This window comes from Leucopleurus acutus, assembly GCF_964270905.1.
Source record: "Leucopleurus acutus genome assembly, chromosome: 14".
NCBI classification, from domain to species: Eukaryota; Metazoa; Chordata; class Mammalia; order Artiodactyla; family Delphinidae; genus Leucopleurus; species Leucopleurus acutus.
The window spans coordinates 19,572,917-19,793,080 of record NC_139156.1 but is presented as its reverse complement, the minus strand read 5'-3'; the positions used below and the strand labels follow the sequence as shown (position 1 = coordinate 19,793,080).

General features: G+C 42.1%; 2 protein-coding genes across 4 annotated transcripts; one reads left to right on the top strand and one right to left on the bottom strand.

The window, feature by feature from the left end:
• Nucleotides 1–57,635: 57,635 nt before the first annotated feature.
• On the top strand, nucleotides 57,636–157,061 carry MXI1 (MAX interactor 1, dimerization protein; the record flags this gene model as incomplete). 3 transcript variants are annotated; one of them, XM_082854197.1, is made up of 6 exons in its annotated part: nucleotides 57,636–57,897; nucleotides 75,988–76,120; nucleotides 106,838–106,867; nucleotides 148,950–149,064; nucleotides 149,696–149,867; nucleotides 153,274–157,061. In XM_082854197.1, 6 exons carry the CDS (start codon nucleotides 57,636–57,638, stop codon nucleotides 153,435–153,437), a joined length of 876 nt encoding a protein of 291 aa, XP_082710323.1. In that variant the 3' UTR covers nucleotides 153,438–157,061. The 3 variants fall into 3 exon arrangements, with proteins under 3 accessions (XP_082710323.1, XP_082710325.1, XP_082710324.1); XM_082854199.1 differs by lacking the exon at nucleotides 57,636–57,897 and adding an exon at nucleotides 60,009–60,130; XM_082854198.1 differs by lacking the exon at nucleotides 57,636–57,897 and adding an exon at nucleotides 74,340–74,490.
• A 4,607-nt stretch (nucleotides 157,062–161,668) lies between these two features.
• Nucleotides 161,669–173,396, bottom strand: SMNDC1 (survival motor neuron domain containing 1). Its single transcript, XM_082854297.1, has 6 exons — nucleotides 173,235–173,396; nucleotides 171,942–172,061; nucleotides 166,793–166,935; nucleotides 166,016–166,177; nucleotides 163,782–163,935; nucleotides 161,669–162,918 (listed from the first exon to the last, which is right to left on the bottom strand). Exons 2-6 carry the CDS (start codon nucleotides 172,059–172,061, stop codon nucleotides 162,781–162,783), a joined length of 717 nt encoding a protein of 238 aa, XP_082710423.1. The 5' UTR covers nucleotides 173,235–173,396; the 3' UTR covers nucleotides 161,669–162,780.
• Nucleotides 173,397–220,164: the final 46,768 nt, after the last annotated feature.

Genomic DNA, 220,164 nt, shown 5'->3' with positions numbered 1-220,164 from the left:
CCCCAAGTTACCTGCTTTTGTTTCTTGATAGGATATGGCAACCTTAACTATTTCTCTGACATCTAGAGATCTTTGAAGGACTTAGGATTCTGATTCTCAGTCTCAGAATCTATGGATGTAGAATAGAAAATGTTGCAGAATATGTGTTGAGTTTATAGATTACTTCTCTTTGATTTTTATTTATGCAACAATGTAACAATAAAGGAGATAGTAGAGAGAATAGAAAGGTTACAGTTCCACCACATTAACATTCAACAAAATATTTCACCCCCTTCTAGCTCTTGCGCAGCTATGTATGTATTTCCTGTGTATTGGTTACCATGGGGTGAGTGTAATTTTATTCAAGATTTTTTTTCTACTTAAACATAGCATAATCTATCCTAGAAGATTTTCAAACCAAATCCCTCACATGAGTGATTTCTTGTGATTTTATTCTACAACTTTGTCCTAAAAATAGAGTACAAGAGGGGAAATCATGTTAATTGAGGGTTCTGGTTAATCGAAGTTTTTACTATAATTACCCGTTATAAAAATGAAGGGTTTGGGCAGAGGATAGATTCATAGTCTTGGACATATTTAAGTATTACCTTGGCTTGTAAATAATCCTTTGGTGAAAAACTGCTGTTTTAGAAAGATGCTCATTTCAAAATTCCCTTTCATAAAGCAACAAAGGCAATTATCTTCAGTTCTCACTTGAGAGTCCATATAGCATGAAAGGTAATGTTGCCTGTGTCTTTTCCTCTATTGATTAGTATTTTCATTCAGCAGGGAATAAAGAGAACCAAATGGATCAAATTGTGACAGAATTGGTTTTTCTTAACATCAGCATTTTTTCTTTTTTGACACAGGCAGAAAACACATAAAGGCAAGTGGGTTATTTTTTAAACTCCAGGATGAAGTATATACATCAAAGTTGCAATCTTGACCAAACTAGGATTTTAAAAAGAACAATCTTCTTTGTGGCCACTAGAGGGTGTAATAGACCTAACAATCCTGTATGTTTCTAGTCCTTGAACTTAACTTCCCTTTTCTTAATTGCTAGGCACCACCATGTTTGTTGTGAAATACCCAGAACTTAGAAGACTTTGTTGCTTATCATTCTCCTCTAGAGACTGTTCTCAACCTAGTTGTCTCAGCAGGTCCCATTTCACCAATACCAATACCACCAGCAGGGACTCAGTGCCTCTGGAGAACACATTGAAAATTGTTGAGGTGTGGTCTCAGAAAGAAACCACGGTAGAATATAACTCCTCGGAGGAGTTTTCGTGCCTGTGAGTGGTAATATAATGCCTGCTTCAATAACTGACATTTTGGGGGGAGATAACTGATAATATCTGTCATTTTTTGATGCCTTCTGTTTATCAAAGATTATGCTGAATGCTTTTCATGTATTACCTCATTTGGCCTTCCCAACATCTTAAGAAAGTAGATGATATTATCCTCATTTTGTAGATAGAGACTAAGGCTTGCAGAAAACTAAAAGGGGGTGCTAGTATTTCACTCAGAGATTCAGATTTCCAAAATTGCTAGTGCCAGACCCTATGTGCCTCCAGTGTACGTTTTCTGGGGGGAGAGGCAGTTTACTTAATGTGGACTATAAGTCCAGCCATGTTGAATTCATGTTTTGATATAAGATGGGATATAGATTTGGGATAAAACATTAACTTTTGATTTGGAAGACTTTTTTTTAACAAATTACCCCAAGAATGAAGAAATTGATGAATACCTGGAAAGTGGGAACAACCTGTGGTAACATCATCCTTTAGGATAAAGAACCAGCTCTTGAACCTTCACCGTAATGCCTAGAAGATAAGATATCTATACTTTTGCTTAAGATGCAAAAAAGGCTTGGGTAGACGCTCTTGCTTTTTTTTAAAATTTCCAATGTTGGGGGCAAGGAGAGACATTCTAAGGAAAGTTATTTTAAAAACCTGAAAAGGCTGCTTAATCTAGTTACAGAAGCAGTTTTAAAGATAAGAAATATACTGTACCTACTTACAATTTTATTTAAATGAACATACTTGGAGATGACCTTTCTTGGAGAAAAATCTAGTGTACATGCTGGAGATCAGAACAAGGATAAGCAAAACTTTGGGAGAAATCTGGATAGAAAAAACAATTTGCAAATTCAGTAGTTTTCAAAGAGATTTCATTTCTAAGAGATGACCATTAGGGGGCAATCCTGGGTCTATATTTAGTTTTAGTTAATTGAGAGAAATTCCTTCAAAATATCTATGAGCTTGGATTTGCAACTTTTTTCTGATTATGCATTACTAGATGCAGAATAAGGTTGAGGAAAGTTTATACATACCAAATTACTTCATTCATGCCTTACAGCCTAGTTATCTTGTTTGACTTAGGAAGAATCAGTCCTCCAGAGAAGTTGTGCTTGCCTGACATACAGTTCAGAGATGGCTTAGCCAGGATTAAAGCAAAGGTCTTCAGGTCTGCGTCTCACACTTGTCTGCTATGCTACAGTCTCTCTTGGAAGCCTATTGGATCGTAAACTAGGAACAGATACACAGTTATCTAAAATTCCCTGCAAATTAATGTTTAAAACTTTATTATGGGAATAGTTAAGAGAAACATTGTAGAATGGAGCCTGTATATTATTTATCAATAATTGTTTTTCCTAAAATTTCAAGTCTGTTAGATGCTCTGTTACAGTCTTCTATGTTTCCCCTCAAGATGATGTTTTCTTTAGCGCTACAGCCTGTAATATTTTAAATGCCATTTATACCTTAAATGATAAACTGATACCTTTAGATATTCCTTCCATAGCAAAAAATGTTATATGTCTTACCTAGCAGATAGATGGATATGTCTCCAGTCAACAATTATTTTTAAGGCCTATATAATTTCTGGTTGGTTAAGTCTTGATATTGAAGCAATGGTGAAGGTTATTGATTAAGCTAGCTTTTGTTTTACTCCTACACAAACTACTTTAGGTTTTGTCATTCTCAGGCCAGCACTAACCTTGCTTATAATAGTAAAAAAAAAAAAAAAAAAAATTCCTTATTTTCAGTCCCAGGTAACTCCTGTCACTAGACAAAATACTAGTTCCTCACTAAACTCTATACCTTAAAATTAATAGCATTGATTTTATTAATCCAATTTGGATGTTCACCGAAGAATATCAAATTTCTAAGAAATAATTCAGTCTCTTGCTTTCTGAGACGGACCGCATTCTGCCTGTGGAATGTGTATCTCTAAATAAACTTGCTTTCACACACACACACACACACACACACACACACACACAAAAATAAAAAAATTTCTGAGAAATGATTCTAAATTTTTTAATATGCTTTTGAAATAACAATATGTAGCACAAAATCTTATAGACAAGATTTTTCCTCATTATTTGTCTACTTATATTAGACTGTCCCTCGAAAGGCCAGTAAGTATGTGAGCCCTATGGAAGGACAAATTTGTTGTGTTAATTATTGGACTTCTTAGACCAAAGAATGTCCTATCAGGTTGATATTTAGACTTGAGATTTTTCGAGAAAAAACTTGGATTTCCCAAAGCAGTAATATCCTAACCGATGGGGATGGAAATGAGGAAGTGGTTTGGTCAGAAGAGGTAGACTGTTCTGTGGATTTCCCACTGGTCCTCTTGACTTAAATGATATTTCCTGGGTTTAAAAAAAAAGTGGTAGTGACAGTCCCAGCCTGAACCTGGAGCTGCAGTGCTGCTAGACGCCTTTCAACGATTTGCCAGACTAGCATGTGTCCTTCCTTAACGTAAGGGCACTTTCTTTCATAAGCAGGATCTAAACTAATTGTTTTTTCCAAAAGCAATAGCTTCTGAAGATTCTTACTGAGCAGGAGCTCTGGAGGAAGTCATTGCTGCACTCTATAACTCAGCCCTTTCCTGTTGAGTAATGCTCTAGGGGCTGGATTTCAGTGGGGACTGGTTTGGTAGACTTTGACTTCAGAGTAGATGACCTCCTCGGTTTTATGAGACAACATGGAGATACAGACAACTTGCTGGCAGGCACAGGCCTACTCTTCCAAAGGTGTTTACTGGACTAACAAGTTAAGGTTAAACATTACTTCCTACCTGCTTTCTATTTTGGAAATGTTGGCTTCAATTGTTTCAGCTGAAATAAAGGTCATTTGAGGCTATTCAGACAACCAAAAATGTATTCCAAATATTATCTACCGGGCCTCGGTGCTGAGAGGAAGAGGGGGAGAGGGAGGGGTGAGGCTCCCACTGCAACTGGATGTTTGGCTGTATTAAGCCCTTTAAAATATGTTGTGCAGTAATTGAGATGTTTCTTTTCTGTTTTGTTTTGGTTTTGGTTTTGGTTTTGGTTTTTGCGGTACGCAGGCCTCTCATTGTTGTGGCCTCTCCCGTTGCAGAGCACAGGCTCCGGACGCGCAGGCTCAGCGGCCATGGCTCACGGGCCCAGCCGCTCCGCGGCACGTGGGATCTTCCCGGACCGGGGCACAAACCCGTGTCCCCTGCATCGGCAGGCAGACTTTGAACCACTGCGTTACCAGGGAAGCCCGAGATGTTTCTTTTTTAAAATATCTTTTAAGTAATTTTATATTGTAGAAGCATGTATGGGAAATGATTTTGTGTAAGTATGGTCTCATGTCTCCATTTTGACCTTTACGTGGGTATCGAGCAAGAGTACATGCACATATACTTGCTAAAGTCAAGCTGAGCATGGCTCGGTTAACTGCAGAACAGGGCAGGCTGGGTGGGGCAAGCTCTGGAATTCTACCCAGTCACGAGCCAAGTCACAGCTTCAGCTGAAGCAGCTAGTAGGAAGTCCAGCCCAGCAGGTGAAGCATGGAATCTGGAGACGTGGCAGTTAACCAAGAGCACAGTCCGGTAAAGTGGTCGCACCTGGGAAATGTTAAGTCCCCGTCAGACACCGGAGCGGGAGAGCAGGACTGCAGAAGTCTTGTAGCACGTGTAGGAGCCCCAGCCCCAGCCTAAGCTTCAAGAGCAACGCTTCCTCCGCTTCCTGTGGGGCAAGGGCAAGATCAAGGCAGGACCTCGGGCTTATGGGGCCTGAGTACAGTTCAGGCTTCAGGACAGAAACTCAGAAGGAAGGAGAATGACAGATGGGGATCCTGTTATCAGAGCTGAGGTACGTGATACTGCTCAGGATCCCAGGAGCAAAGCAGGGTTCGGAGCCAAGACACAAGGTCATGAGGGGCCTGGAGACAGCTGTGGCTTCTTGTGAGTGAGTCCCAGAGCCTGGAACTAGAGCCACCTTAGTTGCTCCTGCCTCATCAGGACTCGTCCTGGAGCCCACACCCACGTGAGGGGGTCAAGTGGCTCCGGCCGATGCAGGGAGGGGAGTGCTGCAGAGACAGGCAGGGGCCTGGCCTGACTCTCACAATGGAGGCAGCCCCATGTGACAGCAAGACTCAGCAGGGCAGCCAGAATGGGTTATTAATATTTCACACCAGAACCTACCTGGGAGGACAAGGGCCAAGCGCTACTGAAACACTAGCTGTGGAAATGGCCCTGTGTTCCTTGGGAACTCATGTTTTCTCTATCTGAAGGCACAGCTTCACCCCAGAAAAATGAGCTCTAGTGACGAGTCTGGCCCCTCTTCTGGGGGTCACTAGGAGATGCTCCTCAAGAGTACTACCTGGGTAGAAGAGGATCAGCGTGTGGTCTGCGTTTCCTCCTCCTGCCGCTGCTGCTGGAATAAGTGAGGCTCTGACTTTAGGCTGGCAAAACAGCTTTTTTTTTTTTTTGCGGTACGCGGGCCTCTCACTGCTGTGGCCTCTCCCGTTGTGGAGCACAGGCTCCGGACGCACAGGCTCAGTGGCCATGGCTCACGGGCCCAGCCGCTCCGCGGCATGTGGGATCTTCCCAGACCGGGGCACGAACCCGTGTCCCCTGCATCGGCAGGCGGACTGCCAACCACTGCGCCACCAGGGAAGCCCCGAAACAGCTTTGATTCCATGTGGCACGTCCTCCAGACCCTCCGGCTGTGGTTATAGCCTTTTGCCCCTGAGTCAGAAGGACTCACTGATTTGTCTTGCCACACTTGCCCACATAATGACCCCTCAGTCCACTCCTCCAGCCTGCTACTAGAGAGGATAGCTTCCTCGGGCCCTTACCTGTCAAAGCTCAGATTGGTCATCATCCTCTCTTTGAATCGTTCTGTCCTCTACTCCAGTAGTTGTCCACAGAGCACCCGTTCCCACTCCCTGACAAACGGAACCTCTTTACACCCATCTCCCTTAACCTGCTTACCCCGCAGAGGGCTTGCAGCCTCTCAGGTAGCTTCCCAGCTCTCCAGGCATCCTCCACCTCCCCATTGATGAAAGATGTTACTCTCACCAAAATGACTTCCTTCTTTACCAAACTCCAATGGCACTTTAGGGTCAAACTTATCTCAGCCTGTCTTAAATTACCATTGTTGATTATCTGTCTCCCCTACAAGATTGTGAACCCTGGGAAGGCAGAGACTACACCTCGTTCATCCTTTTGTCTTCCACCATGCTTGGTCAAACATAGAGGCTGCATTTTTGTTGCTTATGATGGACACTACTGTACAAGTTAACGATATGTACCTAGCAAAAAGATGTTCTCATATACCTTAAATGGCCAAAGTCAGGAAGTGGCTTGAGGTGAAAATCCTGATTGGAGTTCCTAGTTTGATCTGCACAGCAAATAATAATAATAATTGCTACAATTTATCAAGTGCCTACCACTCGTAGGCATCGTACTACATGTTTGAATTACATTATCTCATTTAATCCCCATTCCCGCAGTGACAGGAACCTGAGGTTAAGGGAGAAGCTAATAAATTGTCTCATACCGCTACATATTAAGTGGTAAATCCAGGATTCAAAGCCCAAGTCTGTTTCTTACTCTTTGCCAGGTTATTCACCAAATGCAACCCTCTTGTCAGTTGGTAGAAAATTCAAGCGTTAGAACTTGCAGCAATGTCAGAGGAGCCTTCCCCAACCTGTCTCTCTCATGGCTAGAGTGGCTTCTAAGTGACGAAGAGTTTACCCAAGGCAGACTGCCTGAGCAGCGCCACTGCAATCACTAATCTACAGTGGGGGAGGGAGAATCCTGTAGGTTCTAAGGTGTATTCGTGGAAGCAAGTAACTTTGGGGCTCTTGCTGGAAAGGATTACATTTCCTAGCTCTCTTTGTCCCTTGAAAGCTGAGTGCCATCACATAGGGGGTTGGTTATCTGCAGCCTTTGAGGCCCTAACTGTCTGATCTTGGAAATCGAAGAAAGTCCTTTATGAACAAGCTTAAATGATGCTTCACAATTTTCAGTTTTCAGCATCTTGGGGATGCTCTGGTGACAGAGGTTAGTCTGAACTGTTCTCAGAGCACCATGGAGAAATCCCAGAAAAGGCAGGTTCATATCAATCCTGGGCTGGGCAAAACATTAGTAAGAAAATAAAGATGCTTCATGAGAAAAACCTGCATGTGCTCACAATATAATTGTTAACATGAGGGAGAGGGAAAGGGGTTATGTAAAAGTAAATGGGAAGGGAGCCCAGAATGTAAAATTCTTTCTACAGTTTGAATAATAAAACACATTATACACTTTCATATTCATAGGGGAAAGACAGGAAAGAATACACCCAAACAGAATATATTTAACAGTGGTGATATCTTTTTTTTTAATTTATCTTTATAGTTGATTTACAATGTTGTGTTAATTTCTGCTGTATAGCAAAGTGATTCAGTTATACATATATATACATTCTTTTTCATATTCTTTTCCATTATGGTTTGTCACAGGATATTGAATATAGTTCCCTATGCTATACAGTAGGACCTTGTTGTTTATCCATTCTGTATATAATGGTTTGTATCTGCTAATCCCAAACTCCCAATCCATCCATCCCCCACTCCCGCTCCCCCTTGGCAACCACAAATCTGTTCTCTATATCTGTGAGGCTAACAGTGGTGATAACTTGGTACTGGGATTACGTGTGCTTTTTATTTTTTTTGACTCTTTTATATTTCCAAATTTTGACTAAAATATTAAAAACTCAGAAAATCAAAAATTACGATAATTAGGGTAAATGTTATTTTCAAGTCATATATCAATATTGAATGATAAGCGCAGAGCAGAACAGTGCCTATTGTATGCTACCAGTCATGTAATAAACGAAGCAAACAGTATATATTATTTGTATGTATATAAAATAGCCCAGGAAAATTAAGCCAGAAATCAGTCACAGAGGATTGACCATGGGAAGGGGAATTGCCCTGTAGGAGACAGGGATGGGAGACTTTTCACTATAAACCCTTTTACATATTTTTTTTTTTGTAAAATGTTTTTTTAAATACAGTATATTTTCCCCTATTTTTGTAATGTCAAGTGTTCCTGAAAACTGTCAGAAAACACATCATTATAAGTGAACTATATGCTCACCATTTCAAACACGCTCTGTGTGATCTACAGTAGGTAGAATGTCTGCAAGATACCACGATGCCATCCACCACACTGTGTGGGGCTGTTTATCTAAAGGCCCACATGTCAAATGCGGATCCTCATTTAGAGCCAAAAGAAAAAAAAATTAGTCTTAATATGACCCATCAAATTTCCACTTTTGCCTTGGCTTCCGAGAAGGCTTGAGCTATGTTTTGTCTTCAACCAGATTGTCTGATTAAAGGGGACAGTCAGACTCGTAACTAAACCCACCCCATTTATTACTTCACTCTCATCTTTCAAATCTTGTTCTAATAGCTTTCCATTTAATTATAGCTGTGCCTTGCCCTAGATGCAGTTTCAAAACCTCTTTGGAAGGCAATGGATATGTATTAGTTAGCTATTGCTAGGTAACAAGTTACTCTAAAATGTAGAGGCTTAAAACAATGATACATTTATTGTATCTCACAGATTATATTTCTTTGGGTCAGAAATTCAGGAGCATTCTGGCTTGGGATCTTTCAAGAGGTTGCAGCTAAGATGTCAGCCAGAGCTGCCGTCTTCTGAGGGCTCGACTGGGACTGGAGACCCTGCTTCCGGGAGGGTCGGCAAGCTGGTGCTGGCTATTGGTGGGAGGCCTTCGATCCTCCCCACATGGGCCTCTCCACAGGCTGCCTCAGGACAGGGTGGCCCATGGAGCAGACAATCCAAGAGAGAACAAGGCAGAAGACACAATGCCTTTTATGACTTTGCCCGGGAAGTCATACACCTTCACTTCTGCCATAGCCTCTTCATTAGAAGTGAGTCACCAAGTCCAGCCAGTCTTCAGGGGGAGGGCTATTCAGCTTCACCTTTTGAAGGGAGGGGTGTCAAAGAATTTGTAGTCGTATTTAAAAACCACCACAGGGTATAATAAATAATCAGAATTAGTCAATATCAAATTAGTTAAATGAGATGGTAAAGACGATGAGAAATAAGGGAAGGTCGCTTTTAGAGGAAGGACACACCCATTCAGCACCTGCTATGTCCTAGGTTCTGTCCTTCACATACATGATTGTGTTTAATTTCATCAAAACTTATTCTCCGTTTTACATATGAGCAAAGTGAGACCCAAGGAGGATGTATAACTTGTCCAAGGTCACGTAGTAGTTGTAAGTGTCAGAGGTGCATGTCAAGCACATGTCAGCCTGAGGTCACAGCTGTGCCATCTCCATGGGGAATGGAAAGCTTTCTCAACTATTTGCTACCTTGACTACATGGCTATTTTGTCACCAGAGAGAAATGTGATTAATACTCCAAGTTGAATGAATTCTTACAGAGCTGTTTAACTCACTTTTAAATCCCCTGGAATCAAATGTGTTAATTCTCCTGCAGAAGCACCTCCCCTGCCTTTTGCCATTGCCAGTATGTGCCCAGTCCGGGCAGGGCCATGCCTCTGCTCACCCCTGACTTTGAAAGCCAGCCAACTTCTCTTCCCATTGCAGCTGGCTGTGATACGGAGGCCAGTGGGGTCAATGGAGTAAGATGACACAGCACAGGGGTGTGCGAGGACAAGGCCCTCCTTCTTATGGGGACTGAACCGAGCCCAGTCGGGTGGAGATCAGACAGCCCATCTGCCCTGGTGCCATGCCGGACTGCGGGGGCCTGATAAGCCAGGGACTCACCCACCCAGTTCAGTGTCCTCTTCCAAATATAGATTTCTGCCGATGCTGCCCTCCCAGCCGTTGATTGTCACATGAGTGCTTTTCTCCAAAGGTAGCTGGTGGCCTCCTCACTGCTGCGAGATGGGACCTGATCCAGGGCAGGACCAGCTCTTTGGCGTGCCAGGTTTACCGGCTGGGGTTAGAGGAGAAAGCACTGAATCCCTACCTCTCCTACCCCACTTTCCGTTTCAGCCTTGGCCATTCCATTCCTCTTCGGAAACAAACTTCTGATGGATTCTCTGGTCAACACTGTCCTTTCTGCTGAGAATTCATGCCTGGGGAATCCCTGGAACTCTGCTCCATGGGTATCTCGTCTCCTAAGGCACGTTTCCTTGTACAGAGTATTCTCCTTGGTTTGGAAGCTAAGGAACCAGTGCTGTCATCAGAGGCAGAGCTGGAGTGAGATGTAGGTCAGTCGGGCCGTTAATCGGGGCTCCAGTCCGTAGGGACACTCAAAACCATCCTTTCAGGTAAAAAGGAAGAAGAATGTCAACTTCTTAGGAAGTATCTTTCAACCCCTTGTGACTGAAAGAATACTGTGAGGAAATACTTCGAGGTAGGGGAAGGCATTGAGACCTCTTGCATCAATTTATTGCCAAAGGTGAAGATCTGGTGAACAGCAGGGCTTTTTCGCTGGGTGTGGTCTGTGCATTTGAAGCCCGGTGCTGCCCCCACCCCACCCCACTTGGATTTCCACCCTTCTCTCTGTGCTCAGCCTCCTCTCCAAGAAAAGGAGCAACAAATACTGAGAGGTTATCGGCAGGGTACCGTCACCAAGCTGTCAGCTCATGGACAAGGACCCAGGGCTTGTCTGCCCTGGTTGGAGCAGTGTGTGCCTGGGACACAGAGCAGGGCCTCTGCAGAGGACCAGAGCTGCCCTCGCTGTGATAGAGGGAGACTCTGGGAGGGACCGAACCCATAAACTAGCGCTGGCTGTCCACCTTGGTCAGCAATTAAGTTGAAGTTTCCCTTTCTTTATAGCTAAGGCTGATCCCTCACGTGGAAGCCCCCAGGACATCTGACACTGATGAATGAAGCAGGTGAGCCCACAACCCTGCCAGGAGGGCAGCTTCAGGTCAGTGCCAGACCATGCTGTGTGCAGGTGAACAAAACTCTGCCATGTTGTCCTGAGAGCCCACGAGTGTGTGGTGTGGCCCCGGGAGAGGTCAGTCTGGGGGTAGAAAGTACAGGAATGATAACCTCTGCTAGTATGCGTGGTGCCCCCGCCATGCCCAAGGCAGCGCTCTGGGTGCTTTATAAAGACGGTTGTGTTCCCAACAATGCCCCTGGGGACAGGCTGCAATATTACTCACCCTGTTCTGAGTAAGGAACCTCAGACCCGTGGAGGCTAAACTACTTGCCCAAGACAGTGGTAAGTGGGAATCAGGATTCAAAGGCTGGTGTCTCTGACTCCCGACCCTTTCGAGATCCTAGGTCCCTCCTGAGAGAAGTCACCTCTTCCACGCGTGGGACCCCCAAGTCTTGCCTCTCTGAAGCCATCTGTTCTGCTCTAGCTTCCTCCGAGGACGGAGGCTGGGCCCTGTCACGCTGGGAAGCTCCTGTGATCCCTGCTGTGAGGCAGGCCTTTCCAGAACAGATCTGGGGCCTGAAACCGGGCCAAGTGCGTCCCTGGAGAAGGCAGGGCCCAGCCTGGTGAGGAGGCGCTGAGTCGTGGGTGTGCAGGGCCGTGATCGTGGACTCCACTCTGGGGGAGGGAACAAGGCGAGGCTGAGGCTGAGCGGCCGAGAAGGAAGCAAACGTGTGAACTCTGGAGCCGGAAGCTCTGCTGAGGACCAGCTGAGTGACCTTGGGCAGATTTCTTCTCCAGGCTTAGTTCTCTCAGGTCTAAAGTGAGCGTGAGCATGTTTGCCATGTAGGGTTGATGCTGGGGATTAAGCAGGTGTGAGCCCAGCGCCTGCACTGGCGCTGGCGCGCTCCAGGCATCCGCGTGTCACTGCAGGGCCTGTGAGGTTCCTCCTGGGACCCGGCCACCCCGACTGTGCCTCTCCTACTCTGTCTCCTTCCTCTTCCTCCTTCTTCACTCTTTGCCTTCCCCTCCCTTCTTTGTGGCTGGGGGCCTCCGTGTGGCCAGAGAGATGTGGCTGAGTGTCCAGTGACACTCTGGGAGGGGTCACTGGACACGCCTGTTGGTGACCTAGAACACTTCCAAGCGGAAGGGTTAACTGAGCCAGGCCCGGAGTCAATCAGAGGACACGTGTCCCATGACAGCCATACCCCGGGCCTCCGACCCACCACCCCGCCCCTCACTCACAGGCACCTGCTTGCCACCAACCGCCACCCCAGGAGCTCCAGCTGTGGTCCAGCGGAAACAGCTGACTGCAAAGAGACCACGGCCATGGTCACTTTTAGCTGGAGGGGAGACTGCAGACTGCCTTTCTCTCTCCCCCTGCCACCCCAGTCCCTGAACCCAGAGGAAAAGAGAGGCAGGAGAGGGGGCCCTGGGATCGCCACGCTCGGCTGGCTGGCTTTCTGTGTGCAGGGTATTGAGGCCGCCTAGTTGAAAGATAGTAAACAGGGATAAAGACCCTGGGGCAGAGAAGCAGGGGGTGGTTTGGGATGAGGCAGGCGAGGCACTGGGGGTAGGGCTGAGGGTCTTGGGAGACCAGATGGCTCCCTGCCATGTCCCCATCTGGGCCTCCGCTAACTTTAGGCTGAGTGATCAGGGCCTCGTGGATAAAGGCTGGTGCACACATGAAGGGGGCCATAGGGAATAGGTCCTGGGGGAAAGTGGAAGCAAAGGGCTCCCCGTTCTGTGTGAGGCCTGGCAGCTTGGGACCCCCCTCCAGGTGCCCCTCCCTCGTTCCCGACTCGGTGAGCAGGGCATCTTGTGCCATGTCCACACGGCCCCTCAGCTCACCTGCTCCTGTGAGGCAGGCCTGGGACAGCTCCACACGCTGGAAGTGTTCATTTTTCCTGCAAGGGGATGGGGTCTCTGCCCCCCTGCTGCTGGCAGCACTCAGGAAGAGGCCCCAGGCTATCTGGGAGAGCCTGGCCTCAGCCACCAGCCCTGTGACTTCCCAGCATGGCCCCAAGCCCAGAGGATCTAGGTCTCACTCCAGGATGGGGTTCTAAACGAGGGAGGAAGTAGGGGCTGCCTGCCCTCCTCCCGGGCCATCACCCTTACTCCAGACGTGGGCAGGCTGGGTCATGGTCTACCTTGAACACACTTCGTTTCCAAAGCTTCATGCTGTGCCCAGCCCCCAGGGGAAGAGAGAGGATCAGAAACATCTCAGTTCCTTTGGGGCAAATCCTCTTATTTCACCCTCTCTCTTGCTCCTCGGAGAGGCCTTCCAGCCCTCAGCCTGCCCCACCTGAGTTCTGAGCTGCCAATCAAGCCAAGCCTCTCAAGGAGAAGAACTGTCCTCCCGCTGCTCTCCCAACCCTTCCAATGCGCCCCAGGCTTTACCATACAGCTAAGTCCTGCCCAGAGAGACACCAAGACAAAGAGAATAGGCCGACCTGGGTTCCGATTTTATACCTGTGCTACAGCTTTGAGCCAGTCACTTACTTTCTTCAAGCCTCAGTTTCCTAATCTGTAACTGGGAAAGTGGGTACCTCCTTGCAGACTTGTGAGGATTTAGTAAGGTGAGATCTGTAGAGCGCTCTGCCGTAACAGAGGCCACATGGCCATCGTATCCATTGGTGCTACCTCCTAAATCTCTCCCCCTTTTGGCCCCTTTCTATTCCCATTGTCATGGCCCTAGTCTAGGCTCTTCATTTTTCACCTAAATTCATTTAAACAGTGTCCTTACTGGTTTCTCTGCTCCAGCCTCACACTCCTGGAGAGGGAGCAAATCGTGGTCCTGTCACACGCGGCCCATAATCTATGACTTACGGCAAAGATGAAATCCAACTTCCTTTGCATTCCAGGAGCCCTTTGGGGAACCAGGCTGGCTTTATGTCCACACTTCAGCTGCTCACCTGGCTCTAGACACTTGCTTTCACACGTGTGTCATTGCAAGTGCTCTTTCCTCGGGGTGGCGTGTCCTTCCCCAGCTCGAACTGGAGAACCAGCTCCTCATCCTCCCAGGCACTGTGCTGAGCATTTGATTCGCGTCATCTCCTGAGGTAGGTGCTATTATCATCCCCCACTCAACAGGTGATGGAACTAAAGCCTCAAGCGGTTGATCCTGTTCCCAAATCCACGCTCTTTGTTACAACTGTCTTCCAGATTAAACTCTTCCTCCTCCACAAAGCCTTCCCCATCCCCAGGGATGGAGGCTGGATCTGGCTCCGTGTTTGGGGGACAAAGTGTGTAGATGAGTTTCGAAGAAGCAAAAATTGCTTCAGGAAAAGCACATGATCAGCGAAGCAAACGTGGATTCAGCAGTTCCTGTATTCAAGGGACAGGTCTGAGTGCTGTGTGGGGTTAAAAACCAATTGGTTTAAAAGAAAAAAAAGGTAAACAAAAACAAGTGCTGGCAAGGATGTGGAGAAATCTGAGTCTCCACACATTGCTAATGGGAATGTAAAACGGTACGACCACTTTGGAAAACAGTCTGGAGTTTTTCAAAAAGTTAAACATAGAGTGAACCTATGAGCCAGCAATTCCACTCCTCAGTATATCCCCCAGATAACTGAAAAATACTTTCCCATAAAACCTTGTATGCAAATGTTCAGAGCAGCATTATTCATAATAGCCAAAAAGTATAACAACTCAAATGTCCATCAACTGATGAATGCATAAACAAAATGTGTATTATATGTACAATGGGATATTATTCGGCAGCAGCAGAAAGGCAGTACTGATACACGACACAATACGGATGAACCTTGGTAACACCATGCTAAATGAAGGAAGCCACATATTGTATGATTCCATTTATATGAAATGTCGAGAATAGTCAAATCCATAAAGACAGAATGTAAATTAGAGGTTTCCAGGGTCTAGGGGTCTAGTGACCGCTAATGGCTATGGAGTTTCTTTTGGGGGTGATGTTCAAAATTAGTTAGTGGTAGTGGTTGCAGAACCCTGTAAGTGTACTAAAAACCACTGAATTGTTCACCTTACAAGGATGAATTTTATGGCATGTGGATTATATCTTCATAAAACTGTTAAAAAAAACTAGATACAACTTAAATGTCCAGCAATGTAAGACTGGTTGAGAAAACTGTGTTACAACTGTCGGATGGAAGACTCTGCAGTGATTTCCAATAGTATAAAATGTTGATATGAAAATGTCTTAAGATTATTGAGCGGGCATAAAAGGAGTTACAGAACTCGAAATAGAATATATGATTCCACTCTAAGATCTAAGTAAATGTGGTGTGTGTGTGTGTGTGTGTGTGTGTGTGTGTGTGTGTGTGTGTCTGCATAGGAAAATGGAAAGATCACCAAAATGTTACAAGCCTTTGTGGATAAATTTTGTCTTTTGTTTTTTTGGGGAGATGAAGTCTCTCTGGATTTTCTGATATTTCCACACAATAAACATTTACTAGTTGTGTAATTTCTAAAAACAGTGTTTAAGAGGTCACATATGCCCTTGCAAGTGCTCACAGATATGAACGTTGCAAAGGGGAGGCTAAGAGATTGGGAGACGGCAGAGTTAGTCTTACTGAGGGGACTCAGGGAGATCTCCTGGAGGGGACGGACTTTGAAATCATGGCTGGAGGAAGCATTTGGGGGCGGCAAATCAGAAAACTTGGCCAATGGTCTGTGGTTTTCTAGGGGACAAATGGATAGGGGCAAAGGGCATTTTTCATCAACGTGTCCCCCAAATCCTATGTCTTGTAACCTAGTCCTCCCCGAAGCTTGTGGAATAATTTCACCTAGAGTTCATGCCTTCCATATCTCCACAACCACTGTGGGACAGTGGGGACATTTGTCAAACCAGTAAACAAGATTCGTCCAGGTTGGCCCTGGCAGCCTTTGAGTTGGGTCTGGACCAGTGTTCCTGGGAGCAACCACACTGGCAGGTCGGAGGGGGATTCCCACTTTCCCAGCAAAGTGGATGAACAGAGGCAGGACATCGACACTCATTACCCTGCTGTTTCCCACCTTTCACCTTCTCTCGGTCTTTTTTTTTTTTTGAATGTTGTTTCTTCTCAAGCTGGGGGAGTGCCCAGTGGGCTGTGAACAGAAGTCAGAGGCTGTGAAATAAAACAACCTTCAAGATCAACAGGAAGCAAGGAGATAAATCACAAGGAGACTGACTTGGGGAGGGCGTGTGTTGGGTTTAGTCTTATTTTTAGTGGTCATGGTGGTAACGGTGGTGAGAAATTGAGGCCAGAAGCAGGAAGCCGGGTTTCCCAGCCTCAGCTTTTGATGGTTTCCGGGTCTCCTTGGGTCTGTGAAGAAGGGACTCAGCTCTGTGATGAACCAGCTCTTTTAAGTTGCCTTTGTCTTTGAGAGGTGTTAATATGCTCTTATGAAACTGCTGCTCCTGGGAGGGGGTCCCTCAAAGCATGAGCAAAGCAGAGCATGTTAACCAGGGTGTGGGTATTGTCCTAGAACTGAAGCATTGTGAATGAGCCCCCAGTACACACACTCATGCAGGATGACCCCTCACAACATTGGGAAGACAAGCTTTCTTCAGACTCTCCAAGGGACCCACAATCTGTCCCAAATTAAGAACCACTGCACAGTGACTATAGTTAATAATACTGTACTGCATATTTGACAGTTGCTAAGAGAGTAGATCTTAAAAGTTCTCATCACAAGAAAAAACAATTGTAACTATATATGGTGACAGATGTTAACTAGACTTATTGTGGTGATCATTTTGCAGTGTGTACAAATAGAGAATCATTATCCTGTACACCTGAAACTAATATAATGTAATACATCAACTATAACTCAATTAAAAAAAAAATAATCACTACTAAAAGGAAGAGAGCATGAACTGGGAGTGGAAAACAAAGCCTGAACCTCTGCTTTGCAAACTTACTTGCTGTGTGAGTTTAGGCAAATGATTTAATGTTTCTGAGCCTTGGTTTCCTCATCTAGAAATGATGTCTAAGTGAGCTATAGCATTTGAAAGCATCTGCTACTGATTCTTAGATGCTAAGGAATATGTGCTGTATCCGAGTCTCTCTGGAGAGGTGGGAGGGCATTCTGGGGCAAGCACGCAATGCTGCAGGAAGGAATGGGGTCGGCTGTAGGGCTCATAAACTGTACAGAGGCACTGCCACCGAGAACCACTTCTTTTTCCTGTTTCTTACCACCCTGCCCTTCCTCGCACCGACATGTCACCCAGAACCACTCCACGCACTCCCCCCAAGCATCTCGCTCCTTTCTTTGTTGGCCCGTCTAGCTACCACGTGTTTGAATTTGTGTCCTGACTCCGCCAGAATGCTGGAGTGCATCCCGGGTAGAGAAACGGCCTGGGAGGGAAGCTGGCAGCGTGGAGTCAAACAGACCTTGCTGGAGGCCTGGCTCTACCGAGCTGTGAGACCTCAGGCAACTCAGTCTCTCTGAGCCTCAGTTTGTTCATCTATAACGGAGGAATAATGAAGAGCACCTTCCTCCTAAGATCTTGGTCGGAAGATTAAATGAGGTGTTCCACGTCAAGGCTTAGGCAGCACGAGGTAAACTTTCAATGAGCCTACGTTATTGGTTTTCTTTCTTCCTCTGGCATGTGCGATACAGCCCTGAGCAGGGCCTCAGCTCCCAACCCTCAGCCAGGTCGATTCCTGCCCTTCCCACAGCCTCGCCTTTCTGAAAGGCACTCCAGAGACTGGCTTATTGCAAATGTAAACCCTATACGCTAAATGGCCTCTTAGCTTACTGGGTCCCACCCAAACCTGGCTGCATTCAGAATCACCTGCAGAAGCTTTTTAAAAATACAGATTCCCAGGGCCCTCCTCTTACCTACCAAATCAATCTGTGGGAATGGGGCCTGGGAATCGGCACATTTAAAACTCTCCTTGGGTGACTCAGATATAACCAGGAGATCACTATTTTAGAGGAAAACACTCTTCTCTTCTGTTAAAGCTCTTTTTTAGTGAGCTTTGAGCCATTTGTTCTATGATTCAGAACACATAACTGACAAGATGTGTTTATTTCTTCATTAATTTAAAAAATATTCATTGACTTTCTCCTGTGTAGAATAATAATTAAGAATTTAGGCATTGGGCCACTTCACACCCATTAGGATGATTAGAAACAAAAAGATAATAACAAATATCGGTGAGGATACAGAGAAACTGGACCCTTCATACACTGCTGGTGGGAATGTAACATGGTGCAATCACTTTGGCAGTTCCTCAAAAACTTAAATACAGAGTTACCGGGTTTCCCTGGTGGCGCAGTGGTTGAGAGTCCGCCTGCCGATGCAGGGGACGCGGGTTCGTGCCCCGGTCCGGGAAGATCCCACATGCCGCGTAGCGGCTGGGCCCGTGAGCCATGGCCGCTGAGCCTGCGCGTCCGGAGCCTGTGCTCCGCAACGGGAGAGGCCACAGCAGTGAGAGGCCCGCGTACCGCAAAAAAAAAAAAAAATACAGAGTTACCATATGGTCCATTAATTCCACTCCTAGATATATGCCCAGGAGAAATGAAAACATATGTCCACACAAACACTTGCTCATGAATGGTCAGAGCAGCATTATCCGTAATACCCAAAAAGTGAAAACAACTCAAATGTCCATCAGCAGAGGAAAGAGTAAATAAAATGTGGTATACATATGCAGCGGAATATTATTTGGCAATAAAAGGAAGTACTGATACATATTACAACACCGATGAACCTTGAAAACATTATGCTAAATAAAAGAAACCAGTCACAGAGGACCACATATTGTATGATTCCAGTTATATGAAATGTCCATAGGCAAATCTATAGAGATAGAAAGTAAATTGGTGGTTACCTAGGGAATGACTGCTAATGGGTATGGGCTCTCCTTCTGGGGTGATGAAATGCTCTGAAATTGATTGTGATGATTGCAGAACTCTGTGAATGTACTAAAAACCGTCCAGTTTTACACTTTGAAGTGAGTGAATTATATAGTATGTGAATCAGACCATGGTAAATCTGATGTAAAAAATCTAGCTCCCCAGGCTGGAATCCCATCTCTGTCATTCTCCAGCTAGGCAATTTGGGACAAGTAACATAACCTCTCTATGCCTTCATTAACTCACGTGGTTATTGTAAAGATAAATTGAGTTAATACATGAAATATCTCAGAAGAGTATCTGGCCTGTGGTGAGTAGTCAGTAACTATTAGCTATTATTGCTTTGATCCAGGCATATTCCAGACCTGTGCTGCTCACTATGGTAGCTACTAGCACTTAAAATTTAGCCACTCTGAATTGAGATGCGCTAAACGTACAAAATACATACCAAATTTCAAAGGCTTAGTATGCAAACAAAATAAAATATCTCATTAATAATTTTGATATTGATTCCATGTTGAAAGAACATGTTGTTGTTTTTTGTCCATGTCACACAGCTTGCAGGATCTGTTCCCTGACCAGGGACTGAACCCAGGCCATGGCAGTGGAAGCCCGGAATCCCAAACACTAGGCCACCAGGGAACTCCTGAAATAATATTTTTTATATATTGGGTTGAATGAAATAGATTAGTAAAATTAATTTTACCCTTTTCTTTTTTTAATGTGGCTACTAGACCACCAATTTTAAATTAGTGCACAACTCACATCATAATCAGTGATAAAAGACTGAATGCTTCCCCTAAGATCAAGAGTGAGATGAGGATGTCCATTCTTACCATTGTTCAACATTGTGTTGGAGGTTCTAGCCAGAGAAATTAGGAGGAACAAGAAATAAAAGACATCCAAATTGGAAAGGAAGAGGTAAAACTATCTCTATTGGCAGGTGATCTTTTACACAGAAAGTTCGATGGAAGCTACAAAAAATTACTTTTAGAGCTCATAAACAAATCAAGTTTTCAGAATATAAGATCTGTATACAGGGACTTCCCTGGTGGCGCAGTGGTTGGGAATCTGCCTGCCCGTGCAGGGGACGCGGGTTCGAGCCCTGGTCCAGGAAGATCCCACATGCCACAGAGAAAATGGGCCTGTGCGCCACATCTGCTGAGCCTGTGCTCTAGAGCTCATGAGCCACGGCTGCTGAGCCCGTGTGCCGCAGCTACTGAAACCCACACACCTGGAGCCCGTGCTCCGCAACAAGAGAAGCCACTGCAACGAGAGGCCTGCGCACCACAGCAAGGAGTGGCCCCTGCTCTCCACTACTGGAGAAAGCCCACATGCAGTGGTGAAGACCCAACACAGATAAAATATTAATTAATTAATTAAATTTTAAAAATATCTATATACAAAAATCAATTGTATTTCTATACACTAGCAATGAACAGTCTGAAAATGAAATTTAGAAGCAGTTGCATTTACAATAGTGTCAAAAATAAAACACTCAGGAATAAGTTTAACAGAAGGAGTGCAAGATTTGTACATTGAAACTGCAATACATTTTTTTAAACTTTTTTAAAAAATTGTTTATTTATTTATTTTCTGGCTGCGTTGGGTCTTCGTTGTGGTGTGCGGGCTTCTAATTGCAGTCGCTTCTCTTGTTGCGGAGCACGGGCTCTAGGCGCGTGGGCTTCAGTAGTTGTGGCACGCGGGCTTAATTCCTCCGCGGCATGTGGGATCTTCGCGGACAAGGGCTTGAACCTGTGTCCCCTGCATTGGCAGGTAGATTCCTAACCACTGCACCGCCAGGGAAGTCCCTGCAATACATTGTTGAAAGAAATTAAAGAACACCTAAATAAATGGAAAGACAGCTTATATTTGTGAATTGGAAGACTTAATGTTGTAAAGACAGCAATATTTCCTAAATTGATCTGCAGGTTCAGTACATTCCCTATCAGAATTCCATATGGGTTCTTTGCAGAAGTTGGTAAGCTGATCCTAAAATTCATATGGAAATGCAAGTGATTCAGAATTGCCAAAACAATTTTAAAAAGAAAAACAAAGTTGGAGGACTCACACTTCCCAGTTTCAAAACTTGTTACAAAGCTACAGAAATGAGGACAGTGTAGTACTGGCCTAAAGATAAGCATATAAATCAATGGAATAGAACTGAAAGTCCAGAAAGAAACCCTCACACTTATGGTCAATTGATTCAACAAGGGTGTCAAGACCATTCAGTGGGGAAATGAAGTCTTTTAAACAAGTAGTACTGATCCTGAAACTATCACAACATTGTTAATCGGCTATACTCTGATATAAAATAAAAAATTTTTTTAAAATGGTGCTGATGCAAATAGAGACTCACATGCAAAAGAATGAAATTGTCCTCTAACCTTGCACCATCTACAAAACTTGACTCAAATATGGACAAAAGATCTAAATGTAAGAGCTAAAACTCTAAAAACCCTCAAAAGAAAACATATGGATAAATCTTTGTGACCTTGAATTTGGTAGGGGGTTCTTAGATACGGCACCAAAAGAGCAAACAACAAAACAAAAATAGATAAACGTACACCATCAAAATTAAAAACTGTTGTGCTGCAGAGGACACCATCAAGACAGTGAAAAGACAACCCACAGATGGGAGAAAGGTTTTTCAAATTATGTATCTTATCGATCAAGGACTTGTCTCTAAATACATATAAAGAACTATCACAGCTCAATAATAAAAAGATAAGTAACCCATTTTTTTAAATAAGCAAAGGATCTGAACAGAAGTTATCCAAAGAAGATATACAAATGGCCAATGCACATGAAAGCCCATGAAAAGATGTTCAACATCATTAATCATCAGGGAAATACACATCAAAACCACATGAGATGCCACTTCACATGGGTAGGATGACTACTAAAAACAAAACAAAACAAAAACAAAAACAAAGCAGGTGAGTGTTGGCAAGGATATGGAGAAGTTCATACACTGCTGGTAGAAATAATAACGTGGTGCAGCCACTTTGGAAAACAGTATGGCAGTTCCTCAAAAAGTTAAATATAGTTACCATCTGATCCAACGATGTCAGTTCTAGGTATACACCCAAGACAAATGAAAGCATAGAAAATCTATGGAGACAGAAAGTAGGTTAGGGGCTTCCCTGGTGGCGCAGTGGTTAAGAATCCGCCTGCCAATGTAGGGGACACGGGTTCGAGCCCTGGTCCAGGAAGATCCCCAATGCCGTGGAGCAACCAAGCCCGTGAGCCACTACTGAGCCCACGTGCTACAACCACTGAAGCCCACGAGCCTAGGGCCCGTGCTCTGCAACAAGAGAAGCCACTGCAATGAGAAGCCCGCGCACCACAACAAAGAGTAGCCCCCGCTCACCGCAGCTAGAGAAAGCCTGCGTGCAGCAATGAAAACCCAACGCAGCCAAAAATAAATAAATAAATAAATTTTTTTAAAAAAAGAAAGAAAGTAGGTTAGAGGTTGTAAGGGCACTGGGGAGAGGGAGGAAAGGAGAGCAACTGCTCACAGATATAGGGTTTCAAACTTTTGGAGGATAATGAGAATGTTCTAGAATTAGATAGTGGTGATGGCTACACAACCATTTGAATATACTAAAAACCACTGAACTGTACCCACTAAAGGAAGTAATTTTCTGTTATGTGACTTATATCTTAACTTTTTGATGGAAAAACTACATACGTGGCTCACATTTTTTAATGGACTTTACTTTTTAGAGTGTTTTAGGTTCAGAGTAAAATTGAATGGAAGGTGCAGAGGATTCCCATATACTCTGTGCCCCCCACAGCCTCCCCCACTACAAATATCCCACAGCAGAATGGTGCATTTGTTAAAACTGATGAACCCACGCTGACAAATCATTATCACCCCAAATCCATAGTTTACATTAGATCTCGTTCATTCTTGACGTGGTACATTCTATCAGCTTTGACAAATGCATAAGGACATGGATCCACCATTATGGTGTTACACAGAGTAGTTTCACTGCGCTAAAAATCCTCCGTGCTACACCTACTCATCCTTCCCATCCCCCTCACCCCTGGCACCCGCTGATCTTTTCACTACCTCCACGGTTTTGCCTTTTCCAGTATGTCATATAGTTGAAATAATACAGTATGTAGCCTTTTCAAATTGTCTTATTTCGCTTGGTAATGTGCATTTAAGGCTCCCCCATGTCTTTTCGTGGCTTGATAGGTAATTTCTTTTTAGTGTTGAATAATATTCCATTGTCTGAATGTACCACTGTTTATGGATCCATTTACCTACTGAAGGACAGCCTAGTTGGCTTCTTCCAAAGAATAAGGCCAAAAACCTGGTTCCAACCAGCTATTTTATAAATGAGAAATGTCTTCAGAACACAGATAAGATAAGAAGGTAAGAACAGTTCGTGCTGCCCTTACCCATTCCTGGAAAACTCAGCAAGAACACCTACCAGAATCACAAAGAATAAGGAGCTGGTAGGTCCTCATATCATGCGCTCCAACACCTTGATTTTACGAAGGAGGGGAAAAGACTTGGGTTAGGCATGTGACTGACTTAAGATCGCACAGCTGGTCTGAGACAGGGCAGAACTACACCGCATGTTTCCTAAGCCCAGTGTCAATGTGTGAAGTTGGCCAGGATTAAACATTAAACATGAGAAAAGGAAACCCCAAGTCTCCTCCTGGGATCCCCCTGCCAGAGCAATGTCGCAAGGCAGCCTCCAACATCACCTAAAGAAGCCTCTGTATCTTGAGCCAGCAGTTCCACTTCTAGGACTTTATCCTACACACGCTCACACAGGTGTGCACAACTTAGGTACACACGTATCCACTGCAGCATCGCTTCTGATAGAAAGCACTGGAGCTGATCCATGTTCCTCAGTGGGAGGCTAGTTAAATACATTATGATGCCCCCATAAAGGGCCATAACATATATAGCAATAAAAAGAGTTAGAACCCTCTTTGTGTACTAATAGGGAACAATTTCCAAGATCCATCATTAAGTTAAAAAGCAAGTTGCAGACAGGGTGCAGAGTATGTTCATTTTGCCCTGAAGACAAGAAGGGGATGTGAGCCTTGTCATCGCCTCCCCTTCACCCCTGAACAGGAGTTAAGTAACTCACACAGCAATTATGCAGACAAATTAGCCACCCACTCCCCTGACTTTTAGCTCCTGTTGTTCAGGGATGTGGAGCAGCTCAAGGTTCTTCAGGCTGAGCTTTGAACTCCTGGGACACCCGGCACCCTTCCACTGGCCCCGGATGCAGCTCAGGGTAGCCCTTTGGGAAAGTGGTCCTTCAGGAGCCCTAGGGCTGCCCCAGGGCTCTCCCATCTGATTGAGAGTCAGGAGGTCTGGCTCTGTCCCAGCTCTGGCCCCAACTTGATGTGGGAGAGCAGATAAGTAGGCGAACTGCCTGTTCCAACAGTATCCCGTAATACCTATCTCGCCAGCTTCACAGGGACAGGGTAAGGATCACAAAGGAGAGTGTGAAGCAGCCAGACCCTGACTGGTTTCTGAGGACACCCGTGCTCCTTGAAGGAATAAAGGGCTCTGCGTGATTAAAAAAAAAAAAGTCTAGGAAAGCCTGGGTAAACAAAGTTAATCAGGTCCTTCGCTGCAGACCTTCTCAGAGCCTTGAACATGCTAACTACATTGTGACATTCACATGTGGCTATAGTATGTATCATTTCCCAAACTTTTCTGACCACAGAACCACTTTGGAGGAAAATACCTATTAAAATCTCCCGGAATAAAGGTAATCCATGGAACACAGTTTGACAAATGCTGTTTAGATAAAAGTAGGGTAAACACAAAACACATAGGCACAATGGTAGAGATAATGACTCCAGTATAAATTCCTGTCATTAACACCCCCTATTCAGTTTCCCTGGCCCTGCTCACAAGGCGAGGAGTTTTTTTTTTAACTGTGGATATAAACAATTTGTGGGTAGTGAAATCAGTTTAGTGGGTTGCAACCAGCTTTCAAACAAATGAATCTGGTTACAATGGAAAATAACAGAGCACACTGCATTTAATACGGTGAGTATTGTTTTTCTGAAACACATGTACACGTATGTACATGCTGGGTTATACCAGAAAATATATTTCTTACTGTGGGTTGTGGTCAGAAAGTTTGAAAAACACTGCTAGAGTTCCTCCTCTTCCAGATAGAAGGAAACTGTCGTGTGAGGAGTAGCCTCATCTCCTGACTCAACCTGTTTGACTATCTGGTGAGGACTCCTGGGACAGGGGCCTCTCCCTAGCTGTGCGATTGTGGGATAGATTTTAGGATTAGCAGTGTCACCTTGCCGGACCCAGAGAATGACAGAGGCCCCTTTTGTTATTCACCGTGCTCCAGAAATTCAACCGAAAGATCGTTCCTTTTCCAAACGCTGCTTATCCTCCCCAACCAGAAAGCACCTTTCTGTCTAGAAAAACAGGTTTATTGAAGCTCTCGCTTCTTGCTTCAACTTAGCCATTCAGAATGCAGCTTAAACTCTGAAGACTCACTTTGATGTCTCTAGTTGTTAGATTTTCCTTTTTTTAAAAAAATGCTGTGCCTTGACCTAAGTCATTTCTTCATGCTGGTTCTAATCCTCTGTGACAGGTGAGTATCGTTTAAAACGTTGGGGCATTTCACGTTGACCAATTAGAGCAAATATCCTGTGGATCTTAATGTATTCCTCAGTTAAGGTGTGCTTTGTCCAAGTCCCAGCTCAGCGACTGGCCAGCTCTGTGACTTTGGGCAGGTGACCTGCTCCCTTTGTGCCTCTTTCTTCTCATCTGTCCAATGGGGGTAATGAAATCTTCCTCACCAGGAAGTTATGGGACAGCCCCTACTAGACACTTAAAACAGTCCTGACGCATAGTAAGAGCTCAATTAAGAACTAATTTAGTTGCCACTCCTCCTCCTGTTTCTTGGAGTGTAATTCATCTGTTTACTTGAAACTTGAGGTGAACTGGTCCAGCCTCTGTGTCTTTCAAGGGACCTTTCAAGGTTTGTAAAACAGTCTAGCGTATTCAGAAGTGGGTCCCCAAATCTCCAGATACCCCAGCTTTCCTTCACCTCCTCCCTGGATGGAGAGTGCCTTGAAGAGTTCAGGTGGGCTCTCGTGTGTCTTGCGGGAACACTTGGGGCCTTCTGAAGGTGACCTCAACCTGCCTTCCCTATAGAGTCTGCCCAGGACTTTCCACCGAAAGTTCTGCATCCTGGGAAGACCCTCCGTCCCCAGAAAAAAAGAGTCAGTTATTTACCCTACTTCCCAGGTTCCCCACCATTCGCCTCTATGCCCCCAAACAGCGTTCACTGCAGCCTCTCACTGGGAATCACCTCCCTTCTCTAACACTCTGCTTTCCTGCCCCTGGGCTGGGCTCTGGCTCCCACAGTCCCCTGATTTCAAAAGCCCCAGGTTCACTGACATTTCTCGCTTGACTTATTCACCTTCTCTACGAGACTTTGGTCCCTGGAGGCCAGGAACTATGTCTCATCCTATCAGATTCAGTCTTGTATCCCTCAGCAGCTCTCACAGCTCAGAGCAGGGACTCAGGTGAAGGCCTGATAAAGGCCAGCGACTGGTGACGGGGAGAGAGGAAGAAAGGGAGAGTGACTGATGTTGGGCAAACTCTGGGAGGCAGAACCAGGAAGAAGTTCTAGGACCGCCCCTTCCTTCCTTCCCTGCTCGGTGTACAAACCCAGGAGCCCCCACCCTGCCCCAAGCATGAGTAGAATTAACCAAGAGTCCTCCTCTTAAGTGCAAGTGCCTACAGGGAGGATAATGTGGACTCTGACCTCGATCAGAGGCTTGGTCACTGGGCCATCTCATCAGAAATACTTGAGGCCTTTATTAAAAACATCTCAAATGGACTCAATCAGAATCTTTGGGGGGTGGAGCCCAGGAATCTGCTTTTGAGCAGGTGATGCTGATATATACTAAAATTTAAGATACCTGTGATCTAGTTATAGAACTTTCTTCACCTGCCCCACCTTTCTGGACTTGACCACTGGCTCATACCCTTGCAGGAAGGCAAATGTAGGCCCAGTCGTTTCAGGGCAAGGGGACGGGCGTGAGATGGAGTTGCCCAATAGCATGGCCTTTCAGAAAGAAAGGCGTGGCTAGAGCTGACCTTTTCACCAGGCTGGAGGTAGACTCCAGGATCTAGGATTGGTGAAAGGGGAAAGAGAGCTTCGGAGCAGCCGGGCCGAAGACTCCAGGCCTGTGCGCCCCTCCTCCAGTACGTGGTCTTCCTGGACAGGTAACATTAATCCATAGTTATTGTTAATTGGACCCCAATTAATTGGACCCCCTAGAACAGGACCCCAACAGAGGATTTCAGAAGGGCCTTATATCCCTTGAAATTAAGTACACAGTAGTATGTGTATTGCATGGCGGGGGAGTGCGTGCTTTCCTAGGGTAAAGCAGTATAGAATAATGATGAATGGTATAGACTTTGGGGTCAAACTCACCAAATTTGAAGCCTGGCTGTGCCAGTTTACAACCGTTGACACAAGCTACTCAACCTCTCTGAGGCTCTGTTTTCTCAACTGTTAAATGGTGATACACTATAGGGTTGTTGCCAGGATGAAATGAATCAGTACCTGCAAAGCACCTAGCATAGCGCTTGGGCCATGGCAAACATTGCTGATCACTAGCTGTGCAAACAAAATAGGAGCTGTTGGCACTTCTTCAAAAGTCAGTCATCCAAAGGTAGGTTAAGAAACATTGAGGTTCTCTGGGGGCCTGAGAGGCAGCCTGTGGTGTGGTTAGGCGTGCAGGATCCCCACCAGTGAAATCTGAAGGCTCTGCCAGGTACTGGGGGCTGGGGACAAGTAATCTTACCTCTCTAAGCTTATTAACTCTGCTGTAAAATGGGAGCAGTCGTGGTACTCGCTTCCTGAGGTTTCCATGAGGCTTAACTGAGAGGCTGCCCTATAGGGGGATCAGCATAGTGTCTGGCACAAAACAGGCACTCAGGGAGGTTCAGCAACCATCCCCACCCATCATTTTGGTGCTGCAGAAGTTCCTAGAAACAGGACTTCTCTACCGTGTCCCTTCTACTCATTTCCCAAAAGCCATCTTCCATCGCACCAAAGCAGTCAGGAAAACGGTCCATGGAAACCTCCCTCCCTCCATCCAGGCTTTCTGATAAGGGATAACTTCTCTGCAAGGGAGGGTTACAGCAAGGACAGGCTCTCAGCTGTTGGCCTCAGTGTGGAAAGAACCAAGAATCCCCCTCAGAGCTGGAAATGAAAGGTCTTCTCCCTCTCACCTCCCCCGCCCCCCTTCCACTCGGCAAATGTGGCTTCCCTCTGCTTTCTGCTGGTGCCCAGAGTCCCTCCCAGCCCGGCTCCTTGTATCTCTGGGGCATCAGGGCAGCTCTGAAGACAGCTCAGGTGCCCGAGAGCCATCACAAGGTGCCAGAAAGTCTGACACTTTGATTCAGGAAAGACCTGCCTAAAAATAGAATCACAAAATCTCAGCCCACACAGGAGTTGGGAGCCCTGAGGGGCATCTCGTCCGGCTTCCTCAGTGCTGGCTTAGTGCCTGTTAGAAACAAACTCTGGGGCCCTCCCGGGAGGTTCAGCTGTGGTTCCAGTGAGGCCTGGGCGGCTGTATGTTGAGGAACATCTAGGATGATTCCTGTGATCAGGCAAGTTACAGCATCTCTGGAATACCTCTGGGAACGGGGAGCACACCATCACCTCTAGAGGGTGGGGAAGAGGATGGACTTAAAGGTTAAGAGTGTGGACTTGCGGGCTTCCCTGGTGGCGCAGTGGTTGAGAGTCCGCCTGCCGATGCAGGGGACACGGGTTCGTGCCCCGGTCCGGGAAGATCCCACGTGCCGCAGAGCGGCTGGGCCCGTGAGCCATGGCCGCTGAGCCTGCGTGTCCGGAGGCTGTGCTCCGCAACGGGAGAGGCCACAACGGTGAGAGGCCCGCGTACCACAAAAAAAAAAAGTGTGGACTTGCAGCCAGGTGTGGGTAGGGAGCTCAGCTTTCCCATTTGCTAACTCAGCCACATTCAACCAGTTACTGATCTTCACTGAGCTTAATTCCTCATCCATGATGTAGGGACACTAATTAATTGCAGGCGTCTACCTCCCAGGTGGTCAGGAGGTTTACTTAAGGCAGTGTAGATAAAAGTGCTTAGCATAAAGCTTAACGCTGTCTTCAATAAACGGCAGCTGTAATAATAACAACAACAACAGGAAAGTAGTCTTACATTCTTTCTTATGTTAAGCTGACACTCGCCTGCCCAGGATGCACATCCACCGCACTCTGCGCCTTCTGAAGCCCTACTTCCTAATCTCTTTTCTGACATAGGCTTTCAGGTATCTGGCAGTGGCTGATGCCACAATCCCCCCCTTTTTTTCCTTCCAGCCTTATTGAGGTATGATTGACAAACATAAATTGTATAAAGTGTACAATGTGATGTTTTGATATACATGGACATGGTGAAATGATTACCACAATCAAGCTAATTACACAGTTACCTTGTGTGTGTGTGAACACTTAAGATCTACTCTCTTAGCAAATTTCAAGTATACAGCCGTAGCATTAACCATAGGCACCAAGCTTCACATTAGGTCTCCAGAACTTATTCATCTTATAACGGAAAGATGGACTCTTTGACCAAAATCTCTCCCATTCCCCCACCACCCAGCTCCCGGTAACTGTCATTCTACTCTCTGTTACTATGAGTTTGACTATTTTTTAGATTCCATACATAAGTAAGATCGTGCAGCGTTTGTCTTTCTATGTCTGGCTTATTTCACTTAGCATAATACCCTCCAGGTTCATGCATGTTGTCACAAATGGCAGGATTTCCTTTTTTTTTTAAGGCTGAATAATATTCCATTGTGTGTATATGTATGTGTATATATACATACATATATACACACATATACACAAGCCACCACATTTTTTTTATCCGTTCACCTGTTGCCAACACTTAGATTGCTTCCATATCTTGGCCACACCCCACTGAATTCCCCTCTCCCCGACAAGATTTTTTTCTGCCCTTGAATGGGAGGACCTCAAGGCTGGGTGGCAACCTCTCGGGTTCGATTTGAGGAAAAGATAGAGATCTCCCCCTCAGACCTGCTGTGGTACCACAGATCCCTAACACTTCCCATTTTACTTCTAGAAGGCCTCTGGAGAAACGCTTGGGACCCAAAGGAGGGAACAGGTGACCCTGGCAGCCAATAGCCCATTCACACAACTAAGCTTTAGAACGTGTTGGAGGAGGAGAGCTAGGTGCTGAGGGGAAAGGGCCCCAGGGGCCAGTAGCCCCTGGCAAGCCAAGGCCGCCGATCCCAAGGGTTCTGAACACGCGACCTCCCGCCCATGCCCACTCCCCCTCCTGACATGAACATGTGCCCCCCGACCTCTGAGATAACTGCTCCCTCTTTTCTCAGGAGGGAGAGGGGCCTCTATAAGCTTCCCATTAACTGGTCATCATGGAATGGAGGACATCGTGGATTTCTCCCACCTCTGAGAGGAACCCAGAGTTCCCTTTGGCGTAGTGGTTGAGAGCTTAGGCTCTGGAACCAGACTGCCTTGGTGCTTGTCTTGCTTCTACCTCTTAAAGTCTCGTAGCCTCAATTTGTTCATCTACAAAAAAAAAAAAATAGGGATAGTAACTATTATCCACCTCACCTGGGTACTTTGAGAAATAAATAAGATTACCCATATGAATGCCTCTAGCAAGCCTTTGCTACTGTTACTAGTAGAAGCTAAGGCTGCTCTCCAGCTGTGCCAGAATGGTCCAAATGTGAGGTGTCTTTTGCTTTGCTCCCCATGGTTTGATGAGCCACAGCCGGTCTGCTTGTTTCCACAGCTGGGAAATGTTTGGTCTAAGGTTCTGGGTGTCAAAGCATCGTACGGGGTCCCCTAGAGCGCCTGTTTGTCCATGGAGAGAGAGAAATGATCTGGGCCAAGGGGAGGGGCTCTGCCACCAACTTCACCAACCCTGAGCAGCTGCTTGCGTGAGGTAGCTGAAGTGAGGAGGCCCGGGGCTGTTCCTGGAGCTGCCCTTGAGCCCTCTGTGACCTGGGCTGTGTCCATGGCTGCTGCCCCAGGAAGGGGAGGATCAGTCTCCATGTACTTTTCTCTGAGCTTGTGGTAGGCCCTTTGCGGGCTCATGTGCAGGCCTTTTGCTGGGGCAGGAATGGGTGTGGCTTTGCAGCTGAAGAGTTGTTTTCTGGTGACCTAGGAGGTTTTTTTTTGGGGGGGGGGGGTGGCAGGCATAGAGGGTGGGGATCTCTTCTTTTCCTAACAGCCTTGAGCCAGAGGTGTGACACCGCCCAGGGTTGATTTTCCTTCTGTTTGCATTTGAGCTATGGGAGGTTAAGCCTGATGTGTGGTCCTTCCCAGAGAGGATCCCCGCCTTTCTGCCTTCCTCCCAGCCCACTTATTGTGTAGCCACTGTGGGTTGCTGAGGCCACCAGTGGTCAAAAATATATATATATATTTTTTTGCGGTACACGGGCCTCTCACTGTTGTGGCCTCTCCTGTTGCGGAGCATAGGCTCCGGGCGCGCAGGCTCAGCAGCCATGGCTCACGGGCCCAGCCGCTCCGCGGCATGTGGGATCTTCCCGGACCGGGGCACGAACCCGTGTCCCCTGCATCGGCAGGCAGACTCTCAATCACTGCGCCACCAGGGAAGCCCCCAAAAATATATTTTTAAGGGCTAACAAAGAAGACTTCCTCTATCCCACACTGCACTGAGGATCAGCAAAGTTTCAAAAAGAGATGGGAGATCAGGATCAAAATGTGAAACAAGAAAAAACAAAATCTCATCCTGTTTCCCTGGTGGTTTTGCTGCAACTAGCTGAAATATTCCTGGCTTCGGACCATCCATGCTCTCCTCTCACCCAGGTCTAAGAGGGGTTGCTCTGAAGCCTGGCAGCGGGGGTGGAGGTGGGGCAGGTGTCCGGTCTCATGACGACTCCTCTTTGGAAGGCAATGATCCCTCCTGGAGAGCAAGATCTTCCTTTCCTTTCAGGTCCAGTGATTCCCCACTTGAGGTCTTGGTAGGCTCCTCAAGGCTCTGAACTGGGAGGACATTGACGGCACACAGGGAGCCCAACCCTTTTGTCATAGATGAGGAACCTGAGAGGAAATGACTCACCCAAGATCACAGCCAAATGAATCCTAGGGGAAGATCACACCTCATGTTTCAGAGTTAAACAGACTTGCGTCCAAATCACTACTGTACGATGTTGTATATACAACTGATCTTTCTGAGATATAGGTTCATTCACATAAAAGAATACCTCCTTTTGCAGAGTTGTTATGAGGATGAAATTACTGTCTTATATGGTGCCTGGCCCTTAATAGGCCATCAACTAATCATCCACGAGCCCCACCCTCCCCCTGCCCCCAAGCAGCTTTAGTCATTCCCTTTTTTGCCCCTGTTCCCGCAATACTTGTATTATTCCCTCTTGGGTTTGGTTTTTTTTTTTAATATAATAATTTATTTAAATCAGTCTCTCTCTTTCTATCTGTAAGCACCTTGAGAAAGAGGATCAAAGAGGCAACCAGGGCCCCATTCCATTCCTGTGCCTGCCCCAGCCTGAGCTCCAAAACTCACACACCCCAATCCACTCATAACAAGATGGTAGACATCATACACTATTGGCCAATGGTGGCAGAGATGGCATCAGTAAAGTTGGGTGCGAGGGCCTTGGTTTCCTGGTCTCGGCCTCTCCTCTGGGGGAGGGAGACCTGCCCCCTTTTCCTCAGCATCCTATGCTCTTGGGTTCTTCCTTCCTTCTCCCTCCTGTTTCCTCATTAAAACGTGAAAATGTCCCATATGGCTTCAAGGAGGCAAATGGGGCGGTAAGTCTGGGTTAGGATTTGCACTTTAAAATAAACTAAATCTTGGACTTCCCTGGTGGCGCAAGGGTTAAGGATCCGCCTGCCAATGCAGGGGACATGGGTTTGAGCCCTGGTCCAGGAAGATCCCACATGCCATGGAACAACTAAGCCTGTGCGCCACAGTTACTGAGCCTGCACTCTAGAGCCCGCGAGCCACAACTACTGAGCCCAGGTGCCACAACTAATGAAGCCCGCGCACCTAGAGCCCGTGCTCCGCAACAAGAGAAGCCACCACAAAGAGAAGCCGGCGCACCGCAACGAAGCGTAGCCCCTGCTCGCCGCAGCTAGAGAAAGCCCAACGAAGACCCAACGCAGCCAAAAAATAAATAAATTTATAAAGAAACAAATAAATAAAATACATCTTTAAGCTCCATACTTCTCGGAGTATAGTACTAGGACCACATGCATTAGTGTTAGTGTCACCTGACAGGCTTGTTGACAAATAGTCTGTAGTCTGAATCAGGAGGTGGGGCCCTGAATCTGCTTATTTATCAAGCACCTGAAGTCCATCTCAGACTAAAGTTTGAGAACAGATGGGTTGAGTCTCAAGCTGTGCAATTTGGGGCACTAACCATTGAGTTAGAGAAGCTACTTAGAGGGGATATATGCACTGACCTCCTTTTGACCCCCAGAAACATCCTACATTGAGCATCCTGATAATAAAGCCTGGCTTCTTCAAAGGAAATTGGATGCACAGCTCACCTTCTCACTGCTCATCTTTGTTCTTTCTCATCTTTATGCAGTGCTTGCTATTTATATTAAAAAACAAAACAAAAAAACTTGAATGCAGTTTGAGGCCAGTCTTCCAAGTGATGGATGAGAAATATGTTACTGATGTGATTTGAAGGGCACTAAGTAGACCTCCCTGAACTCCAAAACTCTTTCCTAATATGCTGGCCTTGTATCTGAAATCCCATCATAGGTACTGCTGTATGTTCAGTGGGTATGGCTTTGTATTTCAGGGGGTCTCCAGAAATATCCCGGGGAATGCCAACTCAGCAGTGATCTATCATTAAGCCACTCAAAGCCCACAATAATCCTCCCACTACTGTCCGCTTGTTTCCTTCTCATTTGCACTATTGGTGTTTTGCACAGTGTTCTAAAAGCCAGACAGCATGTGTCTCTCTCTTGCTACTTTCTATATTTCTCACTGCATATTAAGCTTACATAACCAAAAAATCACAATCAGTCCCATTTACCTTAAAACCACTGCTATTTTTATTTTATGACATCTTCCTACAATCATTGTCACTGTGCATATATGATTTTACACAAGTGTGACAGCTTAGAAACTGTTTTGCACTTTTCTTCTAAGCAATATTATTTTATATGCACTTTTCCATGGATCTACTTAAACTTCATTATTATCCTGTTTAATGATGAAGTAATATTTCATCAATTTGATAATGCAAAGTTTGCTTAACCAACTCTCTTTTATTGGGCATGTGGGCAATTTGTAGATTTTCATCACTCTGAATCACTGCTATAAATATCTTTGTCCAAATAGCTTTTTAACTTTTGACCAATTTCCTGGAGATGGCTTCCCCAGAAGGGCATTTCCCAGGACCCATTGGGATTTCGAGCTCCTGAAAAGCAGAAACTGGCCTTACTGTTTCGCTGACATTTCACATCCCCTATCCCTACCTCTCAACCCCTGATCTCACCAAGGACAGAAATCTACTCATGGGGAGGGCTCTGTATGTGCGCTGACTGACATTGAGGAGGTAGTCCTGTCTTTCCTACTGTCCTTCTAGAAAGGAGTTCATCTTTATTCAAGAAATACCCCAATCCTTGGAGATTTCAGCTGCTGGGACACATTGTCCAGCAATGTGGCTAGAGGGGATGCTCCCAGTGATGGTGGAGGAAGGGCCCTCAGTGCAATCGGCTGGCTGCCTGCATGTCAGCTGCAGAGTTTGACTTGGGTAGTTCTCCTTGTGAACTGTTGTGGGTCCTTTTTTATTCCTGGCAGTGAGTGATGAGGACAATGAGAGTTTCTTTGCCCCAGAAAAAAAAAAGGCTCCTGGACTGAAAAAGCCCAAGACCTTGGTGCTGAGCCAAGGTGAGACCTGAGTTGTGTTTCCAGGAGATGAGGAACGTTTCATTTTAAGCTATCTGTATTCAATAAACAGAAAAGCAGAGGTTAATGTACCATTAGCGGGACTCTTCATGGGCCCTCAGTGCTGCAACAGCTGGTTTACTAGGGGCAGTGTGGGCCCTTGGAGTCCCAGTCCTGCCACTTTGGAGCTATGTATCAAAGGGCAAAGCGCTGACCCCCAGTGATATCCTTGGAGGCTGTACAATGGGGGCAATGCTGATCCTCAGGGACTCCACAAAGTGAATGTGAAATTCAACAATGTAATATATGTGAAAGTGCTTTGCAAGCACTAAGCAAATGCCATGGATTTCTGTTATTTTTGGTATTTGGATTATCATCATTGGCTAATTGGAGAAGACTCCCGTTACGCTTTTGAATGGGGCTATGACCTGTGCCTTCTCTTAGAGCATCAGGTAACTGAGCTTAACAGCTCAACCTAGTCAAGAAAGTTATGACTTCAGTCATCATGTATTGAGTGTTATTTTATGCACAAGACACTGAGCTTCCTGTGGAAAGAGAAGGAGAGTCCGGGTGCCAGATTCTTCCCTGTCCACTACTTGATTCAATCCCTACTACAATCTCATATGATAGATGTTATTACTCCCATGTAATAGAGCAAAATTTACTTGCTACAACTCCAAACTCTGTCCATGCCACAGCTGGAATTTGAACTCTGTCCAACTCCAGGACCTATGTTCCTGCCCTGGTACCTTACTCTCTTTCTGCCCCTGGGGACTCTAGTCTAAATGGGCAATAGATCAAGGTAGACAGACAGTGAGTATGAGAGGAGGGGGAAAGTACACTAATAGCTTACTATTTGCATTAGTTAGCTATGGCTGCATAACTAACCACCTCCAACTTCAGTGGCTTAATATAAGACAAAAATAAATAGCATACGAGTCTATGTCTTGACTAGGTGGTTCTTCTGGTCTAAGATGGCCACACTTACGCTTCTGTGGTCCGCCGTGGGTCACCTGTGGGCTGCTCATGGCTGGGCTTTCTCCCATGCCTGGGGTCTCGGCTGGGAAAAGAAGGCTAACTCAGCTCTGAGTCTCATCGTCCAGCAGGCTGGACTGAGCTTGTTTTCATGGCAGAGGCAGGGTTCCAACAGAACAGAAGTGGGTAAGACCTCTTGGGGCCTAGAACTGGCCCACTGTTATTTCTCAAAGCCACTTTGCAAAGGGTTTAATTGAGGTCATCTGTGCAATAAATCTACAGTACAATAGTTCTGTTCTACATGCTTTATCTGTATTAAGGCATTTCATTCTCATAACACCTCTGTGAGATGGGCACTACTAGTAGCCCCACTTTACAGATGGAGACACTGAGGTACAGATGGATTAAGCAAATTTGTCCAAAGTGGTGTATCTGCTAAGTGACTGTGTGTCACAATGAGGTGTGTTTGCAACACAGTGCTCCTCTGGGGAGGGGCAGACACCAAGGCCGTGGAGGGAGATGGCACAGGCTACACAGCACTGAATGCCTGACTGTGCAGCTCTAGCAGGTGGTCATTTTAACCAACTTATGTGACGTCCTTTTCCTGAGAAGCTCCTGAGGGAAGAGAGGTCAGGGGCCCTGGAGGGTGGCAGAGTCCAGCCTGGACCATTGGCCCCCATGTCACTGAAGATGTTTGTTTTGTTGCATTCAAGTTTTTTGAAAGGTTCCCTGTCCGGGACTTCCCGTGTCTGGCTCGGTCTGCAAGCTGTTTGTCTGGGAAGAGCTGGGAAGCCCTTGGACCTCGGAGGCCCCGACTGCCGCGTCAGCTCAGCATTGTCACAAAAATAGCCCTTCTTAGGGAAGGCAGGTACTTCCTCTGGCTGCGTTTCCCCTCTCAGCCGTGACTGGCCCTCAGAAAAAAAGAGACAAGAACCAACTGCACACAGGATCGGGATATGGCTGGTAAGAGGGCTTTATGGGGACTCAACAGTAACAAAGGGAGGAAATGAATATGCAGTATTAGTAATTATACTGTACACGTCCCAATTTGTATTTCAATATGTCATTTCCATAATAAAACTGCCAAAGCGAGTAACTAATGACACGGACTCATGTCAGGGAGTTGGGGGAGGACGGACGGGGGCGGGGTCAGAGGCTTTTTTTCTTCCTAATAGCAAAATTGCCTTCAGTGAGAAACTCATGGCCGCTGACTGGCTCCTTACAAGGCGAATGTATTCCAGGAGATGAAGCTGCAACCTAAGACTTCTATGGTAAAGGAGTCAAGGTTGATTGGCCAGCTGAGAGCTCCTTGAGTTCCATAACTGTGTGGAGTTGTTCCAGGGCAGAGATGCAGCCTACAAGATGGTCAGGCCAGATCAGAACAAAATGAGATGGACTTTGGGCTTTGGGAAGCCCGTAAGATAAAAGTATGAGCTGGCAACAACCTGTGGATTTGGCTGTCCCGTCAAAGCCTCCTGAACATATTATATTGCTGAAAACCTCCATGCCTTTGCACAAGCTGTTTCTTCCACTTGGAATGCCCTTTCCCCTTCCTTTGCCTACCTGTTTGTTTGTCTAAACTCAATATATGATCACCTCCCTATAAACCACGCCTGGCCACCAGTCCCCAGCATCAGATTTCCTATTCTGGGAGAATCTGCTCTCCAAAGATTCAGATGACATCTGCAACACTTACCACAGCAGGTGGTAATTGTCACTTTGCTTCTCCACTCCCCCACTGGACTGTAAGCCCCCCGAGGGCAGAGAGCCCTGTGAGGTGAGCAGAAGCCTCTTCTGCACAAGGGGAGCCAGATCAAAGGGTTCATCCCTCTCCGTCTCCCCTATGCAGGTGAGACTTACCTGGCTCTGCCCAAGGCTCCTTTCCCTACTTTTAGATGGAATAGAATGTAATCTTCAGGAAAAATAACAGAAGAAGTCTGGGCATGAAGAAAATAACAATAGTGCCCCAAAATTATATGGTGCTTTATCAATTACAGTGCTCTTTGTAGACTGTTGCAACTGCTTCTCTCATAACAACACTGTGAACTGGGCAGGATCATCATTAATCTCGTTTCACAGAGAGGAAGCAAGGATAAGTGACCTGTCCAAGGTCACATAGGTGCGTGTAGCTGAGACTCAAACCCGGGTCTTCAATTCCGATTCCAGAACTCTTCTCACTGATATGGAAAGTGTCAGTGGTGGTTTCATAAAGTAAACTCGTCATAAGGCTCTGACGTCATCAAAGCACTGGAACTAGAGGGCTTAAGTTACCCCTACCTCAAAATTTTTGAAGAAGCCAATGCAAAAAGATTTAAAATAATATATACAGGAAGACCTTGCCTCTTCTGAAACTGATAGTGGGTGAATGATTTTTAGAAATATCCTCGAGTGAATTTTTATCTTAGAGCCAGAAGTTTTGGGCAGAATGAAAGAAAATGAAGGTGGTTCCCCAGCTGAGAGACCCGGCAAACACAAGCTTTCGAGTTAAAAAATTACATAATATTTATTTCAATCTTTAATTTCTCAAAATCTCCCTTCTCATTCATTGTCTTGTGCCCTCAGCCGAAAATCACACTTAGGCATTTTATTCTATCTTAAAAGATAAAACAGTAGCAACCAACAAGCAAACACAAGAAACATCTTCCTTCAGCTCTACCTTCCCTTTCTGTCTTTACTTCTAGAAAGATCTTTCTCAAGTTCTTCACATCTCCTCTCAAGTCCACTATCCCCTCCACTCACTTCATTTGGTCCCTTTCTTTCTCCTGGACCATCAAGTCAGCCTCCTGACAGGTCTCCCCTATTCAGCGTCTCGGGACTTAGGCCCATCCTCCCCACTGCCCACCAAGATGAGCTCTCCAAAACCTACATTGCAAACAGGGCTCCATCCACAACTCAGCCAGGTCCACGTCTCTGACATGGTTTAATTCAAAGGCCTGTGGTGGGCAGAATACAGGATACATCCTAAAATGTCTGCCTCCTAATTCCTGGGACCTGTGAATAATTACCTTATATGGCAAAAGGGACTTTGCAGATGCGATGAAGCTGGGGATCCTGAGATGGGAGAGGATCCTGGATGATCCAGCTGGACCCAGTATAACCGCAGGGGTTCCTATATATGAAAAAGGGAGGCAAGAGAGAGAGTCAAAAAGAAAATGACTTGAAGACGCTATACTTCTGGCTTTGAAGATGGAGAAAGGGGCTACAGGCCAAGAAATGTAGGCAGCCTCTAGAAGCTGGAAGAGTCAAGGAAATGGATTGTCCCCTAGAGCCCCCAGAAGAAACATAGTCCTGTGGGCACCTTGATTTTAGCCCAGTGAGATCATTTTAGATTTCTGACCTCGAGATCTGTAAGAGAATAGACTTGTATTGTTCTAAGCCACTAAGTGCTAAGTGCAATAGGAAACTAAACAGGGCCCTTCATTGTTTTTCCTGACCTACTTTGCCAACCTCATCTCCTGGTGACGCCCCCTTCCCACACCTGCCCAGCCTCTCAGCCCTCCAGTCACTCAGACTTCCCTCAAACATGCCGCTCTCTTTCACACCTCTGTGCCTTTGCAAAGGCTGTTCCCTCTGACTCAAATGCTCTTCCCCTTTAGGCTGCTTGTGAATTTCCCCTTGTCCTTCAAGACTGATCTCAAGTGTTGTCTCTATGTGCAGCTGTTCCTGCCCCTTCGGGCTGGGCTAGCTGCAACCTCTCCCACCCACTGTGTGTCTATCTGCATTTGTTTGAGCCTCTGAGGTAGGTTCTATGCATTTTTGTCCATTTTGTTCACTGCCATATGCTTTATACCTGGAGTAGGCTGTCAAGAAATACAGGTTAATGGCTATGTCTTTCTCCCCTGATAGAACAGCAGATCCTGGCACCTAAACTTTTCCTTCTTGTATCTAGTACAATGCCCGGTACCTGGTAACTCCTCAAATGTAGTCTTTTTTTTTTTTTTTTTTTGCGATACGCAGGCCTCTCACTGTTGTGGCCTCTCCTGTTGCGGAGCACAGGCTGCGGACGCGCAGGCTCAGCGACCATGGCTCATGGGCCCAGCCGCTCCGCGGCATGTGGGATCTTCCCGGACCGGGGCACGAACCCGTGTCCCCTGCATCGGCAGGCGGACTCTCAACCACTGTGCCACCAGGGAAGCCCTCAAATATAGTCTTAACTGACAAATTAATGGCAGTAAACCATGGTTTAAAAACAGATTGCTCTAAAGGCTCATCTGATTTCAGAGAAGTAAACCTTTGACTTCTCCCCTACTTCCTGGGAAACGTGGACTCCTCCACATCAGGGCAGTACACAGAGCCCCTTGCTCAGCAACCTGTCACCTGTTCCAACTGACTGTGTGCTTACCATGTGTCTGTTGCTTTCACACACATTCTCTCACAGCTTCTGCAGAACACCCCTGTGTGGCCCATGTTGTTGTCACTCACCTTTACCCGTGAAGCAACTGTGAAGTCAGCCTTGGAGGCTGAAATCCAATCCACATCTACTAACGCCAAAGCCATGACTCCTTCCACCCAGTCTTATTGCTTGTGGGATGGCCCGTACTCACGTGAACTGTTATCTCTCCCTCAAAGCTCTGCCCCCTGCCAACTTGCATGGGGGTCGGAGGAGGGAATAAAGGTGGCGATGAGGGGCTGTATTTAAATCACAGACTGTATTGGCAGCTGTGCTTGTGTGTGTATGGGATATCTTCAGGATATACAGGAGGCCAAGTGACCGTGGTGACTGTCCAGAAGCAGGAGGGAGGCACCATTTGTTTACTGGGTCGCCATGTGTCAAATACCATTTTAGGTACTGGGTATACATCAGTGGACAAGACAGACACCATATACACCCCTTTGAACTGTTTTAATTTATCCATGCATATATTCCCCTTTCAAACTAAAACTAACCATTTAAATAACATAGAGAGGGGGGAAATCACATTCATACCATCGAATACTATATACCTATTCAAAAAGATGGAAAGAACACCAAGATACATTTTTTATGTGAAAAATAATCACAATTTATACTATACTATTTTTGTGCATGAAAAGTATACATCTACAAAACAATATATTTATGTTTGCACAGATGAATACAAATATATGAAGGAAAACCTGGAAGGATTGTGGCGAGCGATGGGTGGGTGTGATGAATGAGAATTGTACTTTTTACACTATTTGCTTCTGTGTCATTTCAAGTGTGTTTATGTGTAAAAATATAGAACCTTTTAGATTAAAAAAGGACCCTGAGACCCTGAGGCCATAGGTGGTCTCAGAACACAGATCCCAGTGGAAGCGAGAGTCCATCGGCCCTTGAAGGCTGATTCAGCTGCAAGTTTGGACTAGCATCCCAAATGGAGCCAGGGCCCGAAAGCTCTCCCTTCTCTTCTCTGGAAATAGAGGAAGCCTGCTGGCTTTGGAAACTGATAGTGCTCTACCTGCAGATAAGACGGGAGCCCTCAGGAAGGCTGAAGGGGTAGGAGGGCCATGGGCCCTGCCACAGTCACATTGTTGATGGTGTCACCCAGGCCCCCACTCCAGGAACTGGCAATTTTGACATGGAGGAAACTGCTTTCTTCTGTAGGAAAGAGGAGTTCTGTTTCAAGGACAAAAAGCCACTTGCCCTGACAAAATGCTTAATTAGGAGATAAGCCAGGGAGCAGTGGGAGGGGTGTTGTTTGCCAGGGGTCCTGGGGAGCGAGTACACAGATGCTGTCCTGGCGTCCCATGGTCACTGCTTATCAGGGCTTTGCGGGCCACTGGAGAAGTGGTGTGTGAGCGATTGTGATCAGGGCTCTCCTGGCCCTGGGACAAGCCATCAGATCTATCCAGACCTCAGTTTATTCATCTGTAAACCAGTGACTGTAATCCCCGGTTCATCAGGGGTGGAGGAGATTAAGTGAGACTCTGCATTTCAAATTCTCAGCACCATGCCAGTCACCCAGTTTATCTCTGTTCAGTGGCTGGTGGGTGATGGCACTGTGATTACTATACAGACAGTTTTGCATAGTGGCTAAGAATGTGGGCTCTGGGGTCAGACCACCTGGGTCAGACTTCCAGCTCCCTCACTTACCAGCTGTGGGACTTGGGCAATCTCTTGACCTCTACAGGCCTTAGTTTGCTTACCAGTAAAATAGGGATAATGCTAGCACTTACCTCATAGAGTTTGTTAAGATTAAGTGAGCTAATACCTGTTAAGCAATACGTGACTGGCCCATGGTGGTCCGCACTTGGTACATGTTAGGGACTATTAACAAGAACAATGATAATAAACACAAGGCAAGCATGTCCTGAGGGCTCAAAGTCTGCTCTCTCACCAGACATTTTCCCATTGTCCAATCCTGCTAGGTCGCAAGAGACATGGAACAGGACATCCCTTCTCCCTGTTGCCAGCATGGAAGACACAGAAGAAAGGTTTTACTCCACATCCCTGGCTGCCTCGCTGGAGAGTAGAGATCCAAGACCCCTACTTCCTTGGTTTCAGAACCAGTGCTCTTTCCTCTACATGTGGCTCAAAGGCAGCCTGGCCAATCAGGGACCTGGACCACGTGTCTTCTTGGAGGTAGGATGGCAAGGTGCAGATCCTGTGCCTTCTAGAGATGGCATAGAAGAGAGTGTTGCCACCACTGAAGTTGGTGATCCTGGAAGTAGAGGTGGTATGTGTCTGTCCTGGTGGGTGGGCACCTTGAGAGAATTAGGCTCTGCTGTTTTTTATTTTTTATTTGATTTTATTTTTTAAGTTTATTTATTTTTGGCTCCATTGGGTCTTCGTTGCTGCACGTGGGCTTTCTCTAGTTGCGGTGAGCGGGGGCTACTCTTCATTGTGGTGCGTGGGCTTCTCATTACGGTGGCTTCTCTTGTTGCAGAGCACGGGCTCTAGGCGCACGGGCTTCAGTAGTTGTGGCGTGTGGGCTTCAGTAGTTGTGGCTTGTAGGCTCAGTAGTTGTGGCACGCGGGCTTAGTCACTCCACGGCATGAGGGATCTTCCCGGACCAGGGCTCGAACCCGTGTCCCCTGTACTGGCAGTCAGATTCTTAACCACTGTGCCACCAGGGAAGCCCTCTGCTGTTTTCTGGGATTTTTTTTTTTTTTTTTTTTTAATTGCGGTATGCGGGCCTTTCACTGCCGTGGCCTCTCCCGTTGCGGAGCACAGGCTCCGGACGCGCAGGCTCAGCGGCCATGGCTCACGGGCCCAGGCATTCCGCGGCATGTGGGATCTTCCCGGATCGGGGCACGAACCCGTGTGCCCTGCATCGGCAGGCAGACTCTCAACTACTGCGCCACCAGGGAAGCCCTCTGCTGTTTTTTAATGGAATCACTCCTTCCCAAAAGGGGTGGAGACAGGGGTGCTCTCAGCAAACTGCCCTCCAACGTGGTGGGTAACAGTTGGGGACACCCCAAAAGTACCTCCTCTAATCTCTGAGTGCCAGCAGCAGATGTTACAGAGGCAGAGTCCATTAAAAGGGACACACCACCCTCCTAGACACCCACATCTAAAATGCAAATTGTCATGGAAGGATCCAAACTTTGTCATTAGCCTAAACGTTTAGTATCATTTAAGAACCAATCAGGAATTAGTTGGCAGCTCCTTGAAAATTAGAATGGCACCCAACTCTGCTGCTCCGTGTGTGTTGGGGAGAGGGGGTGGGACATTTTCATATACAGAGAAAGGGAGCAAATTAACTGCAGGACAATGTGACAAAACCTTTTTATAACCTTAAAAACGTGCAAACATATACCCAGCTATTCCCTTCCAGGAAGGTATCCTAAGGAAATAATTAAGGATGTGCTAAGATTTTGCTCCAGGATGTTTATTGTAACATTGTTTACAGCAGCAAAAAATATTTGGAAACAATTTAAATGCATACCTTTGGGACGCTGGTTAAATAAATTATGGTACAGTCATACAGTGGAATATTGTGTAGCCATTAAAATATTGTAAAAGCATATTTATTGACCTGGAAAGATGTTCATGATTCACTATTGAGTGAAAAAGAGGTTACAAAGCAGCCTGTACAGTATGATCTCATTTTTTATTAAAAAAAGTATATATATAAAATGTAGCTCGGGAGAATATTCTTTGCTAGAGGCACATGTAATATAGGACCTTATGCAGGAGGTTTCTGCATTATGATAATATACTTTTTCAGTTGACGTGCTTTGACTTTACCCTAGAGGGGAGAGTGGTACAAATTAAGAGCCTGAAGTGGGTAGAGTAAGTATATTTGCGTGTATATATCAACCAAGGTATTATAAGTAGCAGCTGGGATTTGGATGGTTTTTATTATTTTTTTTCTACTCTGTATTTTGTGTTAATTATTTACTTATTTAAACTTTTTTAAGTTATTGGGGGAAAAAAAAGAATAAAAGAAATCCAAGCTAGATAGCTGGAGGACCACGAGAGCTGGGAGGGAGGAGAGGGGTGTTGAGAGAGCAACAGGCAAACTCCAGTTGCTTCCGAACCTCATCTGCAGTCTGGTCTCCCAAGGACAGTGCCCATGACCTTACCTGGGCCCCTGGGACACATGCTACCAATTGCTGGGCCCTCTTTTTTGTAATCATGTTTCCTTAGGGCAATTGTGTAAACATGTGCTAGATTCTGTTTCTGGGCAGACACGGTCACCTCAGCCATACTGCCATGTGGCCCCCTCATTTGACATACATATATTCTGCAGTTATGAATGGAGAACACAGTTGTGTCTTCCAAGGGTAGCTCTGATTCCTTTGTTTCCCCCGACCTACTTTTTAAGTAAATATTTTATTTTAATATAATTATAGATCCTGTCTACCCTTTACCTGGTTTCTCCCAATGATAACATCTTACAAGAAACTTGTGGGTGTGTATATGTTTATAGTTATTTTTTCCCAGCTTTATTGAGATATAATTGACATATAACACTGTAAATTTAAGGCATATAGTGTGATGATTTTATATACATGTGTATTGTGAAATGGTTGCCACAATCAGGTTAATTAACACATCATCACCTCACATAGTTACCTTTTTGTATGCATGTTTGGTAAGTACCTCTAAGATCAACTCTCAGCAACTTTAAAGTATGTAATACAGTATTATTAACTATAGTCACCATGTTGTACATTAGATCCCCAGAACTTATTCATTTTATAACTGGAAGTTTGCACTCTTTGACCACCTTCACCCATTTTCCCCAACCTTGCCTCTGGCAACCACCAATCTACTCTCTGTTTCTATGGGTTCAGGTGGTTGTTTTTTCTTTTTTTTTTTAGATTCCACATGTATTGAGATCATACAGTATTTGTCTTTCTCTGACTGACTTATTTCACTTAGTGTAAAGCTCTCAAGGTTCACCCATGTTGTTGCAGATAGCAGGATTCCCTTCCTTTTATGGCTGAGTAATATTCCATTATATATCACATTGCTTGATCCATTCATCTGTTGATGAACACTTAGGTTGTTTTCATGTCTTGGCTATTGTAAATAATGCTGAAATGAACATGGGGTGCAGATATCTCTTTGAGATAGTGATTTCATTTCCTTCAGATATGTACCAAGGAGTAGAATCGCTAGATTCTATGGTAGTTTTGTTTTTAATTTCTTAAGGAACCATTTTCTATGGTGGCTGTACCAATTTACATTTCCATCAACAGTGCACATGGATTCTCTTTTTTTCACATCCTCACCAGCACTTCTTATCTTTTTGATAATAGCTATTCTAAAAGGTGTGAGATGATATCTCATTGCAGCTTTGATTTGCATTTCTCTGATGATTAGTGATGTTGAGTACTTTTTAAGTACCTGTTGGTTATCTTCTTTGGAAAAATGTTTATTCAGGACATTTGCCCATTTTAAAATTAGATTAATTCTTTTTTTTTTTTTACTATTGAGATATGAGTTCTTTATATATTTTGGATATTAATCCCTTACACATATACAATTTGTAAATATATTCTCCTATTCTGTAGGTTGCCTTTTCATTTTGTTGATTTTTTCCTTTGTTATGCAGAAGTTTTTTAGTTTGATATAGTTCTACTTATTTATTTTTGCTTTTGTTGCTTGCACTTTCAGTGTCATATTCAAAAAAATCATTGCCAAGACCAAAGTCAAGGAGAATTTTCCCTACATTTTCTTCTAGGATTGTTATGTTTTTGGCTCTTACATGTAAGTCCTTAATCCATTTCAAGTTAATTTTTGTGAGTAGTATAAGATAGAGTTCATGCTAAGTGTTGATATCAAGCAGATGGAGTCAAAATTGTTTTAGCTATTCTAATTCACTTGCCTTTCCATATAAGTTCTAGAATATTCTTGTTTATATCTACACTTTTCTCTGGCTGCTTTCAAGACTTTTTCTTTGTTTTTAGTTGTCAGAAGTTTAATAACGGTGTGTCTTGTCAAAGATTTCTTTGGATTTATTGTCTTGGATTCACTCAGCTTCTTGAATCAGTAGTTTATATCTTGACAGATTTGGGAAGTTCTCAAACATTATTTCTTCAAGTATTTTTTCAGCCTTGCCATCTTTCTCCCCTCCTTCTGGGATTTCAATGACTTTAATCTTAGATGATTTGCTATAGTCTCATGTTCCGCGGCTCTGTTCATTTTTTTTTTTTAATTCTACTTTCTCTCAGTTGTTCAGACTGGATGGTCTCTAGTCTATCTTCTAGATCACTGATGATTTCTCCTGTCCCCTCCATTTTGCTGTTGAGCCCATCCACTGAGCTTTTTATTTTGGTTACTGTACTTTTTAGTTCTAAAACTTCCATTTGGTTCTTTTTTAGATCTTTGATTTCTGTGCAGAGGGTTTCCATTTTTTAATTTGTTCCAATCATGTTTGTAATTGTTCCTTGAAATACTTTCATCATGGCTATTTCTCTGTTATCTAGGTGTTGGCATCCTTTGATTGTCTTTTTCCATTTAGTTTGAGATCTTCCTGGTTCTTGGAATGACGAATGATTTTTCTATTGAAACCTGTTTTCATATTATAAGACTGCATCTTATTTAAACCTTCTGTTTCATGTGGCTTCCTCTGACACTGCTATGGCAGGAAAAGCGGGGGGGCTGCGCTGCCTTGTTACTGCTCCATGGAGATAAGAGTCCAGGTTCCCCTCTCATCCCAATGGACACCTGACGAGGATGACCTTTTGTTAAGCTGTGCAGAGACAGGAGTTCCCCATGTGATCTGCACTAACACTGTGGGAAAGGGCCCTCGTTACCAGCTGGTGGCTGTGAAAGTCCTGGCTCCCTGTTCTGCCTTCTCTGGGACCATTCTGGCAGGGGGTGTTGGGGAGCCTTGTTACAGCCTGGCTAGGGTGGAAGTCTAATCTCCCCACTTGGCCTTTACTGGTGTTGGTGTGGGTGGGGTCACAATTTTTCTGCGGTGTTTGGCTGAAGCAGAGTGGTTATTATCTAAAAATTTTTTGTCTTCCTAGGCTGCCCCTTTCCTGATCATTTGGCTAGAGAGGACAGACTTTTGTTTGTCTTTTTTCTTGTCTGCACTTGGCATTTCCAGGTTGCTGGCTTCTTCAATTCCAAGTCTGGGATAAATGAGGCAAAAATAAAACCCAGAGAATTCACCACTGTGTTGTTCCTTGGGTCCTGAGATCCCTGGCTGGTCTGTTTTTCTCTCTCTGCCTCTATATACATAATGTCCAAGGTTTTTAGTTGTGCTTAGTAGGAAGAATAGAGAAGATTATGTCTACCTCATCTTCCTAGAAGTGGAAGTTCTTTCCTCCCTGTGTTTACTTACACCTCTTAACAAAAGCAAAAACCCACTGAAATTTCAGTATCATGCTAACTTTTAGCATAACTTACCAACACTTTTAAGTGATCAAAGTCCTTTGCAAATAGACTATCTCCATAAGACATTTTGAGCCCATCTTTCCAAAGAGATGATCAGTCTTGAATTATGCAAGGATCCTCTCTGGGTAAATCTGTTATTAGAATAAAAATAACCCCATCGAAGGATGTTAACGTTTTGATAGTTCAAAGGGGGGAGGTAGAGATAGTTTTATACCAGAATGGCTGCCTTAAAAGCACCAACATGACCAACAATTTGGTCTTCCTTCACCATGCCAAAACTCCAAATGGTTGCTGACCAGTTTCCCCCAAATTAATTATCTGCAACCCCTTCCAACCTTTTGGGTTTGATTTCCCACAGATATTGCCCAAATTCCTATTTTGTTTCTTTCAGCACGGCAACTTAACAAAACCAAATCAGGAACAAATCTCTGAATAGTATTAATAAAGGAGGAGTTTCCTTTGAACTAGAGTCTTTTAAACTGTGTTTCCCAGAGATTTCCTGTGCAGCTTCAAAAGGAGTCCATGACCACTTTGATTAGGACTTTATCTCCAGCGCTCATGGAGACAGGCGTGTTCTCAGACTATCCATCAGAGTGGATGTTAGCCAATTACATCCCCTTATAAAACAGTAACACAACCCCTCCTTGGGATCCACGCTAATAAAATGATCTTCTTCATCAGAGGTGAGAATCGGCTGTTTCTTCAGCTCTGAGCCCTGTGGCAGGAAAACTTGGGGAAACCAAAGAGGACTTTTCTGTTGTTACTTGATTTATTTGTAGGTCCATCCTGATATTGAACACACAAGGACAAAATGCTGTCTGTTGCAACCAGATTCTTCTATTGCATTATTATTTCAGTCATTTAGGGGTTTGGAGAAAGATGATGTGTGGGGGACGGCTAAGAGAGACAGATGGCCAGTGCAATTATCACTTGAGAAACAGGTTTGTCCTTCAAAAATGGCAACAGCAGTGGACTCTCAGTGGCAGGTGAACTTTGAAAAAGGATTAGTAAGGGATTACCTAAGAGCAAAAGAACAGGTGTATCCAGGGTGCTCCAGTTGGAGGGGGCACTTTAGCTTCTGAATGACACCCTCAAAGTCGCCCCTTCACATTTCAGGTCCATTTGCACCTGTGGACTTTGGCAGTGGCCAGTGGTGATGAGTGTGGTATCATCTTTAAGAAGGGCTAAAGACAGAATAAACACTGAAGTTTCCCTCCATTCTTCGAAGGGAAAACATAAAGGGGAGGGTATGTTGAACTTTGTAGCAGAGTATATATGTACCTGAAGAGAAGGTAGGAAACCCACAACTCTCAGAGCTCTCTGCCCTGCATGAACCCTGAAGCTCCACTTCAGAACCCTGGGAATAAGCAGAAAAAGAACCTTAATTCTCTGAGGAGAGTGGCTAGGGAGTCAGGGCCAGAATTTCTACAAGCGAGCTGATCACAGAGAATTATGGCTAGATGTGACCATCTGGCCTATATCCATTTTATAGAGACAGAAACTAAGCCTTGAGAAGTGCAGTGACCTGCCCAAGATCATGACCAGTTAGTGACAAAGTCACAAGTGGAATTCAGGGAGTCAGGTCCCTTTTGTGTAATCTGCCCTTTCCCTTTTGCTATGAGTAATCCTATCTTACAAGGCTTGGTCAAGGGCTCAAAGCCAGAAGGCTGAGAACAAGAGGGTCTGAGCTCATGTTCTGGACTCCTTGGGGAGCTCTGGGTTGGACAGTACTGTAGTCACCTGAGCCTCTTTTGAGCCTCTTTTGCTGCCAAGCCTTGGGAGAGGAAGATCTGCAGGGGCATCTGGGAAAGGCAGCAGCAATGCAATAATAACAGCTGCATATTGAATGCTTCCTCTGCGCTAGGCACTGTGCTAAGCACTTTACAGGAATTATATCATTTGATCCTCACAATAACTTTGTGAGGTAAGTATAATTATCACTTCCATTTTGCAGATGAAAAACCGAGGTTCAGAGAGGTTATGTAACTTGCCCAAAAGTATATACCTGAGTAAATGACAGAAGCAGAATTTGAACCTATCTCTGCTTGGCTTTAAACCCCAGGCTTTTTATTTATTTATTTTAAAAATTTTTTATTAAAAAAATTTTTTTTAATTTAATTTATTTTTGGCTGCATTGGGTCTTCGTTGCTGTGCGGCCTTTCTCTAGTGTGCAGGCTTCTCATTGCGGTGGCTTCTCTTGTTGCAGAGCACGGGCTGTAGCTGCGTGGGCTTCAGTAGTTATGGCTGGCGGGCTCCAGAGCACAGGCTCAGTAGTTGTGGCACACGGGCTTAGTTGCTCCGCGGTATGTGGGATCTTCCTGGACCAGGAGTCGAACCCATATCCTCTGCATTGGCAGGCGGATTCTTAACCACTGCACCACCAGGGAAGTCCCTCTCCACCACTTTCTGCTTGGGGGTTACCTACCCTGGGCCAAACCCCATTTCCCCTCCTTTACCCTCCACAATATTAAGTCCCTTCTATCAGTGATTCTCCAGCCCAGCGGCACATGAGAATCACCTAGGGAACCTTTTAAAAGTATTGGTATCTGAATCACATTTCCAGAGATTCTAATTTTGATTTTTTTGTTTGTTTGTTTTTGGCCGCGCCGCATGGCGTGCGAGATCTTAGTTTCCCAGCCAGGGATCCAGCCCGCATCCCCTGAAGTGGAAGCGTGGAGTCCTAACCACTGTACCACCAGGGAATTCCCCAGAAATTCTAATTTAATTGATTAGGTTAACCTCCCCAATTAAGTTGCCAAATAAAATACAAGACACTTGGTTAAATCTGAATTTCAGGTGAACAATGAATAATTTTTAGCATAAGTATGTCCCCCAAATTGCACGGGCCGTACTTATACTAAAATATTATTTGTTGTTTATCTGAAATTCAAATTAAAGTGGGCATCCTGTATTTTCATTTGATAAATCTGGTAATCCTATCTCCAAGTCATTCTAATGCACAGGCCCAGGCTGAGAACCTCTTCCCTATGTGGTCAACAATCCTTCTAAGTGCACTTATGTGTTGCACTCAGCTTCACAACCTCTGGCACAGGCAGCAAACACGTGTGTTTTCTTAGGGCCTTCTGTGGCACGGTGTCTGTCCTCTGGCTCAGCAGTGAGACTAATTGTGTACAAGGGCAGATAGCTCATGAGAAGTTAGCTTGGGTGCCAAGGGGAGATTGTCAGTGTCTGATAAATAACACTGAAGGTGCTGCCTACACCCTGAGTTGGTTCTGTGCAGAGTTCCTAGTAATTGAACAACGTGTATTGCAGTTATTTTACACAGGGCACTTGTTAGGCACTGCAGGGGTTGCTGTGGAAGCTGTGGAAGAACTCACAGCCTGGGAAGGGAGAATCCAAGTTTCCTTTACTGGAGAAATTTTCGGTCTACAATCTAATGAGGATTTGCAACAAGTACCTTTTTATGTACATAGGTGCGAAACTGCATAAACTTACACCCAACCCACATGGGCTGGACAGAACTGGATGAACGTAAGTTGGTTATAAACAGGAAGAAGGAACATCCTGCTGTGCTCGACTGGAGACCAGGGAGCACCCCAGCACTGCCACTTGCTCGCTGTGCCATCTGGGACAAGGCACTTATTTTCCCTCAGTCTCCATTTCTTCATCTGTAAAATGGGGGTGATGATAATAGCTCATGGAGTGATTATGAGGATGAAATAGAATGTGCTTGGAGGACAGGGCCTGGAATATTATAAGCATTCCGTAAATACTAGCTCTTATACTTACAGTGTCACAATATGGGACCTCACTACACGTAAGTATAGTACACTCAAAAGCGCTCATGTCCAAAGGATGAAAAATTTAACAAGATGAGAAGACATTTCCTTAGCATCAGTTCAGCCTAAGATTTGACAGAGTCCAGTTCTTCCAAGACTTTGAAAAGTGAACCAGGAAATGGAGAAGAATTTCCCAATTCTAGCCTCCGTGTTTGGTACTTTCTACCCAATTCTACTTTAACAATGATGCAATTAAGAATCAAAAGTCTAAAGCAGATTCTTGCAACTATATGCCAACATGTTATTCTCATGTGCCTGCCTGTCTGGGATGGGTGTTTTTAGGGTGTCGTTATATGGAAATAGCCTCTGATTACATTTCTAACTTTTCCAGGTAAGTCATAATTTTAGACAGTTGTTTTGACGTGACTCTTTGGCAGGCCACACATATCTGTGAGATTTTTAGAACTCTGTGAATTACAATAACATACGAAAATTTTTAAAAATTTAAGTATTCTGATACATTGTGTAGTATGCCTTACTATGTGAAAACACGCAAAAGGTCAGTGTATGCAAACAAAAGTCAATTTCCAAGGTAAGCAAGAAGAGAGAAAAGGTTTCCAGTGAGGGCAAACCCTTCTTTACTCTCCTTTATGACTGTTTCCGTGATACGTAAAAGGATGTAACAGTCCCTCTGTATGAATCCCTATTACTCTGGCTCCAACTTGGAGTTTACATTTCATTTTCTGAAAGATATGGGGGTAAAGGGTTTTGTGGGCATGTATGTGCCTATGTGTATACCTGCATGCATCCCACTGGTCCTAGGTCACATGTATACCTGGGTAAGAAATAAGTCCCGTGAGGGTGGGAGTTTTGGCTCTTTGCTCACTGTTGTGTCCCTACACACACGTGGGAGACTATGTCTTCTGATGGAATGAATTAACCCATATGTTGAGTATGTGCTCATGCATCTATTATCCCTGAGAAATATACCCACTTCAGTGCTCATTAGCCTTTTCACCCAGGAGAACTGAGCTCTGGGTCAGGAAAGGGAGAGGGCAACCTGCAGGCCTCAGTCAGGAGAGGTGGAAAAAGAAGAGAGAGAAAAAAGCCTTCAGAGGGGAGGAGAGCGTGGGTGGTGGACAGGTGTCCAGGCAGAAGGTCAGGAACTAGAAGCAGCACCATTCTGGGCTGCTTCTTCCCTGTAGATTTTGTGTAGCCCCCAAAGTGGGCGCTGATTCCCAGATTATTGAGTTTAATGGTTCACAGACAGGGGTCCTGGTCCCCCAGACCTCTTTGAAGACAGAGATGGGTCTCCTCCACCTGTTTTTTGTTTGTTTTCCAAAAAGAATATCAAGGGGAAGCAGGTTTTTCTCCCAGAGATAAGGCAGGTAGGGCGACCTAAAGTGCCAGTTTCTTCGCTTCGGGCTAGAATTTTACCAGCTCGGTGCAGTCATCTGGTTTTCCCATGCTGACCCCAAACCCCCATAGGTAATGACATCCCTGTCGGTGATTAATGAACATGGGGAAGATGAATTAATGATGCTTTTCAGAAAGGGGGAAAGAGGTAGGCTGTGTGCCAGTGGAACTCTCCCATCTTGGGTGGGGACACTGACACTGCAGATGGTGAGATTATTTCTCCAAAATTACACAACAGTGCAGTCGAACAGCTGGCCCCAAACTCTGGGGTCCTAACTCTTGCTCCCATCCTTTTGCCATTCTTTTAGTTTTCCCCGAAAATCTTCCAAGACTCTCTTAGCCCAATACTATCCTGACATATGTACAACACAGTTTCCAAAGTTCCTTTATATATACCCTTTCAGCAAGGCAAACATTGCTCTTCACTACTGAGGTTCTGAGCGACTCACACAATCAGCTCATCATCAGGAAGAAGATCTTTTGCCACCTGCATACTGCCTTTCCCTTCCATCTCCTGATGCCTAACATTTCACCATTAGAACTGTATTCCTTTAGCTTAAGGCATTGGCCATCTTTTATTTCCAAATGCCCCTGGAAATGATCATATTTGAGCTAGTGTCAGGAATAATTTTGCAGACAGTGTCAAATGCCTCTTTTTGCCATGCTGGAGCAAGGACGCCATGAAGGGCCAGTACCAAGTTCTGGCCAGGCGAGGGAAGGTCATTCATCCCTTTGACCCTCCTGGCCTAAGCCTCTCTTCTGTGTCACACTTGTGCCATGCTAGGTGCCAGGGGCTGGGGATGCTGGAGAAGCGAGGCGTGCTCCCTGCCCTCGAGGAGCTCATAGTCTAATGAACCCTGTAAGTACTGGGCATTGCATAGGAGAAGCCCAGGAGCTGGCTGAGACAGGAAGGGCCTGCCAACCTCAGAGGTCCAGGAGAAGGGCAGAGTCCAGAAGATCAGAGATAATGCCCAGGAGCAGGTGACGTCTGGGTGAGCTCCCATGTAGGGCGGAGGCTCTTTATCCTCTGCCCATGTCTGCACCCGCTGGTGAGTGTGGGGTTGGGGGTGGGGGCATGGGGAGTGGTTGAAGGAGACCTGGTCAGCACTTTTAAGCCTGTGCAGGAGCTAGCGGGAGAGGCAGAGTCCCACAGTTCTCCTAGTTCCTGCCGTTCTGCTTGTGCCTCGTCAGTCCCTAACCACCAACTCCTGGGTTTTCCTTGAAGCCACTTCTTTCTTCTAAAACATGAAGGCAAGATAATGGCTCCCAAGGAGAGAAGGAGCCCCAAGCCAGCTCCTCAGATCATTGCTGGACAATGCCTTTCCAAAGGGAAAGATGCCCAGGATAAATTTGGCTAGGAAAACTCTGAGGATTAGGACTCAAGTGACAATGCAGGGGACAGAAGATGTCTTGATGGTGTTTACCAAGCCTGAGTCCAAAGACCACAGGTCAAAGAGCGGAGGAGAACCTGACGGATTTGTGCTGACAAGGTCCGAGGAAAAGCGAGATGTTGGAGGGTAGACTTAGGCAGAAAGGGCTAGTGAGGGGAGCACAGGTAAGGAGGAAGGGCAAGGCTAAGGAGCCCAGGAGAGCCAAAGTGGTCCAGGAAGGGGAAGGGCATCCCATACAAATGCAGGATGGGGAGGTCTGGGGGCAACTCATATCATAGCCTCAGTAATTAACCAGCTTGTGTACCTGAAGACGTAATTACAGGCAAAACAACTCCTTTGATGTAAGAGTGTAGTGTAGTCTGGGGGAAAAGAGGGGCAAAAGAAAGAAAGAATGATTTTGCTTTAATATGGAAACAAGATTGATGGAAAAATATTACCAAACAGGCAAACAGGCCAAACAAAGAAACAGAAGGTTGAGAAAACGAGACCAGACTGAGTGGGCACCCAAGACACCTAGGGCCCTTGGGAGCATCATGGCTGGCCTGGCCAGGCACTGCAAAAATTCACTGCTTTCCTTTCAAAGAGTTCACATGTTCTTATCAGGCTGGTCGCCTTCTCATCCCCTACCTGTTCTCTGCAGAAATTCTCAGCAAGGTTCCAAAGAGACCTGTTTATTTACGGAGCCAAAGCCCCAGAGAAAGAGGTGCAGAGGGTTTGAATGGCTCCTCCTGGGAAGCAAAGGTAATCAAGAATGGAGCTGAGCTTGTAACCCAGCATCTTGGATGCCTGTCCCAGAATATAACTTCTGAAACACCACCCTTTCTGTTGGGGCCAACTTTATTAGAGAAATCTGTTAATTGGGGGTTGGTGAGGGAGGAGGGATGCGAACATGATTTAACACTTGATGGACTCTGAAAAAAATAAGGAAGGACATTTGAGCTTTAGCATATTCATCGCTCCACAGACACGTTACCAAAATGAATATATGCAACTATACTGTATGTGACACTCTGGGGCACAACAGCATAGACTTTGTGAAACAAAAAGGCATTTCTCCTGCTTCCAATGTGTCTCTTGTGGTGCCATTGTCTGATGCTAAGAACTCACATAACAACAAAAAACAATGCCCCTATGATGGGGGGGAAGACTTGATTTGGCACCAGCAGTGATGTTTTCCATTGGAATGATGGCGGGGGCTGTGGCTGACTGTGGGAATAGTGCAAATCAGCAATTTTTGGAGATTTTCTTCAAGCCATTGTTTGTTTTGGCTTTGGTCAGATTCGTGGCCCAGCTTGAAGATTCCCACTGGTCTTTCTGAAGCTTGCAGATCTATGACAGATGAAACAGGGATAAATTAATAATGACAAAACACCCTACCCCCACCCTGGCACTCACGTGTGGGGTGTGCCTGTCTTGGTGCGTGTGTATATACATACATGCAGGTCACAGTACTGCATAGGTGCACATTTGGCCCATGCCTCCACTGGGGAACTAAAGAGAGACCAAGGTTTTCTCCAGGCTTAGGTGGTTCATCGTCTCACTATCATCTTTCATCTAGGGCAAGGGAGATCAGTTTTTGCAAAATGGCGTTGGTTAAAACTTGTTTGAAACTGTACTTCCTAAAGTCCTTAGACGTTTATAGACTTTTAAGCATGAGTGACTCGGATTGTGGTTCCGATAGAACAAATAGTAAGTAATTGTTCTGATGATGCAAGTAATTTATCTCACAGCTTTTAAGAGCTTCTCCTCTACGCTGGCCAAAGGATGCAGAGATCAATCAAGATGGAAAATGAGCAGAGCATGTGTAGTATGATTATATTATGATACAAACTGTGAATATATTGGCTTTAAAATGCCAAATACTGATTGTTCCTGTCATATCAGCAGCAGGTTATTATAGACTACAAATACACAGGACTTTGGTGAGGGTGTGTGTATTCTGTTTTACATAGTGAGTGTTTTTACAAAGAAATGTACTTTCATTTTTTCAAAAAGTTTCCATTTCCAGGAAAAGTCTTCCTGACAAATGTGTGTGAAGCTGACTCTAAGCAGGGTGGCTGGGTTGCACAACTCCAGGGGGCAGCATTCACTGTGTCTTCTAAGTAAACGGTTTCCCTGGAGGAAAACTCCAGGTGACCTCGCAAGTTGACAATACTTAGGTGGGCTTATTGCAGATATGTTTTCCAACAAAGTGCAGAAGAGTCTTGTTTCTTGCAACTTATTTCCCCCCTTAGCTGCAGGTAGGGGACTCAGGCTCTTGTCTGGGTCTATACTGGAAGCAAAAGCTCTTACTATGGGCCAGGCAGTGTACTAAGTGCAGATATAATTTAATCAGCACACGAATCTTATCAGAGTTTTCGTGGATGGGGAAACTTAGGCCAAGGGCAGTTATAGGACTCACCCAGGCACACACGCAGTCTGTATGCAGCAGAGCTGGGACTTGAATCCTTCTCTATGGCACTCCCAAAGGGCCCTGACTCCCACCATCCTTCCCGGGCCTGGAGAGCGTCCTTGGTTCCTGCAGACTCTCACTGGGTCTGCAGTAGCAGTGAAACAATGTCAACTGGGGCAGGGGTCTTCAGAACCAAAAGGTGGAATTCAGCTGGGGTAGGGGTGGGAGGTTCCTGGGCTGCCACTTCTGCCTTTCTGTCAAATAAAAGAGAGCCAGGTGTGGAGGCACCCTACCGTGAGCTTTGCACAGCTGGACTATGGCTGGGAAGAGGAGTGTGGGGAGAGATGCTTACACCTCCTCCCTCTTCCTGGAAAATAACTTTGCATTCGAAGGGAGAAAGAAAGAGTGAGTAAATCTGTAACTGGGATTTGGTGGCCTGGGGATTTCATTTGGCCGCGTGAAGGTAGATGCCCGTGCGTTTGTGAGTGAGCGAGTGAGTGTGCGTGCATTGGGGGAAGAGAACTTGAGGTCACATGTGACGATATTTTGGATTGGGCTTTTATTTTTTAAGTCATAGCAGCCCCCATTTGTTGGAAACCTACTATGTGCCAGGCATTGGTATTACTCTTATGTGAAGAAAAAGATAGCTAAGTAGTTTGTTTTTATGCCGGTGCGCTCACAGCCTTCGAGTATTTTTTTCCATTCGTGTTTAAATCCTACGCTCTACAATGTGGTAAGATTTGGATAGAGTCGGGGAGTGTGCGGGGACGGGCAGGGGGCGGTCCCTGCCTCGCTTGTCTCCACCTTTTATTTTGACCGGTCTGATGGCGACCGGCTCGCACTAGGACCCAGGCGCCAGAGCGCCTCCGTCTGTCCTGTAGGTTCATTCAATCTCCCATACACACAGACCCACTGCGAGACGGACACACACTCACACTCAGACACACAACTGCACGGAGCGAGGCTCGGGAAGTCAGGTCGCCTCCTCGCCTCGGCGCCTTCTTCGCTCCAGCCAGCCGGTTCTCCCCTGGGGCCCGGAGCTTGGCCGGGCCGCGCCGCCCCAAAACAGGACGAGCTCGGCGGACCCCGGTTCCTCCATGGGCAAACGCGGGCGGCCGCGCAAGGAGGCGCGCTGCGAGGGTGCGGGGCTGGCCCCCGCCGCGCCCCCGGCCGTGACCGCGCCCGAGCCCCCGGCCCAGCCAGAGGAGCTCGCGGGGGCCAAGCTCAGGTGCCCCTTCTCGGACATTTTCAACACCAGCGAGAACTCGATGGAGAAGCACATCAACACTTTTCTGCAGAACGTGCAGATTCTGCTCGAGGCCGCCAGCTACCTGGAGCAGATCGAGAAAGAAAACAAAAGTAAGTTTGGGGGCGCTGGCTCCTCCTCGGCGCCCGGCTCTTTCTTCCTCGCCCATTTGGGCGACCCCTGTCGCCTGCTTGACCCCCCTCCCCCAACACACACACATCCAGCCCTCGGCAGTAAAGCCGATGACACCGGAGAAAGGACACGCACGCACAAAGCTGCTAAAGATGTAACAAAGACGAGCGGGGGGAAGGGGGGGGCCTGTCGGTGCGTCCGTCTGTCCGTCTCCCAGAGGCTGGCAGGACCGCTGGGCTGAGGAGCGGGGGAGTGTTGTTGTTTGCTGACAACTGAGCCGAGAGCTCATCTCTTCGAGGTCGTCTTTCTTCCTTTTTTTTTTTTTTTTTTTCCGGAGCCTTCTCGGGCAGACAAGTGTTGTTTTTCTGTCGCTTGTTCCTGGGTGGGGTGGGGATTAGAAGCCGAAAGTTGGAAACTGTAGGCAGAGCTTAGCGGTTCCAGAAAGAAAACACACAGACACACACGACAACGATAACACCAACAACCAAACAGCCCTGCACGGCGTGGGCTCGGGCTGGCTCGGGTCTTCTTCTCCCTCCTGTCTACTTTGCTTTTTCCTCTCCTCTCGCAGCAAGGCTGGGCTCAGGCCATCGCGTCCACGGATACAGTCCTCCTGCGCCTCTGGTGCCCTGTGGTTTCCTCATCGCCTCCCCCCCCCCCCCCGAAAGAAACAGGCCGGCAAAGCCAAGCACCGCCAGCAGCTCGCCCCGGACCCGCCGCCCTGCGCCCGGGAAACTTGGCGAGGGGGACGCAGCCAGAAGGAAACTTTGGGATCTCGCAGGAAACAATAGTTATGGAAGAAGGTGTAGGCTGTTATGTTCGTTTTTTTTTTATTTTCCGGGATACGGCTCCCGAGTGAGCGCGCTGGGCGAGGAAGGCAAATGCCTTCCTCGTGGATTTCTACTGTTCCCCCCCCCACCCCAGATTCAGGTGGAGAGCGATGCTTGGGGGTGGTGGTGCTGGGAGCCCCACCCCGGCCTGGCCTCCTTTTTGTATTTGTTTGTTTCATTTTTGCCTCTGCCAACTGGGTTCCCCCATCCTCCCCAGGCAGTCGCTCAGCGCCGTTAACGGGGGCACGCGTGTGCGGCGTTTCCAGCACGGTCCTCACAAATAATAGCTGCGAGAAGGGCGAAGGGGCCGAGGAATATAGACTGACAGAGTAGAGAAAAGCAGGCTGTTTAATCTGTCCGAACAAGTAGGAAGATCAATGAGATGAGAGAGAGAGGAGGAGAGAGAGAGAGAAAGAAAGAAAGGAAGAAAGAAAGAAAGAAAGAAAGAAAGAAAGGGTCCGATTGCAACGTGTCAGATCTTGCAACCTACTCCCCCCTCCCCCAAACACAACAACAACCCTCAAACACAAAAACACCTTAGCTGACCGACACCCCAGGCCTTCGGGGTTAAAGTAACCGTGTGATGGCAGCGAAATCGTGCAGTAGCTTAAGGCAAAAACAAGGATTTGTGTAGCGTGGTCGGTGGTGCGTTCTTTTCTTCTCTCCTGTTTTCTCGGAGTGCCTGGGTTGCGAGAAAGGCGCATCGTCGGCCGTGTAGCTGAATGTTTGCGATTATTCATGGGGTTTTGGGGGGGGGCAGTGTGCATTCGTCAATAGGGTAGTTTCTGAAAAGCCAGAGCTGGTGGGGAGGTGGGGGAAGACGTGGTTTTGTTTGGTGTATTCGCTTTTGTTGGAAGGGGGAGGGGCGTGATTTCTTACGCTATCCCCCGCCCGGGTGCCCTGTTCCCCTGAGTCTGTCCCGTGGCGCCGGCTGTGGCCGGGGGTGCACCCAAAGAGGGCACCTTGGCAGTGTGTTGCAAACCTGGTTGGCCCCCTCCGCACCCCTCTACAGAAGGGTGTACTAAACAGGCTGCTGGAGCTTCCACCGCATCCCTCGCCCCCCGCCCCTCGCACTCGCAGACAATCGGAGACCTCTGCTCCCCACCTCGCCGCCCCCACCCTCGCTCCCCCGGCCGCCTCGGCCGCCGCCACCTCCTTGTTTACCGGTGCCGGGGCTCTGGCGTGGCCACCAGTCACGTAAGCAGAGGGCCGGGCGCGCTGGGCCGGGCTGCCCCGCACCGGGCGGGCCAGCGGCCGCGGAGCCAGGCTCCCGACACCGTGGACGCCAAGGGGCTTCCTCCTGGTCCCTTTCCCGAGGTGTCCGCGCTGCAAGACCCCGAGAGGGGCTCGGGAACCTGGGCGCCCCAATCGAAGTCAACTTCGTGTGCGTAATCAGCCCCTCGGCCCCGCTGCCCCCCTCCTTCGGCCGGCTCCCCGCGGGAGTATTTTTAGCTCTCTTGCCTCTTTTCGCAGCCGCTGTTTGGCTCAGCATGACGTGATGCCAGCGGCCCCCAGATTTCCCCGAGAGCGGGAACTCCGCTCGAGGCCCTTGCCCCCTCCCCAACAGCTCACGCAGGCGAGGGTGACCTCCAGCAAACTATGGGGCGACCATCCGCAGGGCCCTCTATTATCTCCCCTTAAAATTGGAGCGGCCCACGGAGGCCACTTTATTTTCCCCACTCTCGCTCCGCCTCCCGCCCATCTCGGTCTCCTAGTACGGAAAACAGCGGGCCCTACATCTGCCTCATTTTATTAGGGGTGCTTCTTCGCGCTGGCGGCGCTCGCCGTTGTTTTCTGCTCGCTGCACACAATGCCCGCGCGTCACGGCGCTCCGCGTGTGCACAGCAATAATGCGAGTCGGGGGGCGGGTCGTGCGTGCGTCGGATTCGGGCACTGAGGGTCCCTCCGCGCGCGCAGGACTTGTTTTGCTTCAGAGCCCCGCTTTCCGAAACGCTTACATCATTCAGTCGTTGGGGGAGGGAGGGGAATCTAGGCGTTCCGATAGGATTACAGCGTTTCTCAGGTCCCTGGTTTTTGGAAGGAAGCAAGGACCCTAGCTTTTTAATTATTTTTATGATTGGGCCGGGGGGGCTCAAGTTTTGTTAGTTGGGCAAGGTTTTTTTGTTTGTTTGTTTTCTTAGGTCACTACTGCAAAGGGCATTACTGGCCGGCTCAGGTGCACAATCTCCCCGCTTTCATTTCAGCCAGTTCTCCTGTAATCACTTGATCTCAGTTTCTCCGCCTTCTCCTCTTCCCCCTCCCAGCTAGAGACACATGGTTTCCACATGGAGACAAACTTCTTTCCTCTGACTGGACTTGACCTAGCAGCGTCGCTCAGCCAATCGGCAGCTTCAGCTTCCTCTAACGTCACGCGTTGCTGAGGCCAGAGACTGGGGGGTGGAGCCAGGAGGCAAGCCAGAAAATCACGGGGAGCTCTAGTGTGGCCAGCTGGTACAGTCCCTTCTTAAAGGGACGCTCTTCACCCGGGAGTTGAGCCTCAATTCTCCATTTCGGGTTCTGTGAGACATTCGCGAAATGCACCGATAAGGCCCTGGTCACGAGTTTACACGTTCCGCTTTTACCGTTTGCAAAGTATTTACTTGGCAAGAGCTTGCCTTATTTTCCGTTGTCACCAGAACTGCTTTTCATGGCTTCTTTGAGGTTTCCGTACTAGGAGAGCTCACTGAGTGTACACAGTACTGAATTATTCTCAGTATATATAATGAGTTTTCTTGGGGTGTTCAAATTAAGTCACTCAGTATTGACTGCTCTGTGCAAGGCAAGGATTGCTTAGGATATGCTGGTACATTCTCCCAAAGTTCCAACTGATGTGAATCCCTGAGAATCTCAAATTAAAGGCCTCCAGAAATATTAATCATGGATACTGTGACCCTGTTTTCACAAATTCAGAAATTATACATAAATAACCTCTGACGTATCACCCATATCCATTTGGGGCCCAGTGGAGGGATAGTAATTTAGGACTGACTGATTAGTAGAGAAAATATGTACTTCCTGTTTTGGAAAAGGTTAAAAATGAAAGGGAATAAGAAAGAAATTCACAAAAGGGTGTTCTGTGCATAGAAGTTGTTCAACAGGCAAGTGGAAGTTACTATAACCGGTAAGGTCCACAGGACAGAAAAGGGCTTCCCAGTCTGTAGGGAAGGTGGCTTTGGGGCAATGCTTAAGATAGAAAAGAATGATTAAATGGGAGTAGAAGCCATGGGTGGGTCTCTGGAGTGCATTACCTGGGTTTGAGGGTGAGGTGCTTTCCTAAGGGCATGGACAGGCCAAAGAGCAGCCTCTTCCTCCAGATAGAGGAAGCTGCTGCTGTGTGGTGTCATTTGGCCCTACCCTGCCTTCCTGACTTAATCTCCTCTGCTCCCATCCAGCAGGTCCACCAGCAAGCAGGCTTTACAGTCATGCATCTATGCTTGACTTAGACTCTTCCCTCTGTCTAAAATGCCCTCATTCTCTTACTCCCCTGGGGTTATCTGTGTCTTACCTACTCTTCAAGTCCTAGGTCAGTTCCCACCTCCTCCAGGAAACCTCCCCTGGATATTTCTTAAGTCAGGGTAGTTGAGAGAATGAAAGCTTTACAGTCACCCAGAGCAGGGCCCAAATCCCCCCTTCACTGCTTACTGGCTGTGTGACCTTGGGCACAAGTTACCTAACCTTTCTGAGGTTTCATTTCTTTTTTGTAAAACAAGGATAACAATAGCATCGGCCTCCTGCCATTGCTGAACAACTAACTGAGGTTCTCCATTTAAAGTACCTGGAATGTAGTAGGTGCTCAATAAATAGTCACTTCTTTGAGCCTTGATAATCAGCAATTCTCTACTTGTTGGCTGTGCATTAGCTTTATCCTCACAGGGAGAAGATTAGCATCTTGAGGGAAAAGATCACTTACAGTATTTCAGTATATGTCACTGTTGCATAACACTGGGCATACGGTAGACAATATACATCCTTTGATTGGTTGGATTTGTCATTTACTGGCTATGGCACAGTGATCAGGTCTGAAGGCCAGGGGACACATGACAGACTTTCTGAAGACTTGGAGAAGAACTGGAAATACTGATCTCTTCCAAGGAGGGAGGATGTCTCCCATTATCAATGCAGAATGCCCTTGGGCTGTAAAGACCAGGGCTTATAAGGAGATGGTAGGTCAGGCCTAGAGAGATGAAACTACATCAGCGGTGACCCTACAGACGGATCAGTTATTGGTTTAGAGAGCAGGAAACCAGTGCAATTTATGCTAAAATTGAGGGCTTTGGTGGCAACTAACGTTCACCTAGGTCACATTTCTGTACAGCAGGCATCTTACGATTCATTCATTCATTCCACAAATATGTATTGAGCATGTACTATGTGCAATTGCTTTTTTTTCTGAAAACTCCATGGGTTGATTTATGATGGGAGTGGAGTAATGTACTTGTTTTTGGTGGAGTTATGTAAAGAGCATTATTAAATCAGGCTTCTGTTTCCTCTGCATCCTAAATTATGTTCCTCAGATTCAACTTTTTTTCCAGTTTTAAATATTATCTCTGCCCATAGGTAAATGCCAGAAATAGACTTTTGAGGATACTGTTGTGGCCTTCAGAGTCCCAGAGCTCCCAGGGACTGGGTAACCTGTGGAGGGAACCCAGGAAAAGCATCCGGACCTTGGGAAGTTAGAGAAGCTGAATTGAGTTATTCCTGGATTGGGAGGTGGGGGCGGGGGGAAGCTCTATCAGATCCAAGGCAAAACAACAGCTGCTCACCTACCTGCCCTCTCTGACCAAAACACCGTCCCACTGATGCACCTAGAAATGGGGGTTTTCATCTGAGGATGGCTGGCAGAAGTCTGGGGGTAGAACTGAAAGAAATGAAGAGGGTGCCGGCATGCGGCGGCAGCAGCAACTAATTGCATTGTATAATGTCAACACTGGCAACTATTTATGGAGTACTGACTATACTTGGTAAAGAATGGGGCTAAACATGCGTTATCTCCTCCAATCTTCACAACAGCCCCATGGCATATGCACTTCGATTACCCCCATTTTACAGAGGGGGTAACCGAGGAACAGGGAGCTGAGTAACTTGCCTAAAGGTCACAGGGTTAATAATGGCAGAGCTGAGTTTTGAACCTAGGCCTCTGATTCGACTGAGCCTACAGTTTTAACCATATATAGGTGTATGCATTTTCCAGCCAAGGAATGAAGTCCAGAGAGGTGAAATGACTTGCTCAAGGTCACCCAATAATCTGAAGCAGAGTGGGTGTTTGTAACACCCTGTTGATTGTCCAGGGTCTTTCTGCACACACTCTGCTTAGAAAAGGTTTAGAAGTGAAGCTGGAGACAGGAGAGCCAACCAGAGAGATTGTTTTTGTTTTTCGGAGTTGTTCAACTCTGCTGGCCCTAACTCAAGTTTAGGCTCCTAGGAAACACTACCCCCCTCCTACTGCCTTTCCCAAGTCTGTCCTCTGGACATATTAGAGGACTTGGGGCTGTTGCTATGGTACTAGGGCCAACAGCAGGTTCACCAAAAGCTGGGTCTTTTGCCTTTTAAAAAAAAGCCTGGCCCTGCAGAAATGAATTGGCCACAAAGATTTGCATCAGTCATTGTGGCTTGTTCTGTTTTAGATCCTTCTGCCTCCCTACCCCACCCCCTCTTCCCTACCACCACCACTTTCTATAAATACAGTTGGATAAATATTGATTTAAACTGGGTTTCTGGAGGAGAAGCCCATGGTTGCCCTGGCCTGGTCTTCACTTAGATACCACCAGTATGCCAGGCCTGACACACCTAACCCCTGATAGCGCTGGCTTCCAAATGACCCGTTTGGGGGAGGTGACTTGTGGTTTTGTGGCTTTTGAGTTTAAAAAAGAGACAGAAAGAAAACGAAGTATAAAAAGCAATAACCCAGCAAAAAATGGGAATCTTCCTGCAGAATGAATAAAGGCATTTTCAGCAGGAAGAAATGGGGGAAGGTTTATGGTAACCTGGCCTTCTGAACCAGTTCTCTTCCCTTTCCCATTCTGCCTTCCACTCCCTTTTGGGTTTTGTTTTAAAGGAGGCAGGTAGTAAGACGGAGCATCAGGGCCAGTAGGAGCCCCAGAGGTCACAGAGCAGCCATCATCCTCACTATACAGACGGGAAGGCCGAGGCCCAGAGAGGGACAGTGGCTTACCCAAGATGACACAGGAGAGGCAGAACCAGGTCCTTCTGGGCTGTGTTGCCTCCCGCCTGACGTGAGAATGGGTCCCAGGCAGAGCCCCAAACCGGGCTTTTGTTTTACAAGTCAGGTGCTCATAAAGTCAGTAATTCTCAACCCTGGTTTACTGATCCCAGGGTGTGTCCGGTTATTGCAAAGGTCATTGTGACATTCTCAATAGTCTCTCAAAATTGAGCTAATTTGAATTCACCATTTAGAAGAAATATTTTCTTTTACATTTAGTTGGGGGGGGGAGTGGGTGGAGCCTGAAGGCGATGACAGTGACAGGATGGCTACCCAGCCTTAACTGAGGAGGAGGAATTCAAGTCTTCCTGGAGGGGCCTCCTTCTGGGGGTGGAGGGTGGAGCTCTGGCTCACACTGGAGAGAAGCTTCAATTCCGCAGGGAGAGACACCTGCTCTCTGGCTCTTCTGCTAAACTAAAGGGAAGTAATTTTCTCGATACTGTTGTCCCTGAGTGGCCTGGCTGGAGGTGTCAAAGCTGTCAGCAGCTGACTTGATCTCTCCTCTCCAGCCAAAACGAATGGGCATTTGCCACCATCCTCCCCGGCTGGAGGTTCCTTCTTTGCTTCCTCATCTTGGCAGAATGCTGTACAGGGCCCCTTGCTTGTGAAATATTTTGAAAGTTCAGGTGACCCTTGTTTTGAGCAATACATCTCCAGGAAATATATGTAAATAGGATCTCTTTTTTTAAAAATTTAGGTTAGAGAACCTTTCTTTAAAAGGCCCCTGTGGCAAATAATTTTATAAAATGTGGAATTATATTGCATGCCAGGAATTCTCCTTAAATGTGTTCTGTGAGTTTGTTCATTCATCCATCCATCAAACTGGTATTTAAGGGGTCCACACTGCTTTATGTCAGGCTCTGTGCTAGGACCTGGAAGTACAGTTTCCTGCCATCATGGAGTTACACTCTATTGCAGTGCCAGATTTAGAAATTCAGTTGTCTTAAAGTAAACCCCAGCCATGTGGGACCGCATCTGACTTGGGCTTTGTGTCTTTGGTTCTAGCCATCATTACAGATAGAACAAAAATTTATGCCGGGCTTCCAAAAAAAGGAATAGTCCTCCCCTCCCTGCATGCACCCTGCCACCCCCGAGCCTGGTGTTTAAAACCCTTTGTGTTTATCCTTGTAATATTTACAGATCTGACTCTTTTTTTTTTTTTTTTTAAAGCTGCCTGAGCTTAGGAAATCAAGTACTGTGTAAGCAACCTTGTAAATGAACACATTCCACTCCTAGTTCTTTACAGACGGGGGCACTCTGCACTTGGAGGATTGTCCCTAGCAGTGCTCCTACCAAGCCTGCTCTCCCATACAACATGCCCTTGGCCTCATACCTCTAATATCCAACTCCAGTGTCTGCCAAGGAAATTTAAACACAGCAAAATTAGAAAGATAAACACAGTGTCCTGAGGGAGAGAAAGATTGGGAAGTTTAAAGCTAATAAAAGGGGATTTGGATTACCTGCTATTTGAGATATTTTACTCCATGTCTTTATTGCCATTAGCAAGGATACTTGAATAAAGATGATCCGGGACTATTTTAATACTGTTGTATTAAAATGGAGGGCGTGCCCAGGGCTGCTCTGTTTTTGGCCATGGGTGGCAAGTGTAAGTGCATGTGGCCTCTGTTTTTATTTCTACAGGGGCCCAGAACTTCCTAATGATGTCCCTGTGTTATCTCCCTCTTACCTCCACCACACCTGACCATCTCTACCATATTTCTTGACTCCCAAGACTCTGAGTACCTTGCATGCAACTTTCTTTCCTTTTTTCCACCAGCTGTAAAATTTCTAACACCTGTGAGGAGCCAAGCACCGTGCTTGTTGCTTCCAAAGTGCAGTATGTATGGTCTCCAGTTCCAGTTCTATATTCCAGTGCAAGTGACAGACAAATGGAGAACAGTAAATAATACTTGCCTGTCTCCTGTGAGTCTGATAGCCTGTCCCCAAGGAGGCTGCTGACAGATACAATGTTGTCTCTGTTTTCCAAAGGAATAGTGATAATGGTGCCCTTTTACTGAGCAGTTACTATGTGCCAGCACAATGCTAAGTGCTTTATATTAAATCCTAACAATCATCCAACGGGAGGGTGCTGTCATTATCCTCATTTTATAGATGAGGAAAGCCTTAGCCTTAGCAAGGCTAACTAACTTTCCCAAGGCCACCTGCTAACAAAGAGTGGCGCTGAGACTCAAAACCAGGTTTTTCTTTCTTCCTAGGAGACTTCAGGACTCTGAGAGAAGTGTCAGAGAGGAAGAGGCAAGAAATGGAATCTGGAATGTTTGAGGTTCAGGCTGGGAACCTCAGCCTGAATGGGAATGCCTCCCTGGAGCGACTTCCTTTACTTCCCATTCATCCTAGGGCAGAGAGAGGGCAGCCAAAACCTTCTGGGACTCTTTAGGCATGGACACTGAAGCCAGATAGGGCCCTTTCTTCTGGAAGGCAATGGTCTAGGGTGTTGCCACTTGCCCTTGCAGTGCCACCTTGCCCAGCACCCCCTGGGGAACTCACCCAACCAGTAGGGCTCCTGAGACTCTGGATGCTACAATGTCAAGGGTGTGAATCCACACCCTGTCAGGCTCTACTAGGTTTCCAGAAGGCACTTGAGCTTGTAGGGCAACTGGTCTGGCCCGTGCTTGGCAAGTGTGAGCCGCACAGATGAGCTTTAGGCCCTGGCTGCCACCTTGCCAGTGTGGGCCAGCTGGTTCTGGTCAAACGGCGTAGGTCCAACCTCTTCCTCTCCTCCATCGAGATCTAGGAAACAAGAGTGATCTTAAATATAACTGGCTTCATGTCATTTATTTGGTTAAAGCCCTTCAATAGTTTCCTTCCTATCTCACTTAGAATAAAATCCATATTCCCTGCATGGCTGTCACCCTTACTGTTTAACCTGAGTGTGGTCTGAAGATGGGTAGCCCTGGTGTCTCCTGGGACCTTGTCAGAAATGGGACTCCCAGGTCCCACCCCAGAGGTGCTGAATCCAAATCTTCATTTTAGCACGATTCCCAGGTGATCTGTGCGCTCATTAAAGTTTGAGAAGCTGGCCTAGACAGCCCTTGTGATTGCCCTAATCCCTCTACCCACCTAAAGCTACCCCCCATCTCATTTATTATTTATCCCTTATCCTACTTATCACGGTTTACAATGATTTTACTTGCTTATCATCTGTCTATCAGGCTAGAATACAAGCACCTTGAGGACAAAGACCACAAGCAGTTTTGTTCATTGTTCTCTTTAGCATCTAGGCTAGTGCCCAGCATGTAATGGAGGATTAAGGAATATTCGTTGAACGAATGATGAGCTCTCTGCCTTTAACCTTCTGACCTAGTGTTTATCAACAAGGGAGCTATTGATGAGACAGTTCTTCTTGAGCAGGTTCACCTGGAATACTGCAGGATTTAACATCCTTGGTTCATCCTCACTAAATGCCAGTAGAACTCCCCAGTCGTGGTGACACTCAAGAAAGACACTCCTACACATTTCTGAAGTCTTCTAGGCGGATGGTATTACGCCTGGGTGAGACCATTGCCCTAACCAATTTTGTCTGACCTTGTCTGACGGAACATACCCTGACGTATGCCGTGGGGTCCAAGAGTTGGGAAATCTAGGTTTGAATCCGTTTGCTACCTATGTGGCCTTGGGCAAATCACTTAACCTTTTGGGGCCTCATCTGGGAAACAGGAATCTCAGAGGTGTGTAGAGGATTAAATGAACTGACTATACAAGTGGCACCACGCACATAGTTGGCTCTCATTATGTAGCAGCTAGTAGGCAAGTGGAGGCATGTTGTTCTAGGATCTCTGGAGAATCCCAGAATCCTAGAATCAGAATGCTGGAAATAGAAGTGATGGTGAGATCACAGACATCTTTGGCCAGGCAAAGGCCTGGTGTTTTATTCTAAATAGTACACCTGAAGCTGAGAACTCAGCCACGAGGCAGCAGGGCTGGGTGTGTGATTTAGTGTCCAGGGCCTGGCTGGCCCTAAGAGTGACCTCCACAAGTTTCTGCCACCTGGAAGGGAGTGATGATGCCAAGGGGTGGTGAGGCAGGGCAACTGTAGGCAGGCTCCTGGCAGGGGAGGGAGGGTTACCCAGGGTTGTGTCAAGAATGTGGGGTATCCTCTTAGCAGCAGGGGAAGGCCTCTGGTAATATATTTTTTTAAGGCTTTAAAATCAAGTTGCATCCAAAACCTGATAAGTGCAACAAAAAATTACAGTACATTCTTGCTTTTGAATATAGATGGCAAACATTCTAAACAAAATATTAACCCGTGGAATGAGCAGTTTTATAGAAAAACATACAATGGCTGACCAGGATATATGCCAGAGATGGCTGAAAGTCACAAAGTCTATCAGTATAAATGATTATAACCACAAATTAAAGGAGAATAATACATGACTACAGCAACACATGATGAAATGTCATTTGAAAAAAAGTATTCGGGAGGCATTCCTAATGAAGGAAGCTACTTCCATACAACAAAGATCATTTACCTGTGCTGGTCTTTTAACTAAAGTGATGTAGCGAGGTTGGGCCCATGGCTTGGGGTCATCACCGGCAGAGGAGTTGATTCTTCCCTTTCCTTAGGGAAGAATGAACCTTGAACAGAAGATGAAACAGAACAGGCTTTGGATCCCTTTGGAATGTAACTTGATCTAGATATTTAAAGGAGAGGGTCTCCATAAATTTAAAAGACCAGAAAATGTATTCCACTTTACTTATCTATTTATTTTTTATTTATTTTATTTTATTTTTTATAAATTTATTTATTTATTTGTTTGTTTTTGTTTTTTGTTTTTTGGCTGTGTTGGGTCTTCGTTGCTGTGCGCAGGCTTTCCCTAGTTGCGGCTAGCCGGGATACTCTTTGTTGCAGTGTGCGGGATTCTCATTGTCGTGGCTTCTCTTGTTGCAGAGCATGGGCTCTAGGCGCGCAGGCTTCAGTAGTTGTGGCACGTGGGCTCAGTAGTTGTGGCACATGGGCTTAGTTGTTCCATGGCATGTGGGATCTTCCTGGGCCAGGGATCGAACCCATGTTCCCTGCATTGGCAGGTGGATTCTTAACCACTGCACCACCAGGGAAACCCCATATTTACCTATTTATTTTTAAAACCACAAATCAAGTAGAAAAAGAATTATGGAGATGGGTAGAGAGCACAGGATGAGAGTCTGTAAGACTGAGTCCTAACCCTTGCTCCATCAGTTTGATAGATAACTGTGTGACCTTGGTAAGTTACCATACCTCTCTGAGCCTCAGTATTTTCGTCTGAAAAATGGAGGCTGGATTGAGAAATAAGCTTAATGATACAAACTTCTATGAAACAAACCATGAAATGTTATTTGGGGGAACATTCACTTGGCATGGCCCTAGCAAGATCCTCCTGCATACTTTATCAGTTGCACCCCCACGTGGGGTGCTCCGGGGTAAGTAAGAGTCTTACACGTGCATATTAATTGAGTCCTGCAATGCAGATTTCTTCTCGGATCCAAGTTAATGCAAAAAAGAAGGAAGAGGACATTCGAGAGATTAACACATCCCTTATAATCACCGAAATAGGCTGCTGTTATAAGGGCCATTTAATAAAATGTAAGAAGCCCTTTTCTAAGAGAGAAGAGATAGGCCAGGATGGAAGTCAAGTGCAGCTGTTTGAGCCTCTGCCAGTGGCCTGATCTCATCAGAAAACCAAAGTTAAAAAACAACAAACTTCCAGATTCAGCGATCTCAGATTAACACTGCCTCCCCCTGCTGTTTCCTCCACCCTCACGTCCTTTCTTTCCCTTTATCCCCAGCTCAGGCACCGGGGTCGTGGTGCTTTTCCGTGTGGTTGGGATGTCAGCCGGCAGCCCTGGCGACTAGAGCTCTGGGAGGCAGCAGCTACCTCTCGGGTTTAGCATTACGTCATCCCTTCTAGACCCAAATTTATCTCGGCTGCACACAGACCCGCAGCTCTGAGCTGCTGCTGACTCGAGGAGAGCTTACGCATGAAGTTAGGCAAGGCTGACTCACTGGGCAGAAGAAAAGGTTTTCTGCTGCTCTTCACGTTTCTGGGCTCCGAGGGGAGAGGCGAGGAGGAGGCTGCGGTTGTCATTTTGGGCTGGGGGATGGAAAGATGTATAACTGTTAACAGTTCTTACTTAGGAGCTCAGGACTTACCCTCCCCTGTTCCCACCCTTAAAGATAATTGCGGAAAACTGCCCTGCACAGTATACACTTTGCAGTTTCAGGGAAGTTCTCTTAAGCACCAGGTGTCACTAAGACAGTGACTTCGGACTTGCACCTTAACCTCGTGGCCCCTTCCCCCCTATTCATCTTTCCTGTCTGCAGAAACGATATAACACAGACCAGCCTCCTGCATTGTTCATGGATCTGCGGTAAATCATTTGAAAATTTACATTGAGTAAACAGTGCAGGGAGAGGACCCCTAGGAACGGAGAGCTTTGCCGTGTTCTTCCAGAAGGCAGACTGTCCCCATCCAGGCTGTTTGTTACAGGGCTGGGGGACTCTGGAGGACTTTTTCCATCTTCAAAAGAGACTCCCCTGAGTGAGATACTTTAGGGGGAGGACAGAAGAACCAGAAACTATGGGTAAGGTTCCAGGTTCTTTTGTCAGTAGACTTTGGAAGCCTTGCTTTTCCTCAGTTTCCCTATTTGTAGTGCAGATTGGATTCATCTGCAAAAGAAAGGCCATGGCTGCCTCTGGGCTTCCCCAGGCCGGCTGGTGCTGAGGGATGGTTTGTGGGTAGCATCACTCTCCCAAGGCTAGAGCCCCAGGCTTTGTGCTCTAGGAGGCCCTTGTGGCCAATGTCCATGCAAGAACTCTGGGAGTCAGCCGGAGCAGGTCATTTGCTGTTAGAAGAGGCTGGATATTTCTGTACGGAAACCAGTTCTTAACACTGCCCACCATCACCATCACCTTTTCTCTTCTTCAACATATGCAGGTGGCCTTTTGGTGATTCTCGCACTACTTTCCATCTCCTCATCTCCCTCTTGGCCATGGCTTTAAAAGAAGGGTTGGTAAATTCATCGGGAGGTCAACTGTGAAAGGCCAGGCATGTGCTGCAAGCATCCTGCTTTCTCTTAATAGCCTGCTAGGGCTTATGATGTATGGATTTAAACCCATCTTGAACACATGTGTATTTTCAGTTTGTACTTTTTTCCTTGACTGCGTGTCACATGGTTTACCTCCCATTGGGTAGACTTTTGTTATAAAGCTACCTCTTTTAAGTTCCTGGGGTAGCCCTTGGCAATTTGTGATCTGAAGTGGTAGAAACTTTCAACTGTATTAGAAACTTTCAACCTTATTTTTATTTCTACCCTCAACTTACAGATGTTCTGAGTGAACAGGTATTTTCTTTTAAATAATTCCATTCTTCCCCTATCCAACGTGCCCCTTGTTGAATGCGGAGGGTGGTTGTTACCAACACCCAATGGGAAAGCCCAGATCTGAAGTGACCTAGCCAACAGCTGAAAAAGCACAGTTCCTGTTTCAAAGCTTTTACAAAAAAAAAAAATCTCCTGTGGCTTGTGAACATCTCTCATTTTGGGTCTCCCTGCATTTGACAGAACATCTATTTGGTTCTTAAATGTGGTGCCAAGTGTAATATTTAATAAGGCTGGTAGAATTTTGCAGATTTTGACCTCATTGGAAATCTTGTTCACTTTGGAAAAAAAAAGGAGGGAGAGCATATTAAAATGCAGCATTAAGCCCATGACATTTTTGAGAGTAACGTTTTCATTCTGAGATGGTTATTTTCTGCAGTAGCCACTGGAATGACCACAGGAAGTTCTCCCCTCACCAAGAGCTTCCTGTTATTCTGGATGTCCACCAGCAGGTTAAAATAATCAGGGTGGGGAAAAGTTATGGATGTTTATGCAGTTCCCAGCTTGCTCCTAGAGCTTTCAACAGTTATGACCCTCTTGCCTTTCTTCGCCCTAGACCACAGCTTCTCATTCAGGGGTGATTTTCTGCCCCAAGAGACATTTGGCAATGTCTGGAGGCATTTTTGGCAGTCACACCTGAGTTGGTGGTGTGCTCCTGGCATCTAGTGGGTAGAGGCCAGGGATGCTGCTGAATATCCTACAATGCACAGGTCTCCAACCCCACCCCCAGTTAGGAATTATTCGCTCAAAATATCAATAATGCTGAGGTTGAGAAACTCTGGTCTAGACTATGAGGACTTGGAAAGACGGTGGTGGTGAGGGAAGCCATTGGCAGTTTTTTAATGTGGTCCTGCTCTCTTTAGCCTCTGCTTTCAGTTCCTGCTCTGTGGAGGAGAGCGTGAGAGGAAATGATCACCATAGCTTCCATTTATTGAGTGACATGTACTAAGTGCTGGAATTATTTAATCTTCACAATTAGTCCTACTGACTACACACTCCTTGAGAGCAAGGTCCATCTCTGTTTATCTCATTACCGTACACATTATGTCTAGTACAGTGCCTGACACATGGCAGGCCCTCAATGCTTGGATAAATGGAGTAATTATATCCGATATAGATGTGAGGAAAATGAGGCCTGAAGAGTCCACACAACTAGTGTTAAGTAGCAGAGTCAGAATTTGAACTGAGCCTCATGTGACTCCAGCACCAAACCACTGAATTGTATCCCTCACTTGCAGCACCAAAGAGGTTTTCTAGCTTCTAAAATCTCGAGGTTTTCTAGCCTTTTCTCCTCCTGAGGGAGGGGAAAGGAGTTTTAAAAAATAAGATAAAAAAAAAACCCAAAACACTAACTCTCTGTGAAAACTGAGGTGGAAGAAGGGCCTTATGGGAGCCCTCTCTGGCTCTGATAGGATCACCCCTTGCTCCTGAACAGGGATTTTTGGCTTTTCAAGTATTTATTCTGCACATGGGGCAACCAAGGCACACAAGTTACAGGAGACAGTAGTAGTAGATAGAAAACTGGAGCGTGGCACTGCGGATCAAGCATGCTTCAGCCCCTAGGCGCCCGCCGGGAGTCATTGAGAAAAGGGCTCCCAGAGAGCAGACTCACAGTTCGCTCAAATCCTTCCCTCCGCGAAGCAAAGCCCAGAGAGCTTCTTAGTCTTTGCGTCTAGGAGGTACAAGTCGAGCGGGACTACATCTCCCGGCGGCCATTGCGGAATTTGGCAAGGCGCAGGCGCACTGAAGCGGCGTGCGTACTACGACTCCCGGCGTGCAGTGGGCGGGGCGGGACTACATTTCCCAGGAGGCAGAGGAAGGGGCGGGAGGGGGCGGGCCGCGGCGCTGCTCCCGCCCCTCCCCCGTGCTCGCGCGGAGAGGTAAACAAACTCCGCGCCGGCTGTCTGCTGAGCCGCGGGGGCGGCGGGGCGGCTGGGAGCGCGCGGAGCCGCGGCGGGGCTAGCCCGCCCGCCGCCGCACATGTCCCGGGGCGGTGCCGGATTGTAGCCGCCTGAGGCGCCTCCTGTCGGCCGGGGAAGGGAGCGCGGAGAGGCCCCTGTCGCCGCCCGCGGTGCCCATGGAGCAGGTGCGGATGATCAACGTGCAGCGCCTGCTGGAGGCGGCCGAGTTTTTGGAGCGCCGCGACCGAGGTAACGGCTGGACGCCGTCGCCTCCTCCACCGCCTGAGCCCGCGCACTCCAGCTCCGCTCAGGGAGTGCGGTGCGGCGGGTGAGGGGTGCGTGTGTGAGGAGGTTGAGTGTGTGAAGAGGGGGTGCGTGTGTGAGGAGGGGGTGCGTGTGTGAGGAGGGGGTTGCGTGTGTGAGGGGGTGCGTGTGTGAGGAGGGGGCTGCGTGTGTGAGGGGGGTGCGTGTGTGAGGAGGGGGGTGCGTGTGTGAGGGGGTGCGTGTGTGAGGAGGGGCTGCGTGTGTGAGGGGGTGGCGTGTGTGAGGAGGGGGTGCGTGTGTGAGGGGGTGCGTGTGTGAGGAGGGGCTGCGTGTGTGAGGGGGTTGCGTGTGTGAGGGGGTGCGTGTGTGAGGAGGGGCTGCGTGTGTGAGGGGGTGCGTGTGTGAGGGGGTGCGTGTGTGAGGGGGTGCGTGTGTGAGGAGGGGTGCGTGTGTGAGGGGGTGCGTGTGTGAGGAGGGGGTTGCGTGTGTGGGGAGGGGTGAGTGTGTGAGGAGGGGTGAGTGTGTGAGGGTGTGCGTGTGAGAGAGGGTGGGCATGTGAGTGGAGAGGTGCATGAGGCAGCAGGTATGTGAGGGGAGGAGTACCACTGGTGCCTGCGTGAGGGGGCACATGTGGGTGTGTGTATGTTAATGAAGGGGAGGAGACTGTCACCTGGGGGAGATGGAGAGAGGGGTCAGGCTGGACCTGGGAGCTGCCCTGAGTGGAGGTGGACCAGAGGAGAGGGAAGGAGGGTGTTGAGAATGGAGGTGATCTGAGGACCTGGGAGGAAAGAGGATGCAAAGAACTGGAGTAAGGGCTGGGAGCAGTGCAGGCAGGGGTGGAGGAGACAAGGCTGAGAGCAAAGAAAGGGAACGCCTGCTGAAGAGCAGGGCGGAGGACGGACACTCGTGGCCAAGGGACCTCTTCGAATCTGAAGTGCGATGCGATGGAATCCCCTTAGGAATGGAGACTAAGGGAGATGTAGAGAGATTGGGGTATGAAGAGTACAGCCCCTGGAAATTGTGTTGAGAGAAAGTGTCCTCCTAAGACTAGGTGATTGAATTATTTGAAGTACACAAAAACGTGGGGCTTAGAGAGACACCTTCTAGAAGGGGGATAGTTAAAGGAAAAGGGATTTTGAGGCAAGTGAAATAATTTAGGTGAATGGTAATTGGTCTCAGAAATGAGGGTGTTTAGTCAAGAATTCTTGGAGAAGAGGATTTTGGAGAGGAGGGAGAAGTTCCTTGGTTTAGAGGAGGTGTTGGTGCACCTTCCTGGGGTGAGTTGGGTCTGTATATGTCACAGGATTGATGACCAGGCAAGGACTGGGAATTTTATCTTCCAACCAGAAAGAGTGGAAAAAATTTATCTCTTTTTCTTCTCTTGTTTTCAGCAACCTGTTACTGCAAGGACTTGAGATCTGTAGATCCATGAATTTGGGTATATTCCTCTTATCATATCTTTTTTTCTTGCCGTTTCTTTAGAGTGTGAACATGGCTACGCCTCAGCGTTCCCCTCCATGCCGAGCCCCCGGCTGCAGCATTCAAAGCCCCCACGGAGGTTGAGCCGGGCACAGAAACACAGCAGCGGGAGCAGCAACACCAGCACTGCCAACAGGTAGCAAGCTGGGGAGGTTTAAAAAGGGCAGTTGGAGGGAGGGAGCACATACTCAGGCAGAAGTGCTGGCCCAACTGACCTCAGTTCTCTAATACCAAGTCTAGAGCAACACTGAACAGCCAAATGGAAACAGCCCTTCCCACCGCCCCTCGGGATTTGGCCCTTTTAAAATAATGAAGTCTCGGAATCATAACCTACCTTTGTGTAGAAGGGAAGAAATAGAATCTGGAAAGACAACCAAAGACGTTCTTGCTGGGGATTATTAAGTGGAGATGTCTGTGACTGACAGCGATAGTAAGTTCAGAGACCTGGCAGCATGTGTCCATGCATGCAGCCCCATGCTAAATGCAATCTCGGGCCAGCTTTAAACTTGGACGATCCAAAAATTTTTAAAAATCAGAAATAGCTCAGGCAGGATATAAAACAAAATCAAGGGTTTTGTCAAAGGAATAAAAATATTTAGGTAGAATAGGAAGTTAGTGGGCACAGTCTATTTTTTTTTTGTTTAAGGATGATAAGATTGAATTGGGAACTTTTAAAGCAAAAAAAAAAAAAAAAAGAAAGAAGGTGCTTATTCTTCAATCAAACAGAAACTTAGAAAATGCTTACTTGGCTGTACTCAGACATGTTGACTTATATTTTTTTGAAAAATTTTGGTAGTGTCTGGCTGTCTCTTCAGTGTTTTTGTTCTAGAGGGTCAGTGAATTCTAAAGATTCATCTCATATGAAGTTTTCAAAAGTCCAATCTTAAAAGAAAGTCAAAATCAACAGATGCTTGCCTTTTCCATTGATAAAAGGAATTAAATGAGATCTTTTTTCCCAAAGTTTGGTCTAGAGAATGTAAGCATTCATTTTGGAGGGACACAGAACAATCTCTGGGTAACTAAGTTTGCCTGAAGACTTTGGAGAGCTCCAGACAGGAAATTGAGTAACACTTGGGGAGGTGGATTGGGGAGGGAGCAGGAGTAGGGGCTCTAACTCATTGATGCAGAAAACCTGAGGTTCCTGTATATAACAGAGCTCAGAATGTTGGATCGTCCCACTCTGGATTACTGAGGCACATCACTAGGATTCACTCTTCTTTCTTTGACTTATCTTTAAAGCTGTGTTTCCTTTATGGCTTCTTTTCTTCATTAAGACTATTCTGTGTATTTTAAACAATTTTTAAAATTATAACAATAATTAGCCATAAGTGTAATATGCTGTATTTATGTTTATGTGTGGATCTAGAGGGTTTGTTGTGGTGTGGTAGGTTTGGGATGAAAATACATAGTATGATATGCAGCATTAAACAAAAAGCACACATAAATTTTCTTGCCCCTCACAGTTTCTCTGGTTAAGGTATCATCAATTAAAACCTGTATTCAGGAATTTATAAGTTTTCCAATCCATGTGTAGATTAAAAAAAAAATTTTTTTTTAACTTCGAGACATGGGAGAAATACCAGGTAGGAAACCAAACGTGGATTCTGCCATGCTGCAAGTATTTATTGTTTCCTACTTTCTAGAAATCAAGTATATGATCTCATTACATTTTTTCTCTGTCCCTTACTGTCGTCATAGTAAGTTGAGGGATGAACTACATACTCACCAAGGTCCCACCTTCCCCTGAAGTTCTGTGACACTGATTTATTGCCAGTTTTAGAGATCAGTTACTATATTGGTTATTCAGTACACCACCCCATCATTGCAAATGTGACATTTTTACTAACAACTCAAGGATTATAGAGGTATGAATAAGATGTGTATTTCTAGATTTTACCAGTTATGTTACAGGTCATTAATGTCTTTGTCATCTGTTGACTTATACTTTGCTTAGCTTGGGGTTTTGACTAAGTGATGTTTCTCTTTCATGCTAGTGTTCTACTATTGTGTGTGGGACCACATTGCTAATTACTGTGTATTTTCGCACAGCATGTCAGAAAATTTGTAACACTAAAAGTATGCCATGTTGTTCTTAGTACCCAAGGGAAAATAATTACATGTACAGTTGGACCACCTAAGACTAAGTAAAGTAATTTTTCATGGGAATATAAATAGTAAGAAAGAAAGAAGAAGAGAGAGAGAAAGAAAAAGAGATTTTAGGATATGTTATCTCAAGGTCCACCCATGTGTGGGATTTAGGGTGGGGCCTTTAGATGAGAACTAGTATGTTAAAGTGGAACACTAGAAATTATTTCTCCTTACCATTTAAGATTTCTGCTTCATGGAGTAGGGAACCAGGGATCAAATTCTAATACTGGGGTACTTGGGAGATAGTGTTGTTGTTTCATTTGTAAGGGAGCACTGTAGACTCCCTGTTAACTTTAAATCTATTACTGGATTTAATAAAGATTTTATTATACTGGTTGCATAAAGCAGAGAGAAAGAAAACTTGTAAAAATTTTCATTTATTAGTCATCTGAAACAAGGAAAGGAATAGAGTTGATGAGTATATGCGTCTTATTTTCCTTATCAAAAAGCTACCTATATGGAAGTTGCTGTTCTTATGCGTCTTGAACATTGATCTCTTGTATGTCATAAAGTGACATTTGTTCCCTGACATTGTAGCATCCTTAAGATATAATGTTGGTTGACTTTTTCCCCCTAATATTCTCAGATATAATATGATATTCCTGATATAAAATGCTACTTTATAAATTTATGCTGAGAGTTGGCTCATAATATTATAAATTCCTATTCCTCCTTTCTCCCAAGCCTTGAAACCTTACTTTCGTAGAAGTAAAAAGGAGAGAAAATGCGTGATGTAATGTGAGTTTAAAAGCATGTACCTTGAAAATCCCAGTAATTTTATCATTTGGAATCCTTTACCAATTAGGAGGTGGGATCTGTAATACATAATTATTTTTTAAATTCATGGTTGACTTTAGTCTTGGTTCATGGCCTTCTGGCACACTTCCAAAAATCACCCTTGCTAAGATGTTACTGCTATTAGAGAACTGGCTGCAATTGCTATCTGGCTTATTGAGTAGTATAAGATAAGTTCAAATTCCCAGCTTCTTTACTGTTTGGTCTCACAACTGAAAAATATTAAGATCTGTCATCTTTAAAACTCTACTGACACTACTCTATATGGCTTTAGCGTAACATTGATTTCCTCCTAAATATCTCTTGAACCTGCCTTTTCTCTTAGCTTCGTTGCTACACTCCTAATCCAAGATACTATCACTCCTCACCTGGACAGCTGTCGCGACCTCCTAACTGGTATCCTTGCAACCACTCTTGTCCCAAATACAATTCTGATGAATTATATTGGCTAGCCTTCCTTCAATTGCTTCAATATACCATGTTTCCTCCTACCTCAGGGTCTTTGCACATACTCTGTTCTCTTCTGAGAATCATTTTTCTTCCCCATGTTATCTCTATCTAATTACACTCTTACTTCAGCTCAATAATAACTTCTTCAGGGAAGCCTTTTCCGCATCTGCCAAACTAGAGCAGGTATTCACATACCTCATGGCATCCCTACTTTTCCTTCACTGTTTATCACAGTCTGTAGAAATACAGTTATCTGATTGATAAATTCATGTCTCATTTATTGGACTAAAAACTCCATGAAGGCAAGGATTGAATCTCTTCTGCTTAAAGATTTATCCCCAGTACCCATCACAGTGCTCTGTACACAGTAGATGTTTTTGAAGAATGGAAGGTTTTCAAACTCCAAGTAGACTGTCCTAAATTGGAACTGAGTTTTTCTTTTGTGCCAAGTATTATATTAGACTCTGTAAGTAGAAATAATGGAAGAATGTGCAACTCCTGCTTTGGCAAACTCTGATTACTTTGTGTTCTGAAGGATATTAATGATAATACATCTGGAAAGGAAAACAATATATAGTATTTGAAGAATAAAAATCTTCAGATTGCCAGTTCTTTTAAACAAGTATGTTATAGTAGACTACAGAATGCTACAATTAATTTTAAAGACTACTATTGTCATCCTGTGTCATGAGAATTCAGTGATATCAGAACGCATATATGCAAAGAACCATAAGTCTGTCAAACATTGGCAGTAAATATTCGTATGAGCTTGTAACATGCATATAGTAATTGTATTATTTTAAGGTGATCTACAAAGTAGTAAGTACAGGCATACCTCATTTTCTTGCACTTCCCTCTATTGTGCGTCACAGACATTGTGTTTTTTACAATTGAAGGTTTGTGGCAACCCTGCATTGTCAAGTGATGGTAAGCATTTCTTAACAATAAAATGTTTTTTGAATTGAGGTATGTACTTTTTTTTTTTAGACATAATACTATTGCACATTTAATAGACTATAGTAGGGACTTCCCTGGTGGTCCAGTGGTAAAGAATCCGCCTTCCAATGCAGGGGATACGGGTTTGATCCCTGGTTGGGGAACTAAGATCCCACATGCCGTGGGGCAACTAAGCCCGCGTTCCACAACTACTGAGCTCACACGCTTCCACTAGAGAGCCTGCATGCTGCAAACTACAGAGCCCACGCACCCTGGAGCCGGAGCGCCACAACTAGAGAGAGAGAAAAAAAAAAAAAACAGCATGTCACAACTAGAGAGAAGCCTGCGTGCTGAAACAATAGATCTCGCATACCTCAACAAAGATCTGGTGTGCGGCAACTAAGACCCAATGCAGCCAAAAAAAAAAAAAAAAAGACTGTAGTATAATGTAAACATAACTTTTATGTGCACTGAGAAACCAAAAAATTTGTATGACTCACTTTATTTAGAGATTCGCTTTATTGCAGTGGTCTGGAACCAAACCCATGATGTCTCCGAGGTATACCTATACCAATTTACAGTTGAAGTTAAAGTTGATGAAAAATGTCTTACTTTTTTCAGCTGCAGTATTTCAGTACTATGTGCTAAGATTGACGACATAAAAAACAAAACAAAACAACTTTCCTTTTGCTTGTAAGGCTTTAGTTTAACTTTTCTTAAACTACAGAATGATGAAATGTTTTAGTCTTATTTTAGAGGGAATGATGATATATTTTCAGCTTTATATCCTTTTTGTCGGTCTTCTTCATGGATTATTAGGGGTTTTTTTGTTTTGTTTTGCAGGAGCGAGGTGAATTCTTTTTCTAGTATAGTTGTAGAGGTTTTTTTTTTCCCCCCTAGTGGAAGTAATTTGAGACATATCTTCGGTTTTTATTCTTAAACATGTACTTATTTGTTCACAGAATAATAGAATGAAGCCTTATTTTTATTTTTGTGAAATTTCTTATTAGTCTGTATTTTTCAATTTTTCTATATTAAATAACTAGTTGCTGAGTCTTTGTCCAGTAGAGAACTCCCAAAGTTTCAGGACAAAAGTGGAAATTAGTAGCAGTTAAACTCTTAATGATATTAGTGTTCTTCAAGTACTTTCCAAATGTTGAGTGATGTGATCTGATGTGTTCTGTGATATTTTGTCTTTCACTAAAACCAAGTTTAAACGAAAAATTCTCAAGAATTATTTATATACCTCAACAAACTCAGATTTTCCATTAAATGCTTCATTGAAGCATAAGTTTGCTGTTGTTGGATTTCTTAAGAATATATCCCCCTGTGGAAGTATCATTTGAAGGAGACTTGCATGATCATGGCTTGTAAGTTGGTAGGACAACTCCTTCTGTTCCTATTTGATGAGAGGCCTTTCGCCAGAATATTTATGTGATACTGTAATATAGGTCACAAATCATAGAAAGGGAATTCAGGATTTCATCTGGTACAGCTCTCTGCTTTATGAAGGTAAGATATTATCATATATTTTATGGTTAAAGCTCATGTGGCCTAGAGATGCTTAAAGGATTTTTGTCCAAGGCTTATAGCTATAAGTGATGGTTAAGTTTAATATCAGGCCAGATTTTAAGCAGTATATGCATAATTCTAACCAGGCAGGAATGTTAACCTGAAGAAAGCTTTCTCTTCTATTTTGTTCCTTACAAATTAAACAGCATTGCCTCCTTTTGGATATATTGTAGCATGATTCTTTGTCATTTCTTAAGTGAAGACAGTTTCCCCAGTACTAATCTAATCAAAGAGGTTTTGTGGTGTGGTTTGACAAAATATGTATCCAGATCTCATTTCTGTTCAATAGTGCTAATGTAATTTAAGTATGCATATTTTTTTTAGATTGTTTTCATTTTCATTTTGGCTTCTGACATTTTAAAACACTGGCAGATTTTTCTTCCCCGTGTGTGTGTGTGTGTGTGTGTGTGTGTGTGTGTGTGTGTATACATATGTATACAGTCTTCATTATCATCTAACACATGTTCTCAAGTAAACATATAAATACATTATTTCAAACTATGATGAGCTTAATAGAGAAAAATAGAGGATCCTGTGAAGGCCATAATAGAGGACCTGATCAAATTTGAAAGATGAAAGAAGGCATCTCAGGGTTGTGAACCTTTGCAATCCTGCTTTCACTTATCCTGAATATTTTTTCAAGTTCATGCACGTCTGTTAAGTCATTTTTAATTACAGCATGATATTCTACTTCATGTGAGTACCAGAATTTGTTAAGCCAACCATCTGTTAATGACGTTTTTAAAATTATTTATTTATTTGGCTGCACTGGGTCTTAGTTGTGGCACGCGGGCTCTTTCGTTGTGGTGGACGCACTCTTTGTTGCGGCACACAGGCTTCTCTCTAGTTGTGGCCCGTGGGCTCCAGAGCGTGCAGGCTCAGTAGTTGTGGCACGCAGGCTTGGTTGCCCTGTGGCATGTGGGATCTTAGTTCCCCGACTAGGGATCGAATCCCTGTTCCCTGCATTGGAGAGCAGATTCTTAACCACTGGACCATCAGGGAAGTCCCTGTTAATGACATTTAAAATGTTAATTTTACATTACTTTTTCATGCCATGCAGGGCTACTGTGAACATCTTTGTACAAATACTTTTGTGCATTTGTCCACTTAGATCCTTAGGATAAACATGAAGAATTAGAATTGTTGGATCAAAGGGTAGAATCCATCTTCAATAACACCTTGCATTTAATTTGCTACTTGTGTGCAAAGCCCTTTAACATACATTATTATTTCTTTTGAATTTCAGAACATTTCTGTGAGGTGAAGTGGAATTTATTTATTTTTTTGATAAGGAAAATGGACTGGTATGCACAGTACAACTAGAAGATGAGAGAAATCCCTGCAATTTGTTTCTCTGGAATCAGCAAACAGTCCTTAGTAATAATCTACTTAAAAACTAAGACTCAGTGACTATAACCTGAAATTTATGTGTTTTACTGTTCTCCTTTTCTGCTCTAGGAAATGCCTGAAACGTGTGGTCTGCACCTGCTGTTTTAATGCCTTATCACCAGAGTTCTTTTTTACCCTTTGCAATTTTCTTCCTTATTTGCTAGCTATTGAAACTGCTCTCTTAAAATAATTTGTAATCAAATTTATTGAACTTACACTATATATATAGAACTATTGCAGTACATGCTTCCCTACCATAGAGGAGCTTGTGGTATATTTGGAAAGATAGTGTATATAGTAAAAATGATAAATAATACAAATCAGCAAGATGTTATAGACAGGGCCATTTTTATTTATGTTGGATGATGGTACAGAGAGTAAATAGCTAAAATTTATAGAAAAAGGTTATTATGGAAATGCTATAGATTCACAATATAAACTTGTTCATTGATTAAATTTAATGTGCATTCAAGGAGACATAGGGATTCCACAACATAGTATTAGAGAGAAATTCCTTATGTTTTAAGTAATGAATTTCTTATAAGAGAAAATATTTGGTTTAGTAGATAATTTTGTTATTAATGTTACTGCATACATTTCAGGGGAAAGTGTTATGGATTTTATTTTTATTTAGTTTTATGACATTGGATAAAAGGGTTTCCATGTGGTATTTATTTCCTTGTCTTTGTTTATCATGGGAAATATTTTTGCTAGTCTTTTGAGAACACTATGTAAATACCATTTGTGGAGGCCACATGACAAGAGCTTTGAAGCCATTTGAAACAAGCATTTTTAAATTATAGAAGAATATAATTTTAGTCTTTAGTCAGTCATATATTTTGATAAAGCAACTGATTTTCCTTTACTCTTATTTTGATTAATTAGACGGGGCAATTTAGGATTCTTTTTGAGGAACTATAAAGAACCTTTCCTCTCATGTAATAAAAGAGACTTGAGAGTAAAATGTGGTAAGTTTGCCTTGGTATTAGAAGTAAATTTTCAGGTTTTTAATTTCGATCACCATAGTCCTGTGTGATAGTATATATCCTCTATAGGAACAACAGAACAAAAGTGATCTTTAGTCTCCACAAAAACTCTGGATAATGTATTGTCATTAATACTTAGTCTGTTGGATGGTTTTTTGTAGTCTTTGTTGGTAACAGTAAATGCACATGAGTTACAATTTAAAATTTAGATTTCTAGGCCTGGCTCTTAAGGTTTGGTATACTTACTTTTATCATTTTAACATGTTACCCAATCAGTTGTCCTTTGGAAGGCAGGTTACATTCCTGGAAATAGCACTATTAGTCAAAAAGAAGTATTTGAATCTCATTTTTGTATAGAATCATTGTTTATTGCTGGGTGGGGGCAGGTTACCAAAAGCTCAGAGTCTAATATTTTAATGGAATTTATCGCAAACACCATATTTAATCCACTGACTGTTTAAAGAAACAAAACGATTTATTTGTATAAAATTTAAACATGCTTATGTAGAAATTAGTTTAAAAGAATTACATGGTGGTTATCTAACATTGTAAGAATATAGTGCCATAGTGTATGGTATATAGTTGCAATTTTCTTAGTAAGTTCTGCGTTATTTTTTGCTATTTTTGTTATTTTTACTTTTTGCAAAAATTGGATGATGGAATGTGAGCCACATGAGGGAAGAGACTTCGACATTTTAGAGTACTTATATTCGCAGTGTAGGCACTCAATAAATCCTTACTAAGTAAATGAATGGCTGAATACTTTGAGCATGATTATGTAGACCTGAAGGTACTTTTTTTTTTAAAGAAGATGTTGGGAGTAGGAGTTTATTAATTAATTTATTTATTTTTGTTCTGTTGGGTCTTTGTTTCTGTGCGAGGGCTTCCTCTAGTTGTGGCAAGCGGGGGCCACTCTTCATTGCGGTGCGCGGGCCTCTCACTATCGCGGCCTCTCTTTTTGTGGACCACAGGCTCCAGACGCACAGGCTCAGTAGTTGTGGCTCACGGGCCTAGTTGCTCCGTGGCATGTGCGATCCTCCCAGACCAGGGCTCAAACCCGTGTCCCCTGTATTAGCAGGCAGATTCTCAACCACTGCGCCACCAGGGAAGCGCTGAAGGTACTTTTTAATGAAATGGTGGTATAGTTTTGAGAAGACTTTTCGAGAAACTTAGGCTTAATTGATTGTTTTGTACAAAACTGATCTAGGGATGTTTCATATCTTTATTCTCATCATCAGGTTATTTGTAGCAGGTAAACTCATTGGAGACAAAGTTGTTTTTGTTTTGTTTTGTTTTAACATTTGAAGTTAAGACCCATATTATCAGAAATAGCTGAGTAACATGTTTCTTTTATTCTTTTAACAAACATTTTAAGTATCAGTAGGAATTTAATATTAATTTATTAAGTATCAGTATGTGCTTCATACTGTTGGCCACAAATGTGAAAAATCATTTTACTGGTAAAGTGTAACAAGTGTGAGGCACTGTCCTGTAAGATGAAGGTCTCTTATTCTACAGGAGTCCACAGGAAGACTTGAACATGCATGGTCATGGCATTATTCGTAATCACCAAAAGCTGGAAGCAATTGAAATGTCCATCAGCTAGTGAATGGATAAACAAAATATAGTATATTGTACAATGGAATACTACCCAGCAATGAAAAAGAAAAAATACTCATACATATGACAAAATGGATGAACCACAAAAAACTTATGTAAACAAAGTCAGATACATAAGAGTACGTATTGCATAATTCCATTATATGAAATTTATATTTATAAGGCAAAACTATAGAGATAGAAAGCAGATGAGCGGTGGGTGAGGGGTCGGAGTGCAGATTGACTGAAAATGGACATGAGGGGACTTTTGGGGTGATAGAAGTGTTCTAAAAGTGGAATGTGGTAATGCTTACACAAATACGTAAATTTACAAAAGCTCATTGGATTGTACATTTAAAATGGGTGAATTTTATAGTATGTATCAATAAAACTCAAAAAAAGATTGCCTGTCTTATTTATTGCAGTAAGATAATGAACATATGACAAATGCTAAAACAAACTAAAGGTAGAATGAATGAATGAATATTAAGCAATGTTTCCTTTATTTTTTTCTTCCAGTTTTTTTGAGATATAATTGACATACAGCGCTATATAAATTTAAGGTGTATAGCATAATGACTTACATACATCATGAAGTTATTATCACAATAAGTTTAGGGAACATCTATCATCTCATACAGATACAAAATAAAAGAAAAAGAAAAAAATTTTTTTCCTTGTGATGAGAATTTTTAGTATTTACTGTCTTAACAACTTTCATGTATTACAAACAGCAGTGTTAATATATTAATCATGTTGTACATTACATCCCTGGTACTTATTTATCTGATAACTGGAAATTTAAACATTTTGACTGCTTTCATCCAATTACCCCTCCCGTCACCCCCGGCCTCTGATAACCACAAATCTGATCTCTTTTTCTATGAGTTTGATTGTTTTTGAAGTATAACTGACCAACAACACTATGTTAGTTCCCAGTGTACAACATAGTGATTTGTTATTTCTATTCATTACAAAATGATCACCACAGCAATGATTCCTTTAAAACTTTAAATAAACCAATAAGGAGTAGGGAGTGTAGTCAGTTGGAAGAAGGCACCTCCACTCTCCTGCAGCAACCAGAACAAGGAAAATTCAGCTATCCTGCCAACCTCTCCTCCCTTACTCCCTTTGAGAATCACTTTTCTATGTGATATATTTCCCTTAGACAGGAGGATTCTTTGAAATAGATATATGTATAACATCTGTGTCTGCTTCTAGTACTATAGTGAGGAATGGAGTATAGTAACAATGAAAATTGGGATCTATGGGCTTTCTATTATGAGTAGTGCTATTAATTATGGTACCATTTGGGGTTTTTTTCCCTTCAACAAATATCTACTGAATGTTTATTTCATGCCTGACTCCTTCCTGAAATACTGAATTACAATTTGGAAGTCCAGTGATTTAGGAAATCACTGATATTTTTTCCATTTTTAAAGATTTTTAGAATGTTGCTCTGTAATAGAATCAAATAATGAAGCAGTCTAGGTAATTAGTGGTTTGTCTTTTTAAATGCCTTGTTTTAACTTTTGAAAATTTGTTTAAGAGCAGTCATTTTAATCTTGAAAATTCTCTGTAGTTCCCAATATTGCTTTTACCTAAGAAGTGATTATTTCACAAATATTGTATAACTTTAGTATGTATTTAGATGCGTCTTAATTTCTGGCACTAAGATAAAAGTTAGTTAATACTAAATGGCTTACAAATTAAAATAACATTCCTCTGCCTCATCTATCCCCATTCAATTTCTGCTTCCTAGAGGCTACCACTTACAGTAATTTAACAGTTTCTTCTACTGTTTGCTTTCATATTTCTAAATTAGGAACTTACCCTGCTTGTTATCTGTTGACTTCCTGTTATGAAGATGAAGATTTGACTGTCTATACTCTTGACTGACAGCAGATTAATCATATGCCAGAAATGAAAAAAAAATTAAGTAGATGAAAGAACAGATATTCCCCAAAGCGCTTATGTTTTAAAATTATGCACTTTCTAGTAATTTGTATTACTAGTCTTCTAGAATAAGGATTTGATGTTTTAGTCTCATTCCTGAGTACTTTATGGTAGATTAGAGTATTGCCGCAATTGTAGGATGAGGTTTATAACTTAAAAAAAAAGTTTTGTTGCAGTGTAATTTCTATACAATAAAATTCCTCAATTTTTAGTGTATGAGTCAGTGACTAGATGTGTATACAGTCATGCAACCCCCAACACAATTATGATACAGAACTTCTTTTTATCTCAAAATATTATTACCTCATGCCTCTATAGTCAGTTTCTTATCTCCACCTTCTGATCTGTTTTGTCACTACAGTTTTGCCATTTCTGGAATTTCATATAAATGGAATCATGTATATACTATTCTGTGTCTGACTTCTTTCACTTAGCATAATGTTTGAAATTCATTCACGTTGTCCTATGAATCAGTAGCTAAGTCCTTTACATTGCTGAGTCCATTGTATGAATATGCCACAGTTTGTTTATTCATTTACCAGTTGATAGACATTAGGTTGTGTGTAGTTTCTAGCTATTATAAGTAAAGATGCTACATACTTTTATGAACAGGTCTTTCTGTAGATATATGTTTTCATTTTTCTTACCTACGTAGGAGTAGAATTCTGGGTCACATAGTAAGTGTGTATATAACTTTATAAAGAAACTACGAAACCATTCTCCAAAGTGGCTGTACCATTTTACATCCTGACTAGCAGTGTAGGGCACTTCCAGTAGCTCCAGATCCTGGATAGCACTTGGTATTGTCAGTCTTTTAAATTTTAGCCATTCTAGTGGGTGTGTCGTAGTATCTCACTGTGTTTTATTTTGCATGTTCCTAGTGATTTTGAATATCTTATTGTGTGTTTGTTTGCCATTGATATATCTTCTTTGGTGAAGGGTCTGTGTCTTTTGCTTTTTATTTTATTTAGTTGTTTTCTTATTGAGTTGTAAGAGTTCTTTGTAAATTCTGGATACAAGTTCTTTGTTACATATGTGGTTTACAAATGTTTTCTCCTCAGTGGTTTGCCTTTGTCATCTTCTTAACAGTGTCTTTTGAAAAACAAAACTTTTAAATTTTGATGAAGTCCAGTTTACATGTTTATCTTTCATGGTTCATGCTTTTTTTTATTTTTTGAATTTTATTTATTTTTTTATACAGCAGGTTCTTATCAGTTATCCATTTTATACCTATTAGTGTATACATGTCAATCTCAATCTCCCAATTCATCCCACCACCACCATCCCCCATGCCACTTCCCCCCTTTGTGTGCATATGTTTGTTCTCTACATCTGTGTCTCTATTTCTGCCCTGAAAACCGGTTTATCTGTACCATTTTTCTAGGTTCCACATATATGCATTAATATATGATACTTGTTTTTCTTTTTCTGACTTACTTCACTCTGTATGACAGTCTTAGATCCATCCACGTCTCTACAAATGACCCAATTTCGTTCCTTCTTATGGCTGAGTAATATTCCATTGTATATATATACCACATCGTCTTTATCCATGCATCTGTCAGTGGGCATTTAGTTTGCTTCCATGACCTGGCTATTGTAAATACTGCTGCAGTGAACATTGGAGTGCATGTGTCTTTTTGAATTATGGTTTTCTCTAAGTATATGCCCAGTAGTGGGATTGCTGGGTCATATGGTAGTTATATTTTTAGTTTTTTAAGGAACCTTCATACTGTTCTCCATAGTGACTGTATCAATTTACATTCCCACCAACAGTGCAGGAGGGTTCCCTTTTCTCCACACCCTCTCCAGCATTTGTTGTTTGTAGATTTTCTGATGATGCCCATTGTAACTGTTGTGAGGTGATACCTCATTGTAGTTTTGATTTGCATTTCTCTAATGATTAGTGATGTTGAGCAGGTTTTCATGTGCTTCTTGGCCATCTGTATGTCTTCTTTGTAGAAATGTCTATTTAGATCTTCTGCCTCTTTTTGGATTGCATTGTTTGTTTTTTTAATATTGAGCTGCATGAGCCATTTGTATATTTTGGAGATTAATCCTTTGTCCATTGATTCGTTTGCAACTATTTTCTCCCATTCTGAGAGTTGTCTTTTCATCTTGTTTATAGTTTCCTTTGCTTTGCAAAAGCTTTTAAGTTTCACTAGGTCCAATTTGTTTATTTTTGTTTTTATTTCCATTACTCTAGGAGATGGATCAAAAAAGGTCTTGCTGTGATTTATGTCAAAGAGCGTTCTTCCTATGTTTTCCTCTAAGAGTTTTCTGGTGTCCAGTCTTACATGTAGGTGTCTAATCCATTTTGACTTTATTTTTGTGTATGGTGTTAGAGAGTGTTCTAATTTCATTCTTTTACATGTAGCTGTCCAGTTTTCCCAGCACCACTTATTGAAGATACTGCTTTTTCTCCACTGTATATCCTTGCCTCCTTTGTCATAGATTGGTTGACCATAGGTACGTGGGTTTATCTCTGGGCTTTCTATCCTGTTCCATTGATCTTTATTTCTGTTTTTGTTCAAGTACCATATTGTCTTGATAACCGTAGCTTTGTAGTATAGTCTGAGGTCAGGGAATCTGATTCCTCCAGCTCTGTTTTTTTCCCTCAAGACTGCTTTGGCTATTCGGGGTCTTTTATGTCTCCATACAAACTTTAAGATTTTTTGTTCTAGTTCTGTAAAAAATGCCATTGGTAATTTCATAGGGATTGCATTGAATCTGTGGATTGCTTTGGGTAGTATAGTCATTTTCACAATATTGATTCTTCCAATCCAAGAACATGGTATATCTCTCCATCTGTTTGTATCATCTTTAATTTCTTTCATCAGTGTCTTAGCGTTTTCTGCATACAGGTCTTTTGTCTCCATAGGTAGGTTTATTCCTAGGTGGTTTTTTTTTTCGGTACACGGGCCTCTCAATGTTATGGCCTCTCCCATTGTGGAGCACAGGCTCTGGACGCACAGGCTCAGTGGCCGTGGCTCATGGGCCTCTCCACTCTGTGGCATGTGGTATCTTCCCAGACCAGAGCATCAACCTGTGTCTCTTGCATCGTCAGGCGGACTCTCAACCACTGCGCCACCAGGGAAGCCCATATTCCTAGGTATTTTATTTTTTTTGTTGCAGTGGTAAATGGGAGTGTTTCCTTAATTTCTCTTTCAGATTTTTCATCATTAGTGTATAGGAATGCAAGAGATTTCTGTGCATTAATTTTGTATCCTGCAACTTTACCAAAGTCATTGATTAGCTCTAGTAGTTTTCTGGTGGCATCTTTAGGATTCTCTGTGTATAGCATCATGTCATCTGCAAACAGTGACAGTTTTACTTCTTTTCCAATTTGTATTCCTTTTATTTATTTTTCTTCTCTGATTGCCATGGCTAGGACTTCTAAAACTATGTTGAATAATAGTGGTGAGAGTGGACATCCTTGTCTTGTTCCTGATCTTAGAGGAAATGCTTTCAGTTTTTCACCATTGAGAATGATGTTTGCTGTGAGTTTGTCATATACGGCCTTTATTATGTTGAGGTGGGTTTCCTCTATGCCCACTTTCTGGAGAGTTTTTTTAATCATGAATTGGTGTTGAATTTTGTCAAAAGCTTTTTCTGCATCTATTGAGATGATCATATGGTTTTTCTTCTTCAATTTGTTAATATGGTGTATCACATTGATTGATTGGCGTATATTGAAGAATCCTTGCATCCCTGGGATAAATCCCCCTTGATCATAGTGTATGATCCTTTTAATGTGTTGTTGGATTCTGTTTGCTAGTATTTTGTTGAGGATTTTTCTATCCATATTCATCAGAGATATTGGTCTGTAATTTTCATTTTTTGTAGTATTTTTGTCTGGTTATGGTATCAGGGTGATGGTGGCCTCATAGAATGAGTTGGGAGTGTTCCTTCCTCTGCAATTTTTTGGAAGAGTTGGAGAAGCATGGGCGTTAGCTCTTCTCTGAATGTTTGATAGAATTCACCTGTGAAGCTATCTGGTCCAGGACCTTGTTTGTTGGAAGATTTTTAATCACAGTTTCAATTTCATTACTTGTGATTGGTCTGTTCATATTTTCTGTTTCTTGCTGGTTCAGTCTTGGAAGGTTATACCTTCCTAAGAATTTGTCCATTTCTTCCAGGATGTCCATTTTATTGGCATAGGGTTGCTTGTAGTAGTCTCTTAGGATGCTTTGTATTTTTGTGGTGTCTGGCAACTTGTCCTTTTTCATTTCTAATTTTATTGATTTGAGTCCTCTCCCTCCTTTTTTTGATGAGTCTGGCTAATGGTTTATCAATTTTGTTATCTTCTCAAAGAACCAGCTTTTAATTTTATTGATCTTTGCTATTGTTTTCTTTGTTTCTATTTCATTTATTTCTGCTCTGATCTTTATGATTTCTTTCCTTCTACTAATTTTGGATTTTGTTTGTTCTTCTTTCTCTAGTTTCTTTAAGTGTAAGGTTAGATTGTTTATTTGAGATCTTTCTTGTTTCTTGACATGGGCTTGTATTGCTGTAAACTTCCCTCTTAGAACTGCTTTTGCTGCATTCCATCGGTTTTGGATCATCGTGTTTTCGTTGTTAATTTGTTTCTAGGTGTTGTTTGATTTCCTCTTTGATTTCTTCAGTGATCTCTTGGTTATTTAGTAAGGTATTGTTTAACCTCCATGTATTTTTTGTGTGTTTTTTCCATTTATTTCCCTGTAATTGATTTCTAATCTCATAGCATTATGGTCAGAAAAGATGCTTGATATGATTTCAGTTTTCATAAATTTACTGAGGCTTGATTTGTGACCCACGATGTGATCTATCCTGGAGAATGTTGTGTGTGCACTTGAGAAGAAAGTGTTATCTGTTTTTGGATGGAATGTCCTATAAATATCAATTAAATCTGTCTGGTCTGTTGTATCATTTAAAGCTTGTGTTTCCTTAATAATTTTCTGTTTGGATGATCTGTCCATTGGTGTAAAGTGAGGTGTTAAAGTCCCCCACTATTATTGTGTTACTGTCGATTTCCTCTTTTATAGCTGTTAGCAGTTGCCTTATGTATTGAGGTGCTCCTATGTTGGGAGCATATATATTTATAATTGTTATATCTTCCTCTTGGATTGATCCCTTGATCATTATGTAGTGTCCTTCCTTGTCTCTTGTAACTTCCTTTATTTTAAAATCTATTTTATCTGATATGAGTACTGCTACACCAGCTTTCTTTTGATTTCCATTTGCATGGAATATCTTTTTCCATCCCCTCACTTTCAGTCTGTATGTGTCCCTAGGTCTGAAGTGGGTCTCTTGTAGACAGCATATATACGGGTCTTGTTTTTGTGTCCATTCAGCAAGCCTGTGTCTTTTGGTTGGAGCATGTAATCCATTCACGTTGAAGGTAATTATCGATATGTATGTTCCTGTTACCATTTTATTAATTGTTTTGGGTTTATTTTTGTAGGTCCTTTTCTTCTCTTGTGTGTCCCACTTAGAGAAGTTCCTTTAGCATTTGTTGTAAAGCTGATTTTGGTGGTGCTAAATTCTCTTAGCTTTTGTTTGTCTGTAAAGCTTTTGATTTCTCCATCAAATGTGAATGAGATCCTTGCAGGGTAGAGTAATCTTGGTTGTAGGTTCTTCCCTTTCATCACTTTAAGTATATCATGCCACTCCCTTCTGGCTCATAGAGTTTCTGCTGAGAAATCAGCTGTTAACCTTATGGGAGTTCCCTTGTATGTTATTTGTTGTTTTTCCCTTGCTTCTTTCAGTAATTTTTCTTTGTCTTTAAATTTTTGCCAGTTTGATTGCTGTGTGTCTCAGCGTGTTTCTCCTTGGGTTTATCCTGTATGGGACTCTCTGCACTTCCTGGACTTGGGTGGCTATTTCCTTTCCCATATTAGGGAAGTTTTTGACTATACTCTCTTCAAATATTTTCTCTTGTCCTTTCTCTCTCTCTTCTCCTTCTGGGACCCCGATAATGCGAATGTTGTTATGTGTCATGTTGTCCCAGAGGTCTCTTAGGCTGTCTTCATGTCTTTTCATTCTTTTTTCTTTATTCTGCTCCGCAGCAGTGAATTCCACCATTCTGTCTTACAGGTCATTTATCCGTTCTTCTGCCTCAGTTATTCTGCTATTGATTCCTTTTAGTGTATTTTTCATTTCAGTTATTGTATTGTTCATCTCTGTTTGTTTGTTCTTTAATTCTTGTAGGACTTTGTTAAACATTTCTTGCATCTACTTGATCTTTGCCTCCATTCTTTTTCTGAGGTCCTGGATCATCTTCACTATCATTATTCTGAATTCTTTTTCCGGAAGGTTGCCTATCTCCACTTCATTTAGTTGTTTTTCAGGGGTTTTATCTTGTTCCTTCATCTGGTACCTAATCCTCTGCCTTTTCATCTTGTCTGTCTTTCTGTGAATGTGGTTTTTGTTCCACAGGCTGCAGGATTGTATTTCTTCTTGCTTCTGCTGTCTGCCCTCTGGTGGATGAGGCTATCTAAGAGGCTTGAGCAAGTTTCCTGATGGGAGGGCCTGGTGGTGGGTAGAGCTGGCTGTTGGTCTGGTGGGCAGAGCTCAATAAAACTTTAATCCACTTTTCTGCTGATGGGTGGCGCTGGGTTCCCTTCCTGTTGGTTGTTTGGCCTGAGGCTACCCAACATTGAAGCCTACCGGGCACTTTGGTGGGGCTAATGGTGAACTCTGGGAGAGCTCCAGGAGTACTTCCCAGAACTTCTGCTGCCAGTGTCCTTGTCCTCATGGTGAGACACAGCCACCCCGTGCCTCTATAGGAGACCCTCCAACACTAGCAGGTAGGTCTGGTTCAGTCTCCTATAGGGTCACTGCTCCTTCCCCTGGGTCCTGATGCACACACTACTTTGTGTGTGCCCTCCAAAAGTGGAGTCTCTGTTTCTCCCAGTCCTGTCAAAGTCCTGCAGTCAAATCCCGCTGGCCTTTAAAGTCTGATTCTCTAGGAATTCCTGCTCCCGTTGCCAGACCCCCAGGCTAGGAAGCCTGACATGGGGTCCAGAACCTTCACTCCAGTGGGTGGCCTTCTGTGGTATAAGTGTTCTCCAGTTTGTGAGTCACCCACCCAGCAGTTATGGGATTTGATTTTATTGTGATTGTGCCCCTCCTACCGTCTCATTGTGGCTTCTCCTTTGTCTTTGGATGTGAGGTATCTTTTTTGGTGAGTTCCAATGTCTTCCTGTTGATGATTTTTCAGCAGTTACTTGTGATTCCAGTGCTCTCGCAAGAGAGAGTAAGCACACATCCTCCTACTCCGCCATCTTGAACCAATCTCTCTGGTTCATGCTTCTTACGTCCTAAGAAATATTTGCAAAATCCAAGATCACAAAATTTTCTCTTAAGTTTTCTATAGGTAATCGATTTAGATCTGAGATTCATTTAGAGTTAATTTTTTTAGAAGGTGTGAGGTAACAGTTGAAGTTCACTTTTTGGCAAATGGACCTCCAGTTGTTTCACTGTCATTTACTGAAAAGACATTTCTACATTGAATTGCCTTGGGATCTTTGTAAAAAATGAAAGGACCATGTATGTGTGAATCTATTTGTGGACTCTATTCTTTTCCATTGATCTAAATATTTATCTTTACTAAAATACTACACTGTCTTAATTACTGCAGTTTTTCTAGTAAGTCATGAACTTAGGTAGTGTAAACCTTCCAAATTGGTTCATCTTTTTCAAAAGTTCCTTTGAGTATTCTAGGTCTTTTTCATTTTCACATATATTATTGAAGCTGCTTGTCACTTTCTACAACAAAGCCTACTAGAGTTTTGATTGGGATTGCATTGAATTTGTAGATTAATTTGGGGGAGACTTGACACATCTGAACAACATTTAATCTTTTGATGCATGAACATGGTATATCTCCACATTCATTTAATTATTTAGATGTTTTTAAAATTCAGCAGTATTTTGTAGTTTTTCAGAGTGTGGGTAATGCACATACTTCATTAAATTAGTTAATATTTGTTAAAGTAGTTAATATTCTTTGATGCTATTGTAAATAGCAATTGAATTTGGTATATTGACCTTGTAAACCTACTTTGCTAAACTCACTTATTAGTTCTAGTAATTTGTATATTAGGATTTTCTAAATAGACACTAAATGATGTTTACGTTAAAGATATTTTTACTTTTTCCTTACCTTTCTGTATGATATTTATTTTTCTTGCCTTGTTTCATTGGCTAGGACCTCTAGTACAGTGGCTGAATAGAAGCTGATGAGAGTGAACATCCTTGCCTTGCTTCTGATATTGGGAAAACATATATTCTTTCACCATTGATATGACAACTATAGATTTTTTTGTAGATGCCTTTTAACAAGTTGAGGAAATTCCTTTATTTCCTAATTTGCTGAAAGTTTTTATCATGAATGAATGGATGAATTTTGTCAAATGCTTTTTCTACATCTATTGAGATTATACTGTGGTTTTTCTTTTTTATTCTGTTAATATGGTTAATTACACTGATTTCATTTTTTTGAACCTTAAACTAATCTTGCATTCCTGGAATAAACCCTACTTGGTCATGGTGTATTTTACAATACTCACGCTAACATCTCTAGTTAGTGCAGACTCCACAAGTTTAAGGGTGCAGTCCCCAACATGACTGCCCTCACTACAGTTGCCAGATGCAAGTTTAAGAGTCCCCAGGCCACCCACGTTTATGACCAACTGACTACAAATTTAGGTGTTCCCACAATCCCCTCAGGTTCAGTAGTTCACTAGAACTACTCATGAAACTCAGGAAAGTGCTATACTTAGGATTACAGGTTTTATTATAAATAATACAAATCATGACCAGCCAAATGAAGAGATGCATAGGGTGAGGTCCTGGAGAATCCTGGGCATGGAGCTTCTGTGTCCTGTCCGTGTACTATCAGGATACATTACCCTGCTGGCAGATTGATGTGTTCACCAACCAGGAAGCTCACCTGAACCTTGGATTCTAGAGTTTTTATTTCCATATCATTATGTAGTCACAGTTGATTGAATCATTCACCATGTGATTGAACTCTCTAGTGACCCTCCTCTCCCCAGAGGTTGGCTGGTATCAGTTGCTCAAAGCCTGGATCCTCTAATTACATGGCTGGTCTTTCTGGCATGACCAGTCCAATTTAAGTCATCTCCCTAGCATAAACTCAAGAGTGGTCCAAGAGCCCACCATGAATAACAGAGATACTCCTATAACTGAGGAAATTCCAAGGTGTCCAAAGCTCTGTCCCAGGAAATTGGGACAAAGACCAGACAAGTTTTTTATTGTAAAACTGATAGTTTCTATAAATTTGCTAATATTTTCTCAAGAATTTTTGTGTCTGTGTTCTTGAGGGAATAGTAGTCTGTGGTTTTGTTTTGTTTTGTTTTTCAATGTAAGTTCTTTGTCAGGTTTTGGTATCAGGGTAATACTGGCCTCAAAATGAATTGGGAAATATTTCCATTTCCTTTATATTTTGAAATATGTTCTGTAGAATTAGTATTATTTACTCCCTAAATGCTTGGTAAAATTTGCCAATGAATACTTCTGGGCCTGGAGATTTTTGTGGGCAGGTTGTTTTTTGCTGTTGTTGTTGTTCTCGCTAATTTTTTCCTTGCTCTTATGGCACCATGACTTTTTTTTTTTAACATTTTTATTGGAGTATAATTGCTTTACAATGGTGTGTTAGTTTCTGCTTTATAACAAAGTGAATCAGTTATACATATACACATGTTCCCATATCTCTTCCCTCCTGCGTCTCCCTCTCTTCCACCCATCCTATCCCACCCCTCTCGGGGGTCACACACCACCTAGCTGATCTCCTTGTGCTACGCGGCTGCTTCTCACTAGCTATCCACTTTACTCTTGGTAGTGTATATATGTCCATGCCACTCTGTCACCTCGTCACAGCCTCCCCCTCCGCCTCCCCATATCCTCAAGTCCATGCTCTAGTAGGTCTGTGTCTTTATTCCTGTCTTACCCCTAGGTTCTTCATGACCTTTTTTTTTTTCCCTTAGATTCCATATATATGTGTTAGCATACGGTATTTGTTTTTCTCCTTCTGGCTTACTTCACTCTATATGACAGACTCTAGGTCCATCCACCTCACCACAAATAACTCAATTTCGTTTCTTTTTATGGCTGAGTAATATTCCATTGTATATATGTGCCACATCTTCTTTATCCATTCATCTGTTGATGGACACTTAGGTTACTTCCATGTCCTGGCTATTGTAAATAGAGCTGCAATGAACATTTTGGTACATGACTCTTTTTGAATTATGGTTTTCTCAGGATATATGCCCAGTAGTGGGATTGCTGGGTCGTATGGTAGTTCTATTTGTAGTTTTTTAAGGAACCTCCATGCTGTTCTCCATAGTGGCTGTACCAATTTACATTCCCACCAACAGTGCAAGAGTGTTCCCTTTTCTCCACACCCTCTCCAGCATTTATTGTTTCTAGATTTTTTGATGATGGCCATTCTGACTGGTGTGAGATGATATCTCATTGTAGTTTTGATTTGCATTTCTCTAATGATTAATGATGTTGAGCATTCTTTCATGTGTTTGTTGGCAATCTGTATATCTTCTTTGGAGAAATGTCTATTTAGGTCTTCTGTTTGTGGGCAGGTTTTTGATTATGAATGCAATTTCTGTACTAGATGCAAGGCTGACACTAACTCTCTATTTCTTCTTGAGTTAGTTTTGATAATTTGTATCTTTCAAGAAATTTGTCCATTTCATCTACATGTTGAATTTATTGGCATAAAGCTGTTCATAATATTCTCTTATCATCCTTTTAATGTGTGTAGTATCTGTAGTGATGTGCTCTCTTTTGTCCCTGATATTAGTTATTTTTTTTGTGTTGGTAATTTTTGCCTTTTTTCTGCATCAGTTTTAGAAAAGTTTATCCATTTTACTGGGTTTTTTTTTTAAGTCAACTTTTGGTTTTATTGATACTCTCTGTTGTTTCCTGTCTTCTATTTTGTTTATTCCTGTTCTTGGCTTTATTATTTCTTCCTCTACTTCAGAGTTTCTCAACCCCAGCACTATTGACATTTTGGGCCAGATAATTCTGTTTTGAGCATCATTGGATGTTTCGCAGCATCCCTGGCCTCTCCTCACAAAACACCAGTAGTGTCTCCCTGGTGTGATAACCAAAAATGTCTCCAGATGTGGCCAAATATCTTCTGGTGGGAAAAATAGCCCACACAGTTGAGATCCATTGCCCACCTTCTTTTGGTTTAGTTTGCTTTTTTTCTACCTTCTAAAGGTGGAAGGCATTGATTTTGGACTCCATCACTGCCCCCTACCCCAACATAAGGATTTAAAGCTAGAAACATTTTTCTCTAAACACTGCTTTAGCTGCATGCCACAAATTTTGAAATGTTGTATTTCTTTATCATCCACCTGAAGATACTTTGTTTTCTTTGTGACTTGTTCTTTAACCTATGACTTCTTATTTCCTTTTCTATTTCATTGGGCTTAATTTGCTCTTCTTTTTGTAGCTTCTCAAGGTGAAAGTTGGACCATAGATTTTTAACTTTGTTTTTTATACTAATAGAAGAATTTAAAGCTAAACATTTCTAAGTACTGCTTTAGATACATCCAACAAATTTTGACATGTTGTGTTTTCATTATCATTCAGTTCAGAATATTTTCTGATTTCTCTGTCATTTGTTCTTTGATTTGTCGCTTATTTTCCAAATATTGCTATTTTCCTAGTTATCTTATTGTTACTGATTTCTAATTCCATTGTGCTTAGAGAACTTACTCTGTATGATTTTTTGTTTTTTTTTTTTTGGCTGTATCGGGTCTTCGTTTCTGTGCGAGAGCTTTCTCTAGTTGTGGCAAGCGGTGGCCACTCTTCATTGCGGTGTGCAGGCCTCTCACTATCGCGGCCTCTCTTGTTGCGGAGCACAGGCTCCAGACGCGCAGGCTCAGCAGTTGTGGCTCACGGGCCTAGTTGCTCCGCGGCATGTTGGATCTTCCCAGACCAGGGCTCGAACCCGTGTCCCCTGCATTAGCAGGCAGATTCTCAACCACTGCGCCACCAGGGAAGCCCTCTGTATGATTTTAGTACTTAAATTTATTGAAAATTATGCTTTGCAAAGTGCATAACTTAGGGACGTTTATGTAATATATCAAAAGATTTACCAGAGACAAATTAGAGTGTTTGCTGTATTTGAAATAAGAATTGATTTTTACTGAATTTGATTCATGTGTAATTTTTTCATTTTTTCTTGTTTATTGAAAATGTACATACAGAAAAGTGTATAAATCCTAAGTGTATAGCTCGATGAATTTTCACAAAGGTGAAGAAATAAAATATTATAGACTTACTGTCAACCCTACCTGAGGTAACTACAGTCTTCTTTTGATACCATTAGTTTTGCCAGTTTTTAACTTTATACGAATGGGGTTATGCAGTGTATATTTTTGTATCTGCCATTTTTCATTCAGCACTATGTTGAAATTTTGAAAATTCATCCATGTTATTGCATAATAGTTCATTCTCAGGGCTCTATAATATTACATTATATCAATATGAATGTTCCACAATTTATTCATCCATCCTACTATTGATGGACATTTGAATTTCCAGTTTGGGGCTAGTATGAAAAGAATGTGTATTCTCTTGTATGTCCTTTGGTGAGCATATTTATGTATATTAGTTTGGTGTATGCCTCTGAGGGGAAATGCTGAATCATAAGGTATGCATATATTCAGCTTTGATAGTAAGTTTTAAGAAAAACTTATTAATTGTAGTTATTGTTATGCATCCTGTTTAGACACTTGCTTTTTTGTGGTCTTAGTTATTGTGGTGGGGTTTTTTTGTTATTGTTATGGAAGAAGTAGTACATTTCTTATGAGGCATTTTTCCTAAAAGTGTGCAGTATTCAAGTTTTACTGTCTTTAATTTTTTTTTTAAATATGTACTTGTGATAGAAATAAATGTACAAAACTACTTCTTTGAAAGAATTACTTTATTGGCAATAAGCATGATTTTCTTTTATTACAGTGTTCTTCAAACTTTATTGACCACTTTATTATATACCACTAGCAGCAAAAAACTTCTGTATACCTAATATATTTGTATGTGTTAATAATTGTATACATGTATCACTGTACTAATATTTTATAAATATAGAATAAAGTTTAAGAAGAAGAATAAACATAAATAGAAGTTTCACTATTCAACCAATTCTTTTTCAACCCCTTTAGGTATATACTTTAGAGACCCCCTGCTCTAATAAAGCTGAAGTTTAAGCTTTAGGATACAGTTAGAAAATATTCATTTAGCGTCATAGAATGTGTTATTTTCATTGTATAGAGGACAACATCCACTAGGCACTTTAGGATTAGAAAATAAGTGAAATGAAAATGTTAACAAATTAGGGGTTGGCTCATTAATCCAACAAAGATAGAAGTCTTTTCTTTTGTTGGAAGAGAATATTAATTCTGGGAACGGGGGCTTTTATTTTCCTTCCATAGTGGTACTACTCTTGAGCCAAATGGTACAATTTTGTGCAGTTTCAATTCTACGCTTCATTTCATTGACTGCCACCAAACTGCACCCTAAAGAATTAAAAGTTTACGTATTAGAGCAGTGTTGTAGTCAGTGAAAAATCACAGATTTGGTTGAGATAATGACTCCCACTCAAGCAGAGAATACGTTAGCATGTCTCTTAAAGGGATAGTATTTGCGAAAAAGATTACTGTGATTTGATGATAAAATGATAGAAATGTCTTTATCCCTGTCCTTGGAAGTTGTTAAGCATTCAGAGTAAGAGTGTCTGAAAGGAAGACAGTTCATAGTGTTTGTTCTCAGAGGTGTATTTTTGTTTGGAGAAGAAAAGTGTGCTAACCAGATGGATTATTCAGAACATCTCAGCTTTATAGGGAATTTATCATAATGGGTTATTTTAATGGCATATTATTGGAAGGGCTTGGTCAGGCACATAGGCTCAGGGAAGCAAAGAGGTTGTTTCTGAGTGTGCTAGGATGTGATGCGTTCAACTTCTCTGTTTGCCAGCACTGTTTGGATCGTTATTTTCTGTGTGTACGTATAATTAGACGTCATACCTTAAATCTTATACTGTCCTCACAGCCAACTAAATGATCAAAAGACCTGTCTTTTCCTTCAGTTTCTTTTTTAATCATTATGGTTGGTTGTTTGTTTCCAGGCTAATTCCAAGTGTTACTAAGAACCTCTCAATTTGTTGCCCCATGTAATATGTTTAACATTGTTTTAGGTAGTATATTTTCAGTCTTGTTAAAAATAATAAGAATATTTACAGTGGCTAACATTTACTGCATACTTACTAGGTGCTGATGCTTTTACATTATTCTCTAATTCTCACAGTAACCCAGCCAAGGCATGTGGTATTATTCCAGTTTTACAAATGAGAAAACTGTTAATTAGAGAGGTTAAATAATTTGTTCAAAGTTCCACAGCTAATGTGAGTGATAGGGCTAATATTTAAACTCAGGGCTTTTTTCCATTTTTGTTCTCTGGTTTTGCTTTGGACTTCACAACTCTGCTTGTTTGCTTGTGCTATATCCTTTCCACTTGGAATGTCTTCTCCCTACTAGGTCTGGTTTCTAGTAGTAGCAAATGTACTCATCATGTAAGCCACAGACCAAATGTCCCCTTTTCTAAAGCCCCATTTTCTGATAGCCCCATTTGTAAGTAAACTCTGCATCCTTTAAACTCCCACAACACTTTGTACCTTTCTTAATATATTTGTTTTGCCTTGAGTTATAATTATTCCTGTAAATGTCTTAATCTACCAGCTAGAGACTGTCTCTGATTCCTTGCAGCTTAAGACAATTTTGAACATTGAAGATATGCAGTATTTGTTGACTTGATATTAGAGGCAAAAAAGTCATCAAAATAGGAGTAAATGCTACTGATGCATTTTTTAAAAATTGGAAGAATACGGCAATATGATAAAGATTAGTACATATGTGATCATTTTTGCTTCTTGGTATTTGGAAATCTTGTTAAATTTTACTAGTGGTATAACTAGATATGGCATACATTTTCTGGTTTGGTGGAAAAGTTCATATACTTAGCTATCATTTTATATTTTTTAAGAAGATAATAAAGAAAAATCTGAGAGAGGTGGGAAGAACCTGCTGTTTTAATTTTGTTCACAGCAGTGGTTCTGATTATGTTCTTTTGGTGTTAGCTTTGATAGTAGGCTCAATATAATGCTGGAATTCAGCAATTGGTTATCTTTGGATATATAGCTTTTTTTTTTTTTTTTTTTTTTTTTTGCGTTACGCGGGCCTCTCACTGCTGTGGCCTCTCCCGTTGCGGAACACAGGCTCCGGACGCACAGGCTCAGCGGCCATGGCTCACGGGCCCAGCCGCTCCGCCACACGTGGGATCCTCCTGAACTGGGGCACGAACCCGCGTCCTCTGGATCGGCAGGCGGACTGCCAACCAGTGCGCCACCAGGGAAGCCCGGATATATATCTTTTGCATTTAGGGCCATATGTGGAATGCCAAACTGTTTGAAATAAGTATACGGTGCATAGTCTTCGTCTCTCTAAATAGATTATTTCCATTTATTACTTACTGTAGTATTTCTTTTTTTTTTCCTCTGCTTCTCTCTCTGTTTTAAATTAATTAATTAATTTTTTAATTTTTTGGCTGCATTGGGTCTTCGTTGGGCTTTCTCTAGTTGCGGCAAAGGGGGGGCTACTCTTCGTTGCAGTGTGCGGGCTTCTCATTGCAGTGGCTCCTCTTGTGGAGCATGAGCTCTAGGCACACGGGCTTCAGTAGTTGTGGCTCATGGGCTCTAGAGCACAGGCTCAGTAGTTGTGGCACATGGGCTTAGTTACTCCAAGGCATGTGGGATCTTCCCAGACCAGGGCTCGAACCCATGTCCCCTGCATTGGTAGGCGGATTCTTAACCAGTGCGCCACCAGGGAAGTCCCCTTACTATAGTATTTCATTGTTTTTGTTTTACTTGTTCTGAGTTTTCTTCTCAGATTAAGGCAATTAAACCAAAACTTACTAAGAGGGGGTGGGTGGGATATTTTATTATTGATTACACGTTCAAATTTTGGACAATATTTTTTTGCTTTAAATCTCTTTCAAATACACCTTTTCCCTCTTCTAACTTATTGATTTACTTTGACATTTCATTCAAACAACAAAGAACTTAAACCTTTTTATAAATACTTATATGTGGTAGAGATTTGGTTGTAATTTATTGAGTTTTGAAGTCTGAGTCTGTGTTATACTAAAAGTGCTGTGTTTTTATTGTTTCTCCCATCTGAGTCATATATATCCTTGCCATTAATTTGTCTGAACTCTTAAAGCATCCTGAGATTTTTTTTTACATCTCGAGAGAAAGAGAGAGATGTTCTCTTATTAAGATAATCTCTTGAAAATGAACGTCAAACTACAATGAGGTATCACCTCACACCAGTCAGGATGGCCATCATCAAAATATCTACAAACAGGGGCTTCCCTGGTGGCACAGTGGTTGAGGGTCCGCCTGCCGATGCAGGGGACACGGGTTCGTGCCCTGGTCCGGGAGGATCCCACATGCCATGGAGCGGCTGGGCCCGTGAGCCGTGGCTGCTGGGCCTGCGCGTCTGGAGCCTGTGCTCCGCAATGGGAGAGGCCACAACGGTGAGAGGCCCGCGTACCACAAAAAAAGAAAAAAATCTACAAACAGTAAATGCTGGAGAGGGTGTGGAGAAAAGGGAACCCTCTTGCACTGTTGGTGGGAATGTAAATTGGTACAACCACTATGGAGAACAGTATGGAGGTTCCTTAAAAAACTAAAAATAGAACTACCATATGACCCAGTAATCCCACTACTGGGCATATACCCTGAGAAAACCACAATTCAAAAAGAGTCATATACCACAGTGTTCATTGCAGCTCTATTTACAATAGCCAGGACATGGAAGCAACCTAAGTGTCCATCGACAGGTGAATGGATAAAGAATATGTGGTATATATATATATACAATGGAATATTACTCAGCCATAAAAAGAAACGAAATTGAGTTGTTTGTAGTGAAGTGGATGGAACTAGAGTCTGTCATATAGAGTGAAGTAAGTCAGAAAGAGGAAAACAAATACCGTATGCTAACACATATATTAGGAATCTAAAAAAAAAAATGGTTCTGAAGAACCTAGGGGCAGGACAGGAATGAAGATGCAGATGTAGAGAATGGACTTGAGGACATGCGGAGGGGGAAGGGGAAGCTGGGACAAAGTGAGAGAGTGGCGTGGACATATATACACTACCAAATGTAAAATAGATAGCTAGTGGGAAGCAGCCACATAGCTCAGGGAGATCAGCTCGGTGCTTTGTGACCACCTAGAGAGGTGGGATAGGGAGGGTGGGAGGGAGACGCAAGAGGGAGGAGATATGGGGATATATGTATATGTAGAGCTGATTCGCTTTTTTATAAAGCAGAAACTAACACACCATTGTAAAGCAATTATACTCCATTAAAGATGTTTAAGAAAAAATGAACATCAGTCTTTTTCATCCTGTGTCACTTGGACCTTATGAAACTGCTAAGAAAGCAAAAGGTGGACAGTAGACAGTAATTCAAAGAAGGCTTTTGGCTCTTGAACTAAGACAGTGGGTAAAATTTCCACAAATTATGAGACTGACAAAAATATTGTTAAAATTTAGAAATTTGATATTAAATATCCATTAAAATAATAAATCAGATTAAAGTAATCAGTAATATAATAATCTGAAGGCTTTTGACATTAACCAGAATATATTAAATGCTTAAAGTTTCAGTTCTGATGACAGGAACTTAAATTTTCCTTTATAAAATTCCATTATTGTTAATGCCAAACTATTGTAAAAATAATACGTTTATTCAAGAGAACTGAGTATAACATAATTCTAATAGTAGCTAACTTTACGTAGAGTTTGTTATATTTTGATGTTCAACATAAATTTGTTTATTCCTCATAACAATCATATGAGGCAAGTACTGTTATTTTTCCTATTTCGTAGATGAGAAAACTGAGCACAGAGAAATGAAGGGACTTTTAAAAGGCCACACAATATTTGAACCCAGTCAGTCAGGCCTTAGAGTCTGTGCCCTTAACCTCTCTTCAGTATTGCTTGTCACTGAGTGGTTAAGAACTTGGGGTTTGGAGTAACAAAGACGTGGGCTTAAATCCTGGCTGCAACTTACATTCTTGGGACAAGAGCATGTCTCTTTACCTCTCTGAGCCTCAGTATTCTTGTTTATAAAATGAGAGTTGTTTGGAGGATAAAATGAGGTAATGTATGTTAACTGTTTAGCAGACACTCAGCTTGTTCAATAGATAGTAAGTATTATTGTAACAAATACTAATAAGTAAAATGAAAAAAGTCACAAACAGAAGACTTTGTTAGCATTTTGAGGTGTATCCTCCCAGTCTTTTAAACATGTGTTTTTTATTTTATTAATATATTTTCTTCTGTTCATGTTATTTTTTTCCCTTGTATAACTTTTTTTGGTTTATGTTTCACATTCAAGGAAAGAAGGCTTGAATTTGTCTGTATCACTTAGCAATAAGACAAGCCTGTTTCAGCTTCTGTGGTGGCCAAAACTTTTTCTCTCCCTATGTTTAGGAGTAGGTAAGTGGAGATAGAAGAGGACACGGAAGTACATATACCTTTTTTTTAAACAAAAAAAATGGGATTATGTTTGAATTAAATTTTCTAATATGATGTCTACAAATCAGTAAAACGTAGGACCCTAGAAGTAGGCAAGAGAATACTTGCTAGTATCAATTTTATCAAAAATGACAATGAGATCCTAATTTCAAAATATTTAGAGTTGTTAACTGAAAACAGTATACCTGAATGAACAGTCTTAATGAACATAGACTATTTCTTCTTGATGAGTGAGATAGATAGAAGTCTGACCATGTATTGCATTGTTAAATAAATTAACTGGGTGAATTTATTTAGCAGTACCTAAACTAATCCCCCTTTCTATAGCCTCAGCAACAAAACATGGCTAATACTCCTTTTTTCCCCCTTTTTTCCTCCCTTTTAGGTCTACACACAATGAGCTGGAAAAGAATCGGTGAGTCAGTGATGAGGTGCAGCTTTCATATATGTTAAAAAGCAAACTTAATATTTGACCTGTGAAAATATATTGCATATGTAGTTATAACTTTTTTACATGTGTAACATATCATGGTTCTGATATATGTGTATTCTCTCCAAAAAGTAGTCCCCTTACGCTATCTAAACTGGAAGACATAAATATACTCTAAGTTTATTTGAATTTTGAGTTTATGTTGAGCGTTCTTTATTTCTGTCTCAACGGGTTAATTTTGATAGGCTCATGGCTTAAATATGGTCTTGCTAAAGGATTAGGTTTCTGTAATGTAGCTAATAACTATTATGGCAAATTGTAGGATATTGAATTTCTCTTTCTTTGCAGTTCATTCATTCATTCATTCATGCATTCAACAAATCTTTATCTTGCACCATCTATATGTCAGTGCCAGGCAGGCGTAATGCTTTACATAGTAAATACAAGAATGTGTAAGGCAGTTTCTGACCTTAAGGAATTTATAGCTTCCTGGGAGAGAAAGATAAGTAATTAAAATACTGTATAGTGTGGTAAGTATGATGATACTGTATAGTGTGGTAAGTATGATGATGGAGAAGCAGAGGATGCTGAAAGATCATTTTTGAAGGTCACCTGATTCTCTCTTGAGGGAGTCTTAGAAGGCTTTCCAGAGGATAGTGAGCACTGTTTGTTGAGGAGACTGCAAGAGGTTCAGTATGAGTATAAAAGATGGTAGCATGAGGCAAGCCAGGCCAGATGTTGACAGTTATGCTGAAGAGTTTGGACTTTTTCTGAGAGCAGTAAGCAGTTGAATGATTTTAAAGTGGGTTGTCATATGATCATATTTGGGTTTTGGAAAGATCACTTTGGCTACAGTATAAAGAATTGGCTGATTGGCAGAAGGGATCTCAGAGACAAGAAAACTCTTTGGAGGCCATTGGAACCCTCCAAGGTAAGAGATGATGGTAGCCATTGGAGATAGAAGTAGACAGAATAAAGAAATAGTATGGAATATAATCAATAGAAATTGGTGATTAGTTGGCTATGGAAGGTTAAGTTTTAGATTGTATTATCATTTACTAAAAAAAGGAATATAGGAGGAGGACAAGTTTGGGGGAGAAGATGAGGATTGAATGACTAAATATTCTCTTTTTGGTACGGAGGTTAAAGTAATAAGCAACAAACTGGAATTGTTTATATTAGCCGTTTTTTAAATTATGTAAGTTTCAGATGTACAGCACTGTAATTCGACATCTGTATGCACTAAAAAGTGAACACCATACAGTTGACCACCTTCATCCATTGCACCCTGCCCCACAACCTCCTTCCCCTCTGGTAACCAGTAATCTGTTCTCTGTATCTATAGGTTTGTTTTTTTTTGTTTTGTTTTGTTTTTTTAGATTCCACAGACAAGTGAAATCATAGGTATTTGTCTTTCTCTGTGTGGCTTATTTCACTTAGCATATACCTTCAAGGTCCATTCATGTTGTCACCAATGGCAGAATTTCATTCTTTTTTATGGCTGAGTAGGATTCCCTTGTGTGCATGTATGTGTGTGTGTGTGTATACACACACACATGCCACATCATCCATTAATCCATTGATAGACACTTAGGTTATTTCCATATCTTTACTACTGTAGATAATGCTGCAATGAACATAGGGGTGCATATATCTTTTCAAATCACTGTTTTCCTGTTCTTTGGATAAATACCCAGAAGTAGAATAGCTGGGTGTACCACCCATTTTTGACAGACAAGATCTCTATGACCTTCAACTTTTTGTCCTGCCCTTTTTTAAATAGCAGGGCCCTTACATATTGACTAACCTAACTGCCTCACTGCAGATGGATTTAAATGTCAAATCCTCTTGAAGAGGCTTAGCATTTTCCTCCAGGCTGGCTTAGTGGCTTTTACCACTTTATTTGCACAATGCTCTGTTCCTATCTCCTACTGTAAAACCTAATCAGGTAGTCTTATAATTATCTGTTTATATGTCTCTTTCTGCCAAATGACTATGACTACCTCAAAGGTAGGGATTCTGTTTTGTTCAGTTTTGTATTCTTGGTGTCTAGCATTTGATGCATGTATAGTAGATGGTAGCTTTAATACTGAATGAAGGATAAAACTGGAGCAAAGTTCAGTGGTCTAGTCAAAAATGTTTTGCTAGTTTGAGGCAAAGCAGTTTGGCAGGAAATGTTTTAAAGAGTCTTTTCTGTCTTACATTTCTAGTATATTAAAGGAAGTATCTGGCTAGTTTAAACATGGCAAAAGGACTAAGAAATAACAGCTTTGAAGATACTAAAAATAAAACCTTCTCTTGACCTTTAGAGCACAGAGTGTATTTTTGGGCCATATGTTTTAAATACTGGTAAACATGTGGCTTTTATAATTATTTCACCCACATGAATGTGGCCCTTGAGAGACCCTCATTGGAAATCTAGCAAAAACCTTTGTTTAACACGAGAGTAAAGAGACTGTTTAGTAAAGTATTTGGAATTGAGCTTTTAAAACCTTTGAGTAAATTTCATTCAATGCATTCTGTATATCAATTCTGACTTATTGATAACCTTATCACTCATAGTATTACTTTGATATGCCCTGTAACTTGTTTAATCTCATATTTGTCTATAGCACTGGAGTAGCATGTGTGGCTTTTATCACCTGGACTGTACCTGATCTCTGCTCTCTCCAGTGAAGGCTTTTTGTTCCCATTTTATTTACTTAGGTCTAAGACTTTCTGGCTGGTTTCCTACCCTACCTCTCTTAAGGCATGGTTCACTTATCCTTTTCTGTCCTCTTCTGATAGTCCTAGATGTCTTTATTTCTCAAATTATGTCTTCTCCTCTCTCCCGTCTTCCCTCCTTTCGTCCTCCCTCCCTCTCTTCTTTGAGGTTGAAAGGTAATATAGAATTAACCTTTCCAAGATATATTTGTTTTTAAAAGGGATATTTATCAATATAAATAAATCTCTAATTTAGTGGAATGTGTCAGAGGATGAGTGTTAAAGGAAGAATCCAATTGAATAACCTATACTCCCCTCCTGAAAAGTGGATCTAACAAGAAAACAAATATTGGTAGACACAGGATGATTTAAAGGGAGGGGTGGGGGGATGTTTTAGCCAAAGAGCAGGAAAGCAGCACAAGAATATTTTTAATATTTAAGCCTGTATTGCTATTACACTTTTTAGGCCCCCACCCAGTTCTATTTAATGATCCTTTTTTCTAAGGCACTGTTTTTATTTGACATATTAAATAAAAAGTTAACGTAGATTTGGCATCCTTTAAAATAAATAGAATTTTGGCTTTACCTTTCATTTGCTTTTGAGTGTGAGCTTATAGGAGGAAAGTAATTCACTGCCAAAAGAGTGATTTGATTTTGTTTTCATTCTGAAAACATATCCCTGAAGCAAGTCATATTTTTGAAATTTTGCTGCTCTACATACAATATGTTCATATCAAAAGTTTTTTTAAAAAGTTTAGTTCTAAAATCTTGCATATAAAGCTACTCCAAGTTAGTGGGGTTTTTTTACTGGGGCAATGCAGTGAGAATTAGAGTAGATGATTTTAAATTGTTAGTGAAAGACAGAGTAATTCCAGATGGCTATCATTTTTTTAAAATTTATCTATTTATTTATTTACTTTTGGCTGAGGTGGGTCTTTGTTGCTGCTTGCGGGCTTTCTCTAGTTGCAGAGAGCGGGGGCTACTGTTCATTGCGGTGCGCGGGCTTTTCATTGTGGTGGCTTCTCTTTGTCGCGGAGCACGGCCTCTAGGCACACGGTAGTTGTGGTACTTCAGTAGTTGTGGCTTCAGTAGTGGTACTTCAGTAGTTGTGACTCTCGGGCTCAGTAGTTGTGGCTCGTGGGCTCTAGAGCGCAGGCTTAGTAGTTGTGGCACACAGGCCCAGTTGCTTGTGGCATGTGAAATCTTCCTGGACCAGGGCTCGAACCCATGTCCCCTGCATTGGCAGGCAGATTCTTAACCACTGTGCCACCAGAGAAGTCCCCAGATGGCTATCTTAAACAGAGCCCTAAGATTGTTGAAGCCCTGGGTCTGGCCTTGAGGAGACAATAGCCAACAAATGTTGAGGTTCGTACTCCCAGATTTCAGAGGGTCTGGCGAGCACAGAGTAGTTTGCTCTGGCCCACAATTACCCCAAGATGCCTATAGCCCATTAGGGAGCTTTTAGGTAGTTTCAGACCTGATAAGGAAATTCAGATTCTTTCTTGGATAGGTTCTGGGTTTCTTTTTCTGCCTAAAACCTTGATGGTTACACTGAGCCTGGTCTAGGTGGTACAGAACATTTGTTACCTGTGTATTCACCCTGTCCCTCTAGACCTACAAGAGGTCGTAACAGGCTCAGGAGGTAGAAGTAAAGGGAAGTAGAATACCTTTAGCTGTTCTGCATTCCTCAGGAGCCTATGTGAATCATCTCATGGTAAAATTAATTTTATTTCTGAGTCTTTGAGATTTGAAAATCAAGAATTTACATTGCCCCATTGGCTTATCTTATAAGTTGGGTCCTTTGCCAGAGAAGAAACCATTCAGTACAGATTTTAGATCACTTCATTGCTTTTTCATTTTCTTATTTCAGATTACTAAAGATGTTTTTGAAAGAGTCAACAACTTTAATAGGACTTTAATGATCAAGAACCTTAGTGCTGACAGCAGGAGAGGCCCTTTAACCTTAATAGTTGTCATTCCATTGAAACAAAAGGCTTACTCTTATCCCCACTTTGGCAAAGCTAAAAGGACCATATGAGGACACTGGACTTACAATGCCTTCCTAGGCAGAGCAGAAGTACCCCGAGTATTTGTGATAAAAGAGAACATGCCCAGTGAATGGTAATCGGTGTCCTCCCTATAGAGATTTTCTTATACCTCTGAAGGAATGGTGAAAATGAGCATTTATTGAGTACTTACTGTGTCCTCCCACTATGCAAAACCATTGTTTAATCCTGTAAGGTAGGAAGGCAGAAAGTATAGATCAAAGTGTTATTAAAAACTAGTCATTTTGGGCTTCCCTGGTGGCGCAGTGGTTGAGAGGCCGCCTGCCGATGCAGGGGACGCAGGTTCGTGCCCCGGGCCGGGAAGATCCCACATGCCGCGGAGCGGCTGGGCCCGTGAGCCATGGCTGCTGAGCCTGCGCGTCCGGAGCCTGTGCTCCGCAACGGGAGAGGCCACAACAGTGAGAGGCCCGCGTACCGCAAAAAAAAAAAAAAAACTAGCCATTTTGACCATCATAACTACAGTTTGAAACAAGCTGATGGGAACACAAAACAGTCAATCATCGTATCTGATCATAAATATGATAGCTATGTGTAATATCAGTCTTTCTCTTCAGTAAGGATTAATAAATACTGTGTTTGGCATCATGGTACATAAAATGAAGTATAATATACCCTGTCCTATCCTTAAGGTTAAGGCCATTGTAGTTTGGTAGTTATAAGTTGCCTCTTTCAATACCAGGATATGTATGATATGTTAACAATTAATGTGTAGAAGGATGCATTAAAATTGTTTTTCAACCTGAAGGTTGAAACCCATTAAGTAGTCTATGCAGTCATTTTAGTGAGTCATTTGAAAAAGAAGTAAAATAGAATAGAAGATACCAAAGTGCGTTGCTTGAAGTAAAGTTAAATGTAGAATTGTGAAACTTGTATATACTGGCTCGTGATGTAAAAATGCTGTGGTCATGGTCAAACAGCTAATGCCTGGATAGTCAAGGAGAATGTATCCTGAGCCATGAGGAAGCGAGAGACTTTGAATCTAAGGAAAGAATAAGGAAAGGGGTCAGAGCCATGGAAGCAGGAAGGTGGCATCATAAGCTCTGTCCAGGAAAGAGTGAGTAGCCCATATATAGTGGAAGAGTAGAGTCTATCAAATTGGTGTTGGGAAATGAGGCCAGAAAGGTGGTTTGATATTAGACTGCAGTGTTATTGAATGTCAAGGAAGTTGGATTTTATTTTGTTGGTAGTAGTGAGTTTTTGAGACTGTTGATCAAAACATACACATACAAACTCACACACGCACGCACAGACATGCGCCCATATGCACACATACTCTAGCTGTGAAATCAGGGAGACTGGTTTGGATATTCTGAAGTAGCCCAGGTAGGAGAAGGATATAAGAACCAGCATTCAGTTGATGGAATTAGGAATAGAAAGGGACAGAGCAGACTAAGAAACAGTGTAAAGAAAGAATATTATTTTCCGTTAACTGCTACTATTCATTCCTTCTTACGTTTCATTCTTTACATAGCAGCAAGAGTAATCTTCTTAAAGGATATATCACGTCATGCCATTTCTGTTTACAGTCCTCCACTGGCTTCCTATTGCAACTAGATAAAATCTATGGCCAACAAAGTCCTACCACTCTATCCCTCATCTCCTATGGTCCAGCTGGCACTGTTTTCTTTCTTTTTCTCAAACACACCATGTTTATTTCCATCTTAGGGCTTTTGTACATGCTGTTTCTTCTGCTTGGAAAGCCCTTGCTCTAGTCTTTCATCATTATTTCGTTCTCAGTTTTCAGGTCATCTCCTTAGAGAACAGTATTTGCCCCCCAGTCACTTTCTATCCCATTGCCTTTTCTGTCACCTTAACATTTATCTCTGTATGAATTATTTATTTGTTTGAGTTATTTGACTTCTTTTACTAGAAGATAAGTTTCAGGAAGGCAGAGACTTTGTCTTATTTACCCTTAGCAGGTAGCAGTCATTCATTAAATGTTCACTGAATGAATAAATGATTAAATGTACTATTGAGCATATCTATAATCAATATGTTATTTATTGAATTATAATGACTTAAGTGAAAAATGACAAATATATAAAATACTCTTGAGAGCTCAGAAGACATATTATGATAATAAAACAATTTCATAGGAGGTAAATGGAAAACTTAGTGAATTCTTAAAATGTTAATAAATTATATGGAAAAAACTTGATAACTGGCAACATACTAAAGGATTTTTACGATGCAGAACTTTATCCTGCTCATAAGAAGAGAATCGGTAACTTTTTTTTAGAAGCTAATTGATTCTTTCAGTTCATTAAGATATCACATAGCACACTAAAAAAAAGACAGGTAATTTTTTAAAGGGGAGCAGTTTACCTGACGGAGTTTATGCTGCACTGGTGAGGTCTTTACTCTTTTCTCATTCCATGACTTGAAAATGGTTAAGCATTTTTTGAGGTAAAGATTTATGTATAGTTGGAGACTAGAATATCATAAATAATTTCAACTTTTTTGTGTTAGAATTTTTGGTGTATTATGTTTATCTCAGTGGTTTGGACATGATAATGAATACAGTTTTTTTTTAGACTATATACATGTCCTCATTTGACATGGACTTTTTTTTTTTTTTTTTTTGGCAGTACGCGGGCCTCTCACTGTTGTGGCCTCTCCCGTTGCGGAGCACAGGCTCCGGATGTGCTGGCTCAGCGGCCATGGCTCACGGGCCCAGCCGCTCCGCGGCATGTGGGATCTTTCCACACCGGGGCACGAACCCGCGTCCTCTGCATTGACAGGCAGACTCTCAACCACTGCGCCACCAGGGAAGCCCTGACATGGACATTTTGACAGAGTGATTGTTTTGGTCTACATTATCTTAGAACAAGACATAAGAGTAAATCTTTGACCGTGGGTTAGGCAGTTGTTTCTTAGTGTATCACCTGACTATTTAGGGTTCCTTGGCAGGAAGAGCATACCTTAAATGGTTTTAGCTGCGTATTTTGGGTGCTTTAATGACACTTGTTTAAAAAGAACATATGCTTTTATGTACAGTGTACACATTCTAGAAAAAATACATTTGTTAGGAGGAAAAACAACTTGCAAGATTGGTTTGGTAGAACTTTCATTAAAACTCTTATCTCAACTAATATTGAAGGATATTTGCTTGCATTAAAAACAGGTTATGTGGGACTTCCCTGGTGGCGCAGTGGTTAAGAATCTGCCTGCCAATGCACGCAGGACACGGGTTCGAGCCCTGGTCCGGAAAGATCCCACATGTCGTGGAGCAACTAAGCCCGTGTGCCACAACTACTGAGCCTGAACTCTAGAGCTCTCAAGCCACAACTACTGAGCTTGCGTGCCACAACTACTGAAGACCACGTGCCTAGAGTCCATACTCCACAACACAAGAGAAGCCACTGCAGTGAGAAGCCCACGCACCGCAACAAAGAGTAGTCCCCACTCACCACAACTAGAGAAAGCCCATGCACAGCAATGAAGGCTCAATGCAGCCAAAAATAAATACATTAATTAATTTAAAAAAAAAAGTTATGTAGTTAAGGAAACTATACCTTTATTGTAGGTTTGAAATATATAACTGCAGCTGGATCAAAAGTCTGTAGTTTTCGATTGGGTCCAGTAATTCTGGAAAGTTCAGTTGAAAGTTTTTCTTAGCCTTGGTTTATTACTAAGATATAAATTTCATTATGAAAATACCTTATAGTAACTTCCTTAGACTGATAAAAAGGTCATTTATGAAAAACCCACAGCTAACATTGTACTTAATGGTAAAAGACTAAATTCTTTCCCCTAAGATCAGGAGTAAGACAAATATGTCTGCTCTCATGCCTTCTACTCAACATTGTACTGGAGGTTCTAGCCAAGACATTTAGGTGAGAGAAAGAAATAAAAGGCATTCAGATTGGAAAGGAAGAAGTAAAACCATTTCTACTTGCAGATATCATAGTCTTGTCTTATGTATAGAAAATCCTAAGGAATACACATAAAAAAACTAGAGTTCATTAAAAAATTTAGCAAAGTTGCAGGGTTGAGGATTGCCACACAAAAACCAGTTCTGTTTCTGTAGATAAGCAGTGAACAATCTGAAAATGAGTTTAAGAAAACAATTCTATTAACAATAGCATCTAAAAAAATCAAATACTTAGGAATAAACTTAACAAGGGAGGTGAAAGATTTGTACACTGAAAAGTACAAAACACTGTTTAAAGAAATTAAAGAAGACCTTAGCTGGCGAGAGATCCTGTGTTTATGGATTGGAAGACTTAATACTGTAGTACTCCCCATATTGATCTGCAGATTCAATGCAAGCACTGTCAAAATCCCAGCTTCTTTTTTTAGCAGGGATTTACAACTAATCCTAAAGTTCATATGGAAATGCATAATACCCAGAGTGGCCAAAGCATTCTTGAAAAGAACGAAGTTGGAAGATTCATACTTCCCAATTTCAAAACTTACCACAAGACAGTGTGGTATTGATCTAAGTATTCTTATACTTACAGACTTTTAGATCGATGGAATAGATTCCAGAAACAATCCCTCATATTTATGGTAAATTAGTTTTCGACAGGGATGCCAAGACAATTCAATGTCTTTTCAACAAATGGCGCTGATACAACTGGATATCTATATGCAAAATAATGAAGTTAGATCCCTATCTCACACCATATACACAGATGAACTCAAAATGAATCACAGACCTGAATTTAAGATATAAAACTGTTATAAAATTCTTAGAAGAAAACCTGAGAGTAAATATTTGTGACTTTGGCCTAGGCAATGGTTTCTTACATAAGACACCAGCAGCACAAGCAACACAAGAAAAAATAGATACATAGGACTTTATCGAAATTTAAAACATTTGTGCTTCAAAAGACACCATCAAGAAAGTGAAGACAAATTACAGAATGGGAGAAAATACTTGCAAAACATATATCTGTTAAGAGACTTGTATCCAGAATATATGAAAAACTCTTACAACTAAACAATAAAAAGACAACCCAATATAAAAATGGGCAAAGGATTTGAACAGATATACAAAGGGTCAATAAGCACATGAAAAGATGCTCAACATCATAATCATTGGGGAAATGCAAATCAAAACTATTGAGATACCACTTCACCACTCACTAAAATGGCTAATTGCTTACCAACTTTGTGATCATCCTTTCATCATACCAGTCACCATTGGCTGGGGAAAAGGTCTGAAAAAGTCTACTGACCTCACAGTTTGGCACTTAAAAAGTGCTGATTTCATCATTGTCTGATGGCATTGCACAAATGACTCAACACTTTACAACTGCTTAAGATGTGTAATTAACCACAGATAAATTTCCAATATATTATATGGTGTTACTACCTAATGTGGTTCAAGTACTTGATAATGAGGAAAGATTGAGTTCTGTAACATGTAAAAAGAGAATATTTAAAGATTTTTCAGAACCTCTAATTAACAATGAAATTTAACAAAATTAAGACCATATATTGAAAGAATATAGTAACTGTATCAGTTTCTCTTAAGGTATACTAAAATATAACTTGATTGTATTTGTCAGACCTTGAACAACAAAATTTTAAAAGTATAGCTGTCGGGGGGCTTCCCTGGTGGCGCAGTGGTTAAGAATCTGCCTGCCAATGCAGGGGACATGGGTTCAAGCCCTGGTCCGGAAAGATCCCACATGCCACACAGCAGCTAAGCCTGTGCGCCACAGCTACTGAGCCTGCACTCTAGAGCTCGCAAGCCACAACTACTGAGCCCAAGTGCCACAACTGCTGAAACCTATGTGCCTAGAGCCGGTGCTCCACAACAAGGAGAAGCCACCACAATGAGAAGCCCACATACCGCAACGAAGAGTAGCCCTTGCTCACCGCAACTAGAGAAAGCCCACGCACAGTAACAAAGACCCAATGCAGCCAAACATAAATAAGTAAATAAATATATATATCTATATATATTTTTAAAGCACAGTTCTTTGGAGGATTTTTTGAAGAAAAAGTATAGCTGTGGAGGGAAGGAGAAACGTCATTGTCCAGATAGCAGGAAATAGCTACGGATCTAGTTTTCTGATTAGGCAAGTAAAAATGATGGCTGTTTCCTCTTTTTAGTCTAAAGATGGAAAACTGGCCCTTATTTTTTAAATTCATGTAAAAGTCCCTGAAGAAGTTAATTTTATTTTTTGTACTTTTTTATACAGTAGGAGTCCAGTTACAGTACTGAGTTATCGAGGGTAACTATAGAACCCTAAAAAAGTAGCTATGCACTGGAAAGTAGGGGACACATATTTAATAGAATTTGGCGACTTATGAAACTATAGAACCAGGTATATAGAGATGTTAACATTATCAAACAGTATGCAGAGTAACATCATCATTTGTCAGAGACATGTAATGGATGCATTTATTGTTGTATGCAAGTAAATGAATATTTTAACTGTAGTTTTATAGGGGTAGGAATGCTGAAAACTGTAGACAAACTAAAAATAGCTGTCCAAGTGCAGAGATAGGCACCTGTTAGAGTTCAATTCAATTATAGTTGAATGTTATATGAGATAGAGATGAAGTAATGGGTGGGTTTTAGAGGTAAAATTTATGGTTAATAGAGGAAGCATAGCCAGGATAAAATTACACATCTAAAATGCAGCCTATACAGTGAAGTCATTGCAGCAGTGTCTAGACAGATTCACAGTTTCTATATTGACCTTTGTTAGAAATAGCTCATTAAGGCTAAGCTTTCTATTCCCTGACTCAGGCTGCAAGGTGACAGAGACTGACTCAGACAAGGACTGCATTCTAGAAACTAAGTGTTCTCAGAACTTCAGTTATCCAATTCCTAAAGTTTAAATCAATTCTACAGATGATACCTGGGAAGAGATGAGATCATTAGGTTTTAAAAATAACCAAGAAATATTATAACTTGAAACTCAGATTCTAAAATTATGTCTATAAATAAATAAGTTAGACTTTAAATAATTGACATGGTGAGTATTATAGTGAAGGTGTAGTAGCTTTTTATCCAAGTGATTGCAGAGTGTGTATCTCAGGGCAACTGTAACTTGTTTAGGGAAACACTTCCTCTCAAACTATGAATTTGTAATTTAAAGAGGAATAGTAATAGATTTTCCTGATATATTTTAGATGATGCAGTGTACAAGAATTTATTTTGTGGCAGCTTTAAGGAATGTGTTTGATCCATAAAACTGGGTATACCTTTTACACCGATGTTCATAATAATTATACAGCAGCAGAATTTCACTAGATTTTAAGGCAGTGTGCTGTTTTGCTAAATTCTTTTGTTGCATACAGTAATTAATGCAGTGTAAATGCTCTGATAAATATTGGTTTAATAATAATAACAACTGCAATTCAAATAGTTTTTCTTAAACTGTCATCTTCTTCATGTAAAGAAATTTCTATTTTGGTACAAATTTTGGCAGTTAAAGCATGCCAAGGGCTTCCCTGGTGGCGCAGTGGTTGAGAATCCGCCTGCCGATGCAGGGGACACGGGTTCGTGCCCCGGTCTGGAAAGATCCCACATGCCGCGGAGTGGCTGGGCCCGTGAGCCATGGCCACTAAGCCTGCGCCTCCGGAGCCTGTGCTCCACAACGGGAGAGGCCACAGCAGTGAGAGGCCCGCGTACCGCAAAAAAAAAAGCATGCCAAGAGGTACATCAGTGAGACATCTTTTTATTACATTAGACACTTTTTTAGTATCTTCAATTTATTTACTTTTAAAAATGAAGAGATTGAGACCATTTGATACGTTTTAGCTGTTGCAGAGAAGAGGATAGTTATTTTGTACATGCTTATCTTTTTCTGTGCATTCTAGTGAATAATGCCAGTTGCAAGTCCCATGGGTGTTGAGTGAAAAACCACAGTTCTAAAGGAGAATTCGGTAATAAGAATAGAATTTTCTAATATGGTTACTTGCTAACCTTTTTTTTTTTTTTTTTTTTGCCGCACTGTGCAGCATGCGGGATCTTAGTTCCCTGACCAGGGATTGAACCCATGCCTCCTGCAGTAGAAGCGAGGGTTCTTAACCACTGAACCATCAGGGAAGCCCACTAACCAGCTGTTTTTTTTTTTTTTTTTTTTTTACTAACCAGCTTTTGAAGGCAAATTTGCTTGGAAAATAATTGATTCAGCCCTAGGACAACCACATGACATATTGCTTATATTCATATCTTCTAAATCAAGAGAAGTTGAAACTTTGTGAACTAATAAGTATGAATGACTTCCTTTTTTTGTTGTTATTTTGGGGAAAGCTAATAGAGAAAGGTAGATTTTAATACTAAATGTGATTTAGGAGCTAAATTGTCAAAAAGGATACCTGTAATCCAACACAGATGACTTCTTTGGGGGTATGTAATGCATTGATGTGAGAATTGTACCAGAAGTTAGAAGATAATAATTTTTCTTTTCATCTCTACTACTGGTAGAATAACTTTTCTTTTCATCTCTACTAGTGTTAAGTTGTGGATATTATAAGTTAACTAAATTCTTGGGGTCTTGCTTTCCTTAGCTGTAAAAATGAGGGGACCTAGATGATCTCTGATTCCCTTCCTACGTGAAAAGTTTTATAGTTTGTGAATTTTTTAAGTTCAATAATTATAGGCATATTAAAAACTTAAATATTATTCTGCTATCTCCAAAACATATATGTATGTATGTATGTATGTAAATACCCCCCCACACACACAAGATTAAAGAGCAGCTGGAAAAATGAGCTTAGAACCTCATCTCATTCAAACTTGAGCTCTATAAAATATCTATAGATTATTTTAACACATGGTGCTATAGCTACAATAAAAGCTTATTTTGTAACAAGTACTTATTTTATAATGATAAATAGTATATATTTCTGTAAAACTAGAACTTGCCTTAAGAAGCATATGTGTCGTTTATAACTAATATAAACACATTCCTCAAAGCTGAATATACACATAAATATAGATATGAGTTCTGAGATTTAAATACTAATGAATATTAGGACCTTGTCCCTTTTGGAAAAATACTTACCATTGACTCACTAAGGAAATGTAATGAGTTAATCTGTAAATATTATTGTGCTAAATCCTGGTCACTTTTTTTTTTTAATTTTGTATTCTCTGACAAATTTAAGTTTACATTTGCTCAGGCTCCAGAAATCTGGTTTTGTGTTTGTAACTGTATTGTATTGCTATATCTAATCAGTCATTTTAATAGGCCCCACTGATCATTAGATGAGGGGTGTCATACCAGGAGGAAAAAGCACACTGCTGTTACACAAAACTCCAGGGAAGGGCAGCTTAGCTTATTTAAAACATTTGTCTATAAACATCCGAAGAGGAAGTAGGTAGGTATATTGGGATCTTTCTTCCTTACCATTTGGACGAAGTAGCTTTTCAATAATGTCCTCACTGCTTTGATAGTCTGCCAAATCCGTCCCTAATTTTAGGACATCTCCACTGTTTATTTTTTTTCCTCTTCAGAGTTGGTAAAGTTTGCTAGAAATCAGAGCTGTGCTGACAGGGTCCACTAGAAACTTATGCTGTCTTCAAATGTAACATTATGGGTCGGTTATTCTCACTTCTTATTGTGTCTCTATAGCATTTATCACAGTGACTATTCAAACCCTTCTAAAAAAATCCTTTCAGCAGAGTGTGGGGTAAAAACTCAAAGCTAGGGGTCATCAAAATCACATTCTAGATTACAGATAAGACCTTAGTTTCTCTAAAATCTGGAAGTATAAGTGATGATCTTTAAGATCCCGTCTAGTCTGAAAAAAATTATGAGATCTGAAACACCCAATTCCACTTTTTACTGTCAGATCTAGTTTGTGAACCAAGGGCTAGGACTCATATCTCCCAATTCCTAGTCTTAAAGCTACTTGCGGTATATTATTATGACTCCCGTTTCCTCCTTTGCTGAAAATAAGAACTCCTGGTTTGAACTTCTTCATCTTCCTCTTTATTTTCTACCTTCATGCTTTTGGCTCAGATTCCTTCCTTCCACCCCCACCCCCACACTCCCCTTTTAAACTTCTAATGCACAGAGAGGGATGAATAAGAATAACAAAAATGTTTATAATAACCTCAAATTAGAAGTAACATGGCTATTGTAAATAGAGCTGCAATGAACTAAATAGAGCCGCAATGAATAGCCAGGACATGGAAGCAACCTAAGTGTCCATCAACAGATGAATGGATAAAGAAGATGTGGCACATGCATACAATGGAATATTACTCAGCCATAAAAAGAAATGAAATTGAGTTATTTGTAGTGAGGTGGATGGACCTAGAGTCTGTCATACAGAGTGAAGTAAGTCAGAAAGAGAAAAACAAATACCATATGCTAACACATATATATGGAATCTAAAAAAAAAAATGGTTATGAAGAACCTAGGGACAGGACAGGAATAATGACGCGGAGGTAGAGAATGGACTTGAGGACACGGGGAGGGGGAAGGGTAAGCTGGGAAGAAGTGAGAGAGTGGCATGGACATATATACACTACCAAATGTAAAATAGATAGCTAGTGGGAAGCAGCTGCATAGCACAGGGAGGTCAGCTCACTGCTTTGTGACCACCTAGAGGGGTGGGATAGGGAGAGTGGGAGGGAGACTCAAGAGGAAGGGGATATGGGGATATATGTATATGTATAGCTAATTCACTTTGTTATAAAGCAGAAACTAACACACCATTGTAAAGCAATTATACTCCAATAAAGATGTTAAAAAATTTAAACAGTTGATTAATGTAATAGCATAAATTCTCCTAAAATTAATATATATTGATAGATGTCCTATAATATTTTTTGCTAAACTGCCAGCTTTTTAAAAAGATTTGAATGAAATGTTCCTAAGAGTCATATGGAAAAATAAATGCCCAAGTATATCCAATAAATTATTTCCATGTTAAAAAAAAAGAAAGAGGAAATAACATGAATTCCTATCAAAAGGGGTATGGCTAAGTAAATAATAATACATCTGTACCTTGTATCGGGTGAAAAGAATGATATAGATTTCTATGTGTATATGTGGAAAGATTTCAAAGACATACTAAGTGAAAAAAAGCAAATTGAAAAATGGTATTACCAGTATGATCTCATTTATGTTAAAAATAACACAATCAAATGTGTAAATACATTGGAAAAGTTTTGGAAAGATACATGTCAAACTGAAACACTTGTTGCCTCTGGGGAGGGGAGTGAGAATCAAGGAGAAACTATCATGTTGATTTTGTTAGAATTTCTGTAGTAAGAGTGTATTACTTGTGAACTTAAAGATTTTTTTGAAAGGCAATAAATGTAATTCTACCTATACATTTCCATAGATAATAAAGCTAGAAGGATTCTTAGAAAATCATCTAGTCTAGTATTCTTATTTAATGGATAAGGAAAACTAAGTTCCTCCAAGTTTTATACTCCACCAAGCTAATGACAAAGTCAGGATGAGAATCTAGATTTTCTGATTCCCAAAGACGAACTTTTTCACACTGCCTTCAAGGTGTAGCTAAAATATGTTTTTCACGAAGTCTTTTCTGTTTATCCAAAATGATATCTCTTCTAAATTCCTATCTGTTCACTGTTTGTGTCATTTATATGAACTTTAACCCATATTACCTCATACTGTAATGTCTTTCCTTTCTGGATCATGTGGAAGGGGACTGCAACTTGCTCATCTTTATATCTGACCAGTGTCTTGCATGTAACAGGTGGTCAGTGAATTAGTAATTTACATTTTTATTTGATTTTTATAGCTGGCTATGCACATTGTGTTAGATTAAGAGAAAAAAGTTAAATGCCAAGTCAAATAAGTAGCTGGGGTTTTTTTTGTTTTTTGGGTTTTTTTGAAACCTGCCACTTCAAGATAGAAAATATTTTAGGAAGGCACATAGTGAGATACTTGCTACCCTGAAGATACCTTCCGTTTCCAAGGAAAATACTTTTGTTCTCCACTCCTGCTTCATAGAGAACAGTTTGTCCTCATAGGGTATTCTAGGTAATATGACCCACTTAGGAAGTATGTGATGATAGTGCTTCATAATGGGACCTCTCCTAAAGTTGTATCATGGGAAAATGCCTCTTGAGTGTGATGGTTTTACAGATGCAAGTACATGTCTCTGTATCTGAATTCGGTACGGCAGACTGAGAAACTCAATTGTGACTTAAAGTTTTGCTATAAATAGCAAGAAGTGGTGACAGATCTTTTTGTTGTCGTTATAAAGACATTTCCTCAGAATGTTTAGAATTTATACAGGTGTCTTCCCCTTGATGTGTTGTTACCTTGTTCTGTCTACATAGCTCTAAGATGTTAACATCTTATTACATATTAGCTTGCTTTTTGAGATATAGACTCTTCCCTGTAATTTTTTTTCCCCTGTAATTTTTATCTGCAGTTGTGTTAATCCTGTTTTGCTTCTGATTTTTTGGTAACTTGATTTATTCTGATAGCTGTTGATTTTGACATCATTAAAAGCCTGTAGAATTATCTAAATAGATTATTACATGGAAGTTTCCATGATCACTTAGAACATGGTTCTTGGGTGGCACCTTGGGAAGACATTATTTTCTTTTAAATTTTATTAGAGTATAGTTGATTTACAGTGTTGTGTTAGTTTCAGGTGTACAGCAAAGTGGTTCAGTTATACATATACATATATTCATTCTGTTTTAGATTCTTTTCTCTTACAGGTTATCACAGAATATTGAGTAGAGTTCCTTGTGCTATACAGTAGGTCCTTGTTGGTTGTCTGTCTTATATATAGTAGTATGGTATATTCATTCCAAGCTCCTGATTCTCCTGATTTATCCCTCCCTCCCCACCCACATTTCCCCTTTGGTAACCATAAGTTTTCAATATCTGTAAGCCTGTTTCTGTTTTGTAAATAAGTTAATTTGTATCATTTTTAAAAATTAGATACCACATATGAGTGATATCATATGATATTTGTCTTTCTCTGACTTACTTACTTAGTATGATAATCTTTAGGTCCATCTATGTTGCTGCAAATGACATTCTTTCATTCTTTTTTATGGCTGAGTAATATTTCATTGTATATATGTACCATATCTTCTTTATCCATTCCTCTGTTGATGGACATTTAGGTTGCTTCCAAAGACATTCTCTTTTGGAAGGCTAATGTCTCTCTTAGTTTAGAATTAATAGCTTTAGGAAAACATCATAGAATGCTGAGAATTTCCATAAATGCTTCTAGCCAAATAGATTGTTACTGAAATGGCCAGTTGGTGCTCATAGGTATTCATCTAGAGCCGTTTCTTTTATGCCTGAATTTAAAAGTGTGTGTGTGTGTATGTGTGTGTGTGTGTGTGTGTGTGTGTGTGTGTATTTGTTTAAAAAGTAGCTATGAGTTTGGCTCACTTGAAAGCTGTGAAGTAATTAAAGTAAAGTTAACAAGTTTAGTAAATAGAAAGTGATCCGTAACTACTTCAGTGAATTTCAGATATGGTGTATTAAAACTTGTTCTTGCTCTGTTGAGCATTTTATTAGAAATTTTAAAAATAATCATGTTTAGCACTCTTTGATCTGCTCTGCTTAGAAGGAAAGATACTAGTGGTTAGTTTTCCCCTATTCTTGAGATCCTAGATTTTTTATTTTCATACTGACAAAGATACATAGATTAATTTACTTGTGATAGAGTCAATAGATATTTGCTGTCATTTTTCTAAACTTTTAATTGGCCTTACAATTTGCTACAATAAAATTCATTTTAGTTTAAAATTGTAGTCAACATGCTTAGTTTAGTAACATTTGAATGGAGTAGGAAAAAATGGATTTTTAAACATGAGCTTCAGGGTATTTTCTGGTTAGTGCTTTAATTTAAAAATAATTTTTTTTCAGATGGTAATCCTCTACAGAGAAGCTTTTTTGGAAATGATGTAAAGAACTGTATTTTACTTCTGTCCAGGATTTCTTGGTTTAGACCTAGCAAAGCTGGAGCTCAAACATACGTTTGAGCTTAGCTTCACTTTGCAAAATGGCCTTCCTTACCTTTGTTCGGCAGGTGAAGGTTTATTGGAGGTTTCTCAACATTTTTGGTAGAGCTTTGAGTACTTTGAAGGTTGGTTGGATGCTAGTACAGGTCCAAAAGACAGTGGTTAGGAATAAACAATTTTTGTCTTTTAGCAGCAGTTTTACTGTTTCAGCTAAGGTACTATTTGACCTCTCTGTAACTCTCTCCCCTCATCCACCTTTTGCACTTTTATTTTAACTCAGAAATATGTTGAAAATTTAGGTTTAGGATTTGTTTCAAGTTTCCTTGATGTTGAAAATTTAGAATTTGTTTTGAACTTCCTTTGAATATCAATCTAGGATGACTTATAAGTTATTGGTAATGGTCAGATGTCTATGCTAATGTCTCTTAACAGCCTTACATACTGTTAACCCCAAGATCATGTTTTCTGATTTAAAATCTTTGTGTGGAAATGGGAGTTCATTTGAAGTGGCTTAATTCCTGGCACTGACAAAGGACTCCTATAGATAATTATAAATCAACTGACAAGCATTTATTAGGCATTGACTGTGTGCTAGGTACAGGGGATAGGATAAAAGGAGGAGAAATCCCAGGCCCTGCTTTTGAGGATTTAGTCTAACTAGGTAGAAGACAAAATTATAAAGCCCCTGAAAACAGTATGTAATTAACTGCTAAGTTGTGTATGTTCCAGATGGGAATTGTGGTAAACTCAAAGCAGGGGGTTATCATGGGCTGAGGCTTGTATGAACAACTTAGTTACGAGTGATTATTCCTGTGACTTGCATGATTCTCTGTAGGAGTTTGCCAAAGTTGGTTTTAAAACATTGTCAGTGTGTTTGAAAGGGTTTTCAGGAGAAATGCTGCATCTGAAACAATTTTGTTCTTTCAGTCATTAAAGGATAATTTGTCACTTGTTCTGGGGTGAAAGTGGACTTTCAGCTATTCAGCATGGATAAGATAGATATGGGCCTGGGACTACATTTAGAGAATGTGATAAAGCCTTTTTATTCTCTTAATCTATAGTTGCTTTCCTGGTATTTCTTTAATGACAGCTAAAATACAGTGTCATTTGTAATGGCTGTGTTTTCCCTATGAAGGGGTGTCTACTAGGGTTCTCCCTCTTTTGTACTGGCAGTGTAGATGAATGCTCAAGTGTCTTGTGAAAACAGCCAAAAGCTTCAGCTGGGGCAGATACATGTGCTATAGCTTCAGGTAAATAAGGATAACACCAAAGGCCAGTTTTCTTAGCTCTCCAGAATCTCTTGGTTGTCATTTTGTTTTGGAGTACTGTTGAAGGTGTTCACTTACTCCAGTAAGCCCTTTATGATGAATAGCCAAGTAACTTTTGCTATCATGTGTTTCCCTTTGTAACTTATATTTCATCTGAGTGTGTCTCAATTTATCCTTTAATAGAGAACCCTGAACAAGATATATCTGTGAGAAATCCTGTGCCTTTGTAAACTCTGTGCCTGCTCTAGTACATCAACCTTAGATCGTTGACTTTTAAAAATTTCAACATACAACCTGCCACTTTTAAGTTTGCCTGATGTGGGAGGTTGATATAGGATTTTATGCCATTACCAAAAAATCTATTTTTTTATAGAATCCTTTATTTTCCAGTACTTTTATCCCAAAGTAATTAGAGCAATGCTGAGCCTTTAAAATAATCTAAAATTAAGTGAGAAAAAATATCTTTCTAATCTGGAAATGCAATAGCTAAATTAGAACAAGGGAGAAATCTGGAAATTAATAAAGGATACAACTAAGATTTTTTCACCAAAATTATAACGGACTAGAATTAGGAAGTGTACTCCTTTGAAGCTTGGAAAGCTTGAAGGAGGAATTTTCGGATTAAAAATAGGACAGTTCTACTGTACACAGTGAGTGCTAGCTACATAGGGACTTATTACCCTAATAAAAAATGAAAATAAAGTCAAACCAATTTAGATCAGTTCTTTGAAAAAACATTGCTATTGCACTTTAGTAAGAAGATGTTAGGGGTATGTCTCTGTAATATACATGTATTGTCATGTAGGACAATCATCGTAGTTTCCCTGAGCCTGCTGGTGTCACTGACAAAACTTACTCTTTGGTATTTGAATCATTGGTGTGACCAATTATTGCATTTTTCTCTAGGGTTGTAACGTCTGTATGGTTTTTCTATCTTGATTCATTTTAATCCAGCTGGATTCACAATTATTCCTTTACAGAACAGCTTGTATTTGGCATAGCTGTAAAAAAAATTCAGTGTCTTCTAAATAAGGTTCTTTTTCAATTGGAAATTCCGTCTTCACAGTTAAAACATTTGTAAACATAACACAGTTTAGATAGAGCTGAACGGCTTTGCAAGACTGCTATTTTTGAAATGGAGGAGGCTTTTCCTAAAGAGCACTTTGGTGATATTGGGCTCTTAGAACTCCCTTGAAAGCAGTTGGAGTTTACTGCTGTGTGTATTGGGTCAGATGAAGGAAGAAACATGTATTTGTTGGCTTGCAATATTCAGGAAATATTGGTGTGTCTAGAAGAATACTGAATAAATTTTGGGTCTTATTTTCCTTTATTTCAAAGGATCCTTCATGTATCTTTTGTACCCTGAGATTAGAGATGTTGGTGATCCTGGAAGATGTTTCAAGACTTTCACACTGTAGTATTTCTAATAACTGAAAGGAACTGTGGCCAAGTTGGGCAAACTTAACCTCCTAACTCTACCCCCTTCTTTGGCTGAAGCAACAGTTTTTATGCTGTTGTTGTTGGAATATACTTGAGAGAGCCACACAACCTCCCCCATGAACAGCCAGGATTTTGATTGAGTGGTAACAAAATGGAACATGTTCCCTCAGCATGGCTTTTCCTTCTTCTCAAATCCACAGAACAATATAGATTTTTCAAGGCTGTTCTCCTGGAATCAAAGTGTAATGGCACTTTTGTAGCAGTCCTTGAACAGAAAACTATAATGGTATTGCCTTGAGGCTGGAATCATACCAAATAAATACTATATCTCTGATTCTTTTCTCATTTAATTTTTTTCTGTGCTTATCCAGAGGAGAGTCAAACTAAGATTTAGACAAATATAAATAGAAACAAGCCACAAAGTGTAGTGTTGCAACACAGTCTTAATCTGAACTCAGTCTTTTACTGATAAAAGTTTACCTTTTAGGAGACTATTGTAATTGTTCTTAATCCTTTGAATACCTTTCCTTTTCAGAAGAGTTTTTAGAAGTAAAGTAGTTCTTAAGGCATGTTCACTTTCTACCTGCCTAAAAATGCTCTTCTGTCAGTGCCCTAATACAACACTGAAAAAATTTCTGCTTTATCAGAGGAGAGCATGCCTAGGATTGGTGCCAGCTGTTATGCGAGGCTGCCTCCAAAAGTAACTCTCAAAAACTACTCTTCAGTTGGGCCCTTTGTGGTCAGAAAAAAATGTGATACAGTATATAATGAAAGAGAAAGATCAGAGGAGTTAAGTAACTTTGAAATAAGAACATTAATTCTCTGTCATTGTCAGGATTGTGAATTCTGTGAATCTTATTTTAAAATTCTGTGAATCTTATTTTTTAAAAGGTTCGAAATGCCCTACAAATACCTCAGGATTAATTTTTTTAAAATTACACCTGAAAAAAAAAATTACACCTGGCCAACAATTGCTCTTTGTCACCCTTTTTCCTGCCCCAAATTTTACCTCCCCAAAACAAAAACAAAACCAGAAAACCCCACGTTTTGATTTTGGGGAAATTTTGCTAAAATGGGGCTTTAAAAATAATCCCTGGCTTGGATTGACTAAATTGGTAGATGTCCTGCGATGCCAAACCATTTGCCGTCTCCCAGTAGTAAGCATGGTCACCAGTTTTAGTCATTTAGCTCTCTATTTCAGGTTACTTATATTCAGTACAAATTGTGAATATTCATCTTCCAGGGATGCATTAATTCTTAGGCCAGAGTGTTTCTGTTTCATGTAAGAAAGGTGCCTTTCCTCCTAAGTGCATACACCTCCTTAAAGTGAACTATTACACTAATCACATCTTAATAGTGGGGCTAATTTTAAAGGTATCAAGCTATTTTCATTTTATGCTTCTAAATGAACATCTACATTACAAAGCATTCTTGGAGTGTGCTGTTTGTGCTAAGCAGGATCGCCATTTTATTAGAGGTCAGTAACAATAGTTCTTCCTTTTTCCCTGTTCCACCCTGGACTGTGATTTGATAAACTGTACTGGGCTGTGGGTAGGAATGGAGCTGTGAGAGGTAGACTTAAACTCTTATAGAATAATAGACTGATGCTTGTTGTGTGCATTTTGTATATAAAACTAGGGCAGTGTCTTACAGAAAGTTATCACTGTGTCTCAAATCTGACTTGCCAGCACGTAGGAAGTTTGTTTTGGTTTCAAAATGTACTTTACCCCATGGTGGCTGGCAGGGTACAATACTATTGACATCACTGTGTTTCAAATAGAAAATTAACAAGTAGCTACTGTTGTGATTGCAGATTGCCTTCCCAGTCCCTGTGAGAGAATGCTTTTTCTTTTGGACAGCAACACTTCTCAGCCCCTTGGTACCATTAAATCAGCCAATGGGGGCTGCCAGAATAGGGATGAACACCAACAAAAGACTGAAGAGTAGAAAAACTGTTAATAATGCAAAAATCTTTAATCAGTTTCCAAATTGATGTGAAAGATAAATAATTTTTAAAAATTTATCTCCCACCCACAGCTAAGTTTTGACAGTAGGCCAGGTTCAGAGCCTGATCTCTCCAGAGAGGAGTATCCTTTCCCTCCACCCAAAACCCTGGAGAGTTGCCAAAGGAAAATAAGCTATTTTGTATTTAGAACAAATTGCCACTGTTTTCACCAGTGATGTAGCCCTATTTCCCAGACTTTGAAACTTGGAATACAGAAAGTTCTTGTGTGACCAAAGAAGAAATATGGTCAATGAATGATCAAGTTTTTTTTTTTTTAACAAAATTCTTGTAAACAGATATGAGAGGGAATGAGACGTATGCGTGGAAGTTAAGTTGAGCACAGAATGGATATCAAGTGAGCAATTTCCGTTAAATCACTTTGGAGATTGGGTTCCTTGTGGGAGTTTCAGTAGAGAACATATGCCTCTGGAACCAGATTTTAATTATTTTTTTCAAATGAGGCTGTCAAAAGTCAAGTCTCCCTTAGAGATGAATGCAGGACAATAAAAAAGAAATAATTTATGTGTTCTGTACTGTAGGCTTCAAGGGATCAGCAGTCCTGGGAGCTTGTAAAACTATGCAGACGTGAGTTTCTCATCTTACCAAATGAGATAAAAACTGTTCATTTAATTATTTTCCCCCTTGCATTGTGGAGTATTTCTTTTTAGACTTTTCCCTCTCATACCTGGGTTTTCTTAGCTTTTTTTTTTCTATTTTCTCCTTAATAATTGCCTTCCTGTCATCATACTTGTTATTATCACCATTTCTTGAACAACAGCTGGAACAGAGGCCAGACTTATCAGCCAGGTTTTGTACTTGCTAGGAGGCCTGTCAGTAAGGTCAGAAAGTTGATATTGGTGACCAAAAAAATGGATTTTAAAAAGTTACCTGTGAATTTTATTTGATATTGTTGACCTAGTCCCCCATCACTGTAAATACTTTGATAAGTCACTCTCTTGTAATGGATGCAGTTCCCAACCCTCTGCTTCATGTCGACTCTTAACAAGAGTTGGTTGGAGATTGTCAGTTACTCTACGTGTAGTCATCTTGGATGGCGACCACAGCGGCACACCAAAGTATAGTGTTCTGGCATCCATAAGCAAATCTCTCATGAATGTTGGCCTGCCATCTGATTATACTGTTTGGAGGCCCCTGTATTTTTACCTCAACTTTGGTGAGTTAGAGAGTCCCAGAAATATCCACTAGAAATTGCTACACCCCTTCTCCCCACTGTGGGCCAGTCATTCTGTTTGGGTATTGGAAGAACTGAAATGACTAAAAAGTATGGATTCATTCTTATCCAGAAGATAATTAAAATATAGCGTGATTAGTGTAAAAATCAAGTATTAATTATCTGAGGAAGGGATATGGCAAGGAAGGCCTCATGGAAGAAACAGTAGTTTGGCTGTGGGCTGACAAATGAGTTAGATGCCCACTAGAGGACTGGAGGAAAGGGTATTCCAGGTAGAGAAATCCATAAATACAAACCTTTGGTTTGTGGAACAGGTTTGCAAAAGGGAATGGATAATGGTAGGTGGAGCTGGAAAGGTGGTAGGCCAAATTATAGCATCTTCAAACAGATAAAGATTATTACTGGCATCTTTGTTTTGTTTTGTTTTGTTTTGTTTTGTTGCAGTACGCGGGCCTCTCACTGTTGTGGCCTCTCCCGTTGCTGAGCAACAGGCTCCGGACGGCAGGCTTAGCGGCCATGGCTCATGGGCCCAGCCGCTCCGTGGCATGTGGGATCTTCCCGGACCGGGGCACGAACCCCGTCCCCTGCATCAGCAGGCGGACTCTCAACCACTGCGCCACCAGGGAAACCCTACTGGCATTTTTAAAAATGTTTTACAGCATCTAATTCAGTGGCATAATAGAGTGTAGCTCTTTGTTTACTGATGGTCATTGTTATCGACTGAGTGGCACTTCATCCTCTTCATATCTCTGAGATGTAAAGACTAAAATTTCAGCCTGCATGGCATCTGTGTAGTTTAAGAAAGAATATGTCACTGTCCTCATTAATTTATTGAGTACTCACCTCTCCCCTGCTCACTTCCCCCACTCCACTCTATCTCTCTCTCTAAACCTTTGAAAGACATAATCCTAACAATAATTCAGAATTGATGTTCTGAAGTCCCAGGCTCTGATAGTGATCTGTAGTAATTTGCTCTAATAGTTTAACATAGATTCCTGGAGGTCCTGGGTTGTACTGTGAAATAATGTTAAGATTTATTTAAAGTCTTCTTCATATAAAGAACACTATTTTATATAAACACTATATTATCAGTTCTTGTTTTTATGTAAAATAGTGTTCTTTTTCCAAACCTTTGAGGAAAATTATGACTTCTGGAAGGCATACTATATTTAACTTTCTGGCTTTAAATACTCTCTGGTGACTTCCCTGGTGGCGCAGTGGTTAAGAATCTGCCTGCCAATGCAGGAGACACGGGTTTGAGCCCTGGTCCGGGAAGATCCCACATGCCACGGAGCAACTAAGCTTGTGCACCACAGCTACTGAGCCTGTGCTCTAGAGCCTGCGACGCACAACTAGTGAAGGCCACGTGCCACAGCCGCTGAAGCCCATGCGACTAGAGATTGTGCTCCGCAACAAGAGAAGCCACCACTATGAGAAGCCCGCGCACCACAACGAAGAGTAGCCCCCACTCCCTGCAACTGGAGAAAGCCCGTGCGCAGCGGCGAAGACACGATGCAGCCAAAAGTGTTTAAATCAATCAATCAATAAATTTATTTTTAAAAAACAGAATAACTTAAAAAAACCTCTCTGGCTCCCTACCCTAAGAACTACTTTGATTTTACTGGGAGAAAGTGATTTTTAAAAGTTTTCAAAGAATGAGTAACATGTATCTCAACCTTACTGATTTTCTTATCTTGTATATAGATGAGCCCTTTAAGTGCTGAGGTGGATAAATGTGACTATAGAATAATTTATATTATCATAATATTATGTACTTTATATAATTTACAACTTCATTATAACACTTGTTAATATTCCTATCTGGTTATTTTACAAGATACCAGTTGAATTAAGAGGAATATTAATGAAAGCAGTTTTTTTCTGAAAAGTGAGAAGAGGGTCCTAGCTATTCTCCTAAGTTTTAATTTTATTGTCCTTAAGCCCCATGACACCACAGTCAATTCCAACGCTAGGGAAATGCCACTTACTAAGTTACTCACTGGGAGTTAATAGTCTATTTTTTATGAAGTAGATAATGTGTAAGTTGTAAATGAAGCATATAATTATCATGTGCCATTTTATGGGAATAGCTTGTCTAAAGCTTATTTCACAAACAGAGTAAGCTGAACAGCAGAATATGATCATATTTGTTTTTGTAAATAAAGTTCATGTGTAGCATGATTGTGCTTGATATCTGGATCCATCTTTAATGTCATTTTTCTTTATAAGAAAGGAGGCAGGCAGTTTTTTGTTTGGTTGGTTTTTTTGGTAACTGTTGATTTTCAGAAAATTCTCAGCATGTTACATTTAGAGAAATGCTGGAGTATAAAATGTGTAGGAAAAACAGCTAGTTGCTGTCATGTGCAAAAGTGTTGTGTAGGGAGTTGGGAAACCTGGCCACAAGCCACTGCAGCTTTGAAGAAAGTGGCTCAAGGGAGGACTCACAGCCCATTGCATAACATTCAACAGAGAGGAAAATACAGTACTGTCCCTATCGCTTGACTTGTTTTCCATTTTTATTTCGTTACTTGGCAAAGTCTTGGTATCCCGTAGTGGAGGAATGAAAGACAAGTAAGTTCCAGTGAAGGACCGTGCCTCCAAGGGCATCAGCCAATGGATGGTTTGTGAGGCTGGGCAGGCGTTAAATTTCTTATTGTTGTTGGGCAGAGGGATTAGAGTTTCAAGAGAGGACTTGAAAAACATCATCGTGTGATAGATGCTTGCAATTTTTTTCTGAAAAGGAATTCTTTCCTCTCTCCTCCTTCAACAGTGTGCTTCTTCTAGTTGATATACCTATGCATTAAAATATCACACCTACTAGCAGGGGCCATTTTATGGCAAAATCATTTCCCCTCATGTTCTGTGTTATTTCACTTTGGCAGTAGAGTTTACAAGGTTTGAAATCAAAAGCAGCACTGGTTCTTTCAGGGAAAAATGATCCCAATCTACCAAAATAAAAGCCAAACAGACTCTAATTGTTCCTTCTCCCACAAGGGGCTTGCCCTTTTTGAAGGTGTGGGTAATTCTGATAGGACCTTCTCTCCAACGGGGTTAGTCACTGGGAATTGCCTCTTCCCCTGGGTAAAACCCACTTTTAAATCTCATTTTAAAACAAACCTCAAAGTGTCTTTGAAAATAAAAGTACTTTGCCATCTCTCCATTGTCTTGCCCCCTCCCTCTCTGCAAGACTCCAGTTTTCTCACAAGGCACCTCCTGCTGCAGTGTCTAATCTTAACTTTGCTTTACAGTCACCCACGCTAAATTAGGAAAGATTTTAGTTGTATAGTTTTTATTGAGCTATTGATGTGTTGTGAAAAGTTAAGTAACTGCTAACCAGGGTGCTACGTTTTTTCCATCAAGTCTGATTACGTTAATTTTACAATGTGAGGTTTTTTCCTATTGATTGTTAGTCTAATGTTCACCAGAATATTCAGAACAGCAGCCTTAACTTTCCCAAACCTTCTTACCCTACTTTGACTAAAGGTACAGAACCATGCCTTTCATGAATCCTTCTTTATGTCAGTTCTTCACTCCTTGAAGACTTGAAAAACATCATCTCATGATAGTTGCAAATTTTTTCTCAGTACATAAGGATTTTCAAATCAAACCAAGCTTTTTTTCTTCTCTGTCTCTTGTCCTCTTTTTCCCCCATTGTCTTACAGTTCATGATTTGGCAGCTCTGTACAGGAGACTCCTGAGCCACCAGTCACATGAGAATGAAGGCAAGAAAAGAAAGGACCAGATGGCATCAAAAGACATGCCTTTCTAGGTCATTGGTGGTTAAGCTTGCAATCTGGTTACCAGCAGGGCGACTATGGGGGAAAGGGTGGAGAGCAGCACAGCACCATTGTAAGGGAAGAAGAATTTTGCCATACAGTTCGTTTCATAATTTGCTGGAGAGAAAATACTTACACATGGAAGAGAATGGATTTTCTGATTGAACTTTCCAGTTTACAGTCACAGAGAGTCCATTGCATTTACTTAAAAGTGGTATATAAGCACATGTGAAAAACTATATGCAGTATTTGAATGCCAACTTTGAAAAGTGTGGCTCCGCCTTGGTCAGCTGCTATCGTTCAACTTCCATTAACCCTTTGTTATTCTATTCTCCAAATGCCCGATTCACTTACAAGTACAAAAACTGGAGAAAATGATATTTGGCTCCCACACATACACTTGTCCCCACAGAAGAGCAGAGGACATCATTCACCACTCATCCTTCATAATATTATCTGTTTTGAAGGACCCTATTTACAAAACATGGAAAATGGCATCACTGGCCTTTGTGAGACATGTTATCTCAGGATATGTTTTCTTAATATAAATTGCATCTTGGAGCACATTTAAAATTACTTGACTGAAGAAATGTTTAGTAGTGGAACCCTCCTACACTGTTGGTGTGCATGTAAATTGGTGCAGGCATTATGGATAACAGTATAGATGTTCCTTAATAAACTAAAAACAGAGTACCATATGATCCTGCAATCCCACTCTTTGGCATATATCCAGAGAAAACTCTAATTCAAAATACAGGCGGGGGCTTCCCTGGTGGCACAGTGGTTGAGAGTCCGCCTGCCGATGCAGGGGACACGGGTTCGTGCCCCGGTCCGGGAGGATCCCACATGCCACGGAGCGGCTGGGCCTGTGAGCCATGGCCGCTGAGCCTGCGCGTCCGGAGCCTGTGCTCTGCAACGGGAGAGGCCACAACAGTGAGAGGCCCGCGTACCGCAAAAAAAAAAAAAAAAAAAGATACAGGTGGGATGTACCTGGTGGTCCAGTGGGTAAGACTTCACACTTCCAATGCCGGGGGCACAGGTTCGATCCCTGGTTGAGGAACTAAGATCCCACATGCAGTGTGGCCAAAAAATAAATAAATAAACTCCATGCCTATGGTGACGGTTACACAACTCTCTAAATATACCCAAAAATCATTGAATTGTACAAGTAAAGCAAGTGAATTATATGGTATGTAAATTATAACTCAATAAAAATTCAAAAAAATACATGCACCCCAATGTTCATTGCAGCACTATTTACAATAGCCAAGACCTGGAAGCAACCTAAATGTCCGTCAACATAGAGAATCCTAAAGATGCTAAGAGAAAACTACTAGAGCTAATCAATGAATTTGGTAAAGTAGCAGGATACAAAATTAATGCACAGAAATCTCTGGCATTCTTATACACTAATGATGAAAAATCTGAAAATGAAATTAAGAAAACACTCCCATTTACCATGGCAACAAAAAGAATAAAATATCTAGGAATAAACCTACCTAAGGAGACAAAAGACCTGTATGCAGAAAATTAGAAGACACTGATGAAAGAAATTAAAGATGATACAAATAGATGGAGAGATATACCATGTTCTTGGATTGGAAGAATCAACATTGGGAAAATGACTCTACTACCCAAAGCAATCTACAGATTCAATGCAATCCCTATCAAACTACCACTGGCATTTTTCACAGAACTAGAACAAAAAATTTCACAATTTGTATGGAAACACAAAAGACCCTGAGTAGCCAAAGCAATCTTGAGAACGAAAAATGGAGCTGGAGGAATCAGGCTCCCTGGCTTCAGACTATACTACAAAGCTACAGTAATCAAGACAGTATGGCACTGGCACAAAAACAGAAATATAGATCAATGGAACAAGATAGAAAGCCCAGAGATAAACCCATGCACATATGGTCACCTTATCTTTGATAAAGGAGGCAAAAATATACAGTGGAGAAAAGACAGCCTCTTCAATAAGTGGTGCTGGGAAAACTGGACAGGTACATGTAAAAGTATAAAATTAGAACACTCCCTAACACCATACACAAAAATAAACTCAAAATGGATTAAAGACCTAAATATAAGGCCAGACACTATCAAACTCTTAGAGGAAAACATAGGCAGAACGCTCTATGACATAAATCACAGCAAGATCCTTTTTGACCCACCTCCTAGAGAAATGGAAATAAAAAAAAAAATAAATGGGACCTAATGTGATTTAAAAGCTTTTGCACAGCAAAGGAAACCTTATAAACAAGACCAAAAGACAACCCTCAGAATGGGAGAAAATATTTGCAAATGAAGCAACTGACAAAGGATTAATCTCCAAAATTTACAAGCAGCTCATGCAGCTCAATAACAAAAAAACAGACAACCCAATCCAAAAATGGGCAGAAGACCTAAATAGACATTTCTCCAAAGAAGATATACAGATTGCCAACAAACACATGAAAGAATGCTCAACATCATTAATCATTAGAGAAATGCAAATCAAAACTACAATGAGATGTCATCTCACACCAGTCAGAATGGCCATCATCAAAAAAACTAGGAACAATAAATGCTGGAGAGGGTGTGGAGAAAAGGGAACACTCTTGCACTGTTGGTGGGAATGTAAATTGGTACAGCCACTATGGACAACAGTATGGAAGTTCCTTAAAAAACTAAAAATAGAACTACCATACGACCCAGCAATCCCACTACTGGGCATATACCCTGAGAAAACCATAATTCAAAAAGAGTCATGTACCAAAATGTTCATTGCAGCTCTATTTACAATAGCCAGGACATGGAAGCAACCTAAGTGTCCATCAACAGATGAATGGATAAAGAAGATGTGGCACATAGATACAATGGAATATTACTCAGCCATAAAAAGAAACGAAATTGAGTTATTTGTGGCGAGGTGGATAGACCTAGAGTCTGTCATACAGAGTGAAGTAAGTCAGAAGGAGAAAAACAAATACCGTATGCTAATACATATATATGGAATCTAAAGGAAAAAAAATGTCATGAAGAACCTGGGGGTAAGACGGGAATAAAGACACAGACCTACTAGAGCATGGACTTGAGGATATGGGGAGGGGGAAGGGTAAGCTGTGACAAAGTGTGGCATGGACATATATACACTACCAAATGTAAAATAGATAGCTAGTGGGAAGCAGCCACATAGCACAGGGAGATCAGCTAGGTGGTTTGTGACCACCTAGAGGGGTGGGATAGAGAGGGTGGGAGGGAGGGAGACTCAAGAGGGAAGAGATATGGGAACACATGTATATGTATAACTGATTCACTTTGTTATAAAGCAGAAACTAACACACCATTGTAAAGCAATTATACTCCAATAAAGATGTTTACCAAAAAAACCAGATGAATGTATAAAGAAGATGTGGTGTATATATATATACAGTGGAATATTACTCAGCCATAAAAAAGAATGAAATAATGCCATTTGCAGCAACATGGATGGACCTAGAGATTATCATATTAAGTGAAGTTAAGTCAGACAGAGAAAGACAACTATCATATGATATCACTTATATGTGGGATCTAAAAAAAATGATACAAGTGAACTTTTTTAGAAAACAGAAGTAGACTCACAGACATAGAAAACAAACTTATGCTTACCAAAGGGAATAGCAGGATAGGGGTGGGGGAGATAAATTAGGAGTTTGGGATTAACATATACACGCTACTATATATAAAATAAACAACAAGGACCTATGGTATAGCACAGGGAATTATAGTCAGTATCTTGTAATAGCCTATAATGGAAAAGAATCTGAAAAAAAAATGTATGTATAACCAAATCACTTTGTTGTACACCTGAAACTAACACATTGTAAATTAACTATACTTCAATTTTTAAAAATGGTTAAAAAAATTGACTTGACTGAAGAAATGTTCAGTAGTGGCCAATGAAAAGAAATATTTTAGAGGAGCAGTCTGCCTTCCCTGTTCATTTAGGCATTACTTACACCTTGACTCCTTTGGCCTGGGTAGCTCCTGATTTGACAGTGCTATTGTAGATCACCAGACTGCTGAACTTGGCTGATATTTCCTTATAGAATTCCAATTCAGTTGTTTTCTCTTGAACGAAAAAAACTATTTTTAATTTTTGGTTTAAACTTTGTTCCAATATGTGAACTTTGAATCCTTTACTCTTTTAATTACCTTGAAAATCCTTGCTTTTTTCATGAACAAATTAAGCATCCCTCAAGTTCAAAGTCAAGTATCAACCTCTTTTATAAGGCTGCCTTCTCCAATTACAATCTCTCCTTTTATTCAGATTCTGTTGCCCTTGATACCTGTATGACTCATTTCATTGTGAACCAAATGAAACAAAATGTTTCGTTCTGTAGTCTAGATTATAAACTCATAAAATATACGTTTTTTCACTTCTCCCACTAAAACAAGTGTCTGGAACATCATTGCTGAGTACACAAAGTCATGTAATATACAACTGAATGATTTTTTAAAAAGAGAAAACAGACATTTTAATATTGTTAGTTGATTTCTTCTCTTTTTTTTTTGGCTGCTTTTTTTTGGGAGGGGGGTGGTCTTCATTGCTGTGCACGGGCTCTCTCTAGTTGAGGCAGGCGGGGACTACTCTTCGTTGCGGTGCATGGACTTCTCATTGCAGTGGCTTCTCGTTGCGGTGACTTCTCTTGTTGCGGAGCACGGGCTCTAGGCGTGTGGGCTTCAGCAGTTGCAGCACACAGGCCTCAGCAGTTGCAGCACGCAGGCTCAGCAGTTGCGGCACATGGGCTTCAGTAGTTGTGGCACGTGGGCTCAGCAGTCATGGCTTGCAGGCTCTAGAGCACAGGCTCAGCAGTTGTGGCACTCGGGCCTAGTTGCTCCACGGCACGTGGGATCTTCCTGGACCAGGGATCAAACCCATGTCCCCTGCATTGGCAGGCAGACTCTTAACCACTGTGCCACCAGGGAAGTCCCTTGTTAATTGATTTCTGCCTAGATTGTATGTTTTTTTTCACATTAAAGCGTAGTTTTATTTTTTCATCTTTTTTTTTAATTGAAGTATAGTTGATTTACAATGTTGTGCCAGTCTCTGCTGTACAGCAAAGTGACTCAGTTATCCATATATATATGTATGTGTGTGTATACACACACACACACACACACACACACACACACACTCCTTTTTTTTATATTCTTTTCCATTATGGTTTATCCCAGGAAATTGGATATAGTTCCCTGTGCTATACAGTAGGACCTTGTTGTTTATCCATTCTAAATGTAATAGTTTGCATCTACCAACCCCAAACTGTCAGTCCATCCCTCTCCCTTCCCACCTCCCCTTTGGCAATCACAAGTTTGACCTCTGTGTCTGTGAGTCTGTTTCTGTTTTGTAGATATGTTCATTTGTGCCATATTTTAGATTCCACACATAAGTGATATCATATGATATTTGTCTTTCTCTGTCTGACTTACTTCACTTAGTATGATAATCTCTAGTTGCATCCATGTTGCTGCAAATTCTGCTTAGATGTTAATATGACTTTAACTTAGATCTCACAAAACAGAAAACTGACCCACCCATTTTTTTTCTTGATATGAAACTATAGTAAGGAGTCATTTTGAAGTTTCTTAAGCTAAAAGTAAATGTTCCTATATATGCACTGAATTTCTGGGGTTAAATAATTTAAACAAAATTGACAAGTTATTCCTGTGGCAAAATACTTGTTAACTTTACTAGTTAGTTGCTTTGTTAACTTTTTTAGATGACTGAATTCAGAGCTCCCTTGGGAGCCTCTAATTATTGCGAGAGAACCACCAGTCTCTCTCCACCCTCCAGTCATCTCACATGAGTTCAGTTGTTAGGCATATGGTATAATAATCCTAATGAAGAGTTTAAAGGCACTTTTTATTTTTTTTTTTGAATTTTATTTATTTTTTTATACAGCAGGTTCTTATTAGTTATCCATTTTATACCTATTAGTGTATATATGTCACTCCCAATCTCTCAATTCATCACACCACCATCACCCCGCCACTTTCCGCCCTTGGTGTCCATACATTTGTTCTTTACATCTGTGTCTCAATTTCTGCCCTGAAAACCGGTTCATCTGTGCCATTTTTCTAGGTTCCACATATATGCGTTAATATACGATATTTGTTTTTCTCTTTCTGACTTACTTCACTCTGTATGACAGTCCCTAGATTCATCCACGTCTCTACAAATGACCTGATTTCGTTCCTTCTTATGGCTGAGTAATATTCCATTGTATATATGTACCACATCTTCTTTATCCATTTGTCTGTCAATGGGCATTTAGGTTGCTTCCATGACCTGGCTATTGTAAATAGTGCTGCAGTGAACAATGGGGTGCATGTTTGTTTGAATTATGGTTTTCTCTGGGTATATGCCCAGTAGTGGGATTGCTGGGTCATATGGTAACTCTATTTTTAGTTTTTTAAGGAACCTCCATACTGTTCTCCATAGTGGCTGTATCAATTTACATTCCCACCCACAGTGCAAGAGGGTTCCCTTTTCTCCACACCCTGTCCAGCATTTGTTGTTTGTAGATTTTCTGATAATGCCCATTGTAACTGTTGTGAGGTGATACCTCATTGTAGTTTTGATTTGCATTTCTCTAATAATTAGTGATGTTGAGCAGGTTTTCATGTGCTTCTTGGCCATCTGTATGTCTTCTTTGGAGAAATGTCTATTTAGGTCTTCTGCCCATTTTTGGATTGCGTGGTTTGTTTTTTAATATTGAGCTGCATGAGCTGTTTATATATTTTGGAGATTAATCCTTTGTCTGTTGATTCATTTGCAAATATTTTCTCCCATTCTGAGGGTTGCCTTTTTGTCTTGCTTGTAGTTTCCCTTGCTTTGCAAAAGCTTTTAAGTTTCATTAGATCCCGTTTATTTTTGTTTTTATTTCCATTACTCTAGGAGGTGGATCAAAAAAGATCTGGCTGTGATTTATGTCAAAGAGTGTTCTTCCTGTGTTTTCCTCTAAGAGTTTTATAGTGTCCGGTCTTACATTTAGGTCTCTAATCCATTTTGAGTTTATTTTTGTATATGGTGTTAGGGAGTGTTCTAATTTCATTCTTTAATGTAGCTGTCCAGTTTTCCCAGCACCACTTATTGAAGAGACTGTTTTTTCTCCATTGTATATCCTTGCCTCCTTTGTCATAGATTAGTTGACCATAGGTGTGTGGGTTTATCTCTGGGCTTTCTAGCCTGTTCCATTGATCTATATCTCTGTTTTTGTGCCAGTACCATGTTGTCTTGATTACTGTAGTTTTGTAGTATAGTCCGAAGTCAGGAAGTCTGATTCCTCCAGCTCCGTTTTTTTCCCTCAAGACTGCTTTGGCTGTTCGGGGTCTTTTGTGTCTCCATGTAAATTTTAAAATTTTTTGTTCTAGTTCTGTAAAAAATGCCATTGGTAATTTGATAGGGATTGCATTGAATCTGTGGATTGCTTTGGGTAGTATAGTCATTTTCACAATATTGATTCTTCCAATCCAAGAACATGATATATCTGTCCATCTATTTGTATCATCTTTAATTTCTTTCATCAGTGTCTTAGCATTTTCTGCATACAGGTCTTTTGTCTCCATAGGTAGGTTTATTCCTAGGTATTTTATTCTTTTTGTTGCAGTGGTAAATGGGAGTGTTTCTTTAATTTCTCTTTCAGATTTTTCATCATTAGTGTATAAGAATGCCAGAGATTTCTGTGCATTAATTTTGTATCCTGCAACTTTACAAAAGTCATTGATTAGCTCTAGTAGTTTTCTGGTAGCATCTTTAGAATTCTCTATATAGTATCATGTCATCTGCGAACAATGACAGTTTTACTTCTTCTTTTCCGATTTGGATTCCTTCTATTTCTTTTTCTTCTCTGATTGCCGTGGCTAGGACTTCCAAAACTATTTTGAATAATAGTGGTGAGAGTGGACATCCTTGTCTTGTTCCTGATCTTAGAGGAAATGCTTTCAGTTTTTCTCCATTGAGAATGATGTTTGCTGTGGGTTTGTCATATATGGCCTTTATTATGTTGAGGTAGGTTCCCTCTGTGCCCCCTTTCTGGAGAGTTTTTGTCATAAATGGTGTTGAATTTTGACAAAAGCTTTTTCTGAATCTATTGAGATGATCATAGGGTTTTTCTTCTTCAATTTGTTAATATGGTGTATCACATTGATTGATTTGCATATATTGAAGAATTCTTGCATCCCTGGGATAAATCCCACTTGATCATGGTGTATGATCCTTTTAATATGTTGTTGGATTCTGCTTGCCAGTATTTTATTGAGGATTTTTGCATCTATATTCATCAGTTATATTGGTCTATAATTTTCTGTGTTTGTCGTATCTTTGTCTGGTTTTGGTATCAGGGTGATGGTGGCCTCATAGAATGAGTTTGGGAATGTTCCTTCCTCTGTAATTTTCTGGAAGAGTTTGAGAAGGATGGGTGTTAGCACTTCTCTAAATGTTTGATAGAATTCACCTGTGAAGCCATCTGTTCCTGGACTTTTGTTTGTTGGAAGATTTTTAATCACAGATTCAATTTCATTACTTGTGATTGGTCTGTTCATATCTTCTATTTCTTCCCGGTTCAGTCTTGGAAGCTTATACCTTTCTAAGAATTTGTTCACGTCTTCCAGGGTTTTTTTTTGTTGTTGGTTTGTTTTTGCATTACACGGGCCTCTCACTGTCGTGGCCTCTGCCGTTGCAGAGCACAGGCTCCGGACACGCAGACTCAGCAGCCATGGCTCACGGGCCAGCCGCTCCGCGGCATGTGGGATCTTCCTGGACCAGGGCATGAACCTATGTGCCCTGATTCGGCAGGCAGACTCTCAACCACTGCGCCACCAGGGAAGCCCCCTCTTCCAGGTTTTATTGGCATAGAGTTGCTTGTAGTAGTCTCTGAGGATGCTTTGTATTTCTGTGGTGTCAGTGGCGACTTCTCCTTTTTCATTTCTAATTTTATTGATTTGAGTCCTCTCCCTCTTTTTCTTGATGAGCCTGGCTAATGGTTTATCAATTTTGTTTATCTTCTCAAAGAACCAGCTTTTAGTTGTATTGATCTTTGCTGTTATTTCCTCTGTTTCTATTTCATTTATTTCTGCTCTTTATGATTTCTTTCCTTGTACTAACTTTGGGTTTTGTTTGTTCTTCTTTCTCTAGTTCCTTTAGGTGTAACGTTAGATTGTTTATTTGAGATCTTTCTTGTTTCTTGAGGTAGGCTTGTATTGCTATAAACTTCCCTCTTAGAACAGCTTTTTCTGCATCCCATCAGTTTTGGATCATCATGTTTTCATTGTCATTTGTCTCTAGGTAGTTTTTGATTTCCTCTTTGATTTCTTCAGTGATCTCTCGGTTATTTAGTAATGTATTGTTTAGCCTCCAGGTGTTTGTGTTTTTTACATTTTTTTCCCTGTAATTGATTTCTAATCTCATAGCGTTGTGGTCAGAAAAGATGCTTGATATGATTTCAATTTTCTTAAATTTACTGAGCCTTGATTTGTGATTCAAGATGTGATCTATCCTGGAGAATGTTGTGTGTGCACTTGAGAAGAAGGTGTAATCTGCTCTTTTTGGATGGAATGTCCTATAAATATCAATTAAATCTATCTGGTCTATTGTGTCATTTAAAGCTTGTGTTTCCTTAGTAATTTTCTGTTTGGATGATCTGTCCATTGGTGTAAGTGAGGTGTTAAAGTCCCCCACTATTATTGTGTTACTGTCGATTTCCTCTTTTATAGCTGTTAGCAATTGCCTTATGTATTGAGGTGCTCTTATGTTGGGAGCATATATATTTATAATTGTTATATCTTCCTCTTGGATTGATCCCTTGATCATTATGTAGTGTCCTTCCTTGTCTCTTGTAACATTCTTTATTTTAAAGTCTATTTTATCTGATATGAGTAGTGCTACTCTGGCTTTATTTTGATTTCCATTTGCATGGAATATCTTTTTCCATCCCCTCACTTTCAGTCTGTATGTGTCCCTAGGTCTGAAGTGGGTCTCTTGTAGACAGCATATATACGGGTCTTATTTTTGTATCCATTCAGCGAGCCTGTGTCTTTTGGTTGGAGCATGTAATCCATTCACATTTAAGGTAATTATCGATATGTATGTTCCTGTTACCATTTTATTAATTGTTTTGGGTTTGTTTTTGTAGGTCCTTTTCTTCTCTTGTGTGTCCCACTTAGAGAAGTTCCTTTAGCATTTGTTGTAAAGCTGATTTGGTGTTGCTGAATTCTCTTAGCTTTTGCTTGTCTGTAAAGCTTTTGATTTCTCCATCAAATGTGAATGAGATCCTTGCAGGGTAGAGTAATCTTGGTTGTAGGTTCTTCCCTTTCATCACTTTAAATATGTCATGCTACTCCCTTCTGGCTCGTAGAGTTTCTGCTGAGAAATCAGCTGTTAACCTTATGGGAGTTCCCTTGTATGTTATTTGTCGTTTTTCCCTTGCTGCTTTCAATAACTTTTCTTTGTCTTTAATTTTTGCCAGTTTGATTACTGTGTGTCTCAGCGTGTTTCTCCTTGGGTTTATCCTGTATGGGACTCGCTGCACTTCCTGGACTTGGGTGGCTATTTCCTTTCCCATGTTAGGGAAGTTTTCGACTATACTCTCTTCAAATATTTTCTCTGGTCCTTTCTCTCTTCTCCTTCTGGGACCCCGATAATGCGAATGTTGTTATGTTTCATGTTGTCCCAGAGGTCTCTTAGGCTGTCTTTGTTTCTTTTCATTCTTTTTTCTTTATTCTGTTCCGCAGCAGTGAATTCCACCATTCTGTCTTACAGGTCATTTATCCGTTCTTCTGCCTCAGTTATTCTGCTATTGATTCCTTTTAGTGTATTTTTCATTTCAGTTATTGTATTGTTCATCTCTGTTTGTTTGTTCTTTAATTCTTGTAGGACTTTGTTAAACATTTCTTGCATCTTCTCAATCTTTGCCTCCATTCTTTTTCTGAAGTCCTGGATCATCTTCACTATCATTATTCTGAATTCTTTTTCCGCAAGATTGCCTAGCTCCACTTCATTTAGTTGTTTTTCAGGGGTTTTATCTTGTTCCTTCATCTGGTACCTAATCCTCTGCCTTTTCATCTTGTCTGTCTTTCTGTGAATGTGGTTTTTGTTCCACAGGCTGCAGGATTGTATTTCTTCTTGCTTCTGCTGTCTGCACTCTGGTGGATGAGGCTATCTAAGAGGCTTGAGCAAGTTTCCTGATGGGAGGGACTGGTGGTGGGTAGAGCTGGCTGTTGGTCTGGTGGGCAGAGCTCAGTAAAACTTTAATCTACTTTTCTGCTGGTGGGTGGTGCTGGGTTCCCTTCCTGTTGGTTCTTTGGCCTGAGGTGACCCAACACTGGAGCCTCCCTGGGCTCTTAGGTGGGGCTAATGGTGGACTCTGGGAGGGCTCATGCCAAGGAGTACTTCCCAGAACTTCTGCCAGTGTCCTTGTCCTCATGGTGAGACACAGGCACCCCCTGCCTCTACAGGAGACCCTCCAACACTAGCAGGTAGGTCTGGTTCAGTCTCCTATGGGGTCCCTGCTCCTTCCCCTGGGTCCCAATGTGCATACTACTTTGTGTGTGCCCTCCAAGAGTGGAGTCTCTGTTTCCCCCAGTCCTGTCAAAGTCCTGCAATCAAATCCCGCTAGCCTTCAAAGTCTGATTCTCTAGGAATTCCTCCTCCCATTGCTGGACCCCCAGGCTGACGTGGGGCTCAGAACCTTCACTCCAGCGGGTGGACTTCTGTGGTATAAGTGTTCTCCAGTTTGGAGTCACCCACCCAGCAGTTATGGGATTTGATTTTATTGTGATTGTGCCCCTCCTATCATCTCATTGTGGCTTCTCCTTAATCTTTGGATGTGGGGTATCTTTTTTGGTGAGTTCCAGTGTCTTCCTGTCGATGATTGTTCAGCAGTTAGTTGTGATTCCGGTGCTCTCCCAAGAGGGAGTGACAGCACGTCCTTCTGCTCTGCCATCTTGAACCAATCTCAAACGCACTTTTTAATGTGGACTTTGTTTAGTTTTAGCCTGTTCAGCAAGAGCACTCTGTGATCATGTGAGAGTCCTCACCTAAGAGATTTTCCAATTAAAAAGGAAAATTCTACTAAAGGTTCTATGATTTTGGGAAGCATAGCAGGGGAGGAGAGTGACTTTAAAATTGTTAAATCTCATTAAGGGGAATCCATTGATAATCCTTTAATTTAGGGCAAGTTTAAAAAATTTTTTTCCTTATCCACATTAGGTATGTCACGTTTCAGCCTGGAGCCAATTACTAGATTTTAGTTGTTGAACTCAATAAAGAGATTTGGAATGGAAATGCTAGCAGACCTTTAACTAGCTGGGCTAGTGGATACTGGAAGAATCTTGACAATTCATCTGCCAGATCTCTGACCTCACTACCCTTAATCATCCTTACTTGTCAATGACATAATTGGCTGCCTTATCATATCCCTCTTGGAAATGGCTAGCATTTGAGAATGTCTCTTGACATTATTTCTTATGTATTAAGGCAAAGAAAGCATAGGTCGGTGGTTGAGCTAGTAGACCGTTTTGGCCCTCTTTGAAGAAAAAATGGAGGATGTGTTCTGTTTGTGGGACAGTTGAAACAGTTGCTAAATGTTCAATATGGCTCTTTACAGAATAGAGCTAATCTATGAGCACATCTGTGGATTTTCTTTTCAGATATATTATTAAGTGATTAATTATGTTATACTTTATGAAGCACAGGACCAGATATACGAACTAGTATTGTTTCAGGGTGGAATTATGTACCCAGAACTCTCATCATGGTAATCATAGTTCCTGTAGGGTATAGGGAATATAAATTCATGAGGCTCTCTACTAGCATTTACAGAGAAACTTTCCCTAACTTGCCCATAGGGTGGGTGTATCAAAGAATACAGTGACTTTTAGTGAAGAATTCTGTCATGGCTTTTTTCCATGTGTAGAAAATTGGAGGTGGTGGGTAAGGGGTAGTAAGAGGGAAGAGGGAGACAGAAATAAAAATGAAAAGCTAATGATAGCTGGTACACTTAGATATTAGGAAGCAGGGGACTATTTTATGGGTTGTTGTTTCAGTGGCTAGAATTGATCTCAGGGCCATACATTTTGCCTAACCCTATCCTCACTGGCCACAGAATTTTGCTGTTTCTATTGTGTTGGATCATATGAAGTTGCCATTTTTATAAGTGAGAAATGGTTGAATATCAGAAATTTTGTATGGTTCAGCCTAATACATAATAACATAAACACTGTAGGATGGCTACAGTTGTGGAGAGGGGTGTGTGTGTGTGAATGAAAGGTGGAAGGGAAGAAATGGAAATTTGTGAGCATTTTGGGGTGCTCTGAAGCGGAAAACCTCTATTCTAGCCTGTGGTTTTACACATTCAAAATCAAATACAGTTGCCCAAATATGTTTTCCTACTTCCACATTAATACAGTTGAGACAGTTTATGGGGCAGGTTAAAATTAAATCACCTCTGACAGAGATAACCATTGGGGATAATAATCCGAAGTGACCGATGTTTTCAGAGTACAACAGAAATGTCAGAAACTGAAAACCTGTAGGCACACCTTCACTTGCATGCAGATACTTTGTTGAAACTGAAGAATTAGGGGCGTAACATGGTTATAGACTGAATAATGTACAAATTCTTATTTGTCTTAAAATAGGCTTTAGGATGTTTTTAGTGGAATATTCAGGCTGTACTGATTGGACTTTTTTGTCTTTCTTAGACGAGCTCATCTTCGCCTGTGTTTAGAACGCTTAAAAGTTCTGATTCCACTAGGACCAGATTGCACCAGGCACACAACACTTGGTTTGCTCAACAAAGCCAAAGCACACATCAAGGTAGGAATTTTTTGTCATATTTTCACATGATTCTCAGTCCTGCTCTCTTTTTAGCAATGATTCCTATTCATATATATCAGCTAGCACAGTGACCTCCTTTAATAACTGACCTCAAGAGAAATTTTCTGAAAACTTATCCGCTAATCTGATGGGAGCAACATAACCTGATTACATCAAATTGTTTTGACAGCGTGGTCATTTGAAGAGCTGAGAATACTAGGAAAATAACAATTACTCTGCTGATACCCTGAAGGAAGGCAGTTGTGCCCTCTGGTGGAGATGACTTCATTTGGCTGTGTCTCTCAGTAATTTTCCATCAAACTATATGGCAGAGCAAGTTTCTCTTTTATGGTGGTAACTTGACAGACTTTGAGAATTCTATACTGTTCTAGTAATGTAGCATTCATTACACACACACACACACACACACACACACACACAAAGTGAAGAAATAACTATTTTTCATGTTTAAAAAATATATACTTATGTATGTTTTTATGTATACACACACATGTATAGTCATTCATGTTTTCTCTGTCAAAGAAGAAATCTTTTGAGATGTTAGGTAGGAATCAGTTTTATTGTTTGTACTGTACCTCACACAAACTTAAATATCACTTTATCATTTTAGAAACTTGAAGAAGCTGAAAGGAAGAGCCAGCACCAGCTAGAGAATTTGGAACGAGAACAGAGATTTTTAAAGCGGCGACTGGAACAGCTGCAGGGTCCTCAAGAGATGGAACGAATACGAATGGACAGCATTGGATCAACTATTTCTTCAGATCGTTCTGATTCAGAGCGAGGTAGGCAGTGAGCTTCTTTGCTAATGAAACACTAGCATCCCTGTATCTGAATTTAGAGAGGGGAGGTTGGGTGGCATTGTATTTGCTTCCTTTTTTGCCAACATTGAAGGTAGCATTCTAGATTTTATGTAGTCACAACATTGTCTAGCAATGCCTGTATGAATTATAGAATTTTTTTTCTTGATTATATGTATATTGAAAATTTTCCACTTTGAAACAATTTTAGACTTAAAAGTTGTAAGTTTTCTGTAGAAAATTGAGTTCTCATATACCCTTCACCCAGGTTCCCCTAATGTTAATATCTCATGTAACCATAATAGTTACTGAAACCAGGAAATTAACATTCATGCAATACTATTAATTAATCTATAAACCTTATTCAAATTTCACCACTTTCCCCAATAATGTCCTTTGTCTGATCCAGGATCCAGTGCAGTATCCTACATTGCATGAGATATTTCTTCAGTCTTTCTTTCATGACCATGACACATTTGAAGAATATTGGTCAGTTATTTTATGCAGTGTTCCTCAATTTGGGTTTGTCTGATGTTTTTCATTAGATTGAGGTATTATACATTTGGGGGAAGAAATATCACAGAAGTGATGTTGTGCCCTTCTCAATTCATAGTATCAGGAAGATACATTATGTTGATATGTTTTATTACTGGTGATGTTAATTTTTTTTTTTTTTTTTTTTGTGGTACGCGGGCCTCTCACTGTGTGGCCTCTCCCGTTGCGGAGCACAGGCTCCGGACGCGCAGGCTCAGCAGCCATGGCTCACGGGCCCAGCCGCTCCGCGGCATGTGGGATCTCCCCATACCGGGGCACGAACCCGTGTCCCCTGCATCGGCAGGCGGACTCTCAACCACTGTGCCACCAGGCAAGCCCTGGTATGTTTGAATTAGAACCCAAACAAAGTCTACATTACATTTGTTTGTACTTTTTAAGGTACGGTTGGCCCTTGAACAACACAAGTTTGAACTGCACAGGTGCACTTATGTGTCGATATATTTCAATAAATATGTGCTACAGCACCTACATGATCCATGATTGGTTGAATCTGCAGATAGGGAGGGCTGACGGTAAGGCTAGACTCAGATTTTTGACTGTGTGGAGAGTTGGCATCCCTAACCCCCTGAGTTGTTCAAGGGTCAACTGTACTTCTAATCTATAATAGTTTTCCCTTTCCCACTTTTTTTTTCAGTGCCAATTATTTCTTGTAGAACCTGGGAAACTGGGCCATTTTTCTTATAGAGTTTCCCACATTCTAGATTTGGCTGAATGAATCCTCATGGTGGCATTTAACATGTTCTGTCCCTCATATTTCTTGTAAACTGGTTGGTAGATCTAGAGGCCTGATTAAATTCATGTTCTTTTATGAGGCAGGAATACTTCATGGCGCTGTGTACTTCCTGTTGCATCAGTGTTATTTTTGATTGTCCCATGATAGTGATAACATTGGTCAGTGGGTTCAGGTGATGTCATGTTTTATGCAGATTTATCAACCTTTCACTTAATAGTTTTAACGGTCATTGATGATTGTTGCTCAATCAATATTTCATTAGGTGTTACAAAATAGTGATTTTCTAATTCTATCATTCTTCTTGTGTTTATTAACTTTTTCTTCTTTAAAGAAGAATATTTCCTCATCAACTTTTTTGGTTACCCTCAAATAACCAAAAAGTGGGTACCTCCTTGTACCCACCCCACCTCCAAATTGCAGAGAGAGGGTATGTTTTCATCATTATAAATGTTCTCATTTTTTTAGTATTCCGAAAGTGCAAGTACCTTACCAAATACCATTCTTGTTCTTCTTTGGCAGCTCTCTTTCCCAGAGTTACAGGAACTTTTTTAGTAACATCTCTAGTCCATTTGGCCAGAACAGTCTCTCATTTTATTTTGTTTTGAGTTCAGCATGCTCTGTTGGATAGGGTGTCTTGATTTTGTTTCCCAAATGTAGGTTGGATGAGTGTTCTGTGATACTGGGAAACACTAAATAGCCTGTGAAGCATTATGGATATGAAACAAATAGTTATGAATTCATAGGATTATTTGTACAGCCTGTTTGGACAACTGCCTGCATTGTAAAAACAGATTGCTAGGGCTTCCCTGGTGGCGCAGTGGTTGAGAGTCCGCCTGCCGATGCAGGGGACACAGGTTCGTGCCCTGGTCCGGGAAGATCCCACGTGCCGCGGAGCGGCTGGGCCCGTGAGCCATGGCCGTGGAACCTGCGCGTCCGGAGCGGCCACAACAGTGAGAGGCCTGCGTACCGCAAAAAAAAACCCCAAAAAAACAAAAAAAAAGATTGCTAAAACTTTTAGAAGCAACAAGCCCTTTTGAAAATTATGCTCTTTAAAATAACTTACTCTGTCTTCTTGCACTCAGCTAGAATCTGTGTTTCCTAAAGTGATTGTGTGATCAGTGTGAATAGCTGAAATCAGTGCCAAATGTGAAACATCAGGCTTTGAGTTTGTTTTAAGAGAATTGAAGAATATTGAGTTCATCCTGTCTGTTATGGGAGGAAGTGGTCTTTCAACTGCCTTTAAAAAAAAAAATGTGTATTGCTTTTTATATATTATTGGTGATTGTATATGTAGTATTTAACAATTAAAATATCTATACATAGCTGGGTCATATATGTATTTAGATTTTTTTTAATCATGTTTGGTTTTTGAAGTAAAGTTAAATACCACCAGTATTAAATAAAATGCCTTCACTGTAATCTTTACTGTAGATCTAACTATAATCCAGAGACTTTTAAGACTCATGCCCTCATTTCAAGCTATATTTGATGCAAGAGAATTTAATTGAAGACAAATCTCTCAGAGTCCACTTTATAATGACTGGCTAATTTTGGTTACTGAATAGTCAGAGATCTTTATGATGAATCCTAGAAGTCTATCTGTAAAATAATACCTAGAACTATCTGTAAAATAATACCACCAAAGGCCCGGATGGATACATTTTTCTAGTTCACCTGTATTCAGTTTATGCTTTTTCCCCCCTTTAAGGCAACTCTGCTTAATAAAGATCACTGAGAATTAGTTTCTAGTTTAATGCAAAACAAATGTTGTTAAACCACTTGGGGTTGGGATCTTTTAATATTAAGCACTAATTCCCAAATAGGTCAAGTGCTTTTGGTGGAAGGTCTAGACAGACTGGTGTCAAAGGCTTTAGTAAACTTGCTGCTTAAATTGAGACCACCACTGTATACCAGACATTTCCCTTGTAAAATATATCCCTGTGTCTCTTAATCTTTGGGTCCTTCTGTTCTTCAGAGATCACTGATAATAGTTTGTATAACAGTTTATACTACAAAAAGTAGTTTCTTTTCCTCATGCCCCCCTGTTCTTGAAGGCACACGTATACTAGATTACTAACATTCTTCCTTTTTTCCCTTTGGCAGAGGAGATTGAAGTGGATGTTGAAAGCACAGAGTTCTCCCATGGAGAAGTGGACAATATCAGTACCACCAGCATCAGTGACATTGATGACCACAGCAGCCTGCAGAGTATTGGGAGTGACGAGGGTTACTCCAGTGCCAGTGTCAAACTTTCGTTCACTTCCTAGAGCCCAGCATGACATAACAGTGCAGGGCAAAATATTCACTGGGCCAGTTCAATCCAAACAATCTCTTAAATTGGGTTCATGATGCAGTCTCCTCTTTAAAGCTAAACAAAACTATACTTGAATGGAAGGGTCAAGAGACCTCTGTTTAAGCAAATACTTAGCAAAAAGTGGAGCAGAGGCTCCCTCAGCAGAACAAATATTCTAATATTCATATCTGAAAATCAGTTTCTAATGGCAGCAGAAAACGTGTGAAATTTTCTCGATTTGATTTAGTTGACTTGAAAGAGGACATTGGAGATTCCATCCTCTTTTTCTTTTCAAGTTTGCTCATACTACATTGATTGAGTAGACACATTTAAGGATGGGATTATGAACACTTACTGAGCTTTTTTGGTCCTAAAAACAAAAATCAAACCTATAGTAATGACAAGACAAGATAATCAGGCATTAATCTTGGATAGCTAAAGAACTATTAAAACTCAAGCCTGGGACAGCTTCTCATGAAGCCTGTGGATGATCAGTTCTTTTAAAAAAAAAAAAAAAAAAGCTCATTTCATGCTCTGCAAAGGGAGAGACTCCCATGAAGCCTTTTGAAAGGGATCATATGCAGCTCAGCTTTCTGTTGGATTCCATGCTAAGCAAGCTAACCTTATCCAGCATTGTTAGCACTAGGGCACCCAACCGCCAGCTCTACAGTCAGCTGCCCTTAGGCCCTTGGGTCTGTGTGCATGACACCCTCTACCACACAGGGCCTGAGTTCGGATAGAGGGGCCAGAAGGAAAAAGCTCCATGTGCCTCTGTGTCTGCGTGGCCAGAAGAGTTGTGCACACAGATTAGCAGGCCAAGGTCTGAGCCATGGCAGCATTTTTATTTCAGATTTTGATAACTGTTTGTATGTGTTGAAAACCAAAATGACATCTTTTTAAAGCTTGTCCATAAAAAACATAGACGTCTTTTATAGTGAAAAACACATGGGAAAAAATCATCTATTTTGATGCAGCATTTGATAATGATAAAACACCTCACACCTCACTCTTTATAGTGCACAAAATGAATGAGGTCTGGGCTAACTAGAAAAAAGGTCAATGCTGTTTTTGTTTTCTTTTAGAATCATTACCTTTTACCATCTTTTAACCATCTGATATCTATAGTAGACATACTATCATAGTTAACATAGTTAAGTTCGGCACTTGTCTCATTTTAATGTAAAGATTTGCTTCTGTTTTCCTACAGGCAGTCTCTCTCCCTCACAATCCCATTGTGCAGGTGCTATTGTTGCTCTTGTCAATATTTTCAGAAATGTTATTTTAAGTGAAATTCTAGCCTGCACTTTGATGTCACGTGTTCCCTTTTTGTCTTTCAAACTCCCAGGTTCTCCCCTGGCCCTCTCCCTTACCCCAGGAAGCCTTGGAGACCTTACCCTGGCTCTTTGGACTTTGTATACTTTAAATAATTTAACTACCCTTAATTACTTAAAAAAGAAAAAAAAAAGCTTTATGATTTTCATAACTTATTGCTGATTTTAATGGGTTAATTTCAGTCCTGTAGTTTTATTTTGTTTAGATAGGGCTGGGCAAGGAAAAAGAAAATAAAGACAACCATATTTAGCAGTGCAGTTGTGTGTGTAATGTTAGACCATCCTTTGTAAGTAGCACTTTTAACAGCTCTCACTGCTTCTATATATGAAGTGAACCATCTTGGTCATACACAAGGCCTCATCATATACTTACTTGTTCTTGTGCTCTTCCCGTGCCTCCAAAAATATTTTGTCCTTGACTGTGGTATGTTTGAGTGGAAGAAGTTCTTTGAAGTAGATGTGTGAAAAACTGCATGCCTTTAGAAGCCCATTATTAGAACTTGCTACTTCAGGTGCTGGGGACTTAATGAAAAACATGATAAAAGAAATTCATTTCTGTGGCCCAGGTAAATTATTTCTGGTTTCATTTATAATTACTCCTGGCCAGGTCAAAATGTTGCTCTATATGTTTGCTTATTTTTGACTTTCCCAAAGGAGACAGTTTGAAGACTCTGCTAACTACCATGGAAAATAAATGGAAGCCAGTGACAGAGCTTCCATTTTGTAATTCCCATGGCATTCACTTGCATCACTTGCCGAGGGCTGGAATTTGGGACTTCATTTAGGTGAACTTGAGGTGCTGCAATTTTGTTGTATATGTACAGGATGGTGGGCTGGGAAGCCTTTGTCACGAACCTATAGTACCTATTTCAACTGCCCCCTAAATTACTCCTTCCCTGAATTTGTTTTCCTTGGGGGAGGGGGATGGATTGTATGATGAATAAGTATTAATTTTTTTTAAAGACAAATGGACTTTGAAGATACAAAAAGTTAACTGCAAGAAATAAAAATTGTGAATGAAGAACACACGAGTGCTTTTTGTACCGCCCTTCTCTATGAAGGAAAAAATATGAATGAGCATATCTTGAGGCAACTATCTCCTTAAATGTCTATGTTTATACCACTTCAGTGGTCTGAATTAATGGCAGTTTAATCATTGCCATTTCCTGTTCAGTAATTTACAACAGGTGCCTTCTTGACTGATAATTCCACATAACCTAACTGCAGATGGTTTAATGTACCCAATAATCTTAATTTCTTCAGGTAGGACACAAAGCCATTTGTCATTCTAATTATCTGTTCTCCAAATAACTTTTTAGGGAATCCCTTTGACTCTACTATTATTCAAATTGAAAACCAATCTGGAAGTTCCCATTTAGTCCTTACTAACCTGAGTTAACACTGCCCCCTATGTAAAATGTCTGAGTGATAAATTAATAGGTACAGGTAAATCCTATTTCTGTGCATATTATTACCAAAGAAGATTGTGATGAAGTCGTTGCGACTCTAGTTTCTGATTAGAATAGGTATGAGAAACTCCAGCAGAAATGCCTTTTCTAGGGCCCTAACAATGACAGTTTTTAGCATTATGAAGGGATTTTAAAAGGCAATGAGGATTGTTCAGGCAAGGCTTCTAACCTAAAGCCACACTGCATCCCCGGTCATTTCTCACAAGGAAATGGTCTACCCTTTCGGGGAAGGGTTTTTTTGAGGGTTTGTTTTCTTCCAATTGAAGAAGCAACTAGCTGCCCTTTTTCTTTTGTTATCCTTCCACCTCAAAAATTCCACACTCCCTTCCAAAAAGAGCATAATAGGGGAAGAACAAGCATTTTGATTACATTTAAATAGCAGTTCTAACATTCGCTAAGGACCCTGGGCAACATACTAAATTTCTTCATGGAGACTTGTTTCCTCCTGGAAAGTTGATAGAAATACTACCTCTATTTTGAAAGACTGTTAAGGATTAAAACTGATATATATAGACTGAGTGAACTGATGAGGATGATAATAATTTTTGACTTTCTGTTTGAATAAAAAAAGAAAAAAAAAAGACTTACAAAAGCGGACACATGTGGATCCATGCCACCACCACAGCCCAGGAGCATGTAGTGCCAGAAGGAAATTAACAGGTGTTATACTTCTCTACTTCCTCCGATGAATGCAGCCTTCTAATCTCTTCATCCTTAATCTTGAATTTTAGTTATTCTGACTCTGGGTCTTGCAGAATAAAACTATTAATAAAATGGTTCATTTTCACAAAATTCTGTGGCAGGTTATACATTGTAAGAAGTAAATTTTGACATCCTATAGAAATTTTTAAATAAAGCCTTTATAAGATTTATGTATCATTGGTTTTAGTGATTACCTGGTCTTCCTAAAAAAAGGAAAGGGCCTGAGCTTGAGTATGTTATACACTGATAGTAACCATTGCATAATAAATTGAGTGTCCTAGTTAATATTTTAGTGCTGGCCTCACCATGAAGAAAAATCTTATTGGCCTAGGTACCAGATCCAACAGGAAACTAGTTTTCTTTTGGAATACATCTGATTCTTGGAAATAATAAGCGTAGTTCAAAATAGATGTACTGGCTGACAGCTTCAGTTGTTTGTTTTACCTTTCTATATAGTAATTATTAGGGGAAATGGCTTAAATGAAGCTCTTACAAAGTACTGCCAACTTCCTATAATTTTGGAATATTTTCTATTTTTTCAAGCTCTTAGCTATGGAAAAATGCTTTTACTCTTTACTAGTAGGACAATAACTGGGATATTTTAGATTTTCACACCAGGGTACAGAATAGCATTGTAAAAACATAAAAGCCATAAAATATCTCTAAAATGTATGTAAGAAATAAAAATTTAAGAAGTCAGTTGTTTCTAAATTAGCAGCTTCATCACACTCACTCTGAAAGCTAGGTCAACTAAACCTGACAGGGCTTTTGGAGGGAAAAATTCTGAGCAAAAGAACCAAAGGGATACTTACTCCTCCTTCCTGCATACTTCTGAGCAATTAACAATTGGGACAATTACCATCTATTAAAGACTAGCCTCGCTACGGATCTCAGGCTTCAACTCTAGTTTTCCCAGGATGTAGAGTCAAGTGTTTCCTCCAAGCCTGAATTCTTTGTTTCTCTGGTCAGAAATTCACTGCATCTTGCTAAAGTGAGTACAGGGCTTGAAAGGAGAAAAAACAAAAGCACATCAGTTTCACCAAAAAAGGAAAATCATGAGCCAGCAAAATAATAACCATGATTTTTGTGTGAAGTAGCTCTTCACACAAAAAACAAACCTTTTCTCCCAATGAGAATAACCATAGCTTCTTTAGCTGTGCTCTTAAAAAAAACTAACTGGGGAAACAAGTTACAATTTTAATAATTCCAGTAACAAGTCCATACTGGTTTTGTAAAAATGAACTGGTAAGGTGCTTGGTGGAAGTAAATTGCCAGTTTTTATTTCTGGGAACTAAAAGATGACAAGTAGCCATAATTTGATATTTTTAGTTAGTTCAGCTGTCAGCTAACCCAAGCCCAGCATTATTCTCAGATCTGCTTTTCGCCACTCAAGGCCACAAAAGAACCTTTACATACTTAAGCTGAATGGCAGAAAAGGCAAGCGAGGACCCTCACAGAATAACACCTTCATCTGTTTTTGTTTGTTTGTTTTACTACTTTTGGCTAGGCCAAAACAAATTCTTAGAATGTCAATATTACGGGTTTCTGAACCTCTTGAGATGTTTCTTAAGAATACGTCTATACCCATCTATACAGGTACGTTTTTTTAAAAAAATCATAGTATAAGGGGAATCAATAGCTTTGGTTTTGTTTAAACTATGGCATTACCTGTTATTTTACCTGCTATGCTTTTCCTCTCCACTGCAGTAAAAATTCAGTTTAACTTGCAACTCAAAAATCCTAGATACAAAGAATGTTTACGTTTACTGTTGAACTTGTAACTCACCATTTATACTAACTGGTTGTTTCACAGTTTAATACAAATACTTAATACAATTCAGCACATGTTTATTGAACTCTCTAAATATTTTAACAAATACAAAACCTTGTTGGGTTTAATACATTTTCTTCCTTCTTTTATATCTTAGTTAATACCCAGTTGAGGCAAAAAGCCAAATCAAAACTCTAATACTTCGCTTAATTTGCAAGTGGTATTTTTCACCTTATATAATCACAATCTACAGACACCACACAACTTACAAAACTGAGTTTCCTTTGTCACTTCATGGTTTTCCCTTGCTATTTTAAAGGCATACAGAGCATTAAAACTGCATTGTAATGGAAACACACGTGCATGCACATGCACATCCTTTGTTGTGAAAAAACAAGTATTTAAAAAAATGAGTTGTTACGTTAAATGGATGCATTTTCACTTTGGTTTGATGCCTAAGTCTTCATAATTGGGCTCAGAAAATTGCCACTTATAAATTTTTGCCTTCATTTCAAAAATCCAACCGTTTTCACATTTAACCTAAAACATGGTGCTCAGCCAGGGATGCACATCAGAATCACCTGTGTGGTGTCTGTCAAAAAAACAAGATATACCTTGGCCTGGATAGGCCTGGGGTAGGACCCAGATCCAAGAATCCCTCATTAATCTTAATCAAGAATTACGAGTGGGGCTTCCCTGGTGGCACAGTGGTTGAGAATCCACCTGCCAGTGCAGGGGACACGGGTTCGATCCCTGGTCCGGGCAGATCCCACGTGCCGCGGAGCAGCTAAGCCCATGCACCACAACTACCGAGCCTGCGCTCTAGAGCCCGCGAGCCACAACTACTGAGCCCATGTGCCACAACTACTGAAGCCCACGCGCCTAAAGGCCATGCTCCACAACAAGAGAAGCCACCGCAATAAGCCCGTGCACCGCAACGAAGAGTAGCCCCCACGCAGCAACCAAGACCCAACGCAGCCAAAAATAAAAATTAAATTAAAAAAAAAAAGTGATTTTATTAGGAGTGTAACCCCCTTCCCACTAAGAAACAAACCCTAAATACAAAAATGTAAACCTCTACCAGGATTACTTAATGTCTTAGAACTTTGGTAATTTGGTAACATTTCAGTAACACATTTATAAGCAATAGTATTATTTCCATTATAATGTGAATTGTTATTCAAGTTAAGGAAAAAAGATCAGATAGTCATCATTAGCTCTGCACAGTAGTAGCAAACACTTCTATCTATAGTGCTTACAACATACCAGGTACTCTACTAAACACTTCACACATATTAACTCACTCATCCTTACAACCTAATGAAACGTATTAATTTAATTCTACAGCTGAGAAAACTGAGGCAGAGAATTATGCATACAAATAATAAATGAGGGAGCCAGGATTCAAACACAGCAGTCTGGCTCCAGAGTCCTTGCTCTTCCAATATGACTTTTCTACATGTTAATTAAAACACTGTTATCTGTGATTAATATTAAAATTTTAAATTGTTTTGGGGGTGTTAGGACTGTACTTTCCTTGAAAGAGCCAATAACAAAGTCAAATGTCAAGTTTTGAGAAAAGACAAATGCAACCACAGCCACGTGGGGGCCATCAAGTATGGTTCAGTCTGTCCATTTCAGAGCTTCATGTCTCCTTTCTTGACAAGAGGGTAACCTCTACATTAAATTTTATAACAAACCTTCATAGACCAAGCATCATATTTGATTTTAGAATATTGAGAGCTTAACCACCTGCATTTGTAAAATACCACTGGTATCATGCTCCTCATTAAGATTTTCTCAACTTCAGCATCCACTATGAGACAGGTCCCCCCAGGATTCCTAATTTTTAAGTTTAGCCCAGAGACACTATCATCATCCTGACAACAGGACTTTACAAAGGACCACATCTAGGTCTTCGACACACAGGCTCTTGACTTCATGCTATATGCCTATTTGTTAAAAAATGTTTTCTACAACACGGTCACTTTTTTTTTCCCCTTCTCTCTCCTACTGCAAAGCCCTCCAGGAAAATTAATGTGCAGAAAGGAAGGCCCATAGAGTCAAAGGAGGCACGAGTCTCAACACAAGTCTTGCCTACACAAACACCAGGTGAACTATTACTCCAGCAAACATACCAAGATAATCTCACCAAAAACCACTTTGTATGGCCACAGAGTTATACTAAATTTCCTTCCAGTGCTTTTTAATTACTAGGGTTCCCTTGCAATCCTTTAAGGATACCACTGATTTAAAGTTTGTTATACTGGTAACAAGAACATTAGTATATTTAAAGTTTTTCGGGCTAAGTAGCTCCTTTTCTACTGTAATTTGTGCCTTGTATTGAAAAACTACTTCACCTTTCATTCTGTCCTATGTGCTCTACCCTTTGGCCATAAATTACAGGGAGAGAAACAAAAAAACAAAACAACAGTAATCTCCTGAGTTGGGAGGGAGATGGAGACACGAGGAATTCTCTCTCATCACTGTCCTCCTGAAAGTTTCAATTTACCAGACTTCCCTGGCGGTCCAGTGGTTAAGACTGAGCTTCCACTGCAGGCGGGACGGGTTTGATCCCTGGTCCAGGAACTAAGATCCCACATGCCGTGCTGCGTGGCCAAAAACATTTTTTAAAAAGCTTCAATTTACCAAAAAAAATTAAAATCATGAAATAAAAAATTTTTTTTCTTAATGAAATAAAAATTTTTATTTTCCCCTTCTACCAAAAATTTACAAACACCCCTATGCAAGCACAACCCTTAAAATAAAACTAGTCTGTCCTTTCCAATTTCTTATGTCCAATATAAGGCGCACATAAGGATTTACCGAAACATTTATTACACACTCAATATTCTTTCCTGTGGAAATGATGTATGCTTAATCATTATATCAATGCTAGCAGCTAACTTCACCTTTCTGTTAACACACCCTGGAGATTTTAAAAACACTTTATTTAATAAAAGTTAAACATACAAAAACTGAAATTAACACACATCTTAAAAATCACCATCTTCCATTAATAGGAAGACCCTTTTCTACGCATACATTTGGCTTAAACTCAACTCAGGATGATTGTGATGCTCACTTACCAACAAATGCTGACAACTTGATCTAGTTAACAAAAATTACAAACTCAGCTACGTGAACATTATACAGGGAAATTATGGTCAGATTAATGCACAAGAAATACAGTAAATTTTTAATGATGAAACATTCGGTACTCTTGTTCATTAATTTAGCCTCGGTTTTTTACAAAAATAGTATCTACATTGTATACAGGGCTATACATCAGCTTTTTGTTTTCTCATATAAACATTACACATCCAAAAAATGGTACCACTACCATAAGTGAAAATCAACACAGGAGGAAAGCAAACGTACAAAAAACAAAAAAAAACATTAGAAAAGGTAGCTGGTCCTAAACATGGTTTCTTACATAAAACTAAAATTCAATGAAAAGAATACAGAGCTGGATCAATTTTAGAGATGGCCTAACAGGCTTAGGAAACGAGTTGAGAAAAACCTCAAAAAAAACTCTGCCATTTACAAATTAACCTACTTTTAGGTTAACTGGGCAACAGCTAGGTTTAAGCTGAAGACAAAAAAAAAAAATGAAGAGAAGTTCTCTTTAGCAGGTTGGTATTTTGCCTTGATGTTCCAGTGAATTGCTAGAATATGTGGCAAGTTCAAAGCATCTGAAACTTCCCAGTTAGAACCTTACAAAACGTATATGCCATCCATTAAGTGGGGGCCTGATACTAGCAAGATCAATAATTAATCTAAGTGCTGTATTTACTCAGCATCTATCTAGAAAAGTTGCTTTACCCAACAAACTTTGAGGAAACTGGTAGTAGTAATGAAAAAAGTTTAAATGAATAGCAGTTATCAAATACAATTTCTTCAAGTTTCATTCTACTGAAGTCAAACAATGACGACAATGGTATCTTCCTTACTTGTCTAACAAATAATTTACCTTTAGAAAAATATAAGGATAAAAAGGTAAATGTAAAGCCCTGCAGAGATGAAATCCAACAGTTTTTCTGATTATTGAGGCATCAAATGCCTAACATTGTATTTAGAGGTATCTTGATACTGTGTCATAGGTTTATCAGCAATTCCACAAGTTCCTACTCCAACTTTGCCAGTTACACTCTCAGGTGAAGCAAAAATACTCCTCTTTACCTAGGAGAAATGAAACAAACAATTCTTGATTAGTTTTGGAAAAAAATAAAATTCCAAAATACACCTATAAGGAAAAGTACCTCAAGGGAACCTGAGTGCTCATAAAACCCACTAGTGACACCCAACATAAGGCATGTTAACAAATCAGGTAGGGTTCAATACACTCTAAGCAGTATGTAAGATAACAAATAATTTTTCAAATTTTAGTTTATAAACGGAAATCAGGGATTTCCCTGGTGGGGCAGTGGCTGGGAATCCGCCTGCCAATGCAGGGGACACAGGTTCATGCCCTGGTCCGGGAGGATCCTACATGCCGCGAAGCAACTAAGCCCATGCACCACAACTACTGAGCCCACGCTCTAGAGCCTGCAAGCCACAACTACTGAGCCCACGTGCCACAACTACTGAAGCCCGCGCGCCTAGAGCCCGTGCTCTGCAACAAGAGAAGCCACTGCAGTGAGAAGCCTGCCCCCATTCACTGCAGCGAGAAGCCTGCCCCCATTCACTGCAACTAGAGAAAGCCCGTGTGCAGCGATGAAGAACCAACACATCAAAAAATAAATAAATTAAATAAATGAATTTAAAAAAAATTAAAATAAAATAAAAGGAAATAACCTATATCTTTTGTAATTCCTGGCATAAACTCATTCATAGTGCTTCCACTGCAGAGACAGTGGCTAATGGAGATATTTTTCAGTAAGTCAAAAATAAAGATTAAAGAGGATTCTGAATTCAAGATCCAGTTACTATTTCGTTAAATCTATGAACCTCCTTTTTCATTTTAAAGTTATTTTGTGCTCGCTTTATTTTAAAGACAGTTGCACTTTGCAAATTTACAAAGTATGATGAAAGGATTTACTAACCTGGCCTTTTTTGTTTTTAGAATAGGCTCTGTTGTTGAACTGCTGCCATTTCACCTTCTGGTCCTCTCTTTCTTGTTCAAGTTCTTTTATTCTCTGTGCTTTTTTCAAAGCTTTCTTCTTTTTATATTCACGCTGCTGGGCAATCATTTCTTTTCTGTGTGGACAGAACAGGTAAACGTCAACTCTTAAAATTTAGAAGATGACTTCCTTAGAGATATTTAGCAGTGCAACCACTGCCCCCCCCCCAAAAAACCCCAAAACCTAATGAACTTACACATTCTTCACCCCACAAATAAAAGCTAACATCAATGCCGATCACTCAGGACTACTAAGAAATAAATGTTATTTGAAATATACAGTATCCTTGGAAGCTTTTGAACGCAAGTGTAGTAATCTATTACCCATTTAATCAAACATTGCAACTATGACTTTTAATTTGCCATTTACATGGCTTTTGCCAGTTGTGTTTTAGGAATAGGAGGAGTTTCAACATTAAAAGCTATCTAAACCTGTATCAATTGTTAAATGGGCAGTTAGCAAGTGTGATATGCTGCACATTTGGAAAAACTGTATGAAGAGATTCAATGCAGATAAAACTATTTCATGTAGATTGGAAGAGCACAGCAGTACAAAGGGAAATCATAGCTAACAATTCTTACAACAAAAACAACTAGGGTTTTCCAATCAGAGCCTAAAGCCCTCTCAATTTCTGCTCAGTCTGTTAACACTGACTTCTCACCAAAAGAAGGACGAAGAAAGAGGTCTTTAAAAACAAGGCTATATGATCTAGACTCCTCTGTATCATAAAATCACTACTATGAAGTGTGGTTTTTAAATAAATATCAAAGACTAGAAATAGAAATGTCATGTTATTCTACAATCTTTCTTGTTGGGATGCTTGAACCAAATTTATTTTAATAGATGATACAATTTTCCCAAATTCAAATATATTTATGTAGCAACTTAAGTTTTGAAAACTCCTAACAAATCCAAAAGATAGCCAATTGTGGCAAATATGCAGAACTGAAAATTGTTCATTCTATCTCTTAAACACCTCTCAAACTATACACGGGTCCATCCTTAACTGCTACTCCCTGGGCTCAGGTCCACGATCATCTTACACCTGGATGACAGCAGTAGCTGCCTTCTCTCTGCTGCCAGTAATCATTCGAAAGCTCCAATCTGAACACATCAGATGCTCTCTACTTGAAATGCATCCGTGGCTTTCAAGCTTTTTATGATCTGGCCTCTGACTCTCTAATCTCTTCTCTTGTCAAACCACCCACCCTCGAGCCCCAAGTTTTTACCAAAGGAATTTCTTTCTGTTACCTCTATGTTCCCACCTGGTTTTCTTCTTTTTTTTTTTTGGTTTTTTTTTTTTTTTTTGCAGTACGTGGGCCTCTCACTGTTGTGGCCTCTCCCATTGCAGAGCATAGGCTCAGCGAGCCCGCTCCGCGGCATGTGGGATCTTCCCTAACCGGGGCACGAACCCATGTCCCCTGCATCAGCAGGCAGACCCTCAACCACTGCGCCACCAGGGAAGCCCCTGGTTTTCTTCTTTAAATGTAAACATTTACTGAGTGAGATCTTACTACATGTCAAGAACTGTGCTACATGTTTTACTCATGCTGTCATTTAATCCTTACAACCCCATAACGCATATACTATTGTCCCTGTTTCACAGATGAGGAAACAGAAGTTAAGCAGCTTGCCCAAGATCATACCTTCTAGTTCATTAACTGGCTAACACCTCTTCTTTTCAAATCTCAGTTTACACATCATTTCCTCAAAGAAATTTGCCCTGATGACTAAAATGCAGTTTAGGTACCTTTTCTTTGTTCCCTAAAAGTACCCATTATGTTCCCTCCATTACTTTTACACTTTATTATTAAAGTTCTTCTTTAATTATGTGTTTGTTCTTTAAACTCAGGACAAGGCCTAATTTGGTCTTCTTTGCTGTGATGGAACCCAGAACCTGGTTTAGTGAGAAGTATCAATATATAGAATCCTCTTAATAATTATTCATTAAATGCCTAAGTGGGAACCAAAATGTCTTCACTTTACCTAGGCATACATATATAGACAATGTTGACCATACACTGCTAATCTTCAAAATAATGGTAAACAGTATTACAAGTTTCTTACTCTAGTCTAGCCTGTATAGATTCTGCAGACATCTCAAGTACCCAAATGGGGAAGATTACATTTAAAATGCTTAAGTCAAAGTCACTTACTTTGACATGGGTTTGTTGCCACTGTCCTCCTTTGCCTTCCTTCCTTCTTCTACAGGCTTGAGGTTCAACAGTGGAGTCACTTCAGCATTGCCATAGCCAGCAAAAGTGATTGCAGCGGTGCCGTTTTCTTCATCTATCTCCTCAATCTCCGCTTCATAACACCTGTAAAGATATCATGGCTGTAAGCAGGTGAGTAAAGGTTTAGCACTCAGCCTACAAGTCTTATACTGCAGTGATTCAACTACTCAATGTGTCTAAAATGAAACTCCTATAATCAAATGTCCCTTTGGCAAACATAATAGTGGCTGGAGTTAGCCATCTGCTTTTTAAAAAGGAAGTCCTAACCAAAATATTGCCAAGGAAGTCTCTTACATGTCTACTATATGTGCTTTAGTCAATCTCTTTTGAGAAAAGATACTTCTTATAGGAATAATTTCAGTATATGTGCTTCACAAAAGTCTAAGATAACCAACCATTACTCAATTTTCAATTCAAGGAAAAAAGAATTTAGACTATTTTTTTTTTAATATCCATTCATTTTCCTCTACTTTCATGTTTATTTCCTCTAGGATCCAAGCCATTCTTCTGCCCTAAAACTTAACCTAAAGCTAAAAATTAAACTGTATTAATGGTAACCACCCAAGAATCAAATTCGTTCTATAAGTCATACTGGCTATTATAGAAAGATTAAAATAGGGTAGTTCAAGCTGATTAAAATCACCTTACCATTGTACTTTACTATCTCATGTTATAGTTACAGTTTTTTTCTACACTTACTGTCCATCTTCACTCCAGATTGCCATACACTTGTCTCCTACTTTCCATGAATGAGTGGGCTGAGTAGAAGCAAAATTGTCTGAACTTGCCAGCGTTTCAGAAGGTTGAGTTGACAGAAGGTCTTTGGTTAGTTCTATAACTTCCTAAAAAGAAAAAACAAAAACCATTAACATTATTTTTATAATTCACATTGTCAACTACTTTCAACAAGCAAGTTCTTTCAGTTTTTCATAACAGCTCTCATACCACATAGCACTCATTAAGTACTCTACACATATTTATTTGCAGTTCATAACAATACTATGATGTAGATACTGTGATTATCCCCATGTAGAAACTGAGATACAGTATTTTATACACTGGTGCTGGGATTTAAACCCAGGCAGTTGCCTTTCAATTTAATTAACCTCAAATACTAACAGAAATAGGGTAGACTTGAATTTACACTGTACATTATTTTTAAGCACCTATTTTAGCTGAATAGACCTCCCTAAAGATGAGAAACAGTCAACTGTAAGGCACTGACCTAGATTCAAGATCACTTTTCTCTCACATCACTGTCAGGTGTACGTCGCGCAACTGCACTTTTTACAGGGCACTGCTTGGCAGTCGTATTAACTGCCTGCCAACAGGTGAGCTCCCCCTCAAAAACCCCCAAACCCTTGAAGCAGCCTTATTAGTAATAAAAATGTTCCTGCTCATACATATTTCTACCAAAGTACTGTAGATATATTTTAAAAACAGTAGTGTCTCTATTCATTTATTATAAAACCTATCCCATTTGAGTAAGCAAATTACCAAGTCAGATTTAAAATATCCCAATACCTTAATGTTAAGCACATTAGCACAGCTTCGTTTAAAAGAAAAAAAAAAAATAAATGTAACACACACAGGTAGGCAAAACCTTTCTGTGTGGCAAATATATTTTCTAACTCAGGCTTACACTTACTGACTTTAAAGGTGTTTAGTAGGGCTGGTTAAAAAACTTAAGAAATAGAACAAATTGATAGATTCTGCTACCAATCTGCTATATTTTTACTCTGATGAAGACTCATATTATGCATCACCTTATCTGATTTATTTTAAGAACTTGCATACCTGTTCCTCTGCTGTTGCAAATAAAATATCTTAAACATCACATTATTATGTTCTGGGAGAAAAATTAGCAAAGTTGCACTCTGTATTGAGTTTCTTCTGGTTCCCACTGAGGTTTTATAATAGTAGCTCTGGTTCAATAGACAAGAAAGTTTAATGTTACTTCTCTCCTAAAGATTTTAAATCTTCCTGGCTATTTCTTAAAAACTTATATTTGAGCCTTAAAAAAAAGGATTATTAAAGCCCTTGGAGAAAGATCAGTTTTAGTAATTAAAAAATTTTATGAATGAAAAAACTAGAAGACTCAGATTTAAGTTAAAAATTCAGTAGATTAACATCTTTAATGAAAGTTTTATTAGGTGCCAAATATCCATTCAAATACTTTTTAAGAAGACAATCTTTTGCAAATAACTTTTGCAAATAAGCAAAGAACTTCCAAATAAACAGATCATGTACTACACAAAGAAGGAGAGTAAATCATCCAGTCTTGTTTTTAATTAACCACTTTTAGGGCCAAGAATGTAATCCAATAAGCCTGACTCAAGAGCCCATACAATCCCTATCATTAAATAATTCCATTTAACTAGGGATCATTTAACTACTAAAGCACAAACATAAAGTCTGTGTTTGTAGGTCTCAAGATTTAGAACTCTACGTGTCTTGGGATAAAACATCTCCCCACTATATTTTCATAAGGAAATACATTTTCACCAAAGAAAAGGGTCCTGAAAAGCTGTGCATGTTATAATTTCCAGAGTCCTGCACTGAAATGACACTTTAAAAAATCTGGAGCATTTATCTCTAGTTGTCTTTTTACTTTGCCGTGTTTTACATACCCCTCCCAACAACTATAAAGACCCTTCTAAATGGTTTTTTTTTCTTCACATGTGTATATGGACCAAAGTATTAGAGAAACTATTTTATGTATGAGGGAGTTCTTAAAGGTACATACCATTAATTACTTTTCCTCCCCCAAGTCTGAGTTCTGAAACTGCTCCTTCATTGACAGATGGGCAGCAGTTACAGTAATCGGCAATCCCAGGAAGCATCAGATGTTGTGATCTACATATCAGCAGGTCAAAGGGGGTGCACTCAAGCACTCTGCTTACTGAAGGAAGGCGTTTCGGGGATGCAGAGCCACTGTAACATATGAGACAAGTGACTTGACCCCTGCCTCCTTTAGAACCAGTGTATTCAGCAAACAGCCTAATAAACTGACTATTTTTTGTGATTATCAGAGACTGCCTGGGGAGCTAGCCAACTAGCTAGCCTGGATTTTACTAAACCCACTTCTTTTAAGTGAAAAAAGAAAGGCAATTAGGACTTTAGTAAATTAATCTGCTGCCTGTTGAGTAACTTTATATGAAAGATAGTACATAAAGAAATAAACATAGAAGCCTTACTGGCAAATGAGGGTCACTGAAAAAAATGCAGAAAGAACATTTTGCATAAATGAAAGGGCAAACAAATTTTTAACCAGAGTAAGGATATTCCATAAAAGGAACACAAGAAAATAAAGGAGGCCACAAACTCAAGTCATCAGTCTGAACAGATTCTTCAGCAAATATAAAAGGCAGGATTAAATATCAATGGCACAAGGTATATCCCAGAATGCAGAGAAGGAAAAGGATTTAAAAAAAAACAAACAGACACACAAAAAACCTGGGCTTCCCTGGTGGCGCAGTGGTTGAGAGTCCGCCTGCCGATGCAGGGGACACGGGTTCGTGCCCTGGTCCGGGAAGATCCCACATGCCGCGGAGCGGCTGGGCCCGTGAGCCATGGCCGCTGAGCCTGCGCGTCCGGAGCCTGTGCTCCGCAACGGGAGAGGCCACAGCAGTGAGAGGCCCGCGTACCGCAAAAACAAAAACAAAAAACCTATGACAAAATAGAAGCTGTAGCTGTAGTCAATGGAGATAACAATTACTAGATGGAAGCAGACAGCACAAAACTTTCCAGAATTTTATGTAATCCTAAATGATGCCTTCCACCTTTGAGAAGTTTTCAATTCAAAACAGACCTATTTCTAGTAACCAAAATGATTTTTTTTTCCATGACAGAATAAGAGGAAAAGAATCCAAAATCAAGACTGGTCAGGAAAAACATTCTCTATTATTTCTAACTGAAGTGTTAGAACTTATGCTTCTAAATCTGTGCCATCTGATATGGTAGCCACATATGGCTACTTAAATAAAATTAAAAATTCAGCTCTTCGGCCATCCTAGTCTTATTCCAAATATTCGACAGCCACATGTGGGTAGTGGCTATAATATTACACAGCAGATACAGAACATCTCCATCACCACAGAAACTTCTATTGGACAATGCTTTTCAAAATGGTTACAGAAAACAGGACATTTTACAGAAAAATGGCCCCCAGGTCATTATTAACTGAACCCTAAGTAAGTCATTTACCTGGTTACTACAATGCCTACTACAATGGTCTGTCTCCCAATAGTATTTCCACTATGGATCATGTCCTAATAAGACAATTCTGCCCCGGCTCTGACAATTTACTCTGTAACATTATTACCTCATAATAACGTTCTCAGTCTTCACTCCCAACTCCCCCCTCCACCAGTTCCACATACACCCCTCCCTCCTACTGCCCAGGAAGCAATATATACAACACTAGCACATGACATTTTTTCTTCAAAGAAAAAAGCACTGCTTTTAAGTTGGATTTAAAAAAAAAAAAAGATAGAGAGAGACAGAGAGATGGGGGCATACCAGGCTCTCTCCTTGAGGCAAGAAGAAAGTTGGCCTGAGAGTGGGAGAAACTGCTCCCAAAACATCTTTTTCTTATTGACTGGCTCCTTGAAATCCACTGGCCTGATTTCTACGTATTGAAGAGAGGCCCTGGTTTCTGTGTTTTTAGAAAAATAACATACTATTGCAACTTCATGAAAGTCTATCCTAAATCCAGAATTTGAACCCAAAAATATTTAACTCATCTTAATTATGCCCAGGTAAGCGCTTTCAGAATCCTGAATCTGGACCCCATTTCACGTAAGTTTCATTTGTTTGCAGTTCTAATATCTCTAAAATTTAATAATTTTAATGGGCAAGAGGATGATATAAAGGGAGGGAAAGGATTACTTAGATAGGATGAAGATGATTCAAGTTTTGTTTTGAATCAGTGAACATAGACCATCTAATCATCTTTTAAAACTTTCCAAAAACTCAGGTTCAGAATTTTAAGTTCACAAATTTGTTAAGATGAAAACTCATACATATTTACAAGTATTATATATGGTATTTTTATTAATCAACCTATTGTTCTGAGAAATAACAGATATTTACTATCATGGCTTTATGTTTGTCTCGAAACCCCAGAGCAAGTTTTAAAAAGCAGGTTTCATACTTACTGCCCCTCCACAACAAAAAGAACAAATTAAGATCTCCTTCTCACATAGATTTGGTTTAATTTTAAGTTGCTAACAAGTGTCAAAAACTAGATGTAAAACCTAGCCTTAAGTTCAAACATTATATAACATTTATGCAGAAAACAAGCATCTCTTTAGGTATTTTTATAATGTGTTTTCAACACAAGGCACTAGAGCTAGCTCTGTTACACACACACAGGATCTCTGGCATGCGTGCTCTATTTCATTTTCAAAGAATCTTTTGGCATTAAAAAGAATCTTAATCAGGTTATATTTTCCTCCTTTTAGTTACCCTTTGAACTAAAATTCCTTTTCCAGGTCTTTAAAAACAGAAGTGCTATTCCTTGTAAAATTGTATGTACCTCTTTCTCTAGAAAGTTTGACAATGACTTCTAACGTTAACTCTTATTTTTTAAAACTATATGAGCATACAAGGTTGACGTTAACAAAGAACAATGCTTCAATCATTTTGATGTACACAAACTGAGGAAGCAACCTTACTCCTAGAAGCCATGTATGCCTATGTACGTACACACTTGTACGCACAAGGGGTGAAACACTCCCTCCAAATGGTGTTCTGGATACCCCCAGATTCTTAACAATAGATCATTTGTAAAACATAAAAATATTCTTTTCAAGCAATGTAACTGTAAGTGTCCCCTCATACTTACTTGCAAATCTTTCTTTAATTTTAGCAAATCTTCGTTTTCTCCATTTCCAGACAGCGCAGCTTCAACTTGCTGGAGTTGAGCTTTGTAGCTTGCCAGTTGCTTTGCTAGATCCTCTGACATCTGAAGAAAATAAAAAGAGTAAGGTCATGAAAACGGAACAAAAAAAAACAAACCATAAAAAATAATTTTCCCTGTCTGCCTGAATCAACCCTAACCAATTTTGCTCCCAACTCATTATTATAATTCACTGCAGCGTAATTTATCACTACTACCTTTACTTTCAATTCAGAAAAAAGCTGTGAGCCAAACACAAACTTCAAGTATTCTGATGATTATAAACATGTCAGACAAATTCCATATAGGAACAGAAAGCAAGAGGTAAGAGGAAAAAGAAGAACTTCTAATTTTCTTTAAAGTCCTGTAACAGGGAAGGCACTGTGTTAGGCTCAATTAATAGGATTGTTATATTGTTACCAAAAAAAAAAAAAAGGGCGCTAAACTGTTGAAAGTGTTGAGGCTTCTGATTTTTAAGCACTAAAAAATACTTCCAAAACCAATTCCAACTGATTTTGGATTAACTACACAAATAGCTCTCCACAAGAGCTATTCAATTAGTATGAATGCGTTTAGAAACTCTTATCCAGAGCAAAAACCCAGTCACTTAAATACTGACGATGCATTTTCTGCAATGAAAGAAACAGCGCTGATACTCTCCTATTTAGGCAATCTAAGGAACGTGGCTTTCACCAAATCTGGCTCATTCTTCTCCCGAAAGTAAGATAGGAGAGAATTCTTTCTCGCTTTATTAGCAAACATACGGGTTTTCCGAGGACCCGTCTGTTTTACAATCCCCGTCCAACCACAGCCTGGAAGGACTCCAAAGGGTTAGAGCAAGCCGGGCTGCTCCCCCTCGGTCACTCAACACCTCAAAGTCCGCCACAACTTGCTCGACCATTTCAGACCTCGAAATTCAAACAGCTTCCAGGGAAACCGAAAACACGAACCCAGCGGAGGCCCCCGGAGCCGGAGCCCCACCCGCAAACAGGCTCGGAAGGGCCCGGAGCGTCCTTAAAATGCCAACCCCACCCGCTGGGTTCCCGCGGCTAGCCCAACCCCGTCCGAGGCCGCTCAGGGCTCAACTCTGGGTGGAAGAGGAGGCCGGCGCTCCTGACACTCCTGCCGGCGCCCGGGCCTCTCCAGCGCGGCCCGCTCCTCGGCCTCAGGCCTCCGCTTCAACTAGGGGGAGGCCGAAGCCCGGCAAGGCCTTACTCTCTCCCTCATCGCGTTTGTTACCTTGTGTGGGGCTGGGGGCGTGCCGGCGGGACGGGGTCGCGGCAAAGCAGCCCAGTGGTGGTTGCGACAGCGGCAGCAGCAAGCAAAAGCTCCGCGGCGACAACTAGGCGACTTGGTCTGGAAAAGAATATCTCGCTCAGCGGCGAGCGGGAGAGGACTAAAGCCGGGCACTGGAAGGAGGAATAGAGGAGGCGGGTGAAGTCTCGCGAGAGGTTAAAAATCCTCGCAAGACGTCGCTCGACTCACGTGATTCCCACCTCCCTCTAGGCCGCCGGCCCTTAATCACGTTAGGGAAGTAAAGTGGGCGGGGTTTCGTAGGAAGGAAATGACGTACTGGTATGCGCCAGGCGCCGGATGTAGGTTCGTTTTATCTTACTTCCGGCTCGGAGTGGGGGTCGGTTGGGTAGTTACTTCAGGGCTCGGTGCCGTTGGGCTCTTATTGAGGTTCCCAGGGTGCTGGGTGGTGGGAGGAACGGGGTTTAATACAGCATTCATACTACCGGTTGGTTCTCTGAGTGTGGTCCCGGTAGCATCAGCCTTGCGTGGTATTTATTTTTTTTACAGTAATTTGTAATGTATTGCAAAAATAATTTACTATAAATACGGTTTCTCAACACCCACCTCACACCTTTGAGTCAGAAACTCTGAGGATGGCCTCAGCAACCTGTTTCAACAAGGCTTGTAGGTGATACCAATGTCTGGTCAAGTTTGAGAACCACCGATTCACAGAATAATAAAAGTCTTAGTGGCAACAAAAAGCTGATTAGATTGTGGCAGAACCTATTCGAGAGTAGATTAATTGGACTTTTCGAGGGCGATGACCCAATCTGTGGAGTCGCCCCAGGAGCCGGAGCTGTCGCATCCCCGCCTCTTCCACTTCCTGTAGCAAACAATAAAGGCCATGCGTACCGTGAAAAAGAAAAGAAAAACCTATTTTGTTAGCACTTACTGGTTTTAATTAAGTTGTATAGGTTAATACCGCCTGAAAGGGGACAATCTCCAAGTTACAATCGTGAATGATAAACAGTGGTGTGAATACATCCACTTATGTTTAAAAAGAAATGCGTGTTGTGTGTATGTTTGTAATATATACCATTTATGGACGGATGCACGAATCTATGTAGAGATTTGGAGTGGAAGCCACATGTTTTCACTAATAATCCTTTTTATCCTTTTAACCATACGTATATATTTTTTCCAATTAAAAAAAACTAGTTAAAAAAAAAGATAAAGGCCTGAGACACGAAGAGGCTATGTGAATGCCAGGAAAGAACGTTCCCTGGAGGATTGGGGTCTGTAGCTGGACCCTTAAGAAAGCCCTCCTCTAAGGTGGGTTTGTGATGATTAAGAGTGGCAGTCAGCTTGCAAGAATGGAAAATGCTGCAGAGGGCAGCAGTGTGTAGCTAGAATTAAGAGGGAAGACAAACCAGAGAGGATGTACTTTTCTTTAATATAGTAGAAATCTATTAAAAACACAATGTAGTATTTGACAACTCTTATTTCAATTGTGTATTTTAAGAACTAATGCCAGGAGGATCTTCCATGAATATAAAGTAAACTTTACAGCTGTTTAAAAATTTCTCAAATAAGAACTCTTAACCCCCAAGATCAGAAAATAGGAAAATATTTTTAAGCTTCAGTATAGTTTTCTGATAGCTTTTGTTTTCAGGATTGCTTTTAATCTCTCCCTGTGTGCAACATAGATTATATTTGGAAAGAAAAGTTATACTGAATATTATTAGTTCTCACAAAGAGGTAACAGTTGTGTGTACCAGACACCATTATAAACACTACATGTATTCATTTATTTTTCACTGTGATTCTGTGTGCTTTTAAAGACAAAGCTGGAGCAAGTACAAGCTTTGACTAAGAGTGTTCCTTCAAATAGGCGTTCTGACTTACCACTTCCTTTGAAGTGTCAAAATCTTAAAATATTCTCTCTCAAATTTAATCGAGTTTATCTTCAAAAAGAACAGTATCTAAAAACCTCTAGTTCTTTAAAGCTGGTATTTATTTTATTGAACTCAGTAAGTACATAAAATTTAAAGACTCCACATTGTCATATATGCAGCTATTTCCTTTCACTACTAAAGATAATTAAAGTATAGCCACTGCCTTTGGAAATGTACCAACTCACTGCAGAGCATAAAAGTATAGAATAAACTAGTACATGTTGGTTAAATGGGAGATTGCATTCTTTAGCTTAGCTTTTACTGTATTCCTTCTTGACTAAAAGTAGCCCCAGATTTGCCTACCTTTTTTGCTATGTGTACAAATGCCTAAGGTAATGAATTAGAGATGTGTACATAGTCAAAATAACTATCTATGCCTTTTGACCTTTTTAGTCATAATAGGTGTTTTGAATGTTTGCATGGAGATTTGGTGCAGGGCAAGCTACTGGCTTTTTCTGCCTATTGAGTGTTTTGGGGTACAGTACCTTGAAAATATATCCTGAGATGACTCTTAGGTTATATCATCCACTTAAGTTTGATGGAAAAACAACCTTAAATGAATGCTGACCGATGCAGGTGCTCACCAGTCATAGCAATCCTGATTTGTTCACTGAAATCTGCATTGCCTTTCTAGTCTTAGGATGCGCATTGTCAGCTATTGTATGTTTCACGTGTACCACTAAAAAAAGAAAAAAGGATTAGTTTGAAAAAATGATAATCTAGGCTCTACAAGGATCAGAAATGGCAGAGTCATCAAAGTTCTTTAGATCTGTTTGAAAGTGGTGTTTAATAGTACTCCTACATTCTTAGTGAGATGTATTCTGAGGGCAGAAAGAACAAAAACAAAAAATCTCAAACATCACAGATTTATTTCTAATAGTACTATTAGTAATGTAATTTTAAAATTTTATGTCTACTCTAGATAAAGTGAATTATTAATAAATTTTGTTAGTTAAAACTCTAATAAGAGGAAAGAAAAAATTTAGAAAAGAAGGTTTTGGGGAAAAGCTCTCTGATGTTAAATTTGAATTTTGGAAAAGAAATCTATATATACACATATATCTTAGAAGTAATGTTACCCAGTGGAGGGTGCCCATATCTTGATATTTAAATACAATTCTCCACAAAAGAAACAGTATTTCTTGGGGGAAATGGTTGCTTTTGGGTCTTAGGCCCAGAAAGTACAATAGTACAAAGGTGAGCCTGGAACATCTTGCCAGAAAACAAGGAAGTGCCCCAAAACTAACAGGATCAAGTCAAAAGTTCACATAACCCAGCTTGAGGGGACTCCACTGGCTAAATATGAGTCAATCACGGCACCAAAAAGAATAATGACTGTGATAGATTGTCAAATCATTAAATACATTTTAAAAATCCGTAAGTCCAGAGTGATACTCAAAATCAAGGGTTGGGGAAGGGATTTTTTTTCTTTATAGATGAATGCCAGCCGATAAACATAGATGGAATTATGGAATTGGAAAAATCACCTTGTGCAGTCCCCAATAATTCAGGCAAAGGTCATCAAGAGAAGCTAAAATCCATCTTGGAAAAGGAGGTAGCGAAAAGGAGGATGTTCGCACAGTGTCAGAGTATCACTCCATATATTAATAATTATAAAGGGGAAAATATACCTTACAATGAAGAAATTCAGCAGTCACCAACTTAGCCTAGTGCTCACACTTAGCACCACTAATGGTAGAATAACCTGACTTTAGAGCCCTCTTGATTTGATGCAACGTGAAGTAACAACATTACCTATGAAGGAACCTTGCCAAAGATGCTTAACTTAAATATAATCAAGCCTTTTGACCCAACTTCCAGTTTATAGGAAATACAGGGAGGAACAAGTAAAATGACCCTGAGGGTAGAATCAGATCCAGCCCTTAATGTGGGACATAAGAAAACTGGCCTAAATTCTTCAGAAGGTCAGTGTCATTAAAAAGAGCGGGGTAAAAGATATAACAATTGAATGCAATGGGCAAATCTTAATTGGGTTTTGGTTTGGAAAAATAAAGCTATAAAAGAAAATTTGAGGACACTTTGGGAAATCTCAATATGGACTGGATATCTGATGATACTGAATCATGGTTAGTTTTATTAGGTGTGAAACTTTCTTAACTTACTTGGGAGAATGTCCTATTCAGGTATTTAGGGATGAAGTGCCATTACATCTATGACTTAACCTTCAAATAGTTCTGCCAAAAAATTATATAAAATTTTGCTAAATTCGTTGTGTGTATGTACACACACACACACATATGGAGAGAGAAAGAATTAAAACGTGGCAAAATATTTAACAGTCATTGTGGAGGATGCATGTGTTTGCTCATTGTACTAATCTTTCAACTTTTTGTTGAAAAATTATGTCTCGGAATTTTCAAAGGAAAAAGATGGAGAAGAGTGTTCATAGACTAGTTAGAATAGTTTTGGCTGGTGTTGTGCATGTTGGCGGGGAATGGTGAGGAAAGGCAGCAGATAGTTGAGGAGAAATCTAGGAGCTAGCAGTGGTTTAACAAGCTCAAAAGTAATATAGGAGATTATAAAAGCTTATGTGATTGTCAGAAACAAAAAGCCACAGAAAGCCAGATGGGTCAAGGCTTAGCAGGAAGATGTGGGCAGTGGAGGTTGAAGTAGTCACAGGAGCTCTTTGAAGGCCAGGAAGGAAAGCATGAGAAAAAATTACTTTGACTTCCCCACATGCAAGAGAGAGTGCAGTGGGCCTTGCCCTCTGATGTGGTGACAGGAGCATTTTTCATTTTTTGGTTCTGTTTGGCTTTCTTGTATAACAGCCTCCATCAGTAGTCTTAAGATGGTCTTTTACACCCAGAGTTAATTGAATTCACCTGCATCATAGCCCCTGAAAGTACCCTCCTTATCTGTGTTTCCCACCTCCCATATTCATGTTGCCTGTTTATTTATCTTAGAAAAAGCTTATTGCATAAAAAGCAGGAAAAGCCTGGTACATTCCACATCACTTTTATTGTGCAGTGGATAGATAATAAAACAATCTTTTTTTAAAAGAATACATATTATAACAAACAACCATGGGGAGTAGGGGGATATATATTCCCAAATGTAAAGAGGAAAAAGGAGACAGTTAACATGACTTTTTGCAGAAGCCAGAATGAGCCCCAGAGTTTTGCCACAGTAAGACTAGTGGTCCATAGTTTGATATGGTCACATTTAGCCAATTTATTGGTATAGTGTCAGCAGTTGGGAAAAAAAGAACTACGCAATGGAGACCTTAATGTTCAAACAACCATTAGGTGGCAGTAGGGACACAGGTATTTTTTGATGTCCGATTTCCCTCCCGCCCCCCCCACCTCAGTGATGGAGCCTTAGTGAAGGAACATTGCCGAACAGATTTGTTGGGGAAAAGACAGGGAAAAACAAACAGCCAAAAAAACTATGGTTTATAGTAACCAAGTGACGAAGGCCTGCTATTCATCTATACTCAACTCCGGTTCTTGGTTTTAATATACACATTGTACTTGCTATAATTTTTTAATAAAATAACTTTATATCCAAATTCCTTTAGATCACCGTGTTCTGTTTACAACATCTCTCTGTTGTCAGTTTTAGAACATAAGCTGAAACATAAGTAGGAAGTGTGGTTCATCTTGTTCAAGACCCAGTACATTTAATACATACATGCTTCTATAGGGACACCTTCATTCTCTGTAATTAGTGATCACGAAGGGCTCCTTGTGGTCCTGGTAGGTGTAATGGGTTGGGGTTCCTGGGAAAAGGACTCAGATTTGTGTGCAAGAGGTTTATTGGGGTATACCCTTGGGAACATCACCTGTGAGAGGTAACAGGAGCAGGATGGGGCAGAGGGAGAAAGAAGGAGCTGCAACACAGTTGCAGCAAAGGCCTCAGCCAGTCCTGTAGGAGCTCTGGAGCTGGGATGGCCCTTCAGAGATGCTCCCCACCTGAAGTCAAGGGAGCCAGGGCTTTATACCCACCCAAACCGAATAATCAGCCAATAGATATGGGCTGCCCCTGTGAAGTGGGCTAAGAGCAATTCAGCTGTAAACTCAGCCACCAACACTCCCTCCCTCTGGGAGAGCAAGCACCTCAGTCCTGAAGAGGGAATCTGGGTAGGGCACCCAGCATCCACAGTAGGGAAGAAGGCATACTTTCCCCATGGCACCCCTGTTTTTGGCACCTCTGATGCTGCCTCTCGCAGAAGCTACCCATTTTAGAAACCATGAAACAATGTCACCTTCTCATCTTGTTTTCCTTGTGTTAAAAGCTAATGGAAAAATGTCTCAGCACTTCCTGCAGGTGTTTGTTTCTAATTGATTTCTGATATATGTATAAAATGCTGTAGGAGAGCTTGCTTATGCTTAAGCATCTCAGGTACAAAGATTAAGCATTTCCATTGTTGAAGGATGCTCCAAAAATTTTTGGCACAATTGGTGATTATTTACTCTGGCACATCAAAAGCAAATAGGGCAAATTTTATAAAAAGAAAAGCCATTAAGGTAAGTTTTTTTTTTTTAAGGAGGAATAAATGATATGTTCTGAAAATAGCCTCTTTGCAGGCAGGAAATGCATGATCAACTATTTATAAATAAGGGTTTTTTTTAATTAATTTATTTTTGGGTCTGCGTTGCTGCATGTGGGCTTTCTCTAGTTGCAGCGAGCAAGGGCTACTCTTTGTTGCAGTGCACAGGCTTCTCATTGCTCTGGCTTCTTTTACTGCAGAGCACAGGATCTAGGCGCACGGGCTTCAGTAGTTGTGGTCCACAGGCTCTAGAGCATAGGCTCAGTAGTTGTGGCGCACGGGCTTAGTTGCTCCACGGCATGTGGGATCTTCCCGGACCAGGGCTTGAACCCACATCCCCTGCATTGGCAGGTGGATTCTTAACGACTGCGCCACCAGGGAAGTCCCAAGAAGTTTTTTAAACTTTCTATTTTTGCCTGATTTTGTCTTCTTTTGTATTCTGTGATACTGATGCCCTTCTTATTCTTTTTTTCCAGTTTCAGGTAAAGGAATCCTTTTTCTCCCTTATAGTAGTTTGACTAATTCTATTCACTAAATGTCTTTTGGATGTATTCCCTCTTCTCCATCCCAGTGCTGCAGACCAAGCTGTCAGCATTTCTCACCTAGCCTGATGCAGTAGCCTAAGAATGGGAATCCTTCCCTGAGATGCATCTTCCACACTTGGCTGCCAGATTGATCTTCTGGAAACACCAATCCAAGAATACTCGCACCTACTTGTCAAAATCCCATTTATTAGCCCACCATATAAGGCCATTAGTGATATGGCCACACTGACCATACTCTCCACGTATGAACCTACCCTGTTCTTTCATGCATTACTGCTTTGCCCCTAGTGTCTGTTCTACGTCACATGCCTTTCCCCACTTTCCTGCTTGGGAGAATATCTTTAATGACCCAGTTCTGATGAGACTTTGGTGACTGCTCACCAGCTTTCACAGAACTCCTTGTTTCCCATTTCTGCTCCTTTAGTGTTTTATATCTAGTAACGAACACCCTGGGCTATTGGGGTTTGGAATGGAGCTACTCTAGACATCATATCTAAGGCGCAGTGATTACATCCTGTTCTTCTTGGCATCGTCAATATTTGGCTAGGTGTGCCTGGCACTAGTAGAATTTGGTCTCCTTGAGACACATGGAGTTTGCTATCAAAAGCAAACTTTTGACAGCAGTGAACATTATATTTGACTTTGGAGAATATCCTAAAGATTTCTTGTAATTAGCATTATAATATTTCTCTGACACATGGGCATATGATATCAGTTGCCTCATAAGGTTATTACTGCAGTAACATATAAGGAGTTAATGTTTTGAAGCATTTTCTTGGTGGAGAGAATTTCTGATTAATCCTAATTAATGACATGTCCCTTTTCAGGCAGTTGAAAGTGATTTTTACATTCCTGTTTGCTGGTAAGTACATAGATAGGAAAAACAGGACTGTAATTGCTTGATTATGAGCAATCAATGTATCTCTGGTTTATTTTTTTTTCAGTGTTACTGATTAGGTGCCTAATTTGATACTTTCTCCACAGGCAGAGTGAATAGAACCAATTAACCTGACAGTGGAAGAACAAAACTCATGTAACTGAGACAAGAAAGTGACTACAATCTATAGATATATGTGGCCATTCGTCTTACGGTTTATGAAGAGAAAAGTATTGAACACAGAGCCCATGTTTGTTTACTCTCATTTTTGCTGTGACTTGTAAAGTGCCCTGAGTTAAGTCACTTTCCTTTTTTCTGTCCCATCTAAAAAAAAAATGATAACATATTTCTTGTATCCTTGTAAGACAAACAAGTTGATGTGAATAAAATAGCTGCTTCTAACAGTTTGTGAGCCCGGGTTAAATGGTGGTGGGCTTTTTTTGGTTGTAACTGATGCTCTGTCTTGTCTTACTCCATTTTTCTTTTGCATTGCTCTCAGATCTCTATTTTATGACCAAAGGAAGACATGACAACTTGCTTGACTGACAGGTAAAACAGCACACTGGACCTAGGATCTGTAGTTCTAGTGTGGATTCTGCCTCTTACTAGCTGTGAGACCTTCAGCAGGAAGACCTTAACTTTGGCCAGCCTCCATTTCCTTATCTGAGCCCTGAGACTCTGTGATTCTTAGTTTATAGGAGGTCAAGAAAGCTGACATATGATCTTCTCTGATTAATCCAGTCCATAGACAATTACTCGATATTACCCCATCTCTCCTTCCTCTGAGTTTCTACTGAAGTATATCAAGGCTACACCATCTAACCAAATTAGTCCTCTGATGGTAAGCTCTAGTAAGGCAGGGTTCACTGTATGAAATCCCATCTCATCTCCTGCCTCCCTGCCCCCACCCTGGCCAACTCCCAGATCTAGGCATTTGTTGTAGGACTCAATTAATATATGTTGGCTAAAGGAGGAAGCTCAGGGACTCTACAGCTATCTGTGAGAGTTGACTTCTTTTACCTTACAGAGGAAACAAAGGTCATTTGGCAAGAATTTCCTTTGATAACTTCTTCCTCCAGCACATACACCTAAAAATAATTTGTGTTAATTCATCCTTGAAAAGATCGAAAAAATAGGACTATATTAAAATTCAAATCATGCATACAACCAAAAGCATCATTACGAAATTAAAAACAAGCAACAGACCACAAGAAGGTATTTGCAAAAAGAAGTAACCAGAATATTTTTTAAAAATCCTTCATATCATTAAGAAAACAGACAAATAACCCGACAGAAAAGTGAAAAGAATGGGGAAGAGGAGGAAGAAGAGAAGATATGAACAAACAATTTACAAAATGACACCAAATAGCCAATAAACATATGAAGAATACTCAAACTTATGAATAATCAGAGATATATCAACAAAAACTTATCAAATGGGAGAAAATTTTAAATTTTGAATAAAAAAACCCCACTCATGCACAATTGATGGGTATTGTTTTATCCACGTTGGAGAGCAAGTTGGCTTTATCTACTGAGGGGAGACTGACATCAACAGTTGAAAAGTTAGATCTGTAGTATTTACATGGTGATATGTTCCATGGAGAAAAATAAAGGAGAGTAAGGGGATGGGTAGTGCAAAAGGAGGGCATAGGTTGTATTCATTTTACAGCAAATAGTCAGGAAAGCCTCACTGAAAAATTGACTTTGGGGCAGATATTTGAAGGGAGTAAGAATTGTGAGCCATGCGGACATCTGGTAGATCATTCCATGCAGAGGGAACAGCAAATGCAAAGACTCTGAGGTGGGAGTGTTCCAGTTTGGGACATGTTGAGTTTGAAAGGTCTATTATACATTCAAGTGGAAATGCCACAAAAGCAGTTGAATAGATAGATATATAGATGATACAGAGATAGATATCTCCCCTCACTAGAATGTAAGCTGCATGAGGGCAAGGCCTTGTCTGAGAAAAGAGCAGTGCTAGGGCAAGGACCTAGCACTGAGAAAAGAACCTGGCATGGAATAGGTGTTCAACAAATATTTGTTAAGTGAACGTTGAAGCTACTTGAATAGAAGAGAGTGAGAAGAAAACATGGATGAGGAAGGAACACTAGCATTCACAGGCTGGGTGGTAGAACAAGAGTCTGTAAAATAGACCAAAGTCCCAGCAGCCAAAGGAAGGAAATCCAAGAAAGAATAATGTCACAGAAGTCACATGAAGAGTTTCCATAAAAAAGGTGTCAAATATTGTGAAGATCAGGTGAGGTGAGAACTGCAGAGTGGCTCTCTGGTTTTGAGAAGTAGAAGAGTCTTGGTGACTTTGTGGATGACAGTCATTTTAGTCATATCGTACGTATTATGTGTATATGATATGTATGTATCTCATATGTATATGAAATAAATAAAGTAGACTTGGAGAGGAGCAGGTTTGCTGGAGGTGAGAGTGTGTGTGTGAGAGAGAGAGACAGAGAGAGAGAGAGAGAGAGAGGGAGAGGAAATAAAGGGTTTAGTTTAATTGGGGCTAGGTTAAGTGTATGGTGTCTGTTAGAGATCAGCATGGAAATACAAAGTGGGTGCTTGCATTTGTTTAACAAATATTTATTGGGCACCTGGAATTCCAGGTCTGTTAACAGCAGGTAGTTTATATTGGATTAACCCTTTTGCAAATAATAATTATAAACTCTGGCGGGGAGGGGATTATCTAAAGACATTAAAGAGTAACCAAACTAGAAACTAGAGAAGAGTTGATGCTTAGAAGGAGGGAATGGCACTAGATGAGTTTTCTGTTTGTTTTTAAAAATGATTTCTTCTGCCTAAGGGCAAGCTCCAGTCAACTCCATGCTGAGGCTTTTAGAATGTGAACAGAAACCCACAGTTTTGGTGAACTGGTTTGAAGAATTAGAAGACAGAGTTTGAAGCTATCACAGCAACTGGAAAATGTTAGTGGTCATGGAGGTATCCTAGAAAGGAGAAAACAACAGAAGAGAACTTCCAAATTCTGTGCATTAAGTTTTCCCAAACCTCTGGCTGATCTCTGAGCAATACTCATGTGAGACAGACTTCAATCAACCCAGCTAATGATGAAAGAACTGAATAGAAGTTTCAACCCTTGCCCACCACAGAGGAGAAAAACATAGTCTAACCAAGTTAACTCTTTTTTTTGTGGGAGAGGGACTTAAAAAATTTTTTATTGAAGTATATTTGATTTACAATGTTGTATTAGTTTCTGGTGTACAACAAAGTGATTCAGTTATAAATATATTATTTTCCATCATGGTTTACTATAAGATATTGAATATAATTCCCTGTGCAATACAGTAGGAACTTGTTGTTTATCTATTTTATATATAGTAGTTTGTATCTGCTAATCCCAAACTCCTAATTTATCCCTCCCCCACCCCCTTTACCCTTTGGTAACCATAAGTTTGTTTTCTATGTCTGTGCCATCTGTTATGTTATGTGAGAGGAACATAACAGAAACCATAGTCTCTACAATGTATCATTCACATTGTGCAAGCACAATCTAAAATTAGAGACAATCAAAGAAACATAAAAGTGGAACCATGTTCAAGAGAAAAGACAATCAATGATGCAGAAGTTGGGATTAGGAGACAATTATTTTAAAATAGCTATTTTAACTGTTCAAGGACATAAACAAAGATATACTCATAATGAATGAATAGACAGGAAACCTCAGCGGAGGAACAGAAACTATAAAAAGGAACCAAAAATTCTGGATGTGAAAAATACAATATCTGAAATAAAAACTCACTCAATAAGATTAACAGGTGACTGGAAATGTTAGAAGACAGAGTCAGTGAACTTGAAAATAGATCAAGAGAAGTGATCAAAAACTGAAGAGAGAAAAAAATGTTGAAAAAATTTAATAGAGCCTCAATGACCTCTGTGTCAATATCAAAAGTTCTAACATGGTTGTAATTGTCACCCCCCAAAGAAGATGAGAGAGAAAATAATTCAGAAAAAAATTTTTAGAAAATAGCGGTTAAAATTTTTCCAAATTTGATGAAAGACTTGAAATTACAGATTCAGGTAGCTTAGTAAATGCCAAGCAGAGTAAGTAAATTTAAAAAACAGGGCTTCCCTGGTGGCGCAGTGGTTGAGAGTCCACCTGCCAATGCAGAGGACACAGGTTCATGCCCCGGTCCGGGAGGATCCCGCATGCTGTGGAGCGGCTGGGCCCGTGAGCCGTGAGCCATGGCTGCTGAGCCTGCACGTCCGGAGCCTGTGCTCTGCAACGGGAGAGGCCACAACAGTGAGAGGCCCGCGTACCGCAAAAACAAACAAACAAACAAACCATACATAATACTCAAACTGCTAAGAGCAAAAGATTCTTAAAAATACAGAGCACCTAGTGTGTGCTAGGCCCTGGAATAAAATAATGCACAAAACAGTTGTAGTCCCTCTACTCAGAGCCAATACATTTTTAACTGAGAAAACATTTTTAGGTATCAATTGAGCATTAGCCAGATTAGCCACTGATCACCCACATGTCTAAAATGGAATTTATCTTCTTTTCTCCAGTGTTGCTTCATTTCTTATATTTCCTTTTTCAAGAAATGATGTCACCTGCCACATCCTCCTGAGGGAAGCCTGGAGTCCCTCTGGGCTCATCCTTTCCTTTCTTCTCTACCTCAGTGGGACACCAACTCCATTAATTATACCAAATCTCTTTCCCCCTCACAGCTGCTGTCTTAGTTCAATCCCTTATCATTCAGAGCTTGGAAGGCTACTACATTGTCATCCTGCTCTTTCTTCTTTCAGCTGCCAGAATCATTATTTTAAGCCCCAATTCTTATCAGCCCAAGGAGAGAAACTTTGTACACATGCTTAGGTAAGGAGACCTGAGGGTACTGAGGCATATTGGGGCTTATTTTCCCACCAAGAGGATAACTTGGGCTAAGTGTTTCACCTCCTTAGGTGATCACCTCTTTGTATGATTGCTAGCACATGGGTAGACCAGCTGAATTAAACTAGGAGAGTGGTCTTTTTCAGTGAAACTGGTTTTGTACTCTCCCCAGTTATACATGATTGACTACCCTTATTTACTTTTTAAATCACTTTTTGTGGAATAGTATTCATGCCCATCATTTATATTCCTTGGGTCTTTGCTTCTAACCTAGATTTCGTAGGCCCCCTTATGTCTATCTAGAATGGGTTTAAGCAATTCATTTGCCAAAACAAGGTCCAAATTTCTCCAAAATATTATCTTTTGCTTGTAATCACTTTCGGCTCATCAGCATTTTTGATTTCAGATCCACCACGAAGAGAAGACTATGGCATTGACACTAGGGAAATGGTTCTCTCTGAACTTAGACCAGCTCAAACTAGGAAAGATAGAACCTGCAGAAAGATTTGGCTCGCCCAGCTGAACAGGGGTGAGTCATCTTTAACTCCGTAGGGATACCTCCCCTACTGCGTCGCCCCTACCTGAGCTGCCTTCCCTCATATTCCTGCTCTTGCTTCTGCTCCATCTTCTATCTTCCAACGTGGTTGGGTGCAGGACTGGAACCAGCTCTTACCTCTGCCCTCACTGGCTTATGCCAGTCCTCTCTTCTGTGGCCTGGTGTTCTCTTTCTAGGAGCTCCCAGACAGTAACCATTCTCTGGTAAAGTTTATAGTATGACACCTACTTGAAAAGTATACACATATTCTATTTATTTCATTGCCGAAGCTAATTACCACATTAATACATTCTGTAAATACCTCTCCTACCGAGAGTTCTCACCCTGAACCCATTGAATAATAACATAGGAAAGGCTCTTGAAACCTGGGAGAGGAATATTCCTCAAGAGCATCCAGCCCAAGACGCACATGGCAAGTCTGTTGCCAACTCCCTATTTCTGAGAAACTCCTTTAGCATGCAGGAGACCCCGTTAGAGTTCACTAAAATGCAAGTTAGATGCAACAGAAGTCGTAAAAACAAAGGTATAAAAAAGAAGGAGAAAAAGTTGTTACAAACAGTGAGTAATGATAGCGTTTTTTAAAAAATCAATATATGTCCACATACTTCTATGCATGAGGTGCGTCCATCAAAGTGAGTGGGTGATATTTGTCCAAACCCGGCCGAGTGAGCCAGTGCAGCATGACTCACCTTCTGTGCTATCAGTAAACTGCCAAGCCTCTTGCCTGGAGTTAACAAATAAAAGAAACTCTACTCTGAATATGTCACTAGCTGAATCTTTAAATGTAATCCAATTACCAGTCCACTTACAAACTTTCTCCATATTCTTCAGGTTGTTTCTAATCTTCCTCCTAATCACTTCTGCAGCCTGGCTGGATTTTATTGGGTTTATCTTAGTTTGCTTTGAGAAGGGATTGAAATGTCTCCTTCTCTAAGAAGATCATTGTGTATCCACGTGCCCCCCCCACCTCACAACAGGTTGGGTAGAGCAGAAAGGTGATCTCATAGGGTTTTTCCACCCAATTATTCTGATTTTTCAAACACAAATATATGAAAGCCCCAATCGTTGCCTCTTAAAATCCCCTTTGTGCTCAAAGAGGAAGCTTGGTGAATAGTTTCAGCAAAGTATCAGGAATATCAGATAGCACTGATTCACCCAGTTCTGGAAACAAACCTCAGTTTCTTCAATCACTGGTTCAAGATGAGAAAACTCTAAAAATGTGAAAACTTCCCTTTGTCATGTACTAATATGGTAACAAACCAGAGATCAGCCTGTCCTCTGACAAACATGACACATGAATTTGACAAGTGTTCCATCTTGTTCCACCCCAGCTCATGCTGTGCCCTTCTGGCTACATGGCTCCCCGTGTTCTCTATTCAAGTCTTATTCATCTTTGGAGGTCCCACTCTCTCCCAGTAACCTTCCCCAATTTACTGGCTTAGAGGGAGATTTTCCTCCCCTAAACTCCTCTGGCACATATGTCAGAATGTTTTAATTGGCATTTAGTTGATTTCCAGTGTAGAGATTGTGCTGAATTCTTATTCTCACACCTATGGGGTGCTGGTGCTTTACTTATAGCGCTGGTGTGCAATGTTGACTGGGCATCAGAATCACCTGTGCAGCTTTTAGGAATTACAAATGTCTGGGTCTCACAACAGAGTTTCTGAATCAGACTCACTACTTAGGTGATTCTGATTTACCCCTGGAATGAGAACTACCACTTTGCCATCATTGTAAGGATTACATGAGCTAATATGTGGACAGGCACTTTTTAAAAAAAAAAACTATAGACTTTCATTACAAATTATGACTTGAAGTGAATGCTATGGCTGCTCCCTAGCCCCACCTTTAGCCCTTAGACCCGACTCCCTTCCTTTCTAACAGAACCTCTGTATGTTCAGAGGGCCACCCCTCCTCAACACAGTCCCCTTACTTCAGAGGAAGCCCACCCCATCCTCACTGTGTGGTGAGGGGCTGAACGGTCTGAGGCTAAGTCCATGGTTCAGGAATGGGTGTGTGACCCAATTCTGGCCATTGAGAAGCAAGAGGAATGCTGAAGACTTTGGGAAGGGTCTTCCTCTTTACTCTTTCTTCCGCTATTACCTTAGTTGTTACTGGCAGCCACCCTATGGTCTTTCTCTCTCCCTCCCCTCTCTCTTTTCCAGAGGAGAGAAAAAAGTTTAGGATGAAACTGTGAAAAATCCTGGATCCTTAATGGTGGGACAACAAACCTGAGTTGATCGAAATTTGTCCTTCCACTTACGTGAAACAATAGATACCTAATTGTTTAAAATGGTTCTGTTACTTGTAGCTGAAATATCCTCCCAGGTATACTTGTTTTCATTCCTTCGATCCCAAGTATCACCTGGAGCAATGCCCTCTTTAGTAAATGCTCAATAAGCATTTGTTGAATGAATGAATGAATAAGCACATACGAGTGCCTATATATGCCAAATACTGGAGATATAGTAACTAAACAAAGTCCCTGTCATCATGGATCATTTTGTATTCTGGTGGGAATAAAACTGCATTTGTGGGTCAGGTTAGCAGCTTCTCTACAGAAACAAGCTGTATGTTTCCACTTTGTAAGGAGATGGGTTCAACCATCTTAGTTAGAAGAGGAACACTTGTGCCAAAGGGTCACTGCTCAGGAATTCACCTGACCACAAGAGTGACTTTCTTTTCTTTTCTTTTTTAATTATTTATTTATTTTTTGTTGCATTGGGTCTTTGTTGCTGTGTGCAGGCTTTCTCTAGTTGCGGCGAGCAGGGGCTATTCTTTGTTGTGGTGCATGGGCTTCTCATTGCGGTGGCTTCTCTTGTTGTGGAGCACAGGCTCTAGGTGCGCAGGCTCAGTAGCTGTGGCTCACAGACTCTAGAGCGCAGGCTCAGTAGTTGTGGCACATGGGCTTATTTGCTCTGCGGCATGTGGGATCTTCCTGGACCAGGGCTCAAACCCATGTCCCCTGAATTGGTAGACGGGTTCTTAACAACTGCACCACCAGGGAAGCCCCAGAGTGACTTTCTGAAGTTAAAGAAAAAGGAAATGACAAGTGGCATCATGAAGAATACTTTGTTCCCAAGTTTATGATTTAGAGGAAAAACTACAGTTCTCTTATCACTATACCTCAGCCTCAAAGCATAAGACAGGTCATTGCAGAGGACCAAATGGGGAGTAACAATCTGAAAGGGTTAGGAAAATGTAATTTTAATAAATGAATGGAATTTGGAGAAGGGAAACCAATGACCTACCTCAGTAGGTAGGTCATGAGTGATCAGCTCATCTCCGAATCTTCCCTCTGTGTGAATGCAAGCCAAGGGAGGATGTCTTCCCCTTAGAGATTGTCCAGTGCCAGTTTAAACTGGGGATTGGCCTTCCTTAGAGATATTTTAGTATAGGATAGACTCTCATTTAAGACCACCTTAGATGTATTCTTTGTGTATGTTATAGGATGACCTCATTCATTTTCTGGGGTAGTGAACGTTGGTGCGGTGAATGCAGCCATCATTGAAGATTAAGGAAGGAACCACCTGGTGAGGGAAATGACTGATGTGAAAGCAGACTTTGGGCAGCAACAGGCCTAATGATTCATCTAGCTGGTCAGAAAACAAATTCAGAGGGATCACATAGGAAGGAGCAGTCCGGCAAAATGAGTTGAGGGGCAAAATCAGAAAGATTAATGATGATGCAAAGCAAAGGTAAACACTCTAGACCTATGGAGATGAGGGCTTCAGGGAGCAGGTGTCATTGAAGCCTGACACCAGGGAAATAAGAGTCAAGGACATTGACGCTAAGGTTCTGAGGTCAGGTCTTAGTAATTAAACTCAGCACCAGCTCACAGACAGGAGACTGACAAAGCATAACCCCTGCCGGGATAGAAAGTGTCACATAGACCTTGTGAGATAAGCTGTGGTCAGTGCTGTGTAAACGTTCAGTGGGTGAATGAGCTCACCAGGCTGTCATATAAGATGGTGGCGATCAGACAGTTCTTCATCCTTACGCTCTAAAATTGTAGGTTCTTCTGGAACTGGCAAAAATTTCAGTTCTCTGAAACAAAAAGACCACTGTAATGGACATCTTCCCCCCCGCCCCCCCCCCACCAGCTTGCATCTCTTCCCCTGGTGATAGCATTGCAGTTTCCTTTGGGAGACCACGCCTCCTTGGCTCTCAGGTGATGTCAACTCCCAATCACACTCTCCCATCTAGGAGTGGGTGAGTGACTTGGTTTGACTAATTAGCATATTCCATCCCTCTAGACACAGTGATTGGTTCAGGGAAGGCACGTGACCCAAGTTGGTTCAATGAAAGTCAATTCTGAGATTTTTGCTGGGACTCCTGGGAAGAGGCAGTTCTCTTTCTGCTGGGGCTCCCGAGCTGTACAATGTAGAATGTAAGCACAGAGCTGGCAGGAGCCACTTCATGGAGAGGACTTGCCTGCAAATGGAACCAACCCAGAGGCAAAGAGAGCTAAGAGTGGAAGAGGGAGGGAGAGATTGAAAGACAATTATTCGGATGATATAATTTGAGTCTCTGGAACCAGCTGTGCCTGAAGACAGACCTAGCCTTTTCTGTTACAATTAAGACATCCTGAATTGGGTTTCTGTTACTTGTGACTTATTATTTATCATTGAAATGATAAATAATGGAGACCATATTATGATAAATAACTTTGCTTCCCCATCCTTTCAGATGAGTTGATGAGATCCAGCCAGTCAACTTATGTTGTGCTTTCTATTGCCAAATACTGTTCTGAGCACTAGGGATACAGCCTTGAATAAAATACAGTCCTTGCCCTCAAGAAATTTGCCTTCTAGCAGGAGGAGACAGCCATTAAACAAGTCAACAATAAATAAGAAAAGTTTAGGTATAGATAAGAGCTGTCAAGAAGATTAGATAGGATCGTGAGTAGGAGAGGCCATTTTTAGTGAGGGTAACCAGGGAAGGTCTCTTGGAGGAGAAGGTGACATTTGAGCTAAAGTCATAATGTTAAGAAGAGACAGCTGTTCAAAGATTGGGGAATAATGCTCCCAGCAGAAAGAAGAGCAAATATAAAGGCCCTCAGACAGGAGCAAGACTGACCTGTTCAGGGGATGGAAAGAAGGTGAGGGTGGCTGTAGTGTCCCGAGTGATGGGACAAGTGGAGGGAAGTGGGACTAAAAAGGGACTAGTTTGGGACAGACCCCTTGACCTTGTGAGAGTTTGGGTTTTATTCTGGATGCAATGGGCATTCACTGGAGTGCTATCCGGACCTGACTTACCTTTTAAAAACATTATTCTTATTGTCGGGTGAAGTTTGGACTAAAGGAAGACAAAAGGGAAGTAAGAAAGACCCATTAGGAGATAATGCAATGGTCCAGGCAAAAGATGATGGAGGGGCTGTGAACTAGGGTTGGAGCAGCAGAGATGGAAATGCAGAAAGGTAATTGTATTTAGGATACATTTTGGAGGCAAAGCCAATAGGGTGTATGAATGGATTAGAAGTGAGTTATGAGGGAAGGAGATGATTCAATATGATGACTAAGTTTTAGCCTGAGTACCTAGGTGGATTATGGTGCCATGTACAGAAATGAGAAAGCCACGTTGGGGAGATTTGGGGTAGGAAAGGATCCATAGTTCTGTCTCAGCTGTGTGAGACATCCAAGTAGAGATGCCAAGTGAGCAGTTGGCTAGCCATATCTGGAGTTCAGGGGAGATGTTTAGTCTGGAGATGTTTATGTGCAAGTCATAGACATATAGATAGACTAGATGAGTTCACCCAACTAAAGAAGAGAAGAGAGATGGTCAAAAACAGAGCCCTGGGCTCTGCACCATTCAGAGGAGGAGATAAGGAGCAAAGGAGAATGAAGAAAGGCCAGTGAGGTAAGAAGAAAACCAGACAAACACGATGTTACAGAAGCCTAGATAAATGTTTCAAGAACAAGACAGATGTCATCTAAGTTGAATGCTGCCCAGAGGTTGACTAAAATGAGGACAGAGCACCGACTGTTGGCTTTGGCAAGATGACCCTGTTAAGGGACCTTTCAGTGGAGGGATAAGGGTGAAAGCAAAGAGAAGAAAGCCAGAGGAAAACACCCAGGTGGTGTTTAAGGCTTGCTGGCCAGTTCTAGACATGTGGAATGTACTGACAAGCCTTTGTTAGGGATAGACTGTCTTCTTTTTTTTTCCAAGAGTCAAATATTTTTAAAGTTTATTTTTAGTTTACATACAATGAAATGCACATAGCTTAGGTGATGACTTTCTTTTATTGAGGTAGAATTCACGTAACATAAAGTTAACCATTTTAGAGTGAACAATTCAGTAGCATTTAGTACACCACCATGTTGTGCAACCATCACCTCTATCTAGTTCCCTAACATTTCCCTCACTCCCAAGGGAGACCCCATACTCCTTAACGGGTATGGGGGTGTCCTTTGGGGATATGCTCTTTTTTTGGCTAACCCACATGTGGAATCTTAGTTCCCTAACCAGGGGTCAAACCCGTGCCCCCTGCAGTGGAAGCGCAGAGTCTTAACCACTGGACTTCTGGGGAAGTCCCGGGATATGCACCATTTAATGCACTCCAAGAAAGCAGATTTGTTTTTTAGCTCTGAATAGCTAAAATCCACATAAAACAGTTCTTTATTGAAAGGACATTGGCCAAGCCAAAGTAAACTATTGTGTAAGAAGTCAGGATTGTGGTTACCCTTGAGAAGGAGAGAGTTTGTAGTGAGTGGAGGGAGAGCATCAGGGGGGTTTCTGGGGTGATAGAGATAGTCTGTTTCTTGACCTGGGTGCTGGTTGTGGAACCAAGCATGACCCTGTGGGACTCCTGGGCCTGGAAGCCTTTCTGTTTCCCCCGTTCCTTGTTTGTAGGGAACAGACCCCAGCCTCCCTGACCTTCCCTGAGTTCCAAAGGGAAGATTCCAACAGTTGCTAATCAGGGAAGGGACGGGATGCAGAGACAAGGGAGGAACAGCCCAGAAACAATAGTGCAGCCTTGGGGCAGGGTCCTGGTTCCTCCTCAAGTGATACACATAGCTTTAAGCCCTTTATAGAATGAAACCCGAACAAATGGAATATGTCAGCATTCTTCAGAAGACCACCAGAGACCAGATTAAAGGAACCAGAGAAACTCATCAAAATATTACCTGAGACCAGATCAGAGTCTGAGCCCTGCACACACTCTAACCTTATCAGCAACCCCACCCTTGAACTATTGCTATAAAACTCCTCACCAAATCCTCCCGGGTTGGGACACACAGTTTTCGAGGGCAGGAGCCTGCTGTGTCCCCCTTTGCCTGGCAAAGCAATAAAGCTATTCTTTTCTACTTCATCCAAAACTCTTGTCTCCAAGATTCGATTCGGCACCAGTGCACAAAGGCCAAGTTTTCGGCATCAGCTGCATGGATGTATTCACTTAACAATAATTATTCAAGCTGTACAGTTATAATATGTACACTTTTCTGTATGTATGCTTCAAGTTAATTTTTAAAAATAGATAAGGAATCAGGATGACTGGGCTTTAGCTCCAGCCTGGAGGTGACTAGCTGTGTGATACTAGGCAAGCCACTTAACCTCTTTGGAACTCAGGTCCCCTCACCTGTAAATGAAGAGGATTGAGCCAGATGCCCTCCAAGGTGCCTTCTACCCAACATGGTTCCACATGTGGTTTCCTCTGTTTGAAGTAGGGCACCTGTGCTGCTGAAATCAGCCTGGAACCTTGCTGAACTTGGCAGAGAGGGAGCTGGGCCTTTTTTACGTTCCTCCTTAGTAATTAGGCGGCTGGATGTTCAAGCATTATTGTTATTTTAAAAAATCAATTAGCTGAATAAGAAAATGCCATTGAGACAAACGTTGGTTTTTCTCCCTAGCATGATTCCAGCTGGGTAGGAAGATAATGTGGTCAAATCCAGAAGGGAAAAATACATTTCTGATATATTGGAACTAATCCATATATTTAAAACTGCATATGGGACTTCCCTGGCGGTCCAGCAGTTAAAACTTCACCTTCCAATGCAGGGGGTGCAGGTTCGATCCCTGGTCAGGGAGCTAAGATCCCACATGCCTCACGGCCAGAAAACCAAAACATAAAACAGAAGCAATATTGTACTAAATTCAATAAAGACTTTAAAAATGGTCCACATCAAAAAAATCTTTTAAAAAAAAAAGCTGCATAGGAGAAGATGGAGGCTTTTAATTTTTTTTTTTTTTAAGTTTTGTAGGGGAAGAAGCTTCGCACACTTACTTGTGATTTGTACCCACTGCTGCATTATTAGCAAGCCACTGGCTCTGGCAATGACCACATCCCTATTTCCTCCTTTTAGAAAAAGTTTAGTTAAAAAAAAAATGCTTCTAGGACATCTGGAATGTTATCAATCAGTATTCCTATCTCTGGGATTAAACCTGGAGAGTCTACGAAACAAATTAAATGAAACAAACATTTTTTCCTATACTCCTCTTGTTCATTATTCCAATAACTGCATTTAGCTAGCCAAGCAGAAAATATGATATTGTTGTGTTTGTTTAAAGCTTTTTTCTGAAGATTACCTGGTCTGTGTCCTGCATTAACCAGGTAACTCTGGGCCAGTTTTTGCTTGTTTGTTTGTTTTGGCTGTGTTGGGTCTTCGTTGCTGCATGCGGGCTTTCTCTAGTTGCGACGAGTGGGGGCTACTCTTCATCGCGGTGCATATGCTTCTCATTGTGGTGACTTCTCTTGTTGTGGAGCACAGGCTCTAGGCGCACAGGCTTCAGTAGTTGTGGCTCATGGGCTCTAGAGTGGAGGCTCAGTAGTTGTGGCACATGGACTTACTTGCTCCTTGGCATGTGGGATCTTCCCAGACCAGGGCTCAAACCCATGACTCCTGCATTGGCAGGCAGATTCTTAACCACTGTGCCACCAGGGAAGTCCTGGGCCAGTTACTGAAATTTCCTGAGCCTTAGTTTTCCTTTCTGTGAAAGAAGATACTGTTAGTACCCACCTCAGGGTGTGTGTGTGTGTACACGTGTGTGTATGTATACGTGTGTGTGCATATGCACACAGGCAAATTCGTTTACATAACCCATGGAAAATGCTTTGCTCAGTGCCCAACATATAACAGGCACTCATTAAATATTAGGTGTTTTTACTCTGGGGAAGAAGAGGCGTTCTTATGTCTGTGGGGAAGGAGCAGGGCAGGGTCAGGCAGCAGAAAGTGGATCTGACCATTTTCCTTTTGTGTGGCCTTGGGGACTCCTGCCCCCAAGGGCTCTTGGCCACTGTGGCTCTCACAAGACCCCAGCAAGGCCTTTAGACTTCTCTGTGCTTGTCAGTTTTTAGTCCCTGCTTGTTGCACTTTAGAACCACAAATAGCCCTGGAGAGAGGGAGTCAGAAGTTCTGGGAGTAATGTATGGTGACCACACCCATGCCACCACAGCTGGTGACAACAGGCCTTTAGCATAATGGAAGGCATTTGGGGATCTATTTTTCTCTCACTGCGCAGAGCATTACTCACCTCACTCCTCTGTGTCACAAGGAAGGAGGAAGGAGGGGGACACGATAAATTGTCAAGGATGAGTCAAGTTTCGACAGAGCATCTTTGCTCAGAAGGCAGTGACTGCTGTTTCTTTTGCATTCCTGAGATTCAAATTGCAAAGCAAGTCCCAAACTCCTGTTTCTTTCTTCTTCTTCCTCTTTTTTCGTCCCCAGGGAAGGACAGCAACTGGAACTGTATTTTGATTGTGTTCTTTCTAGGTTAGAGATTGAAGGAAAATGATACTTTCAGAGCAGGCTTCTTTAGGGCCTCTGTGATTGTGTGGTTTTTTTAAAAATATATTTCTATTATACTTTTTTTTCTTCGTTTTTCAGCCATGCCACACAGCATATAGGATCTTAGTCCCCTGACCAGGGGTTGAACCCATGCCCCCTGCAGTGGAAGAGCAGAGTCCTAACCACTGGACCACTGGGGAAGTCCAGGGCCTCTGTGATTCTTGATCACAAACGCAGGCTGGTTCTTTGCCGCCTCAGCCTCTCACCTTCTGTTAAGACATCAACTCCCATCTTAGCTCTTCTGCCCTTCCTTCCCTTCTAGCAGTGGCCACGATCATGCAATGGTTTCTCAACTGGCTCTAGATTAGAGATGAGCCTGGAGAACTTTCTCTTTCCCGCAGGTGTACCACCTAATCGCTGCTGTGTTCATTTCAGGTAAGAGGCTGGTTGATTCCTACATAGGCGTAAGTGCCTCTTCCTATGGTTCTGATGTCCCTATAAAGCGCTCTCTTCTCAGGGTAGCAGGAGGTCTTTCCCCAGGAGGTATCAAGAGAGAGGAATACTAAAGGGAAGGAAGAGATGTAATCAGTTTTATGATCATTTGGTGTTTAAGCTAAAGGATTTTTCTCATAACACGTTGTATTTGCATATATTTTCTTATTTCCATGGTACAAAGCAATGGAAAGATCGGAAGGAAGATAAGGGATAGGGTCAAGTTCAGAGTGTAAGGCAGGAAAGGGAGCATATGACATTGTTGAATTAACCAGCCTTCTGTCTGGCATGAGACATATTTTGAGTATCTCCAAAGACCACAGGAAACAACATTGCAGAAAACATTGATTTTAACTGAACTTGTGTACTTGAGGCCTGCGGTTCCCAATTGGCTGAGCGTTAAGAGGTACGGGGAGCTTGCTGATGATGTAAGCTCTGGGCCCTGGGCCAGGGAATTCTGAGTCCCCGGTGTTGGGTGGGAATCTTTATTTTAGAAGTTCCCCCAGGTGGTTCTGATGACAGGTCAGGTCTGGGAACTAACTGAGGCCACATTTTCAGGAGAGATGGTCACATATGTACCATCAATAAGGCAGTTCTGTTTTATTCCTAAACCTTTTGTTGTGACGTGTAACACACATTCAGAAAAACACACAGATCAGAAACGTTGTTCAGAACAAACACCCGAGTGTTTACCTCTCAGTTGAGAAACAGAACATTGCTAACAGATGCATTTTGGGGCAACTACACAAAATCTAGAACATTTTTCTATTTATAAATCATTGGAGCTCTTCCATTCTGTAGCACCTGAATGTGAGCCTTGGGTTTTAGGTATATCTCTGCTACTCTCAGGCTTTTCTCTGATTTAAGGAGCTGACTTTTCATCCTTCAGAATCTTGCACTTGGATCCTGTAATTAATCAGGAGTCGGAATTTTGCTTCAAACCCCAGCTCCTCTGCTTGCCGGCAGTGTGATCTTGGGCAAGTTACTTTCCACCTCTGGCCCTTAGATTCCTCCCCTATAAAATAAGAAGAATTACAATATCTACCTCATAGGATTTTGCGAGACTTAAATTTACTGAGCAAACTCAATATTGCCCAGCAATCGACAATTTTTCTTTCAGAACCCGTTTTCACTTTGCTCCTCTCCAAAACGTCTCTTCCCAGAAATTATCCTCTCTCTCCCCTGTATCTGGGCCCTGTGCCAGAGACCTGTGTCATGTCTATCCGTATAGAGACATGCTCTCTTCTATCTTGACTTAAAAGGAAACAGGCAGGGCTTCCCTGGTGGCGCAGTGGTTGAGAGTCCGCCTGCCGATGCAGGGGAGACGGGTTCGTGCCCCGGTCTGGGAAGATCCCACATGCTGCGGAGCGGCTGGGCCCATGAGCCATGGCCGCTGAGCCTGCACATCCGGAGCCTGTGTTCCACAACGGGAGAGGCCACAACGGTGAGAGGCCCGCGTACCACAAAAAAAAAAAAAAAAAGGAAACAGGCAAACAAACAAAAAACCCTCCTTGACCCCATATCTCTCTCCTGACATCACCTTATTTTTCTGCTTCCCTTCATGGCAAAGTTTTTGTAATTACCGTCTCTGCTTATTCAGTCTATGCTTGAATCTGGGCTTCTGTAAGCCACCCCTAAGCCACAGAGAGCCACACCTGTCAAGATGACCAGTATTGTCTGCATTGCCCCAGTCCAGTGATAACTGCTGTCTTCTGAACTTACTTAGCCTTTCAGCAGCATCTGACAGAGTTGACCCTGCTGAGAGTTAGAGGCAAAGGCTTTTAGGTGTGGGAAACTGCAAGTGCAAAGGCCCTGAGATGGGGACAAGCTTAATGGGTTCAAGAAACAGAAAAAAAGGTTGGCATGGCTGGAGCACAGAGAGGGTAGGCTGGGAGCTGAGAAGGCAGAGGTCCAATCATGTGTCAACTGGAGTGAGGCTTCAGCACTGGGCCTTGTGCAGAGCAGGTGCCCCGTGTTTATCACTGTTATAATTAAGAGCTTAATAGTTCCAAGTGGGAGAGGTAGGAAGGGAGCTGGGCAGGGAAATGAAGAGAAAATTCCAGGTTTTGAAGAGCTTTCCCCCTAGTTGAGGGTCTAGATTATACCTGTCACATAGGTAACGGGACAAGCAAGCCCGTGAGCTGATTTCTTGATGGTCAATCTGTTGTCATCACCTTCCCTCCAGCACTAACCCTGCACACACTTTCTTGGTGAATTGTGTCCCATCCAGTGATTCTCTCTGGATAATTAAGGTTTAGTTTTTCACTTGAAAGGGAAGAAAAGTGGGCTATGAGTCTCAGTGAAGAAAGAGATGACTAAGAAGATACCAACCATGAGATCACAGTGTGGCTGGGGACAGAGACCAACCTCTGCTTTTCCAGACTACTCAAAGTCATCTCCTCCAAATAAATAGTAGCTGGTCTCTGCTGTTGTTTCATTTGGGCCAAGCTGCAAATCACACAAAAGAAATCAGGCTCTGGAAGCAGCCCTTTGGATTCCTGATGCAACACGTGACCTAAGGCGAGTGTGTTTTTATCCTCCTGGTGTCCTTGCCACGCACATCCCTATCACAGGCACACCTGCAGGCACACACACGCAATCACACACACAATCTATGCACATATACCCTCAACACCCAGATATTTAATGCACATAGACACTCAACACACACCCTCAACACACACAACATACAAGCACAACACACATACTCAAGTACATACACTTGATACACATACATACTCAACTGATACACAGAGCAATACACACACACACACACACACTCAGCACCGACACATTCAAACACTCATGCAAACGTTCATGCACAATCTGAACATGCATGATCCTAGTGGACTATGAAATTCTTCCCATCTCTGTACCGTTATTGCCCAGCAACTGAACGTGGGCCAGCGTGGAAAACTGAAGTGAGTCAGGAAAGACTCACCACCTTCAATTATAATTTGATGCCGCTTATCTGCCAGATGAGAGTCTGGTGGAAAGGAGATGGAGAAAAATGAGCAAGTAATTCTTGTACATGAAGACACGACTGACAGAGTGCACTCTCTTTTTCTATCTCTGTCTCTCTGGCTGTCTTTTTCTTTATCTCTGATCATGGAAAAGTTGGCCCGGAAGGGTGACCCATTTAGAAATTATCTCAACAAAAAGTTAATGGGTACTATGATGTTTAAAGGGATGTGTTTGAAATAGGCCACCCTGAGTTTACTCCCACAGAGCTTGAAAGTTTAGAGAATATTCCAGATACCATCTAGGCAAATTAATTGACGTTGGATGATGTGAAACCAAAACTTTAGTGAAGAATTCTGTGAACAAGTGGAATAGAAGATTTCGCCTTATCTAAAATTAATTTACTTTCACTTCCAAACTTGGACACTAGCAGACTTCTTCCTCAAAATGATAACCCCATAGAGCCTCCTGGGTGATGGCATGTGAACAAGTAAGATCACTGTGTTCCCTGTTTTTGATTCTGGTAGACCACTCACGTGGCAAGAAATATGCTAGGGAAGAACAGATTCTGTTCTTAATCCGGTTGTTTTCAGACTTTTCTGCCTGAGGACATTTTGTCATTACACTAGTTTTCTAGTGTTCCTCTTTTTCATGTCTGGTAGCTCAATTTTTTTTTTTTTTCTGTCATGCTCGATTTTCAGCACTCCAGGACAGTGTGATATATTTACCCTCTCCATTTTAGACTCTAAGGCGTCTGTCAAGTGTCTCAGTGTGTCTGGCTCAGTACAGGTGCTTCGTTGAAGAAAATCTAGCAGAGTATTAAAAGTCAAACTGACAGAGAAAGACAATTGTTTTAGTACTTTTAATGTTTCTAAAACATTTTTAAATTTATATCAATCTTATTTTATTTTAGAGCATACCTATTTGCCACTGACAGAAAACAAAACACAACTGGTTCATCACCATTAGATAGTCTGAGAAGCAATGAAATAGACAATGTTAAAACCGAGGCATTCAGTTCATGAAAAGACACATATGGAGAAACTAGCCCCAGAATGGAGAAAAAAAATGTTTGCAGCACAGTAATTGTTAAAGGAGTTATAAGACTCAATTCAAATAAAAATGGGCCCAAAGGCTTCCCTGGTGGCCCAGTGGTTGAGAGTCTTCCTGCTAATGCAGGGGACATGGGTTCGTGCCCCAGTCTGGGAAGATCCCACATGCTGTGGAGCGGCTGGGCCCGTGAGCCAAGGCCGCTGAGCCTGCATGTCTGGAGCCTGTGCTCCGCAATGGGAAAGGCCACAGCAGTAAGAGGCCCGCATACCGCAAAAAAAAAAAAAGGCCCAAAACGTGAACAGATATTTACATGAGAAATCCTTATGCCTGGTGAGCACGTGCGGAGTGGTCAACCTCACTGTCACCAGGGGAAAGAATATTAAAGCCACAATGAAAGCCACAGAGCCACCAGATCAACAGAAACAAAGCCTCATAATTCCAAATGTTGATGAGGGCGCTCAGCAGCGGGAGCTCTCTGGCGGGAGCGTAAACCAGCCAAAGCCTTTGGAACAGTCTTTGGCAGCATTCACTAAAGCTGAGCCTAAAAAGCTGGATTCGTGAGCCACAATTCCACTCCAAGTCCTAGTCCTAGGAAGTAACGACAACTTGTGCACAAACCCGATGACGAAAGCAGCATGATTTGTGATGGTTGCAAAGTGGAAACAAGCCATATGACGACCAACAGTGGACTGGAAAAGTAGATGCTGTGCTCTTCACACTATGAAACAGTAAACAGCAGCAGAGCCCATCAAGCCACAGCTTTAGACAATGACGTCGGCAAAGCGCATAGGATGCACCCTCTGTCGGGCATCTCAGGACATTTGTGCAGGACATCTCAGGACATTTCAGGGTCAGACTCTCCTACAAATTCAGTAACATTTCGTGCTGCAGTCATTTCTGTCTTCAGAGCCCCTGCTTGGCGCCCAGATGCTGTGGGAGTGAGAGAGGGTCCTTGAAAGGGTCTTGGGCCAGGGGAGTCCAATGCTGTGGTGTTGTGTCGCTCTTGTTGACAGCATTCGACCCGCTGGTTCTTGAACCACAGGGGCTGGTTCAGATTGAGTTGTTAGGCCTCCTGTTGCTTGTAGGCTGTCTGCCCTTCTCAAAGTGTTTCCAGCTGCTGTTGCTGTTCCCTGGTGTGGACCCTGCTTTCCTGATGCCACCTCCTCTGGGGCCTGGTGATGGTATGGGGCCCATGAGATTCTTAAGTTCTTACATCCTTCATTCCTCTGTTCACTCCCCTTGAGCTTGGTACATTTTTTAATGGTTTTTCTCTCAATTGTATTTCAAGCCATATACTCGTCCAGAATAGGGTCCCCCAGAAGCATTAGAGAATGAAGCAGTCATGGTTCTAACCTCTGTGGACATAGCCCAGATTGACTGGGTAGAGGCACACAAGGAAATGTTAAGACATTGAATGAGGACCGAGGACCTACCTTTTCCTCCAGGGAATAACCAGCCTCCTCTTTTCCTTCCCAGCTGCAGGCCCCCCTAGTTCTACTCCTTAACCATGTCTTTCAATCCCACCCCAAAGATCTCATTTTAATTTTGCCTAATTGCTCCAATAGGTCTTGTGGTTTTTTTCCTTCTGAGATCTCTCAAAATTGACTCCCAATCTGCCCACCATCCCTAATCAGCATCCTAGTAGAACAAGTCCCAGCCTCAGCTTTTTGGAAGAAGCCAAGTTACAAATCAGCTCAGAACTCTGTGGTGGCTTCACACTGAAATGAGTATGTGTTTATAGCTTTTAATTGTTATATTGCTTTTTTTTTCAAGTTAGTCTAATTAAAAAATATAAAATAGGTAAAACATGTGCATTATACAAAATTCAAAAGGTAAAAAGGGGGGTAAAGGGAAAAAAAGTCTCATGCTCTCATTCCTGTCTCCAGCCTCCCCAGCCCACTCTCCAGAGGCAACAATGTCACTAGTTTCTGCCAAAGACAGTCTGCATATGCAACATTACATGTATAGATAGCCTTGGTCTTTTTAAAAACCTAAACAATGGCATACTGCATACAATGTTTGCCTTTTTACTTGAGAGTTCTTGGCAATTGGACATTTAGCTCTGCCTTGTTAAAGGCGTCATACTACCCACTGTATAGAGATTCCAGCTGGGGGACACCTGGGATTTTTCCTGATTTTTGTCTGTTACAAGACTGCAGTGAAATAAGGACCTCTCCGTTTCAACTGACCTTCTCCGGACTGAGTTTCTCTGGATAGTTATTAAAATGCTTAACTTTCCTTTCAAGAAAAGAGGATGTGGGAAGGGAGGGGTCTTCTGCAGGCCTGCTGGGAAAACAGGGCTCTTCTGTCTACTACCCCGCCCCCTTGAGAGAGCTGCTTGTCATGTGGAGGTGATGTGGGAAAACTCCCAGAAGAATGGTTTGCACGCAATGCAGTAACACATTGGTCAAGGTACTTTAAGAAGCTAAAAACATTTTTTAAATTTAAAAACAAAGTTTTAATTTAAATTTTTCTAAAAATAAATTTTAGGGACTTCCCTGGTGGTCCAGTGGTAAAGAATCCACCTTCCAATGCAGGGGGCGCAAGTTCGATCCCTGGTGGAGAGACTAATATCCCACGTGCCGCAGGGCAACTAAGCTCGTGGGCCACAATTTCTGAGCTCACGCCTCAACTAGAGACCACGTGCCTCAAACTACAGAGCCCATGCGCCCTGGAGCCCTTGCACTGCAACTAGAGAGAGAAAACCCTCATGCCACAACTAGAGAGAAACCCACGTGCCACAACGAGAAGCCCGGGCCACAGTGAAAGATGCCATGTGCTGCAACTAAGACCTGATAGAGCCAAATAAATAAAATAAAATAAAATAAATATTTTAAAAAAATTTTTAAAAGAAGAAGTCAAAAACATTATACAGGTATAAGGTGTGACTATAAAGTAATGGGGCAGATTCTACTGGAATCATATGCTGGAACCAGCCACTTTGCTTTATGCTTGGATAGGTGATACCCAGAAGATTGAGAACACCTAATTCAGAATAACTCAGGGGAAAACTGGAAATACATTGTCTCGCGTACAAGTCCATAGTGTAGGGCTGGCTTTAGGAACCACTGGATTCGAATGCTCAGATGATGTCACAGGACTCAGTTCCTCGATCTTGGCTTCGCCTTCTGGTGTATTAGCTCTGTTCTCAGAGGTCTACCCCTTGCGGGGACAAGATGCCATAGCAGCCCAAGCTTCAGCTCCCCTTCAGCTTTCACACAACAAGAAAGAATCCTCTTTCCTAGTAGTTGTAATTGAGTCTCCTTGACCCTGATTGGTCAGTCAGGTGGCTGTCCCTGAACCAGCCAGAGAATGCAATTCCCTGGTTGCCCCAGTCCTGATGTCCCAGTTCTGAGACTCAGGTCAACATCAACTCCACTGGAACCCCTTGGACTGAGAGGAAAAGAGTGGATATCTGAACATAAACCCCATGCTATTCTGGCATTAAGTGACATGCACACTGGGCCAGCAAGAAACTACACATTCTCATCACACTCAGGACTTACTGTTCATGAGCCTGTTATTTCAAACTTCTGGCTCAGAGAGCTGAGTTCCCTTTAAGGGATTTCTCCGCGTTCTGTTTTACGGGGTGGTAGAAACAAGCAATGAGATGCATGTGTGTGGCAAGAAGCGTGTTTATGTATTGAAATGAACTTTTAAAATGTTTCTTCCCTTATGAGACCCAAGAAAATGCTTCTCCCTGTCAAGTAAAGAGGTTTGCCCTATAAAGAATGAACGTAGTTCTTAATCAGAGTTACAGGGAAAGCAAACACAAAAAGGCTGAACGTCTTTCCTCTGCACGACTGAGATCAGGTGTAGAAAACTCTGCAATATGTGGAAGGACATTTAAATCAAAGAGGGAAAAAAAGCAATTTTTGTTTTCTGATCAAACATGATTGCATTTAAGAAAAGCTCAGCCATGCCTTTGCTGTCACAAAGGGAAAGTGAAGGAGGGCCCCAATAAACTCCCCTGCCCTCAAGCTTTGAAAGAGCCATAACGGGCTGCAGACGATCCAGAATCGTGCCAGGTAGTTCACGCTGAAATAATCAATGAGTGTGTCAGTTCTGCAATCTTATTTTCTCAGCTTACACACCTATTTTAACTCCTTCCTACATCTTCCTTCTGTTTATTTTCCCAGCTCCATCCTATCCTCACATCTTCACTTGTCAGCCTCGCTGAGCACGGGGGAACCCAGCAGTGCTTGCAACCCCTGGACAGGCCCTCCTGAGCTAAGACTGGCTGCTCAGGGTCCTTTTTCCGTCTCACCTTTCATGCAAATCAGCAGTCACCATCCTGCCCTCCATTCTGCTTTTAGGGAGAATGGGGTAACTCTGGGGGCAGGTGAGCCCCACTAGGCAAGCTGGCAGGGGCCACAAGGGGCGTGGGTGTAGAGCAGACAATCTGACAGCCACAGGGAGGAACCAGGACCAGGGGGCGCCCTTGGCTCTTTTTCTGGCTCTGTGGCCAAGCAGTTCCCAGCTCCCTCCTGCACATTCATTGTTCCCCCACAATAGTGCCCAAAACTGTGTTGACTCTCAGATTTTGCTTTGTTTGGTCAGTAACAGGCTTTAACATTTTAAATGTAAATGCCTTTGGGTAGAATATATATCTCCTTTAGTTCTCCGAGCTCCGCGCCCCCTTACTCCCTATGCCTTTCATGGTCCTTCTCCATTACACCTTATCTGACTCTGACTTTCAGCTCCTGTGTGACATATTAACTTTTCATTTTTAGCACCTTAATTCTCTCCTTCCTTTCTCTCTCTCTGAAGTAAACAGCCTCAAGAAATGACTCTCAATCTTGAGTGGATACCCACTCGCATGCCTCCACTGCTTCACTGGGCCCCAGTGGGCCCCGCTCTCCACATCTTCCTTTCATGTCCTCAAACAAGCCATGCCCCTCAGATCTGCACACATTCTGGCCCCTCTTCCTGCCATGACGTCTGCCTCCTCTTAATTAATTCACACTCAGCCTCCAGAGCTCCACCCAAATGTCACTTCCCCAAGAAAGCCCTTCCTGACTGCCCCAGACTAGGCTGGATCCCATCACATACTCGGAATGCCCTGTACTTCTTCTGCTTCCTTGCACTTACCTCGACTGTCTTGTAATAATTACCTGTACAATTAACTATTAACTGATATGTGCCTTCTCCCCTCTCCTCGCCTCCTGACCTCCACCATTTCCCAAACAGGAGCTCGGAGAGGGCAGTTACTCTGTCTTATTCACAGCTGTATCTCCAGCTGCTGGCACAATTTGAGTGCTCACTACATATTGATCGGTGAGGGAGGGAGTGAATGAATGAAAGGATGGATAGGATGTCATCAGGCTGAGATGGCAGGGAGAAGCATGTCAGGAGAAAGACAGCATGAATAGAGGGCCCAAGGTATTACAGCATGGGGCATATGACGGTACCATGTGGCATCTAGTTTATTCATAATTTCCAGTCTCTGTGAATGAGTTGGACTTCCAGAGGTCACCTCAGGGATCAGGCGCTTTTGTACCATCATTCTTTCCTTCACCACTGTATTCCAAGTGCCCACCATGTGTAGGCAAAGGAGGACTTCCCAGCTTCTGTGGACCCATTTACTTGTCCACAGTAAGTCCCCTTTTGCACTCCCTCTGGTAAGCTTTCCTCACCTCCCCACTCTGTTTAAACTCCTGACTCCATTCCCTCTTGAGATAAAGGCCATTTGGTGAGATTGTCCTTGGTTTCTCTATTTTGCATCTCAACTCTGACCCTTGACAGTATTAATATTTAGTTGTGTAGGGAGAACAGTCTTCCCAGGACAAGTTTTTCTAAATGTTTGTAGTCTTACCTGAATTGTTTTTTTTGAGGTTTAAATGGATCCATCGATTTTTCTCACCCATTCAGGAACTTTGCTATTTTTAAATAAAACAGAGATGTGCTAAGTAATAGCAAGCTGAAACCACCTCCACTGGTGAAAATCACCTTCCAGAAGGACAGACCACCTCTTGGAGGCCTGGCAAAGTAGTCAAGGAGCTCCAGTCCAGGTGCAGGAGATCTGGAGCTGAGCCTGCTCTGACCCCAGCCCCTGGCGTGTGGTCCTGCATATCACTGGCCCTCTCTGCACTATGAGGGGATTGGTCTGGGGATGGATCTCAAGCCCCTCTCTCATTCTGGTGACTCACCTGGGTCCCTATGCTCAGGGTCGGTGGATGTCACTCTTTCCCACTGCACTGAAAGCCCAGGAAAGCCCCAGAGCATGGGTCACCACGTGGCAGTCTCAGTGGCCTTGCCTTCGTCCTTGGACAATCATCTTGCCCGTCGGGGTAGGGGCTACATTGTGAGGTCCGATTTACAGGAAAGGAAGGAGATTAGAAAAGTCTCTTTCTGTGTTCTGTGAAGACTCTAAATAAGCCAGCCTCTCACTTCCACCCAGTGGGCCTGTGACTCAGAAGTGGACCTCATCATTGGTGTTATGGATTGCAATGGATTGAATGTTTGTGTACATGTGTTGAAACCCCAACCCCTAATGTGATGGTTTTGGGAGGTGGGGCTTTAGGGAAGTAATTTGGTCATGGGCATAGACCTCTCCTGAATGGGATTAGTGCCCTTATAAGAGACCCCAGAGAGCTTACTCTCTGTCCACCATGTATGGACACAATGAGAAGTTGGCACTCTGCAGCCTGGACGAGGGTCCTCACCACAACCCCACCATGCCGGCACCCTGATCTTGAGCTGCTGGCCTCCAGAACTGTGAGAAATAAATGTGTGTTGTTTAAGCCTCCCAGTCTACAGTAATCTTCTATAGCAGCCTGAGCTAAGCTGGGTTGGAAGAGGGATTCTCTGCATACAAGGGGTCTCCCCATAATCCCTTCAGCGTTCCCCACATCTTTTCCCTCCTCCAGCTCTGGTCAGACAGGGAATGGAAGGAGGCCTCCTCCGCTGCACCCCTATTCTAACCAGAGAGGCATATTAATAGCCAAAAAGGACACAGACCTGGTCAATCACTAGGTATTCACCCTCCCCTGGGGAACACATTGTAGTGGAACAGAAGAAATTCCCAGAAAACTGGCTCAGGAACACATGGCCTGGACAATGAATAATAAAGCATGAAGTTAATGCATCTCAGGACCAGAGCGACTCATTCACCCCAGGGCCCCGGGAAGCAATGGCAACGTCTCAGAAAAGCTTGGAGCTTACTGAAGGGTCAGTGCGGGGCATCAGGAAGAGACGGTAGATGGAGGAGGGCATGGGACAGGGGTTCAGGACACCAGGTGCCAGATAGCGTAAGGCCTGCCACCAAGTCAAGCTGCCATGCCTTGTCTGTGAAGTGGGACGAGATTTACAACACTGAGCATGGCTGGCCTCTGGCCCCAGGCTTGACCCATCCAGAGCCTTCTGCTCTTCCTAAGTGACTTGCGTTGGACTTTCCTTGCTCGTAAAATTTTATGAGTCTCTAGTTTTCTAAAGCAAAACAAATCTGACCTCCCCCGCCAGGCCAGTGCTCAAGGCTGCCCTGGTCTTTCATGATGGGGCCTCCCCAGCCCTTTTCACTCCTGCCTCCGTAAGACAGCTGGAGGCAATGAGGCACAAGCCTCCATGCCCACCCACCCCTTTTCCTCTAGTCCTCACTCCTTTTTCAAGGTCCATTTCTGGCTCATCTTCCTTCTTGAAGACCCCTATCCACCTGGTCTCGGTGGGTCTCTTCTCTCTCTGAACTTCACTATAGGAATGAAGTGCTGCATCCCAGTCCGGACCCTCCAGATTATAAGTTGTGTGAGGGCAAGGACTGTTCCTGTGTTGTTCACCAATGTATAATTTCCATCATCTAGGGCACTAGCTGGCACATAATAGGTGCTCAATAAATGTTTGCCGATTTAATGGATTCCATTTTTTATTGTTTGTTTTGTTTCATGGATACAATTTGGTTGCCCCAAGTATACTGCAGGCTCTTCAAAGCTTAACACTGGTTCCATAACAGATACCTGTAATATTCTTGTCCATTGATGAAGGTGGCCATCAGAGCCCAGAGAGAGTAGTTACTATGTAAGATTGGGTAAGGTCGAATGTCTTTGCTGATGCTTTTTTTGGAATGCAATTTGAAATATGAATCAAGAGGGCTTCCCCAGTGGCACAGTGGTTGAGAGTCCGCCTGCTGATGCAGGGGACATAGGTTCCTGCCCTGGTCTGGGAAGATCCCACGTGCCACAGAGCGGCTAGGCCCTTGAGCCATGGCCGCTGAGCCTGGGCGTCCAGAGCCTGTGCTCCACAATGGGAGAGGCCACGGCGGTGAGAGGCCCGCGTACCGCAAAAAAAAAAAAAAAAAAAAGATACTGTGGTGGGTTGAATAGTGACCCCTAGAAGATAAGTCCACATCTAAATCCTTGGAGCCTATGATTTTGACCCTATTTAGGAAAAGGGTCTTTGCAGATGTAATTAAGTTAAGGATCTTGAGATAAGATCATCCTGGATTACCCAAGCGGGTCCTAAATCAAAAGACAAGCAACCAGACTTCCCTGGTGGCACAGTGGTTAAGAATCCACCTGCCAATGCAGGGGACACGGGTTCGAGCCCTGGTGTGGGAAGATCCCACATGCCACAGAGCAACTAAGCCTGTGCTCTAGAGCCCGTGAGCCACAACTGCTGAAGCCTACGGGCCTAGAGCCCATGCTCTGCCACAAGAGAAGCCACCACAATGAGAAGCCCGCACACCGCAATGAAGAGTAACCCCCGCTCGCTGCAACTAGAGAAAGCCTGCGTGCAGCAACGAGGACCCAATGCAGCCATAAATAAATAAATAAATAAATAAAAAGACGAGCATCCTTATAAAAGACAGAAGAAGAAAAGAGACAAAGAAGTGTAGAATGTGATGTGAAGGTGGAGGCAAAGATTGGAGTGATGTGGCTACAAGCCAAGGAATGCCAGCAACCATGAGAAAGTAGAAGGGGCAAGAAACAAATTCTTCCCTACGACGTTTGTAAGGGATGCAGCCCTGCTGACACCTTGATTTCAGACTTCTTGCCTTCAGGACTGAGAGAATAAATTTCTGTTGCTTTAAGCCACCAAATTTGTGGTGAATTTTTGCATCAGCCCCAGGAAACTAATACAGATTTCAAACCATATGAGCCTTTAGAAGCCTTACTCTCTGTCATGACAATCCATGACTCTGTGACTCCAAACTATACCTCAAGTCAACAAGCACTCTGATGATTCTGCCCCAGGAAATGCTGTCCTTTCTCTACTGGGCTTGTGTCCCTTGAGTGCTGCATCTGGAGATTAGTACACGTATAGACATGTGCCAATATATCTGATATAAAAATCTATATTGAATACCACCATCGGGATTTGGTGCAGTCAACACTGAACAAGCACTGAGCACTGGGCTGGGCACCAGGGATACCATGAAGATCCCTTTCCACTGTGTGATGCTTTCAAGTTTGCAAGTCACATCCCTGTGCATTGGTCTATTTGATCTTCACATCACCCTAAGGCAAAACATTTTATACCTGTTTTGCAGATGAGTAAACTGAGGCTCCAGAGATATTAAGTGCCTTGCTCAAAGTTATGAAGCAGGGCAGAGCTTAAACCCAGATTTCCTGCCTATCCCTTCCAGGATACTAATCTCCCTCCAAACTCAGTGTTTTGGAAGTCCAAGGAGAGAAAAGTGAAATATCACGTCAGGGAGCCGGCAGCGTTCTTAGAAGAGGCACAATTAGAGGAGAGTCTTGTAAGATGGTAGAATCCCAGTAGATCGGGGCAGGCAAATTATGGCCTGCAGGCTAAATATGACCAGCCTCCTGATTTTATAAATAAAGTTTTATTAGAACGGAGCTTCATTCATTTGTTTACGTAATTGTCTATGCTACAACTGTAGAGTTGAGTAGTTGTAACAAAAACTGTGTGACCTGCAGTCACTAAAGTATTTACTACTTGTCCCTTTACAGAAAAATCATGCCAACCTCTGCAATAGATGGCTCCATCTGTGTGGGAGGACCTCGTGGGGATGGAGGTGAATGCCTCCAAGATAAGGAAACCCACAGCTTCTGGTTAAAAGTAATTTTCAATTCCTTGGAGTAACTATCTTTCTAGTCGTAATTATAGCAAACACTTATGTGGTGCCTGTTATGTGCCAGGCAGTATTTTAACTGCTTTACACATAGCAACTCTTCATTATTATTTTTTTCTTTATAAATTTATTTATTTATTTATTTATTTATGGCTGCGTTGGGTCTTCGTTGCTGTGTGCGGGCTTTCTCTAGTTGCGGCAAGTGGGGGCTACTCTTCGCTGAGGTGCGCAGGCTTCTGCTTGTGGTGGCTTCTCTTGTTGCAGAGCACGGGCTCTAGGTGCATGGGCTTCAGTAGTTGTGGCTCGCGGGCTCAGTAATTTAGTTGCGGGCTCTAGAACTTCGTTGCTTATGGGCTCTAGAGCTTAGTTGCTCTGCGGCATGTGGGATCTTCCCAGACCAGGGCTCGAACCCGTGTCCCCTGCATTGGCAGGCGGATTCTTAACCACTGCACCACCAGGGAAGTCCTATTATTATTATTATTATTATTCCCATTTTATAGATGAGGAAACAGGGACAGAGAGATCAAGTAGCATGCCCAAGCTTGCATAAGTAGCAAGTGGCAGAGCCTGTGTTCAAAGTCGGGCAGTACCGGCCGGAGGCTGTATGCCGAACCACCTGCTATGATGCAGGCCCAGTGCTCGATGCTGTAAGAAGAGCCAGCTGTTTCTCTCTGCTCAGACATTTCCTACAATTTTCCTGACAGCCTCACACACCCTGCCAGTCATCTGGGAGCAGAAGAACACCATTCACAAGATGGTGACTCTCTTTTGATGCACTGGCCTTGGGAGGTCAGGGAAGCTATGACACAATAAGTGTAAATGCTTTTCTGGAACAGAGACAAAGTCCTAAAGCCATGATGCTGTGATCAAAGACAGCGTCACCAGCTGAGTAAGAAAGGGAGAGAAGCTGTTGGGATCCTGTCATGACGCCCAGAGACTAGTCACCTAGCCCTGACGATGTCTTCTATCCACTAAGGCTGCAGGACTCTGCTGAAAGCCACACCGTGACTGACTGGAGAGGATCAGAATGATGGGCAAGCCAGTAGCTGCAGCATTGAACCCCACCCTATCAGCACCAATCAGCTTTGTTCAGCTGCCTAAATATCCTATCGTGGCTTGTTTCTCATCCCTTTGCAATGTGATTGGTGCAAGAAAATTATCTGGCATCTTATCTGGAGACACAGAACTTCATACTGATTATTTCATCTGAGGGTGGGGGAGGGAGGGGGGAAGGAAGGAGGCCCCTGTGTGGGTGTATGTTTAAGAGCACACTGGAGCAGGCACCCACCTGTGGAGGCGAATTCACCTGTCCCCGGCCTCCTGCCACCCCACCCCCAGCTGCTGGGGAGATGGGAGGGGGAAGGGAAACTACCTGCTGACGGAAGTTTGTCTGCAATCGGTACCAGCCCTCTCCACTCACAACCCCTGCTCTCCAGGCAGAGAGCCTGGCAGGAGAGAAACAGGCTGTACTTCAGTGCTTCTCTGTCACATAAATCCTTCCCCTACCCACCTCACTGGCCCAATATGGAGAAGAAGAAAGAAGAACTGATCGAGGCTCCCCAGCCCTTGGGAGGTATCACATACAGCATCAGTCACGAAGTCGTGGGTGTTAAGTGGAAAAAAAGAGTATGCTTCTCCCCAGATTAAATGGAATGAAAGCAAAAAATACTTGGGTATGAATAACAGGCTGCCCTCTCAAGATAGCTCCACGATCTGGAGGTGAGCCCAGAAGGCAGGAGAGGGAACTGTTTCTGAGTTTCTTAATCATTCTCAGAGTGCGACAGCCCCCTCAGGGGGCGTCCGCCTCCGCCATCTGCCCGTGACCTCAGCACGCAGCCCCTGGCACAATTGCTGGTGAGCTGGTCGGCTGGGGGCTTGGGGACCCTCACAGCTCAAAACTCCTGAGAAGAGGATGGAGCACCAGAACGTACTTCAAAGACACATGCAGGCTTCCCTGGTGGCGCAGTGGTTGGGAGTCCACCTGCCGATGCGGGGGACGCAGGTTCGTGCCCTGGTCCGGGAGGATCCCATGTGGACGGGAGAGGCCACTGTGGTGGGGGGCCCGTGTACCGCAAAAAAACCAAAAAAAGACACACGCAGCCTGGCTTGTACCATGGCACCACTGTGCCTGCTTGGCTGGTCTGCCCTGAGGGGCTGGGCACCATTCACCGTTCCAACCACCGGCCCGCATCCCTTTGTGCCTGGAGGGAGAGGCTTAAGCAAGCTCCCAGGTGCAGGCAGGCCTGGCCAGGCTCCCAAAAATGAACTAACAAATAGGTGCTTGTTCTAGGTGCCCCAGTCCAAACCAGCAGATGCCACCATTCATTTAAATGAGCAAGTGATTATGAAGAATCTCTATATGCCAGGCCAAGGGCCCAGAGACACCAAGGGCCCAGATGCTGCTCACACGGAGCTTAATGTCAAGTGGGGGGACCTGGAGCTGAAACAAATACAGAGCCCTAAGTGACACCGTGTGCTCTGAAAGAGAAGAGCCAGGGGCCGAGAGCGGGCAGCTACCAGGAGACCTAAGTTAGCTGGGTGCTCAGAGGAAGTGTTGAGGCAGCTGTGCGGCTTTGCCATGGGTGGGCTGCTGAGGCTGGAGGGTGGAGGTGAGGGGCGGGCCATTGCAGGCAGAAGAAACCACACCTGCAAAGCACACGGCTTAGGCCAGCAACGACCAATTGGGTATAAGGGGAGAGAGTGGGATGAGAAAGAAACAGGGGCTCAGGCAGGCCCGGATCAGGTGTGACTTTTCCTGGAATTTCCCCGGGGCTCCAGGTACCAAACAGAGCAGCCCCTAGTTCTTTCTCAGGAGACTTGCATGTTGTTTGCTTGCTGTTCTTCAACTTTATATTTTTCACTGCTTTTTTTTTTTAATCAAGCTTTTAATGAAAAGATCATAAAATAACAGTTTCTCATCACGGTACATTAAGACTGCACGCTTCTGAATGGAGAGATTGGTGAACTGCTTTACTATGACGCTTGAGGGTTGCATACCTGCAGCTCTGACCTGAATTTATCCAAATTCTCGAGGGAAGTGAACTCAGTGTGATGACTGACAGTGGCGGTTAACCCAGACCCTACAGCCTTTTTTCCCCCTGTGTTCATGTTTCAATGCCATCATTTCTGCTCTCTCTGAGCTATACTAGGCAAAAATATATGTCTAGGAAAGAAGCCAGGAGACGTGAGAAAGACCCTCGGAAGGGCTCTAACTTGGGGTCTCCTTCCTTGGAGACCCCACTCTCTGTCCAGTGCCAAAGAGCACATTCCTGACGCTGCTCCCAGCTGACTGTGGGATCTTGAACAAGTCACTCACCCCTCTGGGTATTTGCTGTCTCATCTGTGAAACGAATGGATCACATTAGGTCACGGGTGCCCTGCCTGGGATGCACGGGTAGGCTTTAAGGGGATCCAAGAATCCCTGGAATTGTATGTAAAATTTAGTGGTCATGAGTGTCGTGCATTTTTCTGCAGAGGGTCCACAGCTCTCATTCGATTCTCAGATAGGACCAGGGCCCCAAAAGGATTAAGAACACCTATGCTGGGTGACGTCTCTGAACCCACAGTTTTCACAATTGTTGGGTTGTCAACTCTGAGGTCTCATTAGAGGTGCACTTACTGTAAAGCCCATAAGACGTGAACTTCCGGGGCCCTGTGAGAGCAGAGAGATGCTGGGAATGTTCTAGGCAGGGAGAGAAGCCAGTTATAAACAGGAAACATCTCTGCATGAACACTTCTGATAAACTTCCTAAAGAGATCACTGAGGTAACAGACCCAAATCTGCAGGGCGTCAGCAATGTGCTGCGATCCCTGCCCCTACCCCCAAGCTAAAGAAATATTCACTTGGTACTGAACTTTGTTTTCACAGTTTTGTATTCTTTTTATTAAGGAGCGCTCCTATATTGTAAGTCTTTGGACATCATACAACCTGGATTCACTCCTGGATCTGGAATGGAACCAAGGCTGAGATGACCCAGTGGGCTTGTGCACAGGCCATGCCGGTGGCACTCAGACACCAGGTGCTGCTCGGACTGGCCAGCTCTCCTCCTACTTGGAAGCTTAGCCATCCTGATTTCTGCTTCTTTTCCTTTCCTTTCCTTTCTCTTTTCCTTTAATGTGGTTTCCAGGGAGTTGGCTGGAAATGACCTGAATGAGGGACCAAGCTCCCTGAGACAATGGCCCAGTATTTTTGACGTGGGAGCAGCATCTGCTGTGACTCAACCCTATACCAGCCCAACATCTCCTTCAGAGTAGCCGCTGCGTTTTGTTTCAGGCAGCCCAGCTGTGTTCTGCATGACCGAATTGGACACCTCTCACTTCCTCTGAAAACGGAACTTGGTGTTTGGATGACGTGCAGGCAAGTCGGTTGTGCAAAATAGCACATATCTACCGTTGGTCTCCCACCCCTACCCCCAGGCCTAAAAAAAGCCAAGAAACAGAAAAAAAGCAACACCTGAAAGGAACTGAGCTTCCAATGAGTACAGATTTTGTAAGAGGCACAAACGCTGCTTGCAGGACTGGAGAGTGACGTGGTCGCTCCTGAGACCTGCTTGAATCTCAGTTCAACACCTTCCTGACTGTGTGACTCAGGCCAGAAGGTCACTGAAATAGCACTGTGCTCAACTGGCCCAGCAAGGAGCGCTTGCTCTGAGCCCTTTGATCTTCATCTTCTCGGGGACAACGACTTAAGTCTTTGTGAGGCATAACTGGGTGGCACAGGTAGCGTGCAGCACCCAGCAGGGCACCTCCTCCAGGGTGGCGAGAAGAGCTGGCCCTGCCAGAGGGTGGAGCAGCTAAAGCTCATCCCCGCCTTGGAAGTCCCTCCTGCCCACCTCTTCTCCCACCCACAATGCAGGGTGGGTCCCATGGTCCAGGCTTCAGGCCATCTGAGGGGTGGCCAAACCCTCCAAGTAGGAGGGAAGCCCCATCTCCACGTGGGTCACAGAAGTCCCAGCTCCCCAGCTTGACAAGACGCACCCAGGACAGATGTTTGATCTCTGAACCTGCCCATTTCCTTCCTACTCACAGGCTCGGTGGCTAGACCGTGACACACATCGATGAGCAAATCCTCCAGGAATGATGCTTCTTGGAAGTTCTTGGCTGAGTGAAAATAAGCAAATAGCTGAAAAGATCTACAAGCCACGTGAGGCAGGGTTGTCTGCAGCAGCTGACGGCAGAATTTCTGTGAGGTCAGAGAAGGCACAGGCTCTCCTCACACAGGTCTGGTTTGCCTGAAGGTGGTGGAAGATAAACAAGCAGTGGGCACAGTGTGAAAAGTCAGAGGCCTGCAGCCTGAGAACTGGGACATCACTGACGCTCTCCGGGCCTCCCTTTCCTGTCTGGGGGCGACTTTAACGCCCACCTCAGAGAGGTGTTTGGAGGATTAAAGGAACACGACTTAGCATAGCACCTGGCATATAGTAGGTGCTTAGTGCGTATTCATGCCCCCCCCCCTTTCCTTCTGAGCCCCTTCCCCTACCTCTGGCTGCACTGTCTCTGGGATGACAGTACTCACCTCTGGGACCCGCCAGCACTCCAGGCTTCCGTCTCCCTGCCCATCTTGTTCAGCAGCCACAGAGGCCTGTGGATGTTCCTGCCTTTGCACCTTGCTTCCCTGCTTCTTCCTCAAATGTGCTGCAGTGCCAGGTCCCTTATCTCTGGTCTGCATTCCAGCAGCCACTTCTCACCTGCCTTAGGGTGGTTCCGTGCTCTGAGGCAGGATGCTATTCTGCCAACCCATGGACTTTGTCTACTTTGGTTACATGCCTGCCCTCCTTCCCCTTCCACTGGGACCTCCCCTAGGGTCCTTCTCAGCTCCCTTCTGCAGACCTTGCATGCGGTCAGGTCCACAACAAGGACCACCGAGAGTGTCCCCAGCTGAAGGATCCAGCCTCTCCCCACCTGCCCATCAGACATGGAGGGTCCAGGAATTGCCATCCTCCCAGGAAAGACCAAGAGTCAGAAAGATCAGCTAAGCCCCAGCCCCACCCCAGGCCACCTCCTCATAAGGCGGAAGTCACAGCTTTCGGAATTCCGCTCCTAGGACATCCTGTGGAAAGAACCAGAGTTCTGTCTTCCAGGGCTTCGTGTGAGACCTGGGGTGGAGTGGGGTCACCACCAGCCTCCATCCTTGGCCCCGGCCTCTCCCGCACACCCCCTCTGCTTCGAGATGGCCAGGAACCCAGTCAGTACATCTTGTGGCACTCCAGGCTATCATCAGGTGGGGTTGCAGGGGAAGCCTCAGGTTTGCCATCCTGGAGTGCCTTCCGAATCTGCCTGAGTGATACCTTCTTCTGGTTTTGAAGTTTCTGCCAAGGAGGAATGTTGCTGGAATGCAGCCTCTACTGACACCTGGGCTGCTGGTCCTCAGCTGTGAGGCTGACCCAGCTGACTCACCCATCGGATGCTGCGGCTTGCCAGGTATGGACCAGGGGCCCTCTGGTGAACCAGCCACACTCTCCCAATGAGCATGTCTCCAAGACAAGCAGCCCAGTTAAGGACACAGTCTGTGGCTAGAATGATTACAACAACAACAAAAATGAACAATGGTAGCTAGTCTCTTAAAGCATGTCCCATAGACCAGGCTCTGAGCCAATCAGAACCCATGCAGGGTCTAATCTCATCATCTCAGGCAGCCCAATCAGATATTAATATCCCCATTTTACAGATGAGAAAACTGAGGTCCTAAAATTGGGAAAACTTGGGAATTCCCTGTTGGTCCAGTGGTTAGGACTCTGCACTTTCACTGCCGTGGGCCCAGGTTCCATCCCTGGTCAGGGAACTAAGATCCCACAAGCCGTGTGGCATGGCCAAAAAAAAAAAAAAAAAAATGGGGGGGAAACTTGCCCAAGGCCACACAGGGGTGGAGCCAGTGTGACTGGCAGCCCAGAGCCTGCTCTAACCACTGTGCTTGGTTGCCTCATGGAAATGGAGTGAGACTGATTCTGAGCCCACACAGAGGTTTGGGACACAGGTTTAATCAGCACAAATGACTGAGTGTGTTTGAGCAATGCTGCCAGCGACCAGCAGAGGGATTCCCCTCCACCAGGGCCCCAGGTGGAAAAACAAGTGGGAGGGAATGGACCACTCCTTGCCTCCCCCTCCCAGCCTCCCCATTCCAACCCATTTTCCTCTCCCACATGTTTTCCAACCACCCTCCCATCATCTCCCAAAATCTACCAGGAATGAGGAGAGAGATATTTGAGCACCTACAGCATGTCAGTTTCTCTTCAAAACACATCTATTCCTCATCCAGCCCTTTGAGGGTGGGTATCATTCTTCCCATTTTATAGATGGAGAAGCTGAGGCTCTGAGAAGGCAAGTGCCTTGCTCAAGATCACTTTGTCGTCCGAACTGGGCTTGAGACAAAGCTAATCTGATCTAGAGCCTGAGCTTGGTAGACCACACCAGGAAAAAAAGAGACTCCCTCAGAAGTAGCAGAAACAACTTCAGAAGTTTGGAGAGCAGGGCGAAGCCTGACTGAGAAGGAGGGGACGGCCAAGGAGAGATGTGACCTCCCCTGCTCATGTCAGCTCATCAGCTCCCTGCCGAAAAGGAGGACACCGGTCCTCCAGCACCAGGCATCTGTTTGCAGGCTAAGCCACCCGTCGCCACCTCCCCCGTGATACACCTTGCACAAGGCATAGGGAAGCAACAGACCAAGGGGCTAGACTTCTGAATGCTGCCTCCCATAGGCTGCTCATTAAGCCAGGGGCCGCTCAACCTCCTAGGGCCTTGGATTGTACACAGCCGTCCACCAGGCTCCCTAGCGGCTCACCCAGCAGGCCAGAGGTTCCCATGCCAAGGAGCTGGGTTGGGCTCTGTGACTTCCTTTTAGGAAGATGCCTTCCTTGGGGCCCCCCAGACCACAGGCACTGATGTATTGGCCTTGCCGCCTCTCACTGTAAAAACAGAGGTGGGCAGGGGCAGACCTACTGCACAGGGCTTGAGAAACTTCAAGGAAGCGCACGTAGCCATGGAGCCAGGTGGCCATGGGTGAAATCCCACACCTCTTCTCATCCATCGGGTGACCCTGGGCAAGCTCCCAGGCCTCGCTAAGCCTCAGCGTTCACGTTGGAAAAAGGCATCAATAATACCCATCCATAGTTTTGGTTGAATCAGGAAATTTACATAAGCATCTATCCCAATGCCTGGCACAAAGTAGGGACCCTTTAAGTTAAAGCCTTTAATTTTTATTATAATACTAAATGTCTTCAAGGTTCATGCCATTGGAAAGAAGAGGACCTGAATAATCCCAAATGATGGAGCAACAAAAGCCACTGACTGAAATGTTCTCTGTGACTAAGAACCAAAGAATAGTTATTTAGTCTGGAAGAAAGAAGATGGTGGTGTGAGGAGAGGAGCCACAGCAGGCCCATCTTAGGTACTGTTCTTGTGCCATAGTGTGTGTATGTGTTTGTGTGACCGAGACAGAAGGGGAGGGGACACACATTCAACAGACTAAAATTTAGTCCCCACCCTCAAGCCATTTGCACAGAACTGGAATACAAAGAAAAAACAAAAGTGTTAAAATTGACATCCATGAGACAGAAGTGCTGTAGGGATACAGAGAAGGGAGAGTTCACGTCCCACTCAGGTGGGGTCCTGAGTGATTTGCCATGTGTGCTGGATGAGTTGCTCTTTGAAGAGACTTTGGAGATTGGATAGGGTTTCAACAGGTGGCAGTGGGGTGGGGGGAGGGGCCAAAGAGGATTGCTGAGAAAAGCCACGGAACAGGGGAAAACAGAGTGTGCTCAGTGAATCTCAGGTAATACAGGAAAAATACCTAATATCAAAATATTCTTACTAGTTACCTCTGTGTGGTGGAATTGAGTTTTATTTATTTATTTTTGTACCTTTCGGAATATTCTAAAATCTCTATCGGGGCTTCCCTGGTGGCGCAGTGGTTGAGAGTCCTCCTGCCGATGCAGGGGACACTGGTTCGTGCCCCGGTCCTGGAAGATCCCACATTGCCGCGGAGCGGCTGGGCCCGTGAGCCATGGCCACTGAGCCTGCGCGTCCAGAGCCTGTGCTCCACAACGGGAGAGGCCACAACAGTGAGAGGCCCGCGTACTGCAAAAAAAAAAAAAAAAAAAAATCTCTATCGTAAGCATGGATGATTTTCATGTTCAAGAAAAAAATCGCTTTAAAATTCAGCATCAATAACAAAATCAGCAAAAAGACAGATCCTTTGAGGCTACAGGTAAGGAAGTGAGAATTTTTAAAATTCCAGGAAAGGTGGCAAAGGAGAAGGGGGCTGGTGTCCTACTGGGACCCCAACTTCAGCACTACTGACATTTCGGGCTGGATCACTCTCTGTCCTGTGCTGGTGGCATCCTGGACTCTACCTGCTAGATGCTCCC

Bases quoted from the DNA above. Each gene is read 5' to 3' on its own strand.
- SMNDC1 (XM_082854297.1), bottom strand. From the start codon at position 172,061: ATGTCAGAGGATCTAGCAAAGCAACTGGCAAGCTACAAAGCTCAACTC. The intron at 166,936-171,941 runs GTAAGTATGAGG...TTTTCTTTTTAG, and splicing joins AATTAAAGAAAGATTTGCAA to GAAGTTATAGAACTAACCAA. The intron at 163,936-166,015 runs GTAAGTGACTTT...CTGTCCACACAG, and splicing joins GGCAACAAACCCATGTCAAA to AAAAGAAATGATTGCCCAGC.